This window comes from Pelodiscus sinensis, chromosome 4 (assembly GCF_052426305.1).
Source record: "Pelodiscus sinensis isolate ZL-2025 chromosome 4, ASM5242630v1, whole genome shotgun sequence".
Taxonomy (NCBI): Eukaryota; Metazoa; Chordata; order Testudines; family Trionychidae; genus Pelodiscus; species Pelodiscus sinensis.
In genome coordinates, this window is record NC_143055.1 from 47,318,538 (window position 1) to 47,521,911 (window position 203,374).

General features: G+C 41.3%; 2 protein-coding genes and 1 long non-coding RNA gene across 4 annotated transcripts; 1 reads left to right on the forward strand and 2 right to left on the reverse strand.

The window, feature by feature from the left end:
* Positions 1 to 42,397: 42,397 nt before the first annotated feature.
* Positions 42,398 to 45,943, reverse strand: LOC112546692 (uncharacterized). Its single transcript, XM_025187465.2, has 2 exons — positions 45,535 to 45,943; positions 42,398 to 42,925 (listed from the first exon to the last, which is right to left on the reverse strand). The coding sequence occupies exons 1-2, from the start codon at positions 45,820 to 45,822 to the stop codon at positions 42,563 to 42,565; spliced, it is 651 nt and encodes a 216-aa protein (XP_025043250.1). The 5' UTR covers positions 45,823 to 45,943; the 3' UTR covers positions 42,398 to 42,562.
* A 94-nt stretch (positions 45,944 to 46,037) lies between these two features.
* LOC142829464 (uncharacterized) lies at positions 46,038 to 47,103 on the forward strand. Its single transcript, XR_012903882.2, has 2 exons — positions 46,038 to 46,488; positions 46,990 to 47,103. It is a non-coding gene; the product is annotated as an uncharacterized LOC142829464 (long non-coding RNA).
* Positions 47,104 to 79,349: 32,246 nt separating this feature from the next.
* GABRG1 (gamma-aminobutyric acid type A receptor subunit gamma1) lies at positions 79,350 to 161,174 on the reverse strand. 2 transcript variants are annotated; one of them, XM_075930486.2, is made up of 9 exons: positions 160,446 to 161,174; positions 141,502 to 141,650; positions 136,548 to 136,615; positions 112,232 to 112,452; positions 107,113 to 107,195; positions 105,807 to 105,944; positions 102,020 to 102,172; positions 91,079 to 91,290; positions 79,350 to 84,672 (listed from the first exon to the last, which is right to left on the reverse strand). In XM_075930486.2, the coding sequence occupies exons 3-9, from the start codon at positions 136,548 to 136,550 to the stop codon at positions 84,394 to 84,396; spliced, it is 1,089 nt and encodes a 362-aa protein (XP_075786601.2). In that variant the 5' UTR covers positions 136,551 to 136,615; positions 141,502 to 141,650; positions 160,446 to 161,174; the 3' UTR covers positions 79,350 to 84,393. The 2 variants fall into 2 exon arrangements, with proteins under 2 accessions (XP_075786601.2, XP_006112001.2); XM_006111939.5 differs by having other exon boundaries at positions 160,396 to 161,170.
* Between the last annotated feature and the right edge of the window lie 42,200 nt (positions 161,175 to 203,374).

Below are 203,374 nucleotides of genomic sequence, written 5' to 3' on the forward strand. Positions count from 1 at the left end.
AAAAATTAATGAGAGCATTTGCAGTTGGCAACCCTTTCTGAAATAGGAAGAAATCAATTTTTGATCCTGAAACATTTTGTTAGAACAAGACAGCACTTTACCAATGAGTATGCTTGTTTCTAGAATACTGCATTTGTACATGCTCAGAATAATTTTGTATTCATTGTGATTAGAGCAAACTGCTTACTCTCAAGAAGCTGACAAACGTTAAAGATTTCCACCTTAGTGCTTTACAATGACATCAAAGTGGCATTGCATCTTTGCAAAGATCTTGTTTCCTTGGCAACATGAAACAAACTACTCAGTTCACAGGTGCCCATAGAGAGTAACTGAGATTCTATTTTCATGTTAAATACCAAACCATTTGTACAATAGATAATACCATTATATAAAATATACAACTGAGTTAAAAACAAGATGTTATACCTTCAACAAACAGTGGAGATAGCTGCTTTGGAATACTGCAAACTTCAAATTACCTTTAGACTTTAAATCAAAATATGAGATGTTTTCATGTGTACATGTATGATTATTTTAAAAGAACCTTTGGGCACACCGAATTTTGGTGATTAAATGAGTATATGAAAGTGTGTTGATTTAAATAAGGGGTATTAAAGTAGATAATAATCAATAAGTGATGTTTTAGTTAATGGCTAATGCAGGGGTGGGGAACCTTTTTTTTAAATTGGGGCCCACTAACCTATAGGAAAAATCAAGCATGGGCCAGACACAGTCCCACAGGGAGATATAGAGGCTTGGAGTGGGCTGAGAAACGAAGGGGCTGGGGGAGGAAGGTAAGAGGACTCCAGCTGTGGCTCAGGGCTCTTAGATGAGGCTGGGCATGCATGAGGGGTATGAAGTACTGCAGGGGGCTCTGGTCTGGGGCCAAGGCATTTGGAGTGAAGGTATGGGCTCATGGTAGGGGCTTGAGGTGTGTGTGTGGGGGGGGGGTTCTGACCCTGGGCTGGGAGTTCAGGGCTTGGGGTGTAGACTCTGCCCAGGCAGCACTTACCTAAGAGGGCTACCAGTTAGCAATACAGTAAGGCAGCTCTGCATGGTGAGCACCGCTTGTGCCCACAGGCAGCACCCCCCATCTCCCATTGACCATGGTTCCTGTACAGTGGGAGCTGTGGGGCTAGTGCTGGTGGGGGGGGGGGCAGCACATGGAACTTCCCTGATCTCCCCTGTGCCTGTGGGCAACAGGAACATGCCAGAGCTTCCAGCCCATGAGGTGGGCTTTTTCCATGGGCCAGATTAAATTAAGCAGTGGGCTGGATCTGGCCCATGGGCCAAAGGTCCCCACCCTTGGTCTAATGATATCTGACATTTGTATTTTTCTATTTTATGTATACTGCACAGTGATGAAAAATTGTACAGAATGGGTGCCATAAGTTACTGACAAGCCCTCATCCTCTCTCCGTTTGTTCATTACAACCTCTTGTTATGCCTTAAATCAGAATCCAGAATGACAAATAAGACCTTAGCTACAAATACAAGCTTAGCTTTACTTTGCAACCTGCATACTGTTGTTGGTGTGTGTAGTTATAGGAAGAATCATTAGCTGAAAGAGTCTAGTGTGGGATAAACAAGATGTAACAAGGTTATCCACTTTCTGTGCATCCCTTTGTGGACAGGAGGTGCGTTAATGCACCCTCCCTCAGGTTTCCTTCTTTTGCTCCTCAAAAATTCACAAAAGGCTTTCAAAAGGTGAACAGACCTTCTAGAGGTCTGGGTTACTAACATTTTGTTCAAACTAAGTCAAGCCATCTTCAAATTCCCAGGGTAATCCAGACCGTCCCTCCTAGACCTCACCTATCTGAAGCCTTTTCCCAACATGTAACACCAACAGAAATAGAGTTACAAACATCCTGACATGACAGGTTAGACAAGAAGTCAACTTGCAGTCAATCCCCAATGGGATGAGTAAGGTGTGTAGCCAGGAGAATTTCTCCCATCAACCATCCATGGTAACTCAGCCTATGGTACGTCGACTCCAGCAACATTATTTATGTTGCTGGAGTTGCATGTTTTAGTTTAACTTTCTGTGACAGTGTAGACCTGGGCTGACAACAGACTTTGCTGTAGAAGGCGTGAGCGATTTAAAGGGCTTGGGGTTTCAGGTGCTACTGCTGCCATGACAGCAGTGGTGGCAGCCTGGAACCCCAGGCCCTTTATAAATTGCTAGGTTCCTTCCCCTTTTGCCTCCATTGGCAGCCCTTGTGTAGATACAGGCTAAGCCAGAAAGTAGTGACCCTAAGGATACAGGACCCAAATTCAACCTTTAGTGAAAAGTTTGTGAATGGTAATTAGGGCCATTATATGTGAGATAGACTAGAGCTTTGAAATGCAAACCCGTATTGTTATACAAAGAGAAGTGTGTATTACTTATATCAGGTTAACTATGTAAGCGGACAGTTCACATCTATTAGAGGTTGACCCTCTCTAGTCAAGCACTTTCTGGTCCAGAACCATCCATGGTCCAACATGATTTTAGTTAGCTGGATTTCCAATTATCATAGGTGTGGCCAAGTTTCCCACGGTCCCACAACGTTTGTTTACAGCTTCTCATTGTTCTGTGCTGTTGTTTAGCTTTAATTTAACCCTAAATGTCTTCTAAGTAAGCAATGGAAGTGTTGGTAATGCTGCTAGACAATATTGACCTCCCATGGTTTGGCAAATACTCTGGTTTGGCATGGGTCAGGTCTTGAGGGTGCAGGATTAGAGAGGTTCAACCTATACTATATTCTACTGAGTCAGAGATCAAAGGGGGAATATTAACATTTAGATAAAACTCATGTGTAATAATTATATTATTATTATAGATAATAATATTATTATCTATATTTCTTTTTGAAGTTTGTGGTAAACTGTCTATGAACTGCTTCATGGACAATTACTTTATACTGATGAATGCAACTAGTTAGCTGTGTATATATAGAAAATAGTAGGTTCTGCTTCAAAGTCACAATGCTTCCCCCTCGGGAATGCCTCCTGTCAAGAGATTTCCACAGAACTATAGAAAGAACTCTTGGGCCCTGATCCTGTATCTACCTAAGTTGTGTTACGAGAAGTCTGAATTACACGACTGGTGTCTCCACAAAGGGGTAACAGACTTGCCAGTCCCTGGGCAAGGCCGGTGCAGGGGTGATCTGTGGAAGGTGTGGGACCTCAGGTGGAAGGAGCGGAGCTGTGGCTAGTTTCCCCCAGGCTGTCTCAGTGCTGCCCAGAGCATGCCACATGGGGCTCCAGTGGCAATTCAAAGGCTCCAGCCACCAATGCTGTGAACCCTGGGCCCGTTTGAATCACATGGCCCCAGTGTTCTTGGGTCTCCAACTCTAGTCTGGATTACCCTGATATTGGTTATTGGCCTATAACCTATGGAACAAATTCTGAAAGAACTTTTTTTCTACTCTGAAGTTCACCATCTCTGCTATGAAACTGGCCTAGGGGTTTTATTCATTTCTGTGTGTATAATGAACTTTTAACCAATACTCTTGTTCTCTTTTCTCTTTAAATAAATTTTAGTTTAGTTGATAAGAATGGGCTGTAATCATGTATTTGGATAAAAACTGAAAAATTCATTACCCTACTAGGTGATATGGCTGAGCCTTTGGGACTAATAGAACTTTTTATACGATGAACATGATTTTTGGAAAGTCTTATCACATTTGACTTAGGTGAGTGGGAGCCCAAGGCTAAAATTCTTTATAGGAACTGTGTTCATGGCTTCTGGATAACCAGTAAGGTATTACAGCAGATGTTTTATTGCTGGATTGGTGAATCTAATTTTTAGAAATAGAACATAAGTGTGCTCCATTGGGGTTTGGTTTTTTGAGGTTCCAAACACACTCATTCTCTATCTAAAGTTAATGAAAGCAGAGGGCATTTAGGGCACACCTATACTTATGAGAAGATCAATGCTCCAGAGGTCGCTCTTCTAGCATTCGGTTTAGCAGGTTTAATATAGACCCATAAATCAAATGCTGAGAACAGCCCCCGCCGGCATCCGATATTCTTCCTTCTGGAACGAGTAAGGGAAGCTGAAGAGAACATTTGCTCCCATTGGCCCCCCCGCTGTGTGGATGCAGCCACAGCTTGGCTTAAGGTAAGATGACTCCAGCTACATATTTTGTGTAGCTTGAGTTGTGTACCTTAAACTGACCTTCTTGATCTAGCATAGACCAGGCCTCAGTGCTTTGTAAGAGTTTTCAGTGTTTTTCAGGAGTGGGACAGATAGCTCTAAGGCAGAGATTTTCTCGATCCTAGTGCAAGTCTCACTGATGGGGAAAATAGAGTATTCCTTTGCATTGCTTGGCTTAGCAGTGGAAAACAGAGATGAGGAGGAGAAGAATAAATTGTGTTTCTATGGAAGATGCCCCCCAGTAGCAAATGGATAACAATCCCCATCAAGAACCTCCAGGAGGTAGCCGAGTTAGTCTATACAGGATACACTTAAAAAACAAAAACTGGTCTGGTAGCACTTTATAGACTAAAAAAACAAGTAGATAATATCATGTGTTTTCATGGGCACAGCCCACTTCTTCAGATGACTGGAGTTTTGAGTTTAGGATGTTCAGACCCAAAATAAATGTCTTCTTTTGAGATAACTTCAACCTCTGCTGCCCTGTCTTTTAGCCTTTGGGAAATGAATATATAGCCAACTTCAATCTTGAAATATAATCATTGACACTGTTCTAAAATTTAACAGAGGAATCTAACTTCAGTACCGGGCAAATTAGTTGAAACAACAGTAAAGAATAAAATTGTCAGGCATGTAGAAGAATATAATTTGTTGGATAAAAGTCAACATGGTTTCTGTAAAGGGAAATCATGTTTTATTAATCTATTACAGTTCTTTGAAGGGGTTAACAAACATGCAGACAAGGGGGATCCAGTAGATATAGTATACTTAGATTTTCAGAAAGCCTTTGACAAGGTCCCTCACCAAAGGCTCTTGTGTAAATTACATTATCATGGGATAAGAGGGAAGGTCCTTTCACAGACTGATAACTGGTTAAAAGACAGGAAACAAAGGGTAGGAATAAATGGTAAATTTTCAGAATGGAGAGGGATAGCTTGTGGTGTCCCCCAAGAGTCATTTCTGAGACCAATCCTTTTCAACTTATTCATAAATGATCTGGAGAAAGGGGTAAGCAATGAGGTGGTATAGTTTGCGGATGATACTAAACTGTTTAAGATAGTCAAGACAGAAGCAGACTGTGAAGAACTTCAAAAAGATCTCACCAAATTGAGTGATTGGGCAACAAAATGGGAAATGAAATTTAATGTGGATAAGTGTAAAGTAATGCACATTGGAAAAAATAACCCCAGCTATACGTTCAGTGTGATGGGAGCTAAGTTGGCTATGACAAATCAGGAAAGAGATCTTGGAGTTATCGTGGATAGTTCTCTGAAAACTTCCACACAGTGTGCAGCAGCGGTCAAAAAGGAAAATAAGATGTTAGGAATTATTAAGAAAGGGATAGAGAATAAGACACAGAATATCTTGAATACTGTGTACAGATGTGGTCTCCTTACCTCAAAAAAGATATTTTGGCCTTGGAAAGGGTTCAGAAAAGGGCAACTAAAATGATCAGGGGTTTGGAATGGGTCCTATATGAAGAGAGGTTAAAGCGACTGGGACTCTTCAGTTTAGAAAAGAGGAGACTAAGGAGGGATATGATAGAGGTATATAAAATCATGAGTGGTGTGGAGAGGATGAATAAAGAAAGTTATTATTTATTAGTTCCCATAATAGAAGAACTAGAGAACACCAAATGAAATTAATGGGTAGCAGGTTTAAAACTAATAAAAGAAAGTTCTTCTTCACACAGCATGTAGTTAACCTGTGGAACTCGTTGCCAGCGGAGGCTGTGAAGGCTAGGACTATAACAGAGTTTAAAGAGAAGCTAGATAATTTCATGGAGGTTAGGTCCATAAAAGGCTATTAGCCAGGGGATAGAAATGGTGTCCCTGGCCTCTGTTTGTCAGAGGCTGGAGACAGATGGCACGAGACAAATCACTTGATCATTTTCTTTGGTCCACCCTCTCTGGGGCACCTGGCACTGGTCACTGTGCTAGATGGACCTTTGGTCTGACCCAGTACGGCTGTTCTTATGTTATGTTCTTAATTTTAGGCTCTGTTTTTCTTCCCAACACTAAATCTATGAAGCCACCAGCATTCAACCCAAGGATGCTGCAACCATCACAATGGTTAAGCAAATATAGCAGATGATGTGGTTGAATATGGACCAAAAAGTAAATCAATTTAATTTAATTGCCAGTTTTTAAAAGCAGCTAGAAGCCAAGTATTTATGTGTGTGTGTGTGGATAATGTGTTGCATTTCCTTTGTTTACTGTTTCCAGCTGGTAAGTAGGAAATTCACTGGCAAGTTAGAAGTGTACAGTTATACAGACTTAAGACGTGTGAGTCTAATTAGTGTCAATTTGCAATGTATACAGAACCATTCATATAATACAGTTGTAGCTAGAACTACACTTTTTATAAATGTATTCCTTTGACATTGCCACACATCAGCTATAATGTAGTCTTATTATGATTCCTTCCTGTCAGTCTTTCAGAACACAGGCACCCTTTTACTGTAACATCACAGAGAAATGGAACTGAACTTCCTGAAGGTTTATTTTAGAACAAATGGTATTTGGCTGATTCCATGCCCTCCAACTTCAAAGAAAACAAATTTGTAATTGGCACAAAAATAGCATAGCAATCGACTAATGGAGATGCAAGTCACAATAAAGTTACTATGATTAAGGAATTCTATTTCTGATTTCTATTTTTACTCATTGTCAGTAAGTTTAGGATGCTTTTAGAAACTGGGAATATTTGAGGACCAGTTTCATAGGTTTATATAAATGGTGACTATTTTGATATAATTCAATAGTTCCATTCATGCAGAAATTAATGTACAAGTAAAAACCTATAAGAGCTAAGGCTTTCGGTAGGGGGCACTGTTGTTTTCACCCTATGTTCACACATAAGAAGACTCATCCTTCATCACATTCCTGCTATGCTAAACCAGAATCAAGCCACAGAGCATGTGAACAGAATTAATACTAGCTGTAATTTACAGTGACCAGGATGCAAATTTGAATTCTGCCTAAAGTCCCTTTAAAGGGCACTTGCCATTTACAGTGGGCATTCCACCTAAATTTTATTTTAAGCTGATGCTGATGCTCTATTATTATAGTGGCATTGGTTGACAACCCCCTCATGCTGCCTGCAAGAAGGTTTACAGGATCTGTCGAAAAAGGGTTTCTTTCTCGACAGATCCCCCTCTAGACTGCCACTTTTTGCCGACAAAGTGCTGAGTCCACACAACGCAGTGGCCATTTTTATGCAAATTATGCACGGGATATTTAAATCCCTGCCTCATTTGTAATGTCGACAGAGGGATGCAGTTTAGACATACCCTAGGTGGCTCTACCTACACTGATAAGCACTCAAAATTCTTTGGGAATATATAACCACATGTGAGAAAAGCAGAAAGTAGTCAAAAGAAACAAGAAAACTCAGGCTATGTCTACACTACACTGTTCTTCCGGGAAAAGCTACACAAATTGTGACCTGCAATTCGCATAGCTTTTTCTGCTTCTTTTTTTGGAAGAGTCTGTTCCAACATTTGGCCTATCTACACTGGGACAAATGTCAAAGAAAAACCCTTTTTTGGAACATCCCTTATTCCTCGTAAAACAAGGTTTACAGGGATGCCGAAAAAGCACGTCAGCTCTTCTGAAAAATATTTCAGAAGAACAGATGTGTTCCCTGGATGCGGCAGAGTTTTTCCAGGACACCTCCAGAAAAACTCTGCAGTGTAAACATAGCCTTGATGTATTTGCATGTAGTAAACTGGGAAACCCTTATCAGTGTGTCCAGCTGGACACAGGGCCCACCCTATTGGAGGGTGGCTGTCTGGAAAACAAATTCCTGTTCCTTCCTTCTTCTCTTTTATTTCTAGCTCTCCCAGCTAGAGCTTGACTAGTTCCTGTTAAGCAAATATGGTTTAGACAATTTCTGTTAGATGAGCAAATGTGGTTTAAGTAGCTTCCTGTTACGTCAAAATCAATAAGGCCAGATGCTTGCTTAAAAGCTACATTGCTTAAATAGAATTAATTATTCTCACCCTTATGAATATGTATGTAACCCATTAAATGAGTGAAGTAGTGTGACTGACAAACACCCAGTCATAAGGCAGTGCAACCTTTTAAGTCAAGAAAGGATCCTGCAAGGCAGCCAGGTCTCTGTCTCTCTCTTTCTGTCTTTTGGACAAGTTGTAACAGCACACCAAGTCCAGGATCAGACAGAAGCAATAGATCTCCTGTTAATCCAAAGGGACCTCAGGGAACTCTTATCACCTCATAGCCTGATCTCCATGGGGCTGTCATTTGGCCAGTTTCAGTCACCTATGAAATTGAAAGTAATCTACATCACATCTTCAGCCAGCCTCTGAACTGCCAGTATGAGTGTGATGTGTGTGTGAGTACCACCATACCCTTAATAATCTGTACTAATAAACAAGCTTCAGTATTGCTTCAGTTCAGTCTTTGTCTGGGCTTTATTCCTGGGCTGAGACCAAGGACAGTAACAATCAGAACATCAGGAATCTGGTCATCCCTCTGCAATACCAAATAATATGTCCATTTTATGGAGCTTAAGAACTCTGTCTTACCACAAACCTCACACACCTAAAACTCTACTCATAAGTCAAGTCAGTTTAAGTCGCAGCCTTGGTCTGCTTCAGTCCAGAGAAAAATAGCCTGTCAGGTCCTGCTCCAAGGGGCCCCCAGCTCAGTTATGCAGTTTCAGCTCTATTTCCACTGCCTAAGTGGGTCAGTGTACTATTAAATCAGCTCAGCACTGCTACCTTGCTGGTCTGACTGGGCCATGTTATGGAATCACCTCTGTTCTGCTGCCAACACTGCTTTGACTGTTCACCCAGACCCACAGACTTCCACACAAGAGTCCCCTAGGCTGGTAGGGAAATCTAAAGCAAAACATGACCCTTGGATAAAGTTTCTACTCTCGAGGATATTGGTCTTCATTTTTAAGATAGAACTCCTTCCCCTTACTGAGACAGAGCATCATTATTCAGGATAAATTCATGACTTGTTTATGCATGGTAACCCCACACCCGGAGCATATCCTCCACTTTTGTGAGCACAGTAACAATAGCAATCCATTAACACGTATAACTCAATGCCAAAGAAAATACTTAGCTGCTGGAACTATGGGTAAATGTAATTTATGTAAATAAATTGTCCAAAGCTCTCTCTTCCCCTTCTGCCTTAGGGTGTGTCTAGACTACAGTTTTGTCGACAAAAGTCAACAAAACTATACCTGCGTCTACACTACCGCTGAGTTCTGTTGACATAACGTCGACAGAACTCAGCAGTTTTGTCAACGCTGGTAAACCTCATTTTACGAGGCATAACGCCTTTTGTTAACAGAGTTCTGTCAACAGAAAGTGTTATTGCATCTAGGGTTGTGTCTAGACTACAGGGTTTTGTCGACAAAGCAGCTTGCTTTGTCGACAGAACTGAATGTAGTCTAGACGCTCTTTGGCGACAGAAGCTTTGTCGACAGTATCTGTCGACAAAACTTCTGTCAACAAAAGCCTGTAGTCTAGATGTACCCTTAGAGGGGAATCAGAGAGCTCAATCCCTCTATGTCATCTGGAGCTTGCATGTTTGTATCTTATCCTTGTAACACCTCTTTATGATGGGAGTAACACTTTTGAAGACATGAGGTTGTGAAGAGGCCAGAATCAGGCAACATTTGTCAGAATGATTATTCCCAAGAGGTATACCTTGCATACTTGGATCTCAACCGTGGCCAGACCTCATCCACATAAGGAGGATTTTTACATATCTGCCAAAAATTATACCCATTAGATACAAATACTGTGATCAATTCAAATTCAAGTGAGCAGAAATGGTGTTTGCAAGAAATGAACTTTTCATACCTAGGTTATTATTGGTCAACTTTCATGTAAGAAATACAGTGGCCTTTCCCCCAAAAGGTATTGATTCACTAATGTGTGTCCAGCACACCTTGATTCTGGTCTGCTCTGATCCGTTCATACAGTTTCCAGCCTCTCTTCAGGAAAACTACTAATCATGCTTCATTGTCATATAATAGTTTTGTGAACTGATAAAAGCAGAGTAGGACAATGTCAAATATATTTCACAAAGTAATTTAATCTGTGTTCACAGATAAACTGAACTAGTACCTCTCATTTCCCCCGCCCACAGTAACTTTTCTAGGATTGGGGGGAGGGAAAAATTACTTTAGACATGTTTGTAACTAAAGTACAATTAGGCAAGAAACAAATATATTTGATAACGGGACTATTCTATTTCTTCACGAAGCGTAGACCCCCCTCAAGATCTGGGAAAGAAACATACTAAATTATTGATAAAACTTTGGCCTTTAATACAAACATCCAGCAGCTTACCTCTGGTCAGGTCATATTTCAGTCCCAAACCTTTGATGGTATCAAAAAGCTCAGGAAACAAAAGTCAGACAACTAGTTTCAGGATCTCCAGTCCCCTATCTCTGGAACCAAAGGTGCTTATAGATTTCTCACAATGTTTTAGGTCACCTTTATCACTTTTATGTCAAGGAATTTCAAGACATCATCCTCATAGCTAATAAGGAAACCTAGGCCTATCCTCTACTGTTGTCTCCTATTTACAGACCTTAGGATGAGCAGTCCACAGTGATCCTTTCCCTGTTGTCTAGTCCTGGCTTCTGGTATAACAGATGCAGGCAAAACCAATGCAAGGGGTTACATCCCTGTCCATCTTAGGTAATAGCTAATATTGTACCATGTTAACAGCTAATATACATCCCAACATTATATTTTCCAGTGTGCACTACTTTGCACATATCAACCTTGATTTTCATCTGTCATTAATTTATCCGGTCATCCAGTTTAGTCAGATTCATTTTTAGCTCTTCACAACTAGTTTGGACCTAACTATATTGCGTAATTTTGTATTGTTTGCAAATTTGCCATGTTACTGTTTACCCATTGTCTAGCTTACTTATGAACATGCTGAACAGACCTGGTCCCATTACCGATCCGTGGGGGACCTCTTTATTTAACGTCATAATTAAGAAAATGACCATTTATTCCTACCCTTTGTTTCTGGTCTTTTAACAAGTTGCTGATCCATGAGAGGACCTTCCCTCTTGTCCCTTGACTAATTACTTTGCTTCAGAGAGTTTGGTGAACAACTTAATCAAAACACTTTCTGAAAGTCCAAGTATGCTATATCCACTAGAATAGCTTGCCCACATAGCTGTTGGCACACTTAAAGAATGTTAACAGATGTATGATTCATGATTTCTCTTTACAAAAGCCAAAATGACTCTTCCCCAACATGTTGTGCTCATCTGTATGTCTGATTCTGTTCTTTACAATAATTTCAAACAGTTTGCATGGTACTAAAGAAGGCTTACCTGGCCTATAACTGCCAGTTTGCCATTGAAGATAGTTGAGCGAGCGAGAGAGAGAGAGAGAGATCTTTGTTACATTAGTGATCCTTCATTCATCTAGTAGAGATGCTGATTTAAGCAATAGACTTTTGGGTGAATACCATCTGGCCCTGGTGTCTTATTCCTGTTTAATTTATTAATTGTTTCAAAACCTCCACAAATAATACTTCAATCTGGGAAAGTTCCTGAAATTTTTCACCTAAAATTAATGGCTCAGATGTGGGCATCTCCCTCACATCCTCACTAGTGAATGAATACTAATGCAAAGAATTAATTATCTTCCCTGCTATGGCTTTGTCTTCTCTCCATGTTTCATTAGCACTTTTATCATCCAGTGGCCCCACTGACTGTTTGGCAGGCTTCCTGCTTCTGATGTACTTAAAAAAAAATCTGTTAGTTTTTGTGTCTTTTGCTAGTTTCTCTTCACATTCTTTTTTTAGCCTGTCTAATTATATTTTTACACTTGATTTGCCAGAGTTTATACTCCTGTCTATTTCCTCAGTAGGATTTGACTTCCATTTTTAAGAGGATGCCTTTTTCCTTCTAGCTACCTCTTTTAATCTACTGTTTATCTAGGGAGGCATTTGTGTTTGTTCCTCTGACTTTTTTTTAATTTGGGGTATAGATTTAGTTTGAGTCTCTATTATGATGTTTTAAGGACATGTCAACATTTAATATATTACCATTCTATAGGCTAAAAATGAGGAAGATTAGCTCTTGTGCAAGAGGGTTTTTTGGCGCAAAAAGGAGCTGTCTACACAAAAACCTCTTGCACAAAAACAGCTGCTAATTAATTATGCAAATGAAGTGTGGCAATATTCTACTCTATGCTTCATTTGCATAAGCTTTTCCAGAAGAAGGCTACAGTGTAGACATAGCCCCAGGGTGCAGCTGCATTACCATAGCACTTAATAGTAGATACTACCTGTGCCACTGTAAGGGGTTTTCCCAAAGCTAGGCTTATGGAAGTATTGTCTACAGCAGGGATTGATCTGAAATCATTCATGGTTTAATGAAGTTACAGATCACAATTAAAAAAAATACAAACAGCTGCATTTGGGACAGATATGAGATGTTACTAACTATCCCCTTCCATGTGAGAGTTGTCGTGAAGTGGGTGAGCGCCACTACCATACAGATTTAGGAACATCTATTATTCCTTTTAAAGAATGTTCAGCCGACATTTAATGACGGTGAAATAGAAAAAGAAGGGCAAGTAAAAGTAACTGTTAATTTCTGTATTTTAGAGGCTGAAGTCCAAAATAGGTAAGCTAGTGGAATACTGCAAAAATAATATAACACAGTGAATTGATCAGCTTTAATCTTTTTATTTACCAAGTTCAAAAAAATCCCAGAAAATAGAAGTGTTTTCCCATCAATGAATAAAATTGAAACTGATATTTGAAGAGTACAAGTGAAGAAATAAAATTAATAAATGGGCAACCTGACTCTATGCTCCCACATCACAGGAGGTTCCAGTTGTTACATTCAGCCTCATTGAGACTAGTTATATCCTACCTGTATACAATCTACAGTGAGTAAAAGTTTTCTAATTGACCATGCTGAGCTCCAAATAAGTTATTTTCACAGATGAGTCCAAATGAAAAATAGATATAATTTACTGAAGATAATGGCTCAAAACACTGAATTGTCCTGTTCAGTTATTGGTGTCAGAGGTATGCCCTCTTCATGCTATATTACTTCTGCAAGTCGCAACAGAAGTTAGGCAGTCTGCCAGGGGAAGTTCTCCCCTGAGGATCTCTCTCTGTACGCCACTTCTTAATTATAAAATATGGAGCATTCGCAAAGTGAACTAATTCTGACTGGGTAGCAGTTCTAGATACATGATCATTAGTAGAATTTAACCTAATTCAGGGTCTGCATAATTGCTCTGTGGAAAATAGAGATAAAAGCTAATGGAAGAAAGAGACAGAAGTATCTCTTCATAAAATCAGGGCTTGTTTAGATTGGAAAGGAGAAGACTGAGAGGGGACATGATAGTTTTCAGGTATTTAAAAGGATGTCACAACGAGGAGGAGAAAAAGTGTTCTCCTTAGCCTCTGAGGATAGGACAAGAAGCAATGGGCTTAAATTGCAACAAGTGAAGTTTAAGTTGAATATTAGGAAAAACTTCCTGTAAGAATGGTTAAACACTGTAATACGTGGCCTAGGGAAGTTGTAGAATCTCCATCTCTGGAGATATTTAAGAGCAGGTTGGCTAGACATCTGTCAGGGATGGTCTAGATGGTACCGGATCCTACCATGAGGGCAGCAGACTGGACTTGATGACCTCTCAAGGTCCCTTCCAGTTCTAGTGTTCTATGACTCTACTATTCTAAGAAAATCAGTAATTCAAAACAAAAATATTTCTGAACTCCTATGATAATATAAGTAGTAATGCATAATAATGGTGATAGGGCAGACAAAGCTAATTATGTAATTCTGTTTTAAAAATATAAAATATTTTAAATTTTATCTCTTTAACTTAAAACTTCTCTCTCTGACAATTTTTTCTAAATATAGTAAATAAGAAGCATTTTTTGTTTAAAACAATGGCTTTATAGAAATAGAACATTTTGGTTTAAATTATCCTTAAAGTGCTTTGCGTCTTTTGCCTTCAGGAAACATGCATGCTTTGAATTCATGCATTTGTTGTGTATTTAATTCATCATTGGTCTTGTTCTTCTATAAACCCTTAATTTCACTGAAGTATCATGGAGGCTATGTCTAGACTGCAAGCCTCTTTTGAAAAAGAGCACCTAGACAACAACCAGTACTTTCGAAAAAGCAAGCCGTTTTTTCGAAAGAGAGCACCCAGGCAGTCTGGATGCTCTTTTTCAAAAAAGCACAGTTTGCATTACATAGCGCCTTTTTTTGAAAGAGTACTTTCAAAAAAAGGCGTTATTCCTCGTAAAACGGTCGAAAAAACTTTTGATTTATTTTTGAAAGAACGCAGCAGCAGTCTAGATGCAGGGGAAGTTTTTTCGAAAAAAGGCCACTTTAAAAAAAAAAAACCTGTAGTCTAGACACACCCTAAGTTACACCACTATCATATGAGAATGAGGACTTTAGTGTTTGGGTTGAATTTGGATTTGAGCAGTTGTTTGGATGTTCATTTCCAGCCAAATTGTTTAGCTGCATTCAGAGGACATCTAGTAGGTCAAATCTTGAGAGATTCCGAACCCTTTTGAGTTCCCAATACTCTTGTGAATTTGAGTGTTCAGTATCTCTCAGGGTTGATTTTAATGGACTCACACAAATTTGGGCCCATTAAAATTTGCCTAGAGACTTACAAGAAGTTTAATTTGGATATCTGAAAAATTGAGCCATAAATCTGATTTGATGAGAACAAATTATTTTGTAAGATTTCCAGTTAAACAGGAAATTAGTGCCAGAAGAGTTTCTCAGCATTTCCATTTATGGTCTCACCTGCAATGAGATAGATCAGAAGGACACAAAAATCAATACTAATCTAAAAGCTAAGATTAAAAAATTGGGTTCTGTTCAATTTTTGGGTGAAGCTTTATAGGGGAAATGGAGACAAAGAGTCCAGAGATGTGAAGGGAGAGAACAGCATTTCTTTTATTTATCTAAACTTGGGGATGGATTCAAAGAGTGCTGCAGCTCTTTTCCATCTGATCCACCATTTTTACATTTTAAAAAATCAGTAATTGCAGGTCAACATTTATTTGACATTATAAGGTCAGACATTACAGCAAACCAAAGTTTTGTTTACTTTTAATATTTATGTTGCAGTTACATCTAAAGGCCATAACCAGGTTGGACTCCATTGAACATACACATAATAAGTGAAAGATATTCTATGACTATATTTCTTGGATGGGAATTTGTGGAGCGCTCAGCAGTATCCTAACCCCACTCTTACTGAAGCCAATGGATGTTTGACTTCAGTGAAAGCAAAGTTAGGCCACTATAGAGTGCTTTTCAAGATGACATCTTAATGCATCAATAGTGGGCAGATTTGAAAATACTTCCTTGGTTCTTTTTTAAAGTCACTAAAATGTGCATTGAATTCTATTATTAACATGTAATGTTGAAGTCATCCTTCAAAAATACTTGTCAAAGGAGAACAGATATCTATGTCCAGCTGACTAAGAAAGTAGTCTACACTGAACTTTGCTCTTCCCCCATACCATCTGTGAATATTTTGAGCTTTCCCCTCACCAGAACTTCTTTGGTTGGAAAGCCATCATTACTCAGGAAACTTAACTGATGTGCAGAGGAAAGAGCTTGGGGAAATGTGTGTGTGGGGGGGAGGAGGAGGAGAAAGGAAGGGAAGGAAAGAGAAGTGGGAGAAGGGACTAACCAGGACTGTGAAACGCACTCCCCCAGAACTAAGAACTACAGTACCACAAACTTAATCTTTTACTCCAATTTGAGGTGTGCTTCTTTGACGTTGTCTTCACTAACATTATAAATTATATGAGGGCTGTGCCATATGTTTATAACTGGTAAAAAAAAAAAACCCCTACCAAAGCAAAACACCCCACTGCACAAAAGCTATTTTCTCCCTGGGAGACAGAGTAACAGAGAGAGTGTGCATGTGTGCTAGAAGGAGGGAGACAGAATGAAAAAACACCAAGTAACAGACCTAAGTCATGTTGACTAATGCTCTGTTGAAAGAGCCTAAGTTGTTAGGTATAGAATAAACACTTAGGCTGCGTCTAGACTGGCATGATTTTGTGGAAATACTTTTAACGGAAAAGTTTTTACATTAAAAGTATTTCCGCAAAAGCACGTCTAGATTGGCAAGTGCCTTTGCGCAAAAGATTTGCTTTTGCGCAAAAGCATCCATGGCCAGTCTACATGCGATTTTGAGCAAGAAAGCCCCGATCGCCATTTTAGCCACCGAGGCTTTTTTGTGCAACAACAGTTCTTCCCTGTCTACACTGGCCCTCTTGCACAAGTATTCTTGCACAAGAGGACTTTTTCCCGAGAAGGAGCTTGAAAGCATTTGCGCAAGAAGCACTGATTTTGTACATTACAAAGTAAGTGCTCTTGCACAAATTCAAGTGGCCAGTGTAGACAGCTAGCAAGTTTTTGCACAAAATCTTGCCAGTCTAGACGCACCCTTAATGTTTCCAATAAACTATTTGGCTGTGTCTATATTGGCAAGATTTTGCACAAAAGCAACCGCTTTTGCTCAAAATTTTGCTGCCTGTCTACACTGGCCGTGAGTATTTGCGCAAGAACACTGATGTTCTACTGTATGAAATCAGTGCTTCTTGCACAAATACTCTGATGCTCCCGCTCAGGGATAAGTCCTCTTGCACAAGTGTTCTTGCGCAAGAGGCCAGTGTAGACAGGTAACATCAATTTCTTGAACAAATATTTTTAATGGAAAAACTTTTCTGTTAAAAGTATTTGCACAAAATCATGCCAGTGTAGATGCAGCTCCCAAGCATTTATACAAAATGGCCAGAAAGTTAACTGCTCCCAGGGTCTGAGCCTGTCCCCATAGCAGTTATGCCAACAAAACTGCCAACAACTTCTATGACGTGGTTGGACTCCATTAAAAAATAAGGACCCAAATTATGCTCTAACTTAACATGAAATTTGAATAGGCTTCCTTTTTGTTAACAATGTCAAAGTTAACAAAATGCCAAACTCCTGCTGACTTCAATGAGTGATGTGTCAAGCCCATTTAGAGTTCTCATGGCTCTTTGACCCATTTGTAATGCAATTCCTAGTGAAAGTTAATTGCACCCATGGAAGTGACATTGGAATCCGGCTAATCCATCTTTAAGCAGATCTCTAATTTCATGCTGTTTAGTGTGATTTTTTTCCCTCTCTCTTCTTGTCTTTCCGCATAACACAATCACATGCACTTTAATGCAGGATTAGAGCAGGGAGTCAAGAAACTGGGATTCTGGCCTCAAGGCCAGCTCACAACATTTTGGCACCTGAGGCCGGGAGCTCAAATGACGCCCCCATGCCTCCTCGCTTGGGCCAAAACTTTGAAAAGTCTCAATTCTGCTTTCTTCCTGTTCTACTCCTCTCATGGCACTCCACCATCTTTGTGCATCTAGAGCAGAGAGAATACATATGCACCAGCAGCAAACACAATTTTCTACACTCTGGGTCCTAGTGGTGCCGCCCTTGCCCCTTCCCCCCTCCCAGTTTGGCCCAGAGGCGGCTGCCTCAGGGTAAAGCCAGCCCTGTCTGGCCCTAGCTCTAACTCTATTATATGACAACTTTCTTCTTTGCTTCACCATTTACCAGTTTGTAAAATAATACCAATCTAACTGTGAAGAGAGCTTTGAGTACCTCAGATGGAAGGTGCTTTAAAAATATGTTACACAATCTGATACTAATTGCTTTTCAGTGCAGAGTAAACAAATAGCAACTGGTAATTGATGCATCTGAGCCAAAAATGACTTATCTTACTTCTCCACTAAGTAAAAGTATTTTACTGGAGGAAATTAATTGTCATGATTCATGCAGAAATCTTACTCCTTATTAACAGAAGAGCATTTTTATGAGGACACAATTCTTATCCTTTAGTTTAGAAGCCTTTTATGTTTATGAAACCTTTTACCAGAAGAGGACGCTTTCACCTTTCTAACCCATAATGTAACTCAATGTTAAAAGGGGGTGAGGCATTCTCAATGAGCAATTCAAATGAGAAATCTTCACAAGAAATAGCAACAAAAGGGGATGGGGCCTAAATACCACAATAAGGCATATTTTCCAACAGTATTTTGTAAAGAATGTAATGCTAGCCCCATTTACCAACATAATACAAACTGAAGGGTCACAATGAGGATACCAAGCTATACCTATACAACTGACAATATTTTGAAGAATGAATATCCACTTCTCAGTGGTCATTCTTTTGAATAAGAATATCTCTCACATACTGTATGAAGTCCCTGGAGTGGCAACCCCAGCATCACTATTTGGAAGCTCGCCACACTGGACAGCTATCGATCCATTGGGAACCAGTTCAGCATGGGGAGATCAACCATTGCGGTCATGGTCATGCAGGTATGGCGTTCTTGTGCTATTGTCTCAGAAGGGTGGTGAACTGCTTGAATGGGGCTCCCTAGGGAAGAGGTGGTGGTGGAAGCTCCCTCCCTGGAAGGTTTGTCACTCTCACCTTCACAAAGCCCTGCTGGGGAATGGGGCAAGCTGATGTTGGGCTTGGTGTATGGTCAGGGGGGTTGGGCTCAGGGAACTACTGAGGGCCCTGGCAACTCTGTGTTTCTCTGTTTGTATCCTTCTGTAGATGCTGAGGGCCATCAACACCATCCTGCTGCATAGGGTCATCACCCTGGGCAACATGGACCCCATCTTTGTCAGCTTTGCTGCCATGGGCTTCCTCAACTGCGGAGAGGGGGAAGCATTGACAGCACTCACCTCTCCATCTGGGCCCCCGACCACCGGGCATCGGATTACATCAACCGGAAGGGGTACTTTTTGATGGTCCTGCAGGCCATTGTGGCCCACTATGAGGATGCTTCATGGACATCAGTGTAGAGTGGTTGGGGAAGACACATTACTCCCGCGTCTTCCACAACTCCAGCCTCTTTCAGAAGATGCACACTGGCACTTCTTTCCCCAATCGCACCATCAGGAGGTGGACATACTGATGTGCATCGTGGGGGAACGCAACCTACCCTCTGCTTCCCTGACTGATGAAGCCCTACAGTGGTCACCTTGACCAAAGCAAGAAAAGTTTCAACAGCAGGCTCAGCAAAGCCTGTATTGTTGTGGAGGGCTCCTTAAGCTGTCTCAAAGGAAGATTCCTCTGTCTTCTCACCCGCTTGGACCTCAACAAGTGGAACATTTCCCAGATAGTGTTGGTCTGCTGTGTCCTGCACAACCTGTACAAGAACAAGGGGGAAACATTCCTGCCAGGGTGGGGAGCAGAGGCCAAACAGTTGGTCAGGGCCTTTGAGCAGCTGTGTATTGCTGTCATCTAGCATGTGCATCAGGGGGCTGCAAGCATCCAGGAGGCCCTGAGAGAGAGGTTCAGCCTAGGACACATGTGAAAGTCTCCCCTGGCCCTCTCCACAAGGAGACTCTGCAGTGCCCCTCTGGGCCTTTCCTCCAACACCTCTCCCTTTTCCTTCCCTCCCTTCTCCCTTTGTCCCCCTCCCCTGCAGACACAATAAACCAGAGTTTTTGTTTTGAAACAAGAAACTTTTTTAAAAAAAAATTGGGGTAAATATAATTGGGGAGGGACTGGGGAAAGAACCTGGGAGGGGGAAAGAGGGAGGTAAATGGGCTCAGGGATGGGTCTGGGACTGGCACTTTCCTTGGGTGGTCCCACCAACCTTGTGTGCAGGATCCTTGATGGCCAATGGGCAGGCTGGGGGAGAAGCCAGAGCAGGAGCAGGTGTGGAGGGGTCTTGGGAAAGAGTGGTTGCAGGGGAAGTCTGGCTGCTGGATTTCTCAGTCACGGTAACCATGTGGTTGGTGGCAGCGTTGTGTGCCATGCACATGCTCCAGGTCTCCTCAGGCAACTCCTGCCAGGTGGTGTAGTGCAGCTTCCGGTCAGCTTAGTGCTCTTCCAGATCTGCATCCAATCTTTGTGCCTGCTGGTCCAGAGACCACTGGAGGGAATAAAGGCAGGCTATGTGCTCCCACTGGAGGTCTTCACAGGGTCGCCGATGCCTGCAGGACTCATGGGGTCAGGAGACTAGTGCAAGAGATGTAGCTCACACCCCACTCGCAGCTGGTCCAGCTGTGAAAGACAAAGAGGAGGGGGATAGGGTGTTGGGAGAGGTGTGTGTGGGAGCGGCAGACACTGCTTGCCAGGGAGAGTGCTGCTAGTGTTCCTTCCACTTCCTTCCCCTCCCGGCAGGCTCCACTGGCAAGGGACCGGTGTCTTCTTCCTCACCACGCTGGCCCGGGAGTGGATGCTTCCTCAAAACTGCGGGCATGACCCTGTGCCATGTTCGGTACTGCTGTGTGTGAGTGTGTAGATGTGCCCTTAATGTTTTCATTAAGCCTTCTGGGGTGGCACCCCATTCCTGCCAGTATTTTGACCAGCTCCACCACATCCTGGGGGGGGGGGTCAGTTCTTTCTCCCAATGTGTTGTGGACTCTGGGTGGGAGACTTCCATCATCTGCCTCCTGGAGGGCGTAGCTGTGGAGAAAGGCTGGCTGAGATCCCATTTCCATTAATGGGAACACGTTGTCCATTTATGTCCTAGCTGTGTGTGGAGAGGACAGTTCTTCTCTGCCTTTCATAGATACAGGTTGAGCCTCCCAGATCTGGCACAGAACTTTGCCAGAAATCCATTAACTTGGTTCCTCACCCCATTCAGTAAAGCCCGTTGTTACAGACTCATCGAAACATAGAGCTCAATGCATGGAGGGACCACCAAATAAACCTAATCCAGCCCTGACAGATGTTTCTCCAGCCTGTTCTTAAACACCAATGATGTGGATTGCACAACCTCCTTTAGAAGCCTATTCCAGAGTTTAAATACTAAGTTAGAAAAGATAGCAGGAAAAAATAAATCTCCTTTGCTTCAGTTTAGATCATTACTTCTTGTCCTACCTTTAGTGTATAACAACCCTTAATATATCTGATGTTTTACCAGGTCCCCCTTCTGTCTTCTTTTCTCAAGACTAAACATGCCCAGTTTTTTTAACCTTTTCTCATACTTCAGGCTTTCTTATGGTTTTTGTTTATCATTTTTGTTGCTCTTCTCTAGTCTTTCTCTAGTTTGTCCACATCTTCCATAAAGAGCAGTACCCAGAATTGAACACCATATACTTGTGTCAAGTAGAGCAAGACAATTACCTATCTTGTCTTACATAAAACACTCCTATTAATACACCTCAGAAAAGAAGCCTTTTTTGCAATTGAATCACATTGTTGACTCATTTAATCTGTGATCACTAGATCTTCCAGATCCTTCTTAGCAGCCCAACAACCTTGTCAGTTAGTCCCCATTTTGTAGTTGTGCATTTCTTTTTTCCTTCCTAATTGAAGCATTTCATACTTGTCTTTATTGAATTCATATTCTTGATTTCAGACCAGACCAGACCAGACCAGACCAATTCTTTGAAGTAATTTTGAATTCTAATCCTGTCTTCCAAAATGATTAAAATCCACCCCAGCTTGTTAAAATTCTCAAATTTGGTAAGTGTAGTCTTCATACCATTATCCAACTCATTAATAAAATATTGAATAGTACTAAATCCAGGATTCATCCTTGTGCAACTCCTTGTACACTATCCATTGGACTTGGAGTATGTTTTTTTCAACCAGTGGTGCACCCACATTATAGCAATTTTATCTATACCACATTTCTCTAGTTTGCTTATCAGAATGTCATGTGAGACATATCCTTATTAAAATCAAGATATATCACCTCTACTGCTTCCCTTTGTGCACCAGATCAGTAACCTTGTCAAAGGAAATTACGTTGGTTTGGTATGATTGTTTTTGACAAATCCATGTTGCCTGTTTCTTATAACCCTTTTATCCCCTAGCTGCTCACAAATTGATTGCTTATCAAAGTAAGGCTGGCAGATCAATAATTCCTTGAGTCATTTTTGTTCCCCTTTTTAAAAAGTGGTACTAGGTTTGCCCTTCTCCAGCCCTCTGGGACTTCACCTGTCTGCTAGAGTTCTTAAAAATAATTGTTAATCATTCCAGTATTGCTTCTTCTACTTCCTTAAATGTCCTAGGATTAATTTCATCAAGTACTGCAGAATGGGGTACATCTACACTATGTAAATAGATTTTAGCATGTTCTTTCCCTATTTTGGCTTGCTTTCCTTTCCTCTTATTGTGATATTAATTGTGAGTATCTGTTCACTTTTAACATTTTTTAGTAGGGACTGAAGCAAAATAGCTGAACACTTCAGCTTTCTTAATGTTATTAGTGCTTCTTTGCCAATAAGAAGAGTGCACTCTTTTCTTGATCTATCTTTTTCTCCTTATATATTATTCTGCTTTTACTCCTTCATTTCACCCAAATAATTTCATGAACACTTTTACACAAGTGCTTTTCACTTTCAGAGTCCCAAACAATTCCTCATTGTTGGTCAGAATCAAGTCTAGAATGGCTGTCTCCCTGGCTACTTTCTCCATTTTCTGTCAGTAGGTAACATAGTCCCTGAATTCGAAGATTTACTTGTGTAGGCCTGCCTCAGCCCCTAGGGAAATGCTGACTGGCCCAGCCCTTAGGCTTCACCACCTAAGCCAGCTATACTGATTGAAAGCTTTATTTGAATTGGGTTGGATGGTTCTCATCAGAGTTCACTCTGCTCTGTTTTTGTCCCTTGTGGCTTCAGCTGATACCTGTCTCTTGAGTTTACTCTAGCATTCTCTCCCATTGAAGAGTGTTCCCACCAGAGCTGAATCAGTGAATGGGAATTATTAATATATAATAGACAGACTTTGCCACAAGGTAAAAGCTCTTGTGCTTTTTCTCAGTTGAGTTGCTGCTACCCAATGGATTTTGAATTTCTGTACTGTAATAGTGATTCACACAGGTCACTGGAGACATTCTGGATAGAATGTTCATGGAAATTATGTTCCTTCTGTTCTTTTTTCCTATTTAACCTCTAGAGTATCTATCTATCTGAATTTCTGGGTAAATAACTTATACATATGAAACAGTTCTGTGAAAGTTGTTTTAGCTAGGAACAGAGAGCTCCTTTTCATCTAGAGCTTCAGGCCACTGGGCTCACATATAGATGGTGTCCTTTTATATGCAACAGATCCTGAAAAAAAAAATCTTCTCCTAAGAATATTTTTACCCTCTAATTACCAGAGGCGTAACGATAGATTTGAAATACTGCATTCTCACCACATGGACACATTTGAAAGCTCAAATTACTTCTATGGGGTTTTAAATAAATAAATAATGCTACACATTATTTGGGAATCAGCACGTCTAGAAATATCATTGATTTCTATTTAAACAGCCCCAAAATAATCAACAGATATTTGTAATACTTCTGTCTCTGACAAGATTCCCACTTTAACAAAATACAGAATTACAGAGCAATAGTATGGAGAGAAATAAATAACTAGAGAGCTTTCCTACTGAGAGCTATGGCTATCAGAGTGTCCAGCAGCCAAGCAAAATATGATGAACCAGCCCCTTGAAGCTTCCAAACCAAATATTAGATCTGGTTAGATGAAAAAGGTTTCAATTTATTTTAAGATATGAGCTCCTTTCTTGTTGTTTTACTATCCAAGCTAGCCATGTATTATATCTGCATTTCTGTGTAAATTGCTAGTTCAATTATGAGTTATGTTTAGCAATCTCATTTCCCCCTATATACTGGCAAGCCAGATAATCACTACTCACAGGGACCAAAAAAAAAAAGAATCTGTACCTCTGATAAGGAAAAATAAGGCTCAGTACTGGACATTTAATCCTTGGCTACGTCTAGATTGCATCCCTTTTCCATAAAAGAGATGCAAATTAGACGTATCGCAATTGCTAATGAAGCGGGGATTTAAATCTCCCCCACTTCATTAGCATAAGAATGGCTGCCGCTTTTTTTCGGCACGGAGCTTTGCCAGAAAAAAGCGCCAGTCTAGACGCGGATCTTTCGGAGAATAAAGCCTTTTCTGAAAGATCCCTTATCCCTCCCAAAATTCTGCCTTTGTCAGAGGGGTAAGCATGTTAGTCTATAACTAAAAAAAAACTTTAAAAACAATTGGTAGTCCTGCAGCACCTCGGAGTTTGTCTAGACTACATGGCTCCATCGACGGAGCCATGTAGATGAGTTTACTACACATAGGAAAATGAAGCGGCGATTTAAATAACCGCTTCATTCACATAAAAATGTCATTAGGGTGGGGTATGTAGTGGCTCATCCAATTCAGGTCTTCATTCAGGCCTTGATTCCAGGTGTCAAATTTGTAAATGAAACCAAGTTCTTCAGCTTCTCTCTCAAGTTTGTTTTTTAAATTGTTTTGAAATAATATAGTCACTTTTGGACCCATTAATGAGCACCCAGGCAAGATAAAATATTCCCCAACAGGTTTCTGTGTGTTACCATTTCAAATATCTGATTTGTGTCGATTAATCCTTTGTTGTAGAGACTTTTGGCCAATATACATGCCTCTTATTCAGCCTGGTCCTGATGCATTCAGATCAAAAGGAATCTTTCTGCTGAAATCAGTGAACACTGGATCGGTTGCTTGGAGTTCTGCTCCTGTAGGTGAGAGCATCTGGCATGTTGGGGGGGGGGCACCTGTAATTCTGGGAGGAGGCAAAGCTCTGGGGGAGACCACAGTGGTGGGACTGATGAGGGTTCCCACCCCCAGCCCCAGTGAGGTACTGAGGTCAAGTGCCAGGAGGGAAAGATTTGGGGTAGGGACACCACTTACCTAGGCTGAAGGCCAGCAAGATGGTGAGCTCTGTCACCAGCTGGCCACTCCCTTCCTGGCGTGGTTGCCCTCAGTGGTCACTCTGCCATACAGCTGTCTCCCATGATCAGTTCTCCAAGTGAGCAATATTGTGTCCCTCTGATCAGCCCCTTCCCTTTCCATGTTATGGAAAACAATTGAATTCCAGGAACATACCATTTTCCTGCCACAACCAAACCCTGACTTTGCTTTAAGTTAAGATAAGAAGAAACTGCATACGAAATGTGGTGGTCCTAGCTGTTCCCATTTAGGAGGAATTCTTGAACAGACTTGCAGACAGATGGACACACAGACAGAAAGATACCTCTAAAATATATAGAGAGAGATTTTAGAAACTTCACAATACATGCACTGTGATTATATCAAATCCGAACTTAAAAGAACCATATAGGCCGCATAAGTGGCCATGGCAGAACAGGAGCACAATGTTATAAATGAAGCCATCAAAGGCAATAAAACACTGTAGGTTTGCTCTTACCCATGGGCTACGTCTACACTGGCATGATTTTCTGGAAATGCTTTTAACAGAAAAGTTTTCCATTAAAAACATTTTCGGAAAAGCGCGTCTAGATTGGCAGGACGCTTTTCCGCAAAAGCACTTTCTAATTAAACTTCAATTGTGGTATTGAAATTAAAAGGAAATTGCAAATATAGACTCACAAATGTTGATTGCTTATAAAACATTGTGCAGATTTCACTGTAAATTCATTATCAAGTCACCCAACATAACAGCAGCTTTCACAAAGGTGTGTGAGAGTCCTTTTCAGCATACATATCAGGTTCAAGAGACCCATTTAAAACTGCTAAGTGCTTTTTCAGACTATGGGGTATGTGCATCATGTAAAAGTGATGGCACTCGAAGCCCTTTGCATCTAAAAATAGTGGCTGTCTAACTTATGCTAGTAAAATCCACAATAACTGTCAGTCATTTCAACCCTCATCTTGTCTTATCAGACCTCTGGCTTCTAGGCTAGAATATTCCAATTTGCCTCCAATTGAAAAGTGCTAGCTGAGATTTAGAAACTTGGAATCTGTGATCCCTTTTCGGCCCGGTTTTGAATTAATTAAACCCAAGCTGAAGTAATCCAACAGGCCTAGGGCTGGCGATCAGCTCTTCAGCAGCACTTTGCTAACTTCACCGACTCCAAATGCATTAATAGAGTTTAAGGCCAGGAGGGACCATTAGCTGGGGCCATTGGCCAGAGACAGCATCTTACGCTTTTCAGATATGTCACCTCAAGATGCCACAAGATGTTCTCCTAAATGTCGTTCTCTGGATGACTTGTTACATGGGTGCATAAAGTCTGTTCTAATGTTGGACTTTTGGCCTGTCAAGGCTTTTGAGAGAAACAGACCAAATGATGAACGATACGATTGCGATGACCAATTATTTGGGTAAGCAAAGAAACAAGAGCAATAGCCCAAATAAAGGAGTAAGTGTTTGCAAAAAAATCAAATTTTAGAAAAATTTTAGAAATTTTTAATTTGAAAATTTACATATTTTAACCACTGTGGATTATAAACTGATTTTAACTAAATAAGCCATTTTAGAAAATGACATTTTAGCTGACAATGTTGGTGATGAATTCAGTTGCTGATAGTATAATTATATTTAGTCATGGATTCTCCTGTATATTTTCAAGGACCATGGGATTTCTGTGAATTGTAACTACAGTGGCATGAGACATCATGTTGTATAGGCTACATGTGCAGTTTTTAAAATAAAAAAAAGTATTTCAGGTAATGTTTTTATGATGAAATTGAATTTGACATGATAGGAAGAGTATAGGGGCACGTCTACACAGCAGGGCTAAAGCCGAAATAAGCTACACAACTTCAGCTATGTCAATTGTGTAGCTTAAGTTGAAATAGCTTTTCTTTTGGTGCTGTCTATACAGCAGGAAGTCTGAGAAAGAGCAGTCTTCCTCCAACTTCCCTTGCTCCTCAGACAGTGTGGGTTACAGAAATTGAAGTAAGAAGTCCTCCAGCGTGACATTATTTTGACATTATGTTGAAATAACTGCTTGTAGTGTAGATGCAGACTATGTTGTTTCATAATAACATCAGTTCTTGTGAAATAATGCTGCTGTGTAGACATAGCTTAGGTGAGGTAATATCTTTCATTAGTCCAACTTTTGTTGGTGAAAAGAGCAAGTTACATGGAGCTTATCTTCATATCTTGATGAGAGCCCTATGTAGCTCAGAAACTTGTCTCTTTCTCCAACAAAAGTTGGTCCAATAAAATATATTGCCTTCTATAACAAGAATACTCACATCCTGGTGCTTCCTACAGCAATCTTTATCCTGCTGCTGGGGCCTTCCTTCAAATTGCAGACCTTGCTTTGTGGTGCTCAGTATGGGAAATGGACTGCTGCTCACATACCCCAATATACACTAAGTGACCATGTGACTTCTTTCCTGCGGCAAAAATGGATAAACATTTTGCAATTAGACTACTGTGAATGATTGATTTTTTGGTTTCCTGGCCAAACCAACTCCCTCACACACACACACAAAAATCAACCTAAAGAAAAAATGGTTCTAGAAAACTGGAACAAGAAACCTTTTTCCCATTCAATTTCAGTAGAACAAAACATTGTATATGACCAAGCCTAAAATTTTTTATTTAGTTTTGGCGGCATTTAAGCTACTTTTTATTATTATTAAAACCCAAGAAATTTGGAAACACCATTCACAAAGTTACTGGAGAAGATGTAACTCTATTGTGCTCTGGTTAGAACATTCACCTGGGATACAGGATCACGTGCTGCAATTCCCCACTCTACCTGATTCAAAGAAGAGACCTGAAATGTAGATTTCTTACATTCCAAGGCAATGCCCTAAACATTATGCTAAAGAGTATAAGGGGGAAGAATTCTTCTCTGGTAGTTTCGTGGATGATGTGTTGTCCCCTTGTGACTCTAGCTTCTCCAAAATTATAGGGGCTGAAATTATTCATGTCGAATATACAAATAGTTTTGATCAAAACCTGCATTTTGAGTGATTAAACTAGAGATCTGAAAGATTGTGTCCAACTCTATTTGCAATATATGCTTTATATTCCAGCCTTGAGGTTTTTTATACCGTATTTAACATGGGTGTTGATATTTTTAGAAAATTTTATTCACAGGAAATTAAGTGTTCAATAGAGTGGGTTCACAGAATAATGACAGATGGCGATGGACTAACTCCAGCATTTAATTACTGAAATGCCACCATCAAAAACTCTTCTTCATTCACTCTACTGGGACTAACCAGTTTAAGCCTTCTTTCAGCTCATAATCACATAGGGATTGTCAATAACTTCCGTGGTAAAGAATGAAGCACATCCAACTAGTTCCTGAAAGGTGCTGAGCATTCCTATGAAGTGCTGAGCATCTTCAAATCCCATGGGCTTCATTTTGTTAGTATAGTAATGAGCCATTTTTGTCCTTGTTGAAAGATCAAATAAGTAGGATGCAGACAGACCGTATTTTATTGTATAATATTTAATGTATTTTTGAAAAAGCATTTTTTAAATCACTTTTTAAAAAACAATATAATTGCACACACAAATTTATACATGGAAATAAAGCTGAACTGTAATACAAAGAACCTGGAATTTTAAAAAACAACAACTTTAAAATAAAATAAAATTTCAGATTGGCCTGTTTAAGCTGAATACATTGGGCACTACAGTAGTAGCCTCATAACATTCAATAAACAAGATGTATAATACAATACAATACCTCTTGGTTTAAAATAACAGCTAAAGAGGGAAAAAATGGTAACTTTCATTCAAGTAGATTAGAAGCAGCCAAACATCTTGTATATGATTCTCTAATTAAGGCAATGAAAATGTGTTTAAAGAACTGTAATTTGAATTATAATATAGCAGCCTTCTATCAGAAATAATGTTACAATTAGGCAAGTCAAGTGAGTCCTTAATATCATTATTAGCATTTCTTGGCAATGCTAGGCTACAGCAAATCTGGATCCTAATAATGTAAATATTAGGCTTCTGTTCTAAATATAGAATTCCATAGAGAACAACAGAGATATTTTCTTTCATTTTTTTAGCTGGTATTGAGGCTAATCTAGAATTTAACATCCTAAGAGATTTAATATTTTAGTAGTAATTGATCTACAAACAATATCCATAGTCCCAATGAATAAAATAGGTATTTCCCTGTAAATGTTGTTCTTCAAGATGTGATGCAGATATGTATTACACTTAGGTATGTGCATGTACAGTACTGGAGAACGTTGCCTGGCACTATTGGGAGAGGCAGGGATTATTGGCCTGCAGTTATAGGCCCTCAGCCTCTGGTCCTATGTGTATGTTGTTGGCAGCGCTGCCATCCTTTCAGTTCTTTCTTGCTTAATGTTAGAAGTACAATCTCTGATATAGAAGATACAGGGGATGGGTTATGGAATATGCAGCTACATTGCAATTCAAAAAACACCATTAACAGGAAAGTAACTTTTTTTTTCTTCTTCAAGTAAATGCAGCCATGTATTTTACTTAAATGACTTGCAAGAATCATTTGTGAGATGTAGGGCTTGGAGACTGTAGGACTTTGTGTGTAATCTGGACATAGTGCATAGTGCACAGTGGTTTGTAAATTCATGCACAGAGTACCAAGTGGCAGCCTTGCAAATGTTCAGTATAGGAATGTCCCTTAGAAATTCCATCAAAGTGTTGCCTGGGCACTTATAGAATGAGCTTGCACTTTCTGAGGAGGCTTAGCCTGGGCTATTTCATATACTTTTGATTATATCTGTCATGATAATAGGAAGTTGTCCACTTGGAGTTCATCTGTTGCAGAGACAACTTGACTCTTCATTAAGGCTGCATATGAAACAAACAAGGTAAGGAAGGGAAAAGTTTGGGGCTAGTCAGATGAAAAACTAAATATCACCAAACATCCAATACATGAAGAAGCTGTTCCCCTAGTGGCAGTGTAGCCTAGGGAAGAAAACTGGCAAATATGTAACTTGGCTTAAGTGACACTGAGACACCACTTTGGATAAAATCTTAGCATGTGACTTCACTGTTACTATGTCTTTAAAAAATTGAATGATGTTGGCTCTGTCATCAAAGCCTGCAATTCACTCACCCTCTTTGCAGATAGTAATGCTGTTTCAGACATTAAATATTATGCAATAAAATATTTTGTCTTCATCCTACTTAAATAAATCTTTTATCAAGTGAAAAACTGGATCATTACTAGACTCACAAAGTGAAGTCCATGGAATTTGAAGATGCTCAGCACTGTACAGGAGTGCTCAGCAACTTGATGGAACTAGAAGGATGTGCTTCATCCTTTACCACCTCTTCTTTCTGCGTAAGTGGTCTCTAATAGACCCTTACCATGTCATCACCTTTGGGTTTTTATCCCCTTTATCCTTACCAAGAGGCCCTCAACAAGTCTGTCTCCTATGTCCACCTCAGCCTTAGACCAAGTATATACTTGGAAGAGTTGCCTCAAACTCGGGAATGGCCCTGATTCATTTTATGGACCTCTTCCTCACTGTCGCAGACAAGGATGAATGACCCTCTCTTTCTCTTGTGGGGAAATGCCAGAACTCAACATGGAGCAAAGCTTCCCTTGCCAGATCTAAAGGCAATCACCAATCAGACTTCATGGTCCGCTCTACGCAGATGCTGTTTCAGTGCAAATCTTTTGCTACCTGAATCTCCTTTGTGAATGACTTTCACCTGGTGCACTGCTCTTTAATGTGTCACTCATTGAGGGCATGTCTACACTACAGAATTTTGTTGGAAAAATGGCCATTTTTCTGAAAAAACTTCAATTACATCCACACTGCAATCACGTTCTTTCGAAAAAAAAATCTAAAGAACAGAGGGGGTTTTCCAACATTGGTAAACCTCTTTCTATGAAGAAGAAGCCTTTTTCTGAAACAACTTTCACAAAAAGGTGTGTGTGGACAGGGAAGAGGGAGTTATTTCGAAAGAAGAGGAAAGAGGGAAAAAAATAGATGTTCTGGTAGCTACTCCATCCATAGCAAGCACAGCTTAAATGTGAGATAGCATCCATTCAGCTTTTGCAATGTGGACGCTCTCTTTCGGAAGAAGTTTTTTCAGAAGATCTCTTCCGGAAAAGCTTTTTGTGAAAGAAGCCTGCAGTCTAGACTTAGCCCAAGACTCAACCACCATGTGTGGGGATCACTCTGAGGAATGTGTCTCCCACATGACAGAAAATGCTTGTGTCACGCCAACAGGTGGAATCAAACCTGGGATCTCTGGAGCGTAGTACATGTTCCTCTACTGCCTGAGCTAAGGTTGTAGAGCACATTCATTATTTTCTCTGTAAGTGGTCTCAGTGCCACTAGATGGGACAATACATCGCACCCAGAAGGTGAGGGAGTTAGTAGCTGCTGCTCTAACATGGCTAGGGCAGGGGTATTGGTAGGCAAAGTTCTGAGACTCCAGTGCACTGGAGATGCACTTACCGAAGTTGAATATACAGTGAATTTACTCAAAGAAGAGCTCTCCATTTGGACAATAAAGCCAACACTATTCCTCTCTTCCAGTCATCTCCTCTCCATGTGCAAACATGGAATATTATATGCAGAATTTTCACCATCATTTCCAACAAAACATTGATGCATATGATTTTAGGTAATTTAATAAATCTTATCTACTACATTCATAACAATAATTATTAAGTAAAAATATTTTTAATTGAAGATTATGGTTATTCAGGTGTATAGTCCTAGAGTTACACTACACTATCCTATGCTAGAAATTCATGCAAGCCTTACTTTATCAGATTTTAATATTTTACATGGTTTGAGTAGCTAGCAGCTGAATATTGATATCTGATTCCAGTTCCTGGAAGGCCCCAAAGTTGTAAATAAGTAAATAGCAAAAGGGGAGAGTGTTCAACAGAGCAGTTTTTTTAATTCTATGCCCTCTCAAATATTAAATCAACTTTTTAATAAGGTAAGTTACACTGGAGTAATAAATCAAAGGGTATTACTTATTAAAATGTAAATTGCTACTTTGCATGCAAAGTTTGCACAGTTAGCTAGCTGCCCAGTCATTGAGTGCTGCTTGGATACACACTGCATAAAGGAGGCTTTATGCTACCTTTCTAGTGGCTTGTTGTTCTAAAGAAGTCCTCATGCAGCACAAGCTATCCCTGTAGTGCACTACATCTGAACCAGGATTGGGCAATAATTTTTATAGAGGGGGCCACTTCACCAAAGTTGGTAGGGGCCACAGGCTGGCCCCAGAAGGGGCGGAGCCTCTGGTGAAAGGGGAAGGGCCTCAGGCAGAAGGGACGATTCCCTCTAGGCACCACATGCCATGGGAGTGGTGCTGACTTCATGCAGGTCTCCCTGCCCCGCTCTGCCAGGCGTACACCATGGCCAGAGGGAACCACCAGCCATTTTGAACAGCTGATGGTTCCCTCTGGTGCTGCATGCCTTTGGCAGTGGGGAGGAGAGTTTGCTTCCTCTCCTGACCAAAGGTCCAGATTGGCCTGGAGGCAGGGGAGCATATAGGGTCTCCCACTCTTGCCCTGCCAGGGCACACAATACCTAGAGGGAGCCACTAGCCGTTTTGAACAGCTTGTGGTTCCCTCTGGTGCCACTCTCCCCTGGCAGGGGGAGGAGACTTTGCATGCTCCCCTCCCCCTAGGTTTTGATTGGCCTGGGGACAGTGGCAGGGTGGGCTGTGAGCCAGATCAAATGGCTTGGTGGGCCAGATCCAGCCTCTAGGCCGGATTCGGTACACCCCGATGTGGACTTTTCCCTGACATGCCCTGGACTCACCTTGTGCTGTGAGGGGCCAAAGAGCAGATGTAGTTAGTTGTAAAAAAATGAGTCCTCTGCTATTCCTCTAAAACAGTTTTAAACCCTCTGATGTCACTATAGTGCTAAAAAGGGGACTTAAGAAAAGCTGAGACCCTGCCCATTGCTTTTAAAAATATGAAAATAAAAAGGAGAGGCAGCTTCTATTTCTTCCAGAAATAGCTATCCCATGCTGAATCACCCTGTATCTAATCTATAATGGATAGCTTTCTACCACTGCAAAAGTAGAGCACGTACGGTACAATTCAGTCCTCTTAAGGATCAACCTCTCTGTTATAAACAGTGATGAGGAAGTGCTGATTTGTCATAAACCTTTTCCTTTGTCACTAGCGCTAAAACGATCCAAAAGTCTCAGTTGGAAATTCACAGATTGGGACAGTTCCCATGGATAATTATTGTGTTGCTTGCTATGAGACAACCAGATGTGAAAAGGGGAAAGGGTGACAAGGTCAGGCACGTGGCATTTATAAATGCAAGACAGCATCAGGGAGGAGTGGTGAACTGTAGAGGCAAAGGTACAACTCATCATTAAGCAGCAAGGCGCTGCCTAATTGAAATTTGTGAGGCATAAAATGAGTCATGCTTCATGTCCTGGAATTCTGTGAAATCTTCTAAGGAAAAATCCTCTTTCAGAATGTGTACGAGAGCTAGCAGGGCATCTCTGAGTCAGAGAGCATTCAGCACGCAATGGCCTCAACATGCAAAGGATGTCAAGAAGCAGATTTCTCTTTTAAGCTCTCCCCAGTTGCAGCTGGGAAAAAAAAAGGCAAGAGTTTGACTGTAACAAGGGTTTTGGTTTATTTTTGCACTGTCTAGAGAGCTCATTTTCTCTAAGTACTGTTAAGTGTTATGGCTATACCCAACTTATGAAAGGGCATTGTAAATTACCTGTCAAGAATAACTCGAATGTGCCAACAGAGCAACCAATCTCCTCCTAGTTTATCTGTAGAGCTTTCTCATGGGGTTGCTACTCAACTTACACTGCTATCTGATATTGGTCATTGGTGCATGCTGACCAGTAGAGGAAGATTTCCACCCATATAGTTAATGGCTACACTTCTGAGATGAGTCATGTTTTTCTGACTATAAAGACCCCAATCCTACAAACATTTATGCTTAAATTTATTCATTTGACTATTTACATTGAGTAAAATTATAAAAGTTGACACATGAATATCTGTAGGAACAAAGACCAAGTTCATTAGTAGAGGGTTTGGGGATTCTTTGAGATGTAAGGGACTTTAATAGAATTAATTTTATTTCTATAATAGCAACAAAATTGACAGTTTACCCATCCATGCTCTTTCTAGTGTTCTTAAACATTCACATTATAGAAGACAGTGTTGTACTTTCAGGAATGACAAAACCTTGATTTATATATTTGGCTATAACATCAACCCTATCTGTTCAGGACTCTGGTGTAGTTTAATTAGGCTACAACTTTATTACTTAATTCATCTGGGAATTATCTGCAATAATTCCTACAATCCAGCTCACAATTCCTTTGTCAAACATTTCCACTTCCTTGAGAAGAACCATTGCTAGCCCCCCAACTCTCCAAATCTCATCCAAGCTCATTGCTAGAATCCCACACATGCAACCCTCCCTCATCTCAGGGCTAAAAGACTTGGAAAAGATGGTTGTCTCCTTGCTGTACGAGATGTTAGGAACTTCAATCCCATTTCCCAGCTTCTTTAGGGAAAGCCTTCCCATAAGTCTCCTTCCAACTTCATTTTATTAGGCAACCAGATTCCCTATGTAACAAATACCTACAATGGACACCTGCCGACTGGAAAAGCAAAGAATTAGCTAGACAGCCTCCCCCTAATGCAGGTTCCTAGACAGTTCACAATGACTTAAATGAACTCCTCTGGCCAGCCCCTCTAAACATGAAGGCAGGAGGAAACCACAATCCTATTATTCTTGCTCTATTAGGCTACATCTAGACTGCAAGCCTCTTTCAAAAGTTTCTTTTGAAAAAGCCTCTTTTGAAAAAGAGCATCTAGATTGCAACCAGTACTTTTGAAAAAGCAAGCTGCTTTTTCGAAAGAGAGCACCCAGGCAATCTGGATGTTCTCTTTCGAAAAAGCACAGTTTGCATTCAATAGCACCTTTTTTTGAAAGAGCACTTTTGCAAAAAAGGCGTTATTCCTTGTAAACCAAGGTTTTCTGCAGTCGAAAAAACTTCCGCGTTCTTTCAATTTACTTTCGAAAGAACGCGGCAGCAGTCTAGATGCAGGGGAAGTTTTTTTTAAAAAAAGCCATTTTTTTCTAAAAAACCCTGTAGTCTAGACACACCCTTAAAGTCCTTCCAAGCCCTGACTTTGATGTTGTGAGGTTTGAGAAGTGCCACCAGCAGAGGGCAGATTACTACATAAAACTGGAGCTCAGAGGCCAGTGCTCCAATGTATTTGGGGAAGCAAAAGTTTCATTAGTAACTCCCCAGAGTTAATACATTTAAAAAGCAATGAATGATGCTATCTGTGTATTCTCACTGTGCATCCATTGACATCAAGTAGAAAACTTTTCTGTCAGTAGTCAATATAATGTAAAATGGCAAATATCCTTCCTTGACATTCTTCTTTTTTTTAATCCTCATGTACATTAAGTGTAGTTCCTTATGCCCCTTTTATTCAGAACACTTTCTACTCCTCTGCTTTCCAAAGAGTTCTTCTCTATTCTGATATCTGCCCTCCCAGCTATAAATCAGCAAGTTTTAAGCCTGGAAGCCTTTTCTTTGATGGTGGGCGGCTGCAAAATCTCTGCTCAGAGAGTACTACTACACTAAACCCCACATTGATGTCCATGAACTGGCCCCGGTGGTCAGGCCCGGCCAGCAGGATCATGGAGAAGTATCCCTTTCTGTTGATGTAGAGGGAGGCCCGGTGGTCCGGGGCATGAATGGGGATGTGCGTCCCGTTGATTGCCCCCGCACAGTTGGGGAAGCCCAGGGCGCCAAACCCTGGATGACCGCGTCCAGGTTGGTAAGGAGGATGACTCTGCAGAGCAGCACCCTGTTGATGGCCTTGACCACCTGCAGAGAGACACACAAAACAGAGGGTCACTGGGGTGCCCGGGTGGCTGGGAGTGTTTGTTCCCTGCCACTACCCAGCACCCCACTCCCAGGAGCAACCCTCACTGCAGTGGTCAGTAGTGTGGCTGGGACAGACTGAACCCTCCTGGGGAGGGCACTTATACCACCTCCCCCCACCCCACTGTTTTCCCTGGGGCAGTCCATGTCCTCCTTGCAGCTCCCCTCCTGACCCAGTGGCCAGTGAGTGCCATACCTGCACGAGCACTGCTCTGAGAGTGGATCTCCCCATGCCAAACTGGTCCCCCATGGATCAGCAGCTATCCAGTGTGAAGAGCTTCCAGAGGGAAATGGCCACCTGCTTGTGGAGGGGAATGGCGGGCCTCATGCATGTGTGCCGTCATCGCAGAGCAGGGGCGAGCCACTCGCAGAGTTCTAGAAATGTGTTCTTCTTCATCCTGAAGTTCTGGTTCCACTGTTGGTCTCCCCAGAGCTCCAGGACAATGTGGTCCCACCAGTCGCTGCTGGTGTCCAGACGCCAGATGCGGCAGGGCATGCTGGCGTCTGGGCGCTGCTCTTCCAGGGCCCTCAGGGGGGGCAGAGGGAGGGCCAGGGGGCTGGCCTGCAGCAGAAGGTGCCAGGCAGCCTCCAGCAGTTGCTGCCAGGCTTGCAGCAAGACATTCAACATGAGCACCAGAGTGCCTAGGGGCAGCTCTGGCTCCATGGTGCTGAGTGCTGTGGTGTCCCAAATGAGAGTGACCAAAGCAGATGGAGAGGAAAATGCTTTGCTGTCCCTCAGCGAGGTAGGCAAGCAAGTGGGAAAGCTGAGAACCAGCTGTCCAGGGGGGGTCCCTTTAAGCACGAGCCTCAGATAGCATCAGATAGCAGCCACACAAAGCAACTACTGACCTGATGCCCTGCTGGAACCAGTTTCAGCTGCCTTTAAATGCGATCCAGAGTCCAATCAGTGTGGATGTGCTATTTCAAAATAGCAAAATGCTATTTCAAATTAGATTTTGTATCTAGATGCGTTATTTCGAATGAGCTTAATTTGAATTAACTATTTCGAATTAAGTTAATTCGAAATAGCGCTGTAGTGTAGACATACCCTTATTATTGGAGCATAGAGATTCTATGGAACATTCTGGCTAATTTAGCTCATTTTTTACCTCCATCCATTTCCTCTTTTTCCTCTTCCACTTAACTTAGGAAAAGGTTCAAGGAAGGAAATACTTAGCACATAGAACATAAGAATGGACATATTGGGTCAGACCAAAGGTCTATCTAGCCCAGTATCCTGTCTGCCAACAGTGGCCAATACCAGGTGCCTCAGAGAGAGTGAATAGAACAGGGAATCTTCAAGCAATCCCTCTCCTGTCTCTCATTCCCAGCCTCTGACAGAGGCTAGGGACATTATTCCTACCCATCCTGGCTAATAGCCATCAATGGAGCTAAGCTCCATGAATGTATCTAGTTCTTTCTTGAACCCTGTTAAAGTCCCGGTATTCACAACCTCCTCTGACAAGGAGTTCCAAAGGCCCACTATGCACTATGTGAAGAAAAACTTCCTTTTGTTTGTTTTTAACCTCCTGCCCATTAATTTCATTTGGTGACCCCTAGTTCTTATTTACTTGGGTCTGTTAGGGACCATGGGGTGAGTCACAACTCACAGGGCCTGATGGGAGGAGAGTGAAAGATGATGAAAGGCAAATGGTTTTCATCTGACACTATATATCTCCAGGATTCATACGTCAGTTAGATACATCAGAGATTACAGAATACAGATTATTTATGACTTTGAACTCTGTTGACAAGATGAACCATTACTAAATGAACCTTCAAGTTTAATGGCGTGTCCATCAAAGAGTAAAATGTGACATTTTATTTTCTGTGCTAAAATTCAAATGCATTATGCGAAAAGGGCATGAAGTGACCCTCCTAAAATGCCTGAGATGAAAGAGGGAGACTATCCAATTTCTCTGAGGCTAAATTAATTCTGAGTGGTCCTGTAGTTCTATAACAGCAAAGATGAACTGTCACAGAGGTTAATCTGACTACTGTGCTTCTTTCCTGGGTATTGCGCATCCGTAGGGAGAAATTATAAAGGTCAAAGTACATGTTTTAAAATACTTTTTTTCCAAAAAGACAGAATAGTTCACTTTAATGAAGTATAATAAAGAAAAATATCACTCCCCCATCATTGACATGATCTGAGAATAAGTGATAAAATATTCATTACAGAAAGGTAACTCAAAAAGCCTTATGCAACAATATCCACTGCATGTCTCTCAGGTAAACAAATGTTGAGAACTTTAATGTTTCTATTAAATAGTGGCTTTGCCCAGCTGCAGATTGTCAATAAGTCTGGCAATAATTATACTCTCCCCCTTAGAAAGAAACTAATTTACAGGTTTCTAGCAAGGCAGCAATAATGAAGCCCAGGGATTGGAGTAACCATCAAAGTTCATCACAGTTTGCAGTTGTCCTGTGATACCCTCAAAAGAATTAGACTTGCATCCTGCAAACAGCTCCTCAGCAGTTTTTCACCCCCACAGACAACAAACTGGATTATGTGGCTTGCCCAGTGAAAGCAAGGTGCCTATTTTATCAGAAACAAAAACAATTAAGAGTTAATCTATTTCTCAAAGTCAATTCCTGCCATTAATGATATGTGATATTTTGAAACACAAAGAGATACCATAATTTTACAACAATAAGCACCTAGTGTTCCATTATTTCCTTAGTAAAGAATATAAAAACAAATGGACACATCAAGGCTTTACTTCTATTCAGTTTTCAGCATTTCAGTTTATTGGTTCAGCAAATCTGGCCTGTGTAGTCTCAGAAACAACATGTATACATATTGAACCATTAGCTTATAGATCACATTCAATCCTAATATCATGTGACTAAATCATGCCTCTCTGTATCAGAAATATCCAATACATATCCAAAGGAGGATTACCCCCACTCAGTGTTTGGAAAAGATAGCCAGCCTTTGTACTGACATCTTACTCCATGGATTACACCACGGCAAGTCATTACAATAGAAGAGCTTCCAGAGGAGGGTGAATTGAGAATTATGAAAGTCTGGGGAGCTGTTTTGTTTTATCTATCATTTTTTATTTTTCTTTTGGAGAGCATAGAAGACAAAAATCTTAAGGAGGATTTGAATGATGGATGATGGCATGCCAAAAGGGCATTGGGAGAGAATTCAATTCTAAGGCATTGATATGAGATAAATGGATGGGAAAGTATACAAATGGAACATATTGCTTGTATTACTGCAGATAAAGAGAGGAGAGGTGGTGATAGATGACTCTCATATACTTGCTCACATTGTGGGTATGTCTAGACTACATGCCTCTGCTGGCAGAGGCATATAAATTAGACTACCCAACATGGTCAATGAAGCGGGGATTTAAATATCCCCCGCTTCATTAAAATAAAAATGGCTGCCACGCTGTGCCGGCTCAGCTCATCGTCGGCACAACGCGGCAGTCAAGACGCAGATCAGTCGGCAAGGAAAGCCTTTGCCGACCAATCCTGTAAACCTCGTTTCACGAGACATAAGGGATCGGTCAGCAAAGGCTTTCCTCGCCGACCAATCCGCATCTTGACTGCCGCGTTGTGCCGACGATCAGCTGAGCAGTCACAGCTGGCAGAGGCATGTAGTCTAGACATACCCTATTAGTTCAATTGATTTAAATTCGACTGCTCATCACAGAAGGGGCTGCAGGATCAGCTTGTTCATCGAATTCCACTTCAACTGTGGGAAGAATGAGGGAAAGAAAAAAATTCATGCCTATTCATTCTTACTAGTTTTATTTTCTAAGTATATATTTGCACCATGCCTGTAAACTCTTGTTCTGGGGTATTCCAAAACCCGAATTTGATCATATATGAACATTATCTAAATTTGAAGATGTTTTAGAACTATATATCTCATTGAATTGATTTTGGTGCTGGTTGTGGGGAGTAGTGTTTATTCTGTTACTTCCTTTTGGGCCAAGAACTAAAATAATTCAATGTGTAAAAATAAATAGTAAATCTCCCCTTCAAGTAGTACAGAACACAAAACAATTTAGGAATAAAAACCCTTTCTCTCACAACTGAAAAAGGGCTATTGCCATTAAATGAGATTCAAACCAAGAATTATTTTGTTCTACCGATGCTCCCTTTGCATTCCACAAGAGTTGAAATTTGACAAACCTTGTATTACATTATGATGCCCAGAAATAGAGGTAGATTTATTGCTAGATTTAGCTGATAAACACCCTGTAAAATTATGGTAGGAAATGAACCATGGTCAAGAAATATGCCACTTAATATTGAGAAAGCATCCTTCATACCACTGTGAGAACCCTAGGTGGCACAAAAGATTTAATACTACTACAGTAGGAATTGACAGATAATCAGATAAAATCTGATGTACATCTTAAATGAATATTTCATTCATTTAAGGACAATATATTCTCCGGGAAAAAAATATAAGTATTTAAAATAGTTTCAAGTTTGTTCTTAGAGCAGATAGATCTGGCAGTACCAAAGAAAAGGGGGTGGAGGGAGAAAGAGACACACAGAGGACCTAATGCTGAAATATAGGATTGTTCTTTAAAAGCACAGTTTCATTTTCTCAGCATGAAAAGCCATTGATGCCAAAGCACTGTGCATATAAGAGTCACATGTTGACTATAAAGGGATGTGGATGTACAGATAAGCAAACTGACCATCTCAGGGACCATCAGATATTTGAGATTCCACTGATTATATTATGGGAACAGAAACACTCTTGCAATGTATTCATACCAAAAATATGACAACCCTTGACCTGTGTTTTTTTGTCATATGGAATCTCTTCTGTAGACATTGTTCAGAAATAAATCAATCTTAGGAAAAAGTGTTTTCAGAGAATTCCTCAGACTGGAATGATCAAAAGGCACTTAACTAGCATACAGCTCGGAAAAAAAAGAAAATAATTGATTGTGCCCCTCATGACATCAAGTAAATTCACTATCCTGAATTTCAGTGGAACAGATTTCCTTCTTACAATGTTTGAGTTCATGGTCTGAACTCTGCATTATGAAAAGTAACTTTGTGAAAAGTCACACGAATAGCAAAATGTCATTTTAAAGACCATAAATTATTATTCTAAACATTACCAAGATACTCACCAAGATGAATCAGGCATAGATTTTTTGCAGTGGTAATGTTATAGAATAGAAGCAAGTAAAATGAGATCTCCGGAGATGCATAATTCCATAGAACCCTACTCCTGGAGTTACATTTTTAGTGAGAGACTGGCAGAGAACATTACTTTCTGAAAATTGCTAAATTGGCTATATGGTGAAACTACTACTATTCTACCGATACACTCTACTGTACTTCACAGGGGAGCTTTCACCTATTTATAGGATTCAGAGAAAGAACTGTATTTTTTGTGTATAGAGATCTTTGCCCGCAGCAGCAAAGTATATAGAATGAAAAATTTCTGAGCTAAATTCAGAGCTCCCATGTTTGAAGGCACCTTCCATTGATTTCATCTACATCTGAAAGTAGAATTTAGCTCACTAATGTTAAAGTGTGCTTAAAGCTGTTAGGTTTTATGTCCCTCATTGCAAAAGCTATGGCTTACTCTATTTCTGTATTACTATTTCACTCGAATCATGTAGATTTCTATATATTTTAAATAGAAGTTCCAAGTTTTGAACATGGGTTTCTAAAGCTAGCACCTAAGTCTACATTTTAGCCAATTAAATGCTATTTTGAAATTTAAAATTGGCATATGGATGCATTAATATGGATATAGGGGATTGACTTTAGACATTGAAGTTTGGAAATTAGGTTCATGGGGATTTTTTTTTTAATTGATTCAATTTTCACTTCAGGTATTTGTGTGAATAAATATAATTGGACCATATCTTCCGCTGATGCAAACAGGTGTGGCACCACTCAGGTCAATGGAGCCATACCCATTCAGACCAGCTACAAGTCTGACCTGTTATGGTATTATTGAAGTGATCCATAAAAGAAACTGATTGAGTGAAATTCACTTCGCGGTGCTAAAACCTCAGCTTTGTATGGTGGCAAGGATAGAACTCACCGCCAAATGACCCACAGGCTTTGGAGACGCAACTCATCCATTGCTTCAGATCATGGATTAACATGGTCTCTGCTATCAGGAGGAGACTAATTCTGATAATGCAAAAGTAAAGTATGCATCTGACATAGAAGGTAGTGTGTGCAAATATTAATAAGCGTTATGTGTACTGTTTTAATTGTTGTGCATAAAAGGTAGCATTAAAACTAGTTGCTAATCTTATGCCTGAGATATTAATTATACTCTGATAGGTTTTTTTCCATCCATAGCTTATGATTAAGGTGAAGGCTGGTCCTCATGAAACTTCGAAATATTTTCTCAAATTTCATCAAATATTGAATTTCTATGAAACAAAAGGGGAAACAACCCCCCTGTAAAATTAATAAATTCCCCCCATTGTTCTGCCAGCAATAGTGAAACTGCGAGACTGTAACATGCAATTTATCTCACACAGCAAAATTGAGCAGTGAATCGTGGCATTGTGGATGCTAATGACATGGTAGCTATATGTATAACATAAAGAACTATAAAGAAAATAATAAGCAAGTGTCAGGAGTGCAGCATGCCCTGATTTTTTTTCCACATATCATTGAGTAACAGATGAGCAAGTACTGTCTCTCTTATGCTTCAAAAACAACAATTCATCAGGAGTGGGTTCTTGAATGTTGTAACCTTATAAACGGTGTTAAACTTCCAGATGGGAAGAGGGCAGGCTTACTCTTCACTGCTCTGGTAGATTTCTGCCTCCTTACTCTTGCTAATCTCATTGGCATCAGTGGATACTAGAGTTGATGGCGTTTGGAGAGTGCCGTAAAACATCTTCAAGATAAAGCGCACAATATCACTCAGCTCTAGGTGCTGGGTTGTGGGCTCATTTTCAATATTGTACGTTGTTACAGTACAGCTATTATTCAGTTGTTTACAGCTGAAAATGATGGTTTCCTCTTCTAACTCAATGTTTTCTTGGGCATCAGACTTGATTTGGATATTGGTCTTGGCATGCCAAGTGTTGTTATTGGGATCCACTTTCACAGAGATGCCAGTCCAAGTCTTGTTTTTCACAGAGATCTGCATGTTCTTTGTTAGGGAAAAAAGATGCATTGAAGTTAAAACTAGCATGCTCAGGTCTGAGTTGAGAACAGTGGCTCAAATGCCAGAATATTGATTGTAATGGCCTGGGAGAAGATTGTTTATTCTAGTTGTTCAATAGTCAGTATTCACTTACATTTTGCAAAGTATCAGAAATACTACAGCTATTTTCTATTCTAAGCGAAAAGGAAAAACATGATTTCTATGAATCTCAGATTCTATTCTGTGATAAGTATGGGTACAGATATTTAATAGCAATTATTCTCCAATGCTATTAACCCCACACAAAAAGGTATCTGAACAGTCAACATCTTATTTGTCTTCTGTTTATTATTACTATTGTGGTTGTGCTTTAGGCAGCCAATTCAGGATCAGGACTACACTGTACTAGGTATGGTGCAAACAAATAAGTGCTAGAAAGTGCTCCATAGACAATCTAATCTAAGACAAAACATTGTAAGTAAACACAAACTTTGTAGATTTTCACCTACTTCTCTGTGGTATATGCAGTCAGTTTCTTTCTACTCTACTTTTAGAGGTCTAAATTTAGTGGCTCATCTTAGATGGAAAAAAGTCCTATTAGCCTATAAAATACAAATCACTTACCAATATAGAACTATTTCTTGTTTTCTAAGTATATTGTGCAATTTTAAGTGCCTCAGGAACTAGTGCTTTCATTAGTTTCTTACAAGAATTATTTCACAGATTAACAGTTCTCACTAGAAGGATTCTTTTTCCTCTGATATTTAGCCCAACTGCTCAAAAATAATTGTTGATATGTAAGAAATAGCAACTGAGCCTAACATATTATTCGGGTTTGGGACATAGGCCATATTTTTTGTTTATTTTAGCACAATGGGGTCTTGATTCACAAATATGGATCCAAAGTGCTACCGCAATATAAATAAGATACAACAAGAAATTCACCTGAATCAGAAGATCCAACCACAATTAAACAACCTCTCACAGAAGAAGGTAAAACCCTTCCTAAGGTGAGTACTAATGAGACCTCAGGGGAAGTTCCTTCCCAACCCCACAGTTGGCAATCAGTAGACCCTGAGCCTGTGAGCAAGAACCACCCAGCCAATCCCTGTGATAGAATGCACAGTGACATTTCTGAAGCCTGGTTCACTCTGCACCCATTTCCTGGCCTGGTCATTTCTGTTGCTTTAGAAGAAGAGGACTAAATAAATAAAGACACCACACTATAATCTGAAAAGGAGTAAGAATGGCAGAATCTCACCTTATATTAACAGCAACTTCTATATAAATATAAGTAATAGACTTCAGCATTATTCTTTCCTGTATTAAAAGTGAAGGGGTACTCCAAAGCAAGTTGTTCATGTCTGCCACCACCTCACATATTCCAAAGAAAGAGGGCTATAATATCAATTAAGTTCTCCAAAAGTGATTTCTTAGCTTCAAATTGCCTTCATGTCTGCATTCATAATGTTATGAATAGGAATAACTCCCACTCCTACGCTCAGGGTATGTCTACACTACCACCCTAGTTTGAACTAGGGTGGTAATGTAGGCAACCAGAGTTGCAAATGAAGCCCGGGATTTGAATTTCCCGGGCTTCATTTGCATAAAGCCGGGCGCCGCCATTTTTAAATGTCCGCTAGTGCGGACTCCGTGCCGTGCGGCTACACGTGGCACGGACTAGGTAGTTCGGACTACGCTTCACGAGGAGTAATGGTAGTTTGGACTAGGAAGCCTAGTCCGAACTACCTAGTCCGTGCCGCATGTAGCCGCGCGGCACGGAGTCCGCACTAGCGGATATTTAAAAATGGCGGCGCCCGGCTTTATGCAAATGAAGCCCGGGAAATTCAAATCCCGGGCTTCATTTGCAACTCCGGTTGCCTACATTACCACCCTAGTTCAAACTAGGGTGGTAGTGTAGACATACCCTCAGAGACTACATCTACACTGCAGGATTCTTGCGCAAGAAGCTTTTTGCAGAAGAGATATTCTGCAAAAACTTCTTGCACAAGAGCGTGTCCACACTGCTAAAGCGCATTGGAAAAATGATGCGCTTTTGCACAAGAGAGCATTCAGACTGCATGGACGCTGTCTCACAGGAAAGCTCTGATTGCCATTCACAGAATGGTCACCAGAGCACCTGTGCTTCTTTTGATAGGCTGTTTTCGCACAAAAAAACTCTGTTTCCAATCCATAGACAAGGAGCTCTTGAGCTCTTGCTCAAAAAGGAGTCATTCCTCATAGAAGGAGGAATACCTATACCACAAAAACCCCTCTGTTCTGTTGATTCACTGTACATTTTCTTGCACAAAAAATCACTTGAAGTGTGGACACTCAATGGATTTTTGCCCCAAAACTCTGCAGTGTAGCCATAACCTCAGAGCTGGGAAGGATTAAGACAATTCTTTCTTGAATTCTGTGAAACACTGGTAAGATTTTACACAGACAATAACAGAAGAGAAAATGGAGCCCTTGAGTCATCAGTTAGCAGTATTTCTAAATGAACAATGAACACAGCCACCCATTCACACATTAACTCATTCTGATAGGCAGAACAGACAAACTGAGTCTCGTACTCTAAATTATGCCTGGAATAAGAAAATGCCAATACCAACCACACTGTAGTTTGGAGCGATCTCCTTGGCCAGTTTGGCAAGTAGCTCAGCCTTGTCAAATTCGATTACTAGGTGGATTGTTTCTGGTTTGGTGACTGGACTGGGTTTGACAAATTCAGTCACCATTGCTGCTTTTTCAAACACGGTGACCATCTTGGTTTCACCAAGCGTAAGAGTTAGCCTTGTACTGAAAAGCAGGATGCAAAACATTACAATCAAGCCAAAAATGAGGATCAGCCCAGCCAAAAAGGCAAACAGCAGAGACAGGAGAGTATTTATGATGTTCATGATTGTTGAATGTTCTGATGAAGTAAAAATAGCCAAATGCCCTTTAAAGAGCACCACGACAGAGTGCCATCATCTCATTGACCTCCCTAAGTTCTAGCCAGATCCATCTGTGCTGAGACCAAGCCTGGTCTAGTATCAGGAAAAGGCTACTACATCACAATGGGTAACATGCGCACAGTTGCAATTCACAAAGGGTCCTTCAGCAGCATTGCCTCCTTCCTGAAGGACCTTGACATTGGCAAATGCATTTTTAAGTCCTTCTTTTTTTTCCCCTTTTACTTAAAGGCACCATTACAGCATTGTCACAAATCCCTCTTAAGAAGGCAAAACATGAAGTAATTCCTCCACCCTGACAGCTGGTTTCCTAACCACTGGAGACACTTATTTAGTAGCTGATTCAATAGTCTAAAACATTAAAGAGAAGAATAGGCTCCTATTTTTTTTCCTTCTTGTTGACAATGCATTTTTAAGCTCTCAAAATAGTTTTAAAAATCCAATTCAGTTGCTTGGGTACTTACATATCCCATCATACACAAACCCATACTTTTTAAAAAAATCAAGGAAACAAAAAGATAAAGACATGATGCATCTAACACTTCTCTCTCAATAAACAAACATGATGAGCCAAATGTAAATCAGGGTAGCTTCATTGCTGATTCTCACCAGGTAAGGATCCAGCCTGTTATTCTTATAAAGAAATACCTATTTCATTACAACAACTAAGTCCTCAACTTTAACTGTTACTGTTGTCTTGATTTTGGGACCCCATTTCTAAGAGACACCCTTAGATGTGATATATTTTCAAATATTATTTGAACAGAACTACAATGGTATCTTGAGTTCCCAATCAAGATCAAAGCTAATTGCTGATAGAACATATTCATAAAATACATATTTTCTGTTTCTTGAGAATAATGTTGTATGTATAGTCTGACAAAAAACTGTGTAACATTATTGCTTTATGATAAAATCATGTACATCTGTGTACTTGCTTTAAAAGCTGATCAATACAGGTAATCAATGTGAATATCATTGAGAATTGGTAGCTGCCAGAGAGTTAAGATTAAAAGATAGAATTACTTTATATGCACTTTCCATACCTAGCTACCACAATGCCATATATTGTATTTTACCATTTGATTTATAAGTATGGATTGACTTTTGCAGGTATAAAAAAGGAATACCTTTGAAGGCACCAAAGTAAATGAAACTGATGTTGGCAGAAGCAAAATTGGATTGTAAGTCCATTGGGAGTGGCTATTAAAATGGGTGAATAACCAATTTTTGGTTCACTGACATTTCTAACGAGTATTTTTAATTCATTTCTGGTAAGACAAAAAATGAAAACAAGCTTGGGTGGATTGAAAAAAGTAAAAAGTCAGGTTGAACTCAATGTTTTGGTTTTATTTTGGCCATTTAAAACACATTATAGATTTTTAAAATAAAAGTAAAGGAAATTGAGGTAAAAATCACTTCTAACCAAAAATTGAAACATTTGACATTTAAAAAAAGACATTTCAGTTTTTAGAATTATGTTCTTAAAATGAACAATGTGGCACAATTGGAATTCTCAAATATTTCAGAAGCACAGAATCTACATTTTTTTCTCCAAAAAAGTTTCATCTTATAGAATCATAGAACACTAGAATTGGAAGGGTCCTCAAGAGGTCCTCAAGTTAAGGCTCTTACCCTCATGGCAGGACCAAGCACTATTTAGAACATCCCTGATAGATGTCTATCTAACCTGCTCTCAAATACCTCCAGAGATGGAGATTTTACAACCTCCCTATGCAATTTATTTCAGTGTTTAACCACCTTGATAGTTAGGAAGTTTTTCCTAATATCCAACTTAAACTTCCCTTGTTGCAATTTAAGCCCATTGCTTCTTGTCCTATCATCAGAGGTAAAGGAGAACAATTTTTCCCCTCCTCCTTGTAACACCCTTTTAGATACCTGAAATTTGCTAGCATGTCCCCCTTTTAGTCTTCTCTTTTCTAAACTAAACACATCCAGTTCTTTCAGTCTTCCCTTACAGGTGACATTTTCTAGACCTTTAATCATTTTTATTGCACTTCTCTGCAATTTCTCCACATCTTTCTTGAAATGTGGTGCCCAGAACTGAACACAATATTCCAATATTGAGGCCTAATCTGCACAGATTAGAGAGGAAGAATGACTTCTCGCTTCTTTCTCACTACACTCCTGTTAATGCATCGTAGATTCATGTTTGGTGTTTTTGCAACAGTGTCACGCTGTTGACTCATATTTAGCTTGCGGTCCATTATGATCCCTATATTTCTTTCTGCAGTACTCCCTCCTAGACAGTTGCTTCCCATTCTGTATGTGTGAAATGGATCATTCCTTCCCAAGTGGAGTACTTTGTGTTTGTCCTAAAAAATTTCATCCTATTTACCTCAGACCATTTCTACAGTTTGTCCAGATCATTTTGAATTATGACCCTATTCTCCAAAGCACTTGCAACTCCTTCTAGCGTGGTATCATCTGCAAACTTAATAAACATACTCTTTGTTACAATATCTAAATTGTTGATGAAGATATTAAACAGAACCAGTTCCAAAATTGACATGTTAAACAAATTTCACACAATTCTTTAGCTGCTATTGAGGGATTTTCTCCATCCCACCAACCACAAATAAATTTAATTCTTTGGGAAGGCAGAAAAAAAAAGTTTGTTCTCACAAAGGTCTTTTGTTAATTCAGAAATTGTATAGAAAAGACCATATTTAATCAATAGAGGATTTTGTTGGAGGTGGATGGGAGAGAAGGCACATGAAGAAATTGATGAAAATTTAAAATATGAACATTTTTTAAAAATTCATAATTAAAATAGAAAGATGGAAAATATTTCTAATTTTCAAATATGAAAAAGTGACCATCTCCACTAATCTAGTTAGATATCCCAGGATTGGAAATATATTTTGACATTTTGTCTGTTGTTCTGGATTCAGAGGGTAAAGCCTTGGTTCCAATAAAGTCAATTGCACAACTCCCTGGCTGTGTCTAGACTGGCAAGTTTTTCCGCAAAATCATCTGCTTTTGCGGAAAAACTTGCCAGCTGTCTACACTGGCCGCTTGAATTTCCGCAAAAGCACTGACGATCTCATGTAAGATTGTCAGTGCTTTTGCGGAAATACTATGCTGCTTCCGTTTGGGCAAAAGTCTTTTTCCAAAAAACTTTTGCGCAAAAGGCCCAGTGTAGACAGCAGAGATTTGTTTTCCGCAAAAAAGCCCCGATTGCGAAAATGGTAATCGGGGCTTTTTTTGCAGAAAAGCATGTCTAGATTGGCCACGGACGCTTTTCTGCAAAAAGTGCTTTTGTGGAAAAGCGTCCTGCCAATCTAGACGCGCTTTTCCGAAAATGTTTTTAATGGAAAACTTTTCTGTTAAAAGCATTTCCAGAAAATCATGCCAGTGTAGACGTAGCCCATGGGTAAGAGCAAACCTACAGTGTTTTATTGCCTTTGATGACTTCATTTATAACATTGTGCTCCTGCTGAAGTCAGAGTGTTCTGCATATTATTTGCACATTATTAATATAACAAGAACTATGATCTAGTAATCACATCCATATAAATGGATCTTTGTGGCTTTGCATGGATATTCTACACATGCAGACTTGATTGTAGGATTGGGCCCTACACAGGTCACTTCAAAATCAAAATTAAATTCACAAAAATAAAGATGTGATAATTTATTCCTATTGTAACTGTTCATTTCCTTAATCATTTCATTTTGAGCATTTGTCTGCCATCAACCAGAACCATCTCTTTTTCTGGTGCTTTTCAGTCTATCAAGTATATAGCACACATTGTCACATTTTGTTGGGTTTGTGCTGTCATTTCTATATACTGTAGTTCTCAGGAGGTCATAAAGGGTATGTCTATACATCAGAGTTACTTTGGGAAACAGAGGTATCCTGAAATAGCTCCCCCGCGTCGTCATATGTCACCCATTATTTCAAAATGATTTTCAAAATGAAGGGCGTGCTATTTCAGCATCCGGGTAACCCTCATTGCATGAGGGTTAAGGAATGTCTCGAAATAGCACTTTATTTCTAAATTTGGTTCTATGTAGACAACACCAAATTTCGAAATAGCGTATTTCAAAATAAACTCGAAATAAGTATGCAATTTACATAGTGCAAATTGCGTACCTTATTTCAAGTTTAGAGTGCAGTGTAGACATAGCCAAAGGGTTATTTAGTTTCTTTAGGAGCTTCAGGAGGTAGCTAAGTTAGTCTGTACAGGATAAACTTTAAAAAAAATGATCTGGTAGCACTTTATAGACTAACAAAACATGTAGATGGTATCATGGGCTTTCGTGGGCACAGCCCACTTCTTCAGATGACCGGAGTTTTGAGTTTAGGATGTGCAGACCCAAAATAAATAGGGAAGAAGGGAGAGAGGAAAAAGGGAAAAAATGGAAGGGGCAGGAAACAAGGAGCAGTGGGTAGTACCCTTCCTCTCTAAGCTGTGTCCAGACTCAGGGTTTTTTTCGGGAAAAGTAGCCTTTTTCCGAAAAAACTTCACCTGCCTCTAGACTGCAGCCGCGTTCTTTCGAAATTAAATCGAAAGAACGCGGCTTTTCTTTCGACGGCGGTAAACCTCATTTCACAAGGAAGAGCGCCTTCTTTCGAAAGTGCTTCTTTCGAAAGAAGGCGTTCTTGAATGTAAATAGGGCTTCTTCGAAAGAGAGCATCCAGACTCACTGGGTGCTTTCTTTCAAAAAAGCGGCTTGCTCTTTCGAAAGTTCCGCGTGCAGTCTAGACACTCTCTTTCGAAAGAGCCTCTTTCGAAAGAGGCTTGCAGTCTAGACATAGCCTAAGGGTATGTCTACACTGCCACCCTAGTTTGAACTAGGGTGGCTAACGTAGGCAATCAAAGTTGCAAATGAAGCCCAGGATTTAAATATCCCATGCTTCATTTGCATCTTGCCGGGCACTGCCATTTTTAAATCCCCGTTAGTGCGGACTCCATGCCCGCAGCTACATGCTGCACGGAGTAGGTAGTTCAAATTAGGCTCTCTAATTCGAACTACCGTTACACCTCGTTCCACGTTAGAGAGCCTAATTTGAACTATCTACTCCGTGCTGTGTGTAGCCGCGGGCACGGAGTTCGCACTATCGGGGATTTAAAAATGGCGGCGCCCGGCAAGATGCAAATGAAGCCCAGGATATTTAAATCCCGGGCTTCATTTGCAACTTCGATTGCCTACATTAGCCACTCTAGTTCGAACTAGGGTGGCAGTGTAGACATACCCTAACAGCTGTCCTATGATCCTTATCTGCTTCTTTTAACTATCCATTCTTTAGGTGCTTACTGATTACCAGTTCTGCCTATTTGGTTTTCCCTTTGATAGTTTCATACCCTCTGCTCCTTGTTTTTGACTGCCTTCCATTTTTTTCCCTTCCCCCTTCTCCCATATTTATTTTGTGTCTGCACATCCTAAACTCAAAACTCCATCATCTGAAGAAGTGGGCTGTGTCCACGAAAGCTCATGATACATGTTTTTTAGTCTATAAAACACTACCAAACCACTTGTTGTTTTTTAGTTTCTTTAGTTCACTTTTAGCTCTCTCCCCTCCCCACCCCTTTTAGGGCATCAATAAACTGATGTGGCCAGTAAATTTAGCAGAGCTGCACAAGTTTTGACACATAGTAAGTGAAACTACCTTGTGATATATTCTTTCAGTTTAGGCAGAGATCTTTTATTCTTGTTTTTCATTTGGACCTTGGCACATTTGGACTTCTGGTTTCTATTCAGACCTAATGCAAATATTAAGGTTTTTGTCAAATTCTAGTAAAGTTACACTAAATTTTAACTCCTGCAGAAAAGAACCTTAGCAACAGGCTGCCAAAGTCTGTGTTGCTCTGCAGACCAGCGATTTGTTTGACATATAATTGCAAACTTTGCAAATACGCCTCTGAAATAGGGTCCATTCAAATGTTGGAAGCAGATTTCTAACCAGTAGTTCTCAGGTATAGAAAACAGAAATTGAGATGAAATGCCACCAAAACTGTTAAACATATATTGTAGAGCTACCTTTCTAATACCAACTCCTGGGAATGAAAGCTATTGGAAAAGAGAAACCTCTGAGTTTCATGCAGCATGATTTGAAATTACAACTCCAAGGCTACATTGCATCATAATATTATATGTTTGAAATGCAGGTGAGACGACCATTGTGGACCTTCTCTCAGTATTGATATTGCCATTTAAAAAGTGGTTTCCAAGCATTTATGAAATTTTACCTTTGGTTGAGCCTAAACATCATGGCTTATCTGACACCTTTAAAAAAATCTATTTCACAACTATGAATCATGTCCATAATCTATGTCCAAATTAGTAATATCAGATCTGAAACAAGCTCAGGGAGGCCATAAACACACACACAGCTAAACTGGCAAGCAGTGGATTACAAATATAAGACACTTGGCAAAGTTCCAGTCTTAGAGATTGAACCAGCTCAACCCATCCAAAACTAGTGTTACTAGATAAGTTTTTTTGGGTTTGGTGGGGGTGTGTGAAAATTCCTTCATTGTAGTAAAGACACCACTTATTTGCTGTTTACATTTAAACAAAGAAAAAAGCGCCCCAGAGACTACTGACAAACAAGTGCATTTTAATGAAATTTACTCACCTGGCACACTAGCCATGCAGGACTCAAACCTTTTCTGAGATTGAAAGATTGCTTTTTTTAAATTATTTTCATTTCTGCTTGTGACTGAAAATGGAGGTTTGAGGTTTTCATATGGTTTGGGGAAACCTCTGACCTTTCAGAGGTTTAGTGAAAAAAAATGGGAAGATCACTCATCATTAAATCAATTGTGATTGTCATTCATTATAAAGTGGTGAAGTGCCAAGTTTGGAATCATTCTGCATAATATATAAAATTCACAAGAGCTTTTTAGGGATTCACATCACTGGACCCACAATCCTAATGCCAGTGACTGGATATGTGTAACTGATTAATACAACACCCATGATGATCTTCACAAGCTGTCTATAATTCCTTGGAAAAAGGCTAAAGTTTAAGGTGTTTAGCTGTGAACTCTAGGTAATCCAGTTAATCAACACAAGCACAGACTTCTGAAGTGGCAGCTCTTAGGATACCTGAATAGATGCTCACGTGTACTGAGCTGATGTGACCATCACTAACATTTCTCACTTGTCAGTTAGCAAACTAGAAAGTAAAAATATATTTGACGGATGAAATTGCTTTCTTCCTCCCTGCATAGCTGGCCTTCTGCATGTGTAAGAGGTAGAGTTTAATTGGTCTACTTTTCTCTCCACCCTTTGTCATTTTGAATTCTCAGCCCAATTAATTACACCAGCTGGGAGTACAGTTTACTGTGTACAGTGTAGAGTTTGTCTAACCAGAGATAAATGGACGTAGCTCTTACTCAGAATGTGCTACCAAAAATGCAAGCTAAGGACACAGCAACATATCTTGCTGCCAGAAGGCTTTGAGGTGACACAGGCAAAAGTAGCTAGCTGCTCAAGCACATGCATCACTGGCAGACAATGCAAGGTGTTCTAGTGGGTGCTAGCACAAAGCCACACAAGTCATCTTTGCACAGCATAGAAAACATAGAAAACAAGCTGGAAAAGCTATGGGGGAAGATGAGCTATGTCGTAACTGGTTATATAGTCGGATAGAAACATCCTATTGCCTCTATTTCTTTTATACAATAGCAGGGATATTACCAATGCACCCCATAAATAGTCTAGTGGCTTCCTTTTAAGTCAGGATGCCTATCTAGTAGAGTAATTGGTAGCTATTCGCTCATGTATTCATAGGAGATGGGCATTAAAATGGCCTGCTTGCTGTGTGCTGTACTCTAAAGCCTAGACTTGAACACATTTTCCACCCCACCGCACCCATCCACCGGGATGGCATTGATGGCAGAATAGAGAGCCAGGAGCATTGATGCTCCTACTTTGCCCCTTTTACAAGAATATGCATTTAAAATTGCACTGTTAGGGTTGGCTCACCTGCATGTGGTAGGACTTTATTGTACATGGTCAGGAGTTCACCTCAAGCGACAGTGTAAAACAAGGCACAAATACAGATGCCCAAGAAAGCATAGCTATTCTCTCCCTCGGAGTACTGAGACAATGGTAGTCTGCTTCTGTGTCATTTTCAAAATGTTTAATTCCTTTTGTTTTCTTTTTACCATTACTCTTCTCTGATGCTCTTTGTAAATTCCTTTTGAAAATACCAAACTATCAGGTGTTTTTACATACCTTGAATAGTTGCACTATGGGTTTTTTGTAAAAATATTTCAATTTCCTTCATTTCTAGACTTTCAGTTTCAAAACGATGTAAAGACTGAAGAATTTGGACCCCTAATCATCTCCCCTCCAGACATGCAACTGTCTACAGAGGACAAGTGTATCTGCTCCATGCTTTCTGTTCATACTACCTTACCATCCTCCTGCATAGATTACAGAACAGGGCTGGATCCGGCCTGCCTACCATTTTGATCCACCCTGACTGCATCTGGCTGCTTTCTATTTATGTCTTGCTGCCCATGCCACTGAATTTCCGTAGGATCACGGTGCTGCCAGGGGCCAGAGATGTGAGCCTTTTAGGGGGCATCTACACTGCAGGGCTCAACTCTAACTACGTCAATTGCGTACCTTATTTCAAAATAGCTTATTTTGAAATAGGGAGCCTCCACACAACACTTATTTTGAAATAGAGCACTCTTCCTCCGACTTCCCTTACTCCTCGTACAATGAGGGTTACAGGAGTTAGAGTAAGAATTCCTCCAGCCTGACAGTATTTTGACACTATTTGAAAATAACTGCCTGCTGTGTAGACACGGACTAAGTTATTTCAGAATAGTGTTGCAGTGTAGACACAAATAGCCGCAGCAATCCAGGCTGGCTGCCAGGCAATGCCGTAGTGACAGGGCTGGGAGCCATGAGACCATTTCTGTGTTTTTAATTCAAAGCCGCTGTCCCCAGACAATTCCCAAGGGAGACTAGTCCTTTGCCCTACCCCTTCTGCCCTATATCCCACCCCTTCAGGGGAGGGGCATGGGAGTGGAGCCAGACCATGACCACATAGCAAAACTCATTGGCTACGTCTACACTGGCCCCTTCTTCAGAAGAGGCATGCTAATTTCGAACTTTGGAATAGGGAAATCCGTGGGGGATTTAAATATCCCCCGCGGGATTTAAATAAACATGGCCGCCGCTTTTTTTCCGGCTTGGGGAAAATCCGGAAAAGAGCGTCCAGACTGGCGCGATCCTCCGGAATAAAGCCCTATTCCGGAGGATCTCTTATTCCTACTTTCCTACTTTCCAAGCCAGAAAAAAAGTGGCGTCCATGTTTATTTAAATCCCACGGGGGATATTTAAATCCCCCGCGGATTTCCCTATTCCAAAGTTCGAAACTAGCATGCCTCTTCTGAAGAAGGGGCCAGTGTAGACGTAGCCATTAAGTGGCCCCCCTGTGATAATTATTGCCCACCCGGTTATAGAAGTAGTTGAAATGTTATCTCTAGATCGGCTGAGGGCTGTGAAGTTGTTTGTGAAATATAATGAAAGTTTTAGGAAACTCCATGCTGCTGGCTGCCACCAGAATAGGGTTTTTTTCATTCTTGTTAGAGAAAAATTATAACCACCCAGATGTGTACTTAGAAGTAAGGAGACATTGCCTAATCTATTGACTATATATTGATTATATTATTACTTACAAATTCTCAGTTAACACTCTCATCTCAATGTTATTAGAAATCCTGGTTAATTGGAAACCCCTACTTGCATGGTTCAAACACTTACATGTCAGAAAAATGTTCTATATTGGTAATAGTCTTATTAACTCAGTTAAAGTTACAAACACTCCAACCCAGCAACGTAAGTAGAGGGTATACAGAAAGAGCTGAGCATCCATATACTCTCACCTTCCCTTGCAGAGCAACATGAAGTGCTAGTTATCCTCTTCTGTCTCTCAATCTAGGCATCTCCTAAGGCACAGCAGCTGGGACACAGCTTTTATGTGTTATACTGACACCACCATGCCTAATGCACATTCAGAATCAGCCCTTTTGTCTTATTTGCAGCTCCTCACCTCCTGAATGTCAGGGTGTCTTTCTCCTGTAGGTAATTAATCCTTTTACCTCAAATTATATATATATATATATAGTAACATTAAAAATACGGAGGTCTCAACAAATGTTTTAAATTCATATCAAATCCTAGATTTTAGGTATGTCAGACTTCTGTTTTTTCCTCTCTGAATTCCTGATTTAATACAAATATAATCAGAGATGAATGTTTCAGTTTCACAGGGTCTTTATCTAGGTGCTGACAAACCTCTGATATGAACTGCAAGCAATCAGAAGTTTTACAGGTTAATATTTCTAAATAAAACTAAGTTCACAGTTTATGCAATGGACGGCGTGTAACTGGCATGAATATGCCTCCCACCAAGGAGCCTCTTCCCTGGTTAATGATACATAAGGAATGCAATATTGCCCAGGGTTCTAACAGTTTCCAGGTTTGACTGAACAGATTGTAGGGACGCTGTTCCCGTAATTAGCTGGAGCTGTCAAAACAGTGGTGGGAGGGCTTAGGAAGCAGAGTTATAATCCTACCCATTTTATGTTAATATGTCTCTGCCCATTAATTAAGAGCTCACATTAACCATCTGATTTTTAAGAATGTATTCACAAATTGTGCAAACAACATATATACAACTAATTGACATTTCACAGTTACCCAGTTTGTTGTCTACTCACAGTTGTACCTGCATCTAGATAACAGATTTGCACCATTTTTCTGAAGGAAAGCTACATTCCTCTCTTCTTTCCAATTGGCTGTGTATTTATATTTTCACCTGAGAGTCAGGCAATTAGATACCAAGTGTCATTCCTCAGTCTGTGGGAGAGGATATTTTTCACATTGTATAATTATGGGAAGCAGCGTGCAGTTGTAATCAACTGATTTGATAAGAGGACTAAATGTACAGCTTTACCTATGGCAACTGGACATTTTCCCACAAAGTACATTGCTATATACTAGAGCATGGTACATAGTATAGGTTCCTAAAATGTGTGAGGCCTTCTGAATCATGGGATGACCATTCTAATGGTGAAAGGTAACAGTCAAATGCATCTCTATGGATGAAAGATGCTTTGAAACTGTAACCCATAAATACCCTGCAACCAGGAGAGTGCTTTATTCTTGATGCAATTCAACACAAGAAGAAAAGTTTGCTCTGACAAAGGCTGTCTCAGGTTTACTTATGAAAATGAGATGAAACATGAGAAGTGGACACAAGTTCCTGAGCTACATGAATTTGAAAGTGAAAGACACAGACTAAAAAAAGGAGACTTCAGCTGCAAACAGTTTATGCTAGATTCATTTCCAGTGGTTCTTGGAGGGCAAAAAATGAATATGCACCTTTTCTACTCAGGCAAATCTGTCAGGAGAGCTGTGATCTACAGGATGAGAATCTCTCTCTTTCTTATATTATACTTTAAAATAGATTAATATATTTAATACAATTTTATCACTGGTTGTGGGCTAAGAAATCCCTATGGGCTATTTATACAGAGTTCACTTTATTTCAGCCTCTTTTTGGAAAATACTTTAATGGGAATGATCACTGCATATCAGAATTCTGGATCCTGAGAGCTGTACCATATAGTCACAACAAAACCACAACCCAAAGCCAGAAAAGTGTATTTGATCATTTGTTTTGAATCCAAACACAATCTGGATTCAAAGCTGGGCTAAGGTTTGGTGTTTTGTCCCAAAGTTGCCCTTTCTCTTCCCAGGCCCTGGAACTAACCTTCGAGAAACAGCATATTCCGTCAGTATTCCCTGTAAACTGTGATCTTTGTGCCTGCTTAGGAGAAATTAAAATGCTGCCCCGTTGATTAGCAGAGCCACAGCTAGGGTTTTTTTATTTGCAAATGTCTCAGTGCACATAAAAATTTATTCTGCACATGAATGGAAAACACTCACACATGGCTGGAAAATATTAGTGGGATCATTGTGTTCCTTTGCTCTTCTTTTGCTGAGCAGAGTTTTTTATTCTTGATTTTGTTAGACACGCACCAGTGTGGCAGCATGCAACAAGTTACTGAGTACCTGGTATCCCTTTCCACATACAAGACATGAACCAATATAAATCATCAGGGCAATGTCACTACAGATGCATGCTCAAGTCCCAAGACTGCTGAAACAACCAACAGCAATGGATGCAAGTAATCAGCATTCACCTGATTTATTCAGATCATGTGGGTAAAATCCTATTGAAGGGAGAGGGAATAGTAGTTTGTATATCCAGCACCACTTTGGAGTGAGGGGGCACCTCCTGTCTTAGATAGCCTTCTCTCAGCAATAAGACTCATCTAGGTCCCAGACTTGGAGTAGAGTCCTCCAGATGCACTACTTATAGAGCCAGCTCCTGATCTGGGGTTGTGGAGTTTAAAAGTAGCCCAGAAGCAAATAGCAAATCACCTTCATATCCCATAAAAAAAAGGACAGGCCCTTCCAGTCCCACACCAGGTAAAGGCCTATAATTAGTCTCCCTCTCCCCCTTTTTTTTTTTTTCAAAATAGCATGAATCAAAATGAGTAAGAAAGCATAAAACAAAAAGGGGCAGGCTGGCCAGACTTCCTGAGTTGCACTGCGACCTAACAAATGAGGTTGCAACACCGTTTATGTTTGGCTCACCTACCTCCTCTACTCGGACTGGTGTCAGGGAGAGAGCAATCAAGCCAAACCTGAACATATGTCAGGCCTAATGACCACAGTGGTAAGCCAGGCTCGACCTCGTGGGACAGTAGCCACCACTGCAGGTTGGACTCAGTCTCCAGCCCTCAAACCACCCTCAGGCTACCCATGCTCACTGAAAAAAGTGTGGTTTATTTCATATATATATACAGGCCTACGGGACTAAGGGGAATGAAATGAAATATCTAAATCCCCCCAAAAAAATTATATGCAAAATTATATAAAATATATAAAGAATTTGACTGGGCTTTGCCACTAGCCCTTGGGAGGAAGGTCAAGGCTCCTTATCCTTTAGATAATCAAGCCACCATGGCCAAATCTCATGGCTCTGAAAAAAAAAGGCGAAGAAAAGCTGGTCCCTCTGTGTTCTCAAAACACTCAAGCTGCTGATGTTCTTGTGTAGTTTTGCCATTAGACAGCCTATGCCCTGGGGCTCAAGAGCTCTGTGAAGTACTTCTGTTTGCTGCTGAGTGCCACCTAGCAACAGCTGGAGTTTTTCCTTTGAAAGAGCTGCCATTCTCCTTCCAGGACTGAAAAGATAATATAGGTGCTAAGGGGCAGCAGGACTGGGCTGACTGAGTGCAGAGCAGCTCTTTCACCCCTTCTAGACTGGGGAAAGGAGGTGCCCTGACAGAAGGGAAATTTGGGGAAATATTTCCCCTATTTTTTATCAAAGTGTTGAAAAGTTTCCATCAGCTCTAGTTCTGAGTATGCCCACAAGCAAACGAGGTATTGCACAGTGGCCACTGGCATTTTGGAAAAAGTTAAATATTATGCTCTAAGTGCCTTCCTTTGCTTCTAAAATCTGACTGGGACCACTCTGCTCAGCTGGCGAGTCCTCCCCATTGCTCACAGAGTCTTCAGGTGGCATTGGGTAGCCACAGCATCTCTTTTGATTTGTATATTCAGAGAACAGTGATTTTATCACCACTTTGGACAAAGGTCTCCTCAGTTGGGAAGATGGCATCAGACAGTTTGAAGCCCAAAAAGCATTCGCTGGGCAGGGAACCAACTCACACTTGATAACAGCAAACATTTTGGAATAGCTTTGAGTTTCATTGAAGAATCAGCGTAATGGACAGAGATATAAATGCATCCTAGCTAATAGCATTTCTCAGGTAAGTGGTTTCCCTTTAGATTTGTTGTTATGCAAATAGTCTAGCTGAGTGCTTGAGTCTCAAGCAAAAATACATAGGAAAAGTACGAGTCTCATTTTATTCCACAGCATATGTCCCACGACATAGTACCTGAGACATACTTTGTATATTTGATCATTTATTTCTGATACCACTATATTTCTTTAGACACCTATTCAAAAGCTTACCTAGTAATGTAGCCTGACTAGATTTCTTAGTACTGGTTGATACATCAATCATGAATTATTAGATCCCATTTCAGTCTTCCACATGATCTTCCCAAATGTAAAAGAAAGAAATTAAGGTACTGTCCTTAGAAATACTTCTAGGCAGAGTCTAGCATACTGAAAGCAAAATTAATCTCCACTCACAACCTGTATATATCATCATATGCAATATTTTTTTTAAATAAAAGTGGTTTAGTTAATACGTTACAGTAGCCAAGCAAATAGCCATTCATTTACCTGCTCTTATTTTTATTTTTTAAAGTCATTCTGAAAATCATAATATATATACAATATCAGGAGCAAGTATTTTCCCTTTCAATTGCATTGGCTTGGATACCTTATTATTTGGTGTGCAAGTACTTTCAAGCAGACTTGGAAAGAAATACTAGTGGAGGAACATTAAAAAACCTCTATAAACAGAAAAAATTCTATGCATTGCTGATGAAGTTGTGCCAAATATAGATACCAATATTCACTTTGAATAGTGATAAATCATGGCTATCACTGTACCATGGACTCAACTGGGCAATGTCCCATTTAACTTTCAGTACAAACAAGCAAAAGTATTGGGCACACAATATTTACATCCGAAACAAAAAACAGGACTGTGTAGCACTTTAAAGACTAACAAGATGGTTTATTAGGTGATGAGCTTTCGTGGGCCAGACCCACTTCCTCAGATCAAAAAGTGGAAGAAAATTGTCACAACCATATATATAAAGGATACAATTAAAAAAATGAACACATATGAAAAGGATTTGTCCTTTTCATATGTGTTCATTTTTTTAAACTGTATCCTTTGGTATATATGGTTGGGACAATTTTCTTCCACTATTTGATCTGAGGAAGTGGGTCTGGCCCATGAAGGCTCATCACCTAATAAACCATATTGTTAGTATTTAAAGTGCTACACAGTCCTGTTTTTTGTTTCAGCTGCACCAGACTAACACGGCTACATTTCTACCAATATTTACATCCCGCATCAGTAAACTTGCTATTTACTTCATCAGGAGTCAGTATTGACTTACTGCATGTTTTTTAAGATTCCATTTATGGTATAAAAGTAAACTTACTTAAGATGTGTAGTCCCCTCAAAAAGTGAATTTCTTTCCAGAAAATAAACTTAAACAACAACAAATAATCTGGTAGCACTTTAAAGACGAACAAACCATGTAGATGGTATCATGAGCTTTCGTGGGCACAGCCCACTTCTTCAGATGATCTGAAGATCATCTGAAGAAGTGGGCTGTGCCCACGGAAGCTCATGATATCATCTACATGATTTGTTCATCTTTAAAGTGCTACCAGACTATTTGTTGTTTTTTTAAGTTTTTCCTGTACAGACTAACTTGACTACCCCTCTGAAGTTTCTAGAAAATGGTAGTCTATTTTTAAAGTATTTAGTCCATTTTTTGTTTACTCTATTTTTTTTAATTGCAGCCCAAGATTTAAAGTTCACTGTTTTTATTTTCAATGACTGACATTTTTTAAACTTTAAATGTTTTGGAGCTTAGTGTTTTACTACTATCTATTCCTATATTGAACTACTTGCAATATTTTTGTCAAGGCTATCTGGGTTCAGGGTTTGACTGTGTACTTTTGTCTCTCATCTTAATGATAAGACAGCAGGAAATAATTAATCATATTCTAAAAGGACTTTGCTTTTTCTGAGTCCAATTTTCATTTCTTTGAGCTGTCCAACTCCTACAGAGATTATTTTGCCTGTCTGAGATTGCTGAATTTCCTTCCATTCAATATTTCCAGAGCCTGATATTAATTTTGATACCAGTCAGAGCAGTAGCAGTTTTATGTAGAAGTCTGACTACCATTCCATCAGCTATGTGTATATTAAAAGCCTTCTGAAAGAGAGTGAGCATGAAACCCTGGTCTACACTAGGGAGTTATTTCCCTTATTTCAAAATAATACATGGGCATCCACACTACCCTGCCCGTTATTTTGAAATAACAGGCTGGTTATTCTGAAATCTGTGCTCCTGCTTCCCTTGGGGAATAAGCTTATTTCAAAATAGTTATTTCAGGAGCTATTATTTCAAATGTGGTTATTTCAAAATAATTTCCTAGTATAGACATGCCCTTAGAAAGCACATGATGGTGTTGGTATTCCTGCCAGGTACATCACTACACAGAATGGCTAGGCTGACGCTCCTGGGGGTTACCTCTTCATTGATGCTGAAATGCATACCGGCCATCTCATCATGGCTGTGGTGGTCACAGCAGGAATAAGCTTTGTGGCCCTACATGGCATCAGGCAGAGAATGTATTCTTCATGGGAAGAAAATAAGACCCTGATAGGTAGAAAGGAATGTTTAATTTTTACCACATTTTTCTGTTTGGGTTGTTTACTTACAGTTTTTAAGAACCTGGGTGATTTACCCCATATGTCAACTTGGTACATAAATAGCAAAGCTTTTAAAAGCAAAATTTGATTCATGTCTCAAAAAACCCAAAATGTTTGAGCTGAAGGGTTTTGTAAAAGGCTTAAAATAAGGTGCTGTAGTTCATACCTGCACGGCCAAACACACATAAGAACAGCCATACTGGGTCAGACCAAAGGTCCACCTAGCCCAGGATCCTGTCTGCTGACAGTGGCCACAACCAGATGCCCAGAAGGAGGGAACATAATAGGTAATCTTCATGTGATCCCTCTCCTGTCATCCCTTTCCAGACAAACAGAGGCTACGGACACCATGCCTACCAATCCTGGCTAATAGCCATTGATAGATCTAATGTCCATAAATCTAGCTAACTCTTTTTTGAACCCTGTTAAAATCCTAGTCTTCACAACATCCTCTGGCAAGGAGTTCCAAAGGTTGGCTGTGTGCTGAGTGAAGAAAAACTTCTTTTTGTTTGTTTTAAACCTGCTGCCTATTAATTTCATTTGGTGACTCCTAGTGCTTATATTGTGCAAATAAGTAAATAACTTTTCCTTATTCACTTTTTCCACACCAGCGTGAATTATAAGTTCATCCACTGCTTTTGTAGAGCTGGGCAGCAGTATTCACTTTCCTGCTGGACCTGGAGGGTGAGTGGCATGGTGGGTTCCAGCTTCACGGCCACCACACAACCCAGTGGAGCCACGTGGCATGTGGCTGCCCCGTATACCTGGGACAGCCTCCCCTTGGCCCTGGTTCCAGCTCCAGCGGCTGGGGCTGCGTAGTTGGTTGCTGCTTAGGTAACTGGGGCCACATGGTGGGAGCTGCCAGAAAGTCAGCGCATGGCACAGGCCGCAGCTCCAGCCCTGAGGAAGAGTTGGTGCTAAGGCCAGGGCTCCATGGTGGTTGCTTCCACGGCAGGCCAGAGGTGGTCGCTGGAACCTGGACTACAGTGCGGCTTCTCCTGGGGCCAGGCCCGTGGAGCAGGGGAGAAAGATAATTCTGTCCATTTTGTTTTGTTGCTTTTTTATAAATAGTGTTTAATTATTCATATAATGCTTGCATGCTAATGTATGACTGTAATGCATTCTAATACACCTTGTCACTGTGACCTCCTGTGGGTAGCATACATATATCTGGCCAATGAACACAGAGCTGTGTGGGGAGGGGAGAAAAGGGTGGGATCCAAGACTCAAGACTGTTGTTAATCTGAGCACCAGTGTGTGTGCAGCAGTAACACACTTGCTTTGTTGCGGGCTGGGAATTCATATGCTTTTCCGCCATTAATGTTTCCAAGGCAGAAATGGAATAAAGCTAGTTATGCGGGTGGTGGTCAGTGCTGCCCCCTGCTGGAAGGGACTGGGATAGTGTGAGGGTGGGCATAGGGCATAGGACCTGGTACCATTGGATCCATGCTGGAGAAAGAGTAGAGGTAGTAATTGGTGCCATGTTAGTCACACAACATTGTGCCATAGGCATCACTGGAGTGCCACAGCAAGGGACCAGCGACCCATGCTTCCAGACACTATAGACCCACAACAAAAAGCCAGCCCTGCCACAAAGAGTTGCCAATCAAAATATTCCCATGTCCCCGATCCTTCCACAGTGGGACAGGTGCTGGTAGAAACGTTGGACCAGTGGTTAGGGTACCACTCTGCAGACAGTGGTATAGGGGTGACTCATTTATCTTCTCTGTGCCTCAGTTTCCCTGCTGTACAGTTGTGAGGCCATATGCCTTAGCAATTGTGAGGTGGTCAGATATAGAGTGAAGGAGGGTGGTGCAAGTTCCTTGGTAGGCAGACTGCATGTGTCCCAGGGTATGTCTACACTACCCCGCTAGTTCGAACTAGCGGGGTAATGTAGGCATACCGCACTTGCTAATGAAGCCCGGGATTTGAGTACCGGTAGTTCGGAATAGGCACCCTAGTCCGAACTACCTAGTTCGAGCCCCGTGTAGCCGCGCTACACGGGGTTCGAAGCAGCGGGGATTTAAAAATGGCGGCTCCCCGCTTATGCTAATGAAGCCCGGGAAATTCAAATCCCGGGCTTCATTAGCAAGTGCGGTATGCCTACATTACCCTCCTAGTTCGAACTAGGAGGGTAGTGTAGACATACCCCCAGTGAGTCTGGGGAAGTGCCATTAACACAAACCTTGTAAACCTGAGCACTGATGCCTTTAGGATTGAGTCACACTTCCCTTGATTGGTGCAGCTTCTCCCTCAGCTGGCTGTGTCTCTCTTTCTATGTGCTCCTCACACTGGACCCAGCCAACCCCTTGGGTCTACCTCATGCCATGTTTCTGGTCTGCCTCCTATGGCCCCGGGGGAGGGGGGAAGCAGAGAATAGCTGCAGCACAATGTTAATTATCCTTGGTTTTAGTATTCTTTCTTGCATAACGTATACATCTAAGATATTTGTTAGTAACTGGGAGGTGCAATGGGGCCACAAATCCAGATAAGCATTCATGACCTCAATATTGGTGCACAAAACAAAACTCACTCCACTTCTGGATAGAAATTCTTAGTTCATACCCAACTTCAGTACACACACCAGCTGTGCTAATGTCATCAGTAATGCGGGCAAGCAAAAAAAGTTGTGCTAACTTCATACTCCTTAGTTACCAGGGAGAGGATACTATTAGTTTAATTAAAAAGGGGGGGAGGTCAAAACATGAGGGGAGAAAAGCATTTTTAGCATCTCCTGGGATACATCAAATTATAGAAATAAAAAGCTTTAAGAAATCTTGGCAGTGCTCCTTTAATGTCTTACTTTTTTAAAACTTCAGTTCTTTTTACTGACTGAAAAGGAGGTAGCAAATCTTCAAAAGTGTCCTTGTTGTTTTAAGATGCTTTTGTACTACCCTAGCTATTGTTTTGTGTGACCATTTTGATTCAGGGGGAAAAAATCACTATCAGGTGGATTTAATCAGCCTGAACACCTCAGGAATATGCTTTGGGCTCTGGCTGAATTGAAAAGGCCACTTATCTTTTCAAGTACTCTGTCTGAGCCTTTATAGCCTGAATACCCTTCATCCCTCCTGCAGCAGCTGTACTAGACCTCAAAAGTCCTTCTGCAAAGAATGTCCCTAACTAGGAGCTTCTCCTATTTTAAGTTGTCTGGGCTACCCATATACCTTCTTATTCCTCCAGGTCATATATAGCTTAATTTAAAGTGAAATAAGTGTCAGGCTGTACAACTGCTTTAAACAAGTGGCACTTTTCAGAGTAGCCTGCTAAGTAAAAATGGTAAACAAATATTCTGCTGTCAGCGTGTCGCAGCAATCAGGTTGCTCTGCAATCTGGCCTCTCTTTTGCAATGTTTTCCAAATGGCAGCAATTGTGCCTTTCATGTTTTAATAATACTAACAACTCTTAATCCCAGATGGTTGTGATTTTTAAATGGTAAATAATCAGTTTCATGAAAAGGCATCCTGGATTCAAAACATGACAACTTAACAGGTTCCTGTAAGGACAGCAAAAACAAGATTGACGGAATACCTAAACAGCATAGATATTTTTCCTTGCAAAGGGCAAATATTAGTGTTAATTGAGTGGTATAGCAACATTATTTAACTAACAATAGGTTTGCTTTCCTTAACAATGGTATTCTTGCTCTCAGCTCAGGGAGTTGCATATAGAGGAGTAATATGAATCAGCAAAGAATGCTGCACCAGGAGTTGCCTCTAGAGTTTGAGAGTTTTACTAGTAACACATACATTTTCTTGCTGATTGAGGTAGCAGATTAAGGTCTATGAAGATGAATTATACAGGCAGTCCCCGGGTTACATGGATCCGACTTACATCGGATCCCTACTTACAAACGAGGTGAGGCAACCCTGCACTAGCTGCTTCTCCCCAGCAAACCAGGGAGAAGCGAAGCTAGCGGCTCCGCACCCCAGCAGACCAGGGAGACGTGGAGCGGCTTTTCTCAGCAGACACCTCAGCTTGAGAATAAAGGACTGAGGGAAGTGAGGTGTGGGAGAATAAAACTGAGCTCTGGAGAAATGTTTGGCTAGAGTTTCCCCTACAATATGTACCAGTTCCGACTTACATACAAATTCAACTTAAGAACAAACCTACAGTCCCTATCTTGTACGTAACCCGGGGACTGCCTGTACTGTAATCAAGGGAACTGATGGCTCACATGAGATAGAGCTGCAGAAGAAAACCTTTAGACTGCATGTCTTGTTGATGAAGAAAGAGGTCTGAGTTTCTGTAGTACTTTTGAATTAGATATTTGTTCTCTAAGGAGATTTTTTTTAATTTAAAGGTTTTGTAAGATTGCCTTGCCAGTGAGAACAGCCGATGGTAGTATACAAATTCTCTCCTGACCCAGATGCTCTAAATGAGCCCATCTGTCCTCACCACCCAAAGTTTGATTGAATGCTCAATTCAGAAGTTGAAACCATGTTCTTCTGCAGCCTTACATGAGTCAGATTTCTTGGGAGATTTCCCAATACCCCTTGGTTTCCACTGAGGAGGAAGTATTATTGGTATAGTTTAGGAAAAGAAACCCCCTTTGGTTCTTCTGCTTTTGTTCTTAACCCAGGTACTGCACAGTCAGACCAAAGATAGAAGAAAGATTATCTGGAACCTCCAAATACAGTCATTCAGTTCAACTTCTGAGCAAAGGTTTGGCTCAGTTTATTGAATCTGAACAGGTTTTCCCCAAACCCAGTACTAACTGGCCCCCACCCAAGTCAGTGGACTATCCTAATTTATACCAGTCAAGGAACTGACACACGTCCTGCTCAGTGCTTCTATGCTTGTAACTAATGGTGTAGATATAATGTTCCTGTATCATCGCTAAGACTAAACCAATGCCTGTAAGCCCATCCCTGAGCAGGAATAGTTGCAGCGCCATAGTGCCTCGGAGATTGCGCAGTAAGGTCTTTCATAAAAGCTGGAGCAATAGTGTTTATTAATATCATTGTGAAATGTGTGTGCAAATACCATGTGCATGCATGGTGCTTAAAGTCTGAATCACAGCACGGTTGATAAAATAGGTCTTTGCCAGATAAAGAATATATTTACCTGTTTGCCTCAGTATTGTAAGAAACACAGTGGAAGCCCTATGTATATATAAAATCAGCATAGTCACCCTGCTGCTGTATAAGTTTGGGGGGACATCCTGACTCTGGAGAAAAATCATGAATTTTAGGGTTTACAAGGAATAGGCAAAAGTGACATAGACATGAATCTGACGAAGTGGGACTTAGCCCATGAAAGCTTATGCTCCAACACTTCGGGTAGTCTATAAGGTGCCACAGGACTCCTCGTCGGTTTTGCAGATTCAGACTAACATGGCTAACTCCCTGATACTTGACACCATGCAAGGCGTAGGCAAAAAGCCACCTCTTTATCCTGTACCGGAAGAAATAGAAAGCATGTTTATATTCTTGGAAGTGCAAGCATAGGACTGCTTCAGACAGATTGTTATCCTGTTAAAGTTTAATTTCAAGAATACATGTTATAAAATTGCTTATATATAACTTTTCTCTTTTTCTTGCTCATTGTCGCTTAAGTTCTTGATCTTTGGTAATAGACTTTATGATTGTTTTAGCTATACCACAGCACTGAGTTATATTTATTGTAGAAGCAGCTGAACTTAAGATAAGGAACATAATCACAGACTATTAGGATTGGAAGAGAACTCAGGAGGTCCAACCCCCTGCTCAAAGCCGAACCAATCCCAAATAAACAATTACACCTAAGGCTTTGTCAGGCCAGGCCTTAAAAAACCTCTAGGGGTGGAGATCCCACCACCACCCCAGGTAACCCATTCAGTGCTTCACTACTCTCCTAGTGAAATAGTTTTCCAAATATCCAACTTAGACCTCCCACACTGCAACTTAAGACCTTTGCTTCTCATTTATCTCCTATGGTTTGTCTACATTGTAAAGCTTTTCTGGGATATTGGAGGTATCCTGGAAAAGCTATGCCATGTCTAAGGAACACGTCCACTTTTTAAGAACAGTTTTCAAAAAAGCGGACGCGTCCTTTTAGTGTCCCTGCATTCCTCATTGTATGAGGAAGTAGGGATGTTCCAAAAGAGGAGTTTTTTCCAAAATTTGGCCCTGTGTAGATGGGTCAAATTTTGGAAAAACCTCTTCTGAAAAAAAAGCAGAAAAAGATACACAAGCTGCGGTTCGCAATTTGCATTTCTTTTTCCGACTTTTCTTTGCAGTCTAAACATAGCTCTACTCCTGTCATCTGCACCGCTGAGTTCCATCCTTTGTGGAACTCCTGTCCTCTTTCAGGTAATTAAAGGCTACTATCAAATCTCCTCTCACTCTTTTCTTCTGCAGACAAAGCCTAATTCCTTCATAAATCATGTGTCCCAGCCCCCTAATAATTTTTGTTGCCCTCTACTGGACTCTTTTCAATTTGTCCACATACTTTCTGGTGGTGGGGGAGGCAATGTTCCAGATGTGGCGCCTCTGCATAGAGGGGAATAATCATTTCCTTAGATCTGCTGGCAAAAGCTGCAACTAATGCAGCCCAATATGCTGTTAGCCTTTTTGGCAACAAGGACACACTATTGACTCATCAAGTTTCATGTCTATTATACTCCCCAAGTGCTTTTCTGAAGAAATGCTGCTTAGCTTTGGTCGCTGGCCTGTAGCAGTGCTTGGGAATCTTACATCCTGAGTACAGGACTCTGCAGTATTGGTCCAAAAGAAATTTGATGAAGTTCAACAAGGACAAGTTCAATTTGTCCAGGTCAGTCTGGACCTTATCCCGACTCTCCACTGTATCTACCTCTCCCCCAGCTTAGAGTCATTTGCAAAAATCACTGTGGCCCACTTCCAACAGTTGATAAGAAAGTGAAAATACCAAAAGGGGGGAAATTACTTTTTGTAGTGTGCTAGTCACTCCCTGTCTCTATTCAAACCCAGTCCGATGCTGTAAAGTTTGCATATGAATTTCAGCTCTGCAGATTCAAGCTGCAGTTTGTTTTGGAATTTTTTTTTTCAGACAAAAGGTACAAGATAACCACTGAGCAAAAGAAAGAATCTAGACCTATACATTCAGCATAAGAGAGCAATTTTGCTGAGACAAAAGTAAAGTTTTTTTCTTGTATTTTATTTTCTATACAATGAATTAAAGACTTGCATCCCCAAGTCTCAAGCAATGCCTGTTTTACATATTGTACACATTATGTGACACAGATTGCAACACACTCTCAATGAGATCAGAACTGCAAGTATTTTGGCAGCTAAGAAATGACTTTTTGTCTTTAGTGCATTGGAAACACAGGTGCCAATGTCCTAATGTACTTGTGAGTGCCTGACCCTGGCTCTGCCCCATGTCCAACTCTACCTCTTTCCCCAAGGCCCTGCCTCATTCTGCTCCACCCCCACTTTCTGCCCCATTCAGTCCCCTCGCCTGATTATACCTGGCCCTTGTTTCTTCCATTCTCCTCTGGTCCTCCCACATGGAAACAGCTGATCATGGCAAACAGGATGTGGGTGAACAGACAGGGAGGTGTTGATTGGAAGCACTTGCCAGCAAGTGGTGGGGTGGCACTGGTGGGGTGAAGGAGTTGATTTCCCATCATAGGTACCCGTTATGCAGATGCTCTGCGGCTGTAACCTCTGTGTGTGTGGGAAGATTAAATGGGGGAGCTGCAGCCCCCACTGGAAGCCAATGTTCCCTCAAATTTTTCCATCCATTTTCAGAATACATTTTTTTTATGAGCACCAAGGCATGTGAGGATGTGCATCACCAGTAGAAACACATGCTGCCAGCTGTGGGCTCAGTTAGGGTATGTCTAGACTACAGGCTTACGTCGACATAAGTTTTGTTGACAGAATCTGTCGACAAAACTTATGTCGACATAGAGCGTCTAGACTACATCCAGTTCTGTTGACAAAGCAAGCCGCTTTGTCGACATGACAGTGTGGATGCAAAGGACAGTGTAGTTGCAATAATGCCTTCTATCGACAGAACTCTGTCGATAAAAGGCGTTTTTCCTCGTAGAATGAGCTTTACATACGTCGACAAAACTGCTGAGTTTTGTTGACGTTATGTCGACATAACTCAAAGGCAGTATGGACGCAGGTATAGTTTTGTCGACAAAAGTCCACTTTTGTCGACAAAACCCTGTAGTCTAGACACACCCTTAGAGTAAAACTGGACTCTTTTATCCTCACAGTTGTCTTTTTCTTTTATGAGAGTTTGTCTGGTTTTATATTCTAAGACATGGGATCAGACTTTAACAGCAGCCTGAGCCCATAACCAACTTCCTCTCTTTTCCTTAAGACAGACAGTTATTACCATAGTTACTGCCTTTCAAAATATTCTCAAATAATGAGTTTTTCCTTCTAATAGTTCTGTCCAGCTAACAAGCACAGGGAACAAAAGAGTGTGATGGGATAGAATAGGAGTCATGAGAAAGGTAGATTATAGCTACAACTCAAGCAATGTTGCCTGAAGGAGAGAATGAATGGGAAGAGGACAGAGAGCCAGGTAAAGTTAATCGGTGACTATATGGCTCTGGGGATAGGTAATGGGCTAGAGATCCTGTAGTTTCTCAGTTACCAATTCAAATCTAGGCCAGGCTGGTACATGATGACTGTTCTTTGGTCTGTGTGAAATTAGTTTGATGGTTGCAGTTCAGTTCCCAATGGAAGAGGCGATCAGAAAAACAGCCATTACAAATGGCACCTCAGCTAGCCACCACACAGAAGCCAAGGTCATAATGCAGCTGTACATTTAACTAGAGGTTGCCCCTCCCTAAACCAGGACTCTGGTTCAGCGACATCTGCGGTCTGGCAGGACCTTCAACCGTTTACACTTTTTATAATAAATTAAATGCAATGTTCTCTCCCCTAAAAAAAAAAAAATGACCCCTGACAACTGTGCACCATTATACCTTATCTATATTTTAATAGTGCAGAACAGCTGCATTCATGGCTCCATCCATGCTTCTGACCCTGTTCCCAGCCACCAGCCACTCTGCCATCGGACCCCTGGCCTGTCCCCATTTCCAGCTGCTAGAGCTCTCTAGCAGACTATGGATGTTGCCAGACCTGGCCTAGAAAGATCTTGTGTGTACTTCAAAAAACCCCAAACTGTAGAAGCTAGTTTGGGAAGTAAACTGCTTTCTAAATTACACTCTGATCGCATAGGTGCGGTATTGTGTAGTAGCACAGTTTTATTGAAGCATACATGTAATAGAACACATTGGCAATCCTAGGAAGGTAAAACTGAGCCTTAGCGTTATTATGTACCTCAATATAAACAAAATGAAATACACAGATTACGTTCTACAAACCAGGTGCTTTCCATACCACAACCCTGTACAAGCCTAGTGGAGAGGGGGCACATATTAGTAAGAGCAACTGCTCAAGATGCCACAGAAGATTTGGGGATGCTCTGAATTGTGAATCAGCCCATAGGCAACTCTCAGAAGGTTTATATAATTTGTACCAAGTCCTGAAAAAGTCCACAGAGCAGCTCAAAATCCTGACTTATATAAACACTTGCTGCCACTCCTTTGGGCTGTGCCTCTCTCTTGGCACAGGTTCCTGAAATTAGGATTGCTAGAGAGGTAGGAGTCCTCAGATCCCTATCCCTCTGTCCCCCTCATACTATTTAGTAAATTTTACCTTCAGGGGCTTGTGTGGCAGGGAACTTATATCTCATCTTTATGAGCGGGGTGTCCACCCTGAGCTGACTAACATTATTCTTGTAAATCAGTCTGAGAGGACCACTGGGAAATTATATTGTATACTCTCACCCACCTGGATTGAAAGTACTGCCTCCACATTACTTCCTTTACCAGGAGAAGTAGGACTAAGCAGGATCTCAGAATACTCTATCTATACCCACGCCTCCCTGAAGCTCAATGCATGACTCAGGTTGGCAGGATGGCCTAAGAAATTTTTTAAAAATCTGTCTGAATTGCTGGCTTTAAGATCTCTCATTATACTGAAGTGCTGCTTGCTATAATTAAAGTAGCAAACCAATATGAATGATCACACACTGTTTCACACTTTTACAACCATTCATTTTTTAAGCTAAATATTTTTCAGTTTTCTGGGCTTTACCTCTGCTTGAAGGAAATTTTTAACATTTTGAGAGAAGTCATCGATTTGACAAAAGCATTCTGTACTCTTCAAATAAAACTCAACATCTTTTAAACAGCACTACAGCAAACACCATCTAAAATTTAATGTAGGGCATGTATATCAACCCCACTGACAATTGGAGTCTGTCTGTCTTTGGGGGAAATAAAATTAATCCCATTGACAATTATCTGATCATGCTTAAAAAGTATCTGCTGAGATGCCAATAACATTGTTCCATCTAATACCAAGCCATATTCTCTGTTTAGGGGCTACTGTTTTCCCTGAAATTCATAAGTAACAGCAGCCTGCTGCTGTCAGGTAACTGGTGGACTAAAGTGTGTCAGTAAAGCAAAATCCTCCTTCCTTCTCTGCTCCATTTCTCAGGCAATAAAAGAATATGGCAGGCATGAAAAACAACAAACATTTAGAGAGAGTTTCTGGGTTTTAAGTTTTGTTGGCAGCTTTTACTGAATTCTGAAGTAAATTGGTCTTCCCATTTATAAAAGGACTGCATTTTTCATATCTGACAATGATTTGCCTCCATTTTTTAGTGTCCACCATGAGAAAGCTTAAAGGACCTGGCTTTCAGAGAGCCATTCCAGGGTAAACCAGTATGTACATTTGCTCTGCAACAAGCACAAGCTTTCAAAAAGATATATGGATGAATACAGATAACTGCACTAAGGGTGGGTATTCACCAATGCTAGCCCCTAGCTCCTCACTGGAAGTCTGAATTTCAAAATTTAAGTGCAGCCATTGAAATGCTAACCTTCAACCTTTTACACTTTTTATAATAAATTAAATGCAATGTTCTCTCCCCTAAAAAAATAAAGTGACCCCTGACAACTGTGCATCATTATACCTTATCTATATTTTAACAGTGCAGAACTTCATGTTGCATTAACACATTTGGTTGTGTTTCCTAGATTCTTCTTATTTCGTATACCACCTAATAGTGTACAACTGCCTCCGAAAAATTATTCCAGTGCTCAGTAGCATAAGAAAATATGCCACAAAAACATACCAAAACGTTAGGTCAGAGATTCATCTGCTTGTAAAGGTTGTAAACCCTCCCATCCATCCTAAAGAAAAATAAATGTCTCTCTCATTTTCTAGTATCAGTGGGGTAGCCGCGTTAGTCTGAATCTGCAAAAGCAGCGAGGAGTCCTGTGGCACTTTATAGACTAACTGAAGTGTTGGAGCATAAGCTTTCATGGGCAAAGGCCCACTTTGTCTTTGCATCTGACAAAGTGGGTCTTTGCCCACGAAAGCTTATGCTCCAACACTTCAGTTAGTCTATAAGGTGCCACAGGACTCCTCGCCGCTTTCTAATTTTCTAATTTTCCTTTATACTATACTCACTGTGGTTCAAATATGCCTGGGATGGACATAATTTTGTTTGTTTACTGGCTCTGAATTCTAACAGCATGGTCACTACCTTTAATAATGTTGTCAAATATTAAATTACAGTGAAGCTTGGACAGGATTCTAACTTGGCAAAGATACTTTATCAAAATAGAGAATCGCATAACATTCTATTTAATACAAGTGCTTTAATTTGGCATTGAGAGACCATGATCTTAGAAAAGACATTAAACAAATCATGACCTAATCATATTAAAAGCTTGCTGGGCTACTCTGAAGCTTCTGTGTTATAATACTGGCTTGTTGGAATTGTGCCAAACAATTCAACAGAAATGTATGTATCTGTATAGTCGTAGTGAGAACAACAAAACTGAAGCAGTAGTCAGTCTGTTGGAAGGAATTTGGGGATGAATACAGGCTTACATTTCCAATGCCAGTTGAGACCTCCACAGGGTTCTAGCTAAACACTTCATCCTACCCAGAGCACAAGACACCATAAAAGGGAACCCTTTCTTTTGGTGTAAGCTGGCAAATGTTCACAGCACTGTAGCACTCATCATAGGAATTATCCTCAGTGTCCCATCTACCTTGTACAGTGCTAAGGGAGGAAGCTGGGATCTGTGTACAATTGCAAATGCAGGGGGAGGTGGAGGAGTTATATTGCTGTTGCTTTAATTAATGCAGACCTTTTGTTCCCTGTCTCCAGTATAGTTCTCTCTGTTATATTGTTCTGAGTATGGCATTTCATTGATTAGGGCTTGTATTGTCTTTTGTTATTCCTGTCTTAGGTTATATTCCTTGTGAATAGAATCACAGTATATATTCGTTATTTTCTCCAAGGGCTGTGCTGGGTTGAAACAGGCTCTGAAAAATAATCCAAGACACCAAAGCACCAGAAAGGTGGCTTGTGCCATGCTTTCGGGAGGGAATACATACAGCATGAAAAGAGAGGACATGTCAATTTGAAAATCAAAGTGAAATGAACAGGCCCACCAATTGGAGGGAGGGGCAACAAGGGCAGTTGCCCTATAACCCAGTGATTCAAAAGGGCCCAGGTTTCTTGGCTGCCCAGTGCTTTGCGGTGTACACCAGGCAGCTCTGAGAGTTCCTGGGGGAGGGGGAAGAGAGTACAGCACAGGCTGGGTGCACTGAGGGATGGCTCCCCTTGCTCCGGCCCCTCCCGTTCTGACCGAAGCCCCACCCTTTCCAGAAGCGCAGATCAGCTTTCCCAGGCTTAGCTAGGGGCCTGGCGAGTTGCTCAATTAAATATTACTTACATTATAACTTTTGTCTGGGACCACACAAGTGTGTACATACACAAGCAGCTAGCCTAATGCAATCCCATTTCTTTTCAATAAAATTATAGTGCTGTGTATTGTCTTCCCAGGGTTGCTATGGATAAGATTTCTTTTGCATTTTAAGTCTAAAATCAACTTTAATCGATTAGCATAAAGTCAGTGAGAGGGAAAACAAAGATTTCAAAGGTCAGATTTATGAAAAAAATAAGAGCTAAGAATTGTAAACCCTGTAAATTACTCAGTATAGAAATCCTGATTTCCATTCAGCCAGGATTCTGAAGCTGTTCCTCCCATTAAATAGTATTGTAGATTATAAAGAGACTATATATGGATTCAACACAAATAAAGATATCCTAATCTAGCTCTTTATGTTTGCACACAGTGGGCACTGCTGAAAAAAAGAACCCTAAAGAATAACATGAGGCAATAAGGCCAGATTTTTAAAGTTACACATATGCAGATAATTGTGATTGCCTTCAGTGCATGAATGCCCAATAAGTGAACACAGATCATATATTTGCATTTTCAAAATGCCAGTACAAATTCCTCCACATACCTTCCTTTGAAAATCAGGGCCATACTAAGATAGCCTCAATTCCTCTATTGCCATCATTGATAGATAGATAGATAGATAGATAGATAGATAGATAGATAGACAGACAGATAGACAGACAGATAGACAGACAGATAGATAGATAGATAGACGCACATTATTACCTTTCTACATTCAAACAGATCATGGCCTACTGTCTACAGGAGATTTGGTCTCACAACTAGGATCCCCTCATCTGTCTTTTCAAGGCAGGAGAAAGGATAGAAGCAGCAGGAAGCATTATATTTCTGCACAGGCACTCAATCTACCATTTCCCATACCAGAACCAATACCTTTTGTACATTTTAGCAAATCCACTGCAAAAATTCAACCCCACTGACCAAGATCAGTCTCTGAAGCTAGCAAAGGGAAAAAAGTGGAGGGAAAAAAGTAGACACCACAAGGAAGGTCTCACAATCCCTCCTGAGATAATGTCCCACTGGAGTTTTCCTTTTCAGGCACATCTCCAACAGTCCATTCATCTGTTCTAGGCTTCTTCTCTTCCATCTCTCCCAAGTTGGGCTTCCTCCTTACTTTTGTCTGGCCCACTCTTCAGGTGCAAACAGGTGAGTAACTTCTCCAGCTCACAATCCTATTACTACCCTTGTAGTGTAGACAACTTATCACAACACAAAATGTCTCTTTGGAGAATATTGCAAAGGTCACAAGAGCAAGCTATTCCACTGCACAGAAAAAGATGGAAAGTATGGCAAGCGATCATCCTGGCTTATCCAGGAGATTTTGAATGATATAAAAATCAAAAAGGAGTCCTACGGAAAGTGTAAACTAGATAAAATTACAAAAGATTAATACAAACAAAAACTACAAGTATGTAGAGGCAAAACTAGAAAGGCACAAATACAGAATGAGCTCAAATAAGCTAGAGACATAAAGAGTAACAAGAAAACATTCTACAAATATATTAGAATCAAGTGGAAGACCAAGGGCAGTGTAGGACCATTACTCAATGAAGATGGAAAAACAATAACAGAAAATGTAAAATGGCAGATGTGCTCAATGACTTCTTTGTTTAGATTTTCACCAAGAAGAACACATAATATAGCGAATGCCAGTGACAATAGGGTAGGTTCAAAGAACAAAGACAATAACAAAAGAACAAATCAAAAATTACTTAGAGAAGACAGATGTCCAGGGCGAGATGAAATGCATCCTAGATCACTCAAAGAACAAAGGGTACGGCTAGCCTTTGGAGGGGAAGGGGGGGAGGGAGTAGGTTGGATACCAGAAGTATCCTGAAAAAAACTCTGCTGTGTCCAGGAAATGCATTTGCTCTTCTGCTTTTTTTTTTTTTCAGAAGAGCAAATGTGCTCTTTCTGAAGCCCCTGTGTCCCTTGTTCCATGAGGAAGAAGGGGCTTTCAAAAGAGAGGGGGTTTCCAAAATTTGGCCCAAATTTCAGAAAAGCCTCTTCCGACAGAAGTATCAGAAGAAGATGCGCAAAATGCAGAGTGAATTTTGCATATTTTTTTCTGATAGATCCTTGAAGTCTAGCCATACCCTAATTGAGGATATATCTGATCCATTAGCTATTATCTTTGAAAAATCATTCAAGACAGGGAAAATTCCAGAAGACTAGAAAAGGGCAACTATTGTGTGTATCTATAGAAAGGGAAATAAGGACAACCCAGGGAATGACAGACGAGTCAGCTTAGCAATAATTAAGGAAACCATCTGCAAACATATGGAAAATAATAAGGTGATAAGTAACAGTCAGCATGGATTTGTTAAGAACAAATCATGGCAAACCAACCTGACAGTTTTCTATAATAGGATAAGTCTTGTGGATAAATGGCAAGTGGTAGAAAGGATCTACCTAGATTTTACTAAAATATTTGACATACTCATTAATAAATGAGGGAAATACAATGTAGATGGAATTGCTATAAGGTGGGTGCATATCTGGTTAGATAACCATTCCTAGAGAATAGTTATCAAAGGTTCACAGTCATGCTGCTAGGACATAATGAATGGGGCTCTGTAGGTATCAGTTTTGTGTCTGGTTGTGTTCACTATCTTCATCAATGATTTAGAAAATGACAAAAAGTACAATAAGAGTCTTATTAAATTTGTGGTTGATACAAAGCTCGAAGGGGTTTCAAGTACTTTGGAGGATAGGATCAAAATTCACAATGATCACGAGAAACTAGAGAAGTGATCTAAGGTAAATAAGATTAAATTCAATAAGGCCAAATACAAAGTACTCAACTTAGGAAGAAACAATCAGTTGCACACACACAAAATGGGAAATGACTGTCTAGGAAAGAATACTGTGGAAAGGGGATCTCAGGGTCATAATGAACAGATAAAAATAAATGTGTGTCCATAGTACAACACTGTTAAAAAAAACAGTAATTCTGGGCTGTATTAACAGGAATATTGTAAGAAAGACAAGAAGCATTTCTTCCACTGCACTGATTAGACCTCAACTGAGGCATTGTGTTTAATTCTTGATGCCATGTTTCAGGAAAGAGTGGACAAATTGGAGAAGGTAGAGAGAAGAGGAACAAAAATAATTAAAAGTAAGCCACATGACTTATGAGGGAAAACTGAAAGAACTGGATTTGTTTAATCTGGAAAGGAGAAGACAGAGGGAACATAGTAACATCTTTCAAGTATCAGACTTTTGGAGATGGACCCCTAATCTGTCTCTGCAGTGGGCTCTCAGAAAGCTTAGCTGTTAGTCATTTTTCCTTAAAAATCACGAGACTGCTGCTACAGTTCACCTAGATTTTGCTATGGAACAAGTTAATAAAACCTCTCTGTGGAAACAAGGATTATATCGATTTATTCATTTTATTTTTAGTTACACTTTTCCTACAATTTACACCTAATTCTCTTTCTGTACCTGTAGTATACAATCAACCTATTTTCTTTAGTGAGTCATTGGTAAATTTCATGAGCAATTTGCAGTGTGCTAAATTATACATTTTTTAAAAAAAATTTAACTATTTACTTTGATTTTTTTTCTGCACATACAGTGAACATTTTTATGGCACAAGAAAATGTGATTTAAGCAACCTTGCGATACAGGGCATTAATTCTCAAGAAAGGCTCTCTAAATTCCAACTGAAACTTAATCAGCTAAGACAAAAATATTTTCCACCTTCTTTTAAGATTATAATGGCAGTAGTATCCCTAAAATAGCATATTTCACAAGAATTCATGACCAATGAGATTAATACTATTATCTCCTTTCAGCCAATCATTCATCTCTAGAAAAGACCCCAGATCTTGTTTAAAATAAGAAATAATTAAATCTGATTGGTTACAATTTTTTTCTTCTGCTATTTTAAAAACAAAATAAATTAAGCTATAAGGAGAACAACAGCATCACTATGAGCATCTCTGAAAGATACCCTAGCTAAAAGAAGGCAAGGTAATACAATGGCTAGGATATTAGGGTGAAGTTTGTCAAAAGTGACCGAATTCTTTCCCATTGAAGTCAGTGGTAAAACCCCCATTGACCTCACTAAGAACTAAATTAGTCCAACACTGAATACTTTTGAAAATCTCAACCTTACTCAAAGGCAGGAGAGTTTATTTAGCATACACTCTGCCATGTACATGCTTTATTTGTGCAGACCGGCTGGTGTGGGACTTCTACACATCGGCAAATTGCTTACTTGCCATATTTATCAAGAGGTTTAAGCTTTTACAGAAATGAAAGCAAAGCAATTCTGTCAAATTCTATTCTTGTATTTTAACAACTTGTTTAATTTAGCTCATGAACAATGATTTTGCTTTCCAGTTGCTGTCTGCATAATCAGAAGCTGCATTTTAGATTAATACAATAAAACAGATAAAAGATCATTTTGAAAATATGACTATGTAGAGAAGAATTACAACATTGTGCAATTTAACTTTAAATACTAATAAGGATATTTTTAAAATATAAATTAAGCTTATTTGGAGTAAATCTGAAAATATGGACAGTGATGATGATGAACACAAACAAAATATCTTGTTTTTTACAAATATTTAAAAAAATAAATCTAATATTTTTCTGTGAGCTTTTGATACTAAAGACAGGCCAAGACTTCACATTACTATGAACAAATTACAATGCATCCTTCAAATATGATCTTAAAACAAACCATACATTAACATAACGACTAAGCAACAGGTAATTACCGAGGCAAAACAACATTGTCTGAAGTGTTTCTCCTTTAAAATATTGTGACTCTTCCATGTCATAAGACAAGGACCTGGCCCATACAGCATATTGAAAGAAATCGTGTGAAGCACAGTAATCAGAATTCATTTTTTTGGCTTAATCTTGTCATTACACAAAATAAAACATTCAAATACTGGGAGTGATGACCAAAATACAATCAAATACACAAAATTTTGCTACAAAATAACACATTTAATGGCATTAACTATACAACAAAGAGATGATCACTTGACTACAAAAGTATCACTTAGGGTCTTACACAAGACATATTTCAGAAATTTTCCAAGTCTATGAAGCACAGTTTCCTGCAGTTTTCTCTATTTCCATTTTTCACTCCTCTTCATTTATATGGCAGCTGCTCTAAAGCCCATTGCAGTCAATGAGAAAACCTGCCACTGACTTAAATAAATTTTGGATCATGATTGTTAGGGCTCAGTCATTAAATCACATTGATTTCAATAGGCAGCACTTAAAATGTGTTAAGGCCTTCTTTTCGGAAAACATTACTATTCATGAGATCACTTAAGCACAGGCATAAGTGCTTTCCTGAATACAGGCCAAGTGTTATTCTGAAAAGGGGTGGACTTAAGCATGCCCTTAAGTGCTATCCTGAAGCAGGGCCAGAGTGCAGTACTCTAGACCTGTAAATCTCACAGTGGCATGCCTCAGCAAATAAGCCACTCTCCCTTTGATAGCTAGGGGTGTTTGAAAGATGATTACATCTAATCTCTACTTCCTGCCATTTTTCATAAACTTCAGTTAGATGTCTTGGTAACTATGGAAAGCATTTACATGCAGGTTAGAAAGGAAGTGTATGGGGCTATATCAACACATTTATTGCATGCCCAGTTATAGCTCACTGCATTCCCATTTCTGGTTGCACTCAAAGCACTATGAAAAGCTGAAATGATTTCACCAGAAACCAATGAGGTACACATAAAAGTTGGTCAAGAAAACAAAGCAAGTGTGTTAATAAGCCAAAGAGCCATAACATTCAATAGCTTTAAAACTTCCTTACATTGTTTCATACAAATTAGCACTGACAGACTTTTTTGTCCATCTGCTGCCAATTCAGGATGTTCTCTCTTTGCTAATTCATTCCTAAGAGGCTGATTGGCAACTGACAACTAAATGAAATAGAAACGATGGACTTGATGTGCCAAGAGACTGCCATCTTTGCAGCAGTGAAGCACTGATTTCTTCCTGCAAATATTGAACTCCTTAAACTCCTTTTCTTTAAAGGAGAGTTGATGGAGCCTTTAGTTTTATAGTAAGTGCAGGACCCTTCGTTTCTTTAACCTAGTGCTATTAAAACCACCCTCACTGCATTCGAAGGCTATGAGTGTCCTGTACAGTGCACAGTCAAAACATCACAAATGCAGTGGTAGTTGGAACTGACTCCATTTCAGTTTATCTGAACATGTCCTAGAAAGTGGATTGCTAAACAATAATAAAATGATAGTAGATTAGGACACATTTTTAGATGATGCATCACCTTTCCCCCATTCTAACAAGTAGGGAACACTGAGTTTTGAAAAGGTCACCCAGGAAAAGCAGTCTGATAATGTCAGTGACAGTCTTTCAAATTCTCCTGATCATTTCTATACTATCAGGAAAAATTTGAAATTAAATTTGCATTAAACTGTATCCATCAATGCATTCTCCCTCCGACCTTGCCCTGAATCACTGCCTTTCATTATTCATTGAATGCTGGGGTCAAATGCAGTTATCCTGTTATATGGAGTAGGTCCCATATCTTCAAAAGATGATTAGGCTTCTAAAATCCATTGATTTCAATGGGAGTTAGGCACCTAAATACTTGTGAGGTTCTGGGCCTGTGAATTTAGCATGTAATCACAGAATCATAAAACTGGAAGGGACCTCTAAATGTCATCAAGTATGCTCTCATAGAAGGACCAAACACCATCTAGACCAGGGGTGGCCAAAGAGCCAAGATAATAGTGGATCCAGCATGAAGAGCTGGGGCAAAGTTGTCTAGCAAGAAAAAAAAAAAGCTCTGCCCCTTTAAGAAAACACATTTAAACATATTTTGAGGTTTTTTGAAGCCCGAGGCCATCTTTTATGGCCATGCTGGATGTCTCTCCAAGTCAGCACAAGGAGCCAGGAGGAGAGGGCCATGTTTGGAGACACAGGGGTGGCTTACAAGCCACGGGGGGAGGAAGGGCAGGGGGCTTCGCAAGCCGCACCTGGGGGAGGGAAGAGTCACATGCGGCTGATGAGCCTCGGGTTGGCCACGACTGATCTAGACCATCACCTACAGATGTTTATCTAACCTGCTCTTAAAAATATCCAATGATGGAAAATCACAGCTTCCCTGTGCAACTGATTCCAGTGCTTAACCACCCTGACAGAAAGTTTTTCCTAATGTCTAATCTAAACCTCTCTTGCTAAAATTTAAGCCCATTGCTTCTTGTCCTATCATCAATGGTTGAGGAGAATAATTTTTCTCCTTCCTCCTGGTAACAACCTTTTAGATACTTGAAAGCTGTTACTATGTCCCCCCTCAATCTTCTCTTTTCTGGACTAAACAAGCAGAATTCTTTCAGTCTTCCCTCACAGGTCATGTTTTCTAGACCTTTAATAATTTCTGTTGCTCTTCTCTGGATCTTCTCCAATTTGTCCACATCACATGATACAAATGCACATCCAATGATATTGTTCCTAGAAACAGCTACTGTAAGGAAAAGTTATATTTCTGAGACAAATCCAGAGAAGGGATGATATTCAATAGAACTCTAGGGTCTTCCTCCTTTAAAATGATACATTTTTGTCTACTTCAAGATTATTAGTTATTTTCTTAATAGTTTGTGGAGATAGCCTCCAGTACAGTGCAATCTGCACCATGACCCTTTTCCAGCAGTCAACTCTGCTCCAATAAATCCCCCTTAAATTGTCTTCATTGACTCTTTTGTTTGACTTTTAGTTAAGAAATTACTCGATTTTGCAGTTCACTTTTGTAGTTTCTCTTGAGACAAGTTTCATTGTCTATGAGAGGACAGAAAGTAGGAAAGAGTATACTTTTCTGCAGTGAAGACAAAATGATTTGTGATACAAAAGTGCTAATTGATTTTGCTAGCAAAATTCAACAAGCATGAGCTGAGTCTGAAAAGTCCACCACTTGCATAACATCTACTAATATCAATGTAACATCTGAGTGAGGAGGGGTTGCATGATGGGGTCCTGTGATTTTTAGGCATGTGTCACACCATGGAGAATAATCTGAAATACATAGATTAGTTTTCTGACAGACATTTCTAAAGATTACAATGGCCATTATGAATCAATTCATATTACAGGTGTACAAGGACTGCTGCTATTTAATATTGGGCTCAGACAGAGACAGAGACCAAGTGAATCAATAGAAGCGGTACCATTTTGGATTAACCTGTGAACAATATGGATTTCTTAGGAAGTGAAGGAAGAAGTTTTCTGAGGGCCAGAATTTGAAAGCAATGTCCCTGAAAGAATGACTTCAGTAATGGTAAAGCTGGAGAGAACAATAGCTGGTCCCCAGTCCTGAAAACTTTGCTGAGTACAATGGTTATCACAACCCTAGATAGTCCCATTTAAATGTATGAGACTGGTTATGAGTAGAGAGCAGGAGAGAGGAAGGAGAAGCACTATGCTCAAAGATCAGATCCTGTTGTGGTATAAAGTAGAAGATTCTCTTTAAAACAGCAGAGCTGCACCAATTTACACTAGTTAAGGATCTCTGCAGATCTGGCCAATTCTTCAGAACCTCAGAAAACTACCAAGAACTAAATAATAAAGGGAAAAATGTAAGCATAAATCTAACTAAAGTTTTAAGCACAGTACTTATGTGATGGTCAGAATCACACCAGTTCAGAATTATTATTCCCTTCATATAACACGTCAGTTTTGTACTGCTTTCATTAAGCGAAAATGAACTGCATTCAGATGTATACATACTTGTCACCAGTATTATGCGGAGGACAAATGGTTAAATGGACCAGACAAATATTCCATGCCAACCTCTTTAAAACATCCATTTATAAAAGTTTAGTTTTATTTTTAAAAGTCACTCTGTGGTAGAAAAGGTAGATATGAGACTGGTCCAATAACGGTGCTGCTACACCTGTTTTATTAAGGCTTTGTTAACTTTGGTGTAAGAAATGCTATAATGTTTAGCTGAGGTTCCATTTAAAAAAAACAAAATTTAGAAGTTATAAAGAGGTTCCAGATTCAGCCATTTAACCACTGGTTTCTCTGCATTTTGTTAGAGGTGGACAAAAGACAGGATTTATTTTTAAAAAATTTTTACCTCTAGTTTCAAAACTTAAAATATAATATAATTAGAGAGGGAAAAGTTTGAAAGTGTCATTTTATTTCCTTTAATTTTTTTCCCACATTTTCAAATTTCATCCAAAATTTCAGAAATTTTGACTAGCTCTAATTTTATATTGTTCACTAAGGTACATTAAACAGTATCAATGTTGAATTATGCCTTTTCTGAGTTTGTCAAATCTCAGAAATTTACAGGTAAAGATAGCCAATCCAATAAACAAGATTAAACAAAGCAAAGGCTGTTGGAAAGAAGATCCGAGAATAGGAATCAATTTTGGCAACACGTATGTGTATTCTTCCTTCTCTCCAAGAACCTGTGCGGCAGTCTTCAAAACAACAAAAAAAGCTGGTGCAGTCTTTGCCTTCCAGGCACTCATATCCATAATCCTCAATGCGTTGTTGGAGGTGATTAGTGTTGTTAATTGGTATTAATGTTGATCCAGGACGAACAGCAATTGCAGACGATTTCTAAAGAAAATAGTATGTTGATTATTGTCAGAGAGAAAAACAAAAACTAACACTTATGTTTCCTTGGGCAACGCCCAACTACGAATATTTTAACGTATAATACATAGAATTCCATGTTGGAAGAAATCAGTTTGTAAACTTTTTCAATTATGAAACATTTTATATAATTAACTGATGAGGCCAAAGGATCATGAATATTTTTCACATGGTACAATGCAGAGTGGATTGTTCTGGGAGGTCAGACTACTGAATAATTGGTTCTACAGAGTTAGGTGATCCCATCTATCTAGCACAAACAACATTTTGGAACCTAGTTGCAGCCTGAAACTTGGGTCACAAAATTGTTCATAAGCAGGATGAGAATAGTACTGCCATAGAAAATGCTGGATTGTCAATCTATTAATGTCTTCAGATCAAGCCTGCATGCCTTTCCACATGATATGCTTTAACCAAAAAAGTTATTAGGCTCAATACTGTGGTAACTGGATGAATGTTCAATGGCCTTTGTATACAGGAGGTCAGACTAGATAATCTAATGGTCTCTTCTAGAACTAAAGTTGATGAATAGAAGACCCAGGCAGTGAGGAACCAAGAGTCAAATTCTTCCCCTACAGAACTCCATTCAAATCAGTGAAATTGAACCAGAGATTAATATGGCACCATGTGTTAATTATATTGATTATACCAAATGGAAAGGCAGCCTGGTAACAATGTGTTATGTATATAATCTCATCAGACAAGTGAAATCAAACACTTGATATTATTAATAGTAATTTAGTAATCAATATTGGGCAATACAAAGTATGTTCTGTTCTACTATCTGAATTTTGTCCATCCTACTCACACTATTTCCTTTAATCTTTCCTCCATCTATTGGTCTCCTTTTTTCCATGTTATTTCTTATCTTCAGGGCTCTGATTCCTTCCTCCATGACTCCTTGATCACCTGCTTTCCTGTTATTCTTCATTCCCTACTCTGTCCTCTTTCCAATCTTAACCCCACATTCTTCACTTGTCCTCTCATTCACTCTCCTTATCTTTTCTTTCAGCCAGATATGGAGTCCCCCTCCTGAATTCTCAGACTGAAAAGAAATTGATATCCCTCACATTATCCCTGTATGATATTCATACGTGTTTCCTTTTCTCTTCCAGAACTTTGAGCACCTCCGTTTTCTGAACAGGAATGAGACCAAAAGAAATGGAAATAAATATGTTTAGAAGATAGGACAAGAGAGCACAAATTTGCAATAAAAGCATTTATAACCTTAGTGCCTGAAAAAGTGGAAGGGGACTTCTCTAAAAGAGTAGTGAGTGTATATGGTGGGGGCAAGGAAACAACATACAAGATGGCCAATAATAGTCAACCAAAGTAATCTGGGATCTTGCACTTCTAGGGTGCTGTTTCACCACTTACAAGACTCTTGCCTTGAACACTATAGGTTTCCAATTCCTTGCTAATAAAGTGATTTATGCCCATGCATCCTTGGAGCCAGTAGTCTTCCAGAGTTTGTATGGAAGTGGTACATTGACATGCTGAAACTTTATTTAAATAATGTATTTCAACATTTTATATCAACTGTATCATAAGCATGGGCATTTTGCAAAGACTGCAGTTTCTCATTTTTGAACAGGAACTAATTATTATCCTGAAGAAGCTAATTGCATCCAATTTTGTGAAAATACAATATCAACTACATTCACAATCAACAGATGTTTCTTCTATTTTATACCAATAAGTAGAAAAATACAGGGCCTTATTTGTTACAGGGCTACGCTGGTTTTACACCACATGACTCCCTCAGTTTCACTGGTGTAAAATGCAAGGAAGAGCAGTGAGAGCTGCATAAAACTATTTTATGCAGAAACTATTTTTCTTTTAACTGACTACTCACTTAGCAAATCATTCAAAAATGTATTAAATTGTTAAGAAGCAGAAGCACAAAATTGTTCAGAATAGTGTATACCTCTTATTCAGCATTGTAATTAATTATGATCTTATAGTACCTCTGTAAGGTAGTTAAATATTATTATACCCATAATATAAGAGAGAAAATTGAGGCCCAAAGCTGTGAAGTCATTTATTCAAGATGACACAGCTATTTGTGTCATAGGTATCTTGACTATCTGTGTAAAAAGATAGCCAAGAATCTTGAAACTACTCAAAGGAAAGGTCTCTGATGTGCCATTGAGTGGTTCTGATTATATCCAGTAAAGGAACACACTTACCCAGACAGTTAAAACATGTCCCCTTTTCTTCTTACCTAAAATCAGAAGTATCTGAGGCAAATCTAGGTTCCTAGCTTCTAGATTTTCTTGCTTATAAAAAGATGAAATGTTGTAGTAGAAGAGGTTATGACATAAGCATGACAATAAGTGGAAGGTGGAACAGTAGAATAAGAAACATATGCATTTAAAAGAGTGGAAAGAGGTACACCCACCATTAGGAGCAAGATACAGTTTAACCTGTGTCTAGTCTGGAAGATATAATGTCAGCACATATCCAGCAGGGTAAGTGCCATTTACAAAAAATAACGTGCACAACCCAAAATTATTTGCTCCAGTATATGACCAAGAAAGCCACAGGAAAGGATAGAACATGTGGAAGAATGAGGCTGTATAATGCCTACTGGGCTTTCTCTCTTTAGGCCAACAAAGAGCTGAGAATCCTGCAGATGTGATTTCCTCAAACTCATTCAGCATGAGAGAGACCTGAGTCATACAATAGTCATCAGTATGGTCATGAGAAGAATTAGTGGTACGTTCTACAGAGGGACTCAGAGAATGACAATTATTAGAATGATCCATAGCACAGTGTTTCAAAAGAGGAAGACAAAAAAAGAAAGAGAAAACATAGTATACGGGGGAAAAGAAATAATAGAGAGAGAAGGAAGATAGCATGAGAGTGAGAAAGGGGAAAGAAAAGAGCAGAAAAGCACAGGATTTTAAAAAAACCTTTAAAAAAGTAAACATTTAAGGAAAATCTAGATGTTAGGAAAGGCCAGATCCTCAGCTGGTAGATTGGCATGTACCCTTTCCAAACCTGAAAAACAGCTCTGTGTAAGATATAAAATATGACCTTACTGACCTTTTCTCACTAGTATCTTGGGGACACACAGCTAGAACAACACTTCATACACCTTGTTGTTTTACATTTCTCAAGTGTGTCTTTTGTGTAATCTGCATCCATGTGATACATTATAAAGGACTCATAAATGTGCAACTTTTTTGCTAAACTTATTTTCTACAGCCTGGGAAACGTTTAGCTTAATGAATATTCTACTTTCAGAAAGCTTTTTACCATTCCATTATTGCCAAGACAATAACTATTTATTCAAATGCTTTTATTCATAGGAAAAAAAGTTTTCATCTCCATATATTGTAGTAAACTTGCTGCTATGAGTCTATATAGACAGGATGTATCCTTTAGCTTATTTATATGACACGCTGATACCTTTATATAGTGCATACTGATATGCTGCATATTCATATTTTATTATGATTACACTTTTGGGATTACAAAAGTGCATTAAGTTCAGTGAAGGGGAAAAAGTACCCCCTTTTTATAATGACATGGATAACTTTTCTCTGGGCATAAAAATTAATTGGCTCTGGGCATAAAAATTAGTCATCAGTGAAACAGCTATGTGAATACTAACAGAAGTAAAATGCTGTTGATGAATTCACTTCCTGCCCCTTCATGTTAGTAAGCGACCTGTTCTAATCAGCTACAATATCTTGACACATGTAACTATATTATTACATAGAGTAATAATCTTTTACTAAAGGCCCAGCTCTAAACAGAAGATTTCTGTAGGCCATCCTTTAAAAACAAGTGTAAATTAAACCTTTTCATAAAAACTTATACAGAATATTTTTAATTAAATTGGCTTAAAAATAGCACATTCATAATCAGAAGAAAAAAACAGGAATGAATAGGGAACTTGAAGAAAGGTATCAGGAAAGATCAGGGTTTGTTACTGTATGGCTTCTCTGTAATTGTTCCATTTGGAATTAGAAATCTCACTGCATTTTAAACGTCACTGAACTAAAAAAAAAAAAAACAAATAAAAAAAACCACACCTCTTTCATAAGCTCGGTCTCTTTTATAACTAAATATATTAAATTTAAAAAAATACTCAGATATGTTTCGTTTGTTTAAAGAAATCTGGATGAACAGATGGGGGCATTTCTCAGACCTTAAAAAACAAAGCACATTTCTAAAAGGACCACACACAATACTATCGAGAGCAATGTTCTAGATATTGCATCACTGCTTCTCATCTTAGACACATCTCTAGCTACATATTCAGTAATTGAGACTATGCATGACTCACCAATACAGTATTTTTATATTGCTTTAGATACTGTAAGTTTTGTACCATTTTGCAGAATATCACACAAATGCTTAGTTTATGAAACAAAATTCATTAAAGTCTGGGAGTTCTATTATGTATTAATGCATCTCCATTACTTTAATTGTTAATGATCTGCCACTATTTCAAAAGAGGCGGTTAGATATTTTGACTCTGATAAAAGACATTTAATATTAATAAAAGGTTATTATGAACAAATATATAAAATTAGCCAATTCTTTTTCCCCACAGGCTGGGAAAGAAGAGAGATTCTTATAATTATTTCTATTATTAAAACACATGAGATGCATTCAGCTCCACCGGTGATGGAGGCAGATTAAATAAGTTAAACTGATGGCAGTTTCTCCCCGTCTCTCTGGCTTGGGTAGGCGGCACTGCCTCCCACACTCTCTAAGTTCCTTTTCCTCTTTGGCACGCTGAGAGATCCCACTTCTGTTTCGGTGTACTGTGCCCCATAGACACATACTGCAGGAGTACACGTTTCTATGACCTCCCTGGAGCCATGCCTGAGAAGTGCAGCTCAGACCCGCTATCCCCTCAGAACCTTTATCACTGTCACCCCCTCCCATCAATTTATCCCTTGCTTAGGCTCCCCTTCCATCTGTGACTACATATGCTCCTACCACTTGGAACAAAGTGGCTCCAAGCCTTCCTTTCCCTGGCAGTTGCCATGGTTCGCCACTTGGGCTGAACTGCCCTAGAATCATAAGGCTGCGAAGGTGATTTAAAGTTACATCTCCTCCTTTCTCTCCTGGGCTCCATTGAAACACTATTCAGCCAGGCTAGAGAACCTGATTCCAACAGCAATGTTCACCTTCACTCTCTCCAAACTTTTTTTAAATTTGGTCATGAAAGCATGTTCTATATGTCAGTCTCAGATTTCCTTAGGGTGAAGAGGAAAAAAGGAGGAAGTGTTAAGTCACCAGTGTGGTGATATTGCCACCAAACTGTGTCTTCTTTCAATTCAATGATTTGGAAGGGAACTTTCCAGCAAGGCAGCTTTGGGGCATTTTCCTGCCTCTTAGGTCTTCCTACAGGGTTTCCCAAAGAAAGTGGGGACCAAGCCTCAATTATTATGAAATAAGGCTATTTCAGTTTGTATTTCAGTGCATAAGATATTCAATGCCTTTATCTCAATATTTTGCTAATTTAAAGCTTAGTGTGAAGTATTTTTACTATTTGTTGGAAAATACGCTGAACAGTTTTTATATATTAGAACACTGGGTTTATTACAATAGTCTAATATTTGTTCCTGCACGTCTGCTGTGTGGTGCTTCACACTCAACAAAATTTCAGACTGCAGTGCTAGAGTGTTGATTCAATTAAAAACATCTTTAAATGAGACTATGAAATTTGCTTTTCATGAAAGGAATAAAGAATTCTCTCTGAAGTTGGATATGTTTTCTATACAAGTATCCAAAGATGATCGTGTCAGTCAAGGTGAAATCCCATAACCTCGATCCACCTACAACGTTTCTGCAACTACGGTCTGGGGTCAGATCCTGCATTTGGAAGTGTTAGCATGGACCCTGTACACATTCTGAATCCTCAGAGGGGTTCATCACTCACATGGGTTACTGAATGGATCCCAATGAGGCATTGGGGCCTTTTTCCTTTGAAGCCATGGAAAGTATGTTTAACTGCTTTTTTGGCTCATCTTACATCCATTAGAGAGTATAATGAGCCTAAATCTATGTTCATTTGTGCCATTATCAGGAAATGAATCCAAGAGTGATAGGCTGTCATGTTAACTACCCTGACTGTTTACCTCACAGCTTGCCAGCTAGCCTCTTAAAGATTCTTCTTAGTCTGCGTGGGGGCAGAGAGAGAATTTTTTTGGTTTGTGTTTATACAGGACCTAGTTAGTGGGTTCCTGATTCATGACTAGGCTTCCTAAGCATTATGGTAATACAAATAAATCAATAATAATAAATAATAACAACAATAACCATAATAATTAATAAATATCCTTTAGTAAAAATATAATAAAGACACTACAATTAAGCAGACTTTTCCCAAATTTCTTAAACTTACAGCTGGCTTGTGCTTTGATGCCTTTTCTTTCTCCTTGCTCCCTTTTTTGTTGCTAGTGAAGTAATGCAAGGTTCCATATTCCATCAAGGCAGCAAACACAAAAATGAAGCAAACTGAAACAAAAAGGTCCATTGCTGTCACATACGAAACCTTGGGAAGAGATTTCCTAGCAATTGTACTTAGTGTTGTCATAGTCAATACTGTAGTAATACCTGTTCAAAAGAAAGAAAAGAAAGGAACAAGGAAATAAAGGAACAAAGGGAGATATTCAATAATGATCCTACAAACAGATGTAGTTGTTAAGCATTAATGTATTTACTTTTGTGAACAAGCAAACAGGCACAGTATTTCCCAGTACAATCAGATCTTAGCAAACTGACCCCTGCACTGCACAGAATCTATTGACTGGTGAGGCTTCACATCAGCACCGATAAGTGTGCCACAAGTTCATCCCCATTTATCCAAATACCAGTATTGGGGCTGAGAGAGAGAGATGATTTTAGTCTCTAGTTCAAGTCCAAATAATTCTGTATAAAATGCTGTAAAGGCCTGTTAATGTAAATTTTCAATGTACTTAACTCTGCACTGTGCTGGGAGAACACAGACAATTTAAACATTTAAACAATACAAATAAAGAACAAACATCTAGGAAAAAGGTGTCCCACTTAACCCAGAAAAATCCAGAAGAAAGGGGTAACTGGGTAGTATGGAATGGCCCCTGACAGGCAGGAGGTTAAACTAGATGATCTAATGATCCCTTCTGGTCTTCAACTCTATGAATGCTCTAACTCACAGAAGCATTCCACATACGACTCACTACACAGACTTGACATACGAGCCCATCACACTGATTTTAATAACTATACATTCAGAATCTGCACCAAATCACAATTCATTAATGTAATATAATATAAAATTGTTGTATTTTCTGTTTCAAAAGGATTAACTTCAGAATTCAAGGGTTACTCCAGTTCCAGATTGACTCGGCTGATAATACTGATAAAAATCTAGTGGGATTTTAAATATCTCCCAATAGGTATTTTTAAATCCCAACTAGGGTTCTTTATTGCTTACACATCAGTCAACATCAATTAATCCAAGGGCATAAATTATAGGTGCAGTACTATACATCGCTAGAACATACCTGAAACACATTTTAATTCGAATAGGGTTATTGTTGCTGGTATAAGAGCTGGAAAATATTAGCTTGATTGTTATATCCTAGGTTAAGTTTCCAGGGCTGGTAGTTGACCAATTGTTTATGCAGTTGGCGAGAGACAATAAATCAAGAACATAGGATGCCATATTTACATTTTCTTTTCAGACTGTACTAAGGCCAAAGTTTGAATGCTATCCTTTAGAGGTATTTTATATATAGATTCTAAATATCAGGAGATGTGTCAAATCATTAGCTTTAAACTCTAGTCACTAAAATTTTATATAACTTTTTGTTAATTAAATAACATGGAACTAAGCGATTTAAAAAAAATCTGTATCTTCTTGTGTTCTTTCTGTACAATAATGCTGTCAATAAATTACTGTCTCCCATACTCCAGTACTAAAATAACAGTATATTGAACTAAGAGATTTATTTGCAACTACATTTGTAAGTGTTCTCCTGCAAACTGAAAGTGTTTATTTGATGTCAGTACTTTTGAAGAGAGCATAAATAACTGCAATATGTTAACAAAAATAAATATGATTTCTTTAGTACTTTTAAAAGGAGAAACTGTTTTGGCTACTACTTTTCTTAAACTGAATTATTAAATGAGCTGGAATGAGTGCCTTAACCAAATGTTAAAACAGAACCCATATCGAAAGGATGATGATACATTTAGACTGATATGCTGCAATCAGATCCTTGACATGGAGCCTAACAAAACTATGGAAATGGTTTCAGCTCTCACACGTTTAACTCCATCATTATTTTCAACTGAGATACTCCTAACTTTTGCAAGTGTTAGAGAATCAGACATTAAACACAACTATTGTTCCTGTTTACAAGTTCCTTTCCCTTCTATCTCACTGAGAAAGGAGCAAGAGAAGAGAAACCCCATGGTCCTAGGCCAAAACAAACACAGGTATGTTAAAAACTGGGATTAGTTAATTTAGGAACAGGAGGTTACTCACGGTCAATGTTCCCTCTAAACTGTGGGGCAGCACAGCTTCACAGGTGATTAATCAGCCCCACCCAGTCAGAGGCTCAGGGCTCCATGCATGGAGCTAACTGACTGGGCAAGGCTGATTAATTATTACCTGTGAAAATGTATTGCTGCACAGTTTGGAGGGCACACTGCTTGCCATGTGCAGTAACTGACTTTCTTCTAGATGGGTGTCCTTGTGAGTGCTCCTCTGTGGGTCAAAGTAAGTCCCTGCATCTTCGACTGCAGAGTTTGACAGCAGTCCCCTTATGGGCCATGAATGTGCAGTGCCTGCCTCGTGAACTGTCAGAGCTTGAATAGCACGTGCATGATATGGACTCCTCAGTTCCTTCTCTACAATAGAGTGTGCACCAGTGTCCAAAGTAGAGGAGAGGAGAGTAGATAATGGAGCACCCATAGGCATATTCATCCTGAAGAATGTCAGTCACTGCACACAGTAAGTAACCTCTTCTCCTTCAAGAGATGTCCCTGTGAGTAGTCCAACATAGGCGACTGTGTACTAGTAGTATCTGTTAAGATGGGTGGGGCTTAGGATCACGTAAGAGGGCAGTTGATAGTACGGTTCTTCCCAGTCTCACGGTTGATGAGGGGCCTTGCATGAGAGTGTTATATTTAGCAAAGATGAGAACTGATGCCCAGATGTCAGAGAACAGAACATTATGGAGAAATGAAGTAGAGGTGGACACAGATTTAGCAGGCTGGACTTGTCTCAGTTGGTACCAGAGATGTATTCAGCCTAATATCCATTTGCCTTATAAGCACAGAGTGATTGAAACAAACAGCTTGGCAGTCTGTCTGAATGGTTCCATCCCATCCAGATAGAAGGATAATATTCTATGTACATCAAGTGTGTGCACAGCTGCTTCAAATACATTAGTGAATGGTTTGGTAAAGAATATTGGGAGATGGGTTGGAGAAGTGGATCTTCAGCATAAATTTAGGATGTGTGTGTAATGTGACTCTGTCACTGAAGAATATAGTGTATAGAGGTTCCACCATCTGGGCTCCGAGTTCTCTGACACATCTGGCTGATGTAATTGCCACCAAAAAGTAGTTTGTCATGGATAGATGGAGAAGGGAACAGGTAGCTTCAAAGAGTTTGTACATCAAGGCCTGGAGGATTAAGTGTAAGTCCAGGGTTCTACTGGTGGTCGTACGTCTGGGTATACATAGCATCTGAATGCCTTTCAGGAATCTCTTAGTGACAAGGTGGGCAAAGACAATGTCACTATCAATCTCATGATGGAATGCCATGATTGCCACAAAGTGAACTTTGATTGAACTGGGGGAGAAGCCCAACAATTTCAGTTCTAAGAAGCAGTCTAGAGGGAGTGGAAGAGGGGTGGAAAAAACGTGTTAGGCAACACACCAACAAGTGAACCTTTTCCATGTTTGGAGATACATTGTGCAAATAGCATGTGTCCAACTGTGTAGGAAAACTGCCTGGACTGGTTCAGAACATTCTAATTCTTCATGAGTAGTCATGCTTTGAGATAAAAATGTCCTTCATTGGAGCGATACCACTAGCTTCTGTACTGGAATAGGAGCCTGTGAGGGGGGGGGGAGGAAGGGAAATCAGGACAACTGGATGATATTGTCTAGGCCATGTTGGAGCAATTAGTATGAGGCAGGATCTGTCTGTCTGTATCTTTTGAATTATCCTGTTATTGGGGGTATTGGTAGGAATGAATATAGGAGGCCATTGGTCCGTGAGAACTTGAAGACGTCTCCCCACAAATTTGTTCCCAGACCTACTCTGGAGCAGAAAGTGGGGCATTTCTTGTTGTTTGCTAAGGCAAATAGACCCAGTTGGTGCCACCCCAGTTCTGGTAGACATTGGATAGAACCACATCATTGATTTCTCAGTGATAATTATGCAGTGGTGTTCTGAGACCTGGGTAGACATAAGACAGAGCTGTGAATGTTATACGGAAGCACCAGTTCCAGAGTTTTATAGCCTCAGTGCAGAGAGTGCAGGACTGGGCTCCCTCCTTGTTTGTTCACATAAAACACATGTGTGAGGTTGAGTCTAATCTTGTGAGTTTTGATTAGCAGAAGAAAGTGGAGGCAGGCATTGAGTATGGCCCTGGGTCATGAGGTGGATCATATTTGTTCCCCATCCTGTGAGGGATGCATGACAATTGATGGGGGATCGAAAAGGGATTCCACCACATAGGGTATGTCTACACTACAAAGTTAGTTCGAACTAACAGACGTTAGTTCGAACTAACTTTCATAGGCGCTACACTAGCGCTCTGTTAGTTCGAATTTAATTCGAACTAACGGAGCGCTTAGTTCGAACTAGATAATCCTCATTCCACGAGGATTAAGCCTAGTTCAAACTTACTAGTTCGAATTAAGGGCTGTGTAGACCCTTAATTCGAACTAGTGGGAGGCTAGCCCTTCCCAGCTTGCCCTAGTGGCCACTCTGGCCAACACCAGGGAAACTCTACAGCCCCCCTCCCAGCCCCGGAGCCCTTAAAGGGCCACAGGCTGGCTACACAGTTTGTGCCAGTTGCAAGGCTGCCAGCACCCGTGCCAGCACACCCAGCAGCTGACACCCCATAAGCCAGCCACCCGATGACATCCAGCCCTCCCCCTCTTCCTGGGACCAGCCTGGCGGCTACCAGGACCCTGCCAAGGGCCGCAAGAGGCGGGTGCCCGCGTGGTCTAGTGCGGAGATCGTGGACCTCATCGAGGTTTGGGGGGAAGCCTCCAATGTCCACGATCTCCGCACTAGCCACAGGAACGCGGCAGTCTACGGCTGCATGGCTGCCAGCCTGGCCGCCAGGGGCCACCAGCGCAGACGGGAGCAGGTGCGCTGGAAAATCAAGGACCTGTGGCAGTCCTACTCCCGGGCCTGCCTACCAGGGGCCGACCCGGAGGCGTGCCCCCACTTCCAGGCTATAGCCTGCCTCCTGGGGGCTCATGCCATCTCTGCCCACCAGGACGTGATAGACCCCGGGGCAGAAGGACCGCTCCCAGAGACGGAGGAGGAGGAGGAGGAGGGCTCCGAGAACCAGAAGCCTGCCGGCAGCCTGCCCAGGACCCGGGACCCCCGAGGCACCCCACAGAGCCGCTCGCCTGTGTCATCCAAGGCCGGGGAGGTGTCCACATGTGAGTACCATCGTGCTCCCCTTATGTGTACGGGGGGCTGGGGCGAGAGGGAGCCCAGGGACCGTGCGCCTGGGCCTTGCCCACCACGGAGCAGCAGCTGGGGATCCTGCAGGGGCCCTGGCCTTGCAGAGGGGAGCTGGGTTTCACACACCTGGGCCCCTGGGGTAATTGACCGCTGTTCTTGTTTCACCACAGCCACAGCACCTGGGACTGCAGGGAGCACCACCCCGCCTGCAGCAGCCACCCGCGCCCAGGCCAGCAGGAGAGCCAGGAACCAGGAGGAGTACCAGAGGTAGCACCTCCAGTTCCTGGAGCAACAGCTCCGTATCCAGGACCACTGGGTTCAGAAGGACCTGAGGCTGCGCCGGAGGAGCTTGGAGGCACTGGAGGAGCAGGGCAGTGCCCTGCGAGGCCACCTCCAGAGCCTGCTCGACCGCTTCCCAATTCCTCCTGCTCCCCCTCCTGATCCCCCTGCTCCCCCTCCTGCTCCTGCTCCTGCTTCCTCCACACCCCCCATCCCTCCTGCCCCACCCTCCACAACCATTCCCCACCGATGCCCCCGGACCCGCAGCGTTGCGAGACAGGAGAGGCAGCCGGATTCCCACCCCTGAGCTTTCCTTTCCCTTCCTCCCTTCCCTCCTCTCTCCCACCCTCCTTCCTCCCTCCCTCCACCCAAGTTATGTTAAATAAAAAGACGTTTTTGTTTGAAAAACAGGTGTCTTTATTTGACAGTAGGTAGGGAGGGGAAAGCGGAAGGGGGTAGGGTGGAAGAAGGCCCCAGTGGGGCATGCAGGGAGAGGTCAGTCCTCCTCCTCCACCAGGAAGCTCTTCCACAGGGCTTCCCGGATCCGGACGGCCCCCCGATGGGCTTCCCGGACAGCGGCGGTGCGGGGCTGACCGTAGTGTCCAGCCATGCGGTCAGCCTCAGCCATCCAGGCCGGCAGGAAAGCCTCCCCCTTTCTCTCACATAAATTGTGGAGCACACAACATGCTGCCACCGCAGGAGGGATGTTGTGCTCGGCCAGGTCCAGACGGGTGAGAAGGCATCAAAAGCGGGTTTTCAGTCGCCTGAAGGCCCCCTCCACCACGATGCGGGCCCTGGTCAGCCTGGCATTGAAGGCCTGGCGGGAGGGATTGAGGTGCCCCGTGTAGGGCTTCATGAGCCAGGGCTGCAGTGGGTAGGCGGCATCCCCCACCAGGCACACGGGCATGTCCACGTTCCCGACCCTGATGTGGCGGTCGGGGAAGAAGGTCCCGTCCTGCAGCCGCTGGCACATGGAGGATTTGCGGTACACCCGGGCATCGTGTGCTTTGCCGGACCAGCCCACATTAATGTCCGTGAACTGTCCCCGGTGGTCACACACGGCCTGCAGGAGGATGGAGAAGTACCCCTTGCGGTTCAGGTAACGGGACACCTGGTGTTCCGGGCCACGGATGGGAATGTGCATCCCATCGATGGCCCCCCCACCCGCAGTTGGGGAAGCCGAGGGTGCCGAATCCCCAGATGACGGCGTCCGGGTCGGCGTGGCGGACCACCCTGCGGAGCAGCACCCGGTTGATGGCCTTGACCACCTGCGGAGAGAGACACAGCAAAGCGCCAATCAGTGGGGCGCCCGGGTGGCTGGGAGCATTCATGCCCTGGAAGTGCCCCACACCCCACTCCCGGAAGCAACCCCCCCGGCGGCTTGTAGTACGGCCGGGACAGACCGACCCCTCCTGTGCGGGGCGCTTTCGCCTCCTCCCTCCCCCCCTTTGTCCCTGGGGCGGCCCATCCCCTCCTTGCAGCCCCCCTCCTCCCCGGCACAGTGGCAGACGAGTGCCATACCTGCATGAGCACCACTCCAACAGTGGCTCTCCCCACGCCAAACTGGTTCCCGACGAATCGGTAGCTGTCCGGCGTGGAGAGCTTCCAGAGGGCAATGGCCACCAGCTTCTGGAGGGGGATGGCGGGCCTCATGCGAGTGTCCCTTCTGCGCAGAGCAGGGGCGAGCCACTGGCAGAGCTCCAGGAAGGTGTCCCTCCTCATCCTGAAGTTCTGGGTCCACTGTCGGTCTTCCCAGCGCTCCAGGACGATGCGGTCCCACCAGTCGCTGCTGGTGTCCAGACGCCAGATGCGGCGGGGCACGCCGGTGCCGGGGCGCCGTCACGGCTCCTCCACGGCCCCCAGGGCGGCCAGGTGGAGAGGCAGGGGGCTGACGTGCACCAGGTGGTGCCAGGCAGCCTCGAGCCATTGCTGGCAGGCTTGCAGCAGCAAGTCCAGAAAGTGCACCAGAAGGTGCAGGGCGAGCTCTGGCTCCATGTTGCCACCTGTGGCGACGTCCCTGAAGGGAAGCACTGACACACACGGGCGCAGAGATCAACGGTTTGCTGTCCCTCGGCGAGTTTGGCAAGCAAGCAGGGAAAGCTGAGAACCGACTGTCCGGGGGGGTCCCTTTAAGCACGAGCCTCAGATAGCCTCAAACAGCAGCCACACAAAGCAACTACTGACCTTATGCCCTGCCAGAACCGGTTTCAGCCGCCCTTAAATGCGCCCCTGCGTCCAATCAGTGTGGACGCGCTAGTTCGAATTAGCAAAATGCTAATTCGAACTAGTTTTTAGTTCTAGATGCGTTAGTTCGTATTAGCTTAGTTCGAATTAACTAATTCGAACTAAGTTAGTTCGAATTAGCGCTGTAGTGTAGACATACCCATAGGAAGTTGAGAGGGATAGTCTACCATACAAGCAAGTACTTGACTCTTGAGAATACTCGGGGTGCAGATGAAAGACCAGGGTACTCTATCTTGGTAATGATTTGCCCCCCAAAACAAAATTACAGGAAACAGTGGTGGGCAGCATGTATAGTGACAAGAAAATGTGCATTCTGGAGGTCTAGGGCTGAAAACCAATCTTCCTCTTTCTGCTCCAGAATTATTTATGGAGAGGAAAACCGCCCAGAATATTTGTTTCTTGACTAACCTATTTAGCCACGAACTCTCTTTTCTCTCAAGAAATAGTGGGAATAAAACCCATTCCCTCTGTGTTGAGCAGCCTGCTCTATTGCTTCCAACTGTATGGGATGTTGAACTTCTATATGGAGCAAGTATTTGTGAGAAGGGTTCCTGAAAAGGGATGAGGAGGATGGAGAGAAATGGAATGGTATAGCCGATTGTATGATTTCAAGGACCCATCTGTTTGTGGTGATAGCTACTCAATTGGTGAAGAATGGGTGCAGACGGTGTCAAACAAATGGATGGTTACAGCAGGTGCTAGGTAGGTCATGAGGTCTCCTATACCCTTTACTAAAGCTTCACATTTGCTTGTTTGCAGTAAGGGGTTGGGTTGCTGTTGAGGGTGACGACATTGGGTTCTATGGCGTTATTATCGATGTGTATCATGTTATCTTTGGTATTGTTACGCATAGGTGGGACAGATGGTATCTGTATTGTCTCTCTTTTGTGGTAAGTTACTGAATACTGAGTAATCTGAGTGTGGCACATGACTCCTTCATGGAGTGCAAGAGGTCATTGGTCATATCCTGTTTTCTTTATCAGATGGAGTGAAGCAAGAATACTGTTGTTTACTTTTTTGATTTGCTGCCCCAGTCACCAATGAAGTGGATATGTAAAGAAGAATTCAGATCCCTTAGATGGGTCAAAATATTTCCTGCATACTCTCTTGTTGGTGTGGTTCATAGTGGCTGGGGTCTACGTCACCACTTTAGCTGGTTCCATGATGATGTTATTGATTGGTATTGCTATTTTAGAGAACATGGTGGCTTACATTATGTCAGTGAACTTATGTTGGGTTTCAGATACTTTCTCAAAACTAATTTTGAGTTCATTGACTACTCTTTTGAAGAGGTCCTGGAAGAGTGTGAGCTCATCCATAGGTGCAGGGAGTAGAGGTAACTTAGCCTTCTGCACTGTGAGGGACAATTAATTGCTAATAATTGTGGCACTGAGAGCAATGTCCTATACTGGCTGGTCAGCTCTTTTCTCTGGCTCCAGGAGAGGAGGGGAAGCAGGAGGTCTAGCATCCTCTCTCTGCACCTCTTACTGCAGGGCTGGGTAAAATATGGCCCGAGGGCCGGATCCGGCCTGCGGACCACCCTGCAGGGACCCTCAGGCTCGTACTGCATGATTTAAAGCTCAGTCCGTACATCTCTCTGCTCTGCAGGGAGGGGGGAAGCTTTGTGTGATCTGTCCCCCTCCCACCCAATCCTCAGCTCCTATTGGCCAGAAACAACCAGCCAATAGGAACTGACCCTAGCCAATCTCTCAGCTCCTATATGCTGGAAACAACCAGCCAATAAGAGCTGAGAGATTGGCCTGGAGAATGGGAGGAGTGCAAGACTCTTCCCCCCTCCCGGAGCTGAGAGCTACCTGTGATTTGCAGCTTGCAATTTTAAGTGATATGGGGCTGCAGCAGGCAGGGAAACCAGCCTGCCTTTGGGGTGCTGCAGGGCTGCTGGCTTAGGTAAGTGCTTCCCAACCAGAGCTTGCCTCTGGTACCCCAGCCCCTCTTGCACCCTAACTCCCTCTCCCAGGTCACCATCCAAACCCTCTGCATCCACTGCCCAAGGTCACAACTCCCTCCCAGACCCTGTACCCCTCCTACACTCCTCCCCCAACCCACTCCTCTCCTGCACTCACACTCCCTCCTAGACCCTGCACTCCAATCCCTTACCCCAAGTCACCACCTATACCCTCTGTAGTCTGCACCCCCTTTTCCCCTTCTCTCCAGTCACAGCTCCCTCCCAGACTTTGCATCCCTTCTTAGTGCCCCTCTCCCAGGCCAGAATCCTCTCCTGCACCCATACTCCCTCCGTGACTCTATATCCCTATTCCCTGACCCAGGTCACAACCCCCTCCTTTGCCCAAACTTCCTCTCAGACTTCACACTGTCTCCTGCACCCCAGTGCCTTACCCAGTGTGCCCTTCTGTGCCCAACCTCCTTCCTAGACCCTATGCATTCTCCACAGAAAAGTACAGCCTTTGATCACTTTCCAAAATCTTGGAGTGGTCCCCTACCAGAATTATTGCCCTCTTTTACAGCCTGAGGAGCTAGTCATGACAGCAAGCTGAGCGGTTTGTTTGGTAAATTTGAACTAATCTGAGCGAGAAACTGGAAATTGGGATTATGACTAATTATAAGGCAAAAATTTAGTCAAAGGTAAGGAACTGGGGCTGCTGAACTCTGTCTCTAGCCAGGGATGGTAGAGGAGGAACTGAGGAGCTCAGGCCCAGCACATACTGTTCAATCTCTGACAGCTCACAAGACACTGCACATGCACAGTCCATAGGGGAGCTGCTGTTAACATTTCCAATCGAAAGTTTAAGGATGCATCTTGATCTACAGTGGAGGACTCACAGGGACATATCTCGAAGGAGAAAATTAACTTCCTCTGTGTTCCACAACTCTCTCTGCAGGAAAATCTTGACCCTGTGCCTGGTCATTGACTGTGCTGCCACTTATGCAGGATGATGAGAAGAGCATATATAGAAAACTCCTTTATGAGCACAACTTCAGATCCACAGGGTTTGGATCAGAATTCCCGTGAGCATTTCCAGCATCTCCTGTGCTGTCCTCTGGTGCAAGCCAAGAATCTTAATTTTAAAGCCATGGATATTTGTATTGGTTTTTTTCTCTCTCAAGATTTTTATGCATTAGGAACATACATACCTAATGATGTCCTTGCAGGCACAGCATCTTTATTAATCCAAAATGAGACCCATGAAAGAACAACTGTTAATATACAAGGAATGTATGTCTGAATAGTAAAGTATCCCATGCGTCTGCTCAGATCAAAGAAGATTGTCATGATTATATAGTCCCCTACAAGGAAAAAGCCAACAATTCTAATTAGATAGTGCACATGATTTTCTGACTCATAATTTGTCAGAATTCTTGTTCCGAATATATACCATGTTGTAAAATTTACAGTTGGAAACATAGTACTTTCCTTTTAAATAAAACTGCCAAAGGACTTTTGTGCATTATAACAGGTCATGTGCAATTCTGTTTTGCCCTAGACACTAGCAGCACCCACACAAATATAATGGTTTCTTACAACATAAGAACGGTCATACTGGCTATCCAGGTACCTAGTATCCTATCTTTCAGCAGTGGCCAATGCAAGGTGCCCCAGAAGGGATGAACAGAACAAGTAATCATCAAGTGATCTAACTCCTGTCATCTGGTCCCAGCTCTGACAAACAGAGGCTAGAGACACGATCTCTGCCCATCCTGGCTAGTAGTCATTGATGGACCTATCTTCCAAGAATTTATCTAGTTCTTCTTCAACCCTATTGAAGTCCTGCCCATCACAATATCTGTGCATTGTGTGAAGAAATACTTTCTTTTGTTGGTTTTAAACCTGCTGCCTGTTGATTTCATTTGGTGACCCCCTAGTTCTTGTGTTATGGGAAGCAGTAAATAATTTTTTCTTATTTAATTTCTCCACACCAGTCATGATTTTATAGCCCTCAAACATATTGCCCGTAGTCATCTCTTTTCCAAGCTGAAAAGTCCCAGACTTATTAATTATGCTCATATGGCAGCCATGCCATACCAAAATCATTTTTGTTACCCTTTTATGAACCTTTTCCAATTCCAATAGATCTTTCTTGAGATGAGGCACCTGTTATTCTGCACATATTATTCAAGATGTGGAAGTATAATGCATTATATAGGGGCAATGTGATATTTTGGCTACGTCTACACTGGCAGCTTCTTGCGGAAGAACAGCCGTTCTTCCACAAAAACTTATCTGCTGTCTATACTGCATGAGCGTTCTTCCAGAAGTAAATTTACAGTATAGCATTGTAAAATAGGGCTTCTTCCAGAAGAGTTATTCCTCTCCCCAGGTATGTCTACACTACAAAGTTAATTCGAACTAACAGATGTTTGATAGGTGCTACACATACAAACCGCTAGTTCGAACTTAATTTGAACTAGCGGAGCACTTAATTCGAACTAGGTAAACCTCATTCTACGAGGACTAACGCCTAGTTCGAATTAAGTAGTTCGAATTAAGGGGTGTGTAGCCACTTAATTCGAACTAGTGGGAGGCTAGCCCTTCCCAGGTTTCCCTGGTGGCCACTCTGGGCACCACCAGGGAAACTCTTCTGCCCCCCTCCCGGCCCTGGAGCCCTTAAAGGGACACGGTCTGGGTACAGTGCCTGTGCCAGGTGCAAGCCTGCCAGCACCCAGCCAGCAGACCCTGCACCTAGCACGGCACGAGCCAGCCACTTGCTCCCACCCAGCCCTCTGCCTCTTCCCAGGACGAGGTTGGCAGCTCCTGGGAGCCTGCCCGGGGCCACAAGAGGCGGGCGCCCACCTGGTCTAATGCAGAGCTCGTGGAACTCATCGAGGTTTGGGGGGAGGCCTCCAACATCCACGACCTCCGCACTAGGCACAGGAAAGTGGCCATCTAGGGCAGGATAGCTGCCAGCCTGGACACCCAGAAGCAGGTTTGCATGAAAATCAAGGTGGTCCAGTGAGACCCCGACCCTGAGCCCCGAGCTTAGAACATAAAAACATAAGAACGGCCGTACTGGGTCAGACCGAAGGTCCATCTAGCCCAGTAGCCTGTCTGCCGACAGCGGCCCACACTAGGTACCCTGGAGGGGATGGACTGAAGACAATGACCAAGCCATTTGTCTAGTGCCATCCATCTCCAGCCTTCCACAAACAGAGGCCAGGAACACCATTTCTACCCCCTGGGTAAAACCACTCCATGGACCCAACCTCCATGAATTTATCTAACTTCTCTTTAAACTCTGTTATAGTTCTAGCCTTCACAGACTCCTGAAGCAAGGAGTTCCACAGGTTGACTATTTGCTTTGTGAAGAAGAACTTTCTGTTACTAGTTTGAAGCCTGCTACCCATTCATTTCATTTGGTGTCCTCTAGTCCTTCTATTATGGGAACTAATGAAGAATATTTCTTTATGCACCCTCTCCACACCACTCATGCTTTTATAGACCTCTATCATATCCCCCCTCCGTCTCCTCTTTTCTAAGATGAAAAGTCCCAGTCTCTTTAGCCTCTCTTCATATGGGACCTGTTTCAAACCCCTGATCATTTTAGTTGCCCTCCCCTCTCCCACTTCCTTTCCCCAGTCTCCCCCAGTTTTGTTAAATAAAGGGAGTTTCTATTTTTGAACACACGTGTCCTTTATTTCATACATCGGGAAGGGGGACTAGGGAGGGGTAAGTGGAAGGAGGTGAGGGAGTAATGGGGTACGAGCTCCCGATGGGGAGGACTGGGGTGGCTCTGCGGGCTCTTCGGGGTGGAAGCTCTCTTGCAGCCCCCCGATTGATCACGCCCCCCGGATGGCTGCCTGCGGCAAGTGCAGCTGGGCTGATATCTGAGTGCTGTGATGTGCCGAGTGTGGGCATTCAGGGCACTCCAAGCCAGGAATGCTTTTCTGTCCCTCATCAAGTTAGACAAGCGAGCGGGGAACCTCTGAGAACTGTCTGTCCAAGGTGGAGGTCGGGTCCCTTTAAGCACAGCCCTCGGCTAGCCTGAGGCAGCAGCTCCACGCTCTAAGTCCTAATCTGATGCCCTGCCGGCACTGCTTCCGGCCATCCTTAACCTCGGTTCAGGGTCCACTCAATGTGGACATGATAGTTCGAATTAGCAAAATGCTAATTCGAACTTGTTTTTAGGTCTAGATGCACTAGTTCGAATTAGCTTAGTTCGAATTAACTAATTCGAATTAAGTTAGTTCGAATTAGTGCTGTAGTGTAGACATACCCTCCACGAGGAATAAGCCCTCTTGTGCAAGAGTTCTTCCAGAAGAGGGCAGTGTAGACAGGCAACATGAATTCCTTGTGCAGGAAGCCCCTATGGTTATAATGGCCATCAGAGCTTTCTTGTGGAAGAGAGCATCTACACTGCCATGGAAGCTCTTGCGCAAAAGCATATGGCAGTGTAGACGCTCTCTTGTGGAAGAGTTTTCGCACAAGAACTCTTCTGCAAAAGAGTTCTTGCGCGAGAAGCTGCCTGTGTTGACATAGCCTTTCTGTCTTCTTGTGTATCCCTTTCTTAATAATTCCCAACATTGTTTTTGACTGCTGCTGCACCTTGAGTGGATGTTTTCAGAAAGCTGTCCTATCCACATGGTCTCTTTCTGGAGTGTAAACAGCTAATTTAAGCCTCATCTTTCTATATGTATAGTTGGAATAATGTTTGCAAATATTACATTACTTTGCATTTATAAACATTAAATTTATCTGCTATTTTGTTGCCCAGTAATCCAATTTTGTGAGATACCATTCAAGCACTTCACAGTTTGATATGGACTTCACTATCTTGAGCAATTTTGTGTCATCCGCAAATTTTGCCACCTTGTTCATTACCCCTTTCTCCAATTTCTTTGCACAATTTAGGCAAACAATGAAATGCATAGGCTGCTAACCCTTTAAACGCATGCAAGGAAACATCAGATTTTTTTTTTTTTTTACCAGACATAGTATGGGAAATTTCAGTTGTATTTCGTAATCCTACAAATGCAAACTGATACAATCTCCAGTATTTGGGATCTGCAACTTCAACAGAGGTTTTCTTCCATTTGTATTCAATTTCATTTCTGGGGTATCCATCTAGGACAAAGTAGAGCAAACAAGTATTCATTCACAGCATATAGAAAAGAACGCTTTCACTTGTGATCTCTGAAATTAGATACAACCCAAGTAACTGGATTAGAAAACAACTGTTCTATAGCATACCTGATATACTGTTAAGCTTTACCCTAAAAATGTTGTCTTAGTTTTAATTGGCCAACTGTACTACCAACCAAAATGATACAGAAATAGTCATTTAAGGGAAATGTATATCTCAAATTAATAATGCAATATTTCAATATAATTTGTAGTGATTCTGTTTCTTTAGAATGATTGTTTTATTACATTTAAACTGAGGGGCATAATTTGAGATGATTTTTAAAGTTTAAATATGGTAGATACTTTTCTTCATTTATTTCATACTTAATTTGCTTTAAAAAGTATAAATGTAGAAGCAGCCGTGGCTCGAATAGAATGTGCTTGTGGTGGGCATTGGAGCGGTCTATTGCCCAGAGAGTGCCATTTGATTATACATGTCGATATCCACTTTGAGATTCGTTGAGATGATATTGGTGTCCCTTTGGATCATTCAGCAATGGAAATAAAAAGTCTTTCAGATTTACGAAATGGTTTTGTTCTTTCTAGGAAGAAGGCCAGAGCCCTCCGGATGTCCAGAGTGTGCAGGCTGGCATCTGTCTGCGAAGAATGTGGTTTTGGGAAAAAGGTAGGTAATACGATCGGTTCGTTAAGATGGAATTCTGTACAGACCTTTGGCAAAAACGTGGGGTGGGGTCTAAGTATGACCCTATCCTTTGTGAAAACTGTGTAAGGAGGTTCTGACATGAATGCTCTGAGTTCGCTCACCCTCCTGACGGAGGTGATGGCTAAGAGGAAACAGACTTTCATAAAAAGGAAAGGAAGTGGTACTGTTGCCAGTGGCTCAAAGGGAGGTCTGGCGAGGCAGTTCAAAACAAGATTTAGGTCCCACAAAGGGGGTGGGGCCTTATTTGGTGGATACACATTCTCGAGTCCCTTGAGGAATCTCTTCGTAATAGGATGGTTAAAAATGGAGAAACCGTCTACTGAGGTATGAAATGCTGCTATCAGGAGATTGACAATGCCTAGTTGAGTTTAAATAATAGAAAGTTTGAATTTAAATAATAGAAAATAGAAAATAATAATAGAAAGTTAATATTTTACCACTTACAGCTTGAAAACTCCAGAGGACAGGAATGCTCATCCATAGGAAAGTTATGAAGCTGAAGATAACATTCAGCGTTAATTGTCAACCTAATTAGAACAAAAAATATAAGTGAGATTATGTTCAAGCACCTAGACCAGTGGTGGGCAACTTATAGCCTGAGGGCTGCATGCTGTGTGCTTTGTGTGGCCCTTGAGGCGTTTTGTTTACCATTGCCCACACACAAGATTGCCGGATTCTGCTGGGTTCCATCTGTGTAGGTTTTTCCTACCACTATTGCAAAAGTGACATGCACTTAAAGCACGGGTACATGAAGAGATGCGCATAATATTACCTGTGAGAGCCGTGTGCAACCTCTGCATCCAATCATAGCACTATTATGGTCCAATCGGCACACCCTATAAATTCTAGGTACACAAGCGCAGTTAGCGAAACTATCCTATTCCGGGAGACTGTCTCGATTATGACAATCTTGCAACCAACTGAGATGAAGAAGGGCCACTTATATGGTATTCTCACTAGTCTAGATTGTCCCTCACTGACCTAGGTCCTTAAGACTACATATGAGAGTGCATGCAAGTCATTTGGGGCCAATGAATGTGTATTAGGGACTGAGCATATAAAAAAAGTATTATCATCTCTAAAGAATCACCAAGTACTATTTGAAGACCTGTGAGTCTGGTCATGCTAATTTGTTACTCACAAAATACATCAAGTATGCATTCTATTTTTGTGTCCTTTCAGCTCTTCACTAGTACAAGTTGATTAAAATAGGAGCTGTTCTCACCTCAAAGAGGAGGGAGAGTTGTAGGAGAGTGTTGTTTACCCAAGAGAGGGAGAGCTCTTCATCAGCAATTAGCAAAGGACCTAGAGCTGTGCTCTTTCTACTGCGCCCTGGACGTCTTAAACCACATGTCCTTTGTGCAAAAGTCATTGGTAGATGGTTCTATGTTAGACCACCTAATAACCTAGGGTATGTCTACACTACAGAGTTAGTTCGAACTAACGGACGTTAGTTCGAACTAACTTTGATAGGCGCTACACTAGCGCTCCGCTAGTTCGAATTTAATTCGAACTAGCGGAGCGCTTAGTTCGAACTAGGTAAACCTCATTTTACGAGGATTAAGCCCAGTTCGAATTAGCTAGTTCAAATTAAGGGCTGTGTAGACCCTTAATTCGAACTAGTGGGAGGCTAAGGCTTCCCAGGTTTCCCTGGTGGCCACTCTGGCCAACACCAGGGAAACTCTATGCCCCCCTCCCGGCCCCGGACCCCTTAAAGGGGCATGGACTGGCTACGGTGCCCGTGCCAGGTGCAAGCCTGCCAGCACCCAGCCAGCAGACCCTGCACCTGGCACGGATAGAGCCACCCACCCGATGCCCCCCAGCTCTCCCCCTCTTCCCAGGACCAGGCTGGCGGCTCCCGGGAGCTTGCCCGGGACCGCAAGAGGCGGGCACCCGCCTGGGCTAGTGCGGACATCGTGGACCTCATCCACGATCTCCGCACTAGGCACAGGAAGGTGGCCGTCTAGGGCAGGAGAGTTGCCAGCCTGGCCACCCAGGAGCAGGAGTGCATGAAAATCAAGGTGGTCCACTGAGACCCCCGACCCTGAGCCCTGAGCTTACAATGGCCGTCCTGGGTCAGACCAAAGGTCCATCTAGCCCAGTAGCCTGTCTGCCGACAGCGGCCAACCCTAGGGACCCTGGAGGGGATGGACCGAAGACAGTGACCAAGCCATTTGTCTCGTGCCATCCCTCTCCAGCCTTCCACAAACTTTGGGCAGGGACACCACTCCTACCCCCTGGCTAATACCACTCCATGGACCCAACCTCCATGACTTGATCTCACTTCCCTTTAAACTCTGTTCTAGTTGTAGCCTTCACAGCCTCCTCTGGCAAGGAGTTCCACAGGTTGACTCTTTGCTTTGTGAAGAACAACTTTCTGTTACTAGTTTGAAGCCTGCTACCCATTCCTTTCCTTTGGTGTCCTCTAGTCCTTCTTTATGGGAACTCATGAAGAACTTTTCTGTATGCACCCTCTCCACCCCACTCCTGCTTTTAGAGACCTCTATCCTGTCCCCCCTCCGTCTCCTCTTTTCTAAGCTGAGAAGTCCCAGTCTCTTTAGCCTCTCTTCATATGGGACCTGTTCCCAACCCCTGATCATTTTAGTTGCCCTCCCCTCTCCCAGCCGCTCTCTTCCTCTCTCCCACCTCCTTTTCCCAGTCTCCCCCAGTTTTGTTCAATAAAGACAGATTCCATTTTTGAACACAATTGTCCTTTATTTTGTACATCAAGAAAAGGGGCTAGGGAAGGGTAAGTGGAAGGAGGTGAGGGAGGAATGGGGCACGAGCCCCCGATGGGGAGGACTGGGCTGGCTCTGTGGGCTTCTGGGGGTGGAAGCTCTCCTGCAGCCCCCCAATTGCCCCCCTCTCCACAGATGGCAGCCTGCGGTAAGTGCAGCCGGGCTGATGGCCGAGTGGTGTGATGTGCCCAGTGTGGGCACTCCGGGCACTCCAAGCCAGGACTGGTTTTCAAGCAGGGCACCCCAAGAACTGTCTGTCCGGGGTGGGGGTCGAGACCCTTTAAGCACAGCCCTCGGCTAGCCTGAGACAGCATCTCCATGCTCTAAGTCCTCCTCTGATGCCCTGCCGGCACTGCTTCCGGCCATCCTTAAGCCCTGTTCAGGGTCCACTTAATGTGGACATGCTAGTTCGAATTAGCAAAACGCTAATTCGAACTAGTTTTTAGTTCTAGACGCGTTAGTTCGAATTAGCTTAGTTCGAATTAACTAATTCGAACTAAGTTAGTTCGAATTAGCGCTGTAGTGTAGACATACCCCATTCTAATGGGTTTTCTCAAAGTGGGATTTGGAATCATTATGCTTGGTGCCTAGATGTGCAATAGTAAAATTGAGTACATAGGGCCCCATCCTGCAGATCTCATTCATGTAGATAGTTTCAGTGAAGCTAGTGGTACTAATATTAGTAACAGGATCAGGCTCTTAAAGAGAAGATGCTCATGGGTAACTTTTCAAAAAGATAAGCACCCTAAATCACTCCAGAAACTAAAACTTAGGCTGCTGAATCATTTAGGGGCTTTTGAAAATTACACTTTACATCTATTAAAAAAACTTTCAAAGGCACATGTTTGGTCCCTAAGTGCCCATTGACTTCCACTGTGAATAAGGCCCCAGTCTCTAATTTATGCTATTAAATCTCCCCTTTTCTTTGGTAAGAGTAAGTTAAATGGATTTCTGAGAGTAATACTATGATTACATATTCATGAGTGGATGGAGGGGTGCAAGGGATAAGCTGACAAGGAAAACCGGACTATGAAGTATTATTTTATATACACACTTCTTTCGGGGCCTGTCTAGAAATTTGACCTGACCACTTAAGACAGACAGACTTTAGAATGCAAGAAGGAAAGAACTTCTACCATGCTGTAGAAAACATAGTTTATTTCAATCTGAAAGTTTATGCCCCGTGTTTTCTTTTCAGTGATTTGCTCAATGAAATCAGTTTTTATTTAAGACAACATAAATTAGGTTTGGGATCATAGATGGGTATCTTGAAGAGACCAGCTGACCAAACCTCAGGGGAGACAAAATAAGGAAACTCAGCCTGCCTGTCAAGCTGAAGGTGAAGAAGTGCCAATCTTACTCCACAAAGCGCCAAAAGGGAAATGGCAAAGGCCATTTGGGGTATCTATAGCCCAATGTCCTGTTGTGTTGTCAGAGCCTGTTGTTGCACCTTAATTCACTATTGTACGAACTTTGCTTTTCTCCATTTACTTCCACTTTAGGCCAAATTCAGGCCATCTCTTTCCCTAATACAAATGTATACATTGGACAGCACTGAGTTTTGCTGAAGGTCAGCTGCACTCCCTGTCTCATAGACTAGCTTAGTGATATCACTCTCATCCACTGCTCTTAGGTTGCATCTACACAGCAGGACTTAACTCAAAATAAGCTACGCAAATTGAGCTACGTCAATTGTGTAGCTTATTTAGAAATTGAGCGCATCTACACAGCGCTTATTTTGAGATAGAGCACTCTTCCGCCAACTTGCCTTACTCCTCGTACAATGAAGGTTATAGGAGTCAGAGTAAGAAGTCCTCTAGCTTGACTGTATTTCAACATTATTTCAAAAGAACTGCCTGCTGTGTAGATGTGGACTAAGTTATTTTGCAATAATGTTGCTGTGTAGATGTACCCTTACTGAGCTTCAGAAACAGCGGCAATTGGCAGGCCTAGAACAACAACTGGCAACAGGAAAAGACATGGCTTTGAGCAAGTTTGGTGGTGATACTTAAAAAACATAATCAGATGAGCATGAAATTCTAGAAAGTAGGATATACTCTTTAAAGAGGACTCTAGAAGAAAACCACACTCTTAAAAATAAGGCAATTTTTATAAAATCAACTTAAATGTCCTTTTAAATCATGTTAGAGGGTTTTTTTAAATTTTACTTCTAATGGATTATTACTGGATACTTTTCTATACTGGCAAATATCTGCTTCCCACTGCACATTATATATAAGTATTTAGGACTAATATGTTAACTTAGTGTTTTCTTTTCTTAAAACATAATTTGTGCAAAATAGCTATAAGGGACAATTAGGAGTTCAATTCAGTACAGTAACTACTGTCCAGTGTACAGCTGAAGTTGTGACACTTCAGAAGTTAAACACAAATTATGGTATTGGCTTGTCACATTACGTTAATCTTATTACATCTTATTACATTTATCTTTACTGTCTTCTTGAGCCTAAATTAAGCAAATCTGTCCCCTGTTTCTATTTACTTTCTTGTTGAGTAGTACATTACAACAGCATATATTTTATGTTCCACTTGACTAAGCCACAACAAATTCTACTCTACATTATTTCTGGTCCTCTGAACTTCGGAAGCAAAGAAGACCTAGAAGTTACTGCTTACTATAATCCTCTCAAAGTCCTCATCAATATTTTTGCTTAGTAACAATAATTCATTTATTTTTGTCAGTTGCAATTGTTTTCAAAGTCTTAAAATTAATAGGTTTAATTTTAATGGATTGCAGATTAAAATAATGAGTGAAAATATTAATGAAGTGCTCTATCTTTTCTATTCTGTTAATGAACCCTTACCTCAGAGTATATAACACTCGTCCATCACTCCAGATTCGAAGCAAACGATTTGGAGTTGTAATCCAATGAGCATCAGATTTTCTTGAGTTCCGGAAGAAAGTGTCTGGAATCCAAATTTTTCCAACCATATTGCTATTGAGCATAAGCACTTTCATTGAGCTGTTAAATTTCAGGCGACTGTCATACCAAGTCTGAGCAAAAATTATATCTATGGTGTATTCCTAGAAAAAAAAACAGAAATAACCATATGTTTATATTTATGTACACACACAAAATCAAAGCCTATATGCTAAATATTTATTTTAAAAGGTTAAATTTAAGGTTAGCTCCTTCATTCTGCTATGGAGTCTTTGGTACTGATTGAGCATTGAACAGTATTTTAGCCTCTGATATAAAAGGAGAAACTAAGGAATGGGTGACATAATTGGAACATCCCTAAATCAGCTGCCAAAGGATCATATTTTCTTATATATAAGATTGTGAGCCTTAGGGCTGCTCTGTGGAGACAGAACTACTCTTTCATCAAACATAACTTGGTTAGACCAGAGTTTCTATGACTGGTTGTATGTTTATGTTTTTAAACAATCTTGAAGATTTTCTGAAAAGTTTTTTTCCATGCGTAAAATTCGGTCTTTTTTTACACATTTCCATTAATATTTACCAGTCAAGTTAAATGACTTTGGTTCCATGGGACACATTTACACAAGGAAACTATTTTGAAATAACTAAATTGATTTAATAACTCCTGAAATAACAAAATCAAAATATGTCCACATTAGAGGGAAGCCTCAAAATTAGTCCACGGCGGACTTTATTATTGTGTATGTGCTAGCTCAACTCACAGCCCCAAGAAGCCCTGGGGAGCAATTACTGTACTCTGAAATACTCTGGAGAATAGTTATTTCAGAATAGTAGCACCACAGTGTTCACACTAATGCTATTTCGAAATAACAATTTTGAAATAAACATTATTCCCCAAGGAAAGCAAGACTACTGATTTCAAAATGACCAACCCATTATTTTGAAGTAATGAGCTCAGTAGTGTGGACACTCCGTTTATTATTTCAAAACAAGCTCCCCAGTGTAGACCAGGGCATGTAGAGGTGCTAGTTTTGACAGGAGAGGGGAACAACACACTAGTTCCTGGGGTGGAGGAATCTCCAGAGCTTTAAGGGGCTTGGAGGGGCAATGTGCCTTATCATAATATATTAACTGTCTTGCATACAACTTAATAAAAAGGGAAGTATTGTATTATCAATTAATGTGGACTCCATTTACATATTATGCTCAACATTGGACCAGAGTGACTCAAATACAGACTCTAAATGTTGGTCTGTCCAAAAAACAGGAATAGTGTCAGTCATATAAAAGTAAAACTGACCGCAGATGGACAAATGTCTTTGTTTTCTAAGAAATTAAATATACCCAGAATATATTCAGTTCAGTGTGTTTTCAGCAACATAAAAATCAGCCAGGTTTTACAAAAGGAAAAAAAATCCTATCCTTGTTAAATAAAAACCTCAGACCAAATGTTTAGGTGGTGCCAATTATCCATAATTTAATTGAAATCAACAGAGCCATTGTCAATTGACACCAGCTGGAAATTTGGCCACTCCTGTATGTAATAATATTATGCATAAGAGCAATCCGAGATGTTGCTGATTCACTTCCTTGGGCAAATTCCTGTTTTAGTTTTAGTTGCCCTCTCTGCAAGTGTGGATACTAGTATGTTTTCCCTGACAATAAATACTGCATCTAAACCAGGGTGGAACCAGACTGCTGGCACTAAACATTAATAAGGCCGTAGAGCAGTTTTTAAACTAAGAGATGGGGGGAAGCCGATTGGTGCGGAGATGCATGTAAATCGGAGAGAGACTTCTCTTAGAGGAGAATCCGTTGATAGAGATTCTCTAAGCTGTAGTCGGAAAGAGAGGAGGGGAGAGGGCAAACCATGGGCCAGAGCTGACAAACAACGGCATACAAAGGAATCCAATGCATCAGGGAAGGGCAGACAAATAACCAGTAGCAAATTTTTAAAGTGCTTGTACACAAATGCTAGGAGTCTGACTAATAAGATGGGTGAACTAGAGTACCTCGTATTAAATGAGGAGATAGACATAATAGGCATCACTGAAACCTGGTGGAATGAGGAAAATCTGTGGGACACAATCATACCGGGATATAAAATATATAGAAAGGATAGAGCAGGCCGGGTGGGTGGCAGAGTGGCACTGTATGTGAAAGATAATGTTGATTCACTTAATATTTTTATTTAATTTGATTCTACATGTTCCATAGAATCGCTATGGATAGAAATTCCATGCTCCAATAATAAGAAATTAGCAGTAGGGATATATTACCGACCACCTGACCAGGACAGCGATACTGACATAGAAATGCTGAGGGAGATTAGAGAGGGTACCAAAATAAAGAACTCTATAATAATGGGGGATTTTAATTACCCCCATATTGACTGGATACATGTCACCTCAGGAAGAAAAGCGGAGAAAAAATTTCTCAATGGCTTAAATGACTGCTTCTTGGAGCAGCTAGTGCAGGAACCCACAAGGGGAGAGGCAATTCTCGATTTAGTCCTGAGTGGAGTGCAGGATCAGGTCCAGGATATAAACATTACAGGACCGCTTGGGAATAGTGACCATAATATAATAACATTTAACATTCCTGTAGTGGGAAGAACACCTCAGCAGTCCAGCACCCTGGCATTTAATTTCAAAAAGGGGAATTACGCAAAAATGAGGAGGTTAGTTAAACAGAAATTAAAAGGCACAGTGACTAGAGCCAAATCCCTGAAAGCTGCATGGAAACTTTTTAAAGACACCATAATAGAGGCCCAACTTAAATGTATACCCCAAATTAAAAAACATAGCAAGAGACCTAAAAAAGAGTTACCATGGCTTAACCACCATGTAAAAGAAGCAGTGAGGGACAAAAAGGTATCTTTTAAGAAGTGGAAGTCCAATCCTAGTGAGATAAATAGAAAGGAACATAAACACTGTCAAATCAAGTGTAAACATGTAATAAGAAAAGCAAAAAAAGATTTTGAGGAACAGCTAGCCAAAAACTCAAAAAGAAATAACAAAGTGTTTTTTAAGTACATTAGAAGCAGGAAGCCAGCTAAAAAACCTGTGGGTCCCCTAGATGATCGAGCTATAAAAGGAGCAATCAAGGACGATAAAGCCATTGCGGAGAAACTAAATGATTTCTTTGCTTCAGTCTTCACGGCTGAGGACGTTGGGGAGATTCCTGAATCTGCACCGTCCTTTGTGGGTGATGAATCTGAGGAACTGTCCCGGATTGAAGTGTCATTAGAGGAGGTTTTGGAACAAATAGAAAAACTTAATGTTAACAAATCTCTGGGACCGGATGGCATTCATCCAAGGGTTCTAAAAGAACTTAAATGGGAAATTGCTGAGCTATTATCTGTGATTTGTAACCTATCCTTTAAATCGGCTTCCGTACCTAATGACTGGAAGGTAGCCAATGTGACACCAATATTTAAAAAGGGCTCCAGAGGTGATCCTGGCAATTACAGACCGGAAAGTCTAACTTCAGTACCGGGCAAATTAGTCGAAACAATAGTAAAGAATAAAATTGTGAAGCATGTAGAAGAACATAATTTGTTGGACAAAAGTCAACATGGTTTCTGTAAAGGGAAATCCTGTCTTACTAATCTGTTAGAGTTATTTGAAGGGGTTAACAAACATGCGGACAAGGGGGATCCAGTAGATATAGTATACTTGGATTTTCAGAAAGCCTTTGACAAGGTCCCTCACCAAAGGCTCTTGTGTAAATTACATGGCCATGGGATAAGAGGTAAGGTCCTTTCACAGACTGATACCTGGTTAAAAGACAGGAAACAAAGGGTAGGAATAAATGGTAAATTTTCAGATTGGAGAAGGGTAACTAGTGGTGTACCCCAAGGGTCAGTCCTGGGACCAATCCTTTTCAACTTATTCATAAATGATCTGGAGAAAGGGGTAAGCAGTGAGGTAGTAAATTTTGCAGATGATACCAAACTGTTTAGGATAGTCAAGACAGAAGCAGACTGTGAAGAACTTCAAAAAGATCTCACCAAACTGAGTGATTGGGCAACAAAATGGCAAATGAAATTTAATGTGGATAAGTGTAAAGTAATGCACATTGGGAAAAATAACCCCAACTATACGTACAGTATGATGGGGTTCTCTGAAAACTTCCACACAGAATGCAGCGGCAGTCAAAAAGGCAAATAGGATGCTAGGAATTATTAGGAAAGGGATAGAAAATAAGACCCAGAATATCTTACTGCCCCTGTATAAAACTATGGTACGCCCACATCTTGAATACTGTGTACAGATGTGGTCTCCTCACCTCAAAAAAGATATTTTGGCCTTGGAAAGGGTTCAGAAAAGGGCAACTAAAATGATTAGGGGTTTGGAACGGGTCCCATATGAGGAGAGGTTAAAGCGACTGGGACTTTTCAGTTTAGAAAAGAGGAGACTGGGGGGGGGGGGGATATGATAGAGGTCTATAAAAGCATGAGTGGTGTGGAGAGGGTTGATAAAGAAAAGTTATTTATTAGTTCCCATAATAGAAGAACTAGAGGACACCAAATGAAATTAATGGGTAGCAGGTTTAAAACTAATAAAAGAAAGTTCTTCACACAGCGTGTAGTCAACCTGTGGAACTCCTTGCCAGAGGAGGCTGTGAAGGCTAGGAGTAGAATAGAGTTTAAAGAGAAGCTGGATAAATTCATGGAGGTTAGGTCCATAAAAAGCTATTAGCCAAGGGATAAAATGGTGTCCTTGGCCTCTGTTTGTCAGAGGCTGGAGAGGGATGGCAGGAGACAATCGCTTGATCATTGTCTTCGGTCCACCCTCTCTGGGGCACCTGGTGCTGGCCACTGTCGGTAGACAGGCTACTGGACTAGATGGACCTTTGGTCTGACCCAGTACGGCCGTTCTTATGTTCTTATGCAAGTAGCATGAATGGAATGATGATAATAAAAATATAGAGCAGTAGTCTCATTCCCTGTGCTCTGTTCAACCTGTGCATTGAATTAATCAGGGGAACATGTGGAAAATTAATATGTGACCATAGAATTAAAGACTGTATTAGAATGCATGTACACAAGAGAATAGAATTAATGTTGCATAGGCAGTCTTAATTCTGGCACTTTCTAATTTTCCAATTGTTGGTTTTGCAACCTAAACAATGTTTTAATTTTATATAGCATATATAGGCAAACTGTTCTGTAGACAAAAGGGAAAGGACAGGGTTGAAGAAAAAGGCATATGATTAAATCATGATACTGGCACACACGATTAACCCTAAGCTTCAATTGCTTTGTTTTCATTGTTTAGTTGCCTATGTAAAAAAAGGAAAAATACCACGCTTCATTGAGGGGAGAAATAGAATTTGAAGTTATTTTTTATTAATTAAGTTGTGGCAAATAGTGATGCAAAATCCTGTTTAACATGATGTTTAAGTGGTTAAACTCCCTTCTAGAACCTAACTCTTTACCTAGGGTAATCAGATAGCAAGGGTGAAACTGGGGAGTAATAGGAACATATATAAGAAACATCCCAAATATTGGGACTGTCCCTATAAAACCAGGTCATCTGGTCACCTTGCCCTCATCTGCTTCCACACACCCTTCCACACCCAAACTCCCTCCCAGAGCTTGCACCCCACATCTGCCTCTGCATCTTAACCGCCTGCTCCAGCCTGGTGAAAGTCAGTGAGGGTGGGGAAAGCGAGCAACAGAGAAAAGGGGATGGAGTGAATGGGGTGGGGCTTCCAGGAAAGGGCAGGGCAAGAGTCTTTGCATTTGCATGATTAGACAACTGGCAACCCTACTGGGCAGGCAGGCGGAAGCCCTGGCCATGCCGAAAGAGTGCACTCTGCAGTGCAAGCCAGCAGCAAACTGGACACCAGCTAGGGCAGGAGCAGCACCACCCAAATTTCCTGCAAACCACATCCAGAGCTTGTGTATGCATCAGGGCCCACTAACTGTTCTGCCCTGAGGCCTCATGATGTTGCAGGCCTCATAAGGAAAAAGATGGGAAGACTGACTCAAGATCATCTGTATCTAAGAGTGTGGGTTATTTCCTGACAGTTACCATCAGTAGCAGTTGAGGTTCCATGAGTCAAGTGAGGCCACCAGTTATACCTGTGCAAACCTAGTCTTTAAATTCTGCCTCCAAGGATGTCCATTTGCTTACGCTTGGTATAGTCAGCTACAGCAGTTCACAGTGGATGCAAAATAATACCAAGCAATGTTCCCTCTAATCTTTTCCATCCATGTGCAGATTTTTTTCCATTCACATGCAGAGTAATTTTATGTGCATCAAGGCATGTGCAAATGTGCACTGCAAATAGAAACACAAAACCTCATGGTAGGTGCTCTGCTAATCAGCTGGGCAGCATTTGTATCTCTCATAAGTGGCCACACAAGCACACAGCTTACAGGGAACGCTATACCAAGTCAGAATAGGAAGCACTCTTTGGCACTCACTCTTCACTGGCATAAATGACCACAAAGCATAGTGCACTGGAGGACTTCTCTTTCCTCCCTCCCCCCATGCCAGTGACTTCAGTGGGTTACTCAGATTTAATTAAATTTGTGTAAGTAATTCTTTTGAAGACACACAAGAAAATTATAGGCTCTAGCTCCCTCTCCTAGAGCTGCCTCTATTACATTAATAGGAGTAAAAAGTAGTCACTAGGTAACTGAAGTGAGCAGATGATGTTTTTAATATACAAAAGGAACAGATCAGGAAAATAAGAAGGCTCCATTTTAAATATTTGTTTTTCATACTTGAACTGCAAAAAAAAAAAAATGTCAAAGTAACATTATAATCAAACCCAGCAGAGCAGAGAATTTTCTCACAATCACAGAATACTAACCACCCCAAACAAAGTAAGGTTAAAAAGGAAGAAAAACTAGATGACTTTAAACAAAAACATGATTTTCATCAAGGGAACAGCCAGACCAATCCAGTTCCTTATATCATCTTATATTTTAGTTCTAAATACAAGTTCCAGACTGAATTGTATATTGCACAAATATTTCACCACCCCCTTTTTTAAAACATGGCACAACTTTGCTAACACCTTACATAAAGCATAGATCACTGTTTAAATACAACTTAGTGCATAAAATATGAAATTAATATTATATTGCTAAATAGTTCACTGCTATGCCAAACTGGACCCAAATACATGGATCCATGAGAGAGGGATGTCAGAGAGGAGGCCCTCCATATGTAACTCTCCCCTTTCTCTGCCACCTCCAAAACTTTCTCATCTTTCCTCATCTGCAGGGAGCCCTCTATTGTTGAGGATCCATAATACTTTCTTGGACTACATTATTTTTCTATGGAATCCCTCTGCACAGCTGTCTGACATTTTCAGCTGGTTTTGGGGTTCACTGGCCAACCATACAGGCTATAATCAGGAGAAGTAGAAGAAGAATGACAAGTGAAAGATCCTAACTTTGGTGTTGGCCTAAAATCTGCACTGTTCTTAGTGGATTCATGAATTCTGGAAGATAAAACCGCTATCTATTTCATTCCCTGTTTTCTAAAGGAACTGTCATTTCTTTACAAAAGGAGAAATGTGGCTCCTAAAATTTGCTGAATAAGTGCAGCAATTCCTATGATCTGAATCAGACTCAATATCTGTCTAGTCCAGTATCCTGTCTGCAGTGTTTGCCAGGTCTAGATGATTGAAGATAATAATATGTGTAGAAAATAATAGTTCACTTCTATACAACCCAGCATAACAGTATTTTATATTTATAATATACTCCTTTATTGCAGCATCTCTCTCCAGATGATTATTTCATCTCTGTTACTATGGTACAGAAAGTTACATTGAATAATTCTATCACTTCTTCCATTAGCCTTTTTGCAAACCTTTTGCCTTTTAGTGCCACTATATTAAAATAAACAGGATTTACTACTTTCTCTTTGAAATGAAATGAGTGATAAAATAGTCATACAGACTAAAATTGAGGTCATCGGTGACCACAAAAAAAATTTGTGCTCATTCACATTTAGCCTCAAATTATACCTAGGGTTCAATGACCATGACACGTGTTAGCTCATATTTGGCATTTAATCAGACATTAAACTCTTTAGAACTCTGCTTTTCCATGGACTTGAATAAAGAGCTAACCTGACTAATTATTTAAAGCTTACCTCAATTTTTCTCCATATCTTTTCAACTGTGGCACAAATATTATTCTGCAGCATTATAATATAAATCAAGGTAGAGAAAATGGTAAATAGTGATGGATGACCATCAAACAGCCAGATTATGAACCCTTTCCACAAAAGGTTGAGCAATTGCTCTGTGGAATAGTTCCAATGGGGGGAGGGGGGGAAATCAATAAAAAGTAACTAACTACATTAAGAAAAATCTCAGGAATAGTCATTCCATGGTATTCAAATTAGACAGTTCCTGTGATCACAATTTCAAATAGTAAATGAAAAAGAATATGTATAGTTAGTATTCAAATAGAGCTGGATGCTACTTTTTGTCAGAAGGCTCTGAGAAAGGGGAAATTACCTTGCTCTGTGAGGTTCTATGGGATGTACTTGCAATAGCTGATTGACAACCTGTGCAATAACTTTTGCAGAATTACATCTAGAAGAATATTGATTCTGAAGCCTAACTGTTATGGAAACCACATGCCATTCCAGCATGATGAAGGCTCCAATGACACCAAAGAGTAAGAAAAATCCAAAAACAAAGAATGTTCTTTTTTTTTCTAGCAGTCTTCCTATTTCACAATACAAGAGAGTATTAAAGAGAAATTTTCAGCAAAGTGGATCTAACATGCTAGCAGGGATGTGCTAATTGGAGCATATTTTATACAGAAAACAGGAAATTAAGAGTAAAATGCCCTAATTCTTTATGGGACAAACACAAATACAACCATATTTCCTTAAGCCAAAAGTCCAAAAAAATAGCATAAGACTTGTTTCAGCAAAAATGTGAACTGAGAACTCAACAGAGGTCTGAGCTTGCTTCAAACACGTTGCAGAGATGAAGATGAAAACCCATTTGCTTCATCTCTGCTCAGTTCTGTCTAGAGGTCATTGTCCCCTTGGAGAGATTCTGTCTGGAAGACAAACTGAAAGAAAGAGTTTTCAGCAAGAGATTTCAAGAAAAATTGAGAAAAGAATTTCTCTTATTTGAGAAAGTTAAAGAAAATACACTGGCACTCTCTCATCAAGAAGGAGAGATATTACTAAATTTCACAGACTCAGTTGGTTTAATGTGGGAATAAAAGGTTTAGGAGATCAAGGCAGCCAAATACAAAAGATAAAAAATATGATCTAAGATTCAGGAACGCATGAAAGAAAGCTATCAATATTAGCTGTTTTATCACCATCTCACAAATATGCTGTCAGTGAGCACTTATTTTCTCTGTCACAGACCCATCCCACTATATACCTACATGTCAAGCAAAGGCTTTCAAACAAGATCTCCAATATATTAAAATATTTATCAGTCTTTCCTTTACAGCTACATTAACAAAAGTTCTAAAATGTGGTTCCTCTCAAGTGGGTTATTTTAAAGACCCTTTAAAAAAAGCTGTAGGAACTACTTCAGGCTTAGCAATGGTTTCATCAAAAGCAGATCCCCTGGGACTGAAGTTGAAATTAAATTGCTTGTTTCAGCAATCACTTTTAGTTAGTTCCTTAGGACCCCATGGCCAGATCTGAGAAGTCCAATGAGTCCCAGTAGATCGTGACTTGTAACTCTGACATTCTTGATATTGGAGGAAAGAGGACGGGGAGGAGAGGCATCAGGGGATTATAAAAACTGAACTGAACAGAACAAAATTTCATCTATGATTGGAAACTTTTAACCAATCAGATCATTCCCATTACACAAATTGTACTAGAGGTTGTCATGTGAGCATATTCCAACCTAATGGAAAGAATACTTCAATAATATGTTTGCAAGAGGTGGCAGTATATAGAGAAAGTCCATTTGATTCCTTAAATTAGAATAAATTCATATTCTTTCTTGTTACATCTGGTGCACACTCTAATCTGTGCCATTATGAATGTTCAAAACGAGTGTCTGTATAAGAGTTTTTTTGACTCTTCTGTATAAATTAGAGACTATTAACAAAAATAATTCCTGTTAATGATTTTTCTACCTGGAATATTTACTAGAGTACTTCCTGTAGTTATGACACTTGAGGGTTTGTTTGTTTAATTCAGCAAAGGAACTCCTGATGAATTGCTTTTCATTTAAATATAAGTATGCCTGCTGTTGCCATTCCCCTAGAGCAGTGGTCACCAACCAGTAGATCGGGATCTACCTGCAGATCTTGGAGCCTCTGACAGGTGATCCTGGCTGGTTTGGTCAAGAGGCTGTCAAGTGCCAGAACTTCAGCTGCCTCCCCTCCCCCCCACACACAAACACACAGCTGCACTTCTCCTGCCCTTTGCCTTGGAGCTATCCCCTCAAAAACCTCCTACTTGCTGTGCAGGGGAGGGAGAAGAGGGTGCTGATATCACGGTGCCCCCTCTCCCACTTTGTGTCCTATCTCTACAGAGCAAAGAGGGGGCACAACAGGACTTGGGATGGAGTTTGCGGGCTGCTTTTGCGAGTGGTGCAGGGCCAGGGTAGGGGTGAGCCTGCCTTAGTCCCATTGCACCACCACCCAGGAGCCACCTGAGGTAAGCAGGGCCCAGCTGGAGCCCACATCCCGAAATCTTACCCCAGTCATAAACCCCCTCCTGCACCCCAAGCACCTCTACATCCAAACACTCTCGGAGCCTGCACCTAGAACCTCCTCCGCACAATTTTTGGCCCATCCAACTCAGTCCTCATCATGCCCACAGCTTGGTGAAAGTGAGGGAGGATGGAGTGAGCAGGAGGCCGGGCCTCAGAGAAGGGATATAAAGGAGGCAGGGCAAGGATATCTGGGTGTGAGGTAGATCTTGGATTGCACTTCAATTCAAAAAGTGATCTACTGCTTAAAAAGGTTGGAGACTACTGCACTAGAAGCCTCAAAGCAGTAAAATAGGAATCTAATGAGGCAAACTGGTTGCCAATGATTTAATTATGCAAACCCTGACACACTAGGGCTATACCTTCCCAGAGGCCATGCCTTGCCCCATTCCCCACTCATTCCAGCCCCTTTCCTCCATTGTTCACTCTCCCACACCCTCATTTACTTTCACCAGGATGAGAAAAAGTGTTGGGGGGTAGGTTCTGGGAAGTCATTTGGGTGCAAGAGGGGACCAGGGCTGGGACAAGAGGTAAGGATGCAGGTTCTGTCTGGCACTTACTTTGAGCTGCTCCTACTGGGTTCCCTGCCTACTCTGGCCCTGTGTAGTTCTGTGAAAGATTATGTCTGGGCGCGAGCTCCCACCCCCGCCTTACGGGTGGGGCCCAGTAAGCCCACTGTCTTGAAGACCTGGGGTCCAGCAGTTAGACTGGCGCGAGCTCCCCAACTCACCCCCTTTTGGGTTGAGCAGGTCTCAGTGAGCCCTGTGATCAAGGAATCACGTGGTCCTTTGACCCCCCCCTCCCGGGGCCAGCTGTCTATAATTACATCTCACTGGGGTGGCTGCCCCTCACAATTTTCCCAAGTTTGATTATGCGTTTTCTATGCAAGATAATGGGGTGGTGCTAGGGGGACCCGGGCCTACCCTCTCCACCGGGTCCCAGCCCGGGGCCCTAAGGGGTTCGGGTACTACCCTTACCCGGCTGACGGAGTCCCACCCCGTAACGTGTCAGCCCACAGGCGCCAAAAGTGCTGGGCTATTTCCTAGCCTCCCTCGGCCCTAGGGGCCCTGCCCTAGCACACCAGGACTTACTGTTCCGACGTGAGTCCTGGATGCCCCTTCCTGGTTCTCCAGCGTCCCGGCCTCCTGACTCCAACAGGGCGGGAAGGAATCACTTCCCTGCGGTCCTTCTCCAGGTTCTGCCTCCTGGGCGGCTTTTTAACCTCTCACCGGAGGTCACACCGCCCTTCATTTCCCCTCCCCCAACGTCACTCTGTGTGGAGTGTCGGGCCAAAGGGGGCAGGGTTACGTCCTGACGTCCCTAGTCCGGGGCGCAGCAGACTGCCCCCAACCACCACTGTCTCCCAAGGCAGGGGAGTCCTACCCCGCACGGGGTTTGGTGCGGGCAGCTTCATAGACTCATGCCTGCTTGGCCATGCCTCCCCATCCTCCCACCGGGGCCGGAATCGACGCCTGGCTGGTTTCAGTGCGGGCCTTCGCTGGCCCGTCACAAGCTCCTTGAAGTGTCTGGCATACCCCTGAAGCCTGTAGGGAGAGGGCCAGGTGGCTCCGCACGGTTTTCCCACCATGCATATTGTGGCCAATGGGATGTGTGAGGGTGGTGCCTACAGGAGGGGGTAGGGTTGTCCCTAGGCATGAGCAAAATAAGCAGCTTTATAGGGCACCTGAAAATGTGGAGCTCTGCAGGCATGTGTGCTTATGTGCCTGAGGACTGTTCTTACCACCTCTGCTGGCTCCTCCCTGCAACTGCTCTCTCATGTCTGCTGATGGGCTTCTCCCTGCCATGTCCCCCCACCCCACATGGTCCTCTTGGCCAGCAGCAGTGGCTAGTGAGGACTCCATACTGCCAAACTGTTTGAAATAATATACTAGTGAGGTACTTTTCACAGCACCTAAAATAAAACATCGTAAAAATGTATAACACTCAACCAAGAGCAATAAAGAAAAAAAATCAAATTATAATGTACTTACTGTCTGCATCTATGGAGCACAAATGCAAGCATGATGAGAAATCATCACTTCTTGACTACTGTAGCATGTATATATACATGATGACATAAACACGGGCTTTCTTCTGAGAATGTCAAAATGCATTGTAATTGTTGGTTAGCCAAGATGAACTGTAAAAGTAACTATTGGATGGTAATGGAAAACATAATACATGGGAAATTAAATTTGGTAGGATGATTCTCACAGCTGGAATACCACATTCAAAGGCAATGTTTGTACAGGAGCTAGTGAATAGTAAAAATGGGTAGAGACACATTTTGAAAATATTTATTGTCTAACTAAAAATGAAGAGGATAGCTCAGAAAGTGTTAAAAAGGTACGAAAAGTGAAAGACAGTGAGTCTGGCAGCTGGCACATTCCTGAAGTGACAGAGAGAGAAGGAAAGGAAGAGGACAGAAAAGGTCTCAGTCTGTTGTTATTATACAATCTGAAAATCACAAAATACTTCACAATAGTGAAGCCAAGTAGCCTGTATATGTTGGGAGCAAGTTGGGTAGAAGATAGAGAGAAGAGTAAGGACTATGAAGGAGACATGGTCTTTTATAGCATTAGCAAAAATTGATACTTACATTTAAAAGTAGATATTAAAATAGTTTAAAAAACAGTGGGTTTCCAGGTAGAATTTCATTTCCCAAAACTGTATCTTTCAATTACAAATTTCAAATACTTTTAAAATAGATATAGGTAATAGTGTAGCTGGACACCAACAATTGAAATATATATCAAATACTGGAAAACCAGAAAACATGAAAACAACAAAACAAAAACTCTCTAAGTCCCTCTATTCCACATACTTTCTGCAACTTCTTAAACTATATTAATCTAAGATACATATACTGTACGCTGACATCTTAAATCTCATATATTCTGGTGATAGTTTGGCCATGTATACTACCATTTTTGTCTGTGGACCCTAAACACCTAAGCTAGCCCTAACCAAATCATCAACTTGTATACAATCAGCATATACCACTGCAGTCAATGGTGTTATATCAATTTATACCAGCTGAGAGGATATAGAACCATGTATCTTGTCCATTATCCGAAGAATAATTTTAGATACAGAAAAACTAAGCCAACTGTGATTTAAACAGCAGTTATTTTATAGGAAGTCAAAAAACCTGAACCAAGAACTGGATGGCTGTATATATTTTAAAATTTCATGATAACATAAACTTGCCTACATATGCAGTGTTAAATACAACTGCAGCCATATATCAAGGCATTCATAGATGACATGCAGAAATCAGCATAGTCTTTCCACTGAAGAGCATTTTTAAAAAAACCTTTGTGGAACCATAAATAGATCAACTCCTGTTGTTATTAAATTTGTTAAGAGATAATTTCCAAAATTCTCAGCAGTGGCTGACAAGAGAAAAATGCTATTTACGAGAGGGATACAAAGGTGGCAGAACCATTCTGGGCACCTGTGCTCTAGTTCTGTCCCTGAAAGCTGCTTTAACATGTGCCAACTGTCCAAAGGTTCCATAAAAGACACTTCCCTTTCTTTTCCCTCCCAATCACTCTCCTTGCACCAGCCATGGGAAAGGGGAGTGGCATAGAATCTTTATTCCACACCACAACATGGGAAGATCCTCATATAATGCAGCAATCTTTCTGTAAATGGCTAATGGATGACAAGTTTTGAGTGACTTTACAATAGCTGTAATGTATTTCACTTGCTTTGCCTCACAAGATTTGGAGCAATAAGTAAGTTTTATCTACTACAAAATACCCAAATTGCATGTACAGCAAATATGAAATAAATTCCTATTTGTTCAATACTGTGTATATTTATAGGGCCATGTGAAATTATAAAGTCACAGTGATTAATAATTTAATACTAATAATAGGCATATGGATTCTAAAGTTAAGTATATGTAAAAGCAAAAGACAATTCAAATGCCAAGCTTACTAGAATAGTATTTACTCATCTGCTGTAAATATATGTTTTCAGCAAACATTAAATATACATGTGGACAACAAATCAACTAAGTAAGGCACAGAATGCTGACGGGAGCAAAAGATATTAAAATCCACCTTTCCTTATTAAGAAAAGTGGTTTAAAAATTGTATTCTCTTAGCTCAATTCAAAGAGGAACTTGATCTTTCAAATTTAAGGTTTCCACAGTAAAGCTGACAAATAAAGCTGCAGGAGTTGTTTCACTCTCAATGTCTGCAAAGTTCAGTTCACAAGCCCATCTTGAGCCAAAACCTAGAGGGTTCACATAATCCTAGAAATAGATGGCCAGTTGCTCTGCTGGGATAGTTGTTATATATTTTTGTGTATCTTACCTGGAACTATAGTTACTTTTTTAGAGTAGGTTTAGGCCACTATGCCATATAGATGTATTTGTTTAAATATGGCCCATTTTTCCTATGTGTTTCAACTCTTCCTGTAGAGGATTTCATTTGTGTGTCAGTGTGGTTTGTACATGTATGAGGGAGAGAATGAGAAGATGACTATTTATACATATAAACTGAAGTAAGTGCATTACGCATATGCAGGATTAGGCTCTTAATCCCTATAACTCATAAAAATAGCTGCCTCTTTCCAAGTATCACTTTTTCTTTCTATTGGTCACTTTACAACCTTTCAATAAAATATGTAATTCAATAATATCCAGCAGCAGTGTAAAATACAAGTAACTAATGCAATATTAGGTGTTACATTTTTTTAGCATAGGAATAAAGCATATCTATCGCTGTGTACTTTCTGAACAACACTGCTTATATTTTAATGTTTCATGTAAATTTTATAATTCTTTAACTGAATTTTAAGAGAACAAGTTTCTGTTCTTTAAAGATGTGAAAAGGAACAATGACTGAAGAAGCTGTGTGTTACATTCATAGTGCTTCTTAGTGATTACAATTTAAGAATAAATGGTATTTAAAAGTTGATATTTGAAAGTAACGATCAGCACCACTACAGATCAAAGTAAGGAATGGTGCAATAAGATGATAAAAACTAAGCCTTACAACTGCCCCTGCCATTCACTGTGCCTAGTGAAGCAACATTTTATGTAGTATGTGACTCTTTGACATATTCTACCTTATTAAAAATAATAACCCTATACTTCAAAGTATGGCTGATATCTTGCCTTCAATGGATAACTAGGAAGAGGCACAAAAGGAGTTACACAAACTAAAAAAAGAGCATCAGAAATATGCAGGAATAATAAGGAAATGAAACTGTAAGACTGAAGCATAATTACAGCCAAAAATCTATTAATAAACTTTAATAAATGAATAAATAGTGACATCTCAATTGACATCCAAGAAAAAAATAACAAACATCACGCTAAAATAGAAGCAGATCAAAACTGTTACCTACATATTACAGATATGGGAGTTAGCCAAGAGATTTTTCTTTTTTATACACTTTTAATCAAACTATGCAAGAAAGATTTTTTCTCCAATCATCATGTTCACATGCTTTAGTGAGTAACTACACAATCTCATTAAAATGGTCCCTGTCTTTATTACCCAGTTATCTCTCCATTATTTGTTTCCTCTGTATAGTACTGTGTGTGAAACTACATTGTGAATACTTCATGGACAGGGATCATATGCAGTTTACCTGTGCTATGAGAGGCCTACAGTACCTTTTAGCACTGTAAAACAACTACATTTCCTAACTTTAGAGCTTCTGCTGTCTTCCTTCTCCCACAACTCCCACTACTTCAATAGGAGTGGACACTGATTTTAGTGAGCATTTTGGATTAACACAAATTACAGGATCAGGCCATATTTTATGTCAAATATGTAATAAAAGAAGCATTGGTAGCTTGCCATGTTCCTCTTCAATTACCATAACTTGTCTCTTTTATGGTCTCCCCAAAACTCATAAGCAAAGTATTGCAATACAGGCAGTCCCCGAGATACGCGGATCCGACTTAAGTCGGATCCGCAGATATGAACGGGGATTTTCTCGCCCCGGACAACGGGAGCGGCGGACGCCCGGTCCCGCCGCCCCCGTCCTCCGGGGTGAGAAAAGCTGCTCTGCCTCTCCCTGGTCTGCTGGGAGGGGGGAGAGGAGCCAGATCAGCGCCGCGTCCTGCCCGGGTCCTCCGCGGCTTTGCTCAGCGTCTCCCTGGTCTGCCGGGGGGGGGGGGGGACGCAGCTAGGGAGACGTGGAGCAAAGCCCCAGGCCTGTGGTAGAGCAGGTGGGGCGTTGCCGGTTGGTCAGCAGTGGCTGAATCTGGACGCCAGTTCCGACTTACATACAGATTCAACTTAAGAAGAAACCTACAGTCCCTATCTTGTACGTAACCCGGGGACTGCCTGTACAAAGAAAAAGACAGGGAAAGTCTTTCCTGGGGCACCTGTATCACCTGCACTCTTATCAGCACTGCTACACGAAAGCTCCATGGAAAGGAACAGGGCAGAAATAGCCAGAAAATTCCATAAACTATAAAGATCCACTAGACTGGGCCTGGGCAAAATACGGACCGTGGGCCAGATTCGGCCCATGGATGCAGTGGGAAGTCCCAGGCAGGCTCCCTGCTTGTTCCACACACTGCTCAGAAAAGGTGAGGAGGAGCCATTTGTCTTCCAAAACTCTGACCCCAGAGGGGGGGGGAAGCTTCAGGTGCTGCCCCCACCCCCAGTACAATCCCATTGGCCTGTTTGAATAATAGGCAGCACACAAAGCAAGGGTATGTCTACACTACCACCCTAGTTCGAACTAGGGTGGTTAATGTAGTCATTCAAAGTTGCAAATGAAGCCCGGGATTTAAATATGAATGTGGAATGTTAAATGTGGAACGAGGTGTAATGGTAGTTCGAATTAGAAACCCTAATTCGAACTACCTACTCCGTGCCGCATGTAGCAGCGGGCACGGAGTCCGCACTAACGAGGATTTAAAAATGGCGGCACTCGGCAAGATGCAAATGAAGCCCAGGATATTTAAATCCCAGGCTTCATTTGCAACTTCGAATGACTACATTAACCACCCTAGTTCGAACTAAGGTGGTAGTGTAGACATACCCCAAGCCACCCCCTCCCTCTGGCTCATTTATTCACACAAGCACATGGCCCTGCAGCCTGTGTAGGTGCAGGGTAGGCAGGTAGGTTGGCTGAGAAATGTTTTAAGCTATGCAAGCCTTTAGCTCTGCAGGCAGGCAGGCAGGTTGGACTGCTGGTTGGTAAGTTTCTTGGCCAGAACCTGCCTCTGGCACCCCAGCCTCTCCCTTTCCTCATCCCTCTGCCACCCCACTCAACATATCCAACCCCCCTCCCCCCCAACTCCCACACCCATACTCTCTCCCAGATCTGGCACCCCAATCCCCTACCCCAGATCACAATCCCTTTCCTACCCTAGGTCACAGCCCAAACTCCTACAACTCAGTCCCCTGCCCAAGGTTACATTCCAAAACCCTGCACTAGATCACAAATGCCTCCTTCACCCAAACTGTCTCCCAGACTCCACTCTCCCTCCTGCACCCCAATCCCTTACACCCAAGCTCTCTTCTGCACCCAACCTCCATCCCAGACCCCACTCCTCCTCATGGAAAAGTGCAACCCTTGACTGCTTTCCAAAAACTTGGGAGTGGCCCCCTGTCAAAAATTATTGCCCACCCTCCCTTGCACTAGACTCATGACTCATTGTCCATTGCACTACTTTGAATTAGTACTAGCAGACCACAGTGTGACTGTGTACCCCAGCCTCTGTTAGGGATAAGGAAAGAATTCCATCATCTGAAACCCCTATATGGATCTATGCAAAACCCCAGTAAATGCACTTTCCTGGTCATATGTATTAGAAACTCATTGCATAGTCGGGGCCTAAGTTCTATGTAAATAAAGTCTCAGAACTTATTGCTGGACTCATAGGCTCATAGACTTTAAGGTCAGAAGGGACCATTATGATCATCTAGTCAGGAATCAGGGCCTTTGTCATTAAAAATCCTCTTTGCCATATTTTGTGTGGCTACTGTCTGATGTCAAAGACTAGAGAGATTTGTACCAATACTATACATGAAAAATATTTATTTAGACATCATATGGTCTGTGAGTATATAACGACACCAGGTGCTTGAAAACACATTTTATGCACAAGAGAATGATGATCATGTCTGCACCGTTTAAAATGTACGTAGCACTTAAATCCTGGAGGCCAACACCTACAAAATGTACAGAATTAACAAACTACAAAAGTTATTTTGCTCTAATTTCTATAGAATAGTGATGTGTTACTTGTAACAATAAAGTATATATATGGAAGAGGTTCAAGATCTTCAGGTGTGTGTACTTTACATATATGTACCACCAAGTTACATAAGGTTTTGAAAAAATGTCCAGTTTTATTGAATTCACATATTTTATGCTGCTAGAACACAACTAGCGGTCTATATGCAACATAGCTTGATATTTCTTGCAGTCAATGATCAGACCATTTTCATGGGCACTAAATACTAAAAGCACTTTAAAAGGCCTTTAGAATATAATGTGCTAACAACCTTTTCAAAGGCTATAACAATAACACTTTATCAATTCAAAGATGGACTGAACACTTCAACGCTTTAAAGTATATTTTTTAAAGCATCATCCAAACATCAGTCTAACAGCAGTATATTAGTACCCAAACCTAGGATGCTACCTCACTGAAAAAAGGTAGAATTTGGGGTATTTACCTTGAAATAAGTAGTTGAAAGAAAAACTTGCTTCCCTTTTAACTCTTTCCTTTTGCAAATCATCTTCTTTGATCATGTCTTCACTCTGGGGAAGATTGACACTGCTACGATCAATATTCCAGAGTTTCATTTAGTGGTCTAGTAAAGACCTACTAAATCAAATTCAGAGGGTGCCATTGTCAGTGGCCAGTGCTCCTGAGATGAGTAAGATAAACCAATGGGAGTGTTTGCTCCCATCGACATCCCACTGTCGGGTCAGCGGGGAAAACTCAAATTAAGGTATGTTGATTCCAGCTACATAATTAACATAGCTGGAGTTGTGTATCCTAATTTGACCTTCCCTTTTAGTGTAAGCCTGGCCTTTGTTTCAAAACTTTTACCAGCAGCAGCTCCCTGTTGCCACCAGTCAAAGATCAGTGGCAAACAGAAGTGAAGTCTGCCACTCGCTGCATAGCAGAGGCTGACAAAAACCCTCCAAATCCTCTTAGAGTACAGAGTGGAGTGCTGTCTTCAACAAAGCACATGAGAGTCTTCCTTCACATTGAAATCAGCTTGGCTCCGGAGCCAAGACCCGGCTTATGGAGTGATGATGAATGAGCTATTTGAATAAAGAGGAGAATGGAGAAATAAGCATTTTATTGGTTTTAGGCTAAAAGGAAAGAGAGAAAGGGGGTATGAAAGAAAAACTGTGGCAAATAACAAGTAAAAGGTAGTAATAGCTTGAAAAAATCAAGATTGTTATATTTTATTTAATATATATCAGATAAAACATGAGAGGCATTACAGCAGGGTTGGGGAACCTTGGACCTGGACCCAGAGGCTCAGAACTTCCCCCTAGCATTGGATATCCGGGGGGCTGGAGTGCACAAAATCTACTAGCTTGGGGCCCCCTACTTTTCTGTAAGTCAGTGGTCCCCGACTCAAAAAAAAGTTCCCCACCACTGCAATCTTTGGACCTGAAAAAGTGAGCCTCTACTGTCTGCACTGAAAGAGCTACCTTTCTTTACATAAGAGTAGCACAGGCTTATAAACCTCAGCGACCATTAGAGGGTGACAGAGTACCACTGAGCAAATATGGATTACATACTTGTGAAATAGTGCTACCCTTTTACCTACTGTCAGGTGCTAATGCAGTCCTTTGCATTTCCCCAGTTTTATACTTTGTGATAACTTATTTTCCCTTTTTATTAGAATTGCTCATTTTTGAAGTGTTTTTCTCTATTTCACTGAGGATGTAAGAATTTGATTGAATTATATATTTATGTTATGCGTATGAGAAACCCAAAAGGGAAAGACTTATGGCTGATCAATAAAACTGGCTTCATGAGAGAAAATAAAGCCAGCAATAAATTTCCATGATGTACTTGTGTGTCATATTTGACAATCTTATTGTCTTTTTTTCCAAAGTTATAGCAACCAGTATTCTATTCTGGACTAATTAGTATGCAAGTTCTGAGAATTGCCCTTGCTTTGATGGTTCTGTCCATTTTCTTTTGGTTTTATGAGAAGCAATCCCATTCCAGGCACATCCTGTTTTCCTGGCACAACAAAACCGTTATGTTGCCTTAAATCGGAGGTGGGGAACCTTTTTTGGGTCAGGGGCCACTGACCCACAGAAAACTCATTCAGGGCCACACATGAGCGAGAAGCAAAAAATCCAACTGAAAAAAAACTCCTCACTAATGTAGCCCCCAACTGACACTCCTCACCTTCCCCTCTCACACCAGAGCCTGGGGGGCCCCAGCCTAGTAAATTTTGTGTGCACCAGCCCTGCAGTAGGATACCAGGGGGCCTGGAGCACCGCACAGGCTCCCCAATGCTAGAGCAAGCCCTGAGCCTCATCACTGCTTTACATTATGGTAAGAGGAAGCTTTATACCACATTTGGTGGTCCTAGCTTTTACTATCTAGGAGGAGTTCTTGAACAAACAGACACTCTAAAACACATAGTAGATAAATAACTGAGGTATAGTTGACATGCGCCAAATTATAACATTCTCCCCACCTACCTCTAAACTGACTGGCAGTTACTCACATGAACAGTTGCTTTGAGTTCAGTGAGAGTGCTCTAGATACTCAATAAAGCAAGTAAGAAGATCAAAAGTGGGGCTCAATATAGAAAAGATACAATATTAACACAGGTGATTTCTTCAAGGGCAAACTGAGATACCCTTACTCCAGCAACTAGCACTTTATTCAACTTAGATCTGGTATACACTGAGGCTGTGTATACATTAGCATCTCTTTTCCGGAAAAGGGTGCCAATGAGACAAGTCGGAATTGCAAATGCCGCGGGGGATTTAAATATCCCCCGCGGCATTTGCATGAACATGGCTGCCGCTTTTTTCCGGCTCGGGGCTTTGCCGGAGAAAAGTGCCAGTCTAGACGGGATCTTTCGGAAAATAAAGCCTTTTCTGGAAGATCCCTTATTCCTCCGGAAAAGGGTGCCAATGTAGACACAGCCTGAGAGTTTAAATTGAGTTTAGCCACATTAGGTGGATTTTCCAAACAACGAGTCTGTTGATTTAAAGGGCTGTTTAAGTCTATTTCTGTACTCCTTTCACGAGGAGTAACCACTAAATTTGATCTTACATAGTTGACTTTCCGGCAGTGCAGATGCAGCACTATAAAAGTAGACATTCTTGGCCTCTGGGAGGTGTCCCACTGTGCCCTGCGATGACCAGTTTGGCTACAACTTTCAACTCTACTGATCTCCAGGTGAACAGGAAAAGCCCTGGGAAAAACTAAATTTCAGTTCCTGTGTGGCCAGCATGGTGAGCAGATCTCAAAGCATGTAACACACCTGACCATGAGTTCAAATTCCATGAACCCAGGGTCACAGCTGAGCACCAGCATGGAGTGAGCAGATGGTTCTGAACCACATTGCTATGTAGGGAGAGTTATCTGTTCTTAAAGAACTACAAACCAACAAAAGAAATGCAGATATCTAAGCCAAGATCACAAGGGGAATGGAGGAGAAAGGGTCTATCAGGGACACCAAGCAGGGACCTGTGAAAATATAGGAACTGAGGCAGTCATATCAAAAGACAAAGGAGGCAAATGGATGGTCTGGAGCATCGTTGCAAACATGCTGCTTCTATGAGCAGCTGCATGCGATTCTTGGGGGGGGGGGGGTCCTACCAGCTTCCCTAACCAGTCTGTGGATTCCTCTCAAGACACTTAGCAGCCTCAGGCAGTGGTGTGGAGGACTGCACGGTAGAGGACGAGAAGGAGAATGCTCAGCAGATGCCTGGGGCAACTATTGTCACTGAAAGCCAAGAACTTTTTATAACTTTGGAAATAATCCCTCCTCCCAGGAAGCCTCACAGTCAGGCTCTGATCCCAGGGAGGGCACTTCTGGTGAGTTCACATTTTTAATCTTGCTAAAAGTGAGATAAGGCAGTTGGGTGTGATTTTTGGTGGCCACTGTGCCTAAATGTGGGGTGGGGAATCCCCAGAACAGCTTTTTAACATGTCTGGAAATGCAGTGGAAATCCTCCCTGCACATCTGCATAAAGCTTTCATACAGGAACTCTTTAATCCTTCTCACAAGGCTGCCTTATTCCATCCTCCACAGTAGAACACTTTTCCACATCAAGCCAGCAGTAATTGTTCTGGCATCGCTGCAGCACAAAGAACTGCAGTGTAAACTCCAGGTTTCTGGACACATTCAGTCAGCACCTGCTCCCTATCACTGTGTGATTCATAGAAGACCAATCTCTCACACAGAATCCTGGATGAAGCAGGGGAAACTATTAGCTGATGTCTCTGCAGTAAACCTCCATTTGCTCACCCCCAATAAAGCATGGCTTGAACCTGGCCCTGCCCTCTTGCCACACCAGGACCTTCTCCCCTCTCCTGCCCTCATGATCCCATAGGAGGAGAAAGTTGCATTCTCTTGGCAACTAGGGGGTGCCAAACACATGGGCACTGAGTGAGCTTCTGCCCCGCCCTGCCATCATAAACAAATTCCCTTCCCCTCTTGCCTGTAGGCTCATGCCCCAGCCTGTCCCTTAGCATACTTGCTACCGAACTGAGTCCAGCTACTCCCTTAAGAACTCTAAGGTGTACCTACTGCAAAGTGACTGCATAACTATGACCTTGTACATAATATATCCCTATTGTCTTTAAAGAGACCTTCATTTTGTTCTAACAGAAAAGGCTTTACACACTACAATGTATTTCTTGTAAAGTCTGCTCTACACTTTTCATTACAGCAAGAACAGCAGTCAGCTTCCTGTGTGCTCCCACCTGGCAGAAATCTGAAGGCGAAAATGGACTAGGGAAGAGATGTACAAGCAGCAATTGCAATCCACCAACTTGGACAGGGAGCGTGTATATAAGTGGAGGAATATGCTGCTGGAGGAGATACACGCTGAGTGTCAGGAAAGGAGAGCGTGCACAGAACGGAATGGGAAGCACCAGGAAAGAGTGTTGTCATCCATGTATGTGATGGACTGCATGGCAGCACTGTCCTCCTTCCTGGACGAGCACCCCCTCCATCCCTTGCGGTCCAACATTCCCTCCTTGTCTAAATCAGTACACGCTACTGACTTTCAGAAACTAGCCTGATTTGTCTCAGGTGAAAAGCTGGTCATTATATTTAATAGCGTGATTTTTTTTAATTACCTTTCTGAGATGGATTTTACTACGAAACACTATTCTCAAAGTATTTTAAAAATTAAGGAAAGTACAGAGCATCTCCAGTGTCTGCAATAATGGCCTCATAATTCAACTTAATAATATGTTTTTTTTAAACACTACAGGTTCACATTATAATTGAATGAAAGTCAGAGTAGTTAAAGGCAATAATTTGAATAGAGGTGGTGGCATTACATATTTATCCCACAAATATTTAAGGGAATATATTTTCAGTCAGTCAGGACTTACCATATTGATTGGATCAACTGGGCCAATGCTGTTAACATAGACATCTGTTTCAATTACTGTAGTTCTCACTAAAGAAAAAGAGTAACCATAATAATCACATAAGTAATCAATTCTAAATACTGTCTGTTGTTAATGTAATTAATGCTATTTATTCAAATAAGAATAAAAGTGATCCTTTTATCAAACACAGAAGGGGTAGTCATAACGTAAGATTGGCATTTGATCACTTTGCACAGAATCATAGTGAAACAACTCAATTGTAATGTAATCACAATGAAACAATGATCAAGATGAATCTGTGTTTTGCACTGGAAAACTTACTTTTGCCTGGTATGTTTTGTGACAATCTGAAGCAGTAATGGGAAGAAGGCTATCTTAATAAAGGTGTTCCGTTGTATAGGTGTTAGAGGATATACAGTAGCCTTTCCCTTATAGAATGGAAATTTGTAAGTTAGAAAGGTCAGGACTCAGCTATAGAAATATTTTTTTTAAAAGCATTATTATAGGTTGAAACTCTCTTAACTGGGATTCCGTGGTCTGGCAACATCCATGGTCCAGCATGGATGTTGAATGATGAGAGTCCCATTGGAAGGCCAGCAGTAAGGATCCCTGTGGGATAGCTGGGCTGCCCAGTGGGTTTAGGAGACTTGAGTGTGACTGCCCAGAGGGGCTGGGAGCCCCACCACCTTGTGTGTGTGCAGCTACCCAGGGAGCCCCGGCATGTGATGCATGGGACTGGAGCCCTGGCATGCATGGCTGCCCATAGCCCCATGGTGTAGTGCACGCGGCTACCTGGAGCTCCAGTGCCAGGCTGTCCAGTGGAGCCATAGCAGTGATGGCTGCCCAGCAGGTCGGCAGGGCAGTAGGGCCAGTAGGAGGTGGGGAGCTGACAGAGACCAGCGGCCAGGCCAGGGAGACCGGTGGCAGGGGTCCAAAAATGGCCTTCCCTAGTCCAGCAAAATCCCTCACCCAGGAACTGTCAAGTCCCAAGGGTGTCGGACCAGTGAGGTGCAACCTGTAATATGAACGTAAGCAAACAAGGTGGCTCTTACGTAGTCAGCAAAGCTCATGAATATTGGAATGATAAGTACAGAAAATGACTTTGCTACACAATGGTGTTTTCTCTTGTTACATTTCAAAATTGACATAATTCTCAGCTTTCATATGGACAATCAACAGAAACAGGCAGAAAAAGAAACAGTGTCTCATAAAACAGACACTGTTTTTAACAGCACAGCTTTCCCCTTTGTTCTTACAAACTGAAATGCTCTTAACAGGAAGAAACCAAATCCTACTCTGGCATTTGAACCCATGAGTGCCAGGCTCAGAGAGAAAAATGTTGCTGCTATAAATGAACCAAATTAATTTAATACCCAAAATTCTTCTGTGGGATATCATTACTTGAAAGTTAAGGATATTCCCAGTCAAGTTATCTTGTTCTGCCAGTCTTCAGATGTTGAAATCAACACAAGATTTTATCAACATAATTGGAGTATAGAATGAGTGCATTATTGACTGGTTGTGTTTCTTTCTCTATTAAATGTCTACTTTCAACAAGTAGCAGAGTGGGATATGACTATGTAGTATGCATTTCTTTGAATGGACCAAGTGTTTAGGCCAGGGAAGCAAAGGGCTAAAAATTTACCTGCCTTTGGAGAAGAGTAACAGAGAAGGGAGTGTAATAATCTATGTTTTATTCAAAGACAACAGACTCTCAGTAACAGAAAGGTAATGTGGGCTAATGAATAGGGCACTGGTGTGGGAGACTGGAAACCTAGGTTGTAATCCTGGCCCTACCCATATCCTTGGACAAGTCATTTTACATTTTGGTGCCTCCGTTTCCCTTTCAGACTTAGTTTCCTTTATTTAGGCCAGCCGTGTTCAATTTGTGATCCAGAGACCCCCTTGGGGAGTAGGGGGCACACATTATGTCTAAGATTTCCAAAGGTTTCTGCATCCCCATTTGAAATACAGGTTGAACCTCTGTAATCCAACACTGTCTGGTCCAGCAACATCCATGTTCACCTTGATTTTAGTTAGCTGGATGTTCATTTATCATGGATGTGGCCAAGTTTCCTGTGGTTCCATAAAGTTTGTTTATAGCCACCGGTTCTGGTTCTCAGGGTTCTGTGCTATTATTTAGCTCTAATTTACCCCTAAATGTTTTCTAGGAGCCCAGTAAGTATGATGGTAATTCTGCTAGACAATATCGACACCCTCCCACCCGCCCATAGTCCAGCAAATTCTCTGGGTCGGCACCAATCAGGCCTAAGGGTGCCAGACTAGAGAGGTTCAACCTGTATGTTTGTTACAGATGCACAAATGGAAATAATTGAAAATCACTGATTTGGACTGTAAACTCTTCAGGGGAAGGCCACCTCTTCCTGTGTGTCTATATAATGTCTTGAAGCCCTGATCCCTAAGAACATCAAAACAGCAATACTGGGTCAGACCAAGATCCATCTAACCCATTATCCTCTCCTCTTACAGTGGCCAATACGAGGTACCCCAGAGGGAATTAACAGAACAAATAACCATTAAGTGATCCATTCCCTGTTACCCATTCCCAGACAACAGAGAGAATAGGGACATCATCCTGACTAATAGCCATTGATGGACCTTTCCTCCAGGAATTTTTCTAGCTCTTCTTTGAACCGTGGTACAGTTTTGACCTTTACAACATCCTCTGACAAAGAGTTCCACAGGTTGACTATGTGTTGTGTGAGGAACTACTTCCTTTTGTTGGTTTTAAATCTGATGCATATTACTTTCATTTAGTACCCCCCTAATTCTGGTGTTATGAGAAGCAGTAAACAACACTTCCCTATTTACTTTCTCTGCACCAGTCATGATTTTACAGACTTCAGACATACCCTCTTTAGTCATCTCTTTTCCAAAATGAGAAGTCCCAGTCTTATTAATCTCTCCTCATACATAAGCTGTTCCATAACCTCATCATATCTGTTGCTCCTTTCTGAAGCTTTTGCAGTTCCAATGTACCTTTTTTGAGATGAGGCAACTATATGTGCACATAGTATTCAAGACGTGGGTACACCATAGATTTATAAAGAGGCAATGTGATACCTCTGTCTTATTAGCCATTTCCTTCTAATGATTCCTGACATTCTGTTTGCCTTTTTGACTGCAGCTGAACACTGAGTGGATATTTTAAGAGGACTATCCATAACTCCAAGATCTCTTTCTTGAACAGTAACAGCTAATTTAGCCCCCTTCATTCTATATGTATAATTTGGATTATGTTTTACAATGTGTATTACTAATCAACATTGAATTTCATCTGGCATTTTGTTTTGTGAGATCTCTTTGCAGTCTGCTTTGGACTTAACATGAGTAGTTTTGTATCATCTGCAAACTTTACCACCTCACTGTTACCCATTTTCCCAGAACATTTATGCATATGATGAATAATACGAGATCCAGTACAGAACCCTGGCAGACACCACTGTGTACCCCTCTCCACTGTGAAAACAGACCATTTATTACTATCCTTTGTTTACTCTTTTTTAATCAGCTACTGATTCATTAATCAGCTCCCTCTTATCCCATGAATACTTACTTTGCGTAAAAGCCGTTAGTGAGATGTTCTGATGGACTTAAACAAAACACTATTAGTTTTAGGGTCTTCAGTTAGCTGTTCATCAAATTCTTTTGTAGCCTAATTATGACTTTTATACTACACTTGCCAGATTCTATGTTGCTTTCTATTTTCCTCACTAGGATTTAAATTCCACTTTTTAAAGGATACTTTTTTGTTTCTCACTAACTTTTACTTAGTCATTTAGCCACAGAGGCACTTTTTGTGCTTGTATTATAATATAAATGTAAGTTGAATCTTTATTATGATGTTTTAAAAAAATCTCCATACAGCTTGTGGGATTTCACATTTAGCACTTTACCTTTTTAATTTCTGATAAGAAGATATAATTTAATTAACTTCCTTATTTTTATCTAGTTTTCTTTTCTGAAGTAAGCAGTCCAGCTATATTCAGCTCTTGGATCAGATCCTGTGTTCCATTTAGCAATAAGTCTAGAATTGCTGCTTCTCTTGTGGATTCCAGAACTGGCTTCTCCAAGAAGCAGTCACTTAAAGCATCAAGAAACTTTATCTCTGCATCCCGTCCTGAGATGACATGTAGCCAGATGAAATCTTCATTATTATTGAGTTTTTTTATTTGTATAGCCTCTCTAATCTCCCTGAGCATTTCACAGTCATTGTCACCATCCTGGCCAGGTGGTCAATAGTAAATCCCTCCTGCAATATTCTTATTATTCAAGTATGCAGTTACAATCCATAGAGATTCTATAGTATAGTTTGGTTCATTTAAGATTTGTATTTCATTTGATTCAACACTTTCTTTTCACTCCCCCATCAGCACATTCTGTCTTTCCAATATATTCTGCATCCTGGTGTTGCTGTTCACCATAATTAGATACAAAAAAGCAATAACAAATAAGCAATGAGTTTAACTAAACCTGTTCATGAAACAGTGAAACAGACTGCAATGTATTGTCTCTAGCAGGGTTAAGAATACCAGGTAGAAACATTTTAATAAATATTTGAAGATTTCAGAGTAGATTTTGACAGTTCTATATGTGGAATACCTTCTCATCGGCGGTATCATATTTAAAATATCAAAATGAAACAAACAAGGAATTGCTGATGTTATCCATCTGATATTGCTTCAAATATTAAATAGTTTACATAGTACAAAAACATATACAGTATACAGTTTCTATTGTGCTTGCCATAAAAAGTAGAAAGTTATTTTCACATGTTCCATTTTATTTATATTCCATTTATCTAGCTCTGATTATAACATGAACAGTTGACTTGACAACAAATAGCTACTTGCCAACATTTCATTAAAGTCTATAGAATGTCTGCATTCTCTGGTTCATATTTTGTATTTACTATAAGGTGAGATTATTTTACCTCCAATGTCAGGCCGAAGTTTACTGTCATAGCCTTGAAGTAAGGAGTCCAATATGTGAGTGACATCTCCACCATGAATCTTTGGTGCAAGTACCCATGTTTTGTTCACTGTTAGATCTTCGTCGTCTTCATCATCAGCCTTATCAGCACTAAAAGATAGTTGAATGAAATATGAGGGAAGAAAAATAGTGACACAAAATATATACTGCTGGAAGAATGAAATAATAATAAAAAAGAGTAAATATGGCAACCTAGTTATTATGCAGAAGAATGTTTTGAATGTATTTTGTTGCCAGAACATATATCAATTATGTGCAACTATTTTATTGCTTCTTTTTTATAATAGCAGAGCAAACCCAGTAGCTTCTCCAACTGAGAAATGTGTCGAGAGGAGAATTTGCCATTCAGAAACAATATCTGATCACAAATAAAGTGAAGCCGAGCGAAATCTTAACAGCAATTTTACCTTTATTTTGAGAGGCCAGGTTCCCTAAACTTTTCCCAATTCATCTGCTGTATTTAAAGTCACCATGCCAGGCGTGGCCAAACTGCAACTCATGAGCCGCATAGTACTCTCTTAGGCTGTGTCTACACTGGGCCACTTATTCTGGAAAAGCAGCCACTTTTCTGGAATAACTTGCCAGCTGTCTACACTGGCCACTTGCTTTTCCGGAAAAGCAATGACGATCTACTGTAAAATTGTCAGTGTTTTTCCAGAAAAAAAGTCGGGCAAAAGTCCTTTTCCGGAAAAACTGTTCCGGAAAAGGGCCAGTGTAGACAGCACAGTAGTCTTTTCCGCAAAAAAGCCCTGATTGCGAAAATGACGATCGGGGCTTTTCTCCAGAAAAACACTTCTACATTGGCCACGGACGCTTTTCTGGAAAAAGTGCTTTTCCGGAAAAGCATCCTACCAATGTAGACGCGCTTTTTCCGGAAATACTTATAACGGAAAACTGTTCCGTTTTAAGCATTTCTGGAAAAGGGTGCCAGTGTAGACATAGCTTTACTGTTAGGGTGCATATACACTGCACCAGGAGCTGAAAATAAGCTAAACAATTTGAGCTACACAAATTGCATGGCTTATTTTGAGTCAATTTCAAAGGGTACGTCTAGACTACATGCCTCTGTCACCAGAGGCATGTAGATTAGGCTACCAGGCATAGGAAAATGAAGCGGCGATTTAAATAATCGCCGCTTCATTTAAATTTACATGGCTGCCACGCTGAGCCAACAAACAGCTGATCAGATGTTTGTCAGCTCAGCGCGGTAATCTGGACGCGCGGGTGTCGACATCAAAGGCATTTGTCGACCACCCAGGTATACCTCATCCCAGGTGGCATACCTGGGTGGTCGACAAATGCCTTTGATGTCAACACCTGCGCGTCCAGACTACCGCGCTGAGCCGACAAACAGCTGATCAGCTATTTGTCAGCTCAGCGCGGCAGTCATGTAAATTTAAATGAAGCGGAGATTATTTAAATCGTCGCTTCATTTTCCTATGCCTGGTAGCCTAATTTACATGCCTCTGACAACAGAGGCATGTAGTCTAGATGTACGCAAAGTGTGGCACTGTCTACACAGCACTTATTTTGAAATAAATCTGTTCCAAAATGTCGCTTACTCCTTGTGGAAAGAGATATACCGGAATAGTGAGCCTGTTATATTTCAAAATACAGTAAAACTCCGATGGTCCGGCATCCGACGGTACGGCACTCCTGATGGTCCGGCACCATCAGGAACTCGGAAGTGCTCCGGGCAGCTGGACCATTGGAGCTGCTCTGCCCCCAGCTTCCCCTATTCAGCCGCTGCTAAAATTGACTAGCAGCTGAATCGGGGAAGGTGGAGGCAGAGCAGCTGGGGCGCTGCCGGGTAGGTCCCCTAGCGCTGAACCAACCCTCGGGGCTATTGGACCAACCGAGCAGCACCTCAGCTGCTCTAACCCAGGTGTCCCCGATTCAGCCGCTGCTGAAACTGACCAGCGGCTGACACAGGAAGCCCGAGGCAGAGCTGCTCTACCCCGGGCTTCCTGGAATCACCCCTAATCAGTTTCAGCAGCAGCTGACTTGGGGACACCTGGGGTAGAGCAGCTGAGGTGCTGCCAGGTTGGTCCCCGCAGCGCCGAGGTGCGACGCTGTGGGGACCAACCCGGCATTGCCCCAGCTGCTCTGTCCCAGGTGTCCAGATTCAGCCACTGTTGACACTGACCAGCGGCTGACTCCAGGAAGCCCGGGGCAGAGCAGCTCTGCCCCGGGCTTCCTGGAGTCAGCCGCTGGTCAGTATCAGCAGCATCTGACTTGGGGACACCTGGGGCAGAGCAGCTGGGGTGCTGCCGGGTTGGTCCAGTAGCACCGAGGAGCGGCGCTCTGGGACCAACCCAGCAGCACCCCAGCTGCTCTGCCCCAGGCATCCCCAAGAGCAGCTGGGGTGCTGCCGGGTTGGTCCCGCTACACCAAGGGTCGGCGCTGTGGGATCAACCCGGCAGCACTCCAGCTGCTCTGCCCCAGGCGTCTCCAATTCAGCCGCTGCTGGTCAGTTTCAGCAGCGGCTGAATCAGGGACGCCTGGGGCAGAGCCGGACTATCGGAAGGGGGGGCTATGAGGGGTCTGGGGTGGCATCCCCACCCCCACCCCAGACTCCTCATAGCCCCCCCTTCTGATAGTCCGGCATACCTGATAATCCGGCACTCCCTGGGTCCCAAAGGAATAGCTATTTCAGGATACCTCTGATAGCCCAAAATAGCACTGCAGTTTAGACGTAGTCTTACAGTGCAGCCCTACACATGCCCGCCCTCCTTTCCTCCCCCCCCCCTCTCACACACACACACACTCCCCCCACCTACTGAGCAGAAGAGATCAAAACTTCTGCCCTGTGGTGAGATGGTGGAACTAGAGGCTTCGACATTGCACAGAGGGGATTCTAAGGGCTTTAGAATTGCAAGGAGGTGCCATCACTGAAGAGATGCATCCCACAAGGCACCGCCATAAAGCAGCTTGCACTTATCTTGCAGTTCTCAAACTTCTGAACAATATTAACGCTAATGTTTTTAAGGGATGCTGAATCAAGGTCATGACATTAATGTTTCTTCAAGTGCTCAGTGACATCACTCCCAAAACAAGGGATGTAAGCAAGTAGTCAACTATTCAACTACCCGATAAACATAAGCTTACTGGGTAGTCGAATGGCGTACTCAACTAATCACTTCCCTCCCTTTGCTGGTTATGCTTCCCACAAGGGGAACAGGAGCCAGTGCTGGGGGAAGCTGGCTTAAAAACCAGTTCCCCCAGTACCATCTCCATGGTGCTGCCTGCACCCCCACTGTCTTTGTAAGAGGTAGTGTGGCTGGGAGGTAGGGAAGGCTGCTCCAGTAGCAGCCTCTGTCCGTGGGGGGTCCCAATATGGAGCTGGATCCGTCCCCCTCTTCCCATCCCCCATGGACAGGGGCTGCTGCTGCTGCAAAGCAACCTCTGTTTGCATTGGCTGGTGCTAGCCCTAGTCAGGGGCTTCTGCCTATAATAGCATTTGGTTCTAGCCTCCAAATGTTCTAAAAACAGAACATATTTATTTTACTTGGTCCAAACAATGAGAAAAGATTCCTAAAGTATTCATGTTTATTTTTGTTTTTGGTTAGGAACCAAAAGCTCTGTGTCATTAATTTATTTGCACTTAAACATACTGCAGCAAGACTGCTATAATATTCATTTTTGTTTCTGTTGTTTGTGATCAATACATTTCATCAAGAAGGAAGAAATACACAAGGAAAATTATTATATACCCATTTATTATCTACCATTCAATTAGATAAGAAGCCATTTATAATTTATCACTGATTCAGAAGAAAAATGGTTGGAGTTTGAATGTGTCTATAGATCCACTCAGATTATCTCCAAAAGGTCAAAGAATGCCTGGAAGTAATTTTTTCTTCATTTATATCGAATGAGTGTGGACTTAAATATTCCTTTAAATATTTCTTAAATAGATTGCTAATGTATGCAATCTTTGTTACTCATCCATGTATTTCAAGGAATTTCTGTGAGTTTCTAATTAAACAAATTGCATCAAACCGATAGTAACAATGTAGGCATGGTGATCCCAGGATATTAGAGAGACACGTTGGGCGAGGTAACAACTTTTATTGGAAGGGCTCTGTGTAAACTCAAAATGTTGTCTTGCTTACCAACAGATATTACCACACTTAACTTGACCCAGCAGTATCTATGGGAGTCATACAATGTATCTTGACAAAGAGACAATGGCTTACATTAATTATAATAAAGCACATGGAACCATATAAATCCTAATTGTAATGCTAAGAGAAACAAAGATATTTAGGCAACAAAATGGAATGAAATCATCATCTATGGAAGAAGCTGCATATCAAAACTGCTTTAAAATGACTCTTTTCCATTGTACTCCTAGGACAAGATTTTTCAAAAGTGCCTGGGGGTGCATCAACACTGCATTTTAAAATCCAAGGCAGCAAGTCTCAGAGACCACACCTACAGACATGGTCTCACAGGGCTTATGTTATAGCATTAAAAACAACAGGGTTAACCTTGCAGTTTGGGCTGGCACTCAGTCTCTAAAACCCACTGCTCTGACTGAGCTCTAGCACAACCCTGAAATCTATACAGCTGTTTATAGCATTGTGGCAGGCACCTGTAGACCCAAGCTCTGAGTGTTACTCCTGCAAGTTTTAATACTTAGTGCAGATCTATTCTAAGCAACTAATGATCCTAAGTCACACTGAAAATCACTTAAGTGATTAGGAAAATCCCACCTTTAGTTTTAAAAACTTTTTAATTTCCTATAATTAATTAATGCCATTAAGATGCAGCATTATAAGTGATGATCTACAGATTGCAAAAGTCAGTGCATGCTTTGAATCACTGAAGAGAAATCTCTACAATTCTTTGGGAGTGGAAAGTTTTTCTGGCTTATGTAGTGCCCACAGAATAAAGACTAGGCTGCTAAGGCTACATGCTGGATGTCCAGGAGTCTGGAGGAGCCCAGCGGTGTTCCCTACCCAACCCTTTCCCTGCGACAAATCGTAAAGTTGCTCAGTCTGTTCCTGAGGGTCCTACTGCAGTGCATGTCCTTACTACCACAGCAGCATCAAGACTTTAGTATTCACGGTGTTTGGCTTGCTGACAAAACTAGGCAGGCACAGCAAGGAAATTACTGTTTCAGCAGTTTAGAATTCAGCCAAAGCTCAATGGATTTTCATGGAATGAGCAAAAGGCACTTCTCTGATTCCCAGGGCTTTCCTTCTTGGAAAAAAAATAAAGAATCTACAGCAAAAAACTGTGTTAATAACTATTCAAAAAGTTGTAAGAATTTTTTATAATGGAAAGTATTAAGCAACCTAGGTACAAAGTTCCAGCACCCCATTAGAGTATAGAAATCACTTTAGCTCCTTAGAACTGAAGGGCATTGCATAACATTTGACATCTTTATAGTACTGTATAGACATTACACAAATAGCCTTAAATATTTAAAGATTTCCATTAGTGGAGCTCCATACTGAACACTAAAATGAATAACAACAGAAGTCTCACAACTGCATGTTCATCTCTGCAGAATTACCAATTGCTATTATTTTACGTTTTGTCCCTGGTTTTTTTACCTAACGGGCTATTCTAACCACTGATTAAATTTAGTAAGAGAATATGGGTGTTGTACTGTCTTTGCTTTTCCCTTGAGCATAATGAGTAGCTAGATTCAATTTACAACAAATTTTACATTGCAAGAAGACATCACTACTGCATGGTACAATTTTTTTTAAAGGCTCAAGCCCTGCAACTGTGATTCCATGCAGACAGATCTGCACCTACCAAACACTCACTAAAATAACAGGGCTCCATGCATATACAGGGATTTTCCTGAGTGGGGTGACTTTAGGGATCGAGGATTTTTCCAAGAAATTCTGAGGGAATAGATGAAGTGGATATGACGATGTCCCCTTTTAGTGACTTTCCTGCACCAAAGATAAGAGGCATCAACTCATCACTAAAGGAGTTATGCCTTTAGCTGAAGTGGTAGGGGCATAACTAAAAGGTCCATTTGATTCTAGGACATTCTAAATATAGTATTTTAATGTATTCTGCCATAGTCTCCCCTCTTTTATCCATTAAACACAGGAAAGAATTTAAATTTAACTTTTATTATTTCACTTTTCCCCCCTCCTCTCAACTTTCAAAATTCTATACTACAAATATAATCCTTTATAGACTACTAACATCAATGTCCATCAGTAAGATGGTACTAGGAAAACCAGAAGAATTTCACCCTCGCACCTTTCAGTTTTTTAAAATTCACTTAAATAAGTCCAGTGCTTAGGATTCTTATAAAATGCCCCATTTCTTATTTTGATTATTTATCCAGGATCTATATTTTAAATTCTCTCAATATTCTCCCTACCTAATGGCAAGTAAGGGATATTTTTATTTATTTTCTTGGCTGGCTATACTTCTCCGTGGCATAGAGGTGAAACCGTTGAATTAAAGACTGTAGCTTACTATCTAGCAAGGGTAGACTTGGGAAAGAAAAGAAGCCTTTTTATTACTGTACCATAATAAAAATAAATTATTGATACTCATGTATATTAAACCCACCCTTTGTTCTCAATATTCTGCAAAATCCTATCTACTAGAACTTTCCACTCCTCTGATTTTAGGAATTGGTAAATATTTTTACATTTTTATGTATACATTTATTTGCTTCCAGTTTCAGTCACAGGATATTTCGGTATTTCTACTGCATGACAGATTAACCTCTTTCCTCCTGTGTATTACTGGAAGTATAAAGTTATGGAAAATAGATACAATTTGTCTCAAACACGATCCACTCTCTATGAAGCCTTTGAAGAATGTTTGTAGGTACTAAAATTAGGAATGAATTTTATAAGACTCTCAAACATTAAATATTTACTGTTCCATGGCACTACACTAATTATCATGGATTAAACTTCAGATTCTGAGTTTGACTATACTATGAATTATTTTAAAATAAAAATAAGCAAACAAAAATTTTATTTCTAAACAGATTGTTTTTATTATAGTAGTTATGATAATCTGGACAGCAACTACATATATATGGTTAAATGTAATTAGACGAAAAGTGCCCTAATTATGCTCTATACCCTTCAACTAACAGGAGACATTACCATGACTAATGAATCCTTGAGCATAAGTGACTAATGACTGAATAAGTCTTTTTAGCATCAGGCAACATGTTCATCTTTAGACTTTAATATCATAGATCCGTGTTCTACTTTTACTATGAGGGAAAATATTCAGATGAGCTTTACTTTGTAATTAATATCTGTGAGGTTATGCAATGAATTGTAAAAAATAGAGCAGTTATATTGGTCTGACAGATGAAGCATATGTAAGGTGAAGTACCACAACATTGTACCATTATGCATGCTGTAAATGCCTAAATGCAATCAATGACCATAAAGATTAAATGTTTTAAATAAAATGACCTTAAGAGTTCCAATCAATTACTTAAATGATTAATTATAGTTGATAAGACATTTTATTTCTGGATAATGGGAACTAATAGGGTGCAAATCACAGGGGAGTGTGCAGTTTTCCCTATGACTTTGTGCACTTGGACACTTCGTTTTCCTTCCTAACACAGAATAATACTTATAAAAAAAGAGGTATGATGAGATGTCAGTAAAGTGATCAGAACTTGGTCAACATTTCAGGTCACCAATTTTCTAAAAGAGCTGAAATTTACACCTACTTTTATGATTGTTGTGCACAGAGCATTGCACTTACTGTTAGCCCATTGTTAACCCCTTCATTGCTAATCAAGTAAAATCTCACAAACACCTTGGGAATGGAGGCTGTTTACAACTCTGAACAAAACATTATAGTCCCATAACAACTTAATTTACATAAGAGCCTTTGGTGAGGGACCTTGTCAAGGGCTTTCTGGAAATCTAAGTATATTACAGCTATTGGATCCCCCGGGTCCCCATATTTGTTGAACCCTTCAAAGAACTCTAATAGATTAGTAAGACATGATTTCCCTTTGCAAAAACCATGTTGACTTTTGCCCAACAAATTATGTTCTTCTATGTGTCTGACAATTTTATTATTTACTATTGTTTCAACTAATTTGCCCGGTATTGATGTTAGTCTTACTGGTCTATAATTCCTGGGATCACCAGACTATAGTAAATAGTTCTGCAATTTCACATTCCAGTTCTTTCAGAACACTTGAGTGAATGCCATCTGATTCCGGTGACTTGTTACTGTTAAGTTTATCAATTAATTCCAAAACCTCCTTCAATGACACTTCAATCTGTGACAATTCCTCAGACTTGTCACCTACAAAGGATGGCTCAGGTTTGGGAATCTCCCTAACATCTTCAGCCGTGAAGACTGAAGCAAAGGATTCATTTAGTTTCTCTGCTGTGAGTTTATCATCTTTAAGTGCTCCTTTTGTATCTCAATTGTCCAGGGGTCCCACTGGCTGTTTAGCAGGCTTCCTGTTTCTGATGTACTTAAAAAACATTTTGTTATTACTTTTAGAGTTTTTGGCTAGCTGTTCTTCACACTCCTTTTGGGCTTTTCTTATTACATTTTTACACTTACTTTGGCAGCGTTTATACTCTTTTCTATTTAGCTCACTAGGATTTGACTTTCACTTTTTAAAAGATGCCTTTTTTCCCTCACTGTTTCCTTTACATTGTTGTTAAGCCAAAGAAGCTCTTTTTTAGTTCTTTAACTGTGTTTTTTTAATTTGGGGTATACATTTAAGTTGGGCCTAAGGGATTTTACTTTAGTCACTGTACCTTTTAATTTCTGCTTAACTAACCTCCTGTTCTAGCCTCCAAAACATTCCCTTTTCCCTACCCCTCCTCTCCAGTCTCATTGTTTTGGAGTCACAAAATTGAGCTGATTTGAAATTCAGTCTCATTTCCTGATGACAGCCTGACTTTGGAAAAATGGAAGATTGCAGCCTCACTTTTAAGTGCAAAGAATAAAAGGACAAGAAAGCCATTTTGCTAAGAGCAAATGCAATTGATGCTATCTCCCGTTATTGTCAACGTGGTGCCCATTCTGGATAAAGGGAAACATCATGAAGTTGAAGTCAGACATTCATGAAAACCCATTTAAAACCCTCTTCTGATTCATCAGAGCTTAGCAATATGTCTCCAAAGACATTGAAAAATCCCACAAATAATAAGCTCAGTAAAGGTAAGTTTAGTCACAGTAAAATGTTCACTTGAAAGAGTTCTCTTATATTTTTGGATAAATGACCTTCAACACCTGATGCTTGCATAGCTGTCTAAGTGAACTTTGAGTACAGCCAGATTTATTTCTGGGTACTTGAAAAGGATATTGTCTGTCATCTCTTTCAGTAGATATGAAATCTTAGTTGAATCTGTGAATAAAGTCACTTACTGAAGAATAGATTCTAAAAGATATTCCATGTAAATGATGTTCTGAGGAGGTTAGACATTGCTCTCTCCTAGTTTACATATAATTTTAGAGGAAAAACTATCTGTAATAAACTTTAAATTGACTTCTTGTAATTATTTTTGCTATCAGTAAACAGCTGTAAAGATTTCACTGAAATTATCATTGGACCTAATGTAGCAGAGTTATTGTATAACAAGGGCTCTTTTGTACCATGTATGTTCTTCTGGTTTCACTTGAAAAGCTTTATTCAGACATTGAAGTACACAAAATCAATTTAAAGTCATTCGAAACCCTAACAATGTTTCCCATTTTACATAGCTGTCTAGAAGTTAGTTGAGTTTTTTCACTTAACTAACTCTATTCAGAGCCACGAGCACTTCTTTGTGCCAATTTCAAATGAGCTCAATTTTGTGACTCCAAAACAATACATCTTGATTGACAGAGGGATTTCAGATAAGCTGCTTTTTAATACAGGGCTTTTAGTGAGCATTTGCAAAACCTTATTTCCAGCATTTTGGAATTCTAAAGGACAACACTTAGATTTTCATGCATCCCCTCGTTTCATAATTTGAGATAAGAAATAAGATTCTTGTGTGACTAAGATAACATAAGCTGAAAAGCAAACAAAGAGATAACAGCTGGCTTCCTCCCCATCCCTCTCCTCCACAAACACACACAAACCTGAAATTGGCCAAATATGTTATCAGGGTCAGTTTAAGTTACATTTTTTATGTTTTTTATGCCTGTGAGAGAGTAAGAAATATCTTCTCATATGGTTTTTATGTCTTGGTTAAAAAAAAGTCTTCCTGGAAAAGGTTTTATCAGGCAAGGCTATGCAAATGCTATCTGTCTTACTGAGGACCATATATATCTTTTTGTTCCAACACAGATGACAGTAGCAATGGTTTCTCACTCTACTTCATGTTCACATGTCAATTCTCTCCACTGTAATTTTGAGGATGTTTCAAATAGTTTATTTTGGATGTCAAAACTTATGCTGCTTGATAATTGTGACATCCACTTTTGCATTTGAGGTACACATCTGCACCCATTGTGAGCAAGTCACTGGCCTGTCTCATTACCATGGTCCCTTAAAGCAAGTCTTTGTATAGCAAGATACTTGAACATGCTCATTATTTTCAGCAAAGAAGCACTTCCTTCCTCCTATTCAGATATGTTTAATGTTACCACCTGAACATCAATAGGATTCTTATTCTGACTGCGCCAAAGAACAGCTAGACATTGTAAAAGTGACTGGGATTTTCAATTGCAAAATTCTCTTGTAGTAGAAACCATCTCAACTTTTTCCTCAAAGTATCTTCTGAAGTCAGGGTTCTCTCTCTCTCTCTCTATATATATATAGATATCTATCTATCTATCTATATATATATACACACAGGGCTCGCCAAACCATGACGAGCCCCGCTCGCCAGGTGTGTGGTTTCATGCAGTTCTGCGTTCTGCTACCCGAAAGAGCCGGTGCAATCTACTTGCCACGGGCAAGTAGATTACATTATTTGTTGAGCCCTGTATATAAATAAACAAAAAAAACCTATCCTAATAAATAATATAGTCATCAAAAAATTTTATATCAATAACTGATAGTGAGGAGTTTACTTACTCAAATCCTGCTTAGTAAAAAATATTTGGAGTTAACAGGAAAATCAGAGCAATATGGATTGGAAAGTCTTTTAATGTTTTAATATCTTTCTGATGTTTCTAATAACATATGAGTCAGGTCGAAAGGGCCTTTGAATTTCTGAAGTTCATAGCCCCCTCTACTCTCCTCCCTCTCCCCCACCGCCCACTACCACCAACACACACACACCTGTATTTTGGCCAGATCCTGCAATTAAATGTGTTATTAAATGTAAACAAACACACTCTAATGTAGAGCTATCCACCTAAATCAAACAGGGATAGATAAGTGGAGAACAATCAGAGGACTCAAGATAAAAGCATAAGCATAGATAATTTTATAGTCTAAATTATTATATCATAAAAGGAGAAAAGGCATAGAAAAAGGATATGATATTCCATGAATGCTGAGAACATGATCCAGAAGTACAGGCAGTCCCCAGGTTACGTACAAGATAGGGACTGTAGGTTTGTTCTTAAGTTGAATCTGTATGTAAGTCGGAACTGGCGTCCAGATTCAGCCGCTGCTGAAACTGACCGCCAGTTCTGACTTACATACAGAATCAACTTAAGAACCCCAAGCGTCCCCAAGTCAGCTGCTGCTGAAACTGATCAGCAGCTGATTCCAGGAAGCCCGAGGCAGAGCAACGCTGCCTCGGGCTTCCTGTGGTCAGCGCTGGTCAGTTTCAGCAGCGGCTAAATCAGGACGCCTGGGGCAGAGCAGCTGGGGTGCTGCTGGGTTGCTCCAGTAGCGCCGCTCCTCGGGCAGCGGCTTTGCTCCGCGTCTTCCTGGTCTGCAGACCAGGGAGACGCGGAGCAGCTTTTCTCGCCTGGAGTACACGGGCGGTGGGACCGCAAGGTCCCGCAGTCCGTGTACTCCGGGGCAGCCCCGTTTGTAACTGCGGATCCGACATAAGTCGGATCCGCGTAAGTTGGGGACTGCCTGTACAATAAAGCCTTGTGTATTTGAAATGTGTTGCCCAGAATAGGATCACATCTCCTGGTGACGTCATACAGAGCAATCTAGGACCACCAACATTGATGGTACTGGCCCAGCAACCATGAGAAAATTGACTCTCTAAAGAGAAACAAGACTATAAGAAGAGAATGGAATTTCCTATATGGAGCACATGGGCAAAAAGGGACAGACTGTATTTAAGGAGGGAGCTTTTTTGAGCAAGAGGTGCCATGCATGTCCTTATCCCCAAAGACCTGGCTGTAGAGGGACAGCGCCCTGCCTGAAATGCTGACCCGATCTCAGAAGTGAGGTGAATGTAATGAGGATGTGTCAATATGTTATTTTGAATAAAATCTGTAACTCTAGTACTTTTTTTTTAGAGTAAAAGTGAATATGGTTAAGGAATTCCTTTGCTATACCAATATTAATTGAGAAGGTAGTGCAGTGTCAAGGCACCATGGCACTCCTTACCCCTACACAGAATATGCAGCTGTAGAGGACAACTGAAAATTTGGGGCACCACTAGTCTAATAATAACCTTAAAAATGAGTGGTCCTGTAGCACCAAAGAGACAAACAAAAATATAGATACTATCATGAGCTTTTGTGAGCAAAACTCACTTCTTCAGATGAGTATATGGGTTGTGCTCATGAAAGCTCATGATACCATCTATAGTTTTTGTTAGTCTCAACAGGTTTAAGGGTTTTATTTTAAAGTTGCGGACAAATACAGCTACCCCTCTGACACTAGTCTTAATGTCCATCCACCCATTCTTCCAACCCCTGGTCTTTGGCTCTGCTTCCTTGAGAGAGGATCTAGTTAACTTAAAAGTGAAAAAGCCTGTCAGACCTACTAGCAGACACTGAACCTGTAAAAGAGCCATTCAACTGGCATTTACCAACTCCAGTTATATACTGTCATATCTTTTTGGCAGCTATCCTCCAGATTATTGGAGATGACCTCCCAGGTGGAGCTGAAATAACCTACAGGATGGCCCTTCAATATGGCCACTTCAGAGCCAAGACCAAGACCACAATAATGTCAGTGGTAGAATTCCAATACACTGATGATGCCCAGGTCATTGTCACCTCAGAAGATGTGCTCTAAGCAATCATCAATGTTGTCAGCATGGACTACCACAGATTGGGACTGACTCTCAATGCTTGAAAGACCAAGGTTCTCTATTAGCCAACACCCACCATACCGTTATACGAACCAACCATCATGGCAGATGATCAAGTTCTGGAGAATGTCAACAGCTTCTCTTATCTCAGAAGCTATCTGTCCATCAATGCTCACATCAACAATTACATCCGCCATCGAATCTCCAATGCTGGCTCAGCTTATGGTAGTCTACGGACGTGTGTCTTCGATGACTGTGACATGAAGACGCAGACCAAAATTGATGTCTACAATGCTGTAGTCATCCCAACGTTGCTGTTTGGAGCTGAAGCCTAGACTCCCTATAGACAACATATTAAAAATCTGAAGAAATTCTATCAAAGGTAACAGAAGAGAATATTTGGCATCATGTGACGAGACAGAAGGACCAATATTAGTGTCCTCACAGAAGCTGACTCTCACAACGTTGAGACAATAGTCACACACAGGCAGCTATGATGGTCTGGTTACGTGGTCAGGATTCCTGACACACATTTGCCTAAACAGATTTTCTACGCTCAGCTAAGGACTGGAATGAGGTCTCATGGTGTGAAAACAAAGCGCTACAGAGATGTTCTTAAGAAGAGATGTTCTTGATGTTGACACTTGGGAGAGGCAAGTGAAGGATCAGGTAAGCTAGAGGACCACCATCAAGAACAGTGCCCATCACTTTGAGGTCATGCGACATTTCCATGAAGAAGATCAGAGAGCTCGATGCAAGGATTGTGCCCGGGCCCAAATTAGCACCACTGGTGTCATTGCCGCTGGAGATAGAGATCTCATATGCAGCTACTGCCAGAGACTGTTCCTTGCCAGAATTGGCTTAAATTTCTCATCTATGCACTCATCAGTTATAGGTGTCCAAGGGGAAATCTTACTTGATTCGAGGGATCCCAAAGAGAGAGACTGTCAGGGTCTGAATTGATTGTGTTAGTCTACAGGACTTAGTTTAAAAAGTGCTTTAAAACTATTTCAGGAGAGTGGTACTGAATATTATTTAAAAAAAATCTCATCTCTAAAAAAATCATCCCCCTCCCCCAGGCTATCATCAGCAATAGGAGCATCCATTTAATAGTACTGCTAGGGACTCCTAATGACGTCCCTCCACTTCAGACTCTTGAGGTTTGAATAGCACTGCGTCTATAGTTTAGTTTCTTGAATTCACAGAAACTAAGGATGTAAAATCCCAGTTAATTGGTTAACAAGTTAACCAATTAAGGGGAGCACAGGGTAGCAGCCCTCTGCCCACTGCAGCCAGGCTGGAGCATCCCTCCTCCCTCACAACTGCAGGAAAGGGCTCCTCCAGACAGCTAAGAGCAGCCCCTGCCTGCGATGTGCCTGGGCTCACCACAGACAGGTGTCACTCTGGATGGCCTCCAACCCTGTCCAATTACCCAGAACCAATAAGCATCACCCATTAAGGTTAATGTTTAACTGGTTAATCTTTCACATCCCTAACAGAAACCAGATATTATCATACATAAGAAATTGTAACTTCACTGTGGGTTCAAGCAGAAACTGAGATGCCAATTCTGCCAGCTACACTGCAGGGATAGACCCTTGAATCCTTGTGGAGACTAATTAAGGATAATGGGAGTTTTCCTGGATTCTTTTTTCAAGATTTCTTTCTGAACAGGTAATTGGGATCCTCTTCTTCAAATAGAGGGGTAGGTAGGTCACAAGACCCTCATATTAAAGTGACTGGCAAATTTTTAATAACCTCTTTCATGTTTGCCAAAGTCTAAAAGTTTCCTTTTAAGTCTCTTGTAAAGGAAGTATAATTATTTCCAGAAGAGTTTCTTCTCAGTATTTAACTATACATGAGTTGTTACGCTGTGTATTAAATAAAGAAAATGCAAAAAATGAGGTGAAATGCTAATAAAACAACCTTCGATTAAAAAAACAAAACCAGTTACAGCTGCTAATGGACAACAGTGTCCTGTCTCATCCCATCATATACCAAGCACATAACAGGAAATAAGTTGTTAATAACATGTAATTGTCCATACAAATACATTATTCTTATAAATTATTAAGAAATACATATTTTACCACAATAGAAAATATTTTCATTGATAGACTGTTGTGAGAAAAAAGTAACATTGTTTCTACCTGGAGTTCAGTATATAAATATTTCCATAAAGGATACATCAAGAGGGAATAAAATGTATTAAATATTTGTATCCATTATTGACATGCATTTGACGAAGTGGATCTTTGCCCACGAAAGCTTATGCTCCAATAAATCTGTTCATCTATAAGGTGCCACAGGACTTCTTGTTGTTTATGCACATCCCTAGCAGTAACTCAGTGTTACGAACAACCTCCATTACTGAAGGGTTTATAAGTCTGGGGAAAAAATTATAATTGTTCTTTCAAAAGTTTACAACTGAACACTGACTTAATACAGTTTTGAAATTTTATAAGCAGAAGAAATATGTTGCTTTCTTTCCTTTTTTTAGTGCAGGTTGAGCCTCTAGTCTGGTGCCATCCTTTGTCCAGCATGATTTTAGTTACCCGTTTGTTCATTTATCATGAGTGTGGCCAAGTTTCCTGGAGTCTCAAAGTTTGTCTATAGTCATCAGTTCAGGCTCTCAGTGTTCTGTACTGTTATTTAGCTCTAATTCACTACTAAACATCTTCTAAGAGCCCAATAAGCAGTTGATGTGTTGGTAATGCTGCTAAACAATATCGACCTTCTGTGGACCAGGAAAATTCTCTGGTTTGGCACTAGTCAGGTCTCCAGGGTGCCAGACTGGAGAGGTTCAACTGGTATCTTACTTTTAACACAGCACTTCATTGTATTTACTTTTTGGGCTGCCGCCATCTGATTTAGAGTCTGGTCCCAAATGAGGTATATGATAGACTGATCAGTTCATAATGCTGAGATTTCATTGTACATGGTTGTGTTGGAACAATCATACATAACGGAAAAAGCACCATAACCTTATTTTCACCTCAGTAAAGGTACCAACCATCCAACATCCTTACACAGAACCGTACACAGAATTGTACAAAAAGAACAGAAAAGGGAATTCTGGTTTGGTCTGTTTGGGTATATCTACACTGCAGTGAAACACAGTAGCTGGAGTTTGATAAGATTTGAAGACAGGATGTTGGAAGGTTAGTATCTGAAAGCACATTAAGGTTTTCATGAACATGCGACTCTAGGTGGTCACCTAAACTAAAAGCTAAGTACTACTACTGGTACTCACTAACTTTTTGTTTCCTTGCTTTTAGATTTACATTAAGTATGTTACTTCCAGAGCAGCCATTGGGGATTGTAGGTATTTACACATAAGAGCATACACATGAAACAAAGAATTTCCAATGTAGGTCTTTTGAAGATGGTGTGATGTGAAAGATGGGGACCTTGTATCAGAGTTTGGGGATCTCCTATCCTAGGCAATTTTTTGAAAGTGTCTGCAGTTTGGGGCATTGGGGCAATTGCTGCTTTATAGAATGGTTTACACATGAGAGTCAAGGAAAAGCCATCTGTGACAGAGATTAGAACAGAATGCAGAGAAGCAAAAAATTCCCTCCATTCTTATTTCACCTTAGTGGCAGAATATTAAGAACAGCTTCAAATAGTCACAGAGAGCCCCTGCAGAACATCAGTGAGCTGTAACAAACTACACATCAGAGACTCAGTCACTAGAAAACATATCCATTTGTGGTCACATGGAAAAATGCTAAACAACAAACATTAATAATTAGTCCCTTAATCAAAAGCAAGCTTGAAAACAGCTGATAGAAGTACATACATACTTAGATTGAAGTTTCCATTTTATCTAAGAAGAGATTGTGCAGCCCAGAATAAAATAATTCATCCAAGATAATTTCTTCCTCTCATTGGCAGGTTTTTCATTAACCTATTTATAAATCTACTGCTACTTAAATATATACAATTTAAAATTCATACCTGTTCCTCTAAAACAATTTTATTTTTAATGTGTAAAAAATGAGTTGTCATCCACAGTTATTTAAAGATAACTCTTCCTATATTTGAAATTTGGTCTTTGAACTGATAAAATGATACATATGTTTTTCTCTCAACTCCTTGATAATTTCCTTCATACCTGAGGCACAACATGTTGCTTAAGAAACATTCTGAAGCTGCACAGTTGAGCTGGTATCATTTCCATCAATGCCTTTGAAAAATGTTACCTTAATCTGACAAGCTTTTAAAAAAGAAACAGACAATAGTACATCCCTCAGAAAAAGGCAATCAGTCGTTTTTCTAACGGTAGTTCTCTGATGATGACACATAAGCTAAGATCTGCACACTTCATACAGATTGACAAATGATAGGTCACCATGGGAGAGGGCTAACTTTTAATGGATTTCTTTAAACCTCTGCTAATGGATTTCTTCCCATTCTAGACATTACACAGCTGCTGCATCATCATCTATGAATGATAATTTGCTGCATATAATTAAAAAAGCTAGAGTGCAGTGGACAATATTCTATTGCATTTTATAGTTGCTTAATTTTTATTAAATAATAAAGGAATAATGTGTTACCTCTGAATTAACAAAGATGCAAGTAAAAAAACAAAATCATTGTTCTCTCTTTTATGGATATTTATAAATATCATATTGGCATGGTAGAAAATGTTTTCTTCAGAGTCCATATGATCAATCTTCCAATCCCTCTTAACGCTTGCATTTTCCGCTTCACAGACTTGAACAGTACCTCAGAACCTAGTCAACTGTTCCATAGGTGTTCCATGGGCCTGATCCTAATTCCATTAGAGAAAAAGGGCAAAACCCTTATTGACTTGAATTTTGCAGGATCAGGACCTATGTCCTAAAGCCAATACCACCAATACCGTGGTGGAAAACTAACATACAATAAGCAGTTGCCTTTCTTTTTGTACAATATATATTGGTTTATTTCTTTTTCAAATGAATGATTAGACTAAATCATTTTCCAAATTATTTAGTTATAGCAGAGTATTTTCCCGCTGCAGGAACAACCACCAGACACTTGTCAGATGACAAGGATTTATTTTTCACAAACTAAACCAAATCAATAAATGCATACAACTACTCACTGCTAAAAATGAAACTCTGGTAACTTTCAGACTTCATGGACTAATTCTTTTCGTTGAGCATTAAGGTCCTCCAGGGAAACAGGTGAAACAAGTATGTACAAGGTCTGATAAGATTCCTAACTGTACTGACTTCCACAGTGCCCCCCGACCCCCTTCCCCATGCAGTGAACATCGAGTGATAAGAAAAATGCCATGTCTTAAAAGAAGGCTAAGTTGAAGATCACTTACTGCAGCGAACCTGAAACAGGGGCTCCACAAGCGCTTGGAACTCAATGACAAAAATATCGAGGAAAGTTTTACTTTGTCAACATCAGATTCACACTGGAGGTAGCTGCGAAGAGTGCTATTGTTTATGTTAAGATTTGATGTGTGCCCACAACAGGGCACTCCCCTTCCTCGAGAGCCCAGTTCTCTCAGGCAGGTGAAAGTGATGCAAGTGAAAGCTGAAAGTGATCCGACAACAAACGTAAAAGAGGAGCTGGGTGATGGGGGGAGCGAGGGAGGAAAAGAGCGGGACAGACCGGCCCGTGATCTCCGTATTACATTGGGCTACTACCCCGCGCAACGTCCCAGAGCGATCAGTAAAAGGAGGGAGGGAGGCTACTAAGCAGCTACTTTAGGTCCCGGCGTCACTTGTACTTACCCGTTCCCCCAACGCACTGACAATAAGAGAAGCAGAAGCTGAAGCCTCACCCTGCTGCAGGGACTGCACAGAGACCACGGGCAGGAGGGCCGCCTCTGCGAATCCATGGGCGTTAAGTCTCTCTCCTCTGCTCGTCTTACAAGTGATTCTCCAGGAGTTACTCTGCAATCCCGGGGTCCCCCCAGCAGGTAGGCGCGAGAGGCGACAACCCCCCAGCCAGGTAGGGTTCGACTCGAACAGGACCGTGCAGCCTGGCCAATAAGCTCATCAGGTTGCTCCACACATTCTCCGGGAAAGTGCTAGACGAATCAAGCCCTCGCGGGGGCGGAGCCTGCTTACTAGCAGGCAAACCTGCTCGGCAGGAAGGTTGGCGTCTTTTTAAGCAGGAGGCGAAACAAACACAAGCCGCCACAGAGGGGCGTGGATCGCCTCGCGCCGCTTGAGCGAGACCCCAGCGCGGAGGGAAGGCAGCGAGCAGTGCCTCGGCGAGCGGGACGCAGTTGCAAAGCGCTTTAAGACAAAGCAAGGCGGAGGCGCCTTGTTGGGTGTGCGGGGGACAGCGCTCCCGGGGGCAGAGCGCCAGCTCGTGCCCGCCCGCGGCCAGGGACCCCGCGGCGTGGGGCTGAATGCCTCCCCAAGCAGAGTGCAAGGGAGCCACTGGCGTGCAAAGCCCTGCTAGCGCCTCCGCCCACCTGCCGCTCCTGCCTCCCACCCGCGGGCTGCAGAGGACCGGACGCTGTAGCCCGTTCCCGCGCGCGCCCTTAGCAGGCACCTGGAGGCACCACTGAGGCTGCTGCCCACTTCCCAGGCCCGCGGCGCTAGAGCGGGCGGCCGCAGTAGGAGCGCCTGTTTCTCGGGCGGTTGCTATGGGGATGGGATAAGCTTCTGCCCGCCGCGCTCAGTCTCTGCAGCCGCCACTGACGGAGGGGCAAAGGGTTCACCCCACTTAGCAATGACAATGGTTGGGGGGGGGGTAAGGGCAGTGCACCTCCCAAGTGCTATTTTGAGTCACCTATGCAGTCTCCCACCATCTACTAGATTAATAATGCCTGATCGCTTGCCCACAGGTCTCCTCCGTGGGGCTGGAGCACACAACATCTATGGCTTTGTCTACACTGGTGCGATCTTAGGGTACGTCTAGACTACAGGGTTTTGTCGACAGATACTGTCGACAAAGCTTCTGTCGCAAAGAGCGTCTAGACTACATTCACTTCTGTCAACAAAGCAAACTGCTTTGTCGACAAAACCCTGTAGTCTAGACACAACCCTACATGCAATAACACCTTCTGTCGACAGAACTCTGTCGACAGAAGGCATTATGCCTCATAAAATGAGGTTTACCAGCATCGACAGAACTCAGTGGTAGTGTAGACGCAGGTATAGTTTTGTCGACAAAACTCTGTAGTCTAGACACACCCTTAGGCAAAAGCGGCTGCTTTTGCGCAAAAACTTGCTGCCTGTCTACACTGGCTTCATGTTCTTGCCCAAGTAAATTGACATTCTAATGTATGAAATCAGGGCTTCTTGCGGCAGAACTCTGATGCTCCCGCTCAGGGAGAAGCCCTTTTGCACAACTGTTCTTGCGCAAGAGGCCAGTGTAGACAAAGGCAACATGAATTTCTTGTGCAAGAAAGCCCTATGGTTAAAATGGCCATCAGAGCTTTCTTGTGCAAGAGAGCAAGAACTCTTCTGCAAAAGAGTTTTTGCGTGAGAACTCATCAGTGTAGATGTAGCCTATTAGCCTAGGTCCCTTATTTTAAGAGGGATAAGGGATCTTTCGGAAAAGGCTTTATTTTCCGAAAGATCCGCGTCTAGACTGGCGCTTTTTTCCGGCAAAGCTCTGTGCCAAAAAAAAGCAGCAGCCATTTTTATGCTAATAAAGCAGGAGAGATTTAAATCCCCGCTTCATTAGCAATTGTGATACGTCTAATTTGCATCCCTTTTACAAAAAAGGGATGCAATCTAGACGTAGCCATATACTTTATTTCACACACCTATTTTAATTAGGTGTGTAAACTTGTAGGACTGAAGTCTAAATAAAAATAAATGAGGACAGCAAGTGGGGGTGTGTTTTCTATTGTACTTATTTATTTGAATTGTGTTCATGGCCAGAATCACCCATCTAGACTAATTTTGCACAGTACAGATCTTTGCTAGATAGACTTTACATTTTTAACAGCTTTGAAGTCAGTGTAATTGCATCAGCTTGTCGGTCAAAACATGGTTCCTTTATTTTATAAAAAATTGTCCTAAAACTGTTAAGGCTCTTGCTAATCCATAAAGATGTTATACTAGCCTCTTGATGTCATAAGAGGAAACGGAGACACATTGTCTGTGTGATATGTAAGCAGATGTACAGAGGCCTGGACCCTGCAACTTATGTCATATGAAGACACTACTGTACCTGTGCCATGGCTCATGAATTTCAGTGAAGCTCCCAATAGAATTGCAGTCTATGCACACAAGAAATTGCAGACCCCACAGCATGTGTAACTGCTAGGATTTTTAACCAGTTAGCTACATTTTTAACCAGTTTTACACATCCCTATTTGTAGTTTTAAAGTAGTATACAGGCAGTCCCCAAGTTACGCGGATCTGACTTATGTCAGATCCGCAGATACGAACAGGGATTTTCTCGCCCCGGAGGACTGGAGCAGCGGGATGCCTGGTCCCGCCGCCCGTCTCCTCCGGGGCGAGAAAAGCTGCTCCCCGTCTCCCTGGTCTGCTGCAGGAGCCAGCAGACCAGGGAGACGGGGTGCAAAGCGGCCCAGGACCCGGGGCCGGACCAGTGGCCGTTTCCAGATCAGCTGGAAGCGCCGGGGGTCCGGCCCCGGATCCTGCACCACTTTGTTCAGCGTCTCCCTGGTCTGCAGACCAGAGAGACGCTGAACAAAGCTGCGCAAGACCCGGGGCTGGACCCCCGGCGCTTCCAGCTGATCTGGAAGCGCAGCGGGTCCGGCCCGGGTCCTCCGCCGCTTTGCTCCGCGTCTCTCTGGTCTGCTGGGGGGGGAAGCAGCTAATGCCCCCCTCAGCAGACCAGAGAGATGTGGAGCAAAGCCCGGGGCCTGTGGTAGAGCAGGTGGGGCGCTGCCGGTTGGTCCCACAGCACCGCTCCTTGGCGCTACTGGACCAACCCGGCAGCACCCCAGCTACTCTGCCCCAGGAGTCCTGATTCAGCCGCTGCTGATCAGTTTCAGCAGTGGCTGAATCAGGACGCCTGGGGCAGAGCAGCTGGGGTGCTGCTGGGTTGGTCCAGTAGCACCGAGGAGCGGCCGCGCTACTGGACCAACCCAGCAGCACCCGAGCTGCTCTGCCCCAGGCGTCCCCAAGTTAGCCGCTGCTGAAACTGACTAGCGGCTGACTACAGGAATCCCGAGGCAGAGTTCCTCTGCCCCGGGCTTCCTGGAATCAGCTGCTGATCAGTTTCAGCAGCAGCTGACTTGGGGACGCCTGGGGTTCTTAAGTTGAACCTGTATGTAAGTCAGAACTGGTGTCCAGATTCAGTGGCTGAATCTGGATGCCAGTTCCAACTTACATACAGATTCAACTTAAGAACAAACCTACAGTCCCTATCTTGTACGTAACCCGGGGACTGCCTGTACAAGGAAAAAAAATAGTTGAAACCAAAACCTGTGAAATTATTCAAAAAGAAACAAGCAAAGCTGATAAATGTAGATCAAGGTAGCTCTAGGCTTTAGCCATTCCTTCTTGTAATTTCTTTCAAAAAGTACATAAAAAAGGAGGACAATCTATGGTAAAGGAGGAAAAGAGGGGCTTTGAAGAGCAAATAGCTAAAAACATAAAAAAATTCGAGGAGTTTTTTAAAGCTTATCAGAAGCAAAAATCTTGAGATGGATAAAGAAAAATGAGGAAATGAGAGGATTTTGTGGAAAAATACTTATTCTAGAACTAAAAATATGAGAGATTAGAGATAATCTTTAGAATTTTAGACCAAAGAGCATTGCCTCAATAAAGAAAATTGTGTTACTTTTAAGAGTTCTAAAACTCCCTGATAAGTGGCAGAGACAAACCAGGATGGTTCCAAATCTGTTACAATTCTTCAGACATATATCAATGAAGTAATGGATATAGAATTAGTGTATTGTGACTTTAAAGAAGTCTTCCGAAAAGTCCATTAAAAAAGAATAAGGAAATTACAGTCAGAGGATGAAATAGAAATTATAGTCATGAATTAGAAAGTGGCTAAAACACAAAAGATAGGGATAAATGGCTAAATATAAACATGGCTAATGTTAATAGTGATGTGCCTAAAGGTTCTGTCCTAGAATGCATGTGAGTTTATTTCTCATTGGCAAGGAAAACCAAGATTAACAGTGAGGTGGCAAATCTACAGAAAGGGTAGATGTCTGTGAGTTAATGGTAATAGGTGATAATTGGGGAAGCTATCTTTGTAACGGGTAAGGTAGTTGGGGTCTTTGTTCAGCCCCCCGCGGAGAGTGTCGAATTTTAGCATGAATGCCAGTTCAGAGGATTCCCTTTCAAGTGCAGATTTGAAAGTCTTCTGAAGTAAGATGCATGTGATTAGGTCATTGAGACAGTGTCCTTTCTGGTTGAAATGGCAAGAAACTGTTTTTTCTTTGTGATCCTGTCTAATGTCTGTTTTGTGGGCATTGATTCTTTGGCGAAGTGTCTGAGACGTTTGTCCAATGTACATAGCAGACGGACACTTTCGGCACGATAGCATAGATTATATTTATGGATGCGCAGGAATATGTATTCTTGATCTTATAACTCACTTGGTTAGGCCCAATAATGGTGTCAGCAGAGTGAATATGTGGACAAAGCTGGCAACGGGGTTTGTTGCAAGGGAAAGTACCAGGGTTGGTATTAGTGTGGTATGTCCTGTGGTTGTTGGTAAGAATCATCTTGAGGTTAGGTGGTTATTTATAGGAGACTATGGGTCTGTCTCCCAGAACTTCTTGGAGTTTAGTGTCCTGTTCCAGTATAGGCTGTAATTTATTGATAATGTGTTGGACAGGTTTAAGTTGGGAGCTGTAGGTGATGACAAGTGGTGTTCTATTGTTGGTTTTCTTGGGTCTGTCTTGTAGTAGATGGTTTCTAGGTATTCTTTTGGCTCTTTCAATTTGCTTTTTTATTTCTCCGGGTGGGTAGTTGAGGTTTATAAATGCTTGGTAGAGATCCTGAAGTTTCTGGTCTCTGTCAGTGGGATTAGAGCAGATGCGGTTGTATCGAAGGGCTTGGCTATAGATGATGGATCATATGGTGCGTGCTGGATGGGAGCTGGAAGCATGTAGGTAACTGTATGAGTCAGTGGATTTTCTGTAGAGAGTGGTGTCTAATTTTCCATTGTTGATTTGTACTGTGGTGTCCAGGAAATGGATCTCTCATGTGGAATGGTCCAGGCTGAGGTTAATGGTGGGGTGTAGGTTGTTGAAATCTCTGTGGAATGTCTCCAGTGTTTCTTGGCCATGCGTCCAGATCATAAAGATGTCATCGATGTAGCGTAAGTAGAAAAGGGGTAAAAGGGGGCGGGAGTTGAGGAAACATTGTTCTAGGTGAGCCATAAAGATATTAGCATACTGTGGGGCCATGTGTGTACCCATGGCTGTGCCACTGATCTGGAGGTATAAGTTGTTCTCAAACTGGAAATAATTGTGGGTGAGAACAAAGTTACATAGGTCTGCTATCAGGTTGGCAGTGGTGTCCTCTGGGATAGTGTTTCTAATAGCTTGAAATCTGTCTTCATGTGGGATGTTGGTGTATAGTGCTTCTACATCCATGGTGGCAAGGATGGTGTTATTGGGGAGGTTATCAATGTTTTGTAGTTTCCTTAGGAAGTCAGGAGTGTCTCGGAGATAGCGGGGGGTGTTGGTTGCGTAGGGTTTGAGGAGAGAGTCTACATAGCTGGATAGACCAGTAGTGAGTGTGCCAATACCAGAGGTGATGGGGCGTGTGGGGTGTCCAGGTTTATGGATCTTGGGAAGCAGATAGAAAAATCCATTAAATCACAGACATCTACCCTTCCCCACCTCTAATATCATTAACTCACAGGCATTTACCTTCCTTTCCCCCCCCCCCCCCCCCCCATGTCCACTCTCTACCTGGTACAATGTGCCATTTGCCATTTGCAGAGTCCATTGTCATTCCACCATTTATTTATTGCAGACTTCTCCTTTGCAATAGAAGTCCTACACATTAAGGGAGTGAGTATAAGTGAGATCTTACCATAACAAACTCTCTCTTCTGCAGTTCTCTAACCACTGGCTTCAGAAGAAAATACATAATGGAAGTTGTTGCTCTGCATAGATCTGAGTGATGTAGAAATGCAACCGTTCATTCACATATCTGGAAGAACTGTCTGATTATATGTTCTCAAGAGAGCCAGATTTTGTTATCATTGCATCATTTCATTCACCACCACCAAACCAAATGTTCTGTTTTATATAATTGAATAAACCATTCTCCAGTAGTTACTTGTCCTGTGTCTTGAAAGCGTCTCCTTAAATTATCTTGTTGATTAAATTGGTGATAGTCCCACCATTGTAACTTTTAGCAATCTGCTATATCTTTGAAAGAGTCTATCCATCTGTCTGTCCAAGAACTCTCCTACACTGTAAAAGCCAGGACCATCAAATTCGGTATACATCTTCCTCTTATAACGTATCGCAAGATAATGGTTTGGCTGTGCCAGGAAAATGGGATATGCCTGGAATGGGACAGCTTCTCTTAAAACCAAACAGAAGAGAGAAACCAAGTTACCAAGCCAGTGAAAGGGGCTGAGTGGGGGGAAATGTCCCCGACCCCCATCACATCTGGGGGGGTGTCCCAGCCCAAGCGTCTCACCTCCAGGCACCCTAGAGGGAGTGGGGAGATGAAGCATTCCCTCCTCCCCCCATCTGGGAACATTGCTGGCTATTCCCCTTTGTCAAATAGCAAAGGGAAAGTGAAGAATGAAGCAAACTGCACTCTGACCGGGGAGCGGAGCACAGGAGGCAGATGAACCCGGAAAACATGCATCCATCCCCCGATTGTGCCTGCTGGAGTTGCAGCAGCCACGGAGAAGCATTCTTACCTGATCCCAAGCTATTGCCATGAGAGATAGATGGACTAGTCTTTTCCTCCCAGAGTAACCTTCATACTGAATCCCTCACCCCCAGCCCTACCCCAGAGCAATGATTTAAATGAATATGTACATTTTCATTTTATTTTCCAAAAAACAGAAATTGAGTTAAGGACCCTAGAAATCCTGGGTAAAATATAGTATTTTAATATAGAAAAAAAATCAAGAGTAATAACTGTTAAAAGTGCTTAAAAATGAGAAGTTCTGTGGCACCTTATAGACTAACATTTATTGGCGCATAAGCTTTCATGGGCAAAGACCCTCTTTGTCAGATACATGTAGTGGAAATTCCAGAGGCATGTGTAAATATACAGGCACATGAAAAGAAAGGAGTACCAATCAAGAGGAAGGCTAGAGATAGCGAGGTCAAGTCAATCAGAGAGGATGTGGCCCACTTCTAGCAGCTGATGTGGAGGTGTGAACACCAAGAGAGGAGAAACTGCTTTTGTAGTTGGCTAGCCACTCACAGTCTTTGTTTAATCCTAAATTGATAGTGTCAAATTTGCAAATGAATTGTAGCTCTGCAGTTTCTCTTTGAAATCTGTTTGGAAGTTCTTTTTTGTTGCAGAATGGCTACTTTAAAAATCTGCTACTGTGTGTCCAGGGAGATTGAAATGGTCTCCTACAGGTTTTTGTATGTTACCATTCCTGATATCTGATTTGTGTCCGTTTATTCTTTTACATAGGAACTTGCCATATACATCAGCCATATTGGATGAGAGTCATTGCTGGGACATGATGGCATACATTACATTGGTAGATGTGCAGGTGAATGAGCCTGTGATGGTGTGGCTTATAGTTAGGTCCTGTTAAAAGTGCTGTGTTTTCATGAAGCTGCTTCACCAAACATTCCCTCTTTGAACTCTGATATACTGGGTTGTAATTCTTACTTAGGTCATTACTACATAGATATTGAACTCCTTGGTAAACCTCCCTCCCCCAATATATAAAGACAGCTGATGTGACAGTGGTTTTGGAGGAAAATCACAGAGGTTTCTCTGGACACTTAAGCATATATCTTTTATCAAATATGGTTCATTTCCTTTTATGATCTTTCGGAAGATAGTTTTAAATCAATTGCCAAGCATAAAATAACTATCTATATATACACACACTTCATTTCAGTTGAATTTTTATTTAGCCCATAATAACCAGTCATTATAGATGTACATTTATCTGTGTGTCTGTTAAAGAGTAATACAATTATTGTCATCATGTGTTATACTGCTAAAATATTCTTCTGTCAACAGCTGTACTAGCCTTATCTGGAAAATTAATTTAAGTGTGCACTGCTAAATTCACAATTAGTGCTATTTTCATTGGTTAGCAAAGTCATCCACTCAGCCTCACACAATTTAGAATATCAGAGTAAATTGCAAATAGTTTCAAAAATGCATGCAAATGATCTGGAGACCAATAACTATTTGGTAAAGAAATGTGCAGTTCCACATAGTGAACACATTTTATAAATTGTTCATGAACGGTTCATAAAATTTTTAAGAGGGGGAAGGTAACATTTGTGAATAATTATCTTTTGTAAATTATTCCCTCAACTGTATCATCACCCATGTGTAAGACTCAAGTATCTGTTTTTATTTCCACATATCAAGTTCCAGTTCCAGAGGCAGATTAAGGTTTTTGTGGGGTCCTGCACCAGAGCAAGTGGGGACCTCTCAGTACCCTCTTCTAATGCAGTGCCTCAGCCCCCCTCTCCTGCTGGGAAAACAGTGTCAGGGCATTTGGGCTTGCTCTGTCCTTCCACTCAGCAACACTCCTACCATCAACTCTTCTGGATCAGGGTTTAGGGGAGCCATTTATCTGGGCTCTCCAACTGGCTAAGGACATGGCTAAGGGCATGGGCCTGAGGGTTAATCTGCCACTGCACGATACAGAACAAGTAGAAAAATCTAGTCTGTACACTATAATTGGTATGCTGTATGGACTGTGGAATATGGAATCTCTATGTGGATTAAAAAATATGACCATTGTTTTGTTAATAGAATTTTAAAATTAATACTGATTTTCTAATATTTCAGAGTAAATGATCTCTAGGAAATTTACACTCCAACTTTTTAACAGGAGACAAAAGTTAAATACATCATAACTTCTTATGATTTATGAAATACATTCTATAAAGTCAAGAAAGCATAAGTCATGGAAATGCTGCTATGGTTGAATGATGTCTGTCTCAGATAATAAATACTTTGCAAAAATAATATAATATATGTAACACTTCATAGCCCCTTTAATTGCTTCCAGATATTTACTCTAAATGATTTTGTCCTTGGTTTCTTGCACTAGTCAATGCTCAGTAGGTGTTGTCCTTGCTTGTTGTTGGATGTCAATGAACTGCCCCTAAAAAAGCAGTGCATAAACATCAACCACCTTGTCACTCCATTACTGGTTTACTATGGTGGACACTCAGAGGCTCATGCACAATGCAGCAGCATATATTCTAGTTGGAGACATTTCTAACACCAGTACTCCACATCCCTAGCTCATCATCCTATTACAGATGTAAATAAAGGTCCTTTTGTTGATTTACAAAGCAACAACGCTTTCTATATTACACTCTCTCTCTCTTCCCTCTAAGCAGTTTGACACGGACACCATACTTTCTCAGCTTCATTCTCCAACTTCTCACATTTCAATTATGTTTTCTTAGTCAGTCTATAAAAGAACCACACATTTTGGCACAAGATCATAGAAAATACTATAGAGGACCTTAGCACTCTGTAGGATGCTATTACTGAAAGGGCATTAGGTACATCAAACTCTGAAAGAAAGAGAGGAGCTAACTCTCTTCTGGCTCAGCTTTCTGGGAAGATCTGTGCAGGTATGTTTGTCCTGAACTTTGCTTGGGATGGGCTCAGGTTATTCTCTTCTGGTAATTTATCCCATAATCTAAAATGCCTTCTGCTGAGAATTCTGTCTCCAGTTCTTGATAAGATCCAGAATGAAGTTTTTTGCATCAACCCCAATGCACTCCAAGCCCTGATCTATACTAGAGAATTATTTCAAAACAACAAGTGGAGCATTCACACTACTAAGGCCATTATTTTGAAATAACGGGCTGGTTATTTCAAAATAATAACTCCTGCTTTCCATGAAGAATAACGCTTATTTCAAAATAGCTATAATGTGTATGTTCCACTGCTACTATTTTGAAATAATTATGCCCCAGAGTCATTCAAAGTAATCACTCCTCAGTGCTTTCTGGGGCTCAAAGTCAAGGTAGCACATCCACATTAAGGGAGCCTGCCTTTGGCTTATTTCAAGGCTTCCCTGTAGAATGGACATGCTATTTCAAGATAATCTTTTTTGGAGTTATTTACAATACATTTTTTCAAAATTATTTCCTAGTGTAGACATGTCCTAAGTTAGTTGTGGATGAGAATACAGGTCTTGAGTTCATTTGGTCCCAGTAAACTTCATGCCCATTCAATCAACACTGAGACTTTGGACCCAGAATAGAATGAGGAAGAGGTGGAGGGAAAGCAGAGCACAGCTTTGAAGGAAGAGTTCAGACTGTCTTTCATCTAGGAGTGCTGCCACATTATGCATAAGCTGTAGCCTGTATCATAAACCCATGACTGACTGAGTCATGGAGATCAAGCTAAAGGTGATAAACCCATGTAGTTCCATTCCTTTCTGACAACTATATGGAAACTGGTGTGGTCTGTTAGCAAAATGGAATTTATCAAAAGTTTTCCTCATGACTAATAATGAGTTTAACCTTGTTGGGTTCAATTTGAGCTCTGTGTCCTTATGCTTATCTCTTTCTTGGACCGTGACATTTGTGGTCTCTGCTGAAGAATCAAAGTAGATGGTACCAGCATATCCATCTTACTTGAGCTCATGGTGTTCAATTATATATTGAACGGGTTTACAGACTAACGTGCAAAAAACTCTGATGCTATAAAGCATTACTGCTTTTATTATCAAATTCTTATCTAATTTATGTTGTTGTCATTGAGTTTTATATTTGTTTATAGGATTTTTCAAGGAAGCTCAGAATACTTTCCCTTTGTTAGAATGATTGCCCCTAAAACTTGCCAATTGCTCCTTAGATAAATACTCTAAATAAAGTTGTTATAGTTCCTTATACACCAAGGAACAATTGGCAAGTTTTTAAGAGCAATTCCTGTACTTTGCTAGAATGTTTTACTAAAAAGTAAAGTTGACTATGTACAAAGCATAACATATCTTCAGTAAGGTAACTCAATCTTATTAAATACCAACAACTGCAAGTGAAAGGACAATACTGTATGGGTAAAAATTCACAGATAAGCCAAAGGCAAGCTAAAACCATAGGCTACGTCTACACTGGCATGATCTTGCGCAAAAACTCTTTAGCGCAAGAACTCTTGCGTTAAAGTAGTTGCGCAAGAGAGCATCTACACTGGCACGTGCTTTTGTGCAAGAGATGTGCTTTTGCGCAAGAGCATCAATGCCAGTGTTTTCTTGCGCACGAAAGCTCTGATGGCCATTTTAACCATAGGGCTTTCTTGCACAAGAAATTCATGTTGCCTGTCTACACTGGCCTCTTGCGCAAGAACAGTTGTGCACAAGGGCTTCTCCCTGAGTGGGAGCATCAGAGTTCTGCCGCAAGAAGCCCTGATTTCATACATTAGAACGTCAGTTTACTTGCGTAAGAACACGGCCAGTGTAGAGAGGCAGCAAGTTTTTGCGCAAGAGCGGCCGCTTTTGCACAAGATCGCGCCAGTGTAAATACAGCCAAATTGATCTGGCTAAATTATTTAAGCTACTACACTTCCACCTTAATATAGTATGCTGCATTGTCCTGTCTGTCTATGGTATTCCCAGTTTTATAACACTTCAGGAATGCCCAAGCCAAACAAGAGTTAACTCCTATCAACATAAGCACTTATATGTACATTTAAAAAAAATGAAACCATGCTTTTTAGTAGTAAAACCATGTAGGGCCACCAAGAATCATGTGGCTTGGTTTCATGCAGTTTCCTAATGACATAGCAGGTAAATAATGACTTTTAAATGGTTTTTTAAAAACATAGGCATGCAAATGTCTCTAGCTCCAATATGGCTGCAAAACCTTTGGTTTTCATGTGAATTCCGAGTTCATATCTTGTTGACAGCTCAGGGGACTGAATTCTTCTATTTATCCACAGAATTGGTACAGTGCAAGCAATAGTTCTGAGCATTGTCCGTATATGTGCCTTAACCCAGCAGTGGAGAGATTGCCTGAAGACATAAAAGAATAGTTCATTCCTTAGGCCTATTCAATCTTGCCTTCTTTTCTGGAACAAACAATTAAACCAGTCCATGTTACTACATATGATGTTGGTTCCTCTATTGCAGATTGTAGGAAGCTGTCTGAATTGCCTTCTCATGTTATGACAATATTGATGATTTTTCGTCATGGCCAGCCTCGATGACCCAGATGTAAAATGTTGTCTGAACCTTCCATTTATGCAATGGTATTCTGACTCATCACCTACATAAAGTTTAAAAATAGGTTGTTTTGTCTAGTCATTCACCAAAGAAAATGTAGGTCAAGCAAGGTTGCCAACTTCAGTTTTGTGCAATTAAAAACACCTTTGCCCTGTCCCTTGCCCCTTTTCTGAGGCCCAGCCCTCTCTACTTCTGCTGCTTGTTCTCCCCCTCTTGCAGTCAGTCACTTTAACTGGGCTGGGCAGAAGGTTGGGGTGTGAGGGCTCTTGCTCAGAATCTAGAGTCGTGTTGAGGCTGCAAGAGGGGAGGGATCCAGGGTGAGGAAGGGTGATGAGATGTGGGCTCTTGGTCGGGCCAGAAATGAGGGATTCAAAGTGTGTGGTGTGAAGGCTTTGGCTTGGACTGGGGATGAAGGTTTCAGATTGTGGGGGCAGGCTTAGAGCTGGAATAGGGGATTGGGGAGCAAGTTCTAGCTCAGGATCTGGGCTCTAGGGGGACAGGTATGAGGGGTTTCGAGTATAGGAGGAGGGATCAGAGCTGTAGCATGGAGGATACAGACTCTGGGAGGAAGTTTGAGTATGGGAAGGGACTTCAGGCTTGGGTGCAGGAGCATGTTTGAGGTACAGGGTCCCCATGGCACTTACCAGGGCTCCCAGGAAATAGACACCAGATCCCTGCAGCCCCTATGCACAAGAATTCTCCAAGTACTGCCCTCAAACCCACAGGCACCACTCCTGCAGCATCTGTTACTTGCGGCTCCCATCCAATGGGAGCCGCAGAACTGACATTTAGGATTGGAGCGGAATATGGAGGTTTCTTCTTCCTAGGAGGATGCAGGGACCTGGCAGCCAATAACAAGAGCCACTTTAAGCCAAGGCAGGCAGTTGCTGCACCACCAACTAGATTTCTAGCAACCCAGTTGAAAGTTGGTGACCAGATCCACCACAGTCCCTTTCCGACCAGGTGTTCTGATAAAAAAAAACTGGTCACCTGGGAACTCCAATTTCAAGTACTGTGGATTGTGTAATGGTTAAGCATTCTGATATTGAACAAATTGAGGGCAAATTTGGCTAGGTGATTAGTTGAATAGGATATGCAAGAGATTGCTGGTGGGGCTCTGGTGAGTCTATTTTTCTGTAGGTGGAAACCATAATGATGACTATTTTTTTTTTTTCCTGAGTACCTGAAAAAAAAATTAGAAGAATAACCTCAGTTCCTGGCAGTCATACCTATATCTGTCTCTTCTATCCTATATCACATAAGAGATCATACCTGGAGAACTTTCTGTACAGTGAGTTATTGCATCTTCCAGTCAGTGTGATGTTTAGTGTTGAGATGCTGAAGGTAAAAGGTATTTCCAGGTCATGATTTTCATACGTATAAATGTATCTAACTCGAGTGAACATGTGTCATTGCAGAACCTCCCTACACACTGTGCAATTAAAAATGAAGAGGTATTACCAACATTCATCTGAGCACCTTTGTCACTTTGTGACATCTTGTAGGGCTCCTTGATCTCTGTGGGTTCTTCTATCACACAGATAGAGCATGGCTTCCTGCTGAGCCCTCAGAATTGCCCACCCTAAATTTTGAAAATTCTTCTGATTTCTGAAGTAGCCAAGAGAGAGCCAACTACTTTCCTGTGCTATGCTCCAGCCAGCTCTCACAATTTTACATAAGAATGGCCATACTGGGTCAGACCAAAGGTCCATGTAGCCCAGTATCCTGTCTGCCGACAGTGGCCAATACCAGGTGCCCCAGAGGGAGGGAACACAAAAGGTAATCCTCACATGATCTCCCCTGTCATCTATTTCCAGGCAAACAGAGGCTAGGGACACCATTCCTACCCATCCTTGCTAATAGCTATTGATGGACCTAGCCTCTATGAATCTAGCTAGCTCTTTTTTGAACCCTGTTAAAGTCCTAGTCTTCACCACATCCTCTGGCAAGGAGTTTCACAGGTTGACTGTGCTCTAAGTGAAGAAAAAAAACACTTTGTTTTACATGTTTTGTTTTCAGTACATAGATACAATGCTGTTAGTCTTGCCACAGAGAGAAATGACACTGTGTGCACCACTGGTGCTTTATCTTGAGTAGAGTTAGAGTTGATTAGATTAGAGTTAGTCTATTCATGGCTATCACCAGTTGCATGCCTATAGCTGTTTCCCACACTGGTAGGGTAGTTTGGTGTATTGCTCCTGCAGCCAAAACAAAAATTCTCTCCTTCTGAGCTAAAGTTCAAATATTACATCAGTATCTTTCACTTTCACTCTCTTTTGGGTCACAGCTGTCTGTCTAGTCTGTTGGACTGTTAAGTCCTTCCCTTTAGTTGCAGAGACCTCTCACCCCTTATTACAGGGGGGTCACAGTGTCTTTTGCTTTCCTTAGACTGAAAAAAAATCATTCGTTCTTCCATATAAGGGCTCCTCTTTTCCCTGTGTATTAGTCCATGGAGCGGAGCTCCATGAATCATGGCCTTACCTTAGCTAATTGTGTCACTAGGGCTTTCACAGTTCTTCCTCTCCTCCCCAGTTTAGGTCCCTGTCCCAGGATCACAGAAGTTTTCATATTCCCTTTACCCCTCCATAACAGGGAATAAGTCCAGAGAAGTAGTTGAGTTAGTCTATGTGACGGGGTGAGGCAACCCCGCCACTATCCCCAGCAAGCAAGTCCGGTCAGTGCCGGGATGTGTGCGTGGCCGACTCGAGCGGCAGGGGGAACCGGCACTGCCAGGCACTCCTGAGGAGGGGGCGAGCCAGTGTGGCGCAGAAACGTGGCAGCCGGGGGCTACCAGGGGAACGGGAGAGCACCCGTGGCCGGCAGCGTTATATGATGTCACCAGAGTGATGGACAGGGAGGGGAGGGTGACATCACACGTTGAGCGAGAGATCGGAGAAAGGATAAAAACAGGAGGGGGAATACAGGCAGGGGAGATGGTGGGGAACGGAGGAAGGTATGGGCGAGAGGGGAGGATAAACTGGACAGGAGTTCCGGTGGCAGGGTCGACAGAGGCCCAGGGTAGGGTCGTGGAACCTGAGAGTGGGCGCATTTAGGGGTAACCCCCCACCTGCTACCACTGAGGACGAGATTCCCAGTATTAGGGCCTGTGTGGGAGTGTGGGTGGGCCCGGACTCCCTTCCCTGCCACCGGTAGTCGAATGGCACATCACATCATGAGGCAGAAGCTTGGCCCTGCTAAGGCCACATGACTATGGGGGACGTGGGTAGTACGTGTAACTTGAGGTAATCGGGGCATGATAGACGTGTAAAATAACAGGACCCAGAACCCGAATAAACATAGTTTTGTGACAGTCTATAACTGGAACAACTTAAAATACAGACAAGAGTCTTGCAGCACCTTACAGACTAAAAAACCCTATATAGATGGTGTCATGAGCTTGAGTGGGTTGTGTCCTCTAAACCTCATAATTCCATCTACATGTTTTTTTTGTTTTTGTTTTTTTTTAAATTGGTAAAGTACTGCAAGACTATTTGTTTGTTTAAGTTTTTGGGGAATAAGTCCCTCCCTCATTTCTGGGGAATTTTATCCCTGCCTCTGGATGCTACCATTTACCTTGTCCATCCTCAACCCTAATCTACCTTGCATCCCAACATTCTAGGCTCACCCTCTATCTTAGCCTGTTTTTATTTTAAGCCTTCTAGTCAGTTGTCTTCCATTATACTTGTGTTCCTCTCCCAGTGCTTGAACTTGAAGTTGAGGTTTAGTAACAGGCTTACCGGACCATTCCTGTGCTCACTAACTGTTACAAGCCTGCACATGGGGTCAGAAAGTGTTCAACCTGTAGGCATCATTTTTGGTGAGGAATTTTGCAAGTCTAATGGACTTGGCAGTAATTGTTCCATTGTTATTTCAATATTACTTTGTGACACCATATAATATTTAAAAAGCATCAGGGACTTGGATTTGTCAGGAGAGAATGCACAATGCTGTTAATTAAATGCTCAAAATATTCATCTCTCTCTGAATCCACTATTGACCTCAGGAAAGAGCTAATTCACATTGGACATGCCAAAGACAAGCATTAGCGTAGTTTCTCACAATCTAACATTCCATAAAGGTTGGGGTTTTTTTGTATAGGTACTTCCATCATAGCAACTTGATATCTCTCTGTACAGATATGACATCTACATACTCAATCAAGTGTTTATCTGGTAATGCAGCTATTATACTATATTTTGAGATGAAAAAAGGCAAATACTAAAGGCAATTTTTAATTGAACAATCATCATACATATCAGAGGGCTTATGTGAATGGTTGTGTGTCTTTACAAATGGAGCCCTGTTTGCAAACATCCACAATATGTACACAGTGAGGATGAAAAAATCGGTTTGTGGAAGAGTGTGTGTGATATCTGCCATCTTTACGGACACAGTGGGGACTTCAAGGAACTAAGAGTAGGACTAGCTGCATTTGGAGCTATGGAAGATCAGATGCTCAGTAGATCAGATGTGTACACACCTATGCAAATTGGGGTCTGCTTAACATTTCTGAAAGGCTTAGGTGCACTGTGTTCAATGTGCCGTTGTTGCTGTTAGCCAGTGCCTAATTTTGCAACAGCATTGCTGAGGGACACAGGCATCCAATCTTCTCTCCAGCCAAAATGCACTTCCTGGTGATATTTCTAATCCCTCATAAAAGGTCAATTTTTTCATCTCCTTCCCAACCAGAGAATGATTTTGATGGAGATCAAGGATCAGATTTTATCCCAAAAGATGGAGAATCTGAGATACAAATGAAAGGACCTGATGTACAGAGCCTCATACATTTTACTTGTATTTTAGTATAAATCACTATTTAACACTAAGGAAGGTAGTTTGAGGATAACAAGTGCTCAGAAAAAGCATTACACATCTTTATAAGATAGTTAGATTTCTTCATAAATATTAGCAGTCAGGCCAAAGAGCCATTAGATCTATTTTTTTAAACACACCAGCATACATTTTTTTTAAAAATAAAGCATCCCTAACTATACAGCACTACAAAGCATGTTGCTGAGTTTTAGTTCATCTTTCAATGTACCCAGAGTGTTGGATGTCTCCAGTTTATGAAAAGGCTCAAGTATTGAGTTAGGCTGGAATGGGACATTAATTCTGAAGCTGAATGTCTTTGGAGAATTTTCCTTTAAAGAACGATATTGTAGCTTCTAATTAGAGATAGCTTATCTGATGTAATTATTTTTGCCGCTGTTCTAAATTGCTAGAGAACAATACTTTTCTTTTTGCCCTTTACAGTCAATAGAACATGTGTAAAGTAGCTAAAATACTGATGCTGGTCACAAACACAAGAGAACTATAAAATATGACTGTTTCCTAAAGCCCCCTTGGAGGCCATGTAAATATGACTGTTTAACCTACTACTTTAATCTAAGTTCTTTTTAAGGTTGAATTGGCTTCTGAGAGTAAATTCATCTCAGAAATGGGGTGGGATAGAAAAGACAATCACTGCTGGACACCAAAGTAGCCTTTCAAGCATTGAAAGGCTTATAGAGCACAGCATATCTCCATATATCTGGTACAACACAGTATATAGCTTCAGAGCAGAGATAACACTTGACAGAATTTTCCTCAATCAATAAAATCCTACAAGGTCAATTTGGCTTATGGCTAACTTGGCTTCAAAACAGCTTGATAAGTTTATGGAGGGGATGGTAAAATGGGACTGCCTACAATGTCATATGCCCCATTGGCGACTGCCAGTAGCAAAATCCTGTGTCCAGCATTGGGATACTAATTAGGGAGGGCTTCAAGTTACTACAAAAATTATTTCCCAGGTATCTACCTGGTAGATCTTGCCCACATGCTCAGGGTCTAATTGATCACCATATTTGGGGTTGGGAGGGACTGAGGGGCATTCATTTTCCTCTGCAGCATGAGTTATGTTTGGATTTAATTAGCATAAATGGTGAGTTCTCAGCAAACTGAAGTCTTTAAGCCATGATTGGAGAACTTCAGTAACTCAGCCAAAGGTTAAGGACTTATTACAGGAGTAGATGGGTGAGATTCTGTGCCCTGCAATGTATAAGAGATCAGTCTAGAATCTAGAATGATTGTGATGGTTCCTTCTGACCTCAAAGTATGAGCTATTCAAGCAGATGTAAATGACGTTTCAATAGCTAACAAGACTTCCCTCTTTTGCTTAAATTTGAACTCACAGAAGTGAGATTTAAATAGTATTTTGAAGATGTTTTGTCCTCTGAGGGACATAACTGACATGTGACCCTCTGGTGCTTTATAAGTAATGATTGTTTGTGTAGAGTTATGGACAATTCAAACAAATTGTTTCTACCATTAGTAGTCCTAGGAGGGGATTTAAATTTTACTATGGCTCCAAATGCAACAATTGCAGAATTCCCCCAGGATTAAAATAGCATGAAACTGAAGTTTAGATAAAGTTTTACTAGGAACATTAAAGAGGGGGACTGGACAAGATCACTTTGTTATGTGTTTACCTTGAGGAGTCTAAGTCATTTTCTCTGCTGCTCATTTGCTTCTTTTTGCACATGAACTGAGGTGACGGATGAAGGACAAACCCATCAATGGGGGCAGGAGGCAAAGCAGCAACTGCACTGGGACCCAGTGATACAAAAGCGGCCAGGGCTCCTGGACACCACTGCAGCAGCTGTCAAAGCCCTATGTGATGCACTCTAAGCAGCACAGAGGGCTGCTTGGGGGAAGATGTGGTGCTCACTGGGCCGTGCTGAGGGCTGCCTACCTCTCAGCCCATCTCTTCTTCCCAAGTCCCTTCCCCCTCACCTTGCCCAGGCTGTTGGTGAAAGGAGATAGTGCAAGAGGAAAGGGAAGAAGACAGAGGCTGACAGAATGTGAGAATGAGGAAGACATAGGTGAAAGGATGGAGAGGAGGAAATATGTAGTGGCTTGGTAAAACAAGGTAATTAAACTGAATTTCGAGCAGCGAGTTTGTCAAGCAAACTGAAGGGAAATACAGTCAATTAATGGCACTACAGACAATCAGCTAGCAGCAATGAAGACAGCTCTTAATTCCCAAGGAGAGAATAAGTCAAAGCAGTTCTGTAGTTACAGAGCACTAACTGTCTGGTGTCTTCTTACTCACGGTGAGAAGATTAGAAAGCAGACATAGGGAAGGGGGGTGAACAAAACTAGAGACATAGGTGAGATGCTGCTACAAGCGATGAAGATCTGCCCTTATTGTTGGAAGTTCCTTCCAAAGTAGCAGCCTATAAAAAGCCCCTGCTGAGACAAGGCATATGCCAGAGGCAAAAGTGCTGCAGAACTGAAAAGTTGGCTGGCAGGGTCATGTAATAAAAAGTGCTATAGAATGTAATAAAAAAAGTCTCTCTTCTATAGATCAGTACAAGATTGTTCAAAACATGAAAAAAAACTATTGAATGAGAGAGAATCAAAGTAATTTCTATAGCGTTTTAGGTATTCAGAAAAACAATATTAGTTTTATCCCTATGAAAGGTTTCGGCAAGAACAGGTCAATATAAAAGGCAGGCTATTGTTGCTTGTAATGCTGCCGGTGTGGAGGGACACCTCTAAAAAGATGTTCTGGTGATGCTTGTCCCTTCCACCAGGACACGGAGGATTTTAACAGGACTATGTGTAATGGTCAGGATCAGTGGCATGCTATGAGGGGAGCATGAGCCCTGCAGTTTTATCTATGGATTGTATTTTCCTATGATCTTGCCTATCTTTGAATAGATGGAAGTGGAATACTGGGAGGAGGGGGAGGAAGGGAGAGAAGTGTTACCATAGTTCTGCTCTAACATTATGCCTTAGTGCAAGTTTGTCAATTTCAGCAAAATGTCCTTCATTTGTTTAGTATGGTACTTTCCCATTTTCATTATGAGTCCATGAGTTTACCAAAAACAAAATGGTGAAAACATGGATTTGGACACACAAAATTTACAAAATATGATAATTTCCCCATAGCTCTATATACAAAGTAAATACTCCCAAAGTAAATACTCATTTTGAATCACTTCTGCTAGTTGTGGATACTTATAGAATAAGATCTTAATTTCCACAGGGGAAATTCCTAGAAGGGGACTCTGAGAGAAAAAAAAATATTGTGGAGTTCCTTTAACTGAGTTGTCTCCAAAACTTTCTAATAGAGCTAAAGGTTGCAGCAAAGGAATCATGAGGAAAAAAAAAAAAAAGCTATGTGAACCCCCTCAAATACTATACATCAGACTGTATCTGCCTTGGTTACATTTAAAAGAAAAATATAAAATGGGATTAAGAATGTGCTATCTCTAATCATTTTTCAGCACTGTTGAAATCAGAATGCAATTTTAAGATACTAGGATTTAAGGCAAGGAAACTGTGTCCTCTTGAAAATAAAGTATTTTGAAATGTTAGTGTCACTAGAAGAACTTTATTTAGAAACAGGCAATATTCAGTATAGTAACTTTATGTATTCTGAGTGGCAAATAAAAATGAGAGGATTTGTATTGTCTTATTTTACAGTCTTATGGTTAAACTACAGATTAATACTTTGATACAAAGATAAGAATGTTAGCATTTTTTAAAAAAATCCTTGTTATACTGTAAGGAACCTGCCCCACTCTAGCACAAGCTGCAGCCATGTGCTTTGTGAATAACTATGAGTGAATAACTGAGCAGAGAGGGGAGAACACATGGTGCTTTGTGGCTGCCTGTTATTCAAACAGGCAGGTCCCATTGGCCAATTTCTGGCCAGAAATCAGCCAATGGGATTGTGCTGGGGGTAGGAGCAGCACTTAAAGCTTTTCCCTTCCCCTCCAAAGCTCAGAGTTCTTAAAGAAAAACTGCACTGCAGCCACGTTTCTGAGCAGCGTACAAATGAGGCGAAGCAAGCGAGGAACCTTCCTAGGGCTCTCCGCAGTGTCTGTGGGCCAGATCTGGTGGCTTGGCAGGCTGGATTGGGCCCATGGATCATACTTTGCCCAGGCCTGTTTTAACCCTTATTCTAAATGTACTAAGAAATGTTTTGAGGCACCAGGAAATCTGGAGGAGGTGGAAAATGCCTTAAAATGTAATATCCCATGGTAGATGTTTTGAGGCCTGAATACCATAAGTTTGAGCCAAGAAACTCCTTTAGGGCTGTTTAATTTTTTTATAATCACAACATGATACCTTTCTTATGATAGTTCATTTCAAAACACAAAGCAGGTCAGACTACTTCACTGGAGAAACATCACCTCAGAAATGGGTCTTTGCCCTATCCACATACTGGGGGATTCTCTCTCTCCACAGTTCTATGCTCTACCCCAAGGTATTTCCCTAGTTTCTTGTCTTACTGATAGCTCCTGAAATGACTGACAGCTGCCTTAACCACTTGGATGTTGCACAGAGTGCACATCTGGGGGCCACTTTTGTTCCACTGACTGACTTCAAGTGACTCAGAAAATGCAGGACCAACATCTATTGGTTCATTGTTAGGTGGGAGACTCGATAGCTATAAGAATCCAAAGGGGTTAAACATTACATACATATAGAGATCTCTCTCTTAGAACTAGAAGGGACCTTGGAAGGTCATTGAGTCCAGTCCTCTGCCCTCACAGCAGGAGCAAGTACCATCCCTGACAGATTTGCCCCTGATCCCTAAATGGTCCCCTCAAGGATTGAACTCACAACACTAGGTTTAGCCGGCCAATGCTCAAGCCACTGAGCTATCCCTCCCCCTTAATATTGTGGTTTGGTCTGTGACAAAGAGCTAATCTATGACTTGGATGACCAGGCAGTAGAAAGAGACAGCAGCTCCTTGCCTTTTCATCCTGGGAAGGGTGCTGGAATAATTGATAGTGATTCTCAGAACAGCCACTCTGTAAACCCTTTATATAATGGAAACAACTTCAAGCCAAGAAGTGCTGCAGCACCTCCCATATGCCTAGCTCCAGCACCTATGCATCTTAGTAAGCATCTCTCAGACCTTGGGTCAGCATACAGTATGAGGAAGCCACGGGCACATGCCTGCCTGTCATCTGCCTCCCCTGGGAAAAGTAAAGTGAAAGCACCACTTATTTCCCATCATTCCAGCTTCATGGCTAAGCATAACTCAGCTAGGGCAGGGTTGATATAACTGGCTGCTGGCATAAGCCAGCAGGGTAGTATCTCAGTCACAGTGCTCAGGGTTGGTCCTAAAATCACAATTTAAACCAAGATATTAGAATATTTGAGACAGGCTTTGTGCTGACTTCAGACTTTCAGCAAACATTCAGAATGACATGATCAATTTTCATAACACATTGCATTTTCATTAGGCTGGAAATTAAAAGGAGATTTAAAAATATTCTGTACCTGATGTTACAAATATTAACACTATGCTGTCTATATCTGTCTCTGTTTGAAATTATTCCCAAAAAACACCAATAAATTAATAATTAAAAATCATGTGGCTAAATTCTATATTATTTTACAAAACATGAAACATTAAGTCTGATACCATGTTACCATTTATTTATATTTAAGTTCTTTAAACATTTGAACTGGCTAAATCATCAAGAACAAGTGCAAGTGTGTATATATTTTGTAATAGTAAATAAAGATCAACTAAATACATTAAATAAAGATCCTCAAAGCATCTGTGATCTATTTCATTGGAGCTTTTCCTGTATTTCACTTACAGGTGCTTCAAACAAATGAAAATCTTTTCCTTCATGTTTTCATACAGAACAGGATTCAAAAAATTGTATTTTAACCTTAATTTAACATTTCATTCAATTGGTCACCCTCTTGGATCAGTTCTTTTAAATGGTGAGAGAGATATCTATTGTGACAATTACTGAGGGCTTTTTAAAAGAGACAAACCCAACATTTTCTTTCAGGAGATCATCATTTCTGAAATTCAAATTAACAGGAAAACTACTTATTCCTTTAAATGTAGATCATGGGGGGAGGGAAAGGAGAGGGAGTTTAGGATGAAGGAGAATTTCTAAATTATGTTCAATATCTCTGAGTGGATTTTAAATACTGAGTTCACCTCAAAGGTTTCCAAACAACTTATTAAGAAATAGCTATTCAATTAAAAGGAGAGGGGGAGTTCTTTTAAGTTTCTTCAAGATAATTTTTTCCCATTAATTCAAATTTCATTTTTTTTTAAACTTTCTATCCCTAGGCAGGCCTACTCCTCAGCTCCAAAACATACTGCCATGCCTGGCAAGGAACTGTAGACTCTTAATAGAAGCAAGTAAACAAACAGAAAATGTTGTTTCACTCAGTTCTTACCTTCAGATTTAAGGGACTTCTAGCTGGTTCCCAGTTCTGAGTAGTTTTGCTCCTTTTGTGGGGCAACACTCAGCCCACTAATCAGCTCCATTCCAGTCACTAGGCACAGCCTATCCCAATCAACACCCCACCCAGACCTACAGCTCTTCATGTTGGTTGGATTGCACTCACCTGCTCCTGGTCCAGAGATACTGAGTTTTGTCCATCCATAAGGACCCATTACTCTGACACACTTTCTTGTGCCACAGGTCATACACAAACTAGAGAAATACAACCTAGATGGAGCTACTATAAAGTAGGTGCTTGAGTGGTTGGAAAACTGTTCCCTGAGGCTGTGTCTACATTGGCATGATTTTGCACAAAAACGGCCGCTTTTGCACAAAAACATGCTGCCTGTGTACACTGGCGGGGAGTTCATGCGCTAGAACATCAGTGTTCTTGCGCATGAACTCCCCGCCAGTGTACACAGGCAGCATGTTTTTGTGCAAAAACGGCCGCTTTTGCACAAAAACATGCTGCCTGTCTACAATGGCGGGGAGTTCATACGCAAGAACACTGATGTTCTAATGTGTGAAATCAGTGGGTCTTGAACAAGAACTATGATGCTCCCGCTCAGGAATAAGCCCTCCTGCGCAACTGTTCTTGTGCAAGAGGCCAGTGTAGACAGGCAACATTAATTTCTTGTGCAAGAAAGCCTGATGGCTAAAATGGCCATTGGAGCTTTCTTGCGCAAGAGAGCATCTACATTGGCATGGATGCTCTTGTGCAAAAGCACATCTCTTGCACAAAGGCACATGCCAGTATAGATGCTCTATTGTGCAAATACTTTAACGCAAGAACTCCTGCACTAAAGAGTGCAAGATCATGCCAATGTAGACATAGCCAGAAAGTGATAAAACAGTCAAGCTGGAAAGTTATATGAAATGGAGTCCCACAGGGATCAGTTCTGTTTAATATATTCATCAATGATTTAGATAATGACACAGAGACTGTACTTAAAAAAAAATTGTGAATGATACCAACCTGGGAGGGATTAGAAGTGCTTTGGAGGATAGAATTATAATTCAGAATATTTGCAGAATCTTAAGAGTCTTAAATAAATAGGAAATTCAAGAGGGACAAATGCAAAGTACTCCACTTAGGAAGGACCAATCAGTTGCACACATACAAAATGGGAAATAACAGCCTTGGAGGGAAGGCTGAGGAAAGTGATCTAGAGTCATAGTGGACCGCAAGCTAAATAGGAGTCAACAGTTTAACACTGATTACAAAAAAAAAAAAGCAAATATCATTCTGGTATGAATTAGCAGGACGGTGGAAGCAAAACACCAAAAGCAATTATTCTGCTCTACTCCACACTGATTAGGCCTCAACCGGAACGTTGTGCTCAGTTCTGGAAAGATGTGGACAAATTAGATAAGGTCCAGAGAAAAACAAGAAAAATGATTAAAGATCTAGAAAACATGACATATGAGAGAAAATTTTTAAAAATAGTTTGTTTAGATTGGAGAAGAAAAGAAAGAGGATGTGGCGGGCCCCTCCTGCCTGGGTCCCCGACACCCTTGTGATACAGTCTATCCCTGGCCCTTTAAGCCAGGCCGAAGGCCCTCTGGCCTGAGTCCCCAAAACAGTTTATAGCTGGCCCTTCAAGCAGGGCTAAGGCCCCCTGGCCTGAGACCACAAAACAGTTTATACCTGGCCCTTTAAGCAAGGCCAAGTCCACAACGCAGTTTATCGTTGTAGCAGGGACACACCCCAGGTAGGGGGACCCAGGCCCACCCTACTCCACCGGGTCCCAGCCCAGGGCCCTGTGAGCGACCAGATACCGGGTCAATCCCTCAGTGGGGCCATCCAGCCGAAACGCGCCGAGGTTCTCGGGCCAAGAGAGGCGGCTCCTGCTCCTGCCCTGGGCCACTTCCTACCTGGATCCCCAGGCTTCCTTCCCCTGGACTTGCCCAGCTGGCTGTGATCTCCAGGCTAGCGTCCCCTCAGCAGGCAGTCTCCGGGTTGCACCAACTCGCCTCCGCCTTCCTTCTGGCCTCTCCTGGAGTCCCTGGCAACCGCTGAGGGAAAGCTCCCTTCTCCTTCAGCTGTCTCCCCTGACTGAGTCCTGGCCCAGGCTTTTATAGCCCTGCTGCAGCCCGGGCATGCTCGGTAGGGCTGTGGGGGAGGGTCCTCTGCAGCCAGGTAACCCTGGCTGGGCCCTGTAGGTTCAGTGCGGGGCTACCTCGCTCCGTCACAGAGGACATAACAGTTTTCAAGTACATAAACATTTGTTACAAATATGAAGGAGAAAAATTGTTCTTGTTAACCTCTGGTGATCTGGCAAGAAGCAATGGGCTTAAATTGCAGCCAGGGCAATTTAGATTGGACATTAGAAAAACAATTTTCTAAATGTCCAGGTAGTTAAGAACTGGAATAAATTGCCTAGGGAGTTCTAAAATTTCTGTCATTGCAGAGCTTAAGAGCAGTTTAGACAAACATCTATCAGAGATATATAAAGAATACTTAGGCCCCTTGGCCGTGGTCTACACCTAGGAGTTATTTCAAAATAATAAGTGGAGCATCCACACTACCACACCTGTTATTTCAAAATAACAAGCTGCTTATTTTGTAATCTGAACTCCTGATTTTCTCGGGGAATAACACTTATTTCAAAATTGTTATTTTGAAACAGTATTAGTGTAGATGCTCCACTGCTGCTATTTCAAAATAACTACCCCCCAGAGTAATTTGAAGTAATTAATCCCCAGTGCTTCTTGTGGCTCTTAGTCAAGGTAGTGCATTCACAATAGTGGAGTCTGTGTTGGACTAATATTAAGGCTCCCCCCATAGAGGGGACATGCTATATCGATTTTGTTATTTCAGGAGTTATTTCAAATTTAGTTATTTTGAAATAATTTCCTAGTGTATACATACTCGTACAGTCCTTCACTTCTATTATTCTATGTTTGTCTTTTCTCATCCTGTTTTCAGTTGTATGCAGTTTCCAAGACTTTTTCAGTTGTTCTTTCACTTGAACTGTTTTATTTGTAAAAGACACTGGAGTATAGCTGCTTGTGTGGGATGCTGCTTAGGTGCCTGGACTACAAAAGCAATGAGGACTCCTGTGGCACCTTATGGACTAACAGATTTGTTGGAGCATAAGCTTTCATGGGCAAAGACCCACTTTGTCAGGTTGCATCTGACGAAGTGGGTCTTTGCCCATGAAAGCTTATGCTCCAACAAATCTGTTAGTCTATTAGGATATGTCTACACTACAAAGTTAATTCGAACTAACAGCCATTAGTTCGAATTAACTTTGATAGTTCGAATTAACTTTGATAGGCGCTACACATAGAAACCGCTAGTTCGAACTTAATTCGAACTAGTGGAGCGCTTAATTCGAACTAGGTAAACCTCATTCTACGAGGACTAACGCCTAGTCCGAATTAAGTAGTTCGAATTAAGGGCTGTGTAGCCACTTAATTCGAACTAGTGGGAGGTTAGCCCTCCCCAGCTTTCCCTGGTGGCCACTCTGGGCACCACTAGGGAAACTCTTCTGCCCCCTTCCCGGCCCCAGAGCCCTTAAAGGGGCACGGTCTGGCTACAGTGCCCGTGCCAGGTGCCTGCCAGCACCCAGCCAGCAGACCCTGCACCTAGCACGGCACGAGCCAGCCACCCGCTGCCACCCAGCCCTCCGCCTCTTCCAGGGACCAGGCTGGCAGCTCCCAGGAGCCTGCCCCGGTCTGCAAGAGGCGGGCGCCCACCTGGTCTAGTGCGGAGATCGTGGACCTCATCCACGACCTCCGCACTAGGCACAGGAAAGTGGCCATCTAGGGCAGGATAGCTGCCAGCCTGGCCACCCAGGAGCAGGTTTGCATGAAAATCAGGGTGGTCCAATGAGACCCCTGACCCTGAGCCCTGAGCTTAGAACATAAGAACATAAGAATGGCCATACTGGGTCAGACCAAAGGACCATCTAGCCCAGTAGTCTGTCTGCCGACAGCAGCCAACACTAGGTACTCCAGAGGGGATGGACCGAAGACAATGCCCAAGCCATTTGTCTCGTGCCAGCCATCTCCAGCCTTCCACAAACAGAGGCCAGGGACACCATTTCTACCCCCTGGCTAATACCACTCCATGGACCCAACCTCCATGAATTTATCTAACTTCTCTTTAAACTCTGTTATAGTTCTAGCCGTCACAGCCTCTTGCAGCAAGGAGTTCCACAGGTTCACTATTTGCTTTGTGAAGAACTTTCTGTTATTAGTTTGAAGTCTGCTACCCATTCATTTCATTTGGTGTCCTCTAGTCCTTCTATTATGGGAACTAATGAAGAACTTTTCTTGATGCACCCTCTCCACACCATTCATGCTTTTATAGACCTCTATCATATCCCCCCTCAGTCTACTCTTTTCTAAGATGAAAAGTCCCCGTCTCTTTAGCCTCTCTTCATATGGGACCTCTTCCAAACCCCTGATCATTGTAGTTGCCCTCCCCTCTCCCACCCTCTCTCTTCCCCTCTCCCACCTCCTTTTCCCAGTCTCCCTGAGTTTTGTTAAATAAAGAGAGTTTCTATTTTTGAACACACGTGTCCTTTATTTTGTATATCAGGAAGGGGGGCTAGAGAGGGGTTAGTGGAAGGAGATGAGGGAGGAATGGGGTCTGAGCCCCAGATGGGGAGGACTGGGTGACTCTGCAGGTTTCTCGGGGTGGAAGCTCTCCTGCAGCCCCCTGATTGACCTCCGCCCCGGATGGCAGCCTGTGGCAAGTGCAGCCGGGCTGATGTCCGAGTGCTGTGATGTGCCGAGTGTGGGCATTCTGGGCACTCCAAGCCAGGACTGCTTTGCAGGCGGGGAACCCCTGAGAACTGCCTGTCCGGGGTGGAGGTCGGGTCCCTTTAAGCACAGCCCTCAGCTAGCCTGAGGCAGCAGCTCCACACTCAAAGTCCTAATTCGATTCTCTACCGGCACTGCTTCCGGCCATCCTTAACCTTGGTTCAGGGTCCACTCAATGAGGACATGCTAGTTCGAATTAGCAAAATGCTAATTCGAACTAGGTTTTAGGTCTAGATGCACTAGTTCGAATTAGCTTAGTTCGAATTAACTAATTCGAATTAAGTTAGTTCGAATTAGTGCTGTAGTGTAGACATACCCTAAGGTGCCACAGGACTCCTCGCCGCTTTTGCAGATTCAGACTAACACGGCTACCCTTCTAATATTGGACTACAAATGTAACCTTTCTGTGGCAAATTTAAAGACTCTAATCCAATAAGTGGCATAATGTCATGATAAAGTCCTAGAGGGCTAGATAAGGCCTTTATATCCCAATCTTGGTAAGGATCCCAATCCTGTGCCCAGGATTTTTCCCAGACACATATGAAAAGTAAATCATGTTTTACCACTTTATGGGGTGCATCAGACCTGTTCCATGGCTGTTGTGAAGGGTAGACAGGGAATATGGCTTCAGAGCCAGCTCTTCTTTGTTTCAACCTGCCTCCTTAGGTGCTGCAATTCTGGCTAGAGGAATTTGAGGAATAAGGCTCCATATAAGCTTCCCTCCACATTCTATACAATTGTGTACGAGCAAGGCAGGAATAATCAGCTGCACATGGTCACCTACTAATTCACATATGAGACTCTGTTCTGAATCTATTAGAACACATAAGAACTAGAGTGGTGGGTCAGAAAGGCATTCCCCACCACCAGTGTGTTTTGGTAGGTTTTTATCTTCTCCTTCCTCTTAAGGCTCATGAATGGCCAGGACTGGAGATGGGATAGTGGATTGCTGTGAGATGGTCCTGAACACTCTGTCTCTCAAGGGCTTAGCTAGCTAATACTTGCTGAAACACTTAGGATCTAACTGCTTGTCATATATGGAGTCAGGAAGAATTTTTCCCTCAGGTTAGATTGGCAGGGATTTTGTGTGTGGAGAAGGGAGAAGGAGTTCACCTTCTGATGTAGCATGGGGTATGGATAACTTTCCAGGAATATCTGGGTATACCTTACTTAATCAATTCTCTGCAATTTCAGACACTTATTTTCACTTGCCTAACACTTTCTTACTGAGACGCTCTAAAGGAAGCCTTTGAAATTCAGCAAGGAGAAGGTGGGATCCTTTTGATCATCTTCTGTTGCAGTATATGATACAAGCCGTTCATACTAATTTCTCCTGTTAGCTAATGCAGCCGCTCCTATAAGTGAAGGGGTAGACATCTGCGCTGAAGGGTTAAGGTTAAAGTCCACTGATGATACATTGTGTCTGGGTTTGCTACAGTTGCACATAAAGCATTTGGTTTTTTCCCTTTTCCCTTAAAAGAACTTAGAAAATTATATAAAAATTTACATTAAGAGGATGTCATTTAGATTTCAAAGTTAAGGATTCACAAGTTAGGAAAAGCCTGTATTTATGGCAGCCTGTATGGGGGAGAGGGGAGGTGGAGTGTCTCTGTGTGTGCATTAAAATTCAGCCTAAGTTGATGATTACATACTATTTTCCCCACAGTACTGAAGTACAAGACAGACTTTGCAAAATAAACAATTTCAGACTATTTTTCTGTCCATTGGAATATGTTTAGGAGAATTCAGCATTAGAGTTTTTATTTTGATTGGATTTAAAAACTTTTCAAATAAAGGCACTATTTGCAGAATAAGATATTTCTCAACATGAGTAAATGTTGGAGAATCTAGACAAAAAGCTGACAGACTTTCTTCAGTGTTAATCAAACAAGAAACTTGGAGAAGATGGGTATTCATCTGAAACAGCAGTTGGGGAATTGCCAATACTTTGGAAAACAGAACTAAAATTCATAGGGATAATGACTATTTAGATAATCGGACTAAAAATAACAAAATACAATTCAACAAAGACAGATGTAAGGTGCTATCCTAGAGAAAAAAAAAAATGCAGAATGGGGGAAAACTGGCTTTACAACAGCACTGCTGGAAGAGACCTGGAAGTTGCTGTGGATCACAGATTCAATATGAGTCAGGAATGTGATACTGTTGCAAAACAAGCAAATGCAGTTTTATGTTGCATTAACAGAAGCGTAGCATGCAAGCTACGGGATGTGATGGCACTACTCTGTTTGGTACTGGTTAGGCCTCAGCTGAAGTTTTGGTCACCAATATATAAAAAGGATATAAAGACACTAGAAAGGATCTAGAAGCAAGCAACAAAGATGATCAAAGGCATGGAACGAAAGCCATATGAGCAAAGGCTGAAGGAACTGGGTATGTTTGGAAAAAGAGGAGATTAATGGGAGATATACAAGAGTCTTCAGATACTTGTAAGGCCGCCATAAAAAAAGATTGAAAAGAGTTGTTTTCTTGCCATACAGGACAGGTCAAGAGGTAATGGGTTTGAAATGCAGCATAACAGGTATAGATTAAATCTCAGGAAAAATTATCTAACTGTAAGAACAATAGGACAATGGAACAGTCTGTCAGGGGAGGCCGAGGAAACGCCTTCATGGTAGATTTTCAAAAGGAAACTGGAAAGCCATCTTAAATGGTTTGGGTACAACAAATTCTGCATGTTGGCAGGGGGATAGGTTAGATTATTTTTGCAGTCCTGTCTAAGCCTATGATTCTATGTGTCGATAACTGACTCACAGAACAGCATGGACCTATTAAAAGTAATTTATTGGCAATGGTAAGCATTACCTAGAAAACTTAATTAGATGCAGGAACGTTAGAATAATTGATGTCCCTGAAAATAAAAAAAGAGTTAGATCTGATTTCCTTTATAGGAAACTAAGTGCCAACAACTTTAAAATTAAAAGAAAATGGTAATATTGTATATGTGGAAAAGGCTTAACTCAGGCCCTTAAAAAAATAAATCAGTGAAAGCAAGCAGGAAGAAAACTCAATTTTAGAATCAAGTATTGAAATAGAAAAAAGGAGTGATACTTTTCCAAGCTCTGTTCACTACCCCACCTCAGGTACTTGCAACCACAAAATACTTGATTTAGTCATAGAATCATAGAATCATAGAACTGGAAGAGACCTCAGAAGGTCATCAAGTCCAGCCCCCTGCTCTAGGCAGGACCAATTCCAACTAAATCAATCCGGCCAGGGCTTTGTCAAGCAGAGACTTAAACACCTCTAGGGATGGAGACTCCACTAGTTCCCTAGGTAACCCATTCCAGTGCTTCACCACCCTCCTAGTGAAATAGTTTTTCCTAATATTCAACCTGGACCTCTCCCACCACAACTTGAGACCATTGCTCCTTGTTCTGCCATCTGTCACTACTGAGAACATCCTCTTTGGAACCTCCCTTCAGGAAGTTGAAGGCTGTTATCAAATCCCCCCTCACTCTTCACTTCTGCAGACTAAACAGACCCAAGTCCCTCAGCCTCTCCTCATAAGTCATGTGCTCCAGCCCCCTAATCATTTTGGTTGCTCTCCGCTGGACCCTCTCCAATGCGTCCATATCCTTTTTGTAGTGGGGGGCCCAGAACTGGACACAATACTCCAGATGCAGCCTCACCAAAGCCGAATAAAGGGGAATGATGACATCTCTGGATCTGCTAGCAATGCTCCTCCTAATGCAACCTAATATGCCATTAGCCTTCTTGGCTACAAGGGCACACTGTTGACTCATATCTAGCTTCTCATCCACTGTAACCCCCAGGTCCTTTGCTGCAGAACTACTACTTAACCGGTTGGTCCCCAGCTTGTAACTATGCTTGGGATTCTTCCATCCCAAGTGCAGGACTTTACACTTGTCCTTGTTGAACCTCATCAGATTTCTTGTGGCCCAATCCTCCAATTTGTCTAAGTCATTCTGTGCCCTATCTCTGCCCTTAAGCGTATCTACCTCTCCCCCCAGCTTAGTGTCATCCGCAAACTTTCTGAGGGTGCAATCCATCCTCTCATCCAGATCATTAATAAAGATATTGAACAAAACCGGTCCTAGAACCGAACCTTGGGGCACTCCACTAGAAACCGACCGCCATCCTGACATCGAGCCATTGATCACTACCTGCTGGGCCCGGCCTTCTAGCCATCTTTCTATCCATCTTACCGTCCATTTATCCAATTCACAATCCCTTAACTTGCTGGCAAGAATGTTGTGGGAGACCGTATCAAAAGCCTTGCTAAAGTCCTAAATGGAGTGCAGGATTTGGTCCAAGAGGTAAATATAACTTGTCCGTTTACAAATAGTGAACATAATGTAATAAAATCTAACATACCTGTAGTGTGAAAAACACCTCAACAGCCCAACACTGTTACGTTTGATTGTTAAACAAAAATTAAAAGGTACAATGACAAAAGTAAAATCCCTGTAAGTTGCATGGAAACTTTTCAAAGACTCCATAACAGAGGCCCAACTTAAATGTACATCCCAAATTAAAAAACACAGTAAGAGAACTAAAAAAATGCAATGAGGAGTAACGGTAATTCGAATTAGGAGCTTTAATTCGAACTACCTAGTCCATGCCACGTGTAGCCGCAGGGGCATTTAAAAATGGCAGTGCCGGGGAACATGCCAATGAAGCCCGGGATATTTAAATCCTGGGCTTCATTTTTAAGTTTGAATGCCTACATTAGCCACCCTAGTTTGAACTAGGGTGGCAGTGTAGACATACCCATACAGTGTTAGCAAGAGATAGAGTTAGTCTATGCAAAGTGGATAAGACACTGAACTCTATCCTTTTTAATAATTTACCTCAGAGACTATAGATCTGCAAAGAAATTGAAGTTAGAATTACTTTTAATATTTCAACCATTATAAATATTCATTTTCCACTTTAGCTGTCTCTCACATCCACAAGTGACAAGGACAACTGTTCAAAATGTTTTAAATGTTTTGCATTGCTGCTCTCCTGTTTGCCATAATTTTCCTTGATTCTAAAAATGTTCCATAGTCCTCCAGTTAAATACTATCTGTACATAACCTCAACATCCAAAAACATCTCACTTGTCTCCACCCATGCAATGAAAAACGCACACACGCAAAATCCACAAAACCTTTCTGCCTACAAAAGTGTCATGAGAAATTTACTGTGCTATAGATAAACTACCACATGGCTTGTATAGCTGCACACCATCTGTCTGTTGTGGCAGGTGAATCTTGGGGAAAGAAAAATCAGATAAATAGCCAGATTTTCAGTAAAATGCTATTTCACTTGTATGAACCAGCTGACCTTGGGTGTTTGCCGTTGCCAAAAATGTGCTGCCAGTATATGAACAAGGCACTACCATAAAATTATTCTGCCTTTATCTGTGTGCCTGCTGAGAGCAGAGAAGAGGGTCCCTCCTCATGTCTTCTAGGCATACGGAAGGAAGAATTCAAGAAAACATGTCAAGCAAACTTGTTTTAGGTGTGATTATTGGAATCGTTTATGTGCTGTACTGAAGAAATGTTTACACAGTTGAAGAGGGCTGAGTGCTAGAAGGTATCTAAAGTTGTCCATCCCAGCAACAGTTGTAGAAAAACTTGCTATTTGGTGCAATGAAAGGCAGGAAAAAGTTGTTCTTCCAAAGTATTGTTAAGAAACCTAGGGATAATCTCTCTCTGGCAGGGATGAACTAACAACGTACAGCGATGGACAAGAAGTCACCTCAACATTTTGACATAGCAAGAGCCAAATGACTCATGTTGCAGGTCTGGAGAGGGTCAGAGTGCCACCTCTGTGAAGTTAATCTTGTGTGTCAGCTCTCTATCCTTATGTGACAAGACAATGGCAAAGACAATGCTTTTGTTGAATGCGACCTTCCCAGAAGCATATAATATATTGGGAGTACTGATCTTTGACAGGATTACCTTTTTGAAAGCAAGGAACTTCTTGAAATCCAGTGAGCTGGGCATTCCCCACTATGGGAGGAATCCAAAATGGGGAAAAGAAACAAAAACAAAAAAGAAATTAAACTTCTTTATTTGTTAAAGGGGAAAAATAAGTAAAAAAGAAAAAAAACTACAGTTATAACGAGCACTGAGAAGTAGGAGGCTAACTAACTTTAGAAATACAAATGAAAACAACAGCCCTAACAGACTACAGATATTTCCATCTTTTGCCATGGGCAGTTGAGAGAGAACACGGGTTAGCTCATGTGTTCTAACTAGCCTTATGGCACAGCGAGATGAGAGACCTTACCTGTGCAGGACTAATGGACATTGCTACTGAAATTCGCCAATCAGCAGTGCAAACTCAGAAGCACACCAACAGTGGATCACCCACAGGGCCACTTCTCAAAGCAGCAGCACTACTTGCCTTGGGAAGGTGTGATTACAGTTGAGGGTGACAGTTTCCAAAATATTTAAGGTCTGTCCCATTGAGATCCTTTAAGCTCAAAAACAGACTTTGCAGTTACTTTTTTGTTGTTTTTTTTTTGTTCCTATGTGCTTTTTTCTGTATCACTGGATGCACTATAGAGACATTAAAAGATTCCTGGGGTAAACTCCCAAAATTAAAGGTTCTAATAATTTTACTTCTCAACTCTGGTTACAGATAATGGCTGACAAGAATGGACACTGGCAGATATAGGGTGGCAGAGAACATAGAAATTACCATATTAGATAAAAATAGTGTATCATGTCACCTGGTATCCAATTTTTGAGAGTAGCCAAAATGCTTCTGAAGCATTAAGTTCACTCTCCCTCCAAACAGACGATTGCAAGATTTCTTCCAGATCCCCATCCATTGGTGGCTGATTTATACCCTGAAGCATGAGGTTACATATCCTTACATTTTAAAAAAAATATCAAATATAAATGCCAGTGTTCTCATTATCCACATACATGGATCAACCTTTGAATCTGAGGCTACGTCTAGACTGTGGAGCTATTTCGGGATACCGTTGGTATCCCAAAATAGCTATTCCGCATCTTAAGAGCTAGCCCATTATATCGAAATATAATGAGTTCACTATTCCAACATCCCTGTAAATCTCATTGCACAAGGGATAAGGGGCATTTCAGAATAGCACTTTATTTTGAAATAAGACTGAAATAAGCTATGCAATTTGCCTGATTGTTCAAACAGAGGCAAAATTGCCCTCCGCTGAATGGTGGGGCCCCAAACCTGGCGTATAGCTGAGCTCGACCCTGGGAGGAGTAGGGGGAGCTTGTACTGTGTCTTACCCAACCCCCTCCAGTTTGGGGCTGGGTTTCAGATGCACTAACCCTTTGGCAGAGATGGAGGGAGTCAGGCTTGGGGAAGAAAGGCGGGGAGGAGGTAGCTGTAGCCGGTGGTGGCAGGCAGAGGAGAAGCAGGTGAGCAGAGGGATAACAGGGGGAGTTTAGGGGGACTATACTGGCACCTCACTAGTGTGGCACACAGGGGCCACTTCCTCTCCCCTCTCCTCTGCACCCTCCTCACTACACACTGTAAATAATCCACTTCTTAGGATATTTATCGTTTAATAAATTACTTATTTTACCAACTACAGACATATAAATTATATAATGTTGTGGTTTACATTCTGTTAAATATTTTTTTCTCTTTAATTTGTTCATATCCCGTTCTCATTAGGTTCATGTCTTTTACATAAAAAATGTCAAATTCTTAAATATGTAAGTTTTATAAAACATGCAAAAAGTTAATTTTATACAACCTAAATATGAATTTCATCACTATATTTCATTCAAGCATTTAAAACCACTGTTATAGCAAATGAGTAACACATGGCTTTAATGAATAAAAGGAAAAAAGATTTTGAGCATATCTAATTTATTGTAATAGAGAGGTAGCCATGTTAGTTGAATCTTGGTAAAACAAAAAGAAAAAAGTCTTTAAAGTGCTATATAACTAACAAGATACACAATAATTTTATTATAAGTAATCTGTAATGTTTCCTAACTGCCCATTTACTTACCTAGTTAACCTAATTGTTTTTCACATTATCTCACAGCAAAAAACTACACGAGAGTTATCAATGTAAGAGATTAACTTACCTGTTAAAATAACACTCCGAAAAACTTTTAAATAAAATTAACACACAACACACACCCTCACTTTCTTGAAGGCACTTGAAGCAATAAATAGCCTAAGGCTGAGGATACCCTGCAAGCGTGGCTTTCTGGCAGCCATGAGAACTTTTTCCTTCAGGCTTCCATGAGATTATATCCTTAAGTAAAGGAGAGAGGTCTCTCTGAGCTGCTCTTCCAAATTTCACACAAGCCATTCAGCTGAAGCCATAGATATCAAGATTCAAGGCCAACTTTGCCTTGAGCAGACTGCCTCTCCAGGTATTCACAATCACAACATCCAAACATGTATAAGACTTTTAGTTGAGAAAGCCACGTTAATCCCAAGTCTCTGCTATGACTGGGAGATGGAAAATCAGCAACAAAACGTGGGTGATCTATCACTTCAGTAATGCCAACTCCTTTAGAATTGAGGCTCTGATTATCCAGCACTAGCTAAGGTACAGCAGGCACTGTGTGTATGTCTGATACATTTTTACCAAAACTTCTGCCTGTCCAACTCACCAAAGGAGAAAGAAAACAGGGAGGCAAAAAGGAATGGAATAGTATAGAAACTTTTTTATAAGCTTCAGAGCGGTAGCTGAGTTAGTCTGTAACAGGAAAAACTTAAACAACAAAACGGTCTAGTAGTACTTTAAAGACTAACAAAACATGTAGGTAAAAGGGCCTCCATGGGTCGGATCTGGTCTGCGGAGGCCCTGCTGCTCCCCCACCCCCAGGCCAATTCGGGCTTGGGGCGGGAGAGCATGTGAAACTTTCTCTGCTCTGCCCCCACCCAGCGAGCAGCACACGGCACTTCCAAGCACCACATACTCCTCACAAGGCAGAAGGAGGCTTCTGTCCTCAAGCTTTGATTGGCCTGGGGGTGGGGGAACGCATGAAGCCTCCTCCTGCCGTATCAGAGACATGGGTGCCTAGTGGGAAGGAGGAGGCAAAGGGGCTCCCTCTCCAGACCAATCATGGTCTGGGTAGCCCTGCCCCTTCCTGTTTAGTCCCCACCTATTCTGTGGTGACCCAGGGCTACTTCAAAAATTTTTGAAGTGGCTCTCAGGCAAAAATTATTGCCCACTGTTTATGTAGATGGTATCATGAGCTTTCATGGGTGGAAGTGGCTTGTGCCCACAAAAGCTCATGATACCATCTCCATCAGGCATGTCAAACAGGCTTCTGGCAGGCTGCATGTGGCCCAATCAAAATTTTTTGTGGCCTGCCACTACATTTTATAAAAGAATAAAGTGCAGCCCACTGGCCGTTCGGAGCACGTGGCCGAGTGCAGATCATGGCTGGCTGGGCTGCTCTGCATAGGCATCAAGTGCCTGCTCACAGCTGGCTGCTGTGCTCACACCTCCCCAGTGCCTGAGGAAGAAATGTGTGGTGGCAGCAACACTGGCTCCGGGACCCAGGCATTAGGTATGGGGAGGAGGAGCTGGGAGTGCCTGGGTCTGGGGGAGGGAGGAGGCATTGGGTTAGAGGAGGGTTCTCTGGGGGAACAGAGGGGAATTGGGTTAGAATGGGGATATGGGAGAGCCTGGCTCTGGGGCAGTGGATGGGGATATTTTGTTAATGTTTTGGGTTTTATTTATTTATTTCCAAATAAAATCACAAAACGTATGTTAATTTTATATCAACTATATGTCAATTTTTTGCAATTGTACGAATAATTATATGTTTATGCAAAATCCCAAACTTACAAAGTATCTGAAATTTTCACAAAAGCCTGTTCTATTTGATTGATGATGTTCTATACTTGTTTTAATTTCAACAAAGAAAATTATGTATCGTATACAAAATTTTAAAGTACCTTACATTTATATTTAAATTAAAAATTATTTTATGAGTAAATAATTTTACACATCAAATTATTGTATTGTATTAAAACAAGAACTGAAAAATATTATAAAATATACCTAAAACATAATCTATAATATTAGAATATAAAATATATTATTTATATTATAATTATAACAATATTATAAAATATACCTAAAACATAATCTATAATAATAAATTACAACTTTCCAATGGAAGTACATTTTCGTTGGTGTCCCAGAAAGCTATCAGTTTTCATTCGTAACCCTCAGTTGGCTTCAAGTTTGACATGCCTGATCTATATCTTTGTTAGTCTTTAAAATGCAACTAGATTATTATGCACCCACCTCTCCCCCCAAAGCCATCCCCTCACCAGCGTCCTCCCATCCCAATGCACTCACGTCTCCCACAGAGCCAGCCCCCCATCCCAAAACACTCAGCCCTTCCCCTGAGCCAACCCCCCCAGAGCCTCCATCCAAAAGCACTCACTCCTCCCCTGAATGAGCCCCCCCCCCCCAGCACTGAGAGCACCCCCCATCAAATCCTCTCCGAGCCAGGCACGGGAGGAATGGAACAGCCGGATAAGTGATTCTAACCTTTAAACTGGAGAGAGCCGGGAGCACTTAGCCAACTCCTGGTCTCTGTTCAAAATCATCACATGGGCCAGAGCAGCATGCGCTTTGCTCCCAGCCCAGCCTGGCGCCCCCCTGGCATGATGCCCGGGGGAAAATGCCCCCCCTTGCCAGTCTTCTTCATGATGTCACTTACCTTCACCAACTAGCACAGTAGTTAGCTGGTGTCCCTAGGCTGCCTGTTTATCTTTGTCACCAGTCTCCCCCTTCTACATCTATCCCTGTCTATGCTTCTACCTGAATGACTATATATATATATATTTTCTTTTCAGTGATGATATACTGTCTGCAAACTGTTTTTAGTTGGGGTGTGTGTCAACAACATTTGTGTCCTACCTTTTAATACTATGCTCAGAACCCAGACTTAAAAATCATAGGGCTAATTGTACTCATATAGGTTTGCAAGATCATGTCCTTCCTGTGAAAGCTCCTCAGGGAAGAGAATGCATTTTATTATTTCTATGTAAAGTATAATGAATAACTATGTGACTATATATATAAAAGTTCAATAATATTAACACCTAATATAAAATGTGATCTAAATGTAATTTCTTATACTGTTTCATCAAAAATATGCTGAAGTACTATGTAAGGTGAACTTTATATAAACTGATATGATGCAGCAAATTAAGAGACGATAAATATTTTAAATCGTTATAGAATGTAAGCATTGATCCAGTTTTTGCATTGATGTTTCACTGTCTTGTCTGTTCTGAAACAGTGAATTAGATTGGGAGCAAACCAAAAGCTACAATATGGAATTGTTGGTAGTTTTAAAACTGCAGGTTCTAGAATGTTATGAACTTCTGTTCCCATTAAAATCTCACTAATTTTAATGTACTCTTGTTAACAACACCTTTGAGTCAATGTGTTGTTATACGACAAATGTCTTAATGAAATGAAAATCTAAAACGTTACTTAATGAAATAGCAAACAACATCAGAAAACCTCCAAGAATGTTTTCCTTGATTTTTTTTTTTTTTTTTTTTTGCTATGAACTCCATCTATAACAAAAAACCACATTTGCAGGGATTAAAATTATTTCACTAGAACAGAAAAGTTGTGAGTAGTGCCAAACTGTTATGCAGTTCAATTAAAACAAAAAATGCAGTATATTTAAATTAACTTTTAATAAGAAGTACAAAAAGATAATGTTAAGCAATATTTTGCATGTGGTTAATAAATATTCTTTAATAGCAAGCAAAGTGACACATTTAAACATAAGTCAAGTTATTTCTTTTACACTGTTAAAAAAGTAACAACTTTGTCCAGTTAAAACAAGGTCACAAATTACAGAATATTGTCATCCCCTTTATTTATGAATAACTGTGAAATCTACTAAATAAGTGAACTGCCACCAAGGCAAATTTATATGATGTTGGTGTTCAAGGTTAAGTATACGTACATTTAACATGCAATTTCTTTATTGTGCATGTGTTTTATATTTAAATTTGTGACTAATACATCATATGCATTCTTATTATTTCCTGTTACTTAGCAGTTATTCTTCAAGCTCCTATACATTTTCAAGTCTAGGTGACGTACTGAAATAAACTTACCCTCAAGTGTTTAGGTATGTACTGATTTCCACTTAGCTGAAAAATTACTAGTAGTGATTACTTTCTGAATCAAACTTGGTTTTTTTATGCACATATATTAATATTTAGTGTGATCACTTTTGTTCAATGAATTTAAAGTGCCCTCAAACAATTTTAAGTAAAGTGACTATGTGTGGAAGCTTTTGTTTAGCAGCTGGATGTTATTTATGCAATAGTTATACTATACACTGTACATATGTAGTCTAATATATAGATGTAAAATACTAAGTTGCATACAGTTCTAAAGCTGATCTACAGTTGTTTAACTGATTAATTCAACCAAAATCAACATCTAAATACAGAACTACCAAAACCAGAGGATCAAAGCAATATCTTGTCCCATTCTGTATTTGCAACCATCACAAAAAGCCTAAAATCATAAAATGGGTGACCCTTGACGCTTATCTCTTTTAGCAGTTTACAAAATAATTAAATGAAATTTTGAGCACTTTTAGAACATATACATAAATCCCAGGGCAGCTGACAGAGTGAAGAATTCACAGTTATGTAAAGAATAGATACAAGAATTAGTCGTCATGCTACAGAATAAAAATATTTGTGTATGTATACATTAGCACTAAGAGAAGGGTATAAACCAGCTTGCATATTTTAAAACACATTTCATATTACTTTTCACAAGTGGTATTCCCCACTTATAATCCATAGTATTTTCACAATATTTTTAACCCTATACAATACAGTACTGGGAGTAAAACAGTATGATCAAAGGCCCAATTTCAAATGTACTCACTTCCTTTATTTAGAAGTTCATCATCTCAGTATAAAAAATTAAATAATTGAGCAACTTTCTTCCAGAGAGGGCCACATAGTCTCCCATTAGTCATTGGAAAGACAGGCTGTCAAAGTGAATATTTCTAAAGTAAGGCCCCAATCATGCACAAAGAACCACATGGGCACAAGGCTACAACAAGGTGGCTCAGAGCACAGAAGTATGACCTATGTTTAAAAATAAATGGGAAGCTATTTGAAAAAGCGAGAGATAAATATTTAAACAATAAAAGGAGAACAAAACAAACAATACATGCAATTAGCATGGGCCATTCCCCAAATTAAATCTCTATGGGCACGTCTACATGGCATGGCTAAAGCTGAAATAAGCTACACGACTTGAGCTACGTCCATTGCATAGCATAAGTTGAAATAGCTTATTTCAGCTTTTGGCACTATCTACACAGCAGGAAGTCTGAGAGAGCGCACTTTTCCTCCAACTTTCCTTACTCCTCGTACAATGAGGGTTACTAGAGTTGGAGTAAGAAGTCTTCCATCTTAACATTATTTCAACATAATGTTGAAATAACTGCTTGTAGTGTAGATGTGGACTGTGTAGGCATATACTTACTGTTTGCCTTTTGCACCCTTATTTGTGAAGTGGTGAATCTGTCAGCTTCCTCACAAATCCCTGAAAATACTCATGAAGCTGTAATTTCAAAATCTAAATCCAAGATAATAAATCCATATTTTTCAATTGTTAGGGATTTGGATTTATTTAAAAAATGAGGAAAAAAGGTTTTAACCATACATATATATGTATAATAAAAAAATAAAGTATTTTAAAGCTTAAAACTATGTTAAGACTTAGTTGTTCAATGGAAGAAATTCTACAGTTCCTGGGGGGAAAAGTTTGATATTTTTGAATTAATGGTAAACACAATTTAATTAGGGCATCTAGTTTTCGAAAGAATTATTTTGAACTAAAATGTAGAGTTTCTTATTTCTATGCTGTCAAATGATAAAGTTATGCTCACTTTGGATTCTATTTAGTCCTGTTCTGATATTTGCATACTTGTCCTTCAACTCACTATTTTTGAAAGAAGAATTAAATAACCTTCTTTAGTTCAGCTGATAACACTCACTTTGTTCTGCTGCTGATTTAACTTTGGAAGCAGGGACCATGTGTTAACTCAAAGCAGACTTGGGAGGGATCATTATTTCATATCCAAATATGGAATTATTTTTCACATAAAAGACAAATTAGGATTTCAGCTTCAAAAAAAAATCTAATAGTATTTGTGATTGTGCAGAGGGCCAATGCATCCCTGAGGATATACTTAGGCCCTCAAAATAAGGCATTACATTCAACCTGAGGAAAATTTTGGGGAACTAATAGGATCAACTTTGTTCCTGATGTATGTTTTCTTTTCAGGACTTATGGGGAGATGAGATGGCACAACATTAACGACTAAAAACCAAAGGTTTCAAGATTTTGAGTCAGATTTTAAAATGTCATCATTACAAAAGCCTGCTGGGATTTGATCTA

Excerpts from the sequence above, each read along its gene's own strand:
- LOC112546692 (XM_025187465.2), bottom strand. The coding sequence starts at position 45,822 with ATGAACATCATAAATACTCTCCTGTCTCTGCTGTTTGCCTTTTTGGCT. Across the intron at positions 42,926-45,534 it reads TCGCTCCAAACTACAGTGTG|AACATGCAGATCTCTGTGAA; the intron begins GTTGGTATTGGC and ends TCCCTAACAAAG.
- GABRG1 (XM_006111939.5), bottom strand. The coding sequence starts at position 160,502 with ATGGATTCGCAGAGGCGGCCCTCCTGCCCGTGGTCTCTGTGCAGTCCC. Across the intron at positions 141,651-160,395 it reads TCAGTGCGTTGGGGGAACGG|TGCTGATAAGGCTGATGATG; the intron begins GTAAGTACAAGT and ends ACTATCTTTTAG. Across the intron at positions 91,291-102,019 it reads GCCTGCAAGGACATCATTAG|GTATTACTACAGTATTGACT; the intron begins GTATGTATGTTC and ends TCTTTTGAACAG.